The sequence below is a fragment of the Colius striatus genome, chromosome 6, assembly GCF_028858725.1.
Source record: "Colius striatus isolate bColStr4 chromosome 6, bColStr4.1.hap1, whole genome shotgun sequence".
Taxonomy (NCBI): domain Eukaryota; kingdom Metazoa; phylum Chordata; class Aves; order Coliiformes; family Coliidae; genus Colius; species Colius striatus.
Window position 1 is genome coordinate 4,088,420 of NC_084764.1, and position 242,597 is coordinate 4,331,016.

At 43.0% G+C, this 242,597-nt stretch overlaps 3 protein-coding genes and 1 long non-coding RNA gene across 13 annotated transcripts; 1 reads left to right on the forward strand and 3 right to left on the reverse strand.

Moving 5' to 3' along the window:
* Positions 1 to 1,954: 1,954 nt before the first annotated feature.
* Positions 1,955 to 91,836, reverse strand: PCNX1 (pecanex 1). Of its 10 annotated transcripts, none has more exons than XM_061998888.1 (37): positions 91,498 to 91,836; positions 83,590 to 83,798; positions 77,691 to 77,796; positions 74,700 to 74,745; positions 73,710 to 73,799; positions 70,357 to 72,057; positions 59,322 to 59,451; positions 54,512 to 54,696; positions 47,340 to 47,430; positions 45,609 to 45,666; positions 43,372 to 43,589; positions 42,143 to 42,296; positions 41,355 to 41,387; positions 40,097 to 40,268; positions 35,583 to 35,693; positions 35,002 to 35,093; positions 33,912 to 34,021; positions 32,373 to 32,478; positions 30,638 to 30,730; positions 28,967 to 29,117; positions 27,045 to 27,186; positions 25,499 to 25,676; positions 25,034 to 25,142; positions 24,314 to 24,443; positions 23,015 to 23,073; positions 22,093 to 22,308; positions 21,427 to 21,680; positions 20,258 to 20,488; positions 18,953 to 19,053; positions 17,595 to 17,745; positions 15,599 to 15,829; positions 15,015 to 15,289; positions 13,108 to 13,349; positions 11,661 to 12,097; positions 10,757 to 10,822; positions 10,125 to 10,265; positions 1,955 to 6,883 (listed from the first exon to the last, which is right to left on the reverse strand). In XM_061998888.1, exons 1-37 carry the CDS (start codon positions 91,648 to 91,650, stop codon positions 6,743 to 6,745), a joined length of 7,113 nt encoding a protein of 2,370 aa, XP_061854872.1. In that variant the 5' UTR covers positions 91,651 to 91,836; the 3' UTR covers positions 1,955 to 6,742. The 10 variants fall into 10 exon arrangements, with proteins under 10 accessions (XP_061854872.1, XP_061854873.1, XP_061854871.1 ...); XM_061998889.1 differs by having other exon boundaries at positions 43,372 to 43,574; positions 59,322 to 59,454; XM_061998887.1 differs by having other exon boundaries at positions 59,322 to 59,454.
* A 9,649-nt stretch (positions 91,837 to 101,485) lies between these two features.
* LOC133625665 (uncharacterized) lies at positions 101,486 to 110,712 on the reverse strand. The gene is made up of 4 exons (XR_009818980.1): positions 110,497 to 110,712; positions 108,051 to 108,238; positions 104,540 to 104,820; positions 101,486 to 101,594 (listed from the first exon to the last, which is right to left on the reverse strand). It is a non-coding gene; the product is annotated as an uncharacterized LOC133625665 (long non-coding RNA).
* Positions 110,713 to 111,422: 710 nt separating this feature from the next.
* On the forward strand, positions 111,423 to 168,943 carry MAP3K9 (mitogen-activated protein kinase kinase kinase 9). The gene is made up of 11 exons (XM_061997905.1): positions 111,423 to 111,788; positions 117,461 to 117,874; positions 134,963 to 135,143; positions 142,164 to 142,312; positions 145,595 to 145,770; positions 148,337 to 148,577; positions 149,746 to 149,868; positions 150,558 to 150,711; positions 155,735 to 155,847; positions 156,505 to 157,320; positions 158,558 to 168,943. The coding sequence occupies exons 1-11, from the start codon at positions 111,488 to 111,490 to the stop codon at positions 159,037 to 159,039; spliced, it is 3,150 nt and encodes a 1,049-aa protein (XP_061853889.1). The 5' UTR covers positions 111,423 to 111,487; the 3' UTR covers positions 159,040 to 168,943.
* Positions 168,944 to 191,709: 22,766 nt separating this feature from the next.
* On the reverse strand, positions 191,710 to 216,973 carry TTC9 (tetratricopeptide repeat domain 9). The gene is made up of 3 exons (XM_061998361.1): positions 216,613 to 216,973; positions 196,439 to 196,621; positions 191,710 to 192,511 (listed from the first exon to the last, which is right to left on the reverse strand). Exons 1-3 carry the CDS (start codon positions 216,971 to 216,973, stop codon positions 192,432 to 192,434), a joined length of 624 nt encoding a protein of 207 aa, XP_061854345.1. The 3' UTR covers positions 191,710 to 192,431.
* Positions 216,974 to 242,597: the final 25,624 nt, after the last annotated feature.

A 242,597-nucleotide genomic window follows, 5' to 3' on the forward strand; every position in this document is an offset into this window, starting at 1 on the left:
TGCCGCCATCTGCCGGCCGCGGGTCGGCCCCGGCCTCCAGCCCAGGGAAAGCGTGTGGAGGCTCCTTCTCCGGAGGCTTCCAAACCGCCCGGACACGTTCTTGTGCTCTGTGAGCGAGGGGAACCAGCTCTAGAGCTCCCTTCCAATCCCCACCATTGTGTGACTTAGAGCCTCACACTCCTAACAGGGAGGGGAAGCTTATTTACTTAATAGTATAAACCCCCAAGCATCTAACAGGGCCCCTGCTCTGCACCTTCACTCTTTTCAGCCCTGTTCCTCGTGTACCTCCTTTAACACTTCTTTAACCGCCAAAGAAAGCCCAAAATGACCTGACATTTCAGTTACAAAATCATAGAGGCCAAAAAGGGAAGAGGAATGGAACCCAAATGCTCAGCCAAAACATCCATCTGACGTTTTCCTTGCTGCTCCTGAGGCTGAAGCCTCAACCCACAATGTCCTCCGGGGACCTCTCACCCTTGGGAAGATGCCTCCAGGCTGAGGGCCGGAGCTCCTCACCACCTCCTTCAGCGTGTCCCCAGGCTACCCCTCAGCCCAGCCAGTCCTGCATCATGGAGTCTTGGTCCCTTGAGCCACGGCAGGGTTCAGTCCCACCCTTGCCCACCGTGGGCTGCAGGGGAACAGCGGCCATCTTGTCACTGGTATGAGGGGTGGTCTCTGCTCTGGCGCACAGCCTCCCGCACTGACTCTGGGATCTGTATAGTCACCTCTAACTTGTCCCTCCTCTGCTGCTGCAGATTTCCCTTCTTAAACAGTAATGGCAGGTTAGGCCTGCGGCAGGCCAGAGCTGACTCACAGCTGGGAGACATTTTGAGTCCAGCACTGCAGTCCCCTCCCCATTAGCAAAAACCAGCCCCACACAAACTCAGCCACTCTCTTAAGAGACACTCAAAACATTCTACTGGAACCCATCTATCATCTTTCAACTTAAAAATTAGCTTTCAGAGGGAGGTCGACTGAAAACAATACCAAATCATCTTTGGTCTTACAGGGAAACCTGAAGGCTGTGGTTGTGAAGCAAATATCCCGTTCCCAGTCCTTGGTTTCCACAGACACAGTCTTGGAGCACATTAACTGGATTCCTCTCAGGCAAAACTAAACTGGTAGACTCCAACCACCAACTGGGACTCTTTTTTTTTCCCCCTTAAGAATACCTGTAATAATTTATGAATGAAAGAGAACGACTAGAGCCTGGTGAAGGCACTGAAGTCAGCTTGCCTAGTACAGGTAAACAGATGCAAGTTCCAGGAGGTGGATGATGTTTTGGTTTGATTTTTCAAGAAGTCAACACTCAAACTCATGAATAAATCACCAACATTTGTACATTTGAAAAATTCACGTCTAATTAGAGCAACAATGTTGTAATTCCCTGTCCTAGCATGAAGAAATCTGAGGCAGCACACAGACAGGAGCAGAGGATTTGTAAATTGGTATGACTGTATTGACAAGTGCTTATTGTAAGTGCAGTGTTGTGAGGGCTTTAGACATCACTGCACGTGGCTGGCAGAGCAAGGAGGGCAGAAAGCTGGAAATCAACAATTAAATCCATCCAAGGTAAAATACTTCCCTGGGAAGTATGAAGAAGAAAATTACTTAGCATAGACAGGAGAACAGTGTCCTGGGCTTGGAAAATGACTGAAAATCTATGATAAATATAGAAAATGCTTCAACAGAGAGGAAAACATTTTAACCACAGAAGAGAGAGCAACGTGGCACTCGTGTTTATGTAAGAGCATGGAAGCAAGCACGATGCCAACAGTCAAACAGGAAGAGTGGAAATTCCCCTTTCTACTACTACAGCTACACAAGCAAAGTAATTTTAATTAAGAGAATCCTTCATCAAAGGGTGATTTGAGTAAAGTCAAAATAGCCGTGACAGGGAACTTGTGAGACCACCACCTCAGGAGAAGGTAACAGCGCAATAAATGACAACACGTGAAAAAAGGTTCTTTTTATTTCTCAGTGTTTCTCCACTGTCAATACTGTCCTTTTGCTGCAACACATTGCAAAAAAAACTCTCTGCCTTTTCCATTTTGAACAGCTACAATATTTACAGGCTGTTTCCAATAACACACGCAGACACATACACACTCACAGACACGCAGGTACATATATCCCTATCCCTGGCAAGGTATCTGTTTGCTGGTAGAGGCAACATATTATTTTCATTGTCCATTAAAAACCAAAGCCATCCTCCCATTTATGCACTACTCCCCTCTCTCCCCATTTCCTAACCAGCAGATTATTGTCAAGGGGGTGTCTGTGTAACGAGTTAACAGATCCAGCTATTTGATTGCCATCTTCTAGGGCTGGGGATTAGGTGCACTGGGATTAGCTATTCAAACTGTACATACCAGGAGTCATAAAAATTGCTCATATTCAGATCTTTGTGACCAAGTGACATATGTATACTCCCAAAATCTTTTGGGGCAGCCATCTTCATCAGCTTTTTGGACATAAGCGTTATCATGCTGGGGTGCAACAAGCCACATGCTTTACTTTCCACCAAGGTATTATGTACCCACTTTTTTACTAAGGCACCAGGAATTACCAGCTTGATTTCTGAGAGTCCAGTGCCACTCAATGTACTCTGTTAGATTATCAAATAGCAAGCCAGACAAGAAAAGAATAGATGCCTATATAATAGGTATAAAATCCCTTAATAAAAACCAAGTACATAAAACCTGTGGTGGTATAACCCCAAATCCACTAAGTTAAATAACATTGTTAGTACTATGCAATGCCATCTCTCCTGCACCATTTTCTGAATGGAGAGTTCTATCACTGAGAAAGACCTTTGAAGCAGCATCTATCTACACTCCTAGGTTGTATGGTGGTGCATGCATTACCAGAGAAGTGATGTAAACTGCAATCCAATCGTGAGGCATCTCTTCCCCCTGCTTGCTACTCACACCCTAATCCAGGCCAACCTCCTGAGGGCACGGATCTGTGCCACAAGTCAGCTTTCACCTCACTAGTCATCTAGGCTTCTTCTCAGAGTCCTCCAGTTCCCACAGGGGTTGTGAACACGGGGGTAAGGAATGCCTGGTGGATGAACCACACGGCACACCAGAAAACGGACATCACCACTCAGGAACATAACAAACATCCCAGGCAAAGTGGCTGCAGGGTCATTCAACCTACCTGGCATCACCTTAAAAAACAAAAGAAATAACCATCCCCTTTGTTCTTCCCCCCCAACTCTGAAATCATGTCACAAATGCTGAATCATGAGAGAGATTCGTTCTCATCACAGGTGTCACACAGTGGAAGCGGCACAGAGCCCAGGTGTCATCAGTGGTGTCGCAGAAACGCCTCAGGGTTGGTTTGTGTGTTTTAATCAGGACATTTCAAAAGATTTCACAGGGAGGCAAAGTGGGAAAAGGGTCAAAAAAAAAATTAAGTAGCAGTCATTTTTACCAATGAACACAATCTGATGAGTGGGGTTTTCAAACACTTCTGTAACTGAGTATTTTTTAGGGAGCATTCAGTCCTTCTGTACACATAGATACCACCTTTAAGGAAAATCAAAACGAGATAGATTGGGATCTACCTGGAAGCTAAAACAAAGAGACTCAACTGGAATGTTCTTATGCCAAGAGAATATCACAATATTCATCTATAATGGGTTTTCATAAAACCCTACAAAGACCCAAAAGAAACCCCAACCCTGCTCCATGCTGAGCTCAACCTGGACTGACTTGTCTAATTTGAGAACATCCATCTTTTCCATACAACAGGAGAAAAATAGTATGCATCAGAGACGAAGGCCAAAGAAAACAAAAGATTAAGTTATCTCCACCTGGAACTGAGGATTCCTTGGACAGATCTATCCTGTGGGGAGTCAGAAGAAACCAGCTCCATCACTTACACAGTGGAAAACAAGTCAAACTTTGCACAGATCAACATAAAACCAGGTATGATTCTTAGAGAGTTCCAAATGCAGGGAAACCTTTTAAAACCAGTTAATTTTCCAAAGCCTTATGGGAGTGTGAGATGTCAACGAGGTGGCTTCTGCTGAGCAGATGTGGAATAGGTACAAGCACGATGAAAGTGGCTTCACGACAGGTGTCTGCTGAATAGCTGTAAGAACTGGCCACGTTAAGATCCATCTCCTGAAGGCAACACACCAAAGGCCTTAAGATCAAAATAAATAGAACAAGACCCATCAATTCTCTTTCCCCAGCTGCTGTTTGCTTATCTCATGCCAGGCAGTTACATATTCTCTAGGATTTCTGTGTTAACAAGCCATTAGTTCCTGTCATGTCTCTTACCAGCAATGGACATTGTCATCACCTTGCCCTCAAGAGGGTGATTGTTCAGAGCCAGAGTTCACATACCAAAAGTCAAGTTTCAAGATACAAAAAACAACAACAAAACAACCCCAAACCTCAAACCACCATTTCTTCTGGGTTTTTTTCAGTCATTGGTTCACCTCAAGTACAGGAAAAACCCCCTTGTGCAGCTAATATCAAATGGGGGCCTAGTTCCAAACAAAATCCTCTACAATGAAGCAATGTTCCTAGGGACACAGGAAACCCTGTCATTACCTGAAGAGAAGGTTACAGAACAAAACCTTCACTAAAACACCTTCAGTTCCAAACTTACACATTTTCTTCATTCCTGGCAGTGTTACCAGAGTGCTGAAGAAGCTTCATCTACTGTACTACAGTTCCAGATGTGCCAGAGATGAATTCCAACTACAACGTGCACATGTGATAAACTACACGCAACAGCAAACTCACTTCCATGCTGGCAGATCTGGAACTGTGCATTTATACCAAGATTAAATGGGACTGTCTATGCATAAATCAGACAGTTAGATGCAACTGTATGATGCACAAGTTTGCATAGTATATGATGTCATCAAGGTCTCTGTACCATTCACTGGGTATCAAGAACTGATTAGCTACCAGGCACAGAGACTCACCCTTTTGTGGCTAGGTGGCACACAGTGACTTGAGTCAGAATACCAGTATTTCTTAGGTAGCTGTTTCTTCCTTGGTTTTTTCTCATCCCATACAATTTCACTCTTACATTAGGTACGCAATGGACACGGTTTCTCTGACGTCAGAGAGCTAATTACAATAATCTCCATGATATATCAGAAGTCTCTTCTGGTTCTGTTACATAGCAAGAAGTGGAAGTGGCTGGGAAGAAGATGGCTGCTCCCAAAAGCTAGGACTGTGTGCAGTTTCCCCACAGAGTCCTACAGAATTACAGGTCAGACACAGGAAACCATCGCAACAGGTACATTTGTTTTTTTCCTTATGGATTAAGAGGAGCGAGTGGTAGGAACCGCAAGTTAAGAACAAACCAGTTTCCCCTCTCACACTCCCATGATAGTTCTGAGTTACTTGTTTCCCTGAATACACACTTTAACAAAAAAAAAATTACAATAAAACCTAGGATATGTAACACATGAATAATTCAACTTCACAGTTATAAATACTCAAATTACACTTACATAGAATATATAACCACAGAAAATAAAATTCAAGTCATAGAAAAGAATGAAGACTAAAGGGAAAGAAAAGGCAAGGTGGTAAAAGTGATACAAGCTTAGGGCTGTGCCTTCTAGAAAAGCTCTTTAAAAGCTGAAGTCAAGTTTCTGTGTGGTTGGTTGGGGGTTTTTGGGAGGGGGGAGGTGGACAGAGATGGGTGTCGCTGGGTTTCTTTCGTTCTAAATTGGATGGAATCAAAAAAACCTTCAGGCATCCACAAAGTAATCATGGCCCTGCACCTCCCCCTAACAAAACTCAAACAACTGTCTCTGCCAGAGAACAGCCAACGGAGCAACGCAGCCAGCTCTGGGTGTAAGGAAGCAAAGTAGCTACGGCGAGCGAAGGGAGGAGAGATGAAAGGTTGTGTAGCGGGGTCCACGTTAAAGCTTGACGTGTGGTTCGGGTTCGAGGTGCCACTGCCACCACCACAGAGTCTGCTGTAGTACAGGGATACTCAGGTGCTCTTCTAGGTATTCGTTATTTTACCATTTATTGTGAAGAGGATGCAGCAAATGCACTTGTACGAAATACAGAACATAGAACCAAACCCATGGCACAGCCCTTACCATCGACATGTATATGGAGAGGGAGGGGATTAATCCCAAAGGCAATTTAAATAATGGTATTTTATATACTTATATTTATATATATAAATAAATGTTCTCAGCAATCTCAGGGTTGTTTTTAGTGCATTGCTGTAAAAAAATTAGTGCAGTTCTCATTAATGTTTAGCTCATAAGGAATAAGAATCTATACATCTGTTCAGTCTCTTCTTGCCACACCTGAAACCCTTACACTGTCTCACCAAACTGAAGGTTTGTAGTCAATTTCTTTAAAATAAGGTGGATGAATTCCACGTACTCTGTGACAAGACATGGCAATTTTTGGCAAAACAATTAGAAAAATATGAGGTGCTCTGATCTTAGAACTGAAAAGTTTTGTCGATTTAAAGCATTACGCAATGCATAAACAAAATTTATAAACAAAGAGATATGTCTCAACAAATCTATCCTTCATGCAAATGTTTCTTCAGCAGCTAACAACTTAAAAAAAAAGAGATTTCTTACACTTGTTTATTTGGGGAAAGGGACTTAGACAAATCTGAGTTTCAAGTCCTTTCCTACGACTGGACCAAAGTTTCATGTCCTGGGAGCTGCTTCTTCCGGACCCTTCTCTCTTCCGAACCATTGGAGAAGGGGAAGTTTGAGTCTCTATGAGATTTACACTTCAGCCCCAAGTTCAAGGACTCCAGTTTCAACAACAGCAACATATTTATCTTCGATTTGAACCAGCAGGATGGTTTTGTCTATGTGGGACCGACTACTTGGATCTCTGCTGCAAGGCACCCAGCGGTGAATCACCTACGGAGGGAAAAAGAAGTATGATGAAGCGTGAGTTCCGTGAGGAGAGCTGTCCTATCAAACTTGTAGCTGATAATTCAGAAGCAGCAATAATGTAAGTGCTATACTGACTTAGTTGCTCATTTTTCAGTGACAGCATACCCACAGATAAGCCACTACTGGCTGAAGTCTTGCTGGAGACCTGCAGCTTACCTCACAACTGCCACCCTTTGATTTGAATCATGGCACAAATCAAAACCAAACAGTTTATCCCAAGTGAGTAACTACTGAAAAAAGTGTACATGTATGGATTTCGGACATTTTGATGCTCTGACTGTAATAGTCTTAAAATCCCTCAGTGCCATGCAGCACAGCACTGTATCAGAGTTAGGTGTAAACTACTGTCTCCTCTAAGTCAAAACTCTTGCCCTAATTCTGTTCCCTACTCACTCATTATTCAAACACAATTTAAAATGACAAAGTATTACAAAGAGGAAGGGTTTCAGAAACAGTGCCACAAAACACTGGCCCACACTCCCTTGGATCTGCAGAATTCAGGTACTTTGATCTGCTCCTCCCAAGAATTACACCTGATATCGACCATCACAAGGTCCCCTTTCCATACAGGCCCTTCCTGAGTTGAGCTGTCTCCCTAGAAACACAGCATTAACTTCTGGGTTCCCCAAAGAAACCACAAAGATGCTCCAGTAACATGGCTTTAAGCATTGCTAGCTCCACAGAAATAGAATTAAGATTGCCAATTGTAGGAAAACAGCCTTAAACTCAAGACAAAGTAAAAAGCAAGTAAATATTAATATTTTATAAAATCTAGGCCAATTAGAGTTCCAATGTGACAGGTGAGGAAGGAAAAGGACAGAAAACCACAAGTAATCTACATCAAATCCAAGAGACCCCCTTAAATCACTATACCCAGCTGACAGCTGCCAATCCCTCTGACACCGGGTGAAGGGGATTCAGCTTTGTCCATTGCAACACAGCTACACCCACACCCACAGGGAGAGCATTTCAGCCAGGGAACCGTGGCATCTTTAGCTTCCCTTTGTTTGATGCAAAAGCATCCTTTTTAACAAGTCTATTCAAGTCTGACTTCAAAGTCTGTCTCAATAAACTGTGCTGCTGTATGGAGCGAGGCCAGGAATATTCTGTCCCCAGACACATAAAACATTTCCCAACACAGTCCAAGTATTACATCTTTGTTGTTCATCTTGAAACTAGTGCCCTTGAGGTAGCTATGGGCTGACTCCAAAGGCATCAATATCAGAGCTCCTTAAAAACTCTCTGTATGCAGAAGTTGTACAAAGATTATAACTCACTGCAGCCACTCCCACTCCATCCCTAGTTCCACCATCTCTTCTACCAGGATTAGCATTTATTTGATCCCCATAAATTACTGACAACATATAACTAGATAGTCAAGACAGTTCAGTAATAAAAGTCTCTTGAGGGGGTAAAAGGGTTCTCTCACATGCCAGTGTCAGGTATCCTAAAAAGATAATGCAGACTATACTTTCATCTCAAAATCCTGGAAACAGTTGCTACATAAATACAAAGAGGATTGCTAAATACCACTGCCTTGAAGAAAAGCTGAAATGCCTTCATGTATGACATGCACTCACTGTAAGACAAAGTTAGGAAAAGTACTTTTTTCTACATAAGCAACTAAGTGTTGAACCTGATACTGAGAGCACTGGCATGAGGCTTTGTATGGGGAACTGCTTGATGAGCAGCATCTCAGCTGGTCAGAATCATTTCTGCCTGTCTGCAGAAAGGACCTCAGCCACGGGATCAGAAATGGAAGCCTAACACTTGACTGATAATAGTATGTGTAACCACAGGCAGCTGAAGCAGGCAGTGGAAGTTATGTCATCAAGTTAAATCCTAATCCCACATGGGATAATCTGGTGTTTTCCCCCTTTAAGTTAAAAGATGCACTTCTGAAAAAAGCTGATGGTGTGTCACACCAAAAATAGATGAGAAGCATTCAGAGCAGTAGCTTACTCTGACCTTCAAATCCTCTTGTTTTAATCTTCCTGTAACATCCATCACTGCACATGTCAGCATGCTGCAGTTTGCAAAGCACACTCATGAAACCCTGAAACAAACTGTCTGATGGTATCAGGCAACAGGATGTGTTTTGATATAACCCTTCACATCTTCATCTGCAATAGCCAACAAGGACATTCCAAAAGCATAACATCTAAACCCAACGTAACAAGGGGTGATGGAAAGAAGCTGGAACATAAGTTCTACTTAAACATAAGAAAAAAACTATTTCCCTGTTGAGGTGAGGGAGCCCTGGCCCAGGCTGCCCAGGGAGGGTGTGGAGGCCCCTTCTCTGGAGGTTCCCAAAGCCATCTGGACACGTTCCTGTGTGACCTGATCTAGGTGGGACCTGCTCTAGTAGGGGGTTTGGACTGGATGATCTCTAAAGGTCCCTTCCAACCCCCACCATTCTGTGATTCTATGATGACTATGAATGTTTACAACAGCATTCTACTCCTAGGTGCTACCTGCAAGGTAAGCCTGCTATCTTAAGAGTGGACTATCAACTATGACACAATTACTCATGAAAGGAGTTCTTCACATTCCTACAACATCAAAGCAGATTTGGCCTACCCTGTGTTATCAGCATATTGCCATTTCTTTTCAAGGAGACCCTAAACTGGGAGATAACTTTTCTAAACAACACAGTGAATTTCTATAAAATGCAGCTTTAACATGCCCAGGGCAAAGGGAGATGGAGTTTGAAGTCACAGGCTTTCACAGGTTTTGGTTAAAGGAAGGTACTTACTATAACAAAGAGATATCTAAAGACAGTCTTACTGGGCTGAATTTTCATCAGAGTAATTTAAAACCAAATACTGTTAAGCATTCAGTTAGAGACTCATTGGTAAATTCACCTCAGGGATTGACAGCTTAAGGGAAGGAAAATGAAGGTTGGATGAATGAGCGCAATGCCTGCGAGTTCATGACAAGAACTGGAAGAAGGCAAGGAAGGAGAAGAGCTTGACAACAACATATCAATCATCCTCCTGCATCTTTTAGATATAGCTGCAGAAATATCCTTCTGCTTCAAATTAGGGTGCCAGACCTGCTCTTCCAGCCACGGTGACTTGAAGGACAGCTGCTGATCCGACTTACAGCTGCACGTTTCTTTGGCTTCAACATCTAGGCAAACTGCCACGGGATCAAGACACTGACTTCTTTAAAATTAGCTTGTCAACTTCTAAGCAAAACTTACATGGCCTTCCATGCCTTCCTGAGGACTCCAGTCTTTCCAGCTGTTTCTTCCAGCTTTTAGCCGTATCACCTCATCTGGCCACTGCAGCTCTTTCCTTTTTGACACGTTGATCCCTTCCAGTACTTGACTGGGATCCATTAACTACAAGTAGGAATTGAGTTTTGACTGTTAGTTCAGCCAAACTTTAAAAGAAACAGTTAAACTCTTAACTTTTTGCATACTTCCAGAGAACTGATTTGAACCCACAGAAACTGATTTCTGACCAATTTCTCTGTTGGAAATTCAAGCTCTGTTCTAAGAAAAAGCCTGAGCAGCACAGAAGTTGGCAATTAAGCTGTGGCTTCAGACACACAGCTGACAACATACCAGTTCACTGCTGTCTGAAGCAGCAGCTCTGCTTCCCTTTCCCACCCCTTCTTTTAGTTACACTGGCTCATGGCAGGGTCTGAAGAGCTGGCAGGACATAAGCATTGGCAGCACATGGTCCAGCAGCAGGGAAGAGTTAAGTGATGATAAGCCATTAAAACTAGCTCATTACTTCTTTTAGAGTATCTTAAGAAACATGACCTTGGAGAATTGACTGTTAAGGCTTTAGAGCTATTTATCTACCAGCAGGGTTAGTCGAGACGCACCCCATGTTTTGAAGCAAACTGGCCTTTCCACGGGGGCATCAGGAGGAAACTCCTGAAAACTTCTTCCTATTTAAGGACAGAGAGAACCACATGATGTCCACTATCCAAGGGCACACATCAGCTTTGCCTCTATGCTTTGTACATGAAGGAATTAAGCAGTTTCATACACGGGCCCTGGCCTGCAAACATAAAGCTACTAAGCACAGGCCTGCAAAATTAACTTTGCCTACCAGGATGCAGTTTGCTAAGAATTATTCTAAAATGAGGCAGTATCAGCAATGAAATCATGTTTGTTATGATCTATCCTAATTAAATACGTTCCTTGAGTAATATACTGCCAAAGATGTTTATGTAGGGCTAATAAAAGCTAGAGGAACCAAACCACAGCTTTCTAGATTTCACAAAGCAAGTAAAGGCTGCTGTGAGTAACTCAGTCTGTGGGGTACTGTTTGCTGCTCAGTAAACCCAGACTTGTGGCAATACCCAAGGAACAAATACATATGAAAGTGAGTACTTTTTACACTTACTTGTGTGGAAAATCTACTTGGTTTAAAACCAAAAAGCCAACTGCTTTTTGTCCTGCAAATGAAGCTGTTCAGCTTCACACGTTGTAATGAGTAAAGGCAAGTTAAGTATGAAGTGGAACTAAGTTCACCTGACATCCTCAAAGCTGCACTACAGCAAAACATATAAGTAAACAGGGATGTCTAAGCATGCAGGAAGGTTGGTTGCCCCAAAAACCTTTTCCTCACATTCGTTCTCCAAATGCAACTGCACAGTAGTTGTACACTGAGACATTCCAGACTGCTGGTGGCTTTAAAAGGAGTGACTTCGACAGCACACAAGGCAACGCTAAGAAAGGCAGGTGGAAGCATGGGTTAACTCATTCTTCAGGACTATTCACCTGGATTCTGTAAATAACGTCATCCTTTTTGGCTTGCATTTGATTTGCAGGGCTGGCATTGCCACCTGACTGAGTTTCAGTCGCGTTACTCCCTCCTTCTGTCCCTAGAAAGCCCACAAGGGCATGCTGTTTACAGGCTGGGATGCTTTGGCTGGAGCTGCTAGAAGAGGGCAGTCCATGCTGCGTGCTGACCCCAGTCTGGCCAGAGGGTTCCATTTGGTTCACCATGGAGAGGCGGGACTGGATGGAGGATGGGAGGTTACGAAGGGAGATCTGACTGGTGGAAGAGCGCCGACAAGGCACGAAGCCTGTTGTGGATGTGCGAAGAGATGAATGACGGCTGCCGTAGCAATAAGATGAATGGCTAGCTACTGAGGCACGGGCAGGGGAATGTCTGACAAGGCTGGACTGCACAGAGTGAGAGCTGTGACTGGTGCCTAAAAGTAAAAGATACAGAATCAGGAGTTTGACAAAGCCTCCCACACACATTAGACCGCCAATACACGATTCTTTTAGCACTTAAGATACAAAACAGATGGGTCTAATCAACATCTGAAACAGCACTGTTGCAGAAGATCTGCTGCACAGTACTTGAATACATTCTGTTCACCTTATCCTGCAATTTCACATTCTGTTCAATTCACAGTCCCCCACGAGTAGCTTGAGAAATGCTTTAGCCTTGCTCTTCCTGCCTTAACAATTTGTTACTTAACACTGAAGTTCCCCATAGTTCAGGCATTAAGGAAGGTAGAGATGTCCATATTTCAAAATACTAATCATTCTTTCTTAATATGCTCGACCAGCTGTTCAAAGATAGAGTCAGAAAACCTGTCAGAACAGAAGCTGGTTTTAAACAAGTTAGGAAAAATTCAGTGCACTTGAAGTGAAAAAACAGGAATTGCAGTTTCTGAGTGCTGGTGTCATCGCTTCTCCTACACTAAGTGCTTGTAGCTACTCCTGTGCAGCTGATAGATCTAATCATGTTGTGTTAAAAACAGAGTTAAAATGTTAATTCAACTACATTCACAAAGAATATGGAAGGGTATAAACCAGTGTTTTGAAAAGCTTTTCCTCAGCTTGACTGTTTACCATCTCCCTAACTAACATGGGCCTCAGCTGAAATACTGTGGAAATCAGAATCCATTCCACTGTGTGAATAAGAAAGACATTCACAAAAAATGACAAGTTGAGCATTTGCAGACAACACAACAGCAGGAAGAGATTCAATCTGCAGAGACATGTTACAGGAAGTTACTGAATCTGTTTTGCCAGCACAACTACACTCCTATTGCTCAAAGTGCATTGCATAAACCAGTTTGAGATGGACAGAGCAGATACCAACAACTATATAGTCAAGTGACTTTTGTGTGCTTTTTCTTTATCCTTGGGCTTGATCTAAAATGCTGAAAAGCCAGGTCTAGCTATTAGATGGTACTTGTAACTTTACCCAGAGTGGCGGGATGAGTTGGTGGATGAGCTGCAGGGAGAGCTGTGGGATGAGATGCAACAGGAGGGTGCTGTACTGCTCCAGGTCCCTGCCCTGTAGTTGCGTTCCCTCCTCCTTGCGACACGCTGCTCTGTGACTCATTGATGGTTGCATTGTTACTTGTGCAAGAAGCTCCACCTCCAGCATCTGAATCTTCAATATTTCCACCGCTATTGCAGCCTGCTCCACAGCCTTTCCTTAGTCTGAAAACACAATGCATTTGACACATTAAGTCAGGTCTCCTAACCCTCAGAGTTGTAAGAACTACCTTCCGATGGCAAACGAAAGGCTTTGCTCAGCACAATCCACAGCATTCCCTAAAAGCAGATCAAGCTTGACTTGATTTTCTCACTATGTGCTTTCCAAATAGAAATGCTGCTTTCCAAGAAGCTGCAATTTGCTTCATGACAGCTATTCAAGTAAGTTATTTATGTAAGACAAATGCTCCCATGAAACAGCTTTTGAAAACAACCCAAGCCACCTGGGAAGTGATAACATTCTAAATATAAAATGCTGGTAGGAATCTGGGTTGTTTTGCAACAGCTTAGTCAAATTCATGCTCCTCAGCACACCAGTTGTGTATCCTTACACTGCAAAACCTTTGTCTATTCAGATGATGAGGAAAAGAAGGGTTCCTGGGGTTTTTTTGCTTGGTTGGTTGGGTTGCTTTCTTTTTAATGTGTTTTGTTTCTCGTTACAGACATGGACATCAGTAATGTACTCAGCTGTTGGGAGCATTTTGATCATTCAGACAGCAGACTGGCCAGTGTTTCCTAGTACATATAAACCACACAGGCTTTTCACCACATGGTTTGCATTCATCAGCTTCAGATGTACGCAGAAACTGCGGCACGTTCCTCCTCCCTTCACTTCCTACCTTTTATTAGTCTTTCTGTCTCACTCAAATACACTGAGGACTCCTTTCCCATTTTATTTGCCCCTGGGATCCAGAATCCCAAAGCACACAACTGCTTGGATCCAAATACTATTCTGTGTTATACTTTCACCTGATATTCTATCCACGTGTCAGCCAAGCAGATGGTGACAGAAAGCGAACACCACAGGCTGTAGTTACGTGTGGCATACTCTGGGGTGAAGTAGCATGTCTAAGTGTCAATATGACCATCAGAACAGCTACAGAACTGTTCCAACTATGGCACCAGCTCCTGCTGAGAACTGGAATGTGCAATTTCTGAATGCCACACGCAGCTGCTGTCACTGCTTTTGAAGTGACAGTCATAAGGGGTCAGAAGTGCAGTAAAAGTTCTCCTTGCCTGTAAAACAGGACACAGTAGGTGTTTGTATGGGGTTACTGAGGGGCCACCTGGAAGGAGGGTTATATTATCATCACTCTGGTTACTTGTTCTGTCTCTGGCAGAGAGTATTTATAAGCACCCATGAAATCTGAACAGCTAAAGCTTGTGTTACTGTGTATGAGCGTACACTAATAATATTGGCACTTGCATGCTAAATATTTGCCAGAGGGGAAGAACCTTACCAGATGACCCTGACTCTGTAAAGATGGTATTACAGACTGCAAAAGTGATGGTACTGAAAAAAGTAATACACAGCTTACACCGTGTCTCGTTATCAGACCTGACATTAGAACTGAAGTTGTAGTTCTTGCATCTAGACTTCCTGTCCTGGCTTTGTTCCTGAGCTGTTGTTTACATAGTTGGTGGCACATCACACAAAAGATATAATCCTGCATCAAAGCAGTTGCCACATGCTACAGATGTGCCTGAAATAAAAGTCAAGGCTTATTTATTTTCACATGACTGAACACTATAGGTTATGCTGTGCTGGGACCAGTTAACAGATGATACAAGCATGAACATATAGTAAAGAGAATCATTTCCTCAGCTCACCTGTGCCACGTGGACACTATGAAATTTCTGATGTTTCCTAAGCTGATAGCTCCCCCAAGAATCTCCTTCAGCTGTTCGTGGCTATCTGAATAGGAAGTAGTCAAAGGTGAGACATAGATTGGGTATCCAATTGGCTGGTCACAAGAGGAGTTGATCATGTTTCTCAGAGCTTGTTTTGCATTTTGGATACTTCCTCTTTCTGGGTTACGATTACGCAGGAAGACAAGCTCCTGCTGTTGCCCTGCCCACAGGCCACGCACACACTCCTTATTCACCTGCAAAAGCCAAGTAGAAAGGCCATGTCAGAAACTGAAACAATGAGAGTGTGTGATGAGTGCTTTGCTTAACATTGCCAAACTGCAGACATTCATATTCACTTCTTTAAAAGGCTGCAACAGCGAGAATAAAGCAAATCTAAGAACAAGATACTTTAAGTCAGGAACTGATTTTCTGGTTAAATACTTTCATTGTATGCAAAAAAGCAACCCTGGCAATGATGGCTCCCTAACAACAAAAAAAGAGCCACTATTTGAGTTGTAGTTTGGTACAGTTATTAAAATGCACCACAACGTTCTGTCCCTTACCTTAATGACCCTGAAACTGAGATAGCGCTTATTCAGCATAATGATTTTGTACTCGTTGGTACCGTCGTCCATCACGTGCCGAAGAGCAAGGAGGGAGGGAGAATTGGACAGAACTGCACTCCGCCAAGCAGGGTCCCCTTCGTGTGCTATAACCAGGTTTTCTTCATGGGTTGTTATGGCTTCATAAAGGACAGAAGGATCATCGTATTCATCTGGAGAAGTGAAGTGATCCTGTTTCCAAGAACACACGTGTTTGGGAAGTTGTGATTAACATTTCAGATGTAACTATGAAGAACTCAATCCAACCTTTCACACCTCCAACTCTTGAAAGGCTCAATGCATTACATGAAGTTTGACATTGAAAATATCAGCTATCTACTCAAGAATATTGTTAAATATGATTTCTTTTCCAACAGGGCTGGAAGAGACCTCGAAAGATCACCCAGCCCACCCCCCCTGCCAGAGCAGGACCACCTAGAGTGGTCCTGTTACCTTGCACTTGCTTCCTTTTTTAACTTAAAAACAAAATGACTGGACAGACCTATTATTGACTCCAGTACATTTCTAGTTGAGTTTCACACTAGATTTATGTCTTTCTATTCCCTGCAGAAGCATTTCAGTTTTAGCTGCTTTGCTTGTTCACCAGCTCCCAACTGTAAAACACACTTAAACAAAGCACTGATTATTCACTAAGACTGTGTGAAATGAAAACAGCAATGGGAAGAAAGCCCATAACGTTCATCTGTATTGTCTATTGAAAAGTTCACATTAACAGGTGATGACAGGCTATTTCAACATCAGAGACCATCACACAACTTACACTACTGCCAGACAAAGAGAAACACTAAATTTGCAAGTTCAAGTCAGTATTAAGTCACATGATTTTCTGGTTAAAAAAGGTTGAATAGCTACATTTCCAACACTGGCTGAAGTCTCAATATACTATTGCACTGCAGGGGAATAAAGTCATCTTTTATAGATTACTACAATAATCTGAAGAAAGGAAATGTTAAGAACATTTGTATTTTTCTCTTTTTTCCTTCTCTGACTCAATTCAAGCCCATTCTGCCCAGCAACCCAAATACACTGGGAACACCGAGCAGTACTTCTGCTTGTTCCAACAATGGCTTTGTAATTACTCTGGTTTGCCAGGTGTACTCCTGAACACATGCACTCTGCTAAACTCAGGGAGTTTGTGTTACATAAAGGAGCTCATTCAAGCACTGCTACCTTCGGGGCACTTTTAGACTGTGAAACAAAGGGAAAAGAAGAAATTTAGCTATTAAAAAATGCAACTAAGATTTACCTACTTACTATGATTTTCAAGCAATCTGTTCCTGTACAGTACCAGCACTTTTCAGCCCTCAGAGTGCTAATCATGTGCATGCATATACTTTCTTGTACTTGCTGAGCACTGGACAGAATATGAGACTGTTCACCTTTACCCTCACTTCACTATGAAGACTGAACCCAGCTTCAGCCTAATGAAAAGCGGCCTTCTCATTCTCACCTGAAACCTGACTGATCAATGAGCAACACTGAAGTGTTTGTTATTATTACACTTCAAAGAAAAACAGAACAAGAAAACCAGGTCCCACTGGAGGAGAGGGCTGTGCAGCTTTGAATGGCATGACAACCTTTCAAGCCAATCACATATATGTGGGGAGGGGAAGAAGGAAGGAAAATAGAGAGGCTGTTGGTAAGGAAATTATCTTTAGATGGATATGAAACAGGGCTTAACATGTTCTCTGATCTACAGATGATGTAATTTTAAAGCTCTGAGAATAATCTGCATTTGCTTTCTCTCTGTATCACTTTCCACATGAGCTATAGCAAAATAAAGGTTGTGATGTTCCCTCATTGTCAGCTGACCATCTCTATCACAAGCCTTTTTATTCTCTTCCTTTTCTAACCTCTTCCAGATGCTTATTTCTAAAAAAACACAAATGCACAGAAATAAAAGGAACTGGATAAGTGTTCCAGTGTAATATCTCACCTGATGTAGCTTCAGTGACATTCGTATTCCAGGAACCACTACTTTCCTCAGCAACTCCATGTCAGCAAAGATCCATTCATCTCTAATTGAAGATATACGGAAGTCACCCTTAAACAGGGCGTGCAGGCCGTACAAGAAGGATTCCAGATTACTATTGAAGGGGAAAAGCAAAATGAAGACAGCTCAAATATTAACAGAAATACAAACAATATCCACAATTATCAGCAGTGACAAGAGTAGAAAATACTGAGCAGTTCAGAAAGGCACACCATTTGTCTCTAAAGATAACTTATCCTGTAAGTGAGAGAATGTGTCCAAAGCTTGGACATTAGATGTCTATGAGCACTGAACAGTTAATGAACAAACCATAGATGCAATAGACTACTTACATGGACTAAAATAAATGTCTGACTTTATTCTGAAAGCTTTGGGAGAGAAACCTTTTCAGGTAATATAACACACAGTGGGCCAGTTAAGGATGATCTGTAGCTTCAGTTGTGCATGTACAGAAGCAAAATCTTCACAGCTTCCTCATCCTAACAGCATCACTTCCTTTTACTGAACTGATTGAGAGTGAAAATCAAGTATGTGCTCACTCCTGTGACTGCCTATCTCCAAGACCTTCAGGGGGCAAATTAGCTGATACTTAGAACAATTAGTTAACAGTTTCCCTGAAGGTGAAGCAGAATTGGTTTTACAGTTGGCACCCAGCAGACCAATAGCTTCCACCTCTGATTATGCTGCTTATTAAGTCACCACCTTGTGCTTTCCTGAAACATACAACTCAATTTTACATTGGCTTTCTAAAGTAAGTTGAGGCTGCCAGTCTGCAAGAGAGAGATTGCCACGTGGTTAGAGAGGAGCTGAAGGACATTTTTATGAGACACAATTGCCTGCCACAGAGACAGTTGAACTGTGAAAATCATCATAAATGATCTGATCTAACTTCCATCAAGACATGTGTGTGCTTCACTCCAAACTGTCCTCTTTCCCCTACTTCCATACAGGGTACATACTTGGAGCAGAGAATGGAGCTTGCACTTACAACTCAAGCAGTTCTTGGTATTATTTTTTTCCATCAGTTATAACTGGTGCTTATCCACTCCAGAATTCTCACCTGGCATTAGTCTGGTAACACAAAATGCTCAAATTCAACTCCTCCCTCATTTACTGTTCTTCTGTTACATTTCACTGGTCCTTACACAATGACAACAGGTTAAGTAGCGTATGTATCCAGTTTAAGGAAAGATGACATGAAATATCTGCTTATTTCATGAGGAGGTACTCATGTAATACCTAATCTAGGCACCCAGAAGGATTTTGAGGAAGAGAGGCTTACAACAACAATATTTCATTACCTAGACATATGATGTGAAGCTGTTCCCAAGGCTCTCCGGCCCAGGACACACAGTCCGTAACACAACGTCACCAGGGGTGAGTCTTTACTTGAATCTAGTGGCTTGTCATAACAAAAGAGAAAAAAAGAATAGTCAAGTGAACAGAGTAAAGAAATGACCAGGGAAATGTGCCAGAAGGCATGAGACCCAGGCACATTACAAAAGGTATTCTCACTTTACATGTTGATTAGCAAAAAGTTATGAGGTTCAGACAATGGATTTTCATTGCTTGGGAGTCTGTAACTCTGAGCTAGCTGTAAACTTCTCTGACTAAAGCTTTATTTGGGGGAAACTTGCCTTCAGCCCAAAGTCTGCTCTAGCAGGGGGGTTGGACTAGATGACCTCTGAAGGTCCTTTCCAACCCCTACCATTCTGTGATTCTATGATTCAAAGCCAGCAGTAGTTGTACAGGGTATATAACACCCTAGGATAACAGTATCATTCATTCCAGTGATTAAACCTGACTTTCAATACCATCAATAGTGAAGGAGACTCCACAGCCCATCTGGGCAGTCCCTGCCAGGGCTCCCTCACCTCAACAGGGAAGAAATTTTTTCCTGTGATTCTTTGGAACCTCTTCTGTTCCAGCTTGTACCCATTGCCCCTTGGCCTGTCATTGGCCATCACTGAGCACAGCCTGGCTCCAGCCTCCTCACACCCACCCTTTACGCATTTGTAAACATGAATGAGGTCACCCCTCAGTCTCCTCCAAATCAAGTGATTCCTCTACACACACTAATGTTGCTTTTAAAAGGTGGAAGGATTTGGAGAGAGGAAAAGGGTTGAATGATGATGATTTTCACAACGATTGCAGTAGTCCAAAGGAGCAGTATAGTACAACCACTAGAAAGAAGTAGTCAGTCTTATATGGGGACAACAGGTATTTGGGTTTTTAGTGGGGAGGCGTTGTATGGGGTTTGGTTGTCAGGGTTCATTTCTAAACACTGACATCTAAGCATAAATCATTAATTGTATAAGTATATCCTTTTGTATGTAGATAAGAGCCTGACAACTGCCCAAGATGCAACTGATTCATTTGAGCTGACAAGTGAAAATTCATTAATGAACAGCTTAAATCACACACTTTACAATTTTTTTTAAGCCACATTTCAAGAGCAAAAGCTCAGAACCATTAAATGACCACTTCAGTGACAAACCCTCATTGTCAAAACATCAATATTAAACCAGTGTAAGTCAAATCAACAAGGGGAAAGAACAAGAGCATCCTAGAAGAGTGAATGGCTTTCCTCACACATTCAGACTTACCTTCTCTCTTCGAGAGCAGCAATATTCTATCCAGTTCAAATATATCATACAGAAGCTCTCTCTGGAGATCCCTGCTAGACGGTGGTCATAATCCTCATCAATATTGGGGTTAAATGTTGGGTCTACATCAACGTAATTGCGGTCTGTGCACAACCGCAGCCCTTCCTGCATTGTCTCATTAGCTAACCATTCCTCAAGCTTGGGGGATGTTGTGACATAATAGATGATTCCCTGAAACAGCAGTAGTTAAGAATATGAGTCAGCCTTGCAGTAAAACAAACCAAGATGGTAATCCCAAGTATTTCAGTTCATTTGCATTATTTTCCTGGTAATGAGCACAAATGACACACAGCAGCATTTATTTATTAGCTCACAGATGCAGATTTGCACAGAAAAGACAACACAGGTTAGTACACTGGTGTACTTGCCATAGGCTTAAGATTTCTGAAGTGTGCAATGGAGGAGTAAGTAGAAGAGGATGGGACAGGACTCTGTGATTTTGCAGAAACACACACAGAGGAATTGTTATGGAGTTAACATGGAGTCTTACATACTGGATTTCTAAAGAATTCAAATGCTAAACACAGACAAGACAGTTTAACACCTTTGTGTTACTGCAGGAGAACACACACACACCCTCCACAACAACTTGTGTGTGTGAATAAGGATCTTGGAAATATTTCAACCTGAAAACTTTCAGCTTTCTGCAAGAGGGTAGCTTACCAAAGGGCTCAAACAGGAAAATGATTATCTGAGGCCTAGAGTCCCCTTAGAGGGTTTGGACAGCTTCTAGCAACAGATATGGGCTTAGAGAGCTTTTGAAAACTGAAGCATTTCACCCTTCTAGAGAAACACACTCTTTAACTTTCAATTTACAACAGCTATTACATTAAGGTAATAGCTTTCAAGTTTCAACAGCTCAAGTTTGTCTAGCTGAAGCTGGACTAGACGTGTCCTCTCTCTGTTCTAGATCACACGGTCATTGTCCTGCTTCCAAACCAGAGGATCAAGTAGAGCAAACTCTGTCCTCCTCTGATGAAGGTGTTTATATGTCTGTCATTTGTGTCACATACTGTGATCCTCACATGAAAGACACTAGAGGTTAAAGACTAAGCAGTTCCCAGGTGTAATGCAGCCTACTTCTCCCCAAGGGCTGCACTCAATCATACCTTCACATAGTAAGTGGTGAGAATTTTCCGGAGATCAAAGACTTGAAGCATGGAAGCTGCACTGTTGTCAGTGATGCTGTAACCTTCCAGAACATACTTAGTCACAAGCACTTCCCAAGCCAGCCAACGCTGCCCAAAGGCAGCGTTAAAGGAAAGCATGTGAGGAAGGTGGCCTGGTTCACAGCAACAAAAACCTTCATCTTCCTCCACACCTTCAGTGATGGCCTCTACTTCTCGTTGCTGGCAGTAAGTTCCTTAGGAGACAATAAAGAGAGGAGTTGGAACACTTTATATGGTGGCTTTAATATTAACTTGTGTTACACGTGTTTAGAATCCAATTCATCTCCATTGAAGTTTCTATAACACCAAGTGAACTATCTGCCAATGAACACAATAGATCTGCATAGCTTAATTTGTCACTCTAGGATCACATTTTAGTTAGAAGTCTCCAAGAATCAGTTCTGGTAGCCACACTGCACTAAAATGGAGAGACAGACTTAACATCAACTCTGCAAAAGCAAGCTAGCTTACCTCACATATGACAGGGCCAAAAATAGGCCCTGCAGACCCTCTTCAAGGCAATTAATTTACAGGATTGAAGTGAAAATAAGTCTCCAAAGCAGAAGTCTACATTTCAGCACAGTTAAGGAAGTGTAACACACTCACCTCTGAATTCAAGCCCCCTCAGCTGGAAGGTGACCAAGCCATTTCCTATCTCTATAAGGTGTACTAGTGCATTGAGGTAGTCAGAGGCTAGGATGAAGCAGTCCCCAGTACTATAGTTTCCCCACCGACCCAACAGCAAGTCTCCACAGAGGCTGTGCTGAAGGGAACGGGTTAAATGTTCATAGAAGATGGAATTCAGGTTGTTATCATCAGAACCTGCAGGAGGATTGGATTTGGGTTATTATCTGAATCTGCAGAAAAACATCAAGCTTGAATGTCAATTGTCACTTCACACTGAATCCTACACATTTCTTAACAGCAACATTTCAAGGTCACTCTCCACACTTCATCCCTCCCTTTTTTTAAGGGACAACTACTTCAAATGAATGCTAAGTGACATTTAGTGGTTTTGATCATTTTTTTCCCCCTTCTTAGTCATTCCTCCATTTTCCAAATTATTCCTTCAGATCCACTCATGCATCCCCACATAATGAGATACAAAAGCAAACGAGCACAGAAGTATCTCAGTAATGACTGTTGTACTGTTCTCATCATCATGACATTGAGGCACCCTCAAATAATGTTTGGCTTCTTAAAAATTACTTAAGACCATTAAAAAAGCAGAAAAGCTTAAAGGACAGAGTATAAAAAAAGGTAATAAAGCAGACACATAAAAAGGGGAAACAAGAAAAACTTATAGGAGAATCTAAAGAGTGTTTCCAGAGAGACATGACAGAGTCGAAAATAACAGCAGAGAGAACAGAGGATTGTGCAGTGCTGGAGAAGATAAAGAGAACAAACTGATCATGAATCCTATAAAATCCATTTATATTTGAGAAAACAAACTCTATCAGAAAAAATGAATTAATCTACCAACTGAACACTCAAAATGCACCACTGAAATCAAGACTAGGACAGCTACCTGGATTTCGATCAAGCTGTGAAGCCAGTCTTGTGTTTGAGTGATCCACACGCTTCGTGCTGCAAATGAGAATGTCAAGCACATTTAAAACTAAATCTATGACTATAATAAAATCTCATGGAAGAAACTATTAACAGAAGAAAAATTCTTTCAAAGTCTTCCCACTAAAACAGTTTCAAGAAGTTGCTTTTAAATCATTTTACACGCAGATTTGCTGGTCTTGGCATATCTTAGAGGATTTTCTGCCTACAAGAGCATTATGGATCCAATACCTAATAGTCTGTCCACAGCAGGAAGCCATAGAATAATCTTTAGCTTTAGATAGAAGCACATAGCTTTTCTTAGCTATCATAAAGCTTTAGATGAGAGAAACTTAAAAACAATTAAAATCAGCACAGCTAACATCCCAGTAGACTTTGCTGAGAGGGCAATTTTCAGGGAGTTGTTATTTAATTGGCTGAAGTTGCAGCCTCAACTTTTTAATATCAGATTTGGAACATTGTATTTAAACTGTTCTAGTGTTAGAATGGGGGGAAAAAGCAATAAAGCAGTGAAATGAAAAATTAATTCTCCTGAAGTGCCAGAATTACCTCCTCATGTTGCCCTATGCTGTTTACCTATCACTTCACACTGACACTCCAGAGATCTCAGAATCCCAAGAGGTTCCAAAGAAACACAAGGAAGAATTTCTTCCCTTTTGAGGTGAGGGAGCACTGGCAGGGGCTGCCCAGATGGGCTGTGGAGTCTCCTTCTCTGGAGACATTCAAACCCACCTGGATGAGTTCCTGTGTGACCTACTCTAGGTAGTCCTGTAAAACTGGACTTCAGAGAAATAGAACACAAGGAGGTACAATGTGACATGAACAAACATTTACTACTGAGCTTTAAAGAGTTTTAGATTGAGCCAGTTTTAACTGTGAAGTGAACACAAGCCAAATACAGTTGGGAATTGCCCCCCTGAAACTTTTTTGTACATAAAGTCATTTTATGCTTAAAATTGCACTTCACAATAGTACAATTTTTAACATTTAAAAAAGGTACCAGGATGGCATATTGTAAGCAGAAATTACTCAAGAAGGTAAAGCAAATGTTACTGGTATAAATAAAAACAGTTGCAATACTAATTCAGAAAACTGTCAGTGCTATAAACTAGATTTCTCCAGGAAAAAGAAATAGCAGCTTTAGGAGGGATGAAAAAGACCCCAACAGACAACAAAAAAACCCCAAACCAACACATTTAGCCATAGTTACATTATTAAAAACAAAGGACTCAACACTTAAAGGTCTTATTTCACCTACTTGTAGTCTCTTTCCCAGAATTTGACAGGTCTGGCATATGAAGTGATGAATATTGCACTTCCCAGAAAAGGATTCAGTGGAGTAGAGAAGAAAGCTGACACAGCTGCTTGGACAAACAACATTGCAGAATCTGCAGGGTAACAGAATTAAGGAAAGCAAAGCAACAACTACTTTTGTTTTTTTCCCAAGCTTCTGTAAAAATACTGAAATAGCAACATCAAGGAAGAGCAAAACAAGCTCTCTAAGAACTTTTATGCAGCAAAGCATCCTTACAGTACCTCCAGCAATTAGGGGAGTATTTCAGGCTTTTTGTAACAGAAATAGGTGTGGCACTAAACACGGTGATCACTCTCTTAAAATCCTACAGAGAATACTAACTCAATGCTTCATTGAAACTAGGCTACAGAAGCTTGAAATGCAAAGCTCAAGAACTAAAACCATAGTTAATGACTCTTGACTGTCAGAAGAAACCCTGTGTTGTTTTCAGAAGTCAGTAAAGCCCACTCTAGCTTTCTTTCATGTCAGAAGTTTATTCCCTACTCTGTTACTCTAATTCATAGCACTGTAGGAAGGCAGAAAGCATGCAGTTTTCCATCAATACTCACTAGACAAACCTGTTTGTTCAGTAGATTTACCCCATAATACATAATACATAATAATGCAACATGAAGAAGTTATAACACACAACTTCAGGGAAGCATCTGCACTTTCAAAGGATACGTGGCACAGCAAAGGGCTGGGCAAAAGCATGGAAGGCAGATCCCCAGGTGATCTGCCAGGGAGCAATGTAGGTATATACAAATCTCAATTTATAAAAGAGTTCCCAAAGCTACAGAAAAAAAAAGAGAAGAAGAATTTAGTGATTTGATTGAGACTCGATGTAGTACACAAGTATCCTGAGGAATTTACTGGCCACCCTAGAGTTCCTACTGCTCTACCAGAAACCTTGAGGCTTAAAAAAGGACCTAATAATGAAGCAAGTGTCAAAATGTGCACCTCATTGTTCCACTAACTGTTTGGAAAGTTACTAGGCTTTCTCAAGGAAACATAAGTGCTTTGAGAAGGTAAAGTCTTATCTGTCTTACAGCACATTGATTACAGTACCAACATGATCTGGAAAACTACCCAGTTAGAACTATCTGCTTTCCTTTTTGAATAACCTGAAATACCAAGAAATAAAGTTACCTTGCTGAAGAGTATGGACATGAAGAAGAGATCTAGCAGCATGGTCTCAGTAAAACTTTTGTAATCAAAAGTAAAGAAGAGCACTGTGAAAATAACAGTGACATACTGGCACGTTGGGCTACTGAATGATGAACGCAGTAACTTCAAGCCAGCTATCGTGATCATTAAAGCACCCAACCTGCATAAGAAATTCACACAAACCAGTTACTTATTTGCTGTCTAAAAGGAGTTCAAAGACCATCTAAATTGTTGTATCAAGCAATGCCAAATCTCCAAACTCAAGGTCTAGACTTGAGTTTGCTTTGGGAGGGGGAAGTGTGTTTCATTTGTCCTTTTTCAGTTTCTTTTAAACAAAACAACCCACAACCTCAGATTTATTTAACCTTTTTTTTCCCTCTACAAGTTATTCTCCAAGTGTCTCTATCAGTAGTCTCAAGCCAATCAATGTTCAAGGAATAGCATTATAGTTTTACAAGTCTCACTAAAACAAGTTATTTAAAGAAAAATCAGAGGTGAAATATCCTTGTACCCTGAACTGAAACCTGGCTTTTAACTGAGGTTACGAATGCTGAGGTGCAAAAATGCTCTAGAAGTGCTCTAGGTTCATCAGCAAGAGGATGCTAATGAACACTGCATTATCATCATTTCCTACATGAAACATCACTATCTTATAATGGAGAAATGCAACTTAACTATAAACTTACAACAATGCTCTTTGTCAGAGACAGTAATTGACAGATCAAAGGGCTATAAAATAATGTTAAAAGTAATATAATAGTAACATCTCTCCTCTGGTCTTCCAGTGACAAGTGTAATGAACCCAAAGTAAGAAATTACTGGATTCAGGGATTATTAAATCAAAAAAATACCAAACCAAAACACAACAAACATCCCATAAAATCCAACACCCCACCCCCCAAATACATAGTCTATTTTGGTTTAAGGTTTATTTTCTCTACCAAACTGTTGTAAATCAATAGAACTTCAAAAAAATCCCCTGGTCACTGTTCCTGTAGGCAAAAAAATGTGAAGTCTGTTACCAAACTCTCCTTTGCTGAGATGGTCAGATACACAGCTCGAGGGATTATAACTAAGGCTCAATTTAAGAGGCAGCGTGTACTGCCACGTGGATTCAGATTACACATAGGGATGAGAGCAGAAAGGGCTGCAAACTGGTACACTTAGAGGATGTTATACAGATCTGGACTTTACATCTGACCAAATACCAGGATAATCAAGAAGATCAAGAAGGAAATTCTGGTATCATACTACCACATCATTCTGCAACCTGCAATCTTTAGAGTCTATACTATGAACTGAATGATTTATCATTGTGTAGATTCCTAGTTTAACACTGTAATCCTCCATTCAGTTTAAGTCAGCAAGGCTATTTGGTTCTGTAAGAGCTTTCAAATAAAGAAACTGTATTTATCCCTTGCCTTTAAGGCAACAGCAGTAATTGTCTTCCCATTGAGGCCAGAAGTCACTGTTTAATTTCCCACTATAGTAGACATACTCGGATTACTTGATAGCCTTTTCTACTTACTCAGTATCCAGTTTCTTTGGACTAGCAATGTTCTTAGCGCTGCTGCTAAGCTCATTGAGGACTATCAGTGGATAGATAACATTCTTCTCTACAAAAAGGAGCCAAATGTGAAGTTTCTCAAACCACATCACATGTGCGGCATCTAGGAAGACAGAATAGAAAGGAATCAGATGGCACTGCCAAATCAAACTCAGCTCAAGGAATAAAGATTCTTGATCCAAGTAATTAGTGGAGTCAAACACTAACTGCATTCTCATACTGGACTTGCATAGTTTTACATAACCTAACTCAAGAGAAGTTCCTTCTAAGCAACTGTCTGTAGCCCCAGTCGAGGTTTTGCACACATCTATACAAAGTGTATCACAACATAACAGTTTACAAGCTACTTGCCTACTGTACATGGCAGGAAATCTAGATTACTCTCCCTTCAGCAACTTCAACATTGATACTGATGAAGCTGTTTGACAGGATGCATTTTATTTCATGCAAAAGGATGTTTTTCAACTATATTTGAACGAAAGGATTTCTGGTTTACAACTCTACAATAGAGAAGAGTACACACAACCTGCCAACACAAATGTCTGGGACTTCAGAACTTCTTTTAAACTTCTCCATCAGTTACAAGATATGTAACAGGATTGTTATGTTCCAAATTAAGACACACAAAGATAACAAGAAAATTCCTTTTACAAGGGATTGTTAATATAGGCTGGAAAAGCTTAAGTCAAAAAGTATGTTTAACATTGCTGCCTACATAAAGGGTTAAAGATATACTTCAAAGAGGCCAACTCTTCTTCATTGCTCTGAATGACTGCACATGCTTAGATAAGCCCCAGCAAAATCTGGAGTTCCTTTTCTACAACAGAAGCACTAAGGACAATTATTCATTGACACAGCATGAACACATGTATTCTCCTGAAAACACCCCTACAGATGGAAATACTGCAGCTGGGCACCAGCAGAAGGGCACCAACTGTAGACTCTTTAGTTTCACAGACATACAGTTGCACTTTTCATTTCCTCCTTCAACTGGAGTTTGGCATCACATTACAATTGGTATTCATATTTATCCATCTTAATACCTAATCACTGGAAAAAGCTCCGAAATTAGCCATCAGTGAACTAAACTGCACAGTTGCTACAGAGTTGGAAGTTTTAACCAGTTCTGATAATTCTCTGCTCCTGAAACCAGCAGAATATTTACTTTCTTTTCCTTCCTGTCTTACCTTAAAAACTAGCTGAAGAGAAAAAGCAAAACATCTTTTGTTACTTCTAAGTCATTTTTAATAGAAATCTCTTAAGTTTGCTGTTAACAAGTTCTAAGAGTAGAAATCCCACAATCTCCTGCTACGTACTGGAGAACTTCTCAGTAGTGTAACTACCTCCGTATTTTCTGCAGCCTCCAGGGAAAGACTTCACGAAAACAGACCCTAGCACAAAGTGCAAGTGTGTGTCTGTGCATATCAGCTATCAAGTCTGGTTCCTAAAGTGTGTCTTTGCACTAGCAGGTTGCTTACACTACTTTCTGTTAAAACAAGTCAACATAGAACTGTAGAATCACAGAAAGGTAAGGGTTGGAAGGGACCTCTAAAGATCATCTAATCCACCTCCTGTGCTCATGCAGGTCCACTTGCTTTAATAATCAAATCCATGCCAAGATCAAGTCTCAGACAGCATAAAATATACCCAATCCTTTAAAACACTACAAGAGTTACTATCTTGAAAAAGTAACCTAGTGAAACACACTCTATCTTACTAAAAAAATAAGGCAATCATTAGCACTAACTTTGCAACTTAAGGTTTTGAAGACTGCTCTGAGATGATGTCAGCACATGCAATAATACCATCTGTTAAGGGATATATAAAACAAACTGGTCAGCAGCTACAGCTAGATGAAGAAGCTGTCATGAGGATATACTTACTTCGGACTTCAAACTGATAGTATTCCTTGGTTTTCAGCAGCGGGTGAGAAAAGCAATGCCAAGGAAGTTGCTTTCGGAGTTGAGGCAGAACATAATGGGTCACAAAGCCTACCGTACCCACCAATGCATAGAGAACATAACTTAAAATGGGCTAAAAAGAAAGAAGTGGAGAAATTAAGGTTTGTGGTTTATAAACAAAACGATACAGGAGTAATATCTCTTCCAGCTTCTAGGCAGGTGCTCCTGTAATGGTAAATTGGGAAAGTATTTCTTCATGAGATGCTGTACTACCAACGTTTAACATCAAACAAGAAAATCCTGTGAGAGAACAAACCACCTATTTCTAACATATTCACTAAGTTGAGATATATTTTAAAGTAGTACACTAATCTTCCTTCACAGGCCATTGATTCTGACTCATCTGCATTTCACTGTATATATGACAAAGCTACTATCCTCTGAAGGCTGAACCCAATTTACACATTCATCTGCAAGATAAAGAGGTGTAAAGCAGAAGGAAAACTAAATCATTAACTTTCCATTCTTTTAAGAAGGTGAATAAGAAACCTCCCATGAAGACTGAAGTCTTCCACAGAAGTCATGAAGTACTACTATATTAACATGGTATGAAAAGTGTATTACACGCTAATGCTTCCTATACATTAGAATTTTCTCTACAATGCTAGAGATGTCATAGCAAAATTAGGATTGCATTCCCTTGTTATAAGGTCTTGATTCAGAAATTCTGTGAAGCCTAAGCCTAACTATACAACTAGTGAAGGGCATACAGCCAACTCTCTCAAACATGGGAGAAAGCAACGTTTGGAGTGCTGCAGTCAAGCCATACAATAGAAAAGCTATTTCCTCAGCAAGTAGGAAATAGTTTTCACCTGAAAACTTGAAGCTACCTAAACATATATGCTTTGTAAAGTTATTTTCTTACTTTAATTGCAGGCAGCAGCAGGAAGGTAAAATCCTTCTAAAATACATGCAAGCAATCACTTGCCTGACATGAGGCTGTTGATAAGCTAACCAATGGTTCCATCACAGGAACACCAAAATAAGTAACTGTAACTCTTTAGGCAAATGCTTTTATTTAAATACAAGCAGAGGATCTGGTCCCATGTCATCATCATCACGTAAGAGTGGTATATACACAAGTATCCAAAGCAGTAATATTAGACAAACAAGTAAAAAACCTTTGAAACTCAAAGGCTCTTTGAAGTGCTGTAAATAACCATTCCAGTAAAGGAGTGCTCCCCTATACTATAGTCCACCAACAGCCACACTAGCATGCAATTGCTGAGTTAAAGTTCATTCCCTTAATCTTCAAGAATCAAACCTTTCAAATTATGATTAAGTTTTGGTTTTCCTTACTCTAGAATCATCCTGACACTATTTAACTGAAATAGATGAAATAAAAGAAGCCATTTTGTGCCAGATTCTGAAATTAAAATATCAGAAACAACTAGGAAAGTGCAGGGAAAATGAAACAAGAGTTTTTGAGCATACTGGAATGTGAATCTTCAGCCTTATGTTTGTCACGCTATATATTTAAAGACCATCTAAAACTAGCCAGGAGACTCACTGCACTACCAAAGTTAAGTGTTATATCACATTACAGTATTTGTATATAGAAGATAAAATGGCAAACATGATGGAATACCTTACCTGTAAAACTGTAAATACTGTACTGACGTGAATTGCAAAATAGAGCACACCAATGACGATACACACAATCAGGTCAGACTGCAATCGTTCACTCTGCGGAGTCAAAACGTAATCGTCTTAGAAAATAACAGCTTTAGTTGTCCTCTTCAGATTCTTAATGTCCATCAGCAGTAACAGTGAAACTGATTAAAAAGACTTTCAAATTCTGTCAGTGTTAGTTGCTTCCACTGAAGTGATCAGAAACTGCACAGGATGAACCTTACAGCTAAGAGCATTAGTTCAGATGAGTTAACTGGAAAGATGCACAAGCAAAGTGCAGCAAGGGAAGCTGACATACCCAGTTCTGGACTGTGAGGGGGCAAAGAACCAGAAGGGCTAAGCAAATTTCCTATTTATGATTTAAGAATTGCTTAGACTATGGAGCAATAAAGAGCTCTAGAAGATGGCTGCCTAGACAGATTGAAGGACCAGGTGGAAGAGCAAGGCTCTCTAATCTCTTTCCCTCTCCCTTGCAGAAGGCTAAAGGATAGCTTTGGAATGACCCTGAAGAATGAGTTTGAATTTCCCATCACCCATCAAACATGTTGCTAATGAGGACAAAACTAACAAGATGAGTAATGCCGGGCTCAGTCACAAGGGGGCAATATGTACTTAGGGCCACAACTTGGGAGTCTCCAAATTTAGGCCTGCTTCCACTCCATACAGACACTGTTAGTATTTTCAGCCCAGCAAAACCATTAAAGGATTAACTACACCAGAATTGGCCATATAATGATACACAGCAATTACTGCCACAGGGTCTTAAATTCTTGGGACACTGATTTAAAACAAAGCAAGCTGGAAGTTCTGATTTAAAAAGCCCTGAAAGAATCTATCACAACCCTCATCTCTCCTGCTCTGTGGCAACTAACGCCACAGTTTGAAAGCTGAAGAGGAGCTTGCAGCTCCTATGGTCATTCTCTCCTGTTAAACGTTAAAAGAATTGCAGTTTCTGTGCTCTAAACGTTTACCTGCAGTTTCCACATACCACAACTTGTCACACATGTGCCTGCTGTCCCAGGAGACATCTGTCTATACAGTTATTCCCCTAAAGTCAAGGCCTACAGAAGGTTGAACCAATGTTCAGCCTTCTTTTGCAGAAGTGAAACATATTAAGCTTAAGTCTTTTACTTACTGCTCCACTCTGTGAAAAAGAATGTTTAAATATTACTACTTTCATCAATATTTAGAGTGAATTTGTACTAAAACCCTAAGTATGTGCTACAGTCAATGGAACAAGCTACATCTCTTTAAAAAAACAAACATACCAAAAAACCCCACAACACTTTCCATGTATGTTTTTTGCTTCTGGAACAGCAAGAACAGTTGCTAACAGTTTTTAGTCTTGCTAACAGTTACTAGAAATATCAAGTTAATAGAGTTTGGCCACCATTAACTCCTACCTGCTAACTTCTGTGCCAAAGCAAGTATCATTTGTGGTTGACATGACCTAGAAGAAAACCCTCAATGACACTTCACTGAATTCACACTAGGGATTTCCACTTCTCTCACATGCCTCCCTTTCAGTAACTTAGCAATGCAAGTCTTATACTCTTAGTGCAGCACACTGGTTCAACTGCAGGTTTAAAGGAAACACTGATATCCATTCTAATTAACACCATGGTAATCAATAAGTGTTGTGAGCTAAGTAAATGCTTAGACTGAATAATAATAAACAATTTAAAAGCCCACTCACCACTGAATTCCTAAGCTTTTCAGGTAAAGGATCTTTTACTTCAGACAGAGGATCCTCAGGGTTTTTGTCTTCAGAATTGGGAAAAAATTTTGATTGCACTAAAGAGCTTAAAGGAAGACAGAAAAAGAAAATGCTGAAAAGCACATACTGTTCCACGTGGTTTTAGAAGAACAAAGCATAAAGTTCTACTACAAGCTGATCAGAAGAAAAAAAACCAATCCTGGCATATTAGCCCTTTCACATAGCTGAACAAACTCAGAGAGATGAGATCTCAAATTCACAGGATTATTTCTCTGCTTGCACATAGTGACCACCAATAAAGTAGCCAGATGTTGTTCAAGCAGCAGTTTCTCTAGTACCAACAGGACAATAAATACCAACTGAGTAAATACTGAATTTTAAGTGGGGTTCTTAGTAGTCATGAAACAAAACTTTAGCTCATAAATAACTGAACAGAAATGTAACCTGCTGCAAAGTTAAGAAGTGGTCTATTTGTGAGCACCAGTTAAAAACCAAACACTCCTTGATTTAATTCAAACTTCAATAGAAACATAAAAAGAAAAATCTACACTAGCCTGATTAATTCATTAATTAACCATGCTGACCAAACTACTAAATTCTTAGCAGATCATGCTGGTACTAAAGCCAAAACACTTAGATGCAAGCTTTCAGAAGCCCATTGCATCTAAATGTCTTGTAATCCCTTAACATGTTTTTTTCTGGCAATATCATACAAGGTACAGAAATAGGTATTATTTCATTTTATGGACAGGAAGCTCAAATACAGAATGAACCTTAGACCTTCAAAGGCAATTATATATTGCAATGCTTAACTGTGCCACATCTGGCTAAATAGGTGAACCTGCAGGTCAAACATAAGCACTCAGGCTGTTGGAGAGAACAAGGGACAAAGACCTCATAACAAGTGAGTAAAGTCATCTGAACCAAGAGTAACAGAACAAGATTTAGTTGTCAATTCAAAGATAAGATTTTTCCTCCTATATGAACACTCACAAATTATTAATCTCTCTGTTCACAGAAGAGGCCTCTCACTATCTATCCCAGACTACTGCTTATCAAATTCATCCAACATTATGGCTACCAAGTTCAAGCTCTGCCTAACCCAGGAATGTGGACTGAACTTCTATTGGCTATTCTGTGGGAGGTGTTTCTCCTACTGGAACTATTTTTGTTTTACACACATAATTATTAACTGGATCAGAAACACTCTCACCATCAGATCAATACTCCAACTCAGAACAGCAACATTAATACACATTTTTCTGGGCTAGACAGAACATCAGCAGGCAGTTAAATCAGATTTTGGCATTTTAGTGATTTGCCAGACGTCATGAACATGGGTTGGCATTAAAGCCAGGTCTAAAACTTGAGAATTTGTCTCTCACTACTCAATCAGTATCATACTATTATTGATAATGCTAGTGACTACCAGTTTCAACAGTACTCCAGGCTAACAATCTATAACATTCCCTTGCAACTTGCTTCTTCCTTATGAAGCACACAAACTGAGTTACTTACAAAAGTACAGAAGGGTCACTACTTTGTCTGCTGAGATGATACGATATTGCCACTAACAAACCACAAAATATAGAGAAAAGAACTGGAATGTGCTGCCCATCCCAAGAATCCTGGAAATACAAATAAAGTGTTAATAAAGAGACAAAGTACATAACATCTGCCACACAAGCATTATGTATATCATAGTAAGAGAAGAATTAACTACCATCCCACAGAAATGAAACAGGACTTTTAGTACAAAAGATACTGCTCAATATTTCCCTATGTCTAACTATAGATCAAAAACTTAAGCCTACACCATTTTAATCACTAAACAGTCATCACTTTTCTTAACACTTAGGAAGAATTTGCTCTATTCCTTGAGACTGCAGGTTCTTGGAGTTGCATTTAGTCACTAATTTTCAGATTAAAGCAGTTGCTTTTTGTTTTCATCATCTGCACTGGATTTGCAAAGACGAGACAGTGACTCTTTGCTCAAGTTTGTTTATCTTCAATAGCTGTCTACAAAAGGCTGGGACAAATGTGCAAATTCACAGAAAGCTAATGATGTTTCACAGGTGACAGCATCATGGGAGCACTTCCTGTAGCAGCTTTTTCCTCTCCATGAGAGAATGGAAAAAAGCCACTCAGCTCTTGAGCTGGAAAGCACACATGCTACAATTAATTGTGAACTGACAGCGTTTAATTATTGACATGCACCTGAAACCAAACAAACAGAATTAACACCACAGTGTTTTCAAGCAGAAGAGCATTTCAAGCAAGGAAAAGCTGTTGGGTTTGGAATCACTTAGATGACTTTTTTTCTTGAGAACCAATGTAGAATGGAATTGACAGCAAGTGCCACATGTTTTTGGACAAAAAACCAGCCTGTTAGAACAGGCACTAATCACCTGCCTTCTAAAAACAAAGCATCTGCTTTGTTCCTGCACTGCACCTCCTTTATTGACATCACAGCTGAGCAAGTATAAACCTCTACCAAATCAGATTAATGTTTCTAATGATATTTCTACATATTTAAGTCTCTAGATACAAGGAAGCAGGGAACAAACCCCAAAACATCAATGTGTGCTGCATCTACAGCTTTGCTCACCTTCAGGGCACCATAGCACAGTCCATACAACAAGGCTACTGCCACAATACTACAGATAAAACTGTAAAGTGCTGCAAGCAGGCTTGTGGTAGCTGAATATCATAGAAAAGAAAGAAAAATGAAACAGTGTTACATAATTAGGTTAGAATACAAAATACTTCAGATTGTTTAAGATGGATATCAGCCTCCTAAGTTACATACCCCTCTGATGGAAAAGAGCCAACCTACAGCAACTACATACACTTTGTCCTGCAAGTGATGAGGAGGTTTTTTTAAAGCAATTTATGTGGCTTTATTTACTTCCTCATTTGCTCAACAGCATTACTGTGGGAATGGTGAACAACTACAACACAAGCCAGCTGAGGAAGAAACTACACTTTTTGACAGACTTACTAGGACAGTAATTCTATTTCTCAGTAAACCAATGAGAAGACCTTTAGCCTTTTTAGAAATACACTTTGTATTTTATGTTTAGAGGGTAGGAATACAAACAGTGCCATCACTAAATTATTTTACTAGCCTACTAATCTGATGGCTGCTCCTAATCTAATGCTTGTGCTACTGGCATAACAACCACTCACCATTGCCACCGAAGACATGAATATCCAGCTGTTCACAGAGATACATCACAAATGTATTCACCTGAGGCAGGAGACCAAGGAAGAATACTATAGGGAAACATAGTGTAAACACTACAGAGGAAAAAAAATAGGGAGAAAAGTGGTGAATATAAAAAATAGACCATGGTAATGTACTCTTAAGTTTTAGGGTATCAAACACGACTAAACATCACCGAGTATTTCTACTATCATTTCTATGGAAAACATCCATTATTTGAATCTCTACTTCAGTGACCTGAAGGGCAGGTCCTGTCTGACCAATCTGATCTCCTTCTATGCCAAGGTGACTTGCTTAGTGGATGAGGAAAAGGCTGTGGATGTATTTTCCTGGACTTCAGTAGGGCCTATGACACAGTCCCCTACAGCATCCTCCTGGAGAAACTGTCTGCCCATGGCTTGGCGGGACCTACTCTCAGATGGGAGAAAAACTGGCTGGATGGCCAGGCCCAGAGAGCTGTAGTGAATGGCAATACTCAAAAGACAGATAAAGTACTGAGGGATATGGTTTAGTGATGGGCTTGGCAGCCTAAGGTGAGTGGTTTGCCTTGATCACCTTAAAAAGGTCTTTTCCAACTGTAATGATTCTGTGATACTATGACTCAGAACTGACTGAAAAGAAAGTTCTCATAGACCAGTAGTCAGAAGATTTCTTGTACTTCTGCTCTAAATCGCTGTAGAAATGGACAAAGGCCAATCAGGCTTCTCATTTTTATTTAGCAAAGATCAGCCAAGAATGTTTACAGAACATCTGTAAGTTTTCACTTATAATAAATGAGGCTTATCCAAGTCTAACTGCCTGTCTGGAGTTAACCAGCCACACTGACTTAAGAGAGGGCAAGCATTTCAGCTCTGGGTTTTTTGCCACTAACGACATCTCACAATTCCACTCATTTTCCCACACCACTTTGGAAAATTTTCATCCTAAAAGATTTTTATTAAAATGAAAAAGGGTAACTGTGTGAACCATTAAAACATCTGCAAACGGTAGGGCAAAGATAAACATATACCACTTCATTTTAAGGCAGAGAATGGTACATCCCAACACGTACATATCATTTACTTTCCATCTTAAGGAATAAGAGGTACAGAAATAATTATCATAGAATCACAGAATGGTAAGGGTTTGAAGGGACTTTTAGAGATCATCTAGTCCAATCCCCCTGAAGAAGCAGGGTCACCTAGATCAGGTCACATATTGGCCTTCTTTCACACAACCCAACAGTAGTTCAGATGCAATTCACAAGCAGCAGCAGAAGTTCTATGTTCTGAGGGACAGAAGGATCAAATCACAAAAATCACCCTAGCAGACAAAACCTGGCAGTTTAAGAAGCTTTTCCTATAACCTTCTCAACTTGTAGCTTCAGTGACCCAAAGAAAACCATCTGAAAAGTATCCTGTAAAGAATCACAAGTCTCAATTTTATATATCTAACTTTACATCCATAGAATGATTAGATACTAAAGAAAGACCTGCCTGGCCATGTTCCTATGCAACCTGATCTAGGTGGAGCTGCTTCTGCAGGGGGGTTGCACTGGATGATCTCTAAAGGTCCCTTCCAACCCTACCACTCTCTGGTTCTATGATATTGCATTAGAAATAGCTACAGTGAAGTAGGTACTGAGAATTTGATTATTTTTTCCTACTCCTTGGTAAAGTGAAATTAAGTGTTGGTTAAAAACATGCAGGTCCCTAGCTTAGGAAAAACACTAAGGTCTCCATCTTTTTCCTGGTACAAATTAGGAAATATATGACCAAGGAGCAGTTACACAGGACCTGAAGAAAGTCTTTTTTAGAAGTCTCAAGTCAAGCCTTTATCTCAAAGAAACCTGCATACGAGGCAAGCAACGTGTTCTCTCACCGACAGGTTAAAAACTTGTTTCATGAAGGCCTATAGGTTGAACTACCTTGGGACCATTGAAATTTATAAATCATGCCTTTCCAGATCTATTTTGTAAATATAGTAGTCCAGCAAAATGCCAATATTTCTGATGGCTTTTAAATTCCATAACAGAATTGCTCTCTAATGGGGACCACCTATGTGAAAACAGAAAATAACTGTTCTAAGTGTGGAGCACATTTAGATCAATTGATCAAGGTATAAAATATTTATACCAGCCCTCACTTGTCTGTTGTCAAGGTCACTGCTATTAAGTTATTTAAACACAAAGGTTTGCCTTGCCCTGCACCTGTGTTGTTTTAGTAATTGGGCCTGTAAATGGGAAAAAAGGCAGCTGAGATTTTTACTTTGTGCCAACAAAGTATGTTTGCTAGCAGCCAGATTTGAGACAGTGCTTCAGCAACATTAAGAGTTGTTTCAAAGACAAGAGCCTGTGGGAAGTGGTGGTGGTGTGGGGGTGTGTGTAGTGTTTTATTTTGGTTTGGTTTTTTGCTGAGTGAGAGCTGTTGTGGCAATCTGATTTTTTTTTTTACTGGTAGAACAGCTGAGAAATACGAAGCACACAAGTTGGTGCAAGAGACCCAAAATGACCAGTAAAACATAAGGATCAAAACCCATTCAGAACTCAAACTAAGAAGTTTTAACAACTCATCTCAAAATAGTCACAGCCTGGTGATGATGTTTGAGCAACCTTTTACAACTGGAAAAGACTCAAGTATCTTTTAGAAGTAGGTCAGTTCAGCAGTACAACACACCAGACACATCGACATTTATGTAACGTCTTATGAGGATATGGGTATACATTATGACAATGACTCAACATGACAGGAAAGAGAAGACTTCTGAAAATAACAGAGTATTATAAACAAGGGGAAATGAAGCCACCTTTAGATCTTGAATGAGTCAAAACCTATCTGCTGTCTTCACTTCTTTTTCCATCACAGACACAGTATGAAGTGTGCCACTGCATGAACAGACACATATAATCTGTAGAAATGCACTTTTGGAATGCTTAGACAATACTCTGTTCATAAAGAAGCAGCTTAGACCTTTCCCTCTGGACATTTAAACACAGATTTACTAGCAGAAAGTTAGAGGAAACAATATGAGGGATGAATTTCCCAATGTTCCCACAAGCAAGTAATAAAAACTAATTCCCAACATGTCTGAATCAATAGTTCTTATCATTAGAGTAACAGGCTCTGCCTGAGATTAAGTAGTAGCTAATACTTCCAACAAATTTTATGAGTAAACCTGGGAAAGGTTTGTTGGGTTTGGGGTTGTTTTGTTTGTTGGGTTGAGGGGGTGACGTGTTAAATGCCAACAGTATTGTGAATGCACTGTGCTGCTCAGAACACAATGAAAGTACCTCAACCAACCCAAAATCTTTTTTGGGTGTTTCTGACAGGTCTGTTCTGAGAAGAGACACATTAAATAAGATTTATTGTTTTTAAAAGTGTGTCTATACTCTTCTAGTTGATGGTTAAACATAAATAACCTGATTTAAGAGAACTCCTGCTCATTTGCCACAATCCTCTATAGTAGGAAAAAGTCCAAATCAAAAAGAAGGAACAGAAGGTTCAGGGATGAAGATTAAATATACTAGATGGAAAAAAAAATAGCTTTTCAGTTTTCTTAACTGACATCTCTGTAGTTGGTTACAGCAAAGCTAAAGAAGGGTGAAATGTTCTAATAAGCTTAAAAGCTAAAACTACTCTTTCCAAAGGCAACTAAATGAACTGCACTTCACAATGTGATGATGCAGTAGCATCATGCATCTGGGAAGGAACAACTCCCTGCATCAGCACAGGCTGGGGGTTTAACTGCTAAAGAGCAGGTCTGCAGAGAGAAACCTGGGAGTCCTGATTGATAATAAGCTAACCATGAGCCAGCAACATGCCCTCGTGGGCAAGAAGCCAAAGGCATCCTGGGATGCACCAAGAGTGTGGGGCAGCAGGTGGAGGGAGGTTCTGCTCCCCCTCTGCTCTGCCCCGGTGAGGCCTCATCTGGAGTCCTGTGTCCAGTTCTGGGATCCTCAGCTCAAGAGGGACAGAGAACTGCTGGAGAGAGGTCAGAGCAGGGACACCAAGATGATCAGGGGACTGGAGGATGTCCCTTATGAGGAAAGGCTGTGGGATCTGGGGCTGTTTAGTCTAGAAAAGAGGAGACTGAGGGGAGATCTTATTAACATTTACAAATATCTAAATGGTGGGACATCCCTTTTTTTCTATAGTAGCCAGCAACAGGACAAGGGGTGATGGGATGAAGCTGGAACACAAAAACTTCCACTTATATTTAAGAAAAAACTATTTCACTGTGAGGGTGAGGGAGCCCTGGCCCAGGCTGCCCAGAGGGGTTGTGGAGTCTCCTTCCTTGGAGGTCTTCAAGATCTGCCTGGACATGTTACCATGCAACCTGATCTAGGTGAACCTACTTCTTCAGGGGGGTTGGACTAGATGATCTCTAAAGGTCCCTTCCAACCCCTGCCATTCTATGATAACAAGATACAGAAACAGGAAACAAGAGATCTCTATTGATGGTAAAACAAAAAAATCAAATCCATTAAAAATCCACTCACCTATAACTAAGTCCCTGGCTGACAGCAGCAGCAGTGGGTTGGTGAAAGCCATTCCATACAACCTGAATCTTGTTGTAGATATGTTTCTGCTGCCATAATCCAACAGCCAAATAAGACCACAACACAAACAGAAATATACAGGCCTACTATAGGCTATGATACGATTATGACCCTGTAAGGAAAAACCAAAACAAAACACAAATCAATGTTTTTTGCAGAAAAGTAACTGTTACACTGAATATCACAACCAAAATTCATTGGAGATCATCAATTAATGCACTGTCACCTCAGCGTATCAAAGATGAATTTGCATGTGTATATGAAGACATTGCAACAATAAATCCTTTATCTTCATTGAAGTTTTGTTGATAAAATCCTCAATGCATTGCCTTGCAGGGGTCTTTATTTTTGGGTGGCTTTGATGTAACAAAGGCACAACAATTACATTGAACTACATTAAGATACATTAAAACTTAGTGGAGGATAAGGGTAAAAGTATATTTCATGCAATCTATATGTCATAGAAACTCCAACTAGTTCTAATAAGCAGGAGAGACTATATTGATTTTGAAGAAAAAGCAATTAAGGTTTATTACTGAGATGCTGGAAAAAGATACCAACTTGTATTTGTGTGTTCATTAAAACATAAAGTTTGTTACCTAAAATAATATGAATTTCTTGCTACAGAACAGTAATGCTTCTTTGTATCTTACTTAGGACTCAATAAAAATATTCTATTTTGGCACTCCAGCAGATGCACAATAGAATATAAATATATTGTGCAACACTAGAAGATTAACATTCCCATGCTGAAAAGTTAATGCTCACTAGAGCATTGCATACTCAGCTTAATAAGACTGTGTGTGCACTAGGACAACCGAACGATCTACAGGACCAGAATAGAACATCAAAGCTGTGTCAGTTCATACTGGCACAGCAAATTACAGCAGAAGAATACTCCCTTGGTATAATTGCTTGAATATTGAAGATTCATCAAGAAAACTCATCATGACATGGCTCTACAGCAAAAACTAGGCTTCAAACAGGGAGGACACTATTTGCCAAATGAAAACAAAGTGTACAGGACAGGGAAAAATAGTATCACTTGTCTTCGCAGATAATAAGACAACATCAGCCTCTTGTACCCTTGAAGGAAGGTGCGTAAGAGAATGCCAAGAAGATTAAACCAAAAAGATCAATTCTCTGTGGAAGTTCTGCATCTGCAAGGCTTGTACAGTGGCACATGCCCGTGACTTACATGTCTGGGGGAAGAAGAATCTGGCTGAACGCTCTGAAACCGAAACAAAAAGAGGAGGTTAACCAATGTATAGATAAGTGCATTTACCTCCCATACCCTACTTTCTTGATCAAGGTTCTTTTTTATAACATCTGCAATTAATTTTACAATTGTAAAGCCACTTCAGAGACTTGAAATAGCCCAAAATGTTAAACCATAAAATCTCTTCAAAGAATGTGTCTATAGCCAAAGGTAAAAAACTCCCAATCCTCAAGTTTCGATCTTTCACCTTTCTCTCAACACCAGATCTGTTATCCACTTCAATTTTGAATCTAATTTCCACCCCAATAATCCAATCGTAAGGAAATAAACAACCATTAATGTTACAAAAATTCTATTAGCAATTGGCTAATAAAAACTAAGAATCTGATTAAACATATGTCAATGCATTCATATTCAGCAGTTCTGTATTAAGGTGTATCCACACCCAAACAACCCAAAAACCCAAACCAGTAATACATCTAAGTTTAGTCTGTAGGCTGTTTGCAAGCAATAAGAATGTGCTCCTCTTTAGGATAACAAAAAGTGCATGAGAAAAACAAATAAAGGGCTGTTTAACAAACATACACGGAACCCTTTCAATGAAGTGACCTTGTATGACCGTCTATCAGAACTTTTCATGAAGCTAAAACTTAGTCCTTTCTAAGTGATAAACACGCAGCTTTTCCCTTAAAGCTCTAACTAACCTGCAACACCCACCCAAACTTATTTCTACTGTGTGTAGAAAATAAAGATCAAAATTAAAATACCTTCAACAGTGAGTACTGACAACTGGCTATTACCAGGCAGAACTGGAAGACCCAAATATCCTTGAAAAAGCCCTCTATAAGAAGCACAGAGCCCAAAAATGCAACTAGAATGGCTAGGATGACAGCTAACACGTTTTCAAGGATCTCACGATTCCTGTATTAGAGGGAGAGAAAAAAACCTAATCAAAACCAAAATGCCACAAACAAGATAGAATAAAAAGCCAACCATGACTAGAAAAAGCTGCAAGAGAACAGTTGAGGGCAGGGGTTAACAAGAGTTGTGCTGTTGGTAGCGAAGTAGCTAAGAATAGATTTGAACTTGCATGGACCACAGTAACAAACTGACTTTCAGCAATTTCAATGATAGTCAAAAGCAATCAGTTATCTCACAAAATTGGACTTTGAACAGCAAGAAGATAGCTTCAGTAGATAACTTCAGAAGTAACTCAAATGCTCCATCAGAAGCAAAGTCTGTAACAAGTCTCTTTTGAAGGCCCTTAAAGATAATACAAGCCTCTGAAAAACACATACATGGTACCTTATCTGTGTATCATCTATCACTCATGATTTTGTTAAAGAAGAAACTACAAATACTTTCACTTGGCTAAGATATGCCAAGGGGAATAAAGAAAGTTCCATATGACATTGGTACTGCTCAGGAGTAGGATTAATAGTACTTCTGCTGAGGCAGAATCCCTACAACACTGTTTCTCTCCAGGAGGTTCATTACCCACAATTAAATAGTCTGTATTCCAAAAGCTGGTAGCCACAGAGTCACCTTCATTTATTCTACTAGGTAAATGCAGCAGGAACAACAGGTTACAGTGTTAGATGACCTTTTGGAAGGAGTGTTGAAATAATGTAAAGTGTATTAGTGCTGAAACAACAGAAGTGTATATCAGGTTCCAAACCCTTCCTATTAGGTTTTTTTCTGGAGAAAGTGATTTTCTAGCTTTAAAGGTTAGCAACACATCTGTCTCTTTGACCATTCAAATTCACCCCACTCAGGCAAAGTGAGGGTGGGTTGTTTTTTCCTTTTTAGCACTGCCAGAGGAAAAGGGACAGCAGCCTTCAGTGTTTTAGAAATACTGCATTTTGTAGTGCTCTTTCATCTTTAGGAGTACAGCAAAGAAGCACAAATCTCTAAGGACAGCTTCATCTGTGTTACAGTTTAGTTACCATTTTTTAAACTTCACTTTCTAATGTCTAGTAACATATGAGGATCTCACCTATCAAATAAAGCCAGAAGAGTTAACCTATCAAAATTGATGCTAATCCAAATCTTAGGCAGGATCCAAAAGCGATAGTACTGCTTGACTTTTTGAGCTGCTTCCTCTTGAGGTTGCATGTGGTCCTGAAGGTCAGGGCTCAGGTCAATATCTTGCTGCTCCAGCAGATCTGTATCCATGGTTAGCAGCCTGTTCAACCTGATCTGAGGAAGAGAAAGCTAAAAGAAAGTCAGTATTAACAAAAGCTTGTATTTATTATATCATTGCATTCTGTTGAGAACTACACTGTGAAAAAGATCCCAACACACTGGAATTATTTAGCTTCACATTTGAGAAGTTACATGGTAAATGCTGTCAGTTCTCAGGCTTCTACTTACTTTCCTGTCCTTATCAGAGCAAATGAACAGCACCATCAGCAATAACAGTTTGCACACAACACAACTGTTTGGCATGTTAGCACATGCCTGATTTCAAATGAAGCATGAACATGTCTTCCAAGCACATTATCCCATTTACTCTAAAAACTTCAAATTTGAAGACAAGTAAACTGATATTTGAACAGGAACAATAGGTACTACAAGAATTCTGAATTTAAATAAACCACAACATAGCCAGCTTCTCTGCATGCACACCCATGCAGAATGGCTGGTTTTGCATGACAAAGCAACATATGCGTGCATCAGTGGTCAAATTCAAAGACACTATATTCAGAATATACTCAGGAGACAAACTCAGTGCCATAACTAGTCAAGTGCTATTTATGACTGATTATATTTCTTGCTTATTTAGTAGCTTGTAACTCCAGTTCTCTTGAAAACACACCATTATTAACAACCATAAAGGATATTTAACCTTCCAAGTATTTTCCTTAAGAAGTTCCTGTAGTAGAGATGTGTCACCCAACCCACTTTGTGAAGAACCAACTTAATGCACTGCCCTTTACTCTTAAACAATATCATAGTTAAAATGTCATTGAATGAGAAATCTTCCCAACCTTTTAAGGTGAAGAGTAAGTTTAAACACTCCCATCACTCCTTAAAGCATCAGAATAGTATAACTATAATCAGCCAGATTTTCCTTCCTAGGAAAACATTAATAAAAAGAACAAGCAGGAGGACTCCCTTTCTAAAGGCACTTAAAAGATACAAAGATAAGCTTTATCAGAAAATAGGGGCTTTTTGTCAACTCTTTTAAAACTTAAGTTTCTTAAAAGGCAGCATCACCAGCATATCTGTCACACCACTAATACATTTCAGGGGAAATCTCCATTTAAGCATACGAGCTAAGCTTTTAGCAATAAAAGTTTGCCTTGAACAGAATTATTCCCTTCAATGGGAACACGCTGGCAAATCAACAGCACATTTCCAGGTAATGCAGCCTCTTCTTTTCAAGGCTGCATTTTCAAGGGGGATAATGAATAGTAAAGAAAGTTCCTCTAACTGACACCCGGTTTGAAGAGCATGCTCTTGATCAACAGTGCAAGCAGGCAAATGGAGGTCTCTTGCTCCTCTGCCAAATGCTGAATCCATCCTTCATTTTCCCTCTTGTTGAGGTCATTAGGTAGTTCAATAGACATTATGTTGGTTTCCCAGATTAAGAATAACAACCTTAAGAATCATGACCATTTGCACTGTTTTCATGACACAGCAATAACACACCTCAGGAAGAACACAGATATATCTGGACTAGATAACAAAAGGTTTGAGATCACAAAACTAAGGAACTCTGAAGCTATTTACAGTAAGAAAGAGCATAAGCCTCTACATTTTTTCCCCAGTCCTCCACCTTTTATCCCCTGTGTATGAATTGGAATCTGCTGTACAGATTTTTAAGAACAGGTTTTTAAATTCCTTTCAGGGAAGTTTTAGTCAGAACACAGAATTTATTCTTGTGTTGCCTGCTAATCTTAGTAATGTCCACAAGGAAAATTGCCCAAGCTGTCCAGTCATCTCTAGAAACTTTACAAGGCACCTGAGAACATCCAATTTCCAAACCATTTAGAAAATCATTATGCTTTACATCAGAATAAACCTTTTCCACTTGAAGTTCTATGCAGAAAGATGAATTTGCAGGTATATATGAAGATACTGCAACAATAAATACTTTCTCTTCATTTAAACCCAGGCAAAAATCCTTCTTAATAAATAACTACCACATAGGATGATTAATCAGTGCTATAAAACCGGCAAGTCTTCTGATTTTTTGCATGCTTTAAAAATGAAATAAGAAAAACTTACTAGATCATGTGGATAAAAGCGAACTGAGGTAGAACTCGATACGTGAGAGTCCGTGTCACTATAAGAACAGGGGAAAGACTTCAGATTATAAAACTACATTTTCTTTCAATAGGACACTAGTTTTTTAGTGTCTCAAATTAGTTTTCACTCCTTGCAAATTTCATCTAAAAATACTTGAGTTTTCCCTTTGATCACATGTTTTAAATACAAGTACCCACTTAGTCTTGTGTATTGTGCTAAGTTGTGTAGCTTTATTGAATCAGGAGACTCTTCACTCTTACCCTTGATATCATTTTCTCCACACCTAGTCCCTACTTTTTCTAACAAGAATATCATGATAGCATAAAAAACTTTGTAATAAATAAATAATCTTTCAGATGTTGATGTGCAAACACAAAGCTGGAAAGATGTGCAGAGCCTGCTATGTGTTCACATACAGGATTTTTGTCTCTACTGTTTTTACCAAGTTCCCCAAACTGACAAAAATAGTACACACTTCATTTAAGTATACTTAGTTAAACCACTTTTGAAAAAGTTAACTTTAAATAAACTTAAACCTCTGGTAAGAAGAGCAAAATTACTTTGCAATTTCCATTCATTAGAGATGAGAAGTTTCTCTTACTGTACGAGAGTCCATATCCAACCATTGCTTTTCCCCCCCCAATTTTGGATAGCTTTTGGATGTTTGTTTTCCATGTACATTACATGGCTGTAAGACTTGTACCAAATTTATGCAACTTCCCTTCATTTCCTTGCTTTAAGATAAAAACATTCTTTGTCATCAATTTTACTTTGCTGAAGCTGAAGTGTTCTCTACAGCTGAAAACTGATTATTTGGATGTGGCCTGTTTACTCCTTTCATCAGCACATACCACTTTGCCAACAGCAAAGCCATTGCATCTAGAACATGCAAGCAGTAGAGGCAGGCATTGGCAGCTTTGTGCAAGGAATACAGAACTTTTTGTCAAAGTTCTACTCTACAAAAGGCCCTTGCACACTTTTCACACAAAAGACTTGGAGATGGGAGCTTTTCTATTCATTATTCCACAATTCCAATAGCTGCTCCACCTACACTTGGTGGGAATTTGTAGCATTTCGCTTGACACAACAGCATCAGAGCAGTTTTATGTGGTGAAGTAGATGGGGGTGGGGAGGGCACACAGGAGCTTTTGGACTGTTTTTCTTTCTTCCCTCCTGTCCCTTCCAAGAAAGAAAAGTTATCGTTCCAACAGCACGTGAACTCTCCAGTTTTTCAACTCTAAGTCAAAACTTAACCTCAGGCATCTAAAGACTTCCATATATCATTTCATGCCATCTACGAACCTGAGAACAAATTTATCAGTTTACATTTGCTTCACAATTGGAAGTTCATTTGTAAATAAGTTAATATCCATTATGGCCAACAGCCACCTACTTTCCCAAAACCGTGAGTTAAATCCTTTCAGACTTTCCACAAGCCAATCAAAAAGGTCAAGTTCTCAGTTTGGACATCTATTGCTTCAAATAATAGCAGCATTCATTTTTTTCAGATTTATTGGAGAAGATGATTTGTGTATTTAGTGTCATCTTCTAGGAAAAAAAAGTCTAAAGTTTCAAATGTAAAAGAACACAGATAATGTTTTACGTGGGTTTTTTTGTTGTCCATACTAAAAAATACATTTAAAATGAAAATCAAAAGATCTGGTTGCAGTAAGACAAGAATCATCACTCTTGACTGGCCTTCACACACACCAGATGTTGGATGCTCTTCTTGCAGCTGGCTCAAAGTTCACAAGTGACATGTCGCAGCCCCCTGTCTCGTAGAGCGTAGAACTGAACTTACCTGTTAAAGACAAAAGGGCAAAAGAAGGTCAAAACTTTATAGTGTTTTCATCTCACTGGCACTAGTTTCTATTTTTTAATTAGACATCCAAGTTTCCATCAGTATCAAAATATAAAATGCAATTACACATTAATGAGTCACCAATGCAGACAAGACATTAGCTACTCAGTCCTCTTTCACACCATTTTACATGACATACATATATATAATACAATAAATTGCAATACTGAATTAAATGTTAAAGACTTTGTATTCACCAGATGACATAACAGAAACACAATCTAAACCTTTCCTCCCCCCAGCCCCTTGGAGAACAACCAGGCAAATAACCTGCAATGATCAGCTTCTCCAGGACTTCCCCATCCTCCTACATCCATTAGAATAATCAGCAAATCATTTGCTATCATCATTTTAGAACCAGGGCATTTAGCTAAGGAAAAGGACTCAAATGTTCTGAATAATTTTGAGAAGTAAATGTCTATTTGAAAAGAAACACAAAAACCAAAGAAGTGGCCAGAGCTGCTTCACAAGTTACACCTCTATAAAATCTACAAAACCCCAACAAAACAAAAAGAAAAACACAGAAAAAAGGGCAAGCAGGGACACACTGACTCTACAAGCCAGAAGCAAATGCTTTTGTGTAAGAACAGAAGACTGCAGATTAACTTCTCAATTTGGTGCTACTGGAACTCCATTAACCATTATTTCCTAAAGGTGCTATTAAAAGCTTTTTAAATTAACAATATCAAGCTACTCCTAAATATCTAATGAACATAAAAAAAAGCTAGAGATTATAACTCAGCGGATAAATTACCTTACTCACAATATGATACTTTCACAGAGCCCTTCTCCCACAACAGCCTGATCAGAGATAAGCATTGCAATTTCCCTTAAAGGCCAGGTTCAATACATTTGAATAAAGCTCTGAATGAAGGAAGCTGATTTTGAAACTGTGATCTCATATGAAGTCTTCTGCCAATTTCTCAATCTCTTCTACCTCAAAACCTTCCTTAATCCATGATGCAAGGCACGAACAATTTAAAGATCTGCTTATACAACACAAAAAACCAAATCCCACTTCAGAGCATCTAAAGCAGGAATCCACCTGTATCCACCTCAGCTGCATGTCTTGCAGCTCACACTTTTGTTGGTACATGATAATAAGCAGTTCCAGCAGAAATACCCAACAAGATCAGAGCTTCCAATCCTTCCCCTTTCTGTGAGAACATAATCTGCTTCTGATAGAGAAGACACACTATGATCCTGATGCAACTTCTCTTCAGATCCACAGACAAGTTTGATTTAGACATGTTTGAAAGCCATAACGTTAAAAACCTTGAACCAGATTGTTAAAACCAGTGAAACTAAGGAAAAATACTGGTATGCTGAAAATACCTTCATAAAGCTTTCTGCTCTCTAACCAACTAGACCCATACCACAGATGTGCTAAGACAACTACTCTGACAAGACAGTCAGCTACAGAGCTCAGGAGGCATAAAGCTCATTTAACACAAGAGCATGCTCTCAATAGTCATTATATCTGCTACAGCCATTTGTAAGGAAGTGCAAGTATAAAGTTCTCTTGTCAGGGGTTCTCCTCAACAGTTGTGATTTTAATGACATGCTTCAGTTAAATATGCTTTGGTTTTTAATGCATAAGGTAGGTAAGAGTTGTTAATGAAGTCTTACATTTTAAGCTAGTGCAAGACATTTGTAATCTTCCACCCCACAACTAGGAAATAACCTCAGTTACACAGGAAGATCTCTCAACTGTGTCAGTAAAAAAAATTCTGTAGCAAACACAAAGATATTAGATAACACACTCCAGGTTCTAACATAACCTCTTATGGGAAAATCTTCTGGGCAACCAGACCTTAGAAATTACAAAGATGTCTGCAGTAAATTCCTCACGTTTCTGTACTACAGAATTGAGAGCCTGGAAATTAAACCTTCCAACTTTTAAATTACTGACACCGTAGTCACAGACATTAGTATATACTACGTGCAAGATATACATTCCCTTCTCTTGGGCTGAGATAATACATCAGACAGTTTCAAAAGAAGTTTACTGAACTGTTATACTCATGAAATGTCTGAAAGACAAACTATAGAAACTATTTAACATATAGAAATTATCTGCAGTTGCCTCACACATCTTTGAGTCTGTTTGTATTCGTGTTACAAATTAATAGAGAGCTGGTAGACAGAACAGATAGAACTTTGTGTTCCAGTTGTTAACAAACTACACAAATGGACTCAGGTTTTGCCATACTTGTGAAACACTCCCCTAGTATTTAGACTTCTTATTGAGAAGTCTGCTCTTTGTCAGGAAAAGCATGGCTTCTCAACAAAACAAAGTCGCAGCCCCCTTTTCAGTTGTTCTTTTGGTTTCAGTTTTGTTGGGCTTGTTTGTTTCAAATCAAAAAGCTCTCCAGGAAAATCTCCACTCAAAAAAAGGTAACAAAACTACTCACAGTGCTGTCGAGGACACAAACCTTAAGGTGTAACCAGAGAGTCTACAGCTGAGCTCTGACCTCCCATCAATTAAATACTTTTTCAACCATGTGAGTTAACAGCAGCTGCCTCATAGCATGAACTCTAATGAAAGATCCCAATGCTCACAAGACTCAATACCTATGGATACAGCTAGAGTTTTTCTCTCCCTCCTGTTCTTAGCTCTCCCACAGCATTCTCCAAAATATTTTTTAGTAGCATCACACTGAAGGAGCTTCACAATTTTTTTTTCTCTCTCCCTAGTTTTGTCAACTTGTAAACAAATGGAGACTCAAAACTTCATTTTACAAATCATGCATGTTTGTATAGGAAACAGAAATGCCCCCTCCACAAAGGGAGAGTTGCAAGGTGTTAGCAACTCAAGTAACTCAAACAATACTGAGTTCTACAACCAAAACAGGTTATAAAAAGCCAAACCCAAGTAACTGATACTTAGGCACATAAATCCAAAACACATCTTTGTTCTGACACATTCAGAGGAAAAGATGAATATATTTCCTTTGAAACAAGTTTCAAAAGGCAAAAAATCATCACCATCTCCACAGACAACTACACAACAGTTCACACTGTGAACTGGTGTTCCCAGAGTAACAAGAGTCAATGAAAGTAACAGGCTGATGAGCTTACACAGATGAAACGTGGAAGACTGAAGAGGATCAAGATCTAATTTGTGTTCTGATGGCTTCTTCAACTATGGTATCTTCAGCACATTTCCCAGTTTTCCATCTAATAGATATGACATTGTCTCAAACCTCTCAAAAATTGGTTCTGAATGTTGCTAAAGCTTTGTGACATGTTAAAGTCTACACTATCATTAGATCAAAGGTATAGTCATCTGCCACTTGTGACAGTATCTTTAAATCCTAGTCATCAAAACCAAAGTCATTAGAATTAGAATACCCTCTATTGTGCAAGCAGCTGTCATGCCCAAAAGTCAGTTTTACACCTCCAGTTGCAGCATGAAGACAAGTTTTCAGTTAGAACACTTAAAAGTGGTTCATTTTTTATTTCCATATGAAGTTTGTCAAAAGACTGACTTACCTAACATACAGAATTCCACAAACAGGGGTATTTTCAAGGAACAATGAGAAATGTGTATTCATTTTCTACCTCTACCTTTGAAAATACTCCCCCATCCATCACAAATAAATTCCATCTACTTAACTATAGAAAGATATGCAGGAATTGATTCTAATTTGGTTTTCATCACACAAGTAAACAGTATATATCTTTATCTTTAGAGAAAAGTTTAGAGTTTCGAGATCATCCAACTGCCTTCATGAACTAAAACACCTGGACAAAGCAGGAAGATTATCACTTGCACCTAAGTGACACAACCAGAAGCTCAACACAGGAGTGTAATTATATCCAAGTGCCCAGTGCTCTCTACAAGCACAGTAGTTCCTAATAAACATCTCACCTAGCTAAGGAAAAAAGGCTGTTATTTCACCCGTTTCAGAAACCGGGTGTCTATTCTACAAACTCAGCACCTGGCTTCCTAACTGCTCACAAATGTAACACCTACAGCCTTCCCTGCAAGGGCTGAATAATCCCACCTATTGTCTACATGTCTCAAGAATCAGGTATTAGTAAAAATAAAAGGTGTCAGTACTGGTATCTGAAGATCATTGTTCACTTAAGTCATGGTAGGTGTTTTGTAGCTTTCTGGATTCATATTATATTAACCCTGTCTATAATCACAGCATTTGGTCTACCAATCTTTCCTTTCTGCCCTGCATTCCTCCTATGATTTATTTCATGTTTAATGCTCAACATAAAGCTCCTTTTCCATCCTTTCAAGTTCCTTCCCCCTCACAAAACAGCAACGTAATTGATAAAAATCTTTCTACTTCTAACCTGGAAGACTGAAGATAATGCCTCAAAGCATCTCTGGTCTTACTCTCAGGACAATGCCTAGTTAAGAATCACTGTACAGTCATCAGCCTGGATGGAGGCTAGGTGTTATATAGCCTTCATTAGATAAAGCCACTAGAATCAAGTTAAGAGATGTGAATCTTTAAAGCAAAGAAATTTAAATTGTGTCTTATTAAGAGCTGCAGCTTGACATTAACACATAAATGGAAAAAAACCCCCCATAGAAGCAGATACTGTATTGGTGCACAAAAACATGAGTCCAAAATGTAAGGGCTTGTAACGTCAATTAACACACACACACACACACACACACACACTCTTTCTGTCTTCCAGGAGACCTGGAATATGCTAATAGCATTTCAGTAAGCAAATAAATCCTTATATGCATTGGACAGATCTATAACCTCGTCTGCTACATTTGTCCCTTATATTTCCAGTTGCTGTAAATCAGGTTTTGTTTCCATATCTTTTGCCCAGTCTCCACTTCTGTCTTCCCTGAGCAATCACACAGAATTGGTCATGTCACCTGCATTGCTTTGATTAGCATTAGAATCCAAATTAAAGGAAAAAAAATCCAAACTATCACCCTTCCCCACTCCCAAACCACACACAATCAGAATCCCAAGTAACAGGATCATCTTTTACTATAAGGAATCTCACAACATCAGGGCAAAAACAACAGCCTGAAAGAAAACAGAGCAGTGTTCACCCCTGACTGCAGATTAAAACAACCACCAAAAACCCAAACAACCAACAAAAACCCCAAACCAACCATGTGAGGAATCACAAGGAAAGATATTCTCCCTTCTTGTCAGGCCTGAGAAAGGAATCATGCATGTGAAAGCTTGCACTGTTTTGCCAACTATGTTACTTTAAGAAAGATAATATCTGTCACGCAAAGAGTCTGCTACATAAACAGGGAACTCAATTTCCCTGGAATAACAAAAACATATCTTGCCTATAATAGCAACTTGCAGTCATGGAAGGTGTCTGAACAGATGCTCAGAGCTTCAAATCAGAAATAAATCCCTATCATACATCATCATTTTTAACTGAGCTGATCCTGAAAGTTTTGTGTCTCCCAAAGGCACATATAAGCATGTGTAAGCACAATACAGACAAAACTTCAGAAGAATTTAGCTATAGAAGTTTCTGAAGACTCCAATACACACCAAGTGCAATGAATGGCCACTTGGATTTCTACTACAGCATTGTAATATAAGTTCTTAAATAACTCAACTTATCTAGATTTTGTATTAAATCCTGAATTCTATAAAACTTGTTTGCATTACTTTGGGTAAGATAAACCAAATCCTTCAAATACAGTAATGCTGGTTTATAAGTCTTCACACTAACTGGAGAGATATAACTAGTATCCCTAGAATTCAGAGTTAGTTTTTCAAGAGTTGTATTAGAACAGTATGCTTTTCAAACAAGAACTAGAGTCCAAATTAAACAGTTTCATGGAATAAGACGCATACAAGTGTTGAGGTAACAAGTCTCAATGTTTCTACCTAGAAACTAGTAGAGTCACGGAATCGAAACCAAAAATTATCAGATAGATGCATGTGTTTAGCACGTATGTAGTTAAGTTTCATAAAACATATCAGAGAATGTTGAGGTTGTTTCCAGTTTTGGTTATATTCAATTCTTCCTTGTGCTGCAGGAGAATGGCAACTTATTAGCCAAATGTCTTTAAAGGGGTACCAACAGCCTAGCAACTCTTAAGGGCTTCCCCACTGGTGGAATCACAATTCACTTATCTCTGGCAATGGGTTACAATAAGGTCTAGAGTAAGAGTTTTGTCACTGTTCTGAGCTAACATGGACTTTCAGGTTACTATGGCTGACAGCTGCTCCAAATGCTGTCACTAATAATGGTCATTTCTAAAGACGCCCATTGTACTAATTTGAGGAAGAATTCCATACTAATGCTGAAGTCATAAGTAATTCAGGCCATGTATAGATAGCTGCAAAGATCCCTGCCAGGAATTTTTCCCTATCTGCCCCTGCATTATTGTGTCACAGGAGATCAGTTGCTTATGATCATCTTAACTTTCCTCTCCCTGGCAAATTTATTAGCTGCATAACAATTATTAAACAGCTGAGAATACTATATAAAATGGACCCTGAAAAAGCAAGAGGCACTATAAAGCTCCAAGAAATGACATTTGAGGCAAGGAAGAGTGCAGATTTTTTTCCAATCTCATGCTCCTAAATTAAGATGCACATGAAAAGTGAAGCACTCTTATTCACATGAGGGTTTCTTTTTTGAACAGCAGTAAGCAAGACTCATCTAAAAAAAAGCAAGATCAAGAATTCCTAGGGATCATAATGAATTTTTTACATAAACCAGAAGATGCCCAGAGATGGTCTCAATCTCTGCTCAACTACCTGTGACGATGCAAGAAAACTCAGGCGTTACACACATTAAATAGTTCAAGTCACGAAAGTTGTCACACCATCACTACTTGTATCAATGCATCCTAAAGAGTGGTAACCCATTGTGTTAAAGTGCCTGGAAAGGTGTCTGTGAAAGACAAGGGATTTATGAGCAATGTGGCCCTGCTAAGAAACGGACCTACAAGATTCAGAAACAAAGCTCAGGTTAGCTGAATTGTCACCGCGTGATTACCGCCGCGTGTGCCGCATTACAACGTCCGTGTCACCAAGGTTACATAAGGCCTGCATACCAAGTTCATCGTGCAAACTGCTACCGCCTACAGCAGATGCAGTGGCATGTGATGCTTCTAAGTGGACACTCCCATTTCTCACCAGCAAGGAGGCGCTAGCGCCGAGCACAGCTGCCTGGGAAGGGGGGCGGGACTGCACTCTGCACTGGCAGGAGGACTGCTGGCCTTGCTGACCATCTTGAAGGCTACGAGAAAACACGGATTGGGGACACATTACCAGGAAGAAGAGGAAAAGAGCTAGAAGTGAAGCAAAACAAGAGCTTTTAGCTTAAAGAGGAAAAACGTAGTAGTAGTATAGCGTTTAAGAAGCCACTTTTTAGGGTTAAGATAACTCACGAGTTCTGTATAACAGAATAGTGGACAATAGTTAACAGCAGTCATCTAGAGATACACTTCCTGTCCTACTACTTAGAAGCAGTATTGCTTTCTAGCATTTCCCCAAATCACCTTCAGGTCTAAGTCTCAATCTGTGGGTGAAAAAGCAAACTACTGGTGGTTAGCCTAATTTTAGGCTAACCTGAAGTATCTCCTACCTCCAATAGTGACTATGCCAGTCTCACGTTAGTAGGGTCCATTTTGCTCATTGAGCTATGACTCGATCGATTGTTTAATTGGCTGTTTGGGAGGTTTTTTGGTCACCATAAATCACCTTTCTTGCTATTAATCTGCAGTGTAACAAAAAAATGCTTTTAAGCTTTGTTAGTATCTATTTACTAGCACAGAACTTTTAGACACCTGTAGTGAAATCTCTGGATTCAGAATTTCTTTAAACTTACTAAGAATTCCTAAAACAAATTATTAATTGGCAAAAGTTTAAGTCTAATTTGAAGCTACTTTAACAGTACAGCAAGAACTTTGTTACTCAGAAATATAATCAGAAGAAATTCTTGTATAGCCAGATACGTATCTGCACCAAAACACAGTATTTAAAAGCCAAGTGAGACTTCAGAGAAATGTGCATCTTCACAGTCAAATACATAGAGAATGCTTGAAAATTCTAGTTCTCTTCTTCACAACTTTCTCATTGCAAAACTATATGGCTATTTAATAAAGTTAGGTGGTTTTTAACAGCATGTTTAATATCAAACATGGCAAGGTGTCAAAATACAAGATGTTTACACTTGTGTATCACATCTGCTTTGCAAGATCAGTGTTTTTATTACCCATCATTTTGGGCACTGAAAGAAGTTACATGACACAGTCATTAGCTGTGTGACTTGATCAAATTGCCTTTTAGACAGGTACCAGATTTTATATTTTAAAGACAATGTTTAAGATATTTTCCATAGTCTTCTGAAAAAGGATCTTAGTCACTTGTTGCTTTTAACATTTTACTGTTTACAGTGTGATGCTACAGTTCATGAGTGAAAAAGCAAGATCTTACTAACAGCTGAGGGCTTACATCTGATGTGCTAACAGTATTGTATAGAATACCTGCTTTTCAGTTCTTTTGTTAGAGCACCATTGGAAAACAAAATATGGGTGTAAGAATAGGTGTGAAGCTCATGCAATGTAAAGCAGACATGCACACAGCTCATTGCGGTAAAAAAACCCCTGCAACTCATCACTATCATATCCCAACATATTTCAATCTGGAATTTACATTCAGTGTTTTGCTCCTGTAGACAAGGCTCTCAGCAAGCTACATGGCAACAAAAGCCCTAAGGAAGCTCACACAGATATGCCAGCCTTCTTTGTCTCCCTTAATTATCAGCAAGACCAAAACAATGCTGCTTTCCCTCAATTAGTGGCTACGAATCAAAAGGTACAAAACAAAATTGCCCTTTCAATGGCTATCAATATCTGTCACAATAAAAAACCACTTCCAAATATTGACATTAACAGATAACACAGATATGCAAAAGATAAATGTAAGTTCTGCTTCAGTCAGTCACTTATGATCTTGTACCAGACACATGTGCATACACCATTAACTACACAGGATGCCAATGTGTATTTCTGGTTTAAGTACCCAAAATCCTGTTGACTTTTAGGCAGGATAAAAGTAGAGGTGGTTGGGTTTTTTTGTGGTTTTGAGGATTAGGTTTTTCTGTTGTTTTACATTACCAGGCAAACTACTCATGTCTGATTTAGCACCAGACCAGCAGAATTTAACAGACCAGGTTTTATCCAAGTGTCTACCATTGCCAAACACATCCACATATAAAGCCATTGTCTCTTTTACTAAACATTCCACAGAGGTAAGTGAAAAGTGGCTGTGATAATGAACAGGAAGCTTTAAGAAATAAAATCAGATGGAATTCAACAGGTTCTAAGGGAATATCCCCCCAACATCCAGTTTTATGCAAGAGTTAAAAGATTAGGAGATTAAAGTTTTGCTAGCAAGAATAAGTAACATCAGGGCAACTGAAGATTAGTAATTCTAATACTGTTAGCAGTTTAACACCTGAAGTCATATGGATTAGCAATATCAGGAACTAGACTAAGGGACCTGACCACTAGCATATACAACTAATATCAGTATTCTTGCAGTGATCTTTTGAAAAGACCTTGGTGGTAACTGGGTAAAAGTCTCTGTGTTTCTTCACATTTCTTCCTTTATGTATGATTTATTTTTTACTCTTTCTTAGGGTTTTTTCTCCAAGCAACACACAGAATTTACACTACAGTTAAGCGACCCATATAAAAGAAAGCTTTTTCAGACTACTCATCTAGAAACCAGGACAATAATAAACACAATTTTTCAGATATATTCCACCGTTAATAGTTCAAATGGATTTTATGTCAAATCTGAAAGCACTCTGGTGTCGGGTTGGATGGAGGCAAGTTAACTCCTCTCCAAGGAACACTTATTCAACAGTCATTCAGCATCACAAACAATGTTTTAAGCTAAGCAACCTCACTAAATATTCAATTTGAATGTGCTTGCAATACAAGTATTGTTGTTCATGTGTGTCATGTCAGAGAGTACACAGTTGAGGGTGGGCTTTGTTTAGAAAGGAACAAATTTAGATAGCTGGCAGATGCAGAGAGGAAATCTTATAATATTTCTTCTGTTTTTTCACCCTTGAGTATTTTATCTGATGAAAAAGATAAAATAGTTAGTTCAATTCTCTGAGTTCAATTCTCATGATCTCTCACTTAAGTCCAGATTAAGGAACAGGGACCTTAATGACTGCACTAGCATGTGAAACAGTGGCAGCTGTCAGCTTCAGTAAGAGAGTCCTTTATTTGCCCTACTTTCTATCTGCCCAAGAGAAAGAAATCTCAGCTTTCCTGTATGACCTGATCTAGGTGGACCCGCTTCTGCAGGGGGGTTAGACTAGATGATCTCTAAAGGTCCCTTCCAACTCCTACCATTCTATGATTCTATGATTCTGGCTAATGCACAGTTAAGAAGCTCTGATTTAGTCTGCACAGCCTCTTAGGAACCAATATATAACATTATATCACTCCTAAAAAAAAAAAAAAAGGGGAAGTATCAGAAGCGAGTGAGTGCAGTGGAGAGTAGAGCAAAAGTGATCTAAGAGAATGCAAAGTTTTAGCATCGCTTGCTATGAAGTGAATCACTAACATGAAGTTGAGCATCTACATTCAGCAAGATCAGAAGCTTTACAAGAAAAATCATCTCAAAAGTAACTCCTGCTACATACTGCACTAGCTACTAAAAACACATCTAACCAGTTTCAGTTCTTGATGTGGCAAAACAGAAGTCAATCCTTCATTTGTTATAAGTTCCACTCTTGCAATGTCCCTGCCTGAGGAAAATTTAGAAACTTAGTCCTTGATTATTTCACTGGTGTCACATAAGTGGCACCACTTCTCTGCTGTCCTTTATTGTGAAGCATTTTCCTTCTGTTTGCTGAGTATCTATAGCTTTTTCCACTTAAATTCATACAAGTATTCCTCAAACACAAAAGCAGACTGCTCCTATTAAAAGACAGCTTAGCCCACAAAGGAAGATCATTAAGGATACACAACATATACAAGTATTCCTCCATAACTGTAAGAGAGACCTAAAAAGAAAGTTTAAAAACTTCATGTGGCTGCCATTTCTACTGTTCAAAGTGACAGACCAAAGTTGCTGTATGTGAAGTATCACTAGGCTCAGTACTGTTAACAAATAGGCCAATGAAGACCGAGGAATCCTTATTTTCTCCCCTCCCTGGTGTGGTGGGCACATGGCATCCAGGCAGGGTCAAGCCACCACGCAGGTATATAGTTAAACATCACCAAGGCATGCAAAGTGCCAAACCATTGGATTCAATACTGAGCAATACTGTGCACTCTGTAATAAAGATATCACTATTACTTTGTTATTTCTATTTTGCTGCAAAAAGCTGCAGGATGTTCATACAACTGGTTCCCTTTACTTTTTATAATTGGAACTTTTGCATGTATGATTTGCCTATTTTCAATAGTCTTCCACTTTGTTGCTGTGCTTATCTCTCACTATCTACAGGCATGCCAAGGAATTACAGAACTTGACACCAATGCTTGATTTCTTAAAGAAAACCAAAAGGAGGAGTGGTGAATATGATTTGCTTGTGTTTTCCTAAGTTTCTAGAGTTTTGATTAAAAAAAACACTGAGTCTAAGTTTGTTAGCATTAGTTCATTTTGTTATCAATCCAATATAACATGTTAGAGACTGGCTATCCTGATCATCTGGAAAATAGTGCCACATATACATGCACAATTCAACAAGCTCACAGTGACATGCAGTGACAGCTCAAGGAGGTTATGGTGGGGAAGGAAGTAAAAAGTGCTTTTCTGGCAACACTGGTGGGTGTAGGGAGAAGTGGTCTGCTACATGCATGCTAAATATGGTGGAACATTTAGATACCCTACCTGAGGGGTGATCCGATGAGCAATGTAGGAGGGGTAGGGTTACTCCCTGCATTGTGCCGGCGTCGTACTGCCTGACGCCTAAATGTGCTGCGTTCACGGCGAAATGTGACAGTCTCCTCGCTGGCTTGTGCTGCTGCATCAAGACAGACTTTAGGTCAAAGAAGAACCCATCCTAGTTACGTACACAGTAACTTAAGACTCCTTTCTTCCCCCTGACCCTCCCCAAGTTAATGAACTTGAAACAACAGAAGTAGCTTATGCACTGACTGTTCAAATAATCTGCCTCAAGACAGCATCACAACACACAATTATTAGTAAAAATGTGAGTGGTTGGAGGTTTGGGGTGTCTCTGTTCTTGAGTATATAGCTTGATGTTTGTTTTTGTAACCCCCAGATCCAAACAGTCAGGTTGCCAAAAAAGTTGGATATCCCAAATCTCTTCCACTTGCACGGGGCAAGAAAAGACATAAACCGATCTCACCCTGATCTAATAGATAAAAGGAGAAGCTAAAGGACAACCTAAGAAGGTTGTCTGCTACTCCTCATCATAATAGCATCTTCTAAATTTTACAATTTCTGCCAAATAGGTAGGGTTGAGGTTAATGTCATCACACCTCCTCAGGGGGCAAAGGAGTTGCTTTCTTCTTTTTCCTCTCAAGCACCAAGAGATACACGTTGCTGACTTTAGGCTAGTTACAATACAATTTGGAGGAGCAGGAGGTTAAGATTAAGTGAGAGGATGCATTCTTGGTTTCACATTTGAGGAGCTGAAATAACAAAACCACCCATCCTAGCAAAGGAAAAAAGGTTTGGTCCACTTACAAACAACAGTGTAAAAAACAGTTTGAATATATTCAAGGGAGTCTAAGATTTTTCCACAGATTATTCCCCCAAATCCACCCGTGCCCCCTAAGCCTCACAGTCTGAATAACTGGATTTGAGCTGCTTCATGCTGTGTCTACAATGTCAGTCTTCCTCTTGAACCAAGGAAGCTACTAACCAATTTGAATGCAGGGCACTAAGAGAGCTCACATGAATGGGTCACAGTGAAAATATGTTTTGGCAGGCAAGTGAAGGAGTAGGAAAAAAAAAACCCTATAACAACTTGACATTAAATCAGTGTAAGAGGAGAATTACAATCTTGAAGTGGAAATCACAACTTGGTAGCCAAGGAGCCTGTTACTAGAGTGAGAATACCATGGGCTGTGTCAATCCAAGAAAAAAAAAACACAAACGAAAAAGCAGTAAGGGAACAATGCTTTTTCATGGCAGAAAGATCTCAGGCATAGTAGTTCATGTTCCCTTGAGCACATTTCAAGTTACAACATTCCTGTCATTAAGCTTTGAAAACTTACCAGCAAAGAATCTATCACTGATCTATACAGAACAGAAACTTGCTAAGGCTGTGTATTACTACCATGGCTCAAGAAGTAAGGAGAGTCCGTTCCACCCAGGTAACCCACAGGTTGTCAGCTGAATACTGTACATGAAACTTCCATATGTAATTTGCTTTAAAGCTAAGATGCTGCTTGAAGATTTTACTTTAAGGCCAATGTTACATTCAGAATAATTTTAATAGCATAAATGTCAAAAAGTAGGGACATCCTTAACTCAGTTCTTTCCTATATTTTCAGAAGTCTGGGATTGCTCTTTTCTTCCTCACTTTTTTATTCTAAGCATGAACAGATGGTACTTCCTTGCCACTATATATCAGCAACAATGAAATATATATTAAGCCAGAAGAGAAATATAACTTTATACTTGGTTTTAAATGTACAGCCTAATTTCTTCAGAGTTCTATAAAGGCCACATAGTAAAGCTTCAGGTATTGGGAAAACAAAACACGCTAAACAAGACATCATGAGCCCTGTCTTCTTTTCTGATGGATTAAGTTAACATACAAGAGATCAAAACTGTCCACTATTTTTGGGTGGCAATTTGTAAAGCTCAATTTCTCCATCAACATATAAAACCTCATATATTCTGACACAGCTTCCACTGACTTCAGAAGCAAAAGCAATTCTGCACATTTCTGCTAATCAGGTCATAGTTAAGCACCAGGAAATAAAGAACAGAGACTAGTCTCAACTGGAATGTAAAAACATCTTAATGACCATTAAGACAGTAAACATCAGCATAACATCTTAATTACCTTAGCAACTACTTAGCAAAAGCAATGTTCAAGTGCAGTTCAAGGTAGAATACTTCACATTGACAATACCTGCTTTTCTTTTCACATTGTTTCTCTACTAAGCATCACCCTATACAATAACTAAAGCCCAGATCATGGAAACACTAGAGGTCCTTCCTACACAGCTCCAAGGTATCACTAAAAGCAAGTCTACTTCACACACTGAGAGATACCAACATGTTTGAAGATTAAGACAGAATCATATGTATTTGGGGATTAAACTCAAAGCAACACAGGCAAACAGTCCTACCATTTTCTAGCTCTTTATTATTTCACTTCAACCTTTAAAAAAAAATCAAAGTAGATTTTGGTGTAGATTTCTACCCAACTTTCCAAGGGATTTTATATCTATCTTGAAACTTTAGTTCAATACACACCTACATGCACACTTCCTGAACACAGGTGATGACATTCAGGACCACTAAACAAATCTGTAAGTTCTTTTGAAAAGAGCTTTTCAGCCCAACAAGCTCTGTGCCTGCTAACATGCACCACCTCAAGAAGCTACATGGTGAAACTAGGAAGAAGAAATTATAAAAAGCTCGTTGAGCAGAAAGGATCACTGTGTGTTTGAACAGTGGAAAGCCAAACTGAGCAAAGTCAGACATCAGTTAGTTTGGGTTTTGGTTCGTTGGGTTTTTTTTAAAGCAAAAAAAGACAAAAACATGACTCATTTTAACACACAGGACTAAATAAAAAACCATCAGTATGGAAAGGTATATATTAATGTAACTATTATTTGTATTTCTACTTGTCTTTAACAAGAAGGAGCAGTACGGCTGCTCATAAGTTCACCAGCAGGATGCAAGATAAAGTTCCTGAGTTATCCTCTATCATGCTCTGAGAACAGTTTATAAGTATCCCCATGAAACAGTTTTGTAGGGTTTTAAGCATCTTTTGACAACCCCTCACTTCTCTGATGCTGCAATTTGCAACCACTTATTCTAGACTCCAGAAAGGTAAGATCCAACATCTACGCTCATGTATAAAATCTAGATCTAACTGGAGGAGATAACATAGGTTATACTTGTACTGTTCCTGCTTACTTTTAAGTGAATCAGTAAAGCAAGACAAACCATTCAGCTTAAGGAGTTTTGTTGTAAAGCCTGTTCTGTTTGTTTCTAAACTTCCATGTTAAAACACAACCTTAAGAAACTTAAGTATCATTTTTTTTCTGCATGTTATCATATGAATTTCAGCCCCAACATTACCTGTTTTCAAGAAAAGAAAAATCAGGTTTGAAGTTCAAAGTGCACAAGTGGAATATACACATCTACATCCCAGAGATCAATAAAGTAAGAGGTGGAGACCTAATGACAACTTTTTTAGCAAACAGAAACTTTCCACAACTATTCCCAACTACAATACACCAAATTTCAGAGGAAAGGATTTAACTTTTGTATTTGTAATGCAATGTGCACATGAACACATTTACTACAATTAATCCTTTTTATTACACTTCTGATTGGGGAAAAAAAAGCCAGATTAGAGTTAGAAAGTCATGAGGATGTAATTTTGTCATTTACACATTTGGAATGATACTTGTCCATTAAAAAAATCCTGAAATTTCTTGTAGGGAAGATTCTAGAATAACAAATAATTCTCATCCCTGTGTCAAACAGCTGGGAATATCTGAACATAGGCTGAACTATCCTGCCTGCAGGTTATGCCTTTCCAAACTTTCCTCTTCCTCTACTGCACAAGTGCTTTTGATGTAAAACTCCATTGTTTCTCAAAGTTTGAAACAGAAGACTCGACATTTTACACTACAATTATACAATTGCTGTACAATGCAACTAGCTTTGAGAAACATAAAATGCAAACACTTTCTTTTGAACAGGAACATTTACATATACAAGCCAAAACATTTACAACATCACACTGCTTATGTAGGACTGCTTCTAACCCAAACTTAAAAGGTGGAAACTGAATAAGCACAAGATGAAAAAGTAGAATTTCCAAATTTTATTGCATTGATAAGTCTCCTTTCATTTTTGCTGGGCAAAAATGCTAACCCCAAGTGCCTCAGATAACTCGAAGATGACTCCTGGAAAGGCGTGGCATGGAGGCAAGACAGAGGTGAAATATCCATGTGCAAAACCACAGGGTTCTCCAGATAAAAAAGAATGTAAAATTCCATCTGAAAAGAAAACAAAACACCCACCAAAAAAAAAGGAAACATCACGTCCCTTCCTTTTCTCAGGAAAGAGAAAGAAATGTCATCACTTTATATCCAGATGGTTTTGAAGATTAGTCAGTTTGAGCATGGTTAAAAGTGTGCACAGAACCTCAGCAATGCATGGGCAAGCCATTTTCAACCATTTGTTCTGACTGACATGAGTTTACAGCCCATGAATTCACACAAGCAACAAAATCTCTCTTCTAACCCTGAACATACTTCACCAAATCAAACAGCTGAAATTTTGCTCTTCTGTATTGAGCATCTGTATCTCATTTATGCTGAAAGCCTGACAAGTGTCACACTTCACACACATTTATTGCTTAACACCACTCTTCTCACAGTCGAGGCATTTCTCGTTTATTATGTGCCCTAATGCTATTTCCAAAGCCATAGTTGCAAGATACCCAAGCAGAAAGGAGTCGGTTGGGTCCATGTCTTCAGCATCCTTCAGCTTACAGTTTCAGGAATTTCTTATACTTCTGATGAAAAAATAATCAAAATATTGGCTTATAATATAATACTTCACTATGGAGATTTAATGAAAAATGTCACTTTTGACATTCTGAAGAATGGAGCTATGGGCAGCTAAGGAGAAGCAATGAAAAGAGAGGGAAATCTCCAAGATGTAACCTTGTGCTAGAAAATAGGGCAGAGGAAAACTACACAGCATTTAGAAAGGAAAGGTTGTCACCAAACAAAGAGAGAAAAGAAAACTGAAAGAGAAACAAGGGAAATTCATAGAATCATAGAACAGTGGGGGCTGGAAGGGACCTTTAGAGATCATCCAAGTCCAATTTCCCTGCAGAAGCAGGTCTCACCTAGATCAGGTCACACAAGAACGTGTACAGGCGGGTCTTGAAAGCCTCCAAGGAAGGAGCCTGCACACCCTCCCTGGGCAGCCAGGGCTCCCTCACTGAAACAGGGAAAGAGTTTTTCATATGTTTAAATGGAACTTTTTGTGTTCCAGCTGCATCTCATCACCCCTTGTCCTCTTGCTAGATACCATAGGAGGCTGGGGCATCCATTTTTTCTGACACCCACCATTTAGATATTTGTAACTATTAATGAGATCAAATTAAGCCCAAGACTTCAGTGAATGTATGAAAAAAGTAAGTTTTAAGACTAGGCTGGAGAAATATTTGCAGTTATGTCAAACCAGTCTGCAACAACCTGAAAAGCCAAACACTATCAGGCAGGGATTAGCTAGGACAATGAAACCATCTGTTTTGATTTTGAATCAAGCATTTTAACAGACCAGCTTGATGAACAAATTCCTGTATTAATGTCTAAGGTAAAACTACGAGTCTCAGTTATTCCCCTACATCATATTTCCCATTTATGTCACATGTAAAAACATTAAGTGTTACTAACACAGACTTTGTTGACTTATAATGTTGAAGAACTTGGGGTCAAAGAGGTAAAGCTGTGACCTAATCTTATCCTCTGCCAATCTAGTCCCTATATCCAGGGATTTGGGTATCAATACTTAGTAGCGTGTTCATGCATCATATGTTCATAAGCTGTATCAGTCTTAATTCTGACCTTGTATTTGAATTTATTTCTCTTAAGGAAAGGATGCTTTAAATCTTTAGAACACACAGCCTTGCCAGCAAAAGTGGTATTCTATATATCATACACAGAAAGTCGTGTTTGCTTTGAATGGGCTTCCATTAACTCTAACACCAAATGTTAATTAGTAGCCAACTTCGATATATCCTGGAACTATATCTCATAGCTACATTTGGCAGCAATGTGAGCACTTCCATTACAGCTCAGAGCTCTCAGAACTGTTCCTGGCTGCATGCATAACAATAAATCCAGACACATCTACCAAGAAGCATGAAAAATATGGCTTGTAAACTTGTGAGGAGATGGAGCTTTGTTTATACCAAGTATCACAAAATCTTATCCAACTCCTGTTCGAGAAATTTGTGAACACAGGCTACTTGTCAATAAAATTGAACCATTCTTTCTAAATTATTGTGAGAAGTAGTTGCACAGACACTACCAATCTAAGACAGTTAAACCATTTACTCACACAGCAATGCAAAGTATGCTAAAAGAACTGCCACTTCTGGTTTCTTTGGGAGGCTTGAGAGAATCTAACCAGAGTCAATATTACAAATAACACTCCCAGGGTTAAAAAAACCCCACACAAACAAACTGACAATTATCTGAGGTGTATTTTGCTTCATTTTTAACTTTTGGTGTATGCTGAAATGCTGAGCCATGCATTTTTCATCAAGTACTCTGGATTTTTGCTTATGTGGCCCTACAGAACATCTTCTACTCTGCAAAAGACACACGCTAAAGCAGCATGTTCCTACATGACAGGATGTTTCTTACCAATAGTACTCAGGGCTTCTGCCAAACAATTACACACACTGCTGGCTCTCAACAGCTACTGCTGCAAGTTAGAGAAAACCTGAGGTTTTTTTTTTGTTCCCCATTGCCAGCTTTATTCAACCACACAGCAACAGAAAGATGGTATGAGTTCTGGTCATAAGCACTCTAGTGAAAGCTGCTGTATTATCCATGAATACCAGAAAGGAGACAAAACAGGCAGGATAGAGTCCTCACACAACATACTAAAATTGCATTTTGTTTTAGTAGGTAGTGATTAACAATTAGTAGATGCAAGACTTGTATCAAGCATTATTTCACTGTTAAGTTCCAAAACTGCAGAGTTCCATTTCAGCCTTTCACATCACTCCTAACACCTTGAAGTGTTAAATGGCAACATCTCAGCTCTACTGAAATGACAGAATATTCAAAATCAGAGGTAAATCTGCAAAACTCAACCTTCACATGCCAAAGCTGTGCCAGGATAACATTATGTTTTTGAAGTCAGATACTGGGAAGGGCTAACACTAAAATTTCTGTGTCGTTCTCAAATCAAATCCTGCCCACCTTATGACACTGCTAAATGACATCTGAAAATCAAGTAATAGTTTAGTCTTTTGGTTCCAATGCAGAACCTCATATGCAGGAGCCCTTTCCACTGGCTCATCTGCTTAACCTGATCCAGTTACAGGCGGGGTACTGCTTAACAGATGAGTAGAGGTAACTAGCATAAACACACCCAGATTACAGTACATCCACACATTTTTCAGTTTCTACCATTTCTAAACTCTAACATGGACTGACACACAGAACATAGACCAAAAGCCCCATCTTCTGTAAATGTGTTAATTCCACCTGCAGAAAATGCATCCATCTAAAGCCACCAGAAGCATGGAACAGCTCTAGGACACAGATGAAATACATGATTGTAGACCACGTGCAACATTAGCAGGAAGAAAGGGATATATTGGTAGTGGTTGACATGACCATTGGCTGCACAGCAGAGAACTGAATTGTACTTTTAACCTTGCAGAGGGTAGTATCTAACGCTTACAAGTAGATACACTAAGCATGGATGTATAAATACACACAGACTGAAGAGATGAACAGGTTTCCATATGCCATATGAAATGCAAGATTGCAATCCAAGCTCACAAAACCCTACTTTGCCTGCCTAGAGATGTAACTGCAGACCACAAAACACCACAGAACAGTATGAGCTCTTAACTTTAATACCACTATGTAATGCGCAGGAGGAAAAATGTGTTAGATGACATGCAGTTTTACAGCAAGCTGTACAAGAAAGCAGCAACTTCAAAGGTGCACCTTTTACAGTTACCATATAACTAGGGGAGAACACTTGACTTTTCAGGTCAGGTCGAGTTCATAAAACATCACTGTGTCATATATGGCATTATGTTGGTTCTTTAGATCACTACCAACAGCAATGCAGAAACAGTACACATCTGACAGGAGCCAGGCATAGGAGAAAAGTGGTAATTCCAAGATATCACTAGACATCTAAACAGTTTGATCTAACCCATAACCCATCAATTCACTAGCTACTTTTAGAGGCCGAATAGTTAAACAAGAATAACATCTATTGTAAGACATCTTCCATTATTCTGTATATAGATCCACCACATGTATTTAATTACAGAAGTTTCAAATGCTGTTTGCCTGCATTTTAATGAACCACTGTTTCTATTCAAATGCTCAACATATCTTGTAAAAAGTGAGTCATTCACCACTTCCTGGCATAATAAAATAGAAATGAAACTCCCAAGTTGTATCTGCTGCAGTACAAGATGTGCAAGTTTGTATAGCATCCTGCTTAGTAGAAGATCACAAAAGGCCATACCCATTACGAAACACAGTTTAGCAGTTTACACAAACAAGTACAAATGTACTTTTTAGTTTACCCTCTAAAGATTTAAAAGGCAATTTTAAGTCACATTTGAAAATAGGAACTGAAACCTGCTGACTGAAAAAGAGGCAGTATTAATGTCAGTCTTTTGGTTATCCAGCATGCATTTGTTAATTGTTTCAGAAAGTTATCATAAGCAAATCACAGAAATTTTAAGTATTTATGGTTTGGAATCCTTTTCAACAGGAGACTGAACCAGAAGACTTCCTACCCAACCAGTATTTTCTGAAAATCTGAACCAAGTTTATTCTGAGATTCATCTTCTACATGTAAATAAAGTAACTTATTTTTCCCAGAAAAAATCTCTACACATACACACATATGATATATATTTACATTACACATGTATGCCTTTAAAAACACTCCCAAAAGCTTAACAATATTCACTAGTGGGAATTAATGAACATAAATCGACTTAGATTCTAAAATGTTAAAACTTCTGATTGCGACTAGACCAGGGTAAGTCAAAGAAGACAGACACAAAGACACAGCAGCTACAAAACTTGTAACATAAGCTATACATTTGGAAAAAACACAAAACCAAAAAACAAAAACCACATCAAAACACACACAACAGAAAAACCAGCAGAAATGAAGGATAACATGAAGCAATTATTCAGATTGATCATTAACAAACAAATTCAGAATAATTACTGGGTTGATGACATGACTGCTTAAATATTTAAGTAACACTAAAGAAAAACAAGTGGTATTTTTGTACTCCTTCAAAAATCAGAATGACATTCAGTTCTTACAATCATAAAGGAAGTATTTCCTATTCTATTGGTAATAAGAAACATAAAACACAGCAAGCTATTAATCATGTGATGTCATCAGATCTGGCAAATCTGAATGCTTCTTAAAGTCAGCCTGAAACTCCTGGGCAAGTGACACTTGGGTGCTCACCATTTATTAAAATACTGACAACTTTAAAGTTATCCATTAGCTACACAAAATTTAGAGAGGGAAAATGATGACCATAGTCTGTTAAGAACACCAGCAACATTTCCCTGCTTCAAGCTGCTACAGATTTATAGCTTTAGGATTGGTTTTAAACTTCTTAGGGTTGGTCTTTCCCAATTAAAGAGTGAAATACAAATATTTGATGATACACAGCATCACTCATGCACTGATTCCTCCAGACTGTTAAGTGCATATGAAGTCTGACATATTCTAAGGTAAGGTTTATTAATCCTCCTCTGCATAAGGAGAGAACCTTGACAGTTTTAAGCTGTAGTAACACAGATCAAAATGGAATTAAATCTTGTGCTAAAGAGAGCAGAGTCAAAATGGTAAATACATAAACCAGACCTTTTATTAGCAATTAGTCTCAGTAGACATAAAGAGCTATCACTTCAAGAATAAGAATGTGTGTTAAGTGTTTAGCTTGCAGATTTAGTACTAAAAGAGCAAACTGGACTCTTCCATTAAAGCTCCTGCAGAACTGTTACTAGTAATAACAGAAAGTAACAATACATACATATTCTTAAGTGAAGGCATCTAAATATAACCTAATTTTAAGCCAGTCAAATGTGATCAGTAATCAATCTGTAACCGAAATTCAGTGTACCATACTTTATCCCCAGAAATTAATTGTATTGATTTTTAGAGTTTGTTCTTCTGTCAGTGTGAGGCTAAAAAACACCAAAACAAAGAAACACACACCCCACCACCCACACACTTCTCCCAAGGAACTACTGGTCATTTCTCATATAACTGAGAGTTGGAAATCTGTCCCTTAAAGATGGAAGAGTCATTGTACTTTGCTTAGGCAGGATATAAAAAAACCCACAAAACACCCAAAATAAATAAACTGTCTAGCCAACAATGGCAAGACTAAGCAAAATCAAAATTCCCAGAATTCAGCTTAGTAACTACACCATCATAAGAACACATAATTAAGGCAGCATGGTAAGGGTTTGAGGGATGGTTTGGGTTTTGATAGCACCTCAAGCCATGCCAGAGTTCATCTCAGATGCAGCTGTAATGTCAGTCAATCGTTTCCATGTTCCAGATGTTCTAAATTGCACAATATTTCAAAGATAGTGTCTTTTTTATTGGTATCTTTTCAAATAATACATGTAATTTGAATTTTGGGGATTACAACTGAACAGGTCTGATTCGATCACAGTAATTTTAAGATACAGCTCTGGATAACAAAGACTGCCAGTTACAAACCCATAGCACCTCTACCTATAGATTTCATAACATTTGCTTCAATTCCACTCCCATTTCTGTTGATCTTCCAAGAAACTATGGAAATGTTCTGTGTGTTTTACTAGACAGGAACGAAGAAACTGGAAGACACTTAACTGTAGTTGAAATCTAAGTCACAGATACCAGACTCATTAATAAAATATGGCAAGGTACTTCTAGTAGGTCATTTACTTACCTCCACTTGCTGATTCTTGCTCTTCCCCTTCAGGAAACGTAGCCTGGCTTGGTAAGCTATTCCTAGAACGAGTGACTGACTCTAAGTGTGAAGCCCTTCCCAGCAGACATAGCTCATCTAGCACCTCTCCTTCTTTGGCTTCCAAATCAGATTTTGAAGTAGTTAACTGTTTTATGTTACCTGGTGCCATTAAACTATTAGGGTCATTTAAACAAGCCACAGTACCACTGTCCAGGCTCAACACTCTGGCACGGTTCTTGGCACTGTTTGTGCTAGAAGTCCGACGTGTAGATCGTTTTTTGCTAATTCCTTCAGAGCTTACATGGGTTTTGTGAGTATTTTCAAGGTCTGTGCCTCCATGTTCTTTAGAAATGTATTTGGTCTTTAGAGCACTGTACTTTCCCTCAGGAGACTGGCATGAATGGGAGGTGGTGCTGGAAGAGCTATCACTGCTGAACTGGTGAGCTGACTGCATACTTGATGTCCTGCTCAAGTCACTTTGATCACTGGAGTCCTCATCGTGACAAAACACAGCACTGTGAGGTTTAGTACCAGATACACCTCGGAAAGAAACATATTCCCTGTGCCGACTTGAATCAAAACTACTAGCCCGTTTTTTTCCTGTCCTTCTCCGGCTGGACTTGTGGGTAGAGGCTGTTCGATGTATTAAACTAGAAGACTTTGGTCGAACATCTCCTTCTTTTTGTTTTCCACCTGTTTCTTTAGAAGCTCTTGAATCTACCAACACAGCTAGTTTCTCACTCTGCTCATCTCTCTGTTCAGCAGCCTTGCCAGGAGGCCTGTCAGCTTGTGTAGTCAGTTCATTGGCATGCGGGTTCTTATTAGCCTCTTCTGAAGCAGAGGCACCAAGACCTTTCTGACCGTGCATCTCATCAGATGCGTTAGAACCCTTTACCTCTTGAACACCACTGTTAGTGCTCACTTCCACAGCAGTCCTTTCGCTACTAGTCCTTTTGTCAGTAGTAGAACTACTGTCATCCTCCGAGTCAATACCACAGTCCTTTTTCTTACCATCCTTTTTCTCTTCTCTAGGAGACTCCTCCTCGTGCTCCGACAACACGCTTTCTATATGCGTGGAGCTAGTATGTTCGCTTTTATAGCTACTGATGGTACTGTTAGTGTCACGATCAGTCCCACTGCAGTAGCTTTCTGTTGAACCACTGCTTCGAGTACTCAGGCTTCTCAGACTGTCCACACTTTTGTCTGCTTTCAAAGATTTGCTCTTCCCACTCTTAGCGAAAGGTTGAGGGCTGCTACTTTTCAGAATGTCATCTAATTGAAAAACCCCTGAAATGCAAGAGTTCTCAGCCAAGGACTCTCTGGATCCAGAAGGGGGCTTGGAAGCTTCTAACTCACTGACAGGATCTAGTCCTCGTTTTTGCTGATAGAGAGGGAAGTCATTTAGTGAAGCATCTGGAAAAGCGACAGCAGAACTAGAAGTCCTTGGTACACCTCGTGGTCTATGATCCTTCCTATAGGAGTGAGAATGCAGAGTTACGAGCGAAGCTACTTCTGTGTCGCATGCACTCATTTTAGACTGGTCCACAAGCTGGTTATTCGAGAGGCACACTTTGTCACTGTTGTCTCTTGGCAAATCCTGTCCAGAGGATAACGAAGGTTGGATGGAGACAAACGAGTCATTCGACACCAGACGAAAAAGCTTCCGATCGGTTGCCATATCTGTTTAATGTAAAATGTTCATGTGAATTAGACAATCTGCTTTACAGCTGCTTGTTTATATCACATTAAGTAGCTAAACAGGAATCTAGGTGGAAGTACTATGCATCTCATTGTCATTTCAAAGACATCCAAGTATCTGTGCTTTACCTTAATAACTAATAAAAGACAACACAATTCTGACAAGTCCCCAACCTTCCCTATTGCTCACACGTCTCAGACTTGGTTTTTATACAATCCAGAGTTTCTTAATTATAAGAGTACCATACCTTTTATTTCCTACATAAACTGTTTCACATAAACTTTAAAGTTATTAAAGAAAACACAGTTGAGGTGGTTTGACCTTGACTCCTGTGGAAAATTACCACCACTCCAAACCCAATACAAGAGTAAATCCCATTAACTTTGAAGTCACAAAACACCAACAAAAAAGTAATCTTTCCTACCAGATATTAAGCAAGCTCAGAGTTAGCAAGGATATAAGCACTAGCACAGGTTTATTGGTACTATAACAAAACTCTTTGTGAAGTTCCTGAGGTTTACTGTCTCTAAAACCAGTGCTGTTACAGCAAAACATGAGGATTTGCTGTTAGTTCTTGGTCAGAACAATTGTTTCTGCTACTTACCACAAGTGGTCTCCTCTAAGTGTCCACCTGCAGGTAGTACTGAAATTCAGAGTACTGTCTTTTTCAGTAGGTTCACAAAAAATAGAAGATCTGGAGGCCAAGTTAAGTTGCTAAATTGCTAAGTTACAATTGCTAAATTTTTGCAGAGTATATTTGCACATGTGTGACTTTTGAGACTTCACAAATAGCTGTTACTCAGCTGAAAGCAATAAAACCCTACTGCCTGTTACAACAGTGCAGACACCTGTAATCCTCTATTTTAAACATACTTTCTGCACTGAATCACACGGTAACAATCGAAAGGAACCCATGAATCCCATTACATTGGTGGAAAGGAACTACTGTTTTCGCAGAGTTAACTTCCTGCTAATCACCAGGTAACTTTGTAATCAGAAAGCAAGGTTTGTCTGCAGTTTTATTCTTTTTCAGTCTAGGTAGGCTTTTCCTGGCAATGAAGCTAAATCAAAAATGAAATCCAAAACAAAATCGGACAACTGAAGAATACAAGCCAGCAGTTTCCTTATACATCAGGAAAAAATAATGTAAAACTCTGCTAGCTTGAATCTTAGAAGCACTCCATAATTCCAGAAACACAGAACTCTGGGCAGCATTATTTACTTTACAGAAAAGTGTGCCCAATTTAAAAAAGAAAAATCACTCAGCTCTAACAAATTCGTTTGGCTGCACCAGAAGGCAAAGCAAATTCATCTACAATGAAGTCCATAAATCCCAGGCCACTTTCAATATGAGACAGGTTGTCTATAGACAAGCTAGTTATCTTTCATCAGTAAGGAGACAGTAAATATTTATTACCTCCTGGAAGATGCCAGAAAAAGAAACATGCAGTGAAAGAATAAAGTTAAAAGTACGCATCCAGGAACTGTAGATTAATTATGGAAGGAAACAAAGAGCTTCAAGATACCATTAGCTAGAGTCTATCAACAAATTGCATGACTTTATTTAGCATGTTAAGCAAAGGGTCTTTGGTAACAAAATACCATGTTTAATATGCAGAAAAAGAAATTTTACCTTGTTCTTCACTCCCTTCTTTACATAGGCTAGAACTCTGGCCAAGACTTAAACTGATATCATCAGATGTCTTGGCAGTGTCAGTATCTCCTGTGAATTTTAAGAAAGAAGAGTACTAGTACTCAAAGTATGAACACATACATGTATATATACTGCAAATTTCTCACCTGTCCTGAAACACTGTTGCTTTTAGTTCTTTGTTTGTAGGTAAATAACAAAAATTACAAGTACTACAAGACCTCTCCTGTCTTTTATAGATAAGTTTTGTCTACTACTTCTATTTTGTAGTTAAGAAATTATTATTTGAACTATATAGATCCTCCATGAAGAACTGGAAGATTATCTTACACAGAACCCACTGGAAATAAAGACTTTATTTTTCCCTTAAAGATAAAAGTATTTGAGTATTTCTTTATGCACAGTTGCCAATAAAAAGGAGTAGAGTAGACTGTAACAAAATACTTGTAAAGATAGAATAAGGGAAAAAAAATCAGGAAGGTGACAAAAATTCACATCCCATTTTCTTTTGTCTTATTATTGGCTTCATACAGTTACAAGAGAACAACCTTGCCTATTACAAATCTTTCCATCTCAGAAAAGTCCACAAGGACTGTCCCAGACAATGGTTTTGCTAGATGCCAAGCAGCCAGCAGTAATCAAGTCACTGAAACACAATACTCAAGTGCAACTGGTTGCACAGAACTTAAAATAGCAGGAAAAAGTACACTCACAACAACTCCTTTGCATTTACAAGCAAAAGACAGACTTTTTGTTACACAAAAACCAGAGCATGAATTCCAGGATATTCTCTCCTAATGTTTCAGGCACATAATTTGCAACTCCAAGGAAGATTTCTTCCAATGAGTAAATGCTGTACTTAGGTCTCAGAAGAGTTTCATATGAACAAGGTAGGCAGTATTTGGAAAATACCATAACAGTGATTTGAAGTGCTACTGCAAGGTAATTTGAAGGAGTATCCAAAAATCTCACCTTTGATTGTTGCTGCTGTTCCCAGACGAGATAATCCAGATCCAACCTAGAAACAGGGAATTATGTAAGAGGTTGTACACTATCAGGAACTATTCAATTACTGTTTCCTACTACTGCAATGCACATTCACCTAGATATATAGAAGAGATTTTTCCAAGGTACAAAAGCATCCAAAAGCACAGTGCAGTGATATTCTTTGACTCTATGTTTCCACTGCAAACAGAGATGACACGGCATCCAATGATGCATCCAACTATATCACTGCATTATCCTGTTTTCTAGCCAATGTACTTGGAGATTTTACTATACTAAGTTTCAAAATGCTTTCTAATGTGGGAATTTTCCTTGAAACACAAATTAGTGCTGTGGTGGTACACTAGTAACTGCTGTTGGAAAGCCGAATGTTTAATGCAGTGACCATGGTTGCTCAAAGAAAACACTGTGTTAATGTAAAACTTACCTGTTCAACTTGGTAAATGCCAAGCTCAATCCAGAAACTGCTCCCATTGGAAGAGAGACGTGTTTTTATCACAGTTAGTTTTCGAGTCTGCCACAATTGATCCAATGACCAGGTAACCACAAGAACCTAATTGTTGGTACATGGAAAGTGGCAGCAGCACGAACTGGGGATATGGCAGGATGATCCCTGCTGGCAGCTAAATAAACTTAAATCAATTTAACCTAATCATTTTACTGTGTCTTGTTCTTCCCTCTTATTCCTCCAAATGCAATTTTTCATTTTAAGACAATTTCTGAGTAAATAGATTTCAGTTACCTCAAAGCAAGTGAACTGCTTAGTGGAAGATTGCAGTATTTCATGATTCATTCTTGGATACTAGTTACAAACACATTTCAAATCTATAGTATCTCCTTTTCAGCCACGTTCAATGGCCAACCAGCAGGCATATGTATTCTCATCTGAAAACTAGCCAGCCATTTAGTTCTACGGTATTTCTACATAGTGTCCTGTAATCTGTAGTAAATTCTTTTGTGATAAAGACAATTTAGTCTTTCCTTCAATAGTATACCCAATACCACCTCTCTCAAAGAGCTCTGAATAGCACACAAAAGACACACGCATCAAGCAACTAAACCAGTCTGAAACAAGATACAATACTCGAAGGCAAGATCTGAATCCAAGATACATAAAGATGTATGACTTTACTGTTTTTTAAAAAATACCTAGTTCTAATGACTCTGTGGAAAAGAGAGCATAATTCTAATAATTCTATAAGCAAACTTAAGGTAATCTGAAGATAAGTGCACATTTTATTCAGCCACACTACAGAAGAACAATGGCTTTGCTACATGTAATGCTAAAGAGCAGCTGGAGCTCGTTTAATGAATTCTCTTTACTATACTGTCATGCATACTTTTAGTTAGTCATTTTGCCACACTTCAACCTTCCCCCCACCCCGCTCCAGTAACATGCTCTGCTGAATGCTGCAGCTGAAAGCAAATGCATCAGCATGGCAAAGCTAGTTCATACTCAGCTGCTTACTGCTCACATACCCTTTTTGATGCTGAAAATTCAATCACAGGATACTAGTGAGCACTAATTTCATCAGCTCAAACACATTTTAAACACCATACTTTTCACAGCATCTTTATCTGTATTATAAAGCACATAGTAAAGAACACAGAGCTTCTTCACATGCTTTAAAAGCTACAAGTACGTCTGAATAGACCAGTCAAAGAAACATGATCCCCCAGCCTAGTTCTATCCTCCTACACTGACCTTAGCTTCCTGTTCCTTTGAACCCTACCAAATACCTGCTCTCTTCAAAGGAGAAAAATCTCTTAGAGTATCTATGCTGCATAGAGAAACATTATTCAGATAAAACACCAACATTAGCATATCATTGCATTACATTACATACTGCTTGCTCAGGAAGCTAATTAGAAGGACTTGATATTGTAACACCACACCAAGATTTCCATGTCATTCAAAAACAGCTTCTCTCTCTTTACTATGATGCTGCATTGCTCATTGGCCAGACTGTACAGTTATGTTGACAATCTAGTTGTCTTTCTGAAGAGCTGGTAAAAGAAGATGCCATGACTGACCAAACAGAAGCCAAATCACAAGCCAAATAGAAGAAATGGCACATGCAGCTCTATGGAATTTGGATGCTTAATTCTACCAACTTAGTAAGGAAACAGAACTTTGCCAGTGAAATTACAAGGCAAAGAGAGCATTATGAAGTTGCATTAAGATCTAATAAAGCCAAATTCTTCAGCCCTTCGTCTGATGCACAGCACTCTATTTATTGCCTTCTTCCCAAGCCTACTGAAGTGTCAAAAGTGAATTTGCAGAGGTCATTCAGAAATAAACAGTTTTAGTCTTTCCATTTCTACCAGTTTATCTTGCTTTGTGCTTCATCAGATTAACATTTTTGACTGCAGAGTCTCAATGGTCAGGAAATATAACTTTCAGAAAGCCATTCAGCACTGCAAGAGACAATCAGCAGTAGATATATTCTAAGACTTAAAAGAAGTCTCCTCAAATTCAGCACAACTGAAGGCTGTCAATTAAGCATCTAAATGACAGATCAAACAAAAAGGGAGGAAAACCAAGTTAGAATATAAGGATGAAGTTACAGCTTGAACTATCCAACAGCTCACTGATTCCAAAACGAAGCAAGGGAAGCACACTACAGTGGGTCTGAGTACTTATCTGACCATGCTCTGAGTAATTTTGATTTACTAAATCAGAAGAATGCTAACTGAGCAAAAAGGAATAACTTCTGATGGGACAGCAGGTTGTCCTTATAAAATCCAGCTACTCCCAAAATGAACACAAGATGGGATGAGCAAGAGCTATGCAGCTGGGAGAGTGCAATGCCACTCTGACAAAGCAGTTAAGAAACACAGAAAGGTAAATTGTTTACCCTAATACTTTTTTCTTTATGTATAACTTAAAAATGAGCAGATTACAGGTTGTAAAGCCAGCAGTACTGAAGCAACAACTACAGTAGCTCTAGTTCTTACCTGGTTGTTTGGATCTATCCCAGCATAAGAATTGCGTGAACTACAGCCAACGGGGGGAGTTGCTTCTCGTATGAACTCTGACATCTCGATCCCTCCTCCAGGATCACTGAGAGACACATGTAAGAATAAAAGCAAAACAAATTACCATTAACATACCAGTTAAACAGGAGTTTGTCTGTCTATGCTGATGGCTGGTTCAGAACAATTTCTCCCTTTTCAAATATCAGATGCTCAAATATATCCCAGGACCTCAGAGGAGTAACTGCTCATTTGACTCAGGCAACTCAGTCACACTGAGAGCACTCTAAATACTGTCCAGAAGCTGCTGCCTTGGAAAGTCCACTGCCACCAGCCAACACGCACCGTGAAGACTTAGAACCTTCTCAGCACTCTGAAGTGCTGACTTATGGAATTCTCTCTGCCTACATGCACACACATTCAACTTTCAGATGAATCTGTCAAAGTATAATATCCAGAGATCAATCAATAGAGGAAGTACTAAAGAACTCTTCACCTTAGATCAGATCTAGGTTCCAAAGTAAGGACAGGTTAACCGAGAAAGTCACGCAGCATCACCAAAAGTTCTTGGAAAGGCAGAGACATAAAAGGACTCAGTTCTCTCTCCCACAGATGCAAACCACTTAATTCCACCAGAAAGTAATTTCCCTTCAGATAATTTACAGGCCCTATCAAGAAATATTTTGAGGTACAACATAAACATTATTATGTCCTAGTGATTTCACTGTTTCAGGATTAGTAAGTATTGGTTTGAAAGTACTTTCTAGATCAATATCACCAAGTTGTTCTTCAGCACAATTCAGCTTGTCAAAGGCTGGTATTTATAAAACAAAAGCAAGCTGGACATGTCCATTAGGACAATGGGGTGTGAAATGAGAGAGATAGTTCAGAGATCCAACCTAACACTGTTAAATGCAAAGAGGGAGAAATTGAGACTTTTCTCCTCTCCACACACAGTTCTCTTCAATCCATCACTTCATTTTGATGCAAGAGGCTTCTGAACAGAACTAACTGCAATGCAATTTGACACAATCTCTCTGCTCCTCCCCAAAGATAAGCAACTGCCTCCCAACAATCAATGATCCCAAACTGCGGCAAGTCCACTCCAACATTCTGCTGGAGACAGAACGTAACCCTTCTCCAGGTGAAATCAAAAGAGTGAAATGAGGTCCCTCTGGAGAAAAGGTCAGAAGTAGACAGAAGCACTACAGGATTTACTTAATAGATAGCTAGTCTCAAAGAATCTGAAACATCATTCATTGTGCAGCATGACAGTTCAAGCTGTCATCATCACAGAAAAGCATAAAGGTACAACCTCAGGAACCGTTCTAGAGCATACAAGAGGCCCTTGAACCTTCTTACATCAAACATGACAAAGGACACAGTTTGAGGTTAGGAATATACTACTTCAGTAAAAATAAGAGATAGCCAGCGATGAGTTCACAGAACAGTTATGGTCCAACTCCAGCAAGCTGAAGAAAGATGTGAAAATCCACCATTTTGGTACAGCTCAGCAGCAAGACAAAGACATGCTCTTACTGATGGCTGTTTACAGAACACTCTCTAGCCTGATGGATCAATTATGCTAAGGCAGAACCAGGTAAGGAAAAAAAAAAAGAGATACAGAACTCAGCTTCAATAATTTCCACCAACTTTAGCTAAACAAAGTATTTGTTATGTAAGAATTTTGAGAACACATAAGGACATGACATGAAGTTAAAGACTACACTAAAAACTTCTCACCTAATGTTTAAGTTCAGTATACACTGTGATGAGAAGTGAATATGTAACAAAATGTCTTTCACAGAAAGATTAAATTACCTTCCTCTTTGGATAATTCACTGAGAAACACTGCAGATGATTAATGTATGTCGCATAAAGTAGAAAAATCAAGTCAATGTGAGTAAGCTCTCATGCACAGAACTAAGTATTTAGCCAGGGTAGGAGGTGGTGATTTTGTCTAAAAGACAACCAACAAATACCAGCATAAGCAACAATACAACCCAACACCAACACTCTACTCACAACTGCTACATTCTGTGACAGCACCCACAAACTAATGGACTAACAAAAGCTAGTAACAAAGGACAAATAAAAGTCTGAAGGAAGAAGCAGATTTCTAGGAACAGTCATTGTATGCACAAAAGTCTGGTCAACAGCATTGCTGGTAAGTGTTACGCCATTCTTTTCTGCTATTTAAGTTTATAATGGGTTTCTTACACTTTGTTTTGTACTTTAGAACAAGTACCATGCTTTTCAGTTTTCAAGCAAAAAAAGTATGAAGTTATTACACCAATAGAGGAAAAAATAATAAATTATGTCCAGCTACCTGCAACAGAGATTGCTGTGGAAGAGACATTCAGAGACTGTACAAAACAACTTAAAACTAGTATTTCTGATTAACAACTGTTCTACCTGAAATTAATATCTGTATTTATATTAGTGGGCCAGAGGGTAACCAAAAGTCTGAAGAGGCTTTAAGTCTACAGGAATTCAGAAGTTTAGAACCTTAGGTTAGAACTCTGAGAGAATCTGGACCAAGCACTTTTTATTGAAGGCCAAGCAGAGGAAGACTTCTATTCTTTCTTCTTCTGTCCTTAACTTCCAAACAAAGCAGCAGGATAACTAGTCAGGAGGCTGCTCTCAAAAAACAGGACCGCAGGACACACTGCAAACGCCAGACCACGACACTTTCAAGTGAACTCTTAATACTTGAAAGCTTGCATCACTAATTAGAGTCCAAAAGTCAAAACAACTCCAAGCTCAAGAACAGGTCAGCCAACCACAGAAAACTGCAAGAAGAAACAGCAGAGGTAAGGTAAGAGTTTGAGATTTTTTTTCCCCATTATTTCTCTTTTTTAATTCATACTTAAGTAAACTCTACTTAAGTCAAAGATACAACATCCAGCTGTTCAGTTTTACTTTGCAGAAGTACACATGAAATTCATGTACCATCATGATTGCAGCTCCCCAAGGCCGATGAAGATTGGGGACGGCAGTGTCACCAGGACTCTGAACTATAGTGGGCACCGACATAAGAACAAAGCCACATTCATATACCCAAAAGCACAACTGACTTAAATCATTTAAGGTATCTCTATGGGTCTGTTGATATCTAATAAAGATTACATTTGCACTGTTCTTCCTACCTTTTCTGTGAGGTTAAGAGCCTGTTATCCTCATTACTTGTTTTCATGAAACCTCACAGAAGGATTACTAACGCCACTCCACGTATGAAAGCAGCAACTGCCCTAGAAGCCACAGAAGAGGACGACTCACATTCCTATCTCAATGTTTTTGAAAGAAGCTGATCTTAAACTAGAGAATTTCAACTCTGTAAAGAGGATGAGGAAAAACACACACTATTTCTTAGGGAACAGGAAGTTGTTCTTTGCTTAAGCATGGCAAAGTCTTATGAAAAGATGAAAAAGCTTCAGAGTAGGAGCCTATTCACAAACCAACATGAACCAAAAATGAGCAGTTCATGTAAACCTACAAGTGCCAGTACATGATTTTTGTCAGCTACCTGAAACCACTGCTTTGAACATCTTCAGAAAGAAAGAACAGTTCTTAGAAGCTAAACAGACTGCTGGATACAACTTTTGAATAGAGACCAGATTATTGCTTAATCCTCCCAAAATACCAATATTCATATCCAGAGTAGTCTCAGGGGTGCATGGGGGGGAGTGAAAACTCTAGGACCTCTTTGCACACTATACTATATTTATATTTATTTGGTATCACATGGTGTAGCCTAAACTATCAAACTAATATTCTGATTATGCATAGACTTAAGACAGTATGTCTGCTTACATCTCCCCTATTTGCCCCTTATGCTTGGCAGAATTTAACAAAAAGAAAACCCTACATATACATTTTCTTCAGAGACAGGTTTTTTTAGTGTTCTGATTTAGCTTACTAAGAAGTTGATAGCTCAATATTAAACACTCACCCTACATCCCCTCTACTGGTTTGAATGTTATCCAAGGGTTCTTGTAAGCTTCCAGGCAAAGATTAGTATATACTGTACATCCCACTTACCAAAAAGTAACTCCGTAATTTCTGCATTGACCTTGTTCCCAGTTCTAGTTAAGAGACCTGAAAGTGGGAACAAGGATCATATAAAAGTTAATGAAACTTTAGTTGGCAAGCAGGACACACAGCATCAAACTAACCTCTACTTCTGAGCTCACAAATGCTTATAATGTAGTAACTTGTCCCATGTCAACTGCTCCTTAAACAAAATAAGACTTCTGGAACATCCAGAAGTAATTCACAAAACTAGTAGAAAGAAGTCCCTTGCCAAGTCTTGGCAACTGTTTTGGAAGCAAAAGCTAAGTGGCTTTAAAAATAAAGAAAAAACACCCAAACTAACAAAACCAAACAAAAGAGAGCCACAAAAACCCCACAAAACATGCGTTAGCAAGGTTGCATTGAAACAGAACAGACCACTAGTTTACTTTCATGAATTTTATTAAGCAGAATAAGCATTAATACACATTTAGGCAAGCATTCCACCAAAACAGCTCAATACAGTTTTAGTGAGGTATAGGGTGATCTAAACGAAGTCACAATTAAAATCAGCAGGTTCAGTTACCAGAAACAACATGGAAAAAGGGTCAGGTTATAAAAGATTGATACAAGAAGCTACTGTATATCAAATTGAAAGGAATCTAAGACACTGCTTTTACTAACAGTATGTGAGCTGAGAATAGATAGAGAAGAACCTAAGACTCATCTCATGAGAGTCTACCTTATATGCAGTCAAGTGTTTTTACTTTTAGGCTGAGCACTTAAAGAGAAATCACTTGAACACTTCCTTTCTTTTAAGCGTCCTGACAAACAGACTTAAGAGGCTTCTTTCAACTACATTTCCTTATAGTATGTCTCCACACAGAAGCTGCAGGGTTTGAGTTTTGGTTGTTTTTGTGATTTTTTTTTTTAAAAAGACAAGCAGAATGTTTTAAGAATGAGGACAGCATATTAACTGCCTCACTTTGAGAGCTACTCGTGGCTACTAGTATCATAAACTCACAGATAGGAGAAAGGTCTTCTTCAAAATCTAACAACTGAAGGTTGATTTATTTCCTGTTCTCTAACTCTTAAGATGACCTAAATTATCTGCAGCCAGTCAGAGGCTTTAATAATAGAGCTCTTAACACATCCACAGTCTGATCAGACTGGTTAGGCTGGCCTTGTTGATGAGTCATCTTTTGCACTTCTTTCTCCAAATAATCTAGTCAGGAGGGAAAAATCTGTTTGGGTTTTTTTTTTTTGCTGGTGACAGCAAAGAAGATCTGTGGAAAGGAATCACCTCCTATTGACAGCACTTCAGAATCATCATCATCACTGACCTGGGTAATTCCAGAACTTTCAAATTCACAAGACAGTATTCTCCTGAAGTAAGACTATGACCGGAGTCAAGCACTGTATCTGGCTCCTGCTTCTGCAAAACTAAGCAAACTGAAACTTGATCAGACATTCTTTTTAATGATATAAGGCTTAGCATGCAGTCTTTAACAGCTAGATTTTTGAAACTAAGCTTGCTGCTGAAATAGGCCCAACTTGCACTGGTTGTGTTCATTAATTAGTAACCTAATCTGCATGCATATTCCAAGCTATTGTTTCAGTGCTTTCAGCATTTTCAATTTTGTTCTGGAACTCCTTTCAGGGAGGAACCAGGAAATTAACAAGAAACCATCATTTCAAACATAAATAGGCCATCTTTTAGAGACCATATTTAAAAAGTCTTTCAGAACTATGGAGGTCTGCAGCTCTACTCCTCAGTGTTTATTTCAACCACCACTCTAGTTACACATCTGATGAAGACAGCAGCTGTTTATCATTTGAAGCAGTATCCAAACACCAGCAGACACCTTACCTGGGCCCATTGCTGTCTTTCCTCTTGGCTGAAACATTGCTTTGCTCTGGTTTTGCACCTCTGTCCATATGCTCACTGGCATTCCTCTCCACAATTTCTCCCTCATCCAGTGCCCTGTGCAAACGGTAATTCACCATCTTCAAAACGATAAAGAGAGCTGCTATCACCGGGCAGTAGACAGCTACTATCATCATGGAAGAAGGAAGAGCCTTGCAAAAGAAAGTAAGAAAGAGTTAATGAACACAAGGTCTAATGTCCATAAGAATATTTAAGCTATCTAGAGTTGAACATCTTCCTTCATACAGAACATATTGATCATACTGAAAATGACAGTTTAAACATATCCCTCCCTACAATCAAACTTTGTGTGGAGACTCTTCATAGTCTAGTAGAGAAAAAAGGAAATTGGACTACAAGATACCAAAGCAGCATGCTAAGCAGACCTATTGCTGGAGCTGAAGGCCCAAATTGAACTCTTGGTCACTTTTTTCCCCAGCTATTGGAATCTAATGGTTATGCTAATAAACCTAGAGCTAGCACAACTGTGTGTGTCACACTCAGTATTTTCTACTGTTATGAAAAGGAAAAAAGATGGGAAGACTTTAAGCAACCCGAAAACTAAATTAAGCAGAGGGTATGTATGACCTTATTTCAGGGCTAGTATACAGCATCAAGTCCATTTTGGAAAAAACTGTTGCGAGTTTGACAACATTGTGGATGGGAGACCACCTACTCCACTACCCAACATAGATGTTTTGATTTAGCTTGCCAGCTTGCAACAGCTACTCTTGTATGACAAGATGCCAAACTTTTCCCCACCTGCATATAAAAAAAGAGGCTGTTTACAGTTCTGCTTCGCCCATTTCAGCAGCAGTCCACAACAACCTGGAAGACCACAGGCTGCAAAGATTATTTGTGCCAGACTATAACATGCCCATGGAATGGTAGCCAGCGCACATGTTCTGAGAAGAATTGTTCAGATGTGCCAAAGGTGACCTGAAGCCACATGAAAAACCTTAATCCCAAAGGCTTCAACTTTTGAAATTCTACTATGACTTCTCATGTAACTTTTGCTGAGGCCCATAAGGTTTTTACAGTTCAGTGACTTCAGCAACAGCTATGTAAAAGAAGCATTCAGAGTACTAGTTAAGCTTCGTATTTCACTTCAAGGGTCTCATCTTTCTAATTCACCTTTTCTTCATATTTCTACTTTTGCCATTTCCCTTGAACATTAATTTAGGAAACAAGAAGAACAAATGAACAATGTTTTTAGTCCTCCTAGTCTAAGAATAATTCCAGCTTGTGTCCTACACCTGGTCTATACAGACCATTACAAGAGAAGAGTCTTTATGGTGATGTACAGTGGGGCTTGCAGAATCAGAAAGGGAATATGACTGGAGAATAAGACAAGGAGCCTTCTGTATCCCACAAATAACACTAGTTATTTAAAAGAGATCTGATTACAACACTAATACTTCTACCTATTCAGGAGTTCATTAGTCCTAGAAGAACTGCCAGTGCTCGTTACACAACTTAAGCCATGAGTTTAGCAAAAACACTGTTCAAAAAGACCTCCAAACACAACATATTGGACTAATGAAGATAAGAGAATAAACATTTCTAAATGTTGTATTGACTGTTGACTCCAAAAAGAAACAAACAAAAAAATTAATCCTTCATCTGGCTGCTCACTTTCTGGCATTAAGCAAAACAAACCATCCAAATAATCAATATAACATTCTAAAGCCAAACAAGTAATCGAGTCTGGAATCAATCAGGAGGCAGGTTACTTATTAGCATTCTTTTCTTACAGTGATCAAGTTCAAGCTACCTTTTTCCTTCAAAACAAGTCAACATCTGATACAACATTTGAAGTAGGACAGTGAAGCTAAGCTGGGGTGTGCTAACTTAGATTTTGCATGCTGAGCTAGCTGGACAAGACACTAATAGATAGTGAAATCCACTTACAGAGCACTACCTCAGAAGGACAAAGAGGAAACAAAGCTATTTAAAAACAGCATCAATAAGTAACCAGGAACTCCATGATGGTAACAGCATTCATACAGCTCTTGAAGGAAAGCTAAAAGAGGTTCCTCAAGAAACACAGTGCTTCCACTTCCAAGAAGTTCAGGGACCGCTAGCTGTCTACAGGAAAGGGCATACTCTGGTGAAACATGAGCCTCCTGGACCTGTTGAATAGTCTGCTTCACAAACACAACTTCAACTACCTTCTCCCTTACAAGTACCTAGTGTTCAGAAGCCATTACCAGAAGAGACAGTTCAACACTAGATACCAAAAGTTAGACTATGAAAGAGATGTCTATACTTTTTTGTCTGGAGAGCTCTTCAGTTTCTCCCCTCTAGTCCGTCAGCGGTGAGGTCACACAGAGCATCCAGATGATCTTGTGGAAAGCAAAGATGGACACATCTCCTTTTGCAAAGGACAGCTTTGAGAACATGTGGGGGGAAAAGGCAAACACCTCATATGCCTTGTAGCAAAAGCAATAAAGAGTTACAGGGTGCCTGTTCCTCACATCCTGTTTCCACAGGACTGTAGACTCCTAAAAAATAAGAGTAGTTAGCTCGCTATTTTTTATTCTTATTTCTTAGCAGCTGCTCTTCTCAGGACAGGACATACAGTCTGGGGATAGAAGAAATGTTAGTATGTCTGCTATACTCTGTTGTCTGATCATATATATGAAGTTTCATGGTGTGGTACAGCAGTGCTACCCATGATACGAGCAACTCGCCTGCATTTCAGCCTCAAGAGGAAATTACTGCAACTTAACCTAAACCACTGGTGCCTTCTCTATTTTTCTTTGCCAAACTTAGAAGCATTCAACTTCCATTTGGGGGTATCTCTCTACAAGCCAAGGCAACTTAAAAGTGAGATTAGTATTTTCAACTGTGCTTGACATTCTACCACATTTGAGGAGAGATATGTCTCTCATCAGCATAACTGAGCATCCTATACAATACCACCTTCAAGGCAGAAATACAAACCCAGGTCCTCCAATTTTGCAGCTAGACCTCATTGCAGTTCTTTTCACAAATACTGAAATATATTTTACTGCACACAGACTAAAAACCTCAGGTTAGAGCTGGTCAGCAGACACCAGTTGGCTACAAGTCTGTAGCTGCAACAGCATTGCAGAGAACATCCCATCTTACTTCTCATCTCCAGTAGCTTCCATTAGAATGAAAACATACACTGAACAGCAGTAGTCACAACTGAAGCTCTTACAGGAGAGGAGAGCTAGACATGACCATACAAAAACTACCTGCTTTAATTACTTTCTGTTGAAAACATCAATCATCTAATGGCTGAACAAACCCAACCATTAGACAAACATCTAGCTGAAAGTATTTCCCTACATCTGAAAGGGAAGTTATGTAGCACTCTCAAAGATGAAGGAGGAGGGGAAGGACACCAGTTTTCTACCACCTTTCCCTCAGAAGTTCCTTTCTAAATTTAAACCTTTCAAGACAATTTATGAAATCCAGACTACACACGTGGACAAAGGAAAGATGCAGGAATGTACAGTTGAGGAGTGTGACCGTCCCTTCTGGAAGCTGTTGCCTGTTAGGTCGGATAAGTTATATCACAGCACACTTTTTGTGAAAGAGCGGGTAGAAAAAAAGCTTTAATCATTCCTAGATTCCAGTGGTCAACCTAGAAAAGAAACCTCAAACCACTTGTTACAGGACTAAAATATTCCCATTTGAACTGCAAAGGTCACTGTATCTTGATTCAACGTTTCAAGTACATAAAGGTCAGAAACCAGAGGGAATTTCATTGATCACAGGCTGTGCTACATGCTGATGAAGAAACAAACGCTACAGGGACCTTACCTAATCACATCTAGCTTTAGCTAGACACTACAGATGCAATGAAGCTTCCAGATTCTTTTCTAAAAGATGTGTAGGTGTTACCTGTTGAGAACATTCATAGGAAAGTCTCCCAACCCAAACCAGATTCCAAGTCCTTACATAAAAGTGATATCAATCAAATATTCATTAAGCACTAACTCTTGTCTTGTAAAATGCTTTCAAGTAGAAGCCTTTTGAGGCCAGTATTTTAGAGAAATGTTCATACTGGAGGAAAGATCATGAAACAGCAGATGTAGTTTTGTGACGATTTCTTCTTTATGAACAGCCAGACCCCTTAAGAACTGCTGTTATTGAGACTCAATGTTCAGTTACCAGTTATCTAGCTTCTGATTGAAACTCCAAGGTGTACAAACAAAACTTGAGTAGCCAAGAAACTAGACGAGCCTTAGAGTAATGTGGGATACCAGGGATTTCCATCATGCATCCAACCTCCAGTACTTCAATTCTTAGTTTAAGAAACAGCACCTATTTCAGAAACATAACTGGAAAAAGACTTTCACATGAAGCTACATTTATATGACCTACTTCTATAACTATGTACAGCAGTCAGGAAACCATGTGCCTATTAAGTAAACTGTTGTTTAAATGAGCTTGACTTTGACAGACAAGTTCTGTAGGTCCATGCAAGCCCATCACCCTAAGCAAGGTACTGTCCTGGCTTCTCTTCAGTCACTGGCAAAGTTCCCCGAGTGCTTGAGCCAAGACTTCACCCCCTCCTGCGCACGTGGTGGGGCTGAAACAGCATTCCGATGAGGGGAAGTGCTTTGGCAGTCTCCTCTCTTCCCTCCCCCTTGCAACACTGATGCCTAACATTGGCCTCTGCATTTAAGGCATTTTTTCCAATTCTATCACTGTGTTTTACAACCCAGTCATAAAGTTCCCCCATATTAGAAGATACTCTTCTCTCAACTGGAGTTTTGGAGTCAAGTAAAAACAGGAATCGGGTCTTACAACAGATAGGCAGATCACCAGGCACAGCTGAGTCTGTTACTCAATACAAATATCCCAACAGGATAGATTTAACTAGTCTAGAAAGCAGTATTTTTGTATGCAGGCTGCCAAGCCACAGATTCAAGAGTACAGACTCAAGCAGACATTTTTCCTCCTCTACACCACAGTTCCTTCATTATCTACACTTTCTGCCACTCTTTCAGCAACGTAGATGTAATGTAGGTACATTTATGTATACATCTGTCTCTTCTCCATATAGGGTACAGACCTCATTTCCACATGCTTAAGCTCAGGAGGCAGATGAGGGATCAAGGAAGAAATTTTCAGTAGCACTCAGCTGGTCTTTCAGTTAGTTCACACCATGCTTTAAACCCTTCAGTCCTAACAGCACTGGCATACATGTCCAAAGAAACACATAAATGTATGGTATTACTTGCCGACCACAGCTATTACCAGCCTCCACTCTGAAAACACAGGATCAACAGAAGGAATGCATGAAGATTAGCAATGTTGAATACAATACACCAAGTCTTTAAGCAATAACTGCACCTATATCACCATATCCAAAGGGGATAAAGGATTCCATTGTTATTGGGGTTAAATAACATTTGTAAAAAGGGATTAGCTTACTGTAAAATTCATTCAGTCTTGGGAGACAGTCAGAAGCAGAGTTCTTATGGGATCCTCTTGCCTTTGTTTCTACACAACAGCTTAGGAATAACTACAGTCATTGCTGCCCCAATGCATCAAAGCAACACTATGATCCTGGAATTCCTTATGTGAGGAAGTTTTATAAGTAACATAAAACCTGCCATCATTCTAAGTCTTCTTATATACCTTGGTTTTTAAACACACAGGGTTGTCTGCCAGCAACAAGTCATTTGAAGCTTGCTTAGAAACTCCCTCCTACACAGCAGTGAGCCATGCTCAGAATTCAGAGTACGATTACCTAAGACTTTTAAAGCAAGTTCTGCTTATTTATATATGTTGTACAGCGATGCAACATTTACTGCTTTTTATTCTGAAACAAGAAAAAAAAAGAGCTTAAGAAAGAGATGGTAAAGAGCTAAGATGACCATCATGGCTCTGCCTGTTTAGTTTATGTCTAGACAACACTTAAAACTGCAGAGGGTGGAAAGAGGGAAAACAGCCAAATATGATTCAATCTGCTTTAACTTGTGACTAATCTCCCTACATATTCTCAGGGAAGTTGGCACTTGTTGTATCTTTAACTTGTCCAGAGCTATGAATCAAAGAGAATTTCTCTGAGCTCAACAAAACCCGAAGCAGCTTGCTTTTGCCTGTATGGGAAAATACAGAAAGTTTAAGCAACACTGAGGTGTACCCCATAGTTTGAGCCACTGGAGCACAACTGCTGCTTTGAGAGCAGCAAGAGACTCAAATGCTGGTCCAGATTTATCAGTTGTTTAAAGATCTAAGTACAGTATAGAGCAGGCCCCCCCTCCCAAAAAAATGTCTCCTGTGCAGACAGGATATAGCTCACCACACCTTTATGAACAGCTTTCTCAGCAGAAGAAAGACTACTACAACTACAAGTTAGTACTAATCAAATTCTGTCAAAGCAGAAGAGCAGTACTTCTGACAAAAAGGCACATTTTGAGACCAAAAGGACGCTCCTCTTCCCATATTCAGCGCGACTCTGTACAGATACACATTCACAGTCTTCATACGCAGGACCTACGTAGTTGAAAGTTTTATCTCGCTGTTGTCACGTTAACTTTGGTTTTAAAAGCACTTTGTCTCAGCTTGTGGTTTCCTTGCCAGCAGTCTGAAGTTTTCAAAGAAAAAGCCTTGGAGCTACCTTTTCCAAGACAGTAATATGAATTAAAAACTAACCATACAGGGCTGTTACCTCCTCTTCCACATAAGCGATTTCTCGGTATGAAGTGTCTCATACTACAGTCTTACAAATTGCTTTTTAACAAAGCAAATGCCAGTCCTCAGAGCTCTCAATCTCTGCAACTGCACTCTCAAAAAGTTTTTCTTCCGAGGCTTCATTCACTACCTCACAGTTTTTTTCACAGGGCAGTTTCTACTTTGTCACAGCACCTAGACCTGACAGACTTACAAGTTACATTCTACCTCTACATGCTCAAAACCAGTCACAACACATCGAGTATGACCACACTTTCCTACTGACAGATCTCAAGTGAAATATTAGTATTTCATAAGTTACACACAACTTGCACAGGAAAAAAAACACCGCACCAGCCAAAGGGAAACTGTTCCCTTCTCTCATAACAGATCATATCTCTGCTACATTTGTTTCCAAGTCCAAATGTCAAAGAATTTTCTAGGTTTAAAGGTTAGTAATTTAACAGCTTTGACTGAAGAGGCAGGTACAATGACATATTCAACGAGAATTCCTCCAAAACAAGCTTATTGGAGTTTGCACACCAGCAAAAAAAGACAAAGTAGCTTCTTGTTAAAACACAAAGATCCAGTGCCAGGAGCAAACAAACTTCAGTGTTATGGACCCTGAAGCACGTCCCTCCTCCAGCCTCAAAAGTCAGAAGAGAAAGTGATGAGAACAAGCCAGACAGAAATACTGGCTAGATCTGACTGCTTTTACGTAAGCTGCACTTTTCCTCGGACTACCAGCAGATCTGCAGTGGAAGCTAGCACAGCTATGCCCGATTTTGAAGGAAAGTAAACAGAAAAAACGAGGGCAAAGCGCCAGCGACCGAAACCCTGCCGCGCCCGACGCTCCTCGCTCGCACCCACCCGCATCTCCCCTCGGGTTAACCCGCTCCGCGCTTCCGCGACGCCGCAGCCTCCGGCGTACCTCAGGCCTCCTGGCTGGCGGCTGCCGGGCCCGCGGGTCCCGGAGCGGGGGGAGCGGGCGGGCCGCGGGTCGCCCCGTCCCGGGAAGGGGCAGCGCGGCGGGCAGGGGGCGCGCGCGCGGCGGCACGGCGGCCCTGCCGCCCGCCCCCACGCCCCTCCCGGGCCTGCCCGCCGCCACCGCTGAGGCGGGAGGCTCCCCCCGCAAGGCCCAAGCCGACCCCCCCCCCGGATGCGACGACGGCGGCGGCGGCTTACGCTCACCATGTAAAGGGTGAAGGGGAAGCCGAGCAAGAAGAGCCACAGGTAGAGGTGCAGCGCGTTGACCCCAGCGCCCTGGTGCGGGTCCTGGTACCAGCCGCCGCTCAGCGCCGCCCACACGCCCTGGCGCAGGATCTGCAGCACCTGGGAGGCCATGGCGGCCTCGCTCCGCCGAGCCGGCTCCGCTCTATCCGCCCTGCGAGCCCGGGCAGAGCCGCGCACCGCCCGCGCTCAGCGACAGCCCGCACGGCCGCAACCGCCGCCGCCGCCTCCCCAGCAACGCCGCCGCCATCTTATGTCCGGGCCCCGGGCCGGCCGCCCGCCCCCGCGCCGCCGATAGCCCGGCAGCCCTTGCGGCAGGGGACGCCCGCCCCGCGCTCTGTCGCCGGGGAGGGACAGCGCGGCGGGAGCGGGGGGGCGCTAGTGCGCATGCGCGCGGCTTCGCGCCTGCCCCCGCCAGCGCGTGCGGGGCTGCCGCAGCGCCCCCTGGCGGCGCGGAGGAGGCGGAGGCGATGGGCGGGCGAGCTGTGGCCCGCTGCCCCTGAGCCCCGACAGTGTCCCGAAGCGAAGCCCACCTACGGGGCGGTGAAAGGGTGGGATCCGCCCGGAGCACCGGGGACGAGCCTGTCTCCCCGTCGCAGAGGCGGGATGACGCCTGCGGCTTGGCTAGAGCGGCTCTGGGGCCTCATGTCCTGTCCTGTGAGGAGACTCCCGGAAAATGGAGGGAGATGCGCAGGGCTTGTCTTTCCCCTCAGGGCCCTGTTCGTGGCGAGGCCCTCTGTCCTCTTCGTGGAGCAGGAGAGGAGGACGTTGTCCTATCACATATTGTAATTCTTCAAAGCAAAAAACCAACCTCACAAGCCCTTTGAGCCCTTTCACTTACAGAACATCCAGGGCTGGACGGGACTTGAAAAGCTCATCAGTCCAACCCCCCTGCCAGAGCAGGACCACTTAGAGCAGGGCACACAGGAGCTCAGTACTGTCAGCACACACCCCACGTGCCTGTCCCCACCTCAGGGTTTGTGTAGTTATTGCCTTCAATGCCCAAATCACTTGATTTTACTAGAAAGAAAATATCAGCAACCATGGGTACACCATAAGCCTGTCACAGACTGAAGTATCAACTTCCACCTTCATCTCTTACAGAAGGTCATTAGCCCTCACTAAATGCATATTACCCTCCCCCAAAAAAGCACACATTGGATAGCAAGGGACAGATCAGGGAGGCAGTTTTGAGTGTGCTGTTAATCAGGGGAAAGGATGTATCTTCCTTCAAACCCTGTGAAGGAGTAACACAGGCTCCCTCATTAAATTACCTGACTCTCCAGTCAAATCTGGGGAAAATTAGCTTCAAGACCACACAATGTTACCGTGGCAGTGGTGGCAGAAGGATCCCCCATAGGTTCTGTCATGAAACCAAGTCACTATCCCACTGCAGCAGATAGGACACGGGGCATGCAGCACCTTCTGGGTCTCCAGCGCAGAGGAATCACAGGAATGAAATAACCCGCTCACTCTCAGCCATGACTCACGATGAGCGTGCATTTGGGCTGGTGTTTTCAAGAGGCTGCGTTAATGCCACAGTCTCCACAGTGTTTTTCTCCCTGACAGCGAACCAATGGCAGCATTTGGCTATTCTTGGAAAACCAGAAGACAGAAGTGACTGACTCAAAGCAGATGCAGATGATCTATTTTTTGTTTCCCCAGTGGGAAAGTAGGGAGAAGGGATGGACACAAAACACCAACCATTATGTCTCTCCCCCTGCCACAGTATAAACAAATAACCCATTTTTAACTTCATTGTTTCACATAGTGCAAGACTGCAAGCAGTATTTTGCAAAGGAGCATTTTCTCACTCTGTCAAACAGGATTGATATGAAAAGAGAAAAGGGGGGGGGGGGATAGCAGGGGGACAGAGAAAACCTACAGAGGATTATCATGGCAATGGAGAGGAAATTCTCTTTATCCTTTGGGGATAAAGCAAAGCATGAAAAACCTCACCACTTACAGTAGGCTCAGAAAAATAAAACTATGAAGCCTGGTCCAACTACATCATTTGGCAAAACTTCACCACAAACTGAAATTATACTTATTTTAAAAGATGAAGGTTTTTGGATGTGTTGTCCATAAATATACTGTAATACTGTAATGATCAGGATTATGAAGCATTAGTTCTTCCAGCAGCTGTTTTATGAATGTTACATAAAAGCTGTTCACCTTCCCCACAAAAAGGAGGAAAAGGGATAACATTAAGTAACAACATGCCTGAATGTTGCAGGAAATGCTTTAGAAACCGTTGTGCTTCTGTTTAGGAGCCGTTGATTAAATGTGGACAGATTAATCTCAGCCTCATAGTAACAAGACACATTGAACAGTGTCCCCATGTAAGAGGCTGGATGCTATGGAAGCCTATGGCTGCTTCCCCAGCCCTGCTCCTAGGAGCCATTGGATCAGCTATGAAGTGGTGTAGGCTGGAGGGGAGGGGGTGTGGGTGAGTGTATGTGTTCAGAGCAAAAACCAGAAGAAACAAGGCATGAATATTACAGGCTAAACCCTGATCCAAACCAGTGTAACCTAGTTTAGCACAGATAGCTGTGTTCAAGAGCACTTCATTCGAGGGATGATCTGTTCTGCAACCAGTTAAAATACACAAGATGACATCACATGCTTGAGAGAACAATTAAATTGCCTTGTTTAGCTATTTAAATGCAGACAGGCTGAAAACATTACGACACAAGATGGAGAAAACTTCTTATTTGAATCTATCCGTGCCCAAAGGTAACACTGATTAAAAAAAGCCCAGTCTTAGGCATCATTATCAGAGTAAGGAAAACAAATGTCATTGTTAGCTTCTAAGCAAAACAAACAATCCACATCCAGATTGAAAGTAACAGCAGCAGACTCAGTCTATGCATCAAACCTCTGGAATCCAACAAATAACTGACATCTGCACTCTAGCCTTACAGTGCTTCTTTAGGGTGGATATTACTCTCTGTAAAGGAAAAGAGAGTGCTGTAGGAAAAATACAGCAACATGGCAGTGAAGGGTAAACAATTTATTGGATAAAATATTTGAGGGAGGGCATTAAATCAAATTATTGGAGATTAACTTACTTTTCTCCATCGTTTCTCTTGTAATTTAGAGTGCCAAGACTGAGGCAAAGAAGTCATTTGCCACGTAAGCCAGCATTACACAGGAAGAGACCAACTCAAAACTGTAAATTTTAATTTCTAGGCCACAGATTTCATCCACACAATCCCAATTCCATTTTCCCCTCACGTTCTTTATATATGTACACAGTCAGTGCTCTCTTTATAACTGCAGTCTCCTAGGGAAACTTCTACAGCAAATTAATATTATTTGCTCTCTTAAGTATGTCATCACATTAAAGATTCATCTGGTTTGACTCGGACAAGGAAGAACGAGCTTGTAATCGTATACAGCAATGTTTTCCCTTCATGCCACACTCCAGTGGGTTGAAAGGGCATTTGCAAAATCAAGGCACCACTATATATGGTACACAGTAAAAGTCAGGTTATACCGAACACTCGGATGGATAAATAATCACAGCTTCTTGAGCAGCCTTATGAACGTGCTTTTTCTAATGTGTGATCTTACAAGAACAGTAAGTTGATCAAAACAGTAACAAAACACTGAAGCCTGCCACAAAAATGCTTCCATATGTTGCCACTTCTAAAACCAATACTGCAGCCTGCTTTGCACCATTAGCAGTACTTTAGTCTCTCTCACCTTCTCAGTCAAGGGAATGAAGTTCTACACTTTCCCTCCAGACATCTTTTGTGGGATAACCAATATATAGTTTGGATTATCCAGAGAATTCCTGAGTTTTATGAGAACTTAACTCAGATAATTAGGACAAGAGGTTAAACAGAAAGTTGAAAAGAATATTTTGCCTCAAGTAGGTGAAAACATTCAGAAACAAGCATGTGATGGGCACTTCCTTGCCACTTTTTGTTGCAGTAATCACCACAGTATGATACATGAGCTGCAAGTAGCTAATAATACAATGAATTTTTAAAACACACCCATTTCTTCACTTTACAGTTGTGAAGGTTAGCACTTCTCTCTTTCTGCTAGAAACAGTGTTTGTTTTCAGATGAAGATTGACAAACTAGGCCTTGGTGGCTCACTATCAACTTCTATTTACTTCTTCCTATTGATTCCTTCCATGTCTCAGGTTCTATAGTTACACAGCAGTATTTCAACCCTGGTTTTTTTTGATCCTGCTGACACACACGACTTACTGTGGATTGGATGGGGTATCCAAAGCTGCAACTTTGGCTCCAAAATGAAAGAAAGAATAAGACAATTTTCTATATCATTGATCAGCCTAAGAAATAAGTGCCCCTATCTCTTTGTTTCCTGAAGGAGCTATAGTTAAAATATATCCTTGCTACTTGGGCATTAAGGGTCTTGGCAGAATTTAAAGCCTTGACTCTTTTCTGCCATTCCCCTGTAATTGCAACCTGGTTAAAAAAGAGGTTTATCTGAGTTCAGAACATTGTCATAAATGGTGATAAGTGCAGTTTATTCTCTCATATGAGAATTAAGAAGTAGGCTTATTTACAAGGGTGAAAGTAGAAAGTCATTCTACAACAACATTTGGTAACCTGGTTTCACTGCAAGATAGCTCATTGTCTTTTACAACCTCTCAGGAGGTTGTTCTAGATTTGCTTTTAATTACAGTAGAGTGGTTTTCAACAACTGCAGGACTCTACTGAACGTGTTGCTGCCACATTGGCACCCAATGGCAGCTTATCTGCTATTTGCACAGTTTTTAAACAAACTCCTGAACAAGAGCCAGATCCTTCCACAGACCACGCTCCCTTTCTAGCACAGAAGTCACTGCACATTCAGCCTTGCACTTTGACTGCTATGAAATTACTCTGTGAAGCTCAGTCCTGTATATTACCTCTACTTCCCAACTAGAATACAGCCTTTAGAAACAACAAGAGAAAACAGGCTTTTACTCTAGGGTTCCAGTACAGACCACACACAGATTTAAGCAGCAGGAAGGGTACACAGTCAAACCTCCCTGCTGTGCCAGCAGGCTCACAGCACACAATGCAGCCTGCACCCACCTTTATCACTGCCACTGCATCAAACACACTTCCAGCTCCACCTGCCCTTTTAGGATACACCTTACCCATCAGCTTGTGCGGGAAGCCAAACCATTTCCTTTCTCTCACTGTGGAAGAACATAGTTCTTGCCCTCACAAATGAAGAAAGGGGCGAAAATGGTTTGAGTCTGGGGGTTTGTGGCTTTGTTGTTTGTTTGTTTTCAACTATCCCTATGACTAACACAGACCTCCCCCCTCCCCAGTACTTCACACTGCTTCTTAGGCAGAGATCAATGCACTGGGTGGAGGATGCTAATTACAGAGCTGCAAACAGCTGAACCATGAAGCACACACCATCAGTCCTGCCCTTGCAGTTTGTTTCAGCTGCCTGCTGCACCTTTTGAGTATACAAGCTCTTTTCATATGCTCTCTGAGCCGTGTGGTCTTCTCAGGACAAAATATGCAGACCAAAGTGAGATTCTCCCTGGAGATGAGCATTTACTTAAGTTTCTTATTATTGGGGAGAGCTATCAAGCAAAAACTGTTTAACATAGATCCACACAGACAAAGAAGGTCCACGACAGCTAAGGAAAACAGATTTCTTACCAACTTGTTGAGAGCAACCTTCTCTAAGTTGCCACTAGAACAGCAGCATCTTCAACTCCACTCCTTTTCTTTGTTGTCTACAAGTTCTCTCCATACAGCTTTCTGCTGTACATTGTTAGCAGCCTCGTGGGCCCCAGTCTCACTACCCTAACCTCTTGCAGCTGCTTCAGCATGGCTGAAAAATCAACTGGAATGGCTTAATGCTCCCATTGGTAGAGACAGAATGCAGTTTTAAGATTCACTTTCCTCCTAAGGATGGTAGTATTCTAGTAATGTTTCTTGCAAGAAAACTGTGACAGCATCATCCACTTCCATGTTATGGGACCTAATTGTGTGAAGGTGTCCATGCAGAAATCACACACAGAGGCACCATCAGCGTGCCAGCAGCCACAAAGTCTCTCAGAAAAAGAATTTGCTAGCATTGCTGGTACAAGAATCACCTCAAAACACCATGGAGATTAAACATAATAAACAAGGCTAAAATTAGAATATCCAAACACTGAGCTGACAGTATTTTAGCAGCATTTATACCACATTCTTTAAAGTACAGCAGAGTGGTGCCTCACTGGAAGAAATTTCTACCAAACAATGATTCATGATGCCATTGGACTAAATTCCTATTTAAGATCTCTGTTTGGAGTTAAAACCCTCTGTCTGAAGTACGAAGCTCCCATAGCATGCAAATGAGTCTCCGAGACTATCTTCTCCATTTTAAAGGATTTCCCCTCTCTCTTCTGGCTTTCTTTAGCCATTCTTCAAAGAGAGTTAAGCCTTTTGAATTGGTCAGTCCCTGCCTAGGTGAAGGTTTCAGTTTCAAGTAGACTGTCAGAGGCAGAATTTAGGAAATATTAAATGCCACTCAATTTCAGGGTAATGAAAAGAGGCCACCATTAAGATTCCCAAAGGGGGAATGGGAGCAGAATCTGGAGAATGGTTTTAAACCAGCTGGCTTATCAACAGGTATGTAATTTCATATTACTCACAGTATGGACCACGTCTTCCACACTTAATAGGTCAAAAATGTGTAGACAGGGAACATGGGTTGGGGACATTATTGCAGACAACTATGGAGGAAGCTGTGTTGTTATGGTGAGGGGCTAGGAGGAAGCTGAGAGTACTGTGCACTGGCCAGTTCTGTGGAAATCTGTGGAATAAGCAGTGGCATTGCAAGGCAACAGTGTTGTTGGGGATATGAGCCACAATTTTGTGCAGCTGGATTTCATACAAGGGTCTGCATGGGCAGATTAAGTTGAGTGAGGCCTTGGCAGTTTCCCTAGATCTTTCTTGGATTTCAGCTTCATTCTGAATAAACAGAAGACTAACTTTACATTTCTGTGTGATTTAAACTCCTTTGCTAACTGTGTATGTCAGGCTCCTCGCTGAATACAGCCTTGTCTGAAGTAGGATATGGCAGTGACTGTGTGCCTTAGTAGGAGGTGTGAAGAATAATTTTGACATTCAAGACTATTGGAAACAGTCTGTAATTCATTGCCTTGAGATGGAATGTGGCCATAGTTAACAACCTGAATTTGAGAAAAGAACTGCAGAACCTCAGTTTTAAATGCCTTTTGGAAGGTAGTGTCTCTAGTCACACGCTGCTTCAGCACCAATGTAGGTCAGTCACAGCAGAGAAGCAGTGCTCTTTTTTAAACAAGCAAGGTTTAAATTCCCAGAGATGTTGGATGATCTGTACTGGCAAGAAATCTCAGCTGCCTCACAAGATCTGCCCCTTCCTGTTTTCTTCTTTCTGTTCTCTGGAGGTCCCGCAGATAAGTATTGAGCAGGTCAGACCTGCTTAGTTTAGAAGATCTGATGAAATCATGCCCCGAGGCGCTGTGACTACTATTTTTGTATTTGCTTGAATTGGCACTGCCTGAAGGTACAGTTGACAGATTTCAGAATGTGAAAATGATTAATCTGGGGGGGGGGGGGGGGGTGCCCTCAAACACTGCCACTTTATGGCACATCTAAAGTAGCTTGAATTCCAGAAATGCTTTATAGAGCTATCTGAAAAGAAAACCCATGTGAGCTACCCAGAGAGTCCAGGAATTCCAAGGTTTCAGGAATCACAGAGCACAGACCCAGGCTGTCCCAGGTCATCTTTCTTTTTTCTCTAGGCCATGTTTTCTCTAAGCACTAGGTTGAAGAAGCCAACATCCCAAAGCTGTACAACTGCATGAACCAAATGAAATCAGGCATAAGTACAGCCAAATGAGGGAAGCCTGAAGGAGGTGTGATGAGAGCTTTATTAGAGAGGACATATGGATTTTAAAGAAAGGGTCTTTGGCAGACAGCTGGAGGTGGCATAATGATTCATGAGGAAAACAACAGCAGCTACAAAGATCTCCTCTCTCCCCTGCTGGCTGAATAGACTTGTTGCAGCCATTCAATGGGCAACTGGTTTTAACCTACCTTCCATAAACAGCATTACATGTTAAGCCGATTTGGGAGGGAGCTCTTACTGTAACAGAAACCCATAGCTATACAGAAACTCAGGCACACTGTTTTTACATCAGACCCTGTTTCACTTTTATACATTTATCCTTGTGTCTGGGAGGTCTGTCATCTGAATTATTGGCCCTCACCAACAGCAGGGGCACGGTGGCACCATTTCGAGTAGGGAACTATGTGCAGTCCAAAAAGTGGCCTCCAAAATAGATTCACTGTTTGTAACACCGTGTTATCTGTTAAGTGGCACTGACACTAATGCATGTATTAGATACAGGGCTTTTACCTGTGGATGAGGGCAACTTGCAAAGGAGTTACAACTGTTGCAAATCGAGTGAGTTACTCAGGTTCACAACATAAATCATTGACAAAGCCACCACACAGATTGCCCAGGTCGTGATTCATTAAACAGACTGATGTTTAACCTGCAGAGCATCTGTGCAAACTGTCACAGCTTCTGCAGAGTCAGTCCTAGACAACTGAGCTTGTTCTTGGTTCAGAGAACACTTGGCACTGGGATGAAACGAAGGCTATTCGTTGCTCTATATTTATTTATCACATGAGATTGCTCCTCACTTTGTATCAAGAGCAGATACTGACACAGAATAGTGGCAGTGGAGTTCACAGCTGAGAGAACTGCAGGCAGACTTGTTCCAACTCTCGGCCAGCCTGAAGGTTTTTCTATAAATGCTGCTTGTTGGTCCATCCCTTCTGTGGCAAAATTCACAGGACACACTCTGAGAGGGTGGATCTATGAGCAGCTCTCTGCAGAGTTTCTTCCTGATCTTTTGCTCAGCAGCAAGGGGTTTTGCCCATCGTGGAGCAGCCTGTGAAGCCCTCATGGCAGATCCTTAGGGATCTTCAGGCACCCAGAGACATCTGGGTTTCCCAAGACTACTTGTGCAGCTGGCAGGTTCTTGGCTGCAGGTCTGGCTCCAGAGCACTGCCCATATTAATAGCATTAGCTTATTTATTTCATTGGTGTGTTCTTTACCAGTTCACTGCATGGAAAGATAAATTCACCCCCTGGGGAAATCTTTGGTGAAAGTGAATAGGGAGAAAACTGTTAGAGAGCTAATCAATTAGGTCTATGATGCTGATGATAGTCATATATTTCTGACTGGAGAAACATAGCTTTCACCTTTCCTAGGCCTTCTCAGAACAATGATGTCTGTAAAACAGCTTGGAAAGACTTTATGGAGAAAAACAATGCAAATTATCTAACGTTAAAAATAACTCTAAAGGCAAAAAAAACCCAAAAAATGACTTTAAAATAAAGGAAGGGTGGAGTAAGCAAGCCTTCTGGAGAGATTTATAACCTACTTCATGCTGCTTATAGAACCCAGAAATGCCAGGGAAGGTTTCATCAGAAATCTGTAAAGTACGAGCCTATGGCTGTTACACACCATGTACAAAACATTACAGAAACCAGTGAACCTATTCCAAAGTTTGCAGCAGTTCAAATGAAATTTGGAGTGATTTATCTTCTTTTGCCATTGTTTCAGCATGTGACACGACATGAAAAGAGGAGGTTTTGTTGCAAACAGTGTTTTCACCACAAAAAGCTATTTTGCAGTAGAAAATGTACTTCCAAGATTTAATTCAATACTGAGAGTTACACAAATCATCTGAAAAACAGTCTTGCTGTGGTAACAGCAGAATTAAGCACAGGTGGCCAAAGTATTTTGACTCTTGGACTGGATTTTTATTTTCTGGTACACACTGCTTCTTTGCAGTTATGTTGGTAGCACAAATGCTTTCTTGTAAACCTTGAGATGACACATGATGGAAAACAAAGACAGTATTTTAAATTTAAACAAGACAAAAGAGAGATCTAAGCTAAAGCTTCAGGCATCGTTTTGCAAGCTATATGTTGGAAAGTATCTTTATTTCCAACTATCTTCTGGCATCAGGAAAACTGCACATAGCTTCTCTGGGTTTTTTAACCCACAATGTCTGTAGGACCTGGGTGTTACAAATAAATATTTCAGAGCTTATAATAATCCAGCCTTCCTTCTGTCTTATTCCTTACAACAGCTCTAAACAACACATACTTTCTCAAAACAACTGCTATGTGATTGACAGGCCTGGTGGGAGCTTCTGTCTAGCTAATTGCATCTCCTGGTTCTATGAACCTCATCATCTGATAAACTTTGAGACAAGTGCTTAAATTGTCAGATTTGCTCATAAATACAACACAGATATTACGAGGGACTAGGTTTAATGGAGTGATAGAAGAACAACAGCTCCAGGCTAAAACTGTTTAGTAGGAGTGAGACTGATATCTCCAGAAAGACCATCAAACTCGATTAGCTAGAGTGACCTTCAAGGAAATTCAGTAGGAGGTGGCTGCACAAGCAGCGTGTGCGGCCTTGTGTAGTCTACAGGAAAAACAGAGATTTCACTACTGAAGGCTCTGTAAGAACACCTTCTTCCTACCAAAAAGATACTAACAGCCATTGCCTTTGTGATCCATCTTTCTTTCTAACACTCTCTGTCCAAAATAAGGGCAGAAGTGTGCTTAATCAGTCTCAGTGGGTACAAGTCCTCTGGAAACTGTCATGTTCGCTGAATCGGTTGGTCGCAGAGCTGAGGAAAACGACTGGAGTCCTAGATGTGCATCTGCACTTACTTTGGAATTAAGATTACTTCAAACTTTAAATGTCAATTAATTGACCTGCTTCACTCTACCAAACAGTTTTTAAGAAAAAGACCAAAACACATGGGTTTCTTTTTTTCTCCCTTACAGCACCCTCAGGTTTTATAATGGCACACGTTAAGTCCCATAGAAGACTAAAAAGGGTTAACTGGAGGGCAAATAGGAAAGAACTGACATCAGCTACAGTTTCAGAGGATAAAAGTTGTTCTGAGGGGAAAGTTGGAGGACAAATAAAGCAACAGTATGAAGCATGGACCATCAGATGGGTCTTCCAATGAGGAACTGAGTGTTTAGGGGGGCCTGTAGACCTGAGTCTTCCAAAACTGCTTGTGGTCCTAGATTAGGCAAGGTTCAGTCCTGTCACTTGTAATAAAATGCAGGTAAAGTGAGTTTATCCTTCTGAGGGCAACTGTGAGATCATTTCTTGTATATGCTAGGAGATGACTAGATATGGTTCTATTTTTGGTACTATACCCCTGGCTGGGCTTACTGGCTGTGGGATGCAAAGGAGGCCTGGCAAACTCCCTCCTGGATGGGTGAGAACAGATGAAGTACTCATAAGCAGGATGACTCATGCTACCTCATTCCTTCACTATTACACAACTTGCTTTTTTTCCAGAGTAAGGTTTTCTTCCACATTCTTTCTGTGATTTCCCCCCCCCCTTTCAGTAAAAGCGCCTGCCTTAGTGATTTCACCCTGAAATGGGCAGGGAATTCAGTAATGTGACCTGGCAGGGAATCAGAGGTCCATTTTCTCAAGGGGAACAGGAAAAGGCAATAATGGTTTGAGGAACTGAGGGGGAAAGGGCAGAAAAAAAAAGTAGCTAGTAGACTACAATTGTTTCATCTAGGCGAATAAAAACAATGAGCTTTGAGCCCTGAGGAAACAGCGTTCGGCTCCAGCAGGACCAAAAATATCCCTGGTGAGAATTTCTTCATTGTTAACCACAGAATGGAAAAATAAGCTGCTGCTAGAGGCGGTGCCAGTGAAGGGAGGGATGAGCGTTGCCTCCCCGCTCCCCGCGGCTTCACTGACACCCGTTTTAGGGAGGCGGGGTTTGGGGTTTTTTTTCCTTCCTCAGGCCAAAGGTTTCATCCTTCTGCTGTGTTAATTGAGACCGATGAGAATATCGGTGCTGATTAGTTATGGCTCCTGCTGGTGATGTGCTCTCAGTTCTACACTGCTAAGAATGACCAAAAGTAAGTGTTGGAAGGTTATTGTAAATGTCACCTTTTGCTTTGAAGAGTGGGTTTGAGAAGAGGGACTGTCACAGGCTGACACTGCAGCTCCTCCACACGAGTGACATTCCCCTGGCACATCCATACTGAGACCTGCCTCTCAGACAGCTCTGGAGTTTGTCAACCTTTCCTTTGTGTTAGCCATGTAAAGAAATTGTGGCTCAAGTATTGCCAGTTTAAGGATGGACACCTTCCACTGGGGCTAAGCAGGCAAAACAACTCATGCACTAAAACTGCAGAGAAATGAAGTGTGTTTCTTTGCTGGCAGTGGAACAGCTATGCTAGAAAGGATGAGATAACTGTATGAAAATGGGAAAATGAACTTTTTGTAGCCATCAAAGTAGTCTCACCGTGACATATTTTACATCTGCATTGAGAAGGACATAGGCAAATCACATGCTAGGTTTTCCTAAATCTTGTTCAAAATTGGTGGGTTCTGTGGAGTGTTTCAGCCTCACTAGGCACCTGTCTGCAGTCCCAGAGAGGTGCTTGCTTGTGCTGCAGGCTTTGGTCCTTTTAAACTCTCATAAGAGCACCATGGAGTCCCATGAGAATAGATACTGTTGTGGAGTAGTTGAAGTGACATGATTTTGAGGTGAGAGCTTAACCAGCATTGAAGCTGTGTGTGAATGATGTAGCTCATTCTATACCCCATTCCCTGATAGCTTGAGCCAAGTTAACACAAAAATAGACATTAAACAAATCTGATCATTGCAAAACCTTCCATTGTGACCGTGTTTTTCAAATCCTCTCTTCCTGTAAAGCCAAGTATTTTACCCATTTTAAATACAAGAATCAGAACTGGCTTCAAGAGAGATCTGGTTATTACTTGTCTTTTTCCTAAGCATTGTAGGTAGAGTCTTACCTGAGACATTTTGGGATCAAAGCTGAGACTTTCCACTTCCCAGTGACACAAAATTTCAGATTCTGCCAGCAGTGGAGCTTGAAGACTTAATGTTTAAGAAATATATATGTGCAGAAAGCCCATCATTCATGCACTAACAAACCTTACCTTTGCAGGTCCTTTCAGCAGTGTAATTTGGAGAGAGAATACCCACACCATGAGAAAGAAGGGGACATGGATCCTTCAGAAGTTCGTTATGTTTGATGCCATCTTTTGAAAACTACTCAGGTGGCAATTAGAGTCAAAGTCACTCACCAGGCTGTAGCCAGGGATTGATCTGTGTGGGCTCAATCTGTAATCATGCTTCCTTCATTCTACAAAATCTTCAGCTGTACAGTGAACTGTATGGTGCCTTGACAGGGTGCAGGACCAGAGCCCACCAATGAAGCCTGTCAATTAAGGAAAGAAAAAACCCAAGTAAATACACAATGCAGATGAATTCTGGAGTGTAATGGCAGATCCCCTGAGATGGATGCAACAGTGTAACATGAAATCCCTGCTCAATAGGTTGATGTCCCTGGCTGCCTGTGGGTCTGGTGCTGCTAGTGCTGAGAGATGGCATCACAAGAAAAACATGATGTCTCTCTCTGCCCACGCTTAACCAAAAGACCAAACCAGAGTTAGGTTCATTTCCATGTAAGTACAGGGAAATCACCTTCCAGTTGCCTTATGAAATACCAAATGACTACAATATCATATTTGAGCTTAGTCACCAGTCATAGAGGAGAGGCTACATGGGAAAAGAAAGACAGAAAATTTTCCAGCAGGGAGTCCTACATTTCTTTTAAAGAGGCTCCTCTAATTCTGATAAGGATTTAAACTGTGATTGCAAATAAAAGGAGACAGCAGGCAAATGCTGCCTGTTCCCTCAAGACAACATGGAAAAAAACAATTACCACTGCACTGACCTAGTTGATCTTATTTTAGATTGAGGTTTATTATGCTGAATAGGAAGTTGATTTACTAAATGCAAATTAGAGAAAAAAAGCATCAGCCTCAATCTGCAAAAGGATTCTTTTACTCCAAATGAAAAGGCTATCTGGTTTACATCTGTAACTTTGTAAAGACACATTTAGCAGAGCTATGATTTGGGCATAAAGCTATGATTTGGACATGAGTGCTGGTACCTAACAGATGTTGTATGTCTCTGTGTGTTGTAGGAATCGAGTCTGCATCCGTCTCCTATGGTTTGACTTCAAATGTGGGATTGTTTTTGTGTTGTGTTTCTGAAGCTATTCAAAAGTGGCTTCAGTGATCTGAAAACTGGCCCAAAGGCTTTGTTTAGCAAACTTAAAACCTACTCAAAACCACGGACTAGCTAATATCTCGGTTTCCATCTTGTTTTTGTTGTTTCCAAACAAAACCTCATTGCCTTCACAAACGAGGGATGCTTGATGGCTCCTCAGGCAGAAGGCAGCGCAGAACACTCTGAGTGAATGCTGCACCATATGCTGGCTGTGGCACTGAAGGATTCTGTGCTGCTGCTTCATATTTCACACAAAACATAAAGAGGAAGATCAAGGCCACCAGCACCTATAAAGGTTTCAGAAACCCAAAAGATTTGCTGTAGTCTTTGCTTGACTCCAGTGGGAGCATTTGCACGCTGCTAATCTTAGTTCTTCCATTCAAATAAGTTGAGTTTTTGTTCTTCAGGCTTCCAAAGCCGTGGCACAATGTTGCAAGTGTGGCAGTGTCATTCTGGTGCTCCTCTACAGGAGCAGCAGCTCAACCTATGACAAATTAAATGAGAGCTATAAATGTGGCTTGGATCAAGATAAGACCCAGAATGGCAGCCATTACCAAGCCAAAGTTAAACATTATTTCTTTTAGCAGTGTATCTTTTAGTGTAGGCAGAAGCCTCATTTCACATTCTTCCTTTGTTTTATTTCTTTTATAGGAATGCTGATAAATGTATGACTGCTTTGTCATATGTGAAATGATAGTGTGACCTGCAATAATAGTCATGTGATCATTGATAGATTTATTATGAAAAGAAATTCAAACTAAATTTAAAAGCCAAGCCTGTCTGTAAAAACTATTGGAAGCTCCCAGATTTTGGCCCAGAATTTCCACTCTCCAGTGTTTTTAGTCTTCTTTTATTTTCCAGGTCATCTGTTCCATGGAGAAAGAGGATATAGCCATCTGGGAGATTAGCATATATATTTTATGAAGCAGAGTAGAGCTCTCTCTTTTACCGATTCAGATGCTAAAGACCCAGATTCACAGCCTGCCTCTCAGCTAGCACAGTTCATAAAACTTCTGTTGCCTGTGGCTTACCTCTCTCCCCTGCGTGCAGAACAAACCTCCACTAAAGTGTTGTTGGCACTGTTCTAAAGTGGGGAAAAAAATACAGTCCATCTTTAAAGCTATGCAGAGAGACAATTTATAATGACAGAAGAATCCATTTGTCAAGTAAAGCTTCCATTGTTGGAGGAGAGATCATCAGCAATTGAGCAAACAAATCTGTCTACTGGTATGAGATCCATCTCCAGAATGGTGTATGTGGTTCTATCTGTGGGTATAACCATGGAACACAGCTGAGCTGTATCCTCTGGAATTTATGAGCCAAAAGAGAGTGATAGTGCTGGGTTAATTTAAGATGCAAGGTAAATTACAGTGGGATGTAAAAGGAGGGAGCTGCACTAAGCAAATGTAGCATCTCCTTAATCTTTTATACTTGCTTTCTCTGCTGGTAGAGATGTGCTCTCTTAGTAGCTACAGTGGGTTTCTAGTCCTGTGCTGTGGCTGAACTGTGCTGCAAGATTTTGCCTTTCTGGACATTCCTCTTCCTTTTCTTTTTTTTTTTGGTAGCATTATATTTTCTTCCCCTCCAAGAGCACAGAGACGAGTGCCAACATTCTGATGTCCAGAGTAGATTATAATGATGGACTGGCACAGTGGTAACATGTTGTTACAGGGCTGCTAAGCCCAGAGAAGGGTGAGAAAAAGCATCCATGGAAAGGGAGAGGACTAGTTTAGTAATGTGCACAAAGGTCTAGAAAAGACAGGGCAAAATCTGAGACTGTCATTCTAAATTTATACAAATAATGAAGTTGCAGAGTACTTTCCATAGCTTCTTAAATCAGGGGCTGGGGACAGACTGGCCTTTTTGTTTATCTTCTAATATTCTGTTGGAGGTTTTTAAATGTTGATGAAAAAATGAGCCTGAATTAAAATCTTTGGCCCAAAGTTCACAGTTGAAGGAAGCCTGAACTACATTCAGAGTACCATCTGCGTTTTGCAAATTAGACTCTCCTTTTTCAACAGGTTATAACAAAACCTATATCCAAACTTTGAGAAGCACTGAATGTGTATTTTGCTCCAGGCTTTCAGAAAGGGTTTTCTAGTACCTAGAAGTGAATTCCTATTATTCAGGTCTGCTGAACAATGGGCACAGACACAGTCTCATTAGGAAATGCATAAGATCAAAAGCTCCAGTGTAGCATTTAGGTTATATGTTCACCAGAAAGGCAGGTACCATTTCAAAGATCTTTCTGTATCTTGCAAACACTAAAATGTCATCTTCCACAGACTGCATGCAGTCTTTAAACATTCTTTTCTTCTGCCTCTTCCCAGTTACTGAAATATAAACTCAACATTTACTGACTCTTCTACTGACCTTGATCCTAAGAACAGCCTTCCCAACCTGGCCAAATCTTTTTTGTTCAGCAACCAGTCTCTGACACAGCTGGTAAAAGTCTGTGAGAGCAAGAAAATCCTCTCATGGCTCTTCAAAGCATTTCTCTGGATGCTCTCTCAGGTCCAGGCGCTGTCTGCTCTGGGCTTCCCAAGCCAGTCACAAGGTATCTGTAGAAATAAACACATCATCGGTAAAAAAAAACACAATCAAAACAAAAACAAGGGGTAAGGGGGAAAAAAAAAGGCAAGATGTGTTTGAGGAGCAAAGCTGACTGTGTCAGCTTCAATATCAAGGCGTTCCACAAGATGGCAGGGCTCTGCCTCAGCAGGTCACCATAGCAGAAGTAATTTTCCTCCTCTTGTAGTTTTCCCCATCGGTAATACAGCTCTCTACTTTAAACGTAATGTTCTATACAAGTGATTGGAGTAAGTGTCAAACAGCTGAAAGACAGGAGGCCTCTATTTTCTGACTCCCTGCTCAGATTTTTATATGACAACTTTTAAAGCACAATATTCACTTAAAGCAGAGTCATTCCCCACCGTGTGAACTAAAGAAAAGTAATGCACACAACTGAAGCTGTTTTAAATATGGACTTCTATCAGATTCCATCTCAGTCATCTGTTACTGGAACACCAGAACCGACAAATACAACTATTTGCTGCCTCTCAGCTCCATGATCAAGACATGTTGCAAAAAGAGCCAGGGTCAGCCATCCCTTCCATGTGTCCCGCTTCCTCATGTTGTGCTGGTTTTAATAGCTGTCCATACAGCCCTAATACAAGTGAGATCAACCTAAAAAGCTGCTTGAACACTATCTGCTTTTACTTGGCAGCTTGGCTTTCAGTTAGAGAAATGAGCTGAAATGACTCTACAGCCACTCGGTCACTAGCGCTGCGATCAGGAAAGCGGGTCAAGCAGGTGACAAGGGGCAGGAAAGTGGGACTAATATTGCATAAGCTTATGTTGATTGCAAAAACACACCCTTGAGTAACAAGAGTGGAGAGGAAGCATCCTCAGCTCAGCCCTCACTGGCAAGAGGAGATGGAGATACAGGAGAAAATATCAAGCCCATTTCTTAGACAAGTGCAGTTGAAAACCAGTGCTGCAGCATGTCTGAGTCTTGTATGTGTCGTGCTGAAATGTTAGTTTTGACCTGATAGATATATTTTGCTCTTTATTTGTAAAATAAAGATATTAACATGCCATCTCTTTCTAGGCAATGCATTTTTGGTTTCTGTCAGAAATGAGGGCTGTGATGTTTGTGGGAAAATAAATAAATAAAGGAACTAGAAATATTTCAGTTCCCTGCAGGATTCTCTGCAATAGTTCTTACTATGTTTCATAGAATCATCAAATCATTTTGGTTGGAAAAGATCTTTAAGATCATGGAGTCCAACCCTTCCCCTCACCCTGCCAAGCCCATCACTAACCCACGGCCCTCAGCACCTCAGCTCCACGGCTCTGGGATCCCTGCAGGGATGGGCACTCCCCCAGCTCCCTGAGCAGCCTGGCACAGGGGCTGACAACCTTCATCTTGCAGATAAGAATTGTGTAACTCTATTTACAAAATGCTAGTAAAAAATCAAGCCTAAGATTTTAGTTAAGTGGGAAGACATTGTCAGGGTACCTGGGATTCTCATTCAGCATCAGTGGGATTTGTTATGATGAAGCAGGAGCAGAGACTTTTCATTGCCAGTTTTAGCACTGAAAATCAAAGAAGGATTTTAAAGAATACCAACGTGAAACGGAAAGAAAACCACCAAGCAGATTCTGTTCACAAGAACTGCGATCTTCTCAAGCTCTAAAAATGTTGGTAGCAGGGTAAATGCATCTGTCTTTTCAGGGCTAAGCAGCTATATATCAGTTGCAACAGTGAGAAACAAATACTGTTTAATTTTTAACAAAGGCATTCAGCAGGGATACACCCACATCAACCTTGTACTTAAATCACATCACGCCCGTGCTCAAGTATAGACTGGACATGGAAGAATATGAAAACAAAGACTTCCCTGGGCCCTGCTTAGAAGCAGTTTCTGGCCCAAGGCACTGTTCAGGTGACTACACCAGAGCTGTGACAGTCCCTCAAGGAGCCTAGGGAGCTGCTTGAGAGTGTTTAGCACAGGGCCACAAAGGTGATGGAGTGGAGCATCTCCCTTGTGATGAAAGGCTGAGGGAGCTGGGGCTCTTCAGCTTGGAGGAGACTGAGGGGTGACCTCATTAATGTTTACAGATACATAAAGGGTGGGTGTTAGGAGGATGGAGCCAGGCTGTGCTCAGTGATAGGACAGGGGGCAATGGGTACAAGCTGCAACAGAAGAGGTTCCAAAGAAACACAAGGAAGAATTTATTTAGTGTGAGGGAGCACTGTCAGGGGCTGCCCAGATGCCTTGTGGAGTCTCCTTCTCTGGAGACATTCAAAACTCACCTGGATGAGTTGCTGTGTGACCTACTCTAGGTGGTGCTGCTCTGGCAGGGGGGTTGCAATGGATGAGCTTCGGTTCCGTGATTCGGTGACGGCGGGGCGCCTGGCAGCGGGTCAGAGGCCCAGGGAGCGCAGAAAGCAGCTCAGGCCACACACAGCCATCACCCTGCCCTCCAACCACCGGCGCCCACAGGGAACCCGGCTCGGCACCCCTCGGGAGGCCCGTGAAGAACCCCGGGAGCAGGGGCACGGCGTCCCGCGCCACGGGCCGTTGACGATGAGGCGAGAGCAGCAGCGCTCCCGCAGCAACAGGCCCGGCCCCGAGGCGCCCCCTCAGAGCGCCAGGCGGCGCCCTTCCCGCCACTGGCGGCGCGGCCGAAGCGCCGCCCCCTGAGCGGAGCTCGCCCCTGTGCCGTGTCATGCCCCTCCCGCAGCCAATGGGAAGCGGCGGCGGAGGCGGGGCTTGCGGCGCTGGCTGACGAGCGCCGCGCGGCCCAATGGGAAGCGAAAGCTGACGAGGCGGGGGCCAATTGGGGGGCACAGCGGTAAGTGCGGGACTCCGGGGCCGCGGGCTGGGCGGGGCCAGGAGGGCGCGGGCCCTCAATCAGGTGAGGGCGGCGCTGACTGGCGGTAGCGGCGACCAATGGCGGCGAGGGGGCGGAGCCTCGCCTCCCCTCCCCTCCGGCCGCCGAAGCTGCCAGAGAGTCAGGTGGCTCCGGGATGCGCGGTCGCGGCGGCAGGCGGAGGCGGGCGCGGGGGAGGAGGGGGGAGATGCGGCGGCGGCTCGGCGGTACGCTCTGCCTGCCCTCGCCTCTTCCCGCGCTGGGCTGAGGCGGCCCCGCGCCGGCCGCTTCCCCCCCCCCCGCGCCCCCGGCGGCGGCACCTGCTGCCGGCAGGCGCCGGGCCGTATGAACAATAGGCGGCGGTACCGGCCCCGCCGCCCCCCGCAGCGCCCGGCTACCGCGGGCGCCTCCTCCTATGGAGCAGCCTCGCCATGGAGTCCCTCGCAGAGCTCAGCCAGGAGGGCGCGGGAGGCGGGGAGCCGCCGGGCGGCGGAGCGATCTGGACCGCCGTCTTCGAGTACGAGGCGTGCGGCGAGGACGAGCTGAGCCTGCGGCCCGGGGACGTGGTGCAGGTGCTGTCCCGGGATTCGCACGTGTCCGGAGACGAGGGCTGGTGGACGGGCCAGATCGACCAGCGCGTCGGCATCTTCCCCAGCAACTACGTGAGCAGCGGAGTGCAGGGGGGCGGCCCAGAGCTGCGGGCCCGCTATCCGCCGCCCCCCGCCATACAGCGTAAGGCGGCCCGGACTCGGCGCGGCCCCACGCCACCGCCTGGCGGGAGGGAGCCGGGGAGGGAGAGCGAGAGGCCCGGTCCCGGCCCTCCTGTGCCCCTGCAGGCGGACGGCCGGTCCGGTCTGGCGGCAGCTGAGGCTGACGCGATGGGATGGGCTGAGGGGGAGCCGCGGCCCGGCCTCCTGAGGTCCCTGAGGGGAGGCGGGACCGCCGCCGGCGCGGAGGGAGACCGCGGCCGGCCGGCCCTTTCTTTGGCCCTGACGGGATCTGGGGTCGCCGCGGCGGGGGAAGGCCCAGCCCGGTGAGCAGCGGCCGTGGGAGGCCACAGGGCCCCGCCAGCAGCCGAGAGGGCAGGAGCGAGTAGGGTCCGCCATGGCCTTTGGCACGGGAGCGGAGGAGGCCGCGGCGGCCCGGCCCCTCACGCCCTGGGGCTGTCCCAGACCGGCGGCTCTGCTCGGCTGGGCCAGACCCGGTTCGCCGGTCTGTTCCCTCTCCCACCCGCAGCCTCATTCCTGCTGCTCCAGTGCCCTTCCGTGTCCCAGGTCAGTGCTCCTCACCAGGGAGGCCGCACAGAGCCCGGCCTGTCAGCCTGTCACTGACGCCAGCAGCAGTTGCCTATTGTTAAGTCCCGTGTTTTCAGGGGCTGATCAATTTTCACCAAACGGCTCTATCTCTCTGGCTGAGCATTGATAAGGTCCCTGAGGGCTCTAGTGACCTGCTCTCTAAGAATATTCTCAAGGACAGATTGCTGGATAGGAGCAGTTGCTTTCTGCAGTGTTGATTCACTACTAATACTCGCTACCTTTCTCCTAACCAAAAGCTTATTATTTCTGATGCAGAAATTCCTAGGTTGACATGTGTTACCAGGTGCCTCTTTAGCCCTTTGCCTTCAGAAATTCAGTTCTAAAGTACTTGTGAATGAGTTTTATCAGAGTTTGGATCTCTGGGTCTCCTTGAGAGTTGCTTGTCTAAGTTGTGATGCTGAAAGCACCAAGGGCTTGGTTGGTTTCTGTGAACTTCAGTGCAGTTGTGAAGCCTTTGTTGGAACCAGAGAATAGGACCATTTAATCTCAACACTTTTTTTTTACCTACTATGTACAATTGTATAAAGAGAAACTGTGTGGAGTGACTGTTTCTAGATCCTGTTTATCTGTCACTGTTGACAATTCAGGCAAAAATAAACCTTTTTTTTGGAGGAGTAGGGAGAACTCTTCAGGCTAATAGGCTGTTCTAGAAAGTAAAAGGAGTAAAAAGATGCTTTGTCCTATCTAGGACATATCTCCAAGGAATACAGTTAATAGCTTTTTTTCTTCTTCTGTGTTTTGCCTGAAAGCATTTAGGGTAAAACTCAGTGATTCTTAGTCTTGCCCTTGGGGTTATGAAGGGACCAGGTTGGGCAGTGGTGGTGATTTCTTTCATGCTGGAACAATAAGGATATGGTTTTTCTTCCCCACATGCAGAAAAACACTATGAATGGTGACTAGATTTTTGCTTTTCAGAGTTAGGAGGACCATATTTTTACAGAACTTCTTGAAACCTCAGGTCCCTTCCTGTTTGACTGCTCCAGTTCAGGCTTTGTAACCGTGGATGTTCCTGCATTACTGAACTGTCTATGGTTTGATAGTTCTGGAATAGTTGTGGAGTTGCATCTTCCCTCTTTATCCTTGTCTTGCTTTTCTGGTGCCCCAACAGGACTACACTGCTTTTGTTCACTCAAGCTATCAACCATATGTTCTGACAGAGTAGAATTTTAATGCCTTCCAATAACTGCTTAATATGCTAGAGGAGTGTGTTTCTTTTTAAAGAGTCAGTGCAATTTGGAAAGGAGATAAAGTTAATCATTGCTGAATTGGGTTTTCAAGTTTAATTTTAGAAATCCCTTTACAAGGAATGATAACCCACTTGTAGAATCATAGAATGGTAGGGACTGGAAGGGACCTTTAGAGATCATCCAGTTCAACTCCCCTGCAGAAGTAGACCTAGATCAGGTCGCACAGGAACGTGTGTGACAGGTTTTGAAGACCTCCAGAGAAGGAGCCTCCACACCCTCCCTGGGCAGCCTGTTCCAGTGCTCCCTCACACTAAAATAGTTTTTGCTTATGTTTAAATAGAGCTGGTAGAGCTGGTGATGTTTGTTTGATAGCTGTTTAGAGTGCCAGTCAACTGTTAACAGATTGGACTGTGAAGGACTGAAGTTTTGTGGGAGTATCGCAAGGTGCTATTCCAGACGTGCACCTCAACACAGCAGCTATTTTTAGCTGCTTTGCTAAAGTTTACCTTCATTTTTCGTGAAGATTTTGGACTGCAACACATAGCATTTCTGCTTCCACTGAGAGCTGAAACGGTGTAGCTAGTAATTGCACGCTGTCTTTCAGTTATCATTGTAGCGTGCTTGATTCCCGTCTCAGTGAGGATAGGAGTAAGTAGCCTTTTGAGGCTCTCAGGAGCGGGCTGCCTTGAAGGACCCTTGTCTGTACCACAGGCTCTTACACACTACAGACTGAATTAAATACCTTTAATTGTATGGTATGATAAATGCTGTCTAAACAGCAACTGCTTTGGAATTGTCAACATGGCCACTGGCTCTGTTGTTCCTTATGGAATCCCCAGAGGGATTATAGCACTCCAATTCTTAAATTCTAAGGCAAAAAACCCTGCATGTTCAACGTTCACATTGCCCGCAGTCCTGCTAATCAATCTGGAGTTTGAAAGAGGGGTTAGTGTGTTTAGAATCATAGAATGGTAGGAGTTGGAAGGGACCCTTAGAGATCATCCAGTCCAACCCCCCTGCTAAAGCAGGTCCCACCTAGAGCAGGTCACACAGGAACGTGTCCAGGTGGGTTTGGAAACCTCCAGAGAAGGAGCCTCCACAGCGTCCCTGGGCAGCCTGGGCCAGCGCTCCGTCACACTCGCAGTAAAATAGTTTAGTCTTATGGTTAAATGGAACTTTTTGTGTTCCTGCTTCTTCCCGTTACCCCTTGTCCACAAGTATTTGGTGCACTGATGTAGCTGTGTAACTAAGTCTGTGAAAGCAAAAAAATGAATTCCTCACAGAATACCTTAAAAACTTTTATAAAGATATTTTTTTCCCCTTAAGATTAAGCTTCCCACAAGGGTGAGCTGGCCAGTCTGCATCAAAGAAAACACACGTTTTCCAAGTAAAGCTGAGGTCGTACTTGCAAGTCAGAGAAAATTATCCTTGCAAAATAACTTGTGGTGTAACACATTAAAGCATAAATCTCCGGTTGATGTCCCAAGCTTGCTCTAGTTCATTCGTGCATCCCTCAGGGGTCTGTGTGTGTGTGTTATGGCAGCACGCAGAAGGAGTTGTGCTGCTTTCTGCGTTGCCCACCCCGCTGTCCCGCCCGGCCCACGCCGCGCTGCCATCCCGGCGCCGGGGGAGCTGTCCCTTCAGCACCGCCCGAGCCCGGCCGCGGCAGCCGCGCTCCCGGCGCCTCGGGAACGCCGCATAAATGCCACCCTGTTGTGTGCTGGGACTTCGAAGGATGGCCAGCACATATGGCTTTGTGGCTTATGTATGTGTTTATTTTCAGTCTTTTAATTGACCTTGTCCCTAGGAGGTGGGTTGTATGAGCGTTCCTCCAGTGCTGAAATGCTACTGACTGAAGGTGATGGGATGCGGCATCTGATTCCTTTAGGTCTTTGATTAGTGAGTAATACCAGAGTAGGTCCTTTTGTGCATTCTCGGTGACAAGGTAATCCCATATCTGAAGTTACTGTCATTACAGTCTTGTTCTAAATTTTCAGCGTTTCTGGTTAGAGTCTACTCCTTTGCTAGTACTCTGTATCTCACAAGCATTTGAACACCAAGGCTGCTACTGCAGGAGTGAAACCTTCTTTATTGTGTAAATCCTTGTAATTCAGAGCATTACCCCAAAGATCTACTCACAGTAACATGCAAATACATTGTTTTGATGTTCTGTACTGGAAAAGGCCTTTCTTTCCTCCTTTTGGTAGGCTTTCCTGGCCAGTTTTCTATCTTTTTTCCCGTTCGGGAAAAGGCAAAAGCACACAGGCATCCGTATTACACTAGCTAAGAATTCTGATATATTGACTTTACTACATAGGAAGGTTGATGGTATAATCCATATGTATAGTAAACTCCTAGCTTGTAGGTTCTTCTGAGACTTTTCAGAAATCATGAGTGAGGAAGGTGGAGTTCAGTCAAAAAAAAAGTCTGCAACTTTTGGACAGCAGAGTTGGTGTTAACTCAAAACAGTTTTGTGTCAGCATCATGTACTATAGGCTTATACTTAGGAAAGCCATTTGATTGGAATAAGTAAAATACTTAAGGTGAATCTAACCTGCTTCCTTGCCTTATACAACAACATAATTTCCTTTTAAAACAGTGGAGAGTTTTATGACTACAATCGATAACTTTAAAACCCAGTAACGTAATACAGTACTCTGAATTAATACCTACATCAAGGAAGTCCATTAGTGACTTAACTTCCGTCTTACTAGACAAAGCAGGGAAACCATGTCAGATATGGTATTTCAAATGCAGGCAAGTATTAAAAGTCTTTGTGACTCTCCACTTAAATCCTTGCATTCTGATTTTTTTTTCTTTTAAGACTTTTAACAATTTGTTTGACTGCAATTAGTAACTGCCAAAATACCAGACAGAACAGCATCAATGGTATCTTGCCAGTGGCCTGCCACTATTGTAAATTCAACTGTGTCAGCATGTTTTTGATTATCAGTATGTGGGGTTTCTGTTCCACATTAGTCAGTATTGGACAGGTCCTTTTGACTATCTGTGAGTACAAGCTGTTGGGTGTACAGTTGTATAGGATACGCTTTCACACCACTTTTGTTCCAGATGCAATTTATATGCCGAATTAAGACATCTGCATCTGTAGATTTTTTTTACTCTACGACCAGTTACTGTGGCAGCCTGTGAAGTATAGCTGTGCATGCAGGGGAGTGGAAAAATGATGATGTTATTTCATCTAGTTTCAGTAATAAAAATGCAGTATGCATTAATCAAAAAATGTTTTTCTTATTGCTAACTCTGCATACTTAGTATGTGGTCTGATCCATCTGTTTGTCACACTATCGTCACTAGTGCCAGAATTGGTTAACAATTCTGTGGGGAACAAATCTGCAAAGCATGTAGAGGTGTGGAAGAATAAGTGTGATTTGAGAAGCAACTAAAAGATTGTTAGTGGCAGTTGAGTAAGAGCCATTCAAAGAAGGGACAAATGCAGAAGCAGATGCCTTTTGTGTTGAATTTGAGCTATGTCACATTAAGCAGTGTGTAGTGAAGTCAGTAAAGATAAGCATGTGATGGTTTTTATTGCTTTTTTAAATGTTGTACTGTCAGTGAGGACAGGAAATGAGGATTTATCCTTAAGAGTATGTCAGTGTTAACAATATTAAGTGTGTCGTTTACCACCATAAGGTCAAATTCATCATTTATTCACAGTGAGTACTTCATGCAGGTTTTATGATACTGCAAAGTCTGTTTTACCACATGGTAAAGATTGTCAGAAGAGACTACTGCTTTCTTTTGTATTGTTCTGGAGTGGAAATTGGTTATTTCTCCAAGGGTAAGGGTGAGACTGGGCAACATGGGCCTTCATTTGATGCACAGGCTGAATAGTTGCTAAATGTTTTACATCTTTTTTTTTTTTTTCCTCTTTCCCTAGTCCTGGAGATCGACTTCTCAGAGCTTCTTCTGGAGGAAATCATTGGCATAGGGGGCTTCGGAAAAGTGTATCGAGCTATATGGATAGGAGATGAGGTTGCTGTCAAGGCAGCTCGCTATGACCCTGATGAGGACATCAGCCAGACCATTGAGAATGTCCGCCAAGAGGCCAAGCTCTTTGCAATGTTAAAGCATCCCAACATCATTGCCCTCAGGGGCGTGTGTTTGAAGGAACCTAATCTTTGCTTGATCATGGAGTTTGCCCGTGGAGGATCACTCAATAGAGTGTTGTCTGGTAAAAGGATACCTCCTGACATACTAGTGAACTGGGCAGTACAGATTGCAAGGGGAATGAACTATCTGCATGAGGAAGCAATTGTTCCCATAATCCATCGTGACCTGAAGTCCAGCAACAGTAAGTGCTACACAACAAACAGCCAGTGTGCTGGGATATGGTTTTGGAAAGAAATTGCACAAGGAGAAGAGGGCAATAATCTTAACTTAATGATCCTTTCTTGTGAACCACTGTATCCTCTAACTCAATCCCAGAGGGGTTTATTTTTCTACAATATGGTGCTACATACCACAGGAAACATATAAATGCTTTCACTTTGTAGAAGCAACTTAAATGATTGGATGCAAAAGCAACTGTAAACGGAGCATGCTTCCCTAGTAGTTCAGATAAATACAGTGTCTCAGTCTTATTGGCTTTGCAGAAGACTCCTGTGTGTTGGAAAGTCTTGTTGAACTTAAAATATATAGTCTCCTTCCACTTTCTGGAAGGATAAATGCTCCTTTGGAAAGACAAATCCTTTCAAGCTTTCATTTTACTTGCTAGATTTTGCTGGGTAGATGAGATGCAAGCCTGATTTTCTTAGGGGAGTTTTAACCCATCCCTGCTGAATTGGATCTTCTCTCTGTCCCTCATAGAGCTGATGTTGACAGAAACGGTAACTCAGGTAAATGAAATGACTCGGTGTGTGCCCCTGTACACCCAGGAATTCAGTTGGTGTTTGTGGTGCTTTATGTGGGATGCAGCCTGTCCCATTAGAGCATGAGAACTGAACTTTGGTAGTTAGAATCCTGGAAATAACGGTGAATAGCTACTCTGTTGTACTAATAGCATTGGGTATTGTTTTTTTGTAGTGTGTTTGTTTTCCTACTCTTAAAATTGCTTTGAAGTCAAATGCATGAATGTGAGAGCAAACTGCTGCAGTGCTTTAAAGATCATCTCCTTTCCTGATGCCTGTATGCAGCCATTTAGCCTTTCTCTCTGCTTGTCTGTGTCTAGATGGCAAGAGCAAATGCCTATCTGCATGTTGGCTGCAGTGCTTTTGATAGGTGTAATAGTATGAACTCACTTTCATTTATAGCCTCGGTTAATAAGAAGCGCTGTGAACTGGGTGGCTGGGATGCAGGCATTTGTTCTCATTTGTTTTGGGGGCAGTAACGTCTAGCAGAGAGGTCTGACAGATGGGGAATTTTAATATCTTAAATAGATACACTAGAACTAGCTTTAACCATTGTGGTGCTGTAAATTTCCAGGCCTTGCACAATCTTCCCAATGGTTCCTATGCCTCAAGTCTTGTGGCAGTGAATTTGTGGTTGGTTTGTGATGGGAAAAAAACCTTAATGTTATTAACTTTCATTAGTGAATTTGAAAACAGGAACTGTGAATGCTTTAAAACTAGTTCCTATCATATCATTCTTACACTATTAAAGTTTCCCTTTTTGTTAAGAGTAAGGCAATCTTAATGTATATAAACATGTCCTAATATCTAAACCCTTCCCTTACAGATGACAGTGTATGTGGGTATATTGGCAAATGCTATAAAATGTAGGCTTGATTGGCTTGGTTAATGAATGGCTGGCTGCATCTGTGAATAAGAAATAGTTGCCTTTAAGTATTGGATCTTCTTACCTGAGAGCCTGTTCACTTGCTTATTTTGCTAACTGGCTATTCAGACTTTATTGCCTAATGCTATCTGAAGATTTTTGACATCTAGAAGTGAAAGTTATTTCTAAGATAAAAAGCTCCCACTACTTCACTGTTTTATTCAGATGAGAGACTGCTAGTTGTAAAAGGGAAATATCATGAACCAGAGAACCAACTGGAGGGACACCAGTACACAGTGTCACCAACTACACACAGATATGGATGCTAGAAAATATCTGTACTGTCAGCAGCAAGAGTAAATGTCTCCTGTCACAGTGAATCAGCAGTACATAATTGTGCTGCCCCTTAAATTGTCAGTGAGAAGTTGAGGCTTTTGCTATGTGTATTGGTAGATTTCTCATTTGGGAAGAGGCAATCATAGAAGAAGAGGAAGAATGAGTGGGAAGGCATGTAGAAGGCTTCAAAGATGTCCCATGTTTTGAGGGAAGAGGTAGAGAATTTACCTGGTGATCTTGGCCAAAGATGGTGTCAGATCTAGTACAAAAGTGATGGGTATAGGAAACTCTAGCTCAGCTAAGGCTGCAGAAAGGAATATTACATTTGGGAAGATTTAACAGATGTAGGAGTTGGTGCTGAAGGGAAGAACTTCAGATATTTTAAGGAAAAATTGTTTGTAATTCTGTTTTAGGAGAAGATGAATTAGTAACCTTAGGTATGGGCTTGATATATTACACCAGCAATTTATTTCAGTTTGGCAATACAGCATTAGTTTTGTGCTTTGTGGTGGAAGAGAAAGTAAAGCAACTGTTTTAATCATTTGAAAATATCTATTGTCTTCTGTGTGTATATAGCATTCATTATAAATATTAGTTTCTGACAGTGGTGGGGCTTTTGTGAGGGGGAAGGTAATGTTGTTGCTTTCTGGGTTTGTTTATTAGGTTGTGGGTTTTTGTTGGTTTTTTTTTCCCTAAAAGTGCACATTACTTATACATGCAGGTAGATAATAAGATAAACAACTTTGGACTGCCCCAGGCATATTTTTCCTGAATACTCCTGTTACTCTGTTGTTGAATCCATTATATGTAATAAAGCCTTTTGGGAATTGCTTTGCTCTGCTTTCTGTGGAAAGCTTTTTCGAAGGTGAAGACTAGTGGACTAAGTATGTTGTTGCATCCCAGTTTGTATATGGCTTATGTTTTCTGTGTGTTTAGATAATCAAGAACTTAGCTTTGTGCCTGTAGAATTACAAGCTTGTAGCATTTTCTTTGCATTAAGTTACCACCCACCAACTGATAGGCAGTAATGTATGTCTGGAGAAGGAACAGCTTCTGCTTGCAAGAACTTGGAAAAGATCCTAGCAGACACCTTTCTTTCATGTCCTAAACATCTACAAGTACTGTAGAGCTGTCATGGGAGCATCAGCTGTATTGATCTACTGATTGGTACTGCCTACGTTTTGTCATAGGTAGGGATTCTCAGACATCTCATCGTGCCTTCGAACACCAGCTGGGACCTGCACCACCCATCTGGATTAGTTAGTTTGGAAGTTAGGCAAAAAGATGGGGGAGTGGGAAAGAACAGAGTTGCCTTATTTAAAAGAACATTTTCTACTAGAATAGAAAAGAAATCAGAGAATGTCTTGCTTTCAGATGGCTGCCTATATTTAGGCAGATATGCATAAGGATGGTACTTGATGATGAACCTCTTAAGAAGGTCATAATAACATGTTGAACAGTAAAATAAGTCAAGTGGGCACCTTAATACAAGTCTGAGAAATTACCCTTTTAAGTATGCCTAGGGAATTGTTTTAAAAAATCCCTTTTAAACTAAACTAAACTATTGCAGCTTTGTGGACTCAAGTCATAGGTAATAAAACAATGTTCAGAAGTAGTTCTCAACATTTCTGATGGCATAGTAAGGAACAAAAGGTTTTGATTGATTTGGGAGTTATCTTAAATAGGGACTGAAATTCTGGTATCTTCAAATAATCTCCTGGAGGTGTCTTGTTTCTTGAGTTTCTCCTTGTCAAAAAGCATTCTCCAAAGCAATTGTCTGTTTTCATTCTCCTAACCAAAAAGGTAGGTTTTTTTTTCTGTTCCATCATTTTGGTCATTTTTTTCTCCTTTTCATTATAACAACTTCCCTTTGAATGCTGATACATTTAGAGTATAGGAAAGGTGACTTGTACATTTTAAGTACTGTGTTTCAGTCAGATTTTTATCATGAATCTTGGAGGTTCTGAGGCCTGCCTCTTTCACTGCTTTGGGGATGCTCTCAGGAAGTTAGTGCATAAAGATCTTTATGGAACAAATTGCCTACCTATGATTTACTTTTAGAGACCCTAAAATTCTTTCATGAAGCACCAGTTCCACTGGCAGTGAGTCTGGTAGTGGGAGAGTGTTCCAGTGATATTTCCAACGTGTGTGTCAACTGTAAATAAACACCAGAGAAAGAAGATAACCCAGAAAGCTCTTTTGTTCTGCTGTGGGTGAGGAGATAAGTATTTATCATTTTTTGCCATTTCATTCGAGAGATTCAGTTTATTCCATAGGAAAATTAATTTTACTAATCTGCTAGAATGCTCTCTGGCTTCTTTTTTACTTCTCTTCATCTGATGACATTGCTAACATTTCCCTCTTCAACTGTATGTTGGTGCTGCACTGAGCCTGTTACAAGAAACTCTAGTAGACCTTTCCCAATGTGAAGTCTCCTTGGAGGTCTTCAGGACCCACCTGGATATGTTCCTATGTGACCTGATCTGGGTGAACTTGTTTCTGCAGGGGAGTTGGACTAGATGATCTCTAAAGGTCCCTACCATTCTATGATTCTATGATAATCTAAATGCTGAGCTATAGAACAAAAGCAGCTAGGAATGTCCACTGAAGTCAACATCACTGTATTTAGCACAGCTCTCAGAGCTTCCCTTTGTCTTATCTGTGATTTCAGTCTCATTTCTGTCCAGAGGAAGGTGCTTAAGCATTATTGCTTAAGATCAAAAAGGGCAATCTTCCTGGTCTGTGTGAAGTATTGTAAATAATGAAGCTGGTCCTGTTTGCTTCTGTTTGTCAGTGTTATACATGCCAGTGTTGCCTTAGGAGTAATGCCAGTTAACTAATGGCACAGAGAACTAGCAAAAGGATGTTTTCTCTATTTTTTTTTTTGCTGACACAGGAAAAATATGTTTGTTATTTGCACTGCATTGAAAGATTTTGCTGAGAGTGTTAATGCCAGTTAGCAAAGTGCTTTATAAAAGTCACCATGTTTGTGTTCCACAAAGTGATGCAGAAAATGAGCGGTGACATGGACAAGGTCAAAGGAAGAGGTAAGGACAGACCTCAAACTAAACTCTTAACAATTCTGATTCAGTTAAGTCAGTAGTTCTTCCTTCTAGTTCTTTGAGGGTGTTTACCTCTGCTACTTTTTGGACCACGAAGGAATGCTTGTGGCATCCTGAGATTGCAAGTGTTAGCTTTCTAAAGAATTCAAGACTCTGCATATTTATTTTATGCAGTTGTTAAGCCTTCTTCTGTTCATAAAGATGCTCATAGAGATGACTTTCACATGGTCTCTAGACAGTTGTTCTTAGGACTTAAAATATTCCTCTTGTGTTTGTTGGGGTTTTGCATTTTTACTTTGTTTGTTCGTTTCAAGTATAGTCAGAATTTAGAAGCAGGGATTTATTGCAACTAGTTCAAATCCAACCTGAGGACAACAGGAATATTACATACCAGTCTTGATAATGTGATTAATTATCTCAGTCCTTACTGCAGTATTCAGATCTCCATCCATTCATAACTGACACTCTTCTGCTGTTCTTTCCCAGAGAGGAAAAGTGCTTAATATAAACCTCTTCCTCCCTCTGTCAGTGTCCTAGAGGAGAGCTTTTCCAGGGTCTGGTGAAAAATTGATCTGGCCTTACTGGGGCAATCCTTTGCCCTGTAAGAGGAAAGCAATTGAAAATGTGAGAGTTTGGGGAGGATGAACATGGGAGCATGATGAGAGCTGGGAGATTAATTTTATGCATCTGTCCTCCAGTTAAATTCAGGGAGCAAAAATCACTAAAGCTCTTTTTTTTAATGTTTTCTTTTTAATTTTAAAAGTGTATACAATAGAAGTCTAGCCTTTCTTACTCCTAAGTATGTTTAAGATTATATATATATATATATGTATATATAAGTATGTAAATACATATATTATAGTATATAAGATGACTTCAGATTCTACCCTTAAAGAAATAATCTGAATCTATGGACATGCTATACAATATTGCTAATGGTGCATAAATCCTAGTTCTGGTTACTCTCCTTTTTTCTCTGTCTCCCCAGAGCATCAGCTTTTGTGCTGATAGCTTGGTTATTTGTATTGTGGTTAAAAGTCCAAATAACTATGATTTTTTTGCATGTGGTAATATGATGATGAAATTCATAGAATGGCACGGGTTGGAAGGGACCTTTAGAGATCATCTAGTCCAGCCCCTCTGCAAGGGTCCACCTAGATCAGGTCACTCAGGAACATGTCCAGATGGGTTTGGAAACCTCCAGAGAAGGAACCTCCACACCCTCCCTGGGCAGCCTGGGCCAGGGCTCCCTCACCTCAACAGGGAAGGAGTTTTTCCTTGTGGTTAAATGGAACGTTTTGTGTCCCAACTTCTTTCCATCACCCCTTATCCTGTCACTAGATACAATGACAGTAATACTACAACTTTTTGTTGAATAGAATGTAAAAATATTCTAATTTCATGTGTTAGCAGATCAGAAGATGTAAATTATACCTGAAAGTGGTGCTGATTTTTAAGCTATTGAGACACCAGGAATTCACAGAAGCAGGGTGGCAATTTACCTTGATTCTTTCTTTTTCTTAGGTTGTCTAGATTAGTGCAACTGCTTTCCTCTCAGAGAGGTTTGACAGATGCTTTCATGTTTCAGTCTTATTTTCAGTATGTTTAGTAAATTGCTTAGAGTTCCAAAGTGAAAATACACCTCCTGTAAACAGTTTGTTTTAGCTGAATATGGATTAATGTCTTCACTGTTAATTGCAAGTAAAAAATTGAAAGATTTTAGGGGATACATTTGATGTGTGCAGAACACTTTGGTATTCTCCTGCACACACCAAGCAGCAATAAGGCAATTTCACAAGTCCTTATAGACATGAATGATAAGAATTCCTCTCATTTTTTAAACAGAGAAATTGTGCCCATTACTTTTTAAAACCTAGCTGATACCCTTTTCATGTCTTTGTGCCACTTACTTTTCTGCAGAGCTCTTCATGCTCCTGAGAAAAGAGTTGTGACACTTTATCCAGATTGTGACTGTGGAACTGTAGAACAGATACAGTCAGACACTCAGGTGTCTGTGTGCTGCTCCCCCAAATTCACTGTCTGACCAGCTGTGACAGAGCTGACATCAACCTGTGTTTTTCCAGTATTTCTAAGGAGCAAGTCAAAATGACACCAGCCTTGTTGTGGCATTTCCTGGAAGCCAGGATTACTTTTTCAGCTCCCCATTTTTGTAGTGTTGCTTCCATGTCAATAAACTTCATTTTCATTTTTGCTTTTCTTGTCAAGCAATTCCTTTTGGAGTTTGAACATATCCAAAGCAAACAAACTCATCCTTGAAGCATCAGAAGTTAAGCACAGACTTGCTCTTTGAAGTGATGATTCATCACCCAAGAGGGTTCCTTAAAATTAAGCAATATCCCATTTTGAAGATGGTGCATATTCCATCACAAGCCAAGGGAAGCCTTAGGCTCTTGGAAAGAATACAGCATATAGCACGTGATTTTAAGTAGCTGCATCTTGGTATATGTTTACTTTCTGATTCTAGAATAGCTTCAGTTGGAGTGGTGTGACTGACTTCCAAAGGCTTGCCAAAGATTATTGGTCCTTCATTGTCTGGTTGTGACTGGTAATGAAGAGGTCAATTCAGCCTTCCTCATGCCTGAACTCTTTCCAGATATGAAGAAGAAATAGTAACAGAAGAACTGTTCTGCAGTAAGAACAACTATTGCAATGGATAAGGATTTATAGTTATGTTGTTTGGTTTCATCAGTAAAAAATGGCCACTGAACCAACTTTGTGATAAAACCTCTTTTCGGATAACTTCTTAGTGGCATTTAATGCACGTCAGGAGAATCTGCTCTTCCTTTTTTGGTTGTTGTTGCTTAACACTGTTCTGGATTTGTTGCAGGCTTTCAAACTGGTGTGATTTGGTGAAGGGCTGCAGGGGTTACAAATGTAATTACATTTTTTTCCTTGGAGCGTTTAACTGATTACAAAGAGTACACGCCTGAGCAGAAGAATGTTCCAATTCTAAGCAGTATGATAGGATTTAGTCTGAACTCAGAGCTGAACAGCTCCATTTTTTTTCCAGGAAACTCACTTGAGTATTCTGCAGGAGATTCAGATTGTTTTGTACCAGATCACTGAAGTGATAAGACTGTTTTTCAGCTTGGGTAGGTGAAAGGATCGGTTCTAAATATATCGTGGCTGTGGAGGCCTTTCTTATCCCCTCCCCCAGCTCTTTACAGTAACTGTACTGCACGGCTTAAAATCCAAGAACCGCTGTGCTGTCACATCCATCAGCTCCTCTAGGTTGATAGAGGTGGACAGTTGGCCAGCTTTATGGATTTGCTGAAGCCTCACGCGTATCCAATAACTGAAAAGCTTTTGCTTCCAAAATATATGCTTTTTGGTAATGTTGTTGCACCCAACCAGGGTTAAACCACCACAGTAGTCATTAAAGAGAATTTGCTTATTAGTCTAGACAATGTTTTTGTATTCTTTGTTATTCCTTCTGAGATACCGAATTTTGAGTGAGTCTTAAATTCTGTGCACTACAGGATCTTATGCAACACTTAACCTGCTGCACCACAAACAACTATTAGAATAAAGATGCAGTCCTGCTGAAATGAAAGGCAGAATATTCAACAGAAGGCAAGGTAGTGGCTGCATGCAGAAAGCTCGGCCTCAGTCCATGTGCAGATCTCTGTTAATCACTTTAAGTACTCTGAATGCGGGATCAAGAGCAGATTGCTCATTATCTGGATACTTGTGAAGCAAAGCTGTGCAGGCTGACTATGGAAGGTGGAGCTAAAATTGAAAATTAGATTTTGGCAAACCACTACAATATAAAGTCTCATTTTGGAGTGAGGTTTTGAAATCCCAAAAGCTGAGATACTGCCCTCGAGGCAGTTTGCCAGTGTACTGCCAAGAGGAGTTAATAATTAAAAAAAGGAAGACTTGGCAGGTTCAGTCCCTTGTCCCCTTGGCAATAACAGTCTTTCTTTGACTTGTTAGGCAAACTGCAGTCTTACTAGCAAGCTTTTGGCTGAGACCATGATTGTGAGACAATGCAGCAGCATGAAACAATACATTAACTCTGTCTTTCATCTAACATCCAGTATCCACCGCCACCATCTAAGCTGAAATGTGACTTGATGCTGTGGGTTAACCCCAGCCAGCAACTAAGCACCACACATCTGCTGGCTTACTCTTTCATACCTCCCCACCCTGAGAACCAAAAACAAGTACAACTTATGGGCTGAGATAAGAACAGTTTAGTAATTGATTTTTGTTCTTAATTAATAGTAGTAGTAATGAAAAGGAAGATAATAAGAAAGTGAAATAAAACTCAAGACAGGTAAGTGATGCAAAATGCAATTGCTCATCACCAGCTAACTGATGCTCAGCCAGTTCTGGAGCAGTGATTGACCCACCTGGCCAGCTTCCCCCAGTTTGTATACACCATATGGTATGGAATAGCCCTTTGACCAGTTGGGGTCAGCTGTCCTGGCTCTGTGCCCTGCCGGGTTCTTGTGCCCCTCCAACCTTCTTGGTGACAGGGCAGGAGAAGCTAAAAAATCCTTGACAATATAAATGTTACTTAGCAACAACTAAAACCAGTGTGTTATCAACATTATTCTCATACCAAATCCAAACCACAACAATATACCAGCTGCTAAAAAGAAAGTGATCTCTTTCCCAGCCAGAACAAGGAGGCCTGGGAAGTTTTGCTTATTCATGGGAGGGGAAAATGGGGTTTGAATGATCATCGTGAGTTCAGTGAGGCCATCGTCTATGCAAGAGCATTTCTGTTTGATCTCTGGCTACTTTTCTTGTTCAAATAATGACTGTTGGAAAAACTACAGTGCTGTGGTTAATATTCAATGTTACTTATATCTTCTAAATAAGAATCCTGAAGAAGTCAGAATGCATTGCATTTCATGGACCTTATGGCTAGGAGTAGAAGCTCTCAGAGAGTATCTTCAGAGCTGTCCTAGCTTAGATAACTTTATTCTATGGTCTGAAAAATAAACTCTTAGAAAACATATGGGATTGAGTGAGGAGATTATTTGATGAAGACAAGGTTTCCTGTAACAGATTGGTTCAGTTTTGGACATGTTCTGCCATGAGTGGGTGGGAGAGTCTGGATTCTGTGATATTAATCAGACTTTTTTTTCCTTTCTGGCACACCTTCAGCGTCAGCAAGCCTTTAGCTGACTTCTGAAACTTGTGTAAAGCACTTTTTTGATCAATTTGGAATTGTTTTTAGAATGGAAATACTCTGTTTCCTTCAACTCTTGCTCTTCTGCTATATTGATAGTAGGTAGAAGTTTAATGGTAGTATCTCCTCATATGCTTCTGGATTGCTCCTTAAGTCTTACCGTGGAAAAGACTTGCAGCTTTTAGAACTGAAACCTTGCTCATGTTTTGGATTTAAGGCTCTTGCGGTAGGTTTTTGCAAAGGTTTTAATCTGTTCTTTCTGTAAAGCCCTTGCACCTGGGATGTGATAGACTTGATATCTGATACATCTCCTAACAATACTTCAATAATCTAGGTGGAAGAAGTGGATGGACTAATGCTTATCTATTATCTGACAGACTTCTTCCATTTTACATTTTGATGAGTGAAGCCACAGTAAACTGTTCTGTTTACTGGATGTAGGAAGAAATAACATGTGTCCAGTTCACATCCACAATGAGAAATCAACTGCAGCAATATCACAGGGGAAGCATTAGTTCATCACTTGGTTGTCAACAGCTGCCTGTTGACCTTACTGCTGTAGTGATTGTACAGTAATAGATAAGCAAAGACCTATAGGAAAACAAACATAGTACTAGGCTGTTGTAACTAGAGGTGATTGAGTTGTGCTGGAGTGATCTGCAAAAACACACATTTATTCTGGTATTATTCAGGGAGAAAACAGACAAGTTAGGCAGATTAGTGTCACTCCATGTGAGTTTGAGTTCCTTGGTCATTTTTCAGCCTTTGAGGTCTTAAATAGTGGTCCTCTCACCTCTCTTTAAAAATATAAATACAGACATGATGAAGTGCTGAGACTAAAGGAGAAATCTAGTTCATAGTCCAGATAAGAATATGGTAAACTGGGGAAGAATTCCCTAAGTCTGTGAAGGTAGTTGGATGGCTAATTGTGGCTTAAATATTAGAATTAAGTATTTCTACACCAAATAAACTGACAAAGATGACATATTTATCCTGGATATAGTCCTCCCTCTTGTCACTGTTACCCACCCATCACTATTGCTGCCGTCTAGCTCTTGGACTGTGGAATCAGCTTATGGGCCTCCAAGGAGATAGAGTACAGTACAAAATAATGAGTAGGGTTTATTGGGAATGAATGTCAAGTGCTTGCAGGCTAAATTCTTTGCTGGAATTTTTTCTCATGTCTTGATATGACTGCTTTCTCCCTTCCTGGAATCAGGGATGGCAAAGCATTTGCAGTGCTGACTTTGGTGAGGACTGAAACAGAACTAGTGAAGTGCACTGACACTTAAAGGTATTCACATATTTCCACTGCCTCTGGCTTTTTTTTCAGGCCTTCTCAACTGTACATCATCAAGTTATTGTGTCTGTTTGCTAGTTTGCATTCAGGGCCTCACCTGGGACCTCCATCACCTCCTTTGTCTCTAGGTCCAGGAGCTCACCTTAAACCCAAACTAACTGCAATACCTTCATAATCAGATTTTGTTATGTTTCTGGCAAAGTAAGTTCTGATAACATTCTTCAAATTGTTCTCTCAACCTGTACCCACCCTAGCACACTAGAAACACTATTAATGGTAGGTGTCTTTATGAAGAATTGATGAAACTTCAAAGTATACCAGTAGAACACATGAGTTAATGTTGCTTTATCACAGAGTAGTAGCTCTGTTGTTTCATAGTCTGCCTAGAACTGTGTTATTTAAGTAAAATAACGGCAGCTATTCTGGCACTGTAATACTGACTGCATTGTCTTGCTTGGGGAAGAGTTATCTGGAAGTTAAATGTGAAACCAGCAATTATCTGTCAACTCAGAGATACATCCTGGTGTGCCACAGACAACAAAATCCATCTTTTCTCCCCTACAGTAGGGATTCTGGTCTTCTAGACTACTCCCTTCCGTATTTCTTCCCATATGCTTTCAGTTCTCATTGCACTCAGTCCCTCTCCTTTGCTTTTTTTTTATTTAAAGTGTCTTATTTCTCCCATCACTTAATGATGGTAACCATTTCCATCAGGCATGATGTCCATTAGCTAATAGATTTCTGTTCTCTGTGCCAGACTTAATGAGTAACGTCATGCCCAGGTGAATGACTTGGCATCAAGTGAACCTGGACCATACAAGACACTGTCTTGGGTGTTCAGCTGTTGGTAGGAGATATGTGGGCAACAGGCAGTTTGGTGGTTGACCTGTGGTGGTGTTGCAGGGTAATCTCACTTTCCTTGGTATTCTCTCATTACCAATTTTTGCCTCTCAAGTTAGGAAGTTCTTTATTTTCTTGGTGTGCTGTATCCTAAGTAAATTGGGAATAAAACAGGAGAGTAGCTGAAGAACCAACCTGAAGCCAGTACAGACAGAAAATCTTGGTATGCCTGACTGTTCATGTGATTTTGTGCAGTAATCAGCAGCCCCTTTCCCTTCATACATAAAAATGGGCTGTTTTTCCTGTGGATGATCTCATTGTAGTAGTTCCTTCCTGAATGTTTTTCTGCTTCTGAAGTGATGAGTCAGCTTGTATCAAAAGCAAAGCCAGGGAGTTCTGTTCAGCAGTATACTACGTAGATAAACCTAATCCTTTCTCTAGGCTGTGAAACCAGAAAAAGCCAACTATAACTGTATTTTGCTGCTTTAAAACTTAATTTTGACAGTGAGATGAAATGAGGAGCCACTTCCTACCAGTTCTTTGACATTACTAGCAACTGGATCAGCATGAATTAAGGTGTTTATTTTTACCTACTTTCTCTTTCCCATTACTTTGGCCACTGGAGGCTAAGAATGGTATCCTAACTGTCCAGAAATCTGACTGAAAGCTAAAAGAACCTTCCCAAAAGCAAGAAGCAAAAAAAAATGTGACAGTGTTACTACCTTCCAGGGGAAGTTTGTGTTTTTGAGTAGTGGTTGTAACATGTTTTCTGGCTCTGCTGTTGTAATATGAGCAGGACAGAGGATTAGAACAGCAGCTGTTAATTTTGTTGCCAAACCAAAATTCCTTCATTTTCCTGGTGAAAACTTTTCTTTTGTGAAAGTCAACTACCTCTTCAAACTGTCTTTTTGTGCATACTGGAGGTGGTATTTTGCTGGATGAAGCACAGGAGGTGTATTACTGAGGTTTTATAAACTCACCAACTTAAAACCTGAGTAAAGCTTTTATCATGTTTCTTTTAGTGATCAGATTGAAAGACTCGGGGCAGATGGTTTATCTGTTTATGTGGGGTAGAGGAGTTTGTTTGGAAGAAGAATAGATGGAGAAGAAAATGAAAGGGATGGAAATACGTCTATTTTGGCAACAGGAAAGATGTCTGATAATGGTAAAACCATGTTGTAATAGAAACTGAGTTAAGCAAAATGAAAAATGTATTAACAGTGCAGTTATTATTGTGTTCCAATGCAAATAATGTTGAGAATGCTCCCAAAAGAAAGTTTGCTCATCAGTTTTAAACCTAGTTCAGTGACTGAGAAGCAGGAGTGATACTGAGATATTTGATGTGGTTCATCCAGCCCTCTTAGGGTTTAGTAAAATGTAGGTACAAGTCGATCAAACGATACACATCTTTTTACCCCTAGCTTTACCTCATCAGTGTGTATTTGTATATCTGATCTCATGTCTTTCTGATGCATGAGGAATGAAAATACAGCTGTTGAATGTCTGAAAGAGAGATCCTCCTTGCAGGAAGGTTTTGTGTGTGTGTTTGACAAAGATGTTCACCACTGGCTTTCTGATTGACTAGGTGATCATTAAGGCGACTGGTGCAAGATGCAGTGAGTGATGACTTCCAGCTGCCTTTGAGGGCCAACAACCAGTTTTAAATTGATGTAACAGTAATACAAGTTTGGCTTACACTAGCTGTCCTCCTAATAGAACAATATCTTTCTGAAAACTTAATTTAAACATTGTTCAGAACACTGAGATGCTCTTGCAGCTATGAGTAAAATGGTTTTCACCAGATAGCTTTCTAACATCTGGTATCTTGGGGAACTTCTTGAATTGAAACTGCATGGAGATTCATGTGGCTTGAGATTGGGCACTGAGCACATACTTGTCTCTAGTCAAGAGAGGATCCTGTAGGGAGTAATTCAGAGCCTGTATATTATACTTGCGCTTGGAATCCTCTTCTGGAGAGGCTTTGTCTTTTCTGATAATGTTTGGAGCCTAGGAAGATTGCCTTCTGAGATGCTGTGAGTTTGTTTCATCCAAGCCATCATCACTGTGATGATGCATGAGAATGGAGGAGAGAAAGGGAAGAAATTTGCCTTTTGAACGTGTGAGGCTGTCGTAGGTATCCTAGACATGCATAGTCCCAATCCTAGACACACTAGTGCACGTTCATGAGTTGCTAGTGAGCATTCAATGCTCTAACATGAAGCTTCAGCTTTGGAACTATCTCATTAGACCAGCAGGAGCCTTAACTCTGTCCTTCTACTAAATAATCCTGCACTGTCTAGTGCCTCACAGAGTAGGCATGTCTGTAATGACTTGTGATGACAAGACAGAACTGATGATCCAGTATTAGCTACTACATGAAGGCTGAGGGATATAATGGTATCTGAGAAATCTCAAGTTACTTTTTGTATTGCCTTGAATACTAAGGCATATGCTTTTGTCTTTTGAGCAAAGCACAATGATACAGAATGGGGTAGAGCAGGAGGAAGAGCTGACTCAGTGTCACATACCATTGTGTCAGTCACACTTCAGTGGGTCTGTTTCCATGAGGTCTCTTTTCAGTACAAATCTTTGTTTAAACAGCAAAAGCATCTGAGTTGGTCCTGGCTCTAGAAAAAGTTCTTCTTGATGTCACTGATACCCAACTGTGACTCATGAAACTGAGAATCGTTCCCTTTGGGATCTGTTATCACTGGGATCTGTCATTACTTTCGGTATGACTGACATTAGATTCTGTCAAAAGCCTGCTAATTATTCATACACACACAGAATGATACTTAAACTGGAGAAGGTAAACTGGCTTCATCTGGCCTCTATAAGTTGGTTTCCGTCACTTTCAACTCCACTAGGAAAGCTACTAGCTCAAATCACAAACAAGGATAAGAGGATGTGTGGTAGATCAACAGTTCCTTCCCTCCTCTTACTAAGAAACCAGCTTCAAATGGTACCAGTGTTGGCTGAAGGAACTCTCTATCACTCTTTGTGCAGATTGAGACTGGAATTAGAAACTCCAGTTGTATCAGGAAAGTCTCTTCACAACACTCTGCGTCAGCATCTGGTGTTGCCTGCTAACTGAGGAGTATTAGCCTGGTGAAAGATCTGGTTAATGGCCAACATTCAGTGATCTGTAGAAGGTGTTCTTTGTAAACTATCAGCTTGCTTTGGCTTGGGCCTCTTTAACTATTGCTTAAATAGTCAAAACAATGAAATCAAACAGTATCTTAAGCAACAGGACTTGTTCTTGTGGAAATGATACTCTTCCACTTTACTGTGATTCTGAAGGGGTAAATGCCAGTAGCTGACTAAAGATGGATTCTCTGACTGCTGAGTTCACTCATGGCATCAGAGACAAATTAAAGGAGAAAATTAAGAAAGGCTATTTAGTAGCTTGGATGGTATTGCAGGCCTGGGTGCTGCAGTTATTACTGTGAGCATTATGGTAATTGTCCATGAAGTATCGAGGTCCCAAGTATATAAAGTATCCTGAATCTTCAGAGAATAGGCCAGTAACTTCCACCTATAGCTCTGAACTACTCAGAGATGACTGAAAATGATGTGAAGCATCAAGTAATACTTGAAGGTGAAGGTTCAAGTAATACTTTTGGCTTTTATTTCATGGGAAAACCCATTTTGATTGTTGGAGGGAAGTAAGAGAACGAATGTAAGATTTTTATTTTTTCCCCCAAAAAGCTGTTTCAGCTTGAGGACTAATACTTGAGTCTTTTAATGGACAGCTAAAAGTGGTCCTGAAGATGATTTTTGTATGTACTGTCATTTTTGCAATGCTTTTACCTTTTATAGATTTCATTCTGATCCATAATTGCTGGGTTGTGGTTTTGTGTTGTTTTTTTTCACAGTTCACACACATATACACGGAAAGGGAAAGAAACCCTCTTGTTTTCTAAGAACTGGTTTCTGTGATGACATTAAAAACAGAGTAGCTGCATAATGATGGTATGTTAGTGACTTGATGCTTTTTTTTCCTGTGAAGTCATTGGACTAACGGTAATACAAGCAAGTTTTTCCTTGTGGCCCTTTACCAAGTGGCTGAAGACAATTTCACAGGCCTATGGCTATGTTAGTTATGGAGGTTTAGTGGCCTGTTATATTCCATTGCTTGACATTGCTTTGCATTTTACACAAGGATAAAGAAAGAGGATAATGAGGTGCTGCCAAAGCAGAGTGTAGACACTTCTGGCCTCTGATTTCCACTCATTTCACAGTGGTGTGACAGTACAGCTTTCTGGGTAAAGAGGAATATGTGCATTGTACCAAAGCATTCTTAAGCTCTGCCTCAAGTTCTCGGCTGTAGACTCCTTTGCTACTGAAACATGGTAGAAACCTTGTCAGCTTAATGAGGAAAAGAGGTTTATAATGATGGGGGAGGGAATCTACGACATGGTGATAAGTCTTGAATTGGGGAGGTTGCTGCTGACCACCAATCTGTTTTATTGTGACTTAAAAAACCAATCTGTGTACGTACTGCTTCCACTACTGACACCTTTACCTGGAGAGCACATCCAGCCTGTGTGTGTATTGAGACTGAAAACAAAAAAGTCCTCTAAGCAGTTCAAGAAAAAGATACTGTTACTGGCTTGCTGAGAGAGGATTAATTAGCAAATGTCTTCCCTGATCTGGATTTCTAGAAGTTACAGTGGTTCACTTCCTCTTAGCAGAGAATTACTATACAGAATGGCACTAGACACTGTATTGAAGATTTGTGTTATTAACTATGTGTTCTCTGGGGCTTGGTATTTTGGTTAAATTTGCTAGACAGCCTTTCACTTGTCAGGTGAAGGGATCAGCTTGAAATGACGGTGTGTGGTATGTTTGAATAACTAAAAGTCAGGGAAATTCGGGAGATCTCCATGAGGATCTCACATTTCTTTTGCATAAATACCAGCTTTACTCTGCATACCTTTTATTCCCCCCCTCCCTTTTCTCCAGTACTGATACTCGAAAAGGTGGAAAATGGAGATCTGAGCAACAAGATATTGAAGATCACGGATTTCGGCCTGGCCAGGGAATGGCATAAAACTACCAAAATGAGCGCAGCTGGGACATATGCCTGGATGGCTCCTGAGGTCATCCGCTCCTCCATGTTCTCCAAAGGCAGCGATGTGTGGAGGTATTGATTTGGCATTAAGTAATTGGATACCAAAGAGAGTAACTAGACCTGCCAGGAAAGCTCCTTTATGTTTAAGAATGAGTAATGGTGAAGCAAATATTCCAATTCAGGTCTTAAGAAAACTTGATCCGCAAGCTTCTTATCTATCAGACCTCACTGACTGTGGTATGAATTGTAAGGATTTCTTTTGACTGAAGGAAGTGGTGGATCAGCTCCTCCTGCATGCCTCTCAATTTTTGTTCTATTAACTTACATTCATCTTGTCTTAGAATTCATCTCAAACAAACTTTCTGTGCTTATTTGGCTGTTGGCTGATGTAATCAAAGGCCATTCAAAAAGTCTGTGAAGTCCTTAAAATTACTATTTCTTACAGTAATGTTTTATGTTTTGGTAGCAAATCTGTCACTGATGTATGTATACACAAACACTCTGTACCTAGTCAAATTCCCTGTCCATTTTCAGCCTGAGTACAATGTTTTTCACTTTCATTATAATCTTATGAGTTATTTCCAGCCTTTTAGTCTTTCACATAAAATAATAACTCTAAATTCACCTGAGTATGTAATCCATAAGTAGTAATTTGCATGTATATATTGCCTTTTCCATTCATGCACTGGGATTTTTGAGAGCAGGAACTACTTTGGTGGGTAAGAGTGGAAAGGGTTGTTGGCCCATAGACTTCCAGAAATGTAGTTTGGATATGACCACTAAGTGTGTTGCTAAATTCAGGATTCTCTAGGACACTGACTTTTGTGGATGCTGTGTGACACACAATTAATACTGAACATCTGGAACAGATGAAGTAGAAGGACTTTTGTTTTTCCTGTGAGGAGAGAGGTATTGAAATGTCAGAGTGACTTCATCTTTAGAGAAGTAAACTGTCACTAGCCAGTAATGCTCCCACATAAGCGTGTGCATGCTGTGAAATCTGTCAGGATAAAGAAATATCCCAGCTGGCAGAATTGTGTGGCTGTTATAGCAGGGATTTGGTGGGGGGATTTTCATTTTCCTTATCCATTTTTGATGACTAGATAATGTATTGCCTTGTGATAAGTCTGTGAACTTGTATTTTGTACACTAATGATGTGGATAAAGTTGACTCTCTAATTAAATGTGGTAGCCTCTGTAGTTAATCTGAGACTAATTGAGCAAGAACCAGGCTTTTATTCTGAATGAAGTCTGGCAGAAGTGAAAACCTCGAGGCTGAGCACCTTTTCTGTGCACACAATGACAGTACTGGTTTGCACACAGCTTGTCGAGCTCAATCCTCAAGTTGCTCTTCTCTGAAACGGTGCCAGGAGTGACCTTTAAGGGACACCTTGGGGAAAGGGAGAAGGGAAGGGGGAAGCAGTTTCCCTGTGATTGTGACTTTATTCATCCAGGCATTCTGTGAACAGATCAGTAGATGTTTGATACTAGTATGACCTCACTTGGTAAAACATAAGTCTCAATAGGTCTGTTGGTGATTTTGAGGGAGGTAGCTTAAATACCTTTATGCTTGTGCAAAAATGTCAGTTTTGTCATTGACTTAAAGACTATGAATCAGTTCAGGACTTAAGGGTTGTAAATAAATTGTTAGGTTTTCAGAACACTGTATTTCTATTTTTGAGGTTCCTTCATCACTTTCTCTTGTTTTAGTTACCATTCTTCCCTTAAAAACAGGTTTGAGTTCCTCCCAGTGCTCTTCCATAAACAGAGGGTCATCACTATCAAGAGAGTTGTTTTGCTGTCTCTGAATGAGACTGCTCTCTCTGGTGGCCAAAACCTTGAGTCATAGTTAAATAAGCTGAAAAGAACATGGTGTTTGAGGCTCGTATGCAGAGCACAAATACTTGCCAGTGTGATCACTGCTAGTGTGTCAATGATTCTAAGCACTGGAATTTTCTAAAGCAGTCAAGGACATGTGTCCCTACCCAAGAATGCAACCTGAATTTCTTAACAGGGTGGACTTTTTTTTTCCTATTAGACTTGCCTTTCCTCTTGTTCACTTCAACCTCTGGAGCTGAGGGACTTTTTAGCCTGACAACCTTCCACTTAGTTTGGGAGTCTAGTTAGTGTGGCATCAACAAAATTGGCTATGTCTCTAACACTCACAAACCCTTTTATTTCAACACCTTTTCTTTAAAGCTTACTGGAATAATACTGCTGGCTGAATTGCTGTCTGGCCTTTTAACAAGAATCTTCTTCTGCTTGTGATCTTTCTGCACAAACAGATGAAGATGTTGAAGAAGGTGTTTGTCAGGACTGAAAATTCCCGAGTCACTCTTCTCATTATAACTGCTTCATGCAATTCCTTTCAGAACATGTATTAAGCTCCATTTGAAGAAGTCTCAATCTGTTGTGGAGTTTTTTTTTGTCCCACTCTAAAGGTGGATTGGCAGAGAACTTTAAAGGCTGAGGAATGTGCCCACATACGGGTGTGTATCACCAGGGCCTGGGCCACTTGTTGATAATAACATTACTTTGTACATCTTGCTAGTGAAAAATTGTTGTTACAAATTTTACTGTGCTGCACTGGCAAGCTGTAGACATACTGCAGAAACCTTGTGCTTATATTGCACAGAGGACAAAGAAGCTACAGCTTTATTTAAATATATCAGTTCCTGGAAATCTATTTGTGTTTAGGATGGGAGGTATTTGCTTTGGATTTACAAGTGTGAAGTTGCAGTGCAGATGTTGCAGCTTATCCAGTACTGTACAGCAAGCTAACGTTAGTAAGCATGTACTTCAAATTTCCCTGTCATTTGAACTTCTGGAGTGTGTTTCTTGTTTGCTGCACACTTAAGTTTTGACTTGTGCTGCTTAAAAGACAGTCGTGTCATCAGTATGATTGGTATGTGGAACATAAAGCCACCATCCAACCTTCATCCAAGTTCCACAAGTTAGGTGCTTTTAAGATGTATCTACTCAGAGACCAGTGAAATAATTGGGAATTGAACTTTCCTTTCGGAATGGGATGCCAAAACTATCTAAAACCATCTGATCAGCAGATCAGGATGTTTCAGGCATTTCGTGGTGGATGTAGAAACTTCAGTCATTAGAGTATTAGAGTGAATCAAGTGTTGGCAAGCACTTCCATCCACAACTGACTGGTTGGATTTTCTGTAGTCTTCTGTGTGTAATAAAGCACTGGCCAGACTTCAGTACCTGGCGGACAAGTGTTGACTGGCAATATTGGTAGAAGCTCACATGGGACAAGTGTGTGCAACTGACTTGTGAAACAGAAGGAAATGTGTCTCTGGAACTGCCAGTTCAATCACATGCAAAATGCTAACTGTTAATAGCCATTAAATTGTAATGAATGGGGTTTTTTTTCCTTAACAAAAGTAATATTCTTGTTTCTATTGTTGCCGGGATCTCTTAGTTCCTTTCTCATGGAACATGCTGAACCTATGGAGATGAATAAGAGAAATGAATAAGAGAAGCCTATGGTGCAAATGTTATTGAACAGTAACAGCGAGAAGAAAGTACTGGTTTTTGCTAAGTTCACAGACTTACAAGGGAGGTGGCAAAATCACATGTGAAACCCAGCAGACCTCCAGCCTCCCTCTTCCTGAAAATCCAATGTGTAGGATTGAACTCGATGTTAAATGGCTTAAGGGATTACTGGATCACTGGGAGATGGTTAATTATTCATACAAGTGTCAGTTGACTTGGATGCATGGTCTATATCACATGGTTCACTTTGTTATTAAATTCCAACAGTTACTGCTGGGTACTGGAAAAATAAATGAGCTCTATCAGTTTTTCCTCCTCCCTGTTGAGAATGAGGAGGGGCTCTTGATTCTTTCTTCTTATGCCTTTTCTGTACAAATCTCTTCTATCTCTGGCTTTTTCCATTGTAATTCCAAATCTCTTGCTCGAGAGTTCATAGAAATCACTGTTCAGCAGCTCTCCTACTGTTAAATCACTTGGGATAGTGGTTGTTCAAATGCCACAAAGCAGTGTTTCCCTAGTTCTGTGGAAGCAATATTCTCAGCAATAAACTGTAAGTATGTGATAAAGAGGTGACATTCAGTTTTATCAGAAACAGAGTGACCTTTCCTGCAATGTATCCTTCCGGTGTCACCTTAGAAGAAACACCAATCTGACCATTCCATTAAGAGAAATCCTTAATACATGCTTTGTCCAGCACTAGTGGTAAAGTAATAACACAACTCTTCAGTAGTTTCACCCACCTTTTTATATCATCACTTGCATCCAAACTGAAGAGTAATGTGACCAATCAGTCAAATATAGGCAGGCCAAATATACAATCAGTCCAGCATTCATTTTCTTTGAGGTGTCTTATGAATCCTAGGAGGCCAAAAAGAGGATGGTTAAATCCTTAAACCCCTCAACCTCTTGAGACACTAAGAATTTGAGAAGTTTGATGGAAAACCCAATCAATTACAATTATCAGTATAACATCAAGAGTATGAATTACATAGAAAAAAGAATGCAAAAGCTTGTATAGGTGAAAAACATGTCACATTTAGCTTAATAAAGTAAAGCAACTATATTAGCAGCAAAGATGGAATCTCTGGTTGTTTCTTTGGAATAAGAAGAGATTCATCTTTTAGCTTCAGAAATGACTGTTTTGTGGAGGAACTATGCAGGGAGCTTTTAGAAGGAGAAGCAGTTGTTCATTTGGTCTTTAGGTGTGCTTAGGATGCCTTCAGAGTTGTCAATATCACCATGGTCAAAATAAATGTGTACTGAAATGTATACTGAAGATTCTTTGCAAGAGTGATTAAGAAGAAATAGTCTATTGCAGTAGTGTTTGATCTCAGGGAAATAATGACAGCATTGAGGAACTTTGTGTAAAAACAACAAAGAAGTAACATGTAACATGGATATCTTTTAAGGATGCTATGTTAAAGCTCACAACAAATGCACAGGAAGGGTTTTAAATGAGTAACAAGGATGATGTGGAACAGAGTGCTGGAAGATTATCCTTTAGAAAGTTCAACCTGTGTTGAAATGAAGAAAATTAGGCATGGACTGATGTTTTTAAGTTGCTTTCAAATGAGAATCCTGCAGGAGAACATGCAGCCCAGAAGTGACCGTGATGTAAGAGTGCAAAAATAACTCTATAGCAGAATGAACTTGGTGGTTTTTGTCTATTACAATAGAGCAAAGAGAGGATTTTTAAGCTGCAAATTTCTCTTCAAGGGGGTCATGCTGGAGAACACTTCACAGTGAAGTACTGTCTACAGAGATGTTAAAAGTGACTGAGAAAATGAACAGTAACAAATTGCTGAGGTTTACAGCATCACCCAAGATTGGTGAACACGAGAACACGAGAGAGCCAGCTGAGTTAATAGCTGTGCTGTGTAGTCTGTTACTTCAAGCTTCCTTAACACCAGAGAAATGGAAGGCAGCAAACATGATGACAGGTCTTAAAAGAGCTTCCTGAGGATCAACAAGTCTGTTTTTCAGTTCTACTAAATGTTAGGAAAAGGCCTAAAGAGCTGGTGGACATAGGAGCATATCTGGAGAAGAGTCACCTTTTGTAGAAGGGAATCGTACCTGTGATAAAAATGAGAACCCTTGAAGGAGTTACTGAGTATGTGGACAAGTGGTAAGATTGCTTGTACCATGTTTGGATTTAGAAAAACTTTCAACAAAATCTTTAATCAAAAGCTTTTAAGGAAAGCAAATTGATGTGGGAAAGGAGGACAAGTCTGTGTCCCATCACATAGTCAGTTCTTTATTACTGAAGGAATAAATCAGCTTTCTTGATGGGGAATTCGGTGATCTGAAAAAGCAATAAATGATTAGGTAACATTTGTTTCTGTACCAAGTTACTCAAGATAAGAACAATCCATCTCCTGCAGAGAGCTGAGGAGACCTGAATAGATGAAGCAGATGAAATGGTGATAAATACAAAGTAATATCCATGTATAATGATGGGCCTGTCAAATGATGGGCTCCAAATTCTACTATTATTCTTCAGTAAAAAGATTTTGGAGTCACAGGGGGTAACCCAGCTCATTTTGTAAGGAGTCAGAAAGGCAAATGGCAAATTAAAATGTAATAGGAAAGAAACAAGAAAACAAGGAAATACTGTGCCTCTCCCCATGCCTTCAAAGCTTTGTAGTTTTCAGTCATTGCAACAGAAAAGGTTTAAATGGGATGAGATGCTACAGAAGATGTCAGGGGCAGTGAAAGATGTGAAATGGCTTCTGTTCAGGAGAGTAACTACATTAGGATTTAGCTAGATGAGTGTTTTAGGGGCTGGAAAGAGGATAATTTGCCAGGATGTAGGGGGAACCCATTGAAATCATGGAGGGAACTAATAGGGAACATATGTTCACTCTTTCTCCTATTGAAAGAACTACAGGGAAGCAAATGAAATTACCAAGTGACAAGCTGAAAACAGAGACAGGAAGTATTTTCTGGCAATGCATCGTGAAATTTGTGGAACTCACTGCCACAGAACACAGCAGATGGTCAATGAGTTCAGAAGAGAATAGGACAGATGAAAGGAAGCAAAAACTATCAGGTCACTAAGTTGGATGAAGTTATCTCTGGCTCAGGTTTCCCAGAGGCAGAGAAAATATTCTGAGGGTGTGTTGTTTGTTGTATACCTGAGGGGAACACAGTCCTGGAACTATTTCCATAACTTGATAGTTAATAGAGCATCCTAAGAACAGCTTCATTTTGAACAAGTGTTTTTCACTTACTTTAAAAATAACAACCCACCAAAAAACCCTCCTTCACGTTTTTGAGAGTTGCACTGGGTTCTGATTTACTTAGCAGATTTCTGTTCATATTTTTCATATTGTTCCCAGTTTGCAAGGAGAAAATTACCTTGTACCTACAAGGTGAAAATGGCACCTTGTTTCAGTCTTACTTTAAAAAGCAGGTAAAATAAAGGCACTTCACCAGCTTGGCAGCCATGAGGAGCTTGTCCAGAAAACAACTATTTCTTCAGTGTACCAGGCTCACTTTGTAGGTTCAGGTGCTTTCTTATTGCTTGACAAAGAGCATGTTAAAGTCAAACACCTATTCTCTTTTGTGTTTTCTCCCTGGTAGTTACGGCGTGCTGCTTTGGGAACTGCTAACCGGAGAGGTACCATTCCGAGGAATCGATGGTCTTGCAGTAGCTTACGGTGTTGCCATGAATAAACTTGCCCTTCCAATCCCTTCCACATGTCCAGAGCCTTTTGCCAAACTCATGGAAGGTAAGCCAGCTGTGATGTGAGGATGGTTTGTGCTGTTTCTAGTGTGCTGTTGAGCATTGCCTCCTTGTGTTGGTTTCGATACCCAGCTGTTAGTGTGCTGTGACACTCCATTACAAGAGTAGTATGTGAAAGGAATTTCCCTGCCATTTTTTATCAACTGACTTGATAGGAAAATGAGAATGTTGCTGTTGTCATCTAGCTTGTTGCTTCCTTGTAGTGAAGCCTCTCCAACATCAAAGCTTCACATATTTTGGTCTGGCTTGTTGAAATTTGTAGCTCGAACATCTCGCTAGACAGAGTCAGATTGGAATGAAACTTTATCCTCCTGCCATCTCAAGTGTTTAAGTGGGACTTTGACATTTGAAAACAGCCCAGATTTTCAGTCAAATGATGTGATTTTCTGGTTTATGTGTGGAGATAGTTCATGCCAAAGGTGGGCTACGTGTGGATGAAAGAAATACAGGACTTTGTCCTAAGAAGTGCTGTAGTTATTGAAAAGGATTTTGTGGGGTAGTTTCTGGGGTGTATCTGTGACCTGCTCTGCTGTCCATTGCAACTACTCAAATTATTTCCTGGGCTTCAGTTATTCCTCCCTCTCTTGCAGCAGTACCTTTAGTGATTGTTTTCAGTGCTCTTTTTTACAAGGATTTCCAGGTGTTTATGTGTAATAAACATTTTTACACCTGCCTGACAGAAAGAAAAACAGAGGTGAAGAGAAATCAAGCATATTTGTATAGTATTTGTGACTAAAGAACAAGCTTGAACATAGATCTGATGTTCTGTGGCTTCTGGTGGTGCTTTTAGCCTCAGTAAAGGAATGTGATTCTTGCAAGGAAATGTTCCTGATGGATTTCTCTGCTTTTAGAATACTTTTGCATTTCTCTGGTCTTTTCTGTAGGTTACAGGCTTCAGTTAAAGTAGAAAGCGTCGTATTATGCTAAACCAGAAATAATCTACTGGATAGTAAACAGTGGCAGAGTTACAGGTATAATAGTTTGTAAGCAATCTACAGCAAGAAACTGCATCTGAAAGAGTTAATTGAACCAGCAGCTCATTGCTGTGCCAGGGCAGTTTATTTTGACGTGGTTGCCTAATACAGGGACCCTGGATTTCTTAAATGTAAGAGAAGATCTGCTGCTGGGATTCAAAACAATGCCCTCTGTTGGGAAAGACAGGTAGAGGCATATGGCCTGCACTTGAACCCAGCAGCACAGGGGTGAGCACCCACGTGGCTTTGGAATGCTTGGCTTCTCCATGTGCAGGGGGAGGAAGAGAACAAGAAAACAATTACTTTCTGCCCCTTCACCAGAAGCGTTTTTCAACCAGGCTGTTTCCCATCTTGGGTGAACTCTTGTTCCCTTAATGCTGCTTTTACTTTTGAATTACTTCCCTGGTGGTCTCCACCAAGACAACAAAGCTGAGCTTTCCCTCTTCACAGAAAAGGCTTGTACGTTACAGCTGTCCTCATTAGTGCAAATAATGGCAGATCTGGGCCTGGGAAAATAAAAGCCACAGGCCACCTGCATAGTTATCCTGTTCACTCATTCATGCATTTGGCTGGCTGCAGCATTTTATTTTACTTTGGGTCATGTTTTGCTTTGCCATGCTTAAAACCTGGAGTAAAGAAGCAGGGATTATGGCACTGACAGTCCAATTGTATCAACCCGTTGCTCTTAATTGGTTAGCAGCAGGGGACCTTCAGAGCACTCTGTAACATCCTCAGTTCTCTATTTCCATAAGAGGAGCAAATTGAAATCCATAAACACAAATGTGTTCTGTCTTATTCTGCCTCTTGGAACTTGATCACATGCTTAAATACCAGCAGTTCTGAAACCAAAGCTCCCAAATGCAACATCCCAGTGACACTCAAATAAAAAGGACCTGCAAAAACCAAGCCTCAGCAGTTGCACAGACCTTGTGAAGTGTTAGTTATCTTTAATTCCAGCTTGCTCCCCTGTGTATTTCAGGCCACAAAACTGATGGAGGAATGTCATTTAGGTCATCACCAATATTTTTTTTAGGAAGACTTCCATTTTTTTCAACTATGAGGTCTACAACACTTCTGTAACTCTGGCCTTGTGCTGCAATTATGTGTGTCTTGAATCCAGTGAGCATTTTAAGCAATAATAGTTTGAGCATATTGAGAGACTTGTAATCACAGAATCACAGAATGGTAGGGTTGGAAGGGACCTTTAGAGATCATCCAGTCCAACTCCCCTGCTAAAGCAGGTCCCACCTAGATCAGGTCACACAGGAACATGTCCAGGTGGGCTTGGAAACCTCCAGAGAAGGAGCCTCCACACCCTCCCTGGTCAGCCTGGGCCAGGGCTCCCTCACCTCAACACCACACAAGTTTCTCCTTGTGTTTAAGTGTTCCAGCTTGTGTGCATTACCCCTTGTCCTATCACTGGACACTACAGAAAATAAATGTTGCCCTATCCTCTTGACACACACCTTTCAAATTCTTGTAAGTGTTAGTGAGGTCACCCCTCAGTCTCCTCTTCTACAGAGTAAACAGGCCCAGATTCTGCAGCCTTTCCTCATAAGGAAAGTCCCCTGATCTAGTCCCCTGGTCATCTTGGTGTCCCTGCACTGGCCTCTCTCCAGCAGTTCCCTGTCCCTCTTGAGCTGGGGAGCCCGGAACTGGACACAGGACTCCAGATGAGGCCTCACCAGGGCAGAGGGGCAGGAAAACCTCCCTCAACTGGTCACCCCCAGCCTGTCCTGCTGCAGGGGGTCATTTCTCCTGAGATGCAGGACTCTGCACTTGTGGAAGAGATTCCTAATGACTCAGCTTAGTGTTAGAGTTTGCCATTAGAAACAACTGTCCTTCTGCTTGTATGGCTGTTAACTCTGCAGTGTAAGTGTGATGAAATAACTGTTTGCAAAGTCTGGCATAGTCCTGCACTCTGAGCACACACAACTTAGAGCAAAATATTTGCAGAAATTATTTATGATTTTTAAATAGATGCTTGAAAATGTAACTGTCTGTACAATTAGCAAACCTCTGTTTTACTTGGCATGTTGTTGCAGTAGAACCTAGAGACCAGGTAGTGAAAGGTTTTAAGTGATGTTGGGTATAGTCTAAGCATGAAAGCATTCATTCCATACTTGACTTATGATTAGAGAATAGTCAATGCAAGTGGGAAATGGGAAAGATGGGGTACCACAGGTGGTGTGCATGCCACTCTTAGCCACTGGGGATCAGTAAAGTACTACTCATCCTTTCAAACCTCCATACTAAGAGATGCTTAACAGTTGCTTGTCTTTGTCCTGTTCTAGATTGTTGGAACCCTGACCCACACTCACGACCTTCCTTTGCCACTATCCTAGACCATCTCACCGCCATAGAAGAGTCTGGTTTCTTTGAAATGCCCAAAGATTCCTTCCACTCCCTACAGGAAGACTGGAAACAAGAGATCCAAGAGATGTTTGATCAGCTCAGAGCCAAAGAAAAGGTAAGCAGAGAAAAGCACTCCATGCTTGTGCTCTCTGGCTTATCATTTTCCCTTTTCATGATGCCTACGGGGATCATTGCTTGGTGCATCCCAGAGTTAATTTTGTGAGTGCTTTACTGGAGCTTGTAATAAGTCCCTAATCAATGGCAGATTATGATGCACACAAGGGTAGTATCATAAGTAAAATAAATACCTGCAACCTGAGCTACTGCTCTTGCTAATATTGGAGTGAGCTTCCATTATACACTGTGCAAACTGCCATGATGAGTTGCCTTTGTTGTCTAATGCATCTAATAGCTATTTCACTGTTAGCATCTTAATTGAGAAGCCCAATGATGACTGTTAACAGTAAAAGTAGGAGGGGTAGATTCAGCTTATACACTGTAGCAAACATTGCAGCTTTGGTTCTGTCAGGTTTGTGTTTTCCAGATTTTGATCACAGCCATAGTGGGGAGGCTATAATAAACATGAGTGCTACCAGGGGAATGGCCCAGTAACTGTTATAATTGAAGCCCATCTGGGTAAAGAGCAGGAAACAAAGATGCTAGCAGAAATAAAAGGAATTGTGGTCGTCAGTCTCAAAGAATAGAAGTGAAAAAGCAGCAGTTTTCTTCAAGCAGGCTTGCAGAAAACACAACTTGCTGCACAGAAGGTCCTTACAGAATCTGCTGGTGTGAAATACTGCAGAGGCATCACTAAAGTAACAATGTTTTTCTGAGCTCACAGTCCCTTGTCTAAAGATAAATTCATAATAAGCAGCTCAGAAGTTGGGTTTAGGAGGCAGAGAGAAAGAAAAGGAGACTTTGGGGCAGGGGAGAGAAGTCCTACAGCAATACTTAAAACATTCCTATTCACATATTGTAGTGGCTTTTGGGGAAAATGAGATAGCTAATAGGCATTTCCCTGTCCTGTGGCATAACTGTGCTGGAGCAGTTGCTGAAAACCAGAAACTTCAACAGAGAGAAGACCAAACAGTAGTAGCTTGACTGCCCTCAGGTTTTGAGTATCATGTTCCTCTAGAAACGGAGAAAGAGAGTTTTGTATCCTATTCACTTGATGAGTAAAATGCACCAAACCTCTGTGGTGATGGTACAGCTGACAGTGATGTTAGTAAAAAATGAAATCCAAACTAAAAATCTGTCTGATCATTCCTCTGAAGCTTAACTTGAGTTTTTCAGTTTCTACTTTCTCCAGTGGAGTTAGCCAGCAGGAGATAATTATGGAGATAATTATTCTTTTGACCTTGTGGTAAGAGGAGAGGAGTGCAGAGAGAAGGCATTTTGAGGTCTCAAGGACAATTTCAATTGGTTCATTTTGTCAACAAGGGAAATATTTAAAAGTTTGCCTTTTGTATGTTTATGCCTAAGGAGCAGCCATGCTTTGTGGAAAATGATGGGAATGACCTCCTGGTGTTTTCATTTGTTTTTGTCAGAGCTATGGTTTTTTTTTGCTATGTTGTGAGGCATAAGATGGCAAAGTTATTGTTAAACAGTTTAAATTAATGGAGAAGTTAAGATAGGTACTTACTGAATGGGAAAGCAAGGATTCCTTATTTTCAATGTTATGAATAAATCTTCCAAAATGGGTTCCTGTATGCATGGAACTCTCCAAAGGCTCTTGTAAGCATGTTAGTGTCAGATAGCCAGCATATTTTCTCATGCACTGATTCAAGATTTGCTTCCTTTTCATGGAATCACAGGATGGCTGAAGTTAGAGGGACCTCTGGAGGTCATTCTTCACAGAATCCCAGAATCTCAAGGGCTGGAAGGGACCTGGAAAGCTCATCCAGTGCAAACTCCTTGCCACAGCAGGACCACCTAGAGTAGGGCACACAGGAACTCATCCAGCTGGGTTTGGAATGTCTCCTGAGAAGGAGACTCCACAACCCATCTGGGCAGCCTGGCCATGCAGAGCCAGTTGTTCAGGACCATGTCCACGTGGCTTTTGAATATCTCCAAGGAGAGCGACTCCACACAACCTGTGCTAGTGCTCAGTAGCACAGTAAAAGAAGTGTTCAGAGGGAATCTGGAGTATTTCACTGTGTACCCATTGCCTCTTGTTCTGTCACTGGCCACTGCTGCACAGTTTGCACTGTTCCTTCAGGTTTTTATACACACATTTTTGTGTGTATCTTTTATAAGACCTCACTTTCTCCTACCTAAGCTTTCTCTTTACTTGGATAAACACTCCTATCTTTCTCAGCCCTTCCTCATAGGTGAGATACTGCCTTTTCTGAATCATCTTTATGGCCCTTTGCTGGGCTCTCTCCAGTACATCCATGTCTTTGTTGTGTTGGAGAGCCCAGACCTGGACACAGGATTCCAGGTGTGGCTTCACAAGTGCCAATGTCCAGATTTTCATACTGATACAAAAGGCCTTGAAGGACAAGTGTACAAGTTCTTGAGGATTGTTTTAGGTTTTTGGCTTTTAGCTGAGCTTTTAAGCAGTGCTGCCAGCAGTGCTGTGAGCACAAGCCACTACTGCTCTGCCTTGAGAATAGATGTTAGTCTTAAGCCACAGGCCACAAAAGGTAGCTTTTTGTTTCTCCTTTCTTATCTCCCTGCAGGAGCTGCGCACATGGGAAGAAGAGCTGTCTCGTGCTGCTGTTGAACAGAAGAACCACGAGGAGTTGCTACGAAGGAGGGAACAGGAGCTGGCAGAACGTGAGATTGACATCCTGGAAAGGGAGCTCAATATCATCATCCACCAGCTGTGTCAGGAGAAGCCTCGGGTGAAGAAACGCATGGGGAAGTTCAAGAGGAACCGGCTCAAGTTAAAAGATGGCAATCATATCAGCCTGCCTTCAGGTTAGTGACATGTTAGGCTGTGTCAGCTGAAATGTGAGGAACAGGTGAAGCTGTAGCTTTGCTAGCTCCTTTTTACTGATACTTATACATTAGAATGAATTGAATGTGCTTTGGGAAACAAAAAACATCCCTCTTTGGGTTCAAGACACTAAATTTGAAGCTCTTCTGGCTGACGTTCCCCAAAGTTCCAAGTATGAAGGTCAGAAGTAAATCTGAGATGTTACATGTTTAATAGTTGATGACTGTGTTTCATGGTCAAAATCTAGATGTTGCAGCTTAACCTATTAATCCTCAAAATAATCAGTTTAATAAAGGATGTACATAAAAATGATGGAAGCTCTCACTCTGGGGAATATTCTACATAAGGCTGCAGCAGGAACCATAATCTCCTGGATTTCTTGGTGCAAAATATGTTGATAGCTGTGAGACTACAGCCCTCTGTTGTTAGTTCATATATGAACTTGTATTTATGACACACTAGTGACCTCTCACACTACCCTTCTGCAAGAAATGTTTAATATTGGTGAGGTGTCAGGGAGCTCACTCTCAAGAGTGGATGTGCTGGTTTTAGGAAGTGTTGAATCCTTACTATTTCTGCTGTTCAGTCTGTGTGGAGATTCACATTTGTAAAAACAAGAGTGTAGGTTTTCCAAGTCACCAAAACCTCATGATAACCTCAAGGATGACAGTTTACACTCTGTTCTTTGTTTTCTGAGACTGGCTGTTCAGAGGAGCAATGGTGATAAAACGTGAATGTTAACTATGCCTTTCACTAGACCTGTAAACAGCTCTTGCTGATGGTTTTGCTTAGCTTGAAACTCAGAGATAAGGTGAAGGGAATTTGTACAGGGGTATACTTTGACATAAATGTCAGCCAGCATGTGAGGATCTATGTGTGTGTGTGTAACTCACACACCTTAAGCAGTTACATCTTCATGACTGTGAGTACACATCTTCGTTCTGAAGTAACTGAATGTATGATAAAAGGATAGCAATTAGCTATAAAGCTTCATTTCTACATAGATCCTGTAAACTATATTCTTTGAGAGTTACTACACATCATTGTTTCTTTTTTCTTACATCAAATACACATTTTAACTGTGTCTTTCTGCTTTTGTTTCCATTTCTTTTTGTTTTGAACTTTTTTTCTTTCTCTTTTGGTAAACAGACTTTCAGCATAAATTCACTGTGCAGGCTTCTCCAACGATGGATAAAAGGAAAAGCTTGATCAGTAGCTGCTCCAGCCCTCCTGCAAGTCCTACCATTATTCCCAGACTCAGGGCCATACAGTGTAAGGAGCTCAATGTAGTATTGAATTTGGGAAATATGCAGTCTGTCAGCGTGGTAAGATGCTAAGATTCCATATCTAGGGCAGGAGTGTAGAAAGGGAAAAAACAAAGTTCTTAATGTGTTTGCTTTGTGCCTTGATGCAATTTAGAGAGATGGATGGAGTTGGTGATGGGGGGAGTATCACCTTGGGAGTTCAACTTTTCCTTACCCAAGTTCTTGAAGCATTGTTCTTTGATTGTATAGAAGATCCATTCTTTGAGAGAAACATTGAAGCAGATCAAACTACTGTTGGAAGGAAAGAAAAACAAGGGTGCTTGTCATGAAAATGGCGTTCCCACAATGAAACTGAGTTAGGCAGACAAGCCTGTATTAGAAGCATGGAAGGGATGTGAATAAATGTGTAGTGTTTACGCTGGATATTGTGACACTTGTGTGCCTGGTATCAAACTGGTGATTCTAAAAGAGAAATCAATGATGGAATAAAGCTTTAAAGCCTAGCTATGCTAGTTTTGAAGGGATCTGGTGGCTAGATCTGTGTTGATAAATGGTCAGAGTTATGGGACAGAAGCCTGAATGAACATTTTCATTACTATCCCTGTTATGTTTTGGTTTTCATGTTACTGTGGAATGAATTCATTAATTTCTGGATGTTTTTCTTCCCTGTTTTCCACTGTTCCTCCCCCTGTGAAGTGACTCCTGCTGAAAGTAGTAAAACATGGGGACGAAGCTCAGTCCTTCCAAAGGAGGAAGGAGAGGAAGAAGAGAAGAGAGGCCAGAAGAAAAAGGGACGCACTTGGGGACCGAGCTCACTTTGTCACAAGGAGCTGGGTGCAGGAGAAGATGGGTAAGAGATGACCTGAAACCAGACTGGTTTCCAGGTTCAGAAACTGTTTATGATCTGCCTCACAGCAGATCTGTCTGTTCTCTTGCAAACACTTTTCTGCTTCCAGACTTATTGTGAAGAGATTCAGAACAGATTGCAAAACTGCATTTCATTCAGTCCCTTCAAAGGTGTCTGCTATGACCTTGTTATGTGTATTCATAAGCAGCAGAACTTCCTAGCTGTGCAAAAGTTTCTCCAGTGGCTTTTCTTTAATTTCAGACTCAACTTCCTGTAGTTTCATATCATATCTGAAACTGCTTCTCTTCTACATTGCTCAGCTGTGCTTTTTCCTCTTCTTAAATGCTATTATTTAAGAAGTAGCTGGTAGACCCAGGCAATTCTCTTCAGCTCTTTGACAAGGAAACGTGCCTTGAGTGAATACACCCTGAAAGTGGTTTTTGCAGAGATACAGGTTGTTTCTATAGATTCTTGTCTGTGGCTTCTCCTTTCTCTGTATGTGTGAATTATTTATACTAGGTCTCCAGTGGATGCTTTAAACCTGGGAGTATTTTCATCTTCTAAGAGGTTTGAAAGCCTTGTGATGTTTAGTGGAATTTGAAACATTTTTCCCTTGCTAAATTGATAGTTTGACTCTCTCATGGTTTTTTTAGCAGGGAAAATAACTGTTTAGTACTCCTCTTTAATATTATGTGCTCAGGTGTGAAGTTCCTGGAAAGCAGTTGTTTACATAATGCATCACTGCTGCAGTCCTCTGCAAGAGGGCCTGGATATAAGTGTTCTAATGACATTGAAATACATTCTCTCTCAAAGGTAGGACATGTTAACAGGGCAATGTGGAGGGAGGTTCAACTGCTGAATGTGCTTTACCCATTGCATCAGGAAGAGTGTGGGCAGCAGGTTGAAGGAGGTTCTTCTCCCCCTCTACTCTGCCCTGGTGAGGCCTCATCTGGAGTCTTGTGTCTAGTTCTGGGCTCCTCAGCTCAAGTGGGACAGGGAACTGCTGAAGAGAGGCCAACACGGGGCCACCAAGGTGATCAGGGGACTGGAGCATCTTCCTTGTGAGGAAAGGCTGTGGGAAGTGGGGCTGTTTAGTCTGGAGGAGACTGAGAAGGATCTTATTAATATTTACAAATATCTAAATGGTGGATGTCAGGAGGTGGGGCAGCACATTTTTCTATGGTATCTAGCAACAGGACAAGGGATGATGGGATGAAGCTGGAACACAAACAGTTCCATTGAAACATAAGAAAGAACTATTTCACTGTTTCAGTGAGGGAGCCCTGGCACAGGCTGCCCAGGGAGAATGTGGAGACTCCTTCCTTGTAGGTCTTCAAGACCCACCTGGACACGTTCCTGTGTGACCTGATCTAAGTGAACCTGCTTCTGCAGGGGGATTGGACTGGATGAGCTCTGAAGATCCCTTCCAACCCCTACCATTCTGTGATTCTATGATTCTGTAGATGAAATGTATAATTCTGCAGAATGCTACAAGACTTTACAGTCATTAATTATAAAAAAGGAGGGGAGATCACTGAGGCTGTTAAAAAAAAACCACTTGAAATCATGTTCTTAGAATTCTAGGAATAAAGCTCTTCAGTTTTCTGTTCATTACTGTACAGTCTGAAGCACTGAATTGCATTTTGACACAGACAGCTGGAAACAAGTTGCTTGCTAACCATGGTTACTCTTAAAACTATCTTGTTCTCTCTACAACTAAGATTCATCCCCCTTGCCAAGCAGGCTCAGTATGGCTGTGGCATGTTGCAGAGTATCTGGAACATAATAGTGTTGCTGAGGGGGACAGTATGGTTAATATCCAGTGAACTACTGCTTCATGCTGAGAAGATGCCAGACTCCAGGCATCAATTTAAAGGGAGCAGAGTTGCAGTAAACATTAGTAACTCGAAAGACAGAGTGATTGCTATTTTTAGTGGGTTTTAATTCTATTTTTAGAAGGTAGAGGGATAAAAATTGGGGTAAAGTGGAGAGAGAGTTAGGGTAGAAAAGTCTAGTTCAAGTCTCCTCCATGACACTGTTCTAGTAGCAGCAGTGCTGCTGTTCCAGCTGCTTACATGACTCTGTAATCAAGTGAACTTGAATCTCCATCATTTTAATTGCCTTCCACAGGATATAATTCCAAATATAAGCAAGAATTACATTGTGGGAATTGCAGTGCAATTCTCTAGTGTGAGTAAACTGACTTACAATTAAATAAAGTGAAGGCAGTCGTAGGAATATTATACAGTGATTATTCACCCTTCTGCATTTCTCTTTGAGAAGAAGGAATATGCACAGCAGCAGAAGGTTGCTGTGCTGAATTACAGAGATTGGATGAAGCTTTATGTTGTGGTCTTGCTGCATGTTCTCAAGGATATATGGTGAAGCTTTAATACTGCTTAATATTAGCAATTCTCTCTTAATCTTGCAAGCTAAATAGAGGTGAGCCTGGGAACAAACACTTTTTATTCATGACAGTGTTGTGTTAATGCCTCCACATCGTGTTACAGAATAGTACAAAGACACTGGAGGTGCTTAGAGTTGAGGGGAAGATCCTTGCAATTTGCTGAGCAAATAAGCCTTATCACTCCCAAAGAGAGGGGCTTTTGACCTGCCAGTAAAAAACAAAAGCAACAGACAAGTAACTACAGTACAACAGAGTAATAGCTTTGCTGTTACTTCATCTAAATAGATTGCCAGGAAGAAGCCTGTAGGTTCCTGAATTGTCATGTTGGTGACTGACACAGATGCTGTTAATGCTTTCAAATCATTCCAGCTGCTCTTTCCTTGAAGGAGGAATAAGACTGCTGTAGTAGGAGTGTACTCTTAAGTCAGCATACTTCCAATTGGTTTTAGATTCACACTAATGTCTAAGAGGATGTGCACCTGTGCTCTTCACAGGCCTTGGGGTCTGCTTACAATTTGGAGAGGAGAGAAAGAGGGAAAAATAAAAGGAAGAGTGAAAATTTTCTAACCTTGAGGCCAACGTAGCAGGCCTTGAAATTATTCTGGTAGAGATTTCTCTTTCTGTGCAGACTGAGCTGTGCTTTGTCAGTAACAGCAAATCTTCAGTCTGTTTTTTCACAGCACAAGATTACTCTTAGAAGTCATAAGGAAGCAAACAAAGTTGCTGTGTTTTGCTCTACAGTAAAGGACGATTCCCAAGACCTCTTAGATATCTGTGACTGTAAAGTGAAGACTAAACCAAGGATTACTGCAGCCTGTCACTTACAACTTTGCTACCTTTGCATACAGGGAACAGAATGCATGTTTCCACATCACCATGGAAATCTCCCTTTCCTCAATAGTTGTCTGCCCATATTGGAAGGGCTTTGACATTTACTTTTGGAGGTAGTGACACTAATAATGGCATTTGTTTTCATTCACCAGCTTTCCCTTAATGTTCTGTTCTATTTCTGGTATTTATCCTAACTATGCATCTTGTACACATGGATAATTAAGATTCAACATACATTATTTGGTGGGTTGTATTGCATAGCTGAGTTTATTATGGAGTAAATCAGAACTGACCCACACACTGAATCACATCTCTGTTGTAAAACTATATGGTTGTCTGTTCAGCACTGTACTGTCTGAACTCAAGTTCATAACCACATACTGCAGGTGCTAGAATGGTTAATGGAGGGGGGAAATGATGGACTTGGAGGCAGTTGAGAGTGGCACAGGATACTTTTAGTGTAATGGCTATAGCATGGTCATCAACCAACTGAACATGTGCTGGATCAAGTTTGGACACAGTGACCTTACTAAAGTGACATAGTTTGGTGACAATTAGGGCATCCCAGATAGAGAACAGAGGAAAAATATGTACATTGAAGCCATCTTCCAAATGCAGAGTGATGCTGGTGGAAAACAGGAGTCGTGAGAGATAACTTGTATATGTTCATATCCTTCTTTCTCTGGAAGGAAAGGATGGTAATGAATTGTTATGAAAGAACAGTGCAAGTTTGTCATGGAGCTGGAAGAGGTCTGTTTTCTGTTCTTTCAGTAACAAGTCAATGCTCTGTGTGTCCAGTTGAGATTGTTCAGCCTATTTGATTTCTGTCTATCCTAAGTGCATGTTAGCTTGTCACTGCGTGCTTCATGTTGTTGTTTGGAGAAAAGCACCAGAAATCTCCCAGTTCAGACTATATTGATAACTAAACAATAAAACTTTTGAGTGTTGGTATGTCAGAAAGCTGTGCTGCTGACAAAAATTCTTCCTGATGTCACAAAAATACTGCAGGGAACAAACAGTGTGATGGTACTGAATACCCATGAATGGGGACTAATAATCTCAGGTGCCTGGTGACATACTTTTAAATGCAGGTTAAAAGTAGGGATTTGGTTTTGGGTTTTTCGCTTGTTTTGTGGGTTTTGAGGGTTTTTTTTCTCTTTAAGTAAAAGAATCTATGACATTGTGATTTTTGTTACCTGTTTTTGCCATAATCTAGCACTTGTGCATTTAACTGTCTGTACTTCAATGCAGTGTTCTATTTAGAGGAGACACATTGGAGTTTATAGTATAGAGCCATGACTGTGCATGACTGTTACAATATCTTTAGCATCTTACCATCCCAGTGAGTGATCTTTGACTTGCATTGTTCATTTGTATTTCACATGGAAATGTCTTTGGAGGTTTTTTTCCCCCCCCTTCCTGCTGAGCACTTCATTTTTTTTCATTTTTACCTGCCATAGTAGGTTTGTCTTAGTTTGAAAAGAAAATATTTCATCTGGTTTTTGTAGTGGTGCTTTCTGGTTTTCTGCACTCAAAGCAGAGGTCTTCTGACTGCCACGGTGTAACAAATGAAGGAGGGACTTTCTGACTTTTTTAGTGTTTTAAGGTACTCATAAAGATGTTGCAAAATGTCTTAGAATCACAGAATCATTCTGGTTAGAAAAGACCTTTAAGATCATTGGTGTAATCAAGGTGCATACCTTAAGTAGAGCAATAGAGAGTACACAAGTAGAGAATGAAAGCTGATATGAGCATGGTACATTTTCTCTCATCTTTCTACTCTTCCAGTCTGAAAGCTCTGGTAGAAGGATACAAACAGTGGTCATCCAGTGCACCAAACCTTGGGAAGATCCAGAGAACTGCGCCTGCTTTCCCAGGATTCACCAGCTTAGCAGAGATGGGTATGGGCAAAGGACTTTATATTCTCATCCCCACATCCATTCACATTTGAGTGAGCCTTTCCTTTTCTGACCTTCACCTTGTACCTTACAGCAGTGTTTTCCTTTTGGTAGTACCTGTTTTCCTTTTATTCTTTGTGGAGTAACTTATTTCTCCTTCTGGGTTTTCTTTTTGTTCACCTCTTTGCTTGTGCTTCTTATCTGTCCAGCTAACAAGCTTCTCTTAATTCTCCTCCAGCTCCATGCAACCTCTTAGCTCCCTTCCTGTTAATGCTTTTTAGGAGCGCAGCATGGTTACACTTTCACTTGCAAGGAGAGATGCTTGTAATTTTCCTGCCTTTTGCTTCTCACTCCCAAACACATACATTTGCTCTAGAAGTAACTGAGATGTAGGTTGCTTGTGGAATGCTGTCCTGCAATTGATCCCAAATAGATTTGTGTGTCACTAATTTCTCACGCTTCACTAGTGTTTCCAGTAGCTTGTCTCAGCCTATCTGCTTTGGAGACAATAGCCTGTGAGTATTTGGCAATTGGTGAATGATGCTTGCAATGAGGACAGCTGCATCTTCTGAGGAGAAGCTCATTTGTGTTTGTGAGACGGTGACATTTACCACTGAAAGTGTTACATCGGCGCAGAATCTCTTTTCATTTGCTTTCCAGATGATGAGGACAGCGAATGTCTTAACGGGGAGGGCAAAGCACACCCTTCACCTGGGCACAATCAGTCATACCTCTGCATCCCCTTTCAGAAGAGTGACGACTGGGACGGCCCTTCTAGTGATGCCAACGAGGAGTCCACCCCCGTGAACTCTGCTACTAGCACCCCACAGCTGACACCCACCAACAGCCTCAAACGGAGCGGCTCCCACCACAAGCGCTGTGAGGTTGCGTTGCTTGGCTGCGGAGCAGTGCTGGCTGCTGCAGGCCTGGGGTTCGATCTCTTAGAAGCGGGGAAGTGTCAGCTGCTGATTGAGGAGGAGCCAGAAGTACCTAAAGAAGAGAAGAAGAAGCGTGAGGGCATTTTCCAGCGAGCTGGCCGCCCACGCAGGAGCACTAGTCCCCCTTCCCGAAAGATCTTCAAGAAAGAGGATCCCATGTTGTTGCTAGGAGAGCCATCCACATCCCTCACCCTTCTTTCCCTGTCTTCCATTTCCGAATGTAATTCCACGCGCTCCCTCCTGCGCTCAGACAGTGACGAGATTGTGGTGTACGAAATGCCCGTCAGCCCCGTGACAGTCAAAGCTCCTTTGCCAGCCATCACCAACCCTCTAGTCAATGTCCAGATCGAGAGGTTCAAACAGGATCCCAACCAGTCCCTGACCCCCACACACGTGACGCTGTCTGCCCACACCCAGCAAAGCACGCACAGGCGCACGCCTTCCGACGGGGCCATCAAAGGGAGCGGGCTCGTTGTCAACGGCTGCCCCACCAGTGGATGCCCTTCCAGTAGTTGTTTAACTGGAGCGCTGGGAGCAGGTAGGTTTTCAGCCATCTTGCTTTGCCTCTTCAGAACAAAGACCCAAACAGTATAGTTACTTGCTAGGAAGTAAGCATGTTGCCTGTACACCATCCATTGTGTTGGGCAGCCCATGAGAAGGGCTCATGCATGCTGTTTTTACACAGTGAACAGAATAATGCAGTAAGGAACTCACTCTCTCTGTTCCCCTGTGCTGTGAGGCAGTGTAATATTATTTCTTAGGCAAAGATGGTACCAAAGTACAAATATTCCACACTTGTATCAGTTGGTCTGGATTCCACCTCTCTTGTCTTTATACAGTTGTTTGTGTTGCTGTTACCACTGCAAAGTAGATTCTGATCTCTAAGGCAGTGAAAACTCAGTCTCTGAAGCTGTTTGGGGCTGTGCCACTGTTGCTCTTCATTTTTTTGCACATAGGAGGGATCTTGCTGGTTAGGTGGTGTTTGCAGGCTTTAGGAATGGCTGTGACTTGATAACTTAACAAAAGCTTTCCTGTTTTCTTGCCTTAGTAATTCAGAGGGGGAAAAAAAGGAGACTAGAATAATTTAAAACCTGATTTCATTGGACTTTTCCCAGTGGTAAAACAGAATGTGAGGTTGTCTGTTGAATGGCAGGCTGCAGTGAAATGTGGGTTAATGCACCAGAGAATACCCATTAAAATGGTATTCATGAAAATTTACAAGTTATGTGATGTTTAGAAAGCAAAACGAAACAAACCCAAACACCATTTCCCACCCCTAAACAAAAACCAACCAGGAAGTGTCCACAGTAAGCAGTGTTAAATGGCTCTTCCAGGAGGTTGGTCCTGCTTGCTGCAAACAGATGCCACGTATCCTGCTGTGCAAGTGCTTTCCTGATCCATTCAAGCTGTTTAATGGGTCATGTCTCCTCCAAAAGATCTGGAGAGTCCTCATCTTTGGTAGGAGATCAAATTTGTGCTCTCCAGACTGAAAACTGAAGAGATCAAATGAGAGAACGAACAAAACTTGCTGCTTGTGCTAGGTCAGTGAAACAGGTGTCTCGCAACACTGAGGACAGTGTAGGGACAAAGGAGCCAGTTATTCCCTTCAGACTGGGGTAATCTTAAAGAGATGGAATTTGTAGATTCTGAATGGAGGCTTTCTGCTCTGAAAATGTTTTCACAGCGAGCCTACAGCAAACTAAGGTCCGTTGGATCCGTTTAGCAGTGCCATCTAACGTGTTTCCCTCTTCTCTCACGTTCTGTGTTTTGGATAGGTGTATTAAAAACACCTAGTCCAAGTAGAGATCCCCATGAGGTCCCTCGCCTGCCAGACCCCAACCTTGTTTTTCCTCCAACCCCGAGACGATGGAATGCACAACAGGACCCCACACTGGAAAGACCCAAGACATTGGAGTTCCTGCCCCGACCACGTCCTGCAGCCAGTCGGCAGCGGCTGGACCCTTGGTGGTTTGTGTCACCCAGCAATGCAAAGGGTGAATCTTCTGCCAACAGTTCAAGTACTGATACTCCAAGCAATCTGGACTCTTGTTTTGCTAGTAGCAGCAGCACTGTAGAAGAGAGACCTGGACTGCCTGCGCTGCTTCCTTTCCAGGTGGGCCTTCCTGTAGAGGAGAGGACACTGTTGGACATAGATGCTGAGGGGCAGAGCCAGGACAGCACCATTCCGCTATGCAGAAGTGAACTTAACACACACAAAGCTGCAGCATATGAACTCAAGCAAGAATTCTGGTCTTAGTATGAAATCCACTGGGGATAGCGAGCCCCTCTAAATTCAATCCTACTTTTTGCACTGAGAATGCACTTTGAAGACAGATGAGATGGAGGGATGCTACAGAGACCATATGGTGCTGCCTCTGCTGAAGATGTGGTGTTCGACTGCCTGGGTTTTTTTGTCTGCAGTTGGATGAAACCTGGCAACTCTGAGCTGCTGACTTGTGCTGTGGGGTTTTTCTGTAGTCTTCCCTGCCCTGTTATTGCAGTTTGAATCTGCAATGAGCTAAAATTATCATATCAAAGTCTTTGTTACTGACCTTGTAGGATTCAGCACTTGCAGTAAGTATATTGGTATCCAACCTGGTATTAATCAGTGTTTTCAAAACTCAACTATTGCACTACAGCAGACACCAGTGTTTAATGTTTTCCCAAGGAATCTGGGACAGAAACAACTGAATAACTGGGGACTACCTTCTCTCAAATGTATTCAGATCATTAGATTGGCCTGGGAATCATGGTACCCCCACTGAAGGAGCAGAAGTAGCTATCTTAGACTCGCTTGTCCTCTTTTGCCCGTGTGATTGATAGTGCGAGGTGGAACAGATTGCAGAGGAAGGGCATGGCATCTCCACTGATGGAAGTCTGAGAACAGACTAACTAGGCTGTTGGGAATGAGTAAGTGTAGTTGATCCTGGCTTCAAGGCAGATTGGATGGACTTCAGTGATCTCTTGAGGTCCTTCTCTGACCTATTTTTCTATGACCTTGTGCTTTCAAAAAGATATGAAGGCTTACGGTATGGCTGTGTAGCTTGCTTTTTTGTTTCAAACTTTGACTCCATCAGCCTCTTTTTCCCATCCCTAGATCCCAGGCTCATGGGCAAGCAGCCTCAGCTTTGGGAAGGGAATTAACAGAAAGTCTTTCTTTAAAGCCATGTTGGCTTGCAGAAGTAAGTTATGTGCTCCCTTACTCTTCTCTCCTTCCTTTCTTTTCCTTGCTTCTTACACTTTTTAGGAGTGGACCTTTGAAACCCAAGATTGTTCTTGTGCACGCTGGTACTTGTTAAAGGCTCTTTCAGAATTGAGGCTTGTTAGTAGCTGGGTTGTGCAAACAGGAATCAGAACATCTGTATTCTGTTTTCATTTTGTCACTGGCTCACTGTGTGACCTTGGGCAAATAATGTAACCTCTGTGCCTGAATTTCCCCATCTGTAAATAATAGGAATAATACCTACCTCACAGGGGGAGGGGTTGGGACATACATAATAGGTATAAAGTCCATTAAGGTCTTTGAATGAAAGGCACATGTAAAACCTTATTCTTGTTGAAATATGTAAAAACTCCTAACTCAGGAGCAAGAACAGACCCCTGTCTTGAAGGAGGAAGTCACAGAAATGGAGTGTGCCTACACTCACAGCTTCTGTACAGGGAATGCAGGTGTGTTTGTGCCTCTGCAGGTACATCTCACTGGCTTTGATAAGCTTCACTCTTCCCCAGTTTTGGCATTGTAAACAAGGGATGTGGCCTTTATGAGTGTAGTAAGGTCGTCTGCTTTATTGCAGGGTACAGCATCTCTGTTCACTCTTTTTGTTTGTACAGATCTGTGCTCATGTTGCTCATCTACTCACCATTTGGGTACAAATAACCAATCCAACAGCGCTGCCAATGCAGTGCTGAGCCTGTTAGGGCAGTCCAGGTCTGTTGTGAGGGCAGTGGAGCTGAATGCTTTCTTGCAGTTGTCAGCACAGAGAATCTGTGGGTTTAGATGTTTGTAACCTGATGTTACAAACCAGCAGGTGTGGGGGAAGTACTCTACCTAAGGGGTTTTTAATGCTGTTTGAGGGCTGAGACCAGTGTGTTGCCATTACTTAAGTTCTCTTTTGGTTTTTTTCAAGGAGAAAGGTTGCACATTTCTTGTTTATCACATTCCATGACGTGTTTGTTGATAGGCTTACTTTTTTGCTGCCTTCCCCCCTGAATGCTCCAGAGCTGGCCTTAATGATGCTACACTAGCTGCTGATGCTGATAGACTGTTGACTGTGTAAGCAAGGTATTCTGATGTGGGAATAAGACACTTTACAAAGAAAACTGTAATTTCTGACACTTTTGTTAAATGTAGACCTTTAGCATTATTGATTTCTTGAGCATTCAACCTTTTGCTTTCCATTTCCAAAAACTCAGCTTGTGATCCAGTGGCTAAAACCCACCAAAACTGATAGTTAATTTCACTTGTGCTCTAGAAACAAATGCAAGGCAAGTCCAGATAGAGAGATTTAAAAGCTGGAGGTTTAAAACTATCTGTTTTTCATAGACTCCCTTACCATTTTAAAAAGTCCTAAACAAAACTGGAGCAGCTGTTCTGAAATGTAATGTTTTCTATCCAAAAAGTATCAATGCAAATGTTACAGGAAGCATCGTCTGCTCTGCAAGGACATCACCTGGAGTAGCTCCATTCAAACAGAAAACTCCAAAATCCATTTGCCTGTGTGGAATGGAAGGTCACACTGTTTTAACTCACCTCCCTAAACTTTCTGCCAATTGGCTGGTTGCATTCACCAAGTGAACTGAAAGATTTCTGTCAAGTTCCCAAGTTCTCTCAAGTTGTTCTGTCACATCTTTTGCTCAGGAAAGGTTAGGATAAAATATCAAAACCCTTTCCCCCTCTCTCCCTTTTAGACAATCACTTGGTGAAAGTGGTGTGTAGCTGACCTATTAAAAGTATTTTGCTCCACAGAGCATCTTCCCAAATGGACTTTGCTACATCAAAGGAACCAAGTAGGACAGATAACAAGGAGTCAAGGATCCAGCTCAGTGTTTCCAGCCTAGATATTCTCTATGACAAAGCTGCCAGAAACACTAGGTAGAAGCATATGTTTGGTTCTGTTGGGTTTTGTTGATTGGTTGGTTGGGTTTGGGGTTGTTCTTTTCCCATGTATTAAACACTCCTTGAATGCCATGGTCTCCATTGAATGCAGCATGGGAAATAATTTGAGGTAGTCTTCGAGCACCAGCCTTCCACTTGGGAGCCCTATGGCTAGCACTGAGGTATCAGGCAAGAGGAATCTGTTGTGAAAACAAAGCTATTGGCTTTGGCAGGTGGGGGTGGTATTGCCTGGCAGGCAGAAGGGGCTTCCAAGGCAAAGAGTTGTCAAGTGTCTCATCTAATGCATCCCAAAAGCTGTTGCAACTGGTGTCATGAGGCCCTACATGCATGTTTATGCTCACTCATAACCTCTCCCTATAGTCACCTATCCCATCCTGGTTTAATTTTGCTCCTTTCTTTATCTCTTGGGTTTTTTAGCTCCCCCATGGTGGGAGCTGAGGTGCTCCAAAGATCCAGATGACTACTTCACTAGATACTGAGAAGATATGAACCTGGCCAGCTCACAAACCTTTTTGTTCTAATGCTTACACGTGTTCTCATTTGTGAGGGAGACAGAAGTTCCAGCATATTGTTGATTGACATACCTTTCTGAGAAAATGAGAAAAAGGCAGCCTGAGACCACAAAATAAACAAGACCACCATGAGATCACTCAGCAGCCTAAAACATAATGGCAAAAGAATGGGGTTAAAGCAATTCTGGGGCTCACAAAGAGGAAGGGAGATGTTCTTGTACTGATAGGAATAGTAGTAAGATTGTTGCTGAGAGACATTTTTCTGGTCTGGAAATACATTTGTGTTTTATTTTCAATAGCTGGCTGTATGGATCACTAATTTATGTCATCGATGTGCTGAGTTAGGAAGTAGAAGAGAGGTTTGCCAGCCCTTCAAAATGCATTCTCCATGTTTGTTCTTCCTGTAAAGCTGGAGGAAAGCACAGATATAACCACCAGTGGACAAAAATGGACCTTTTGTGTGATAAATTTCTACTGGTTTCACAGAAATTGAGTGTGGGACAGGCAGAGAAAGGTTTTGTGTCCAAACTAAAGTGATAATGGTTATGGATATTTTTTCTAACAGCATTGCTTCCTGGGGACTGCACAATGCTCTGTTTTCACAGCAAGTAGGTCATGTCCTTTCAGCACTTTTTAGAGCTGCAAAAGTAACTTTTTATAGGGTCTGTTTGCTGTTGTGGGGTTGTTTTCCTTTCAGATTGTTATTGCAAGGGGTTGCTACTCAGTATGGGCCAAGGAACTTCAGTGGAAATATTCTTTTTGTAGTGGTTTTCTAACAAAATGAGTATTTTCAAAGTGAGCTTTTGGCTGTTGATGTGGGAAGGCCTGTTCTGGTTTGGCATCCTTTTATGATAAAGTATTTTTCTGTACCTCTAGGAACAGGAGTAGTTGCCCTCTTCATAGCATGCTGCTATCTTAAGACTTTGTGGACAATACTGCATAGAGATGTTACTTGGATTTGTCCTGAAACCAGATACCTCCTGTTCTGTTGAAGGTGAGGCAGTAATGGTCAAGTAAGGAAAGGCCTTTGCCATCTGGAGTGGTCTGTTGAGTGTAAAATGACAGGAAACCTCCCATCTTGAGTCACTTTTCTATCTTGACCTTAACTTCTTGGCTTTTCTTAAAACTCAGTTAAGCTCTGTGGGATGAGTGTGGGAGCTGAAGCCCCATTAGATACATGGAACCAACCCTAACACCATATCTCAAAATGCAATGATACCTGTTACTTCTGTAACTAATTTTAAGCTAATATTAATGGGTTTGTTCCTTTTGGATTGTTTTGAAGCATTTCTTCTTGGAAAAAGAAGGTTTTTTTAACCTTTTTCCATGCATTTTGGAAATAGTCTCAATATTCTCTCAGTTCCTCAGCTTCCACAGTGATAACTCACTTAAGGCTATAATTGAGGTAAAACCAGGCATTAAGAGGGAGGGGATAGGTGTGTGTTTAAACACTGCTTGCAAACAGGTAATAAATACAACCTGTATGTGCAAAGAGAACCCAAAAAAGAAGATAACAAATAAACAGAGGATAACTTTCTGACTTTGTAAGCCTTTGGTGGATCATATCATTAAGTATCTTTAGGAAAGAATGCCTTCCTGTGCTTTTCTGTGGAGTTTCCTAATGTAAGACTACAATATGGTGGTTTGCACAGCCAGTGGTATATTGTGTCCAGCTGGACAAAAAGGATCTTTAACCAAACCTTTATCTCTTTGTTTTTCCCTCTATTTCCAACCTAGTTTGTAGTTTAGACTTTCTCTTTTTGTGGTTAACAAACAGAAGAGTCTTAAGAGCTTTACATTTATTGTTTCCTCAGCCCTCCTTCCCCAGCTTCACCAGGCAGTGTGGAAATGCATTCATGGCTTATTCTGCTGCTCCATCTATTGAATGTGTGCTAGTAGAAAGTCACATGCTACAGTAGAAATGTGCATTTGCTTTTGGTTGTTTTTCTCATGCTCAGCTTTTGTAAGCAGCTTTGCCATTAATCAGAGATGAATACAGCTTCTGAAACGACTGACATCAGCTTTATGTTCAAAATAGTCCTTCTAAGGTGAAGAGGTGTGTGGGCTTGACTGGTTAACAGGTCATTTGCCACTGGTGACTGGGTGGTGGGTTTGATGTAGTTATCAGAATTATTATTGTTCCTCTCTCCCTCTTTTTGCAACTGGGACGTTTTCAGCCTTTCATCAATATTTGTATATAAGAAACACATTTAATCTCCTCCATATATGAGGGGGAAAAGTCTTTTTTGATTTGGTTCTGAATGACCAGAAACCTAATTTTCCCTGCTGAGAATGGCTTCTTGGACTGTTTGGGTTTTGTTGGTGGCTTGTTTTGGTTTTTCTTAAGCCTATGAAGTATGTGTTAGATGCATCCTGTATTCCTAGGTGCCTTCTGTCTCACATGCCTCCTTGCTAGGGCTTGAGGTTGTTTTTTGGAGGGAACTCTTGGTTGTAGCTTTCAGTGCTGTACTAGTGTTCATCATACATCAGGCTAAATACCAGCACAGCAAACATTTCATGTCCTTCCATTTACTGATGTGTGTACATCTCTGTGGAAAGAAATTGCCTGTCATTGGCTCTTCTCTTAGAATTCTTCCCCTGTCTTATCTTTATCAATTATTAGTTTTGTTACCATAATATCTGGGGGCCAAAGATAGCAACTGATACGTGTTTTAGGTGTCCTTTGAGCTGAAGTGTTTCTAAGATACAAGCCTAAGACACCACTGAGAGAAGTGAAAGCAGATGTTGGCAGGAAATAGCAGATAAAAGAGTGACAATATCCTTCTTAATGTAATAAGCAGTCTGAGGACAGAAGGGTACTAGCTCCTTGCTGATCTCTTGCCACTGTAGGTGAGTTGATTCCTAAAGAACTGGAGGAATGTTTACTTAATTAATTTCTAGTTTCTTCTCATTTTACCATCAGCTACCTCATTTGTGGAGATGGGATGGCAAGAAAGCCTAAGTTTCAGTAAGAATTGAGGCTGGAATGATGGGAGGCCAGAGGCAAACTCCTGTAATTTAGCTCTTTGACATTCATATTCCCAATGGAAAAATACATTCAGCAATTCAGTTTCCTAAGTGAGCATTATACTTGCTTTTGTTATGTATGTCTCCAAAAGAAACAAGAAATGACAAGACAGGGCATTTTTTTCTTGATGCTTTCCAACCTGTGGAAGAACTAATTGTCCACAGACCCAAAGGTGGTGATTTCACATTGGTCACTACTACTTGCAGAAGTGAAGGTCTGTTTTTTGTGGACCTACACTCCATTCTGATCATTCCCCTGTGTTTGCAGTGTTGTTTTCCTAATGTGTCAGATCCTGATAAAGGCTTACTTGATCTGACTGCTAAGGATGTGCAGACAGCTCAGTGTAGCCAATATTAAGAAACCATGACACATTTTTAGTGTTGTAGTGTAGCAGATTTATGAGCTCTTGCCTGAAATGGGCTACTGTTAGGTCTGTAGCTGATGAGATGGATGCACAGCTAGCAAAAGGGATCCTAGAACAAATCTGCAGGATGAATGTCAAAGCTTTGTTTGCTTCAGTTACTTCAAAACTAATTGGGGCAGGAGGAGAGTTCTTCATGATTCAGAAATAGTTTTCTAGAGTCTTGTCTGTGCTCAAATTTTAGTTTCCAAGATAGTTATTGAGATCCTACACTGTGTTCAAAAGGAAGACCAGAATAATGCATTTTATGTACACAATCTCAGAATGATTGACACTGTCTCCCTGGTCTACCTTTGCTGTTCCTGTTGAGCACTTTGTCAAGATCAGATGTTGAGGTTAAATAAAACTAACCTCCTTGTCTTGGAAAGACATAAGGGTCTGAGAAAGAAGAAATGTTGTTCTAGCCACATCCTGATGCTTTTGTCTTGCTCTCTCAGCAGTAGAGATTATAGAGCAGGAAGTTGTGCTGGTGCTTTTCCAAGCTTCCCTGATAAGAATGCTGCTAACAGCAGATTTCAGTATCTAAATGAACAAATTCTTTGGGGATGCTTTTGCTTGGCTTCTTCTCATTGAGTTCCAAAGCAAACCTGGCCTCTGATTACTGTTTGGCATAGCTCAGTTGCACACTGAGCTTCTCAAGTTTAAGTAGATCAGGAGGAGAACTGCATTTCTTCCCAAAGTCCTCTCTGGAATTTATGGATGTGGCAACTTCTCAACTTGGGTAATGTGTTTTCTCCCAGGCCCAGCCTGTGTCTTGACATGGGTTGTCACCCTCAGCTGACTGCACAAATGTTCATGGTAGGGTTATTCTTCTGTCTTGCATGCTTTAGCCAGCAGCCCTTACAGCATCAACAGGGTTAACACTTCTGTCTGAATAGGACAGCTAATACCTCAGAGCTGGCTTTTCACACTGCATCCGAAGCAGATGTTACTGCATGAGTTCTGCCATTGCTCTGTTTGCAAAGTTATCTTGACATCCATAAGATCCAGAAATCCTCAATGGTAAAGAATAAAGCTACAGGGGAAATAAAAAGGGGTAGGGGAAGAAAAAAAGAGACAACAGTTGAGTTTGGCCAGTGCTCTTTGCAGAGAGTGAAATCCATGCTTGGGCAACGTAGGTCTCTGGGAGATGGCTGAATTCCAAGTGGAGACTATAACTGGTCAGTAGGCACCAGTACCCCTCATGTTGAGCAGTTAAGAGACCACATAAAGAACATCTGGTAGTAAAAATTCATATTTGGGGTAACTAACTTTCAAGATTAAAGGGAAGAGGCCTCAATTCCAGAAAGCCCTTCATCACATACTTCAGCATCACTGAAGTCAGTGGAATGTATCTGTGGGTCAAAATGCACAAGACCTCAATTCAGCAAAGCTCTTTAAGTCTAAATTGGAGAATTGTCCTGTAGACATTAACAGTGAAGGACCAGGCTTTGTAGTTTGTCAGAGGGAAGAGTCAGTTTACCTGAGGAAAGAGTTCCTTCACAAGCCTCTGGGTAAATGCTGATTTGATTGCTGACTCTCGTGGCCTTTCCATGACTGCACATGCCATGCCTATTTGACTGCTAATTCTTACCAGAAACAGGGTAAGATTTGAGAATATTTCTTTTGACACAGGAAAGAAGAGCAACAGCTGCTGCATTAGCACAGTTGCTAGCTGCAGAGGGGCAGGATGTGGTGCGTGGAGGTTGTATGTGCAAATGTCAGTTTAACCTGAGGTCTTCTCTCAGGTGTTTTTCCTCAGTTCAAGAATGCATTCCTCCAGGCTGGTGGACAAACCTGACTTGTTCAGCAGTGATCAACATCCACCACTGTTACTAGACTTCTCACGTTCTTGTTTGTCAGCTGTTGGTGCAGCACTTTGTGCTGCTGTATGTGGCTTCTGTGTTACAAATTCACAACAAGCTGGAAATAGCTGAGGTATTTTGCCTGGCTTGAGAGGCTTAGAGGGAGTGGGCAGGGCAACAGTGGTGGAAAAAATCAGGGAAAATACCTGTGCTTTTAACAATATCTCTTCTGTGGCTTTGAAAGTCCAAGAATTTCTCAGCCAGAGAATGTATTTTCTCCCTCTTTTTATAAGCTACTTCTTTCTTTTGCCTTATTAATTGTGTATCTGCTCCTGCTTCTATTTCAAGTCAGATGCAAAAAAAACCATCAGTGACCTGACTTTTCCTAGGTACAATGAAGAACCAGGTGAGTAGATGACTCTAATGTAAGATCATGCCCCCGTGTGTGTTCTTTTGAGATGTGGGAGAGTTCCTGCTTGTGTTGAGCTCACTGTGTGAAGGGTGTTGGGTACTTCGTAAGGAACTCCAAACTCTTGCAGTACTGGAATTCATCTTACAACTTCAGGATTTCAGTCTGCTTTTGGAGACCTCTGTATGTCTTCTCTTCTGTTCATGATGTTCAAAAGGTATGTTGCCATGGAAGTAGCACCTGAAGGTATGTTTTGCCCGAAGAACCTGCGATGGAGCGGTTGACGTTAGCAGATGGCAACGTACTCCAGAGTTAAATGACAGAGGCCACCAAGTTTTTCCTTGTTTGTGTGATGAAACGGTGTCAAATTAAGTGATTTGTTGGAGCCTTCCTTTAACTTCTGTACAGCAGTAAGCTTAGAGGAAAAGAAGATTGCATTATTTTTTAAAAAGCTTTATTTGTGACCCGGACTTGTCGCCTCTGACCCTCTTGGGCTTAAATAGTTAAATTATATTAATGTCCAGTTTGTTTCACTGTAGGTAACACATCAACTGAATACTCTTGTGCATAATCTACTGTATCTTTCCTCTGTTCTGTGTCAATGTATTATGTGTATTTGGATTACAGTTCTTTTTTTTTTCTCTCTCTTTTTGTATTAAATTATTTTATGTTCTAGAACAATATTTAAGCAGAGCAAAGAGCTGATGAAAGCTGTGGGCGTTTGGGGGTTTCTTTCCTCTTTGCTCTTTTTTTGGATGTACTGTAAATTGTAAACCAAGGATGCCAAGCAGGCTTGGTTCAATGGCTGAAATTATTGTATTACAGTGTAATGCTGATCTAGGCCTTGTCTCAACACTAGAGCACACAGACTTGAATAAAACTGTTATAAAAGCGATCGTCTTTAGGCCTTGAGTTCTTGGGTGTGTGTTTCAAATACATTTGGAGCAGTTACTTAGATCAGCAGCGGCATTAGCTCCCTCTGACAGTTTCCCAGTGCCACAAGAGGTTTCTTTTTCTTTGCTAGGTATCCTGGCCCTGATCAGCTGTTCCAGCTCTGACTCCTCCCTAGGGTTTTTGGAATCTGTTGTTGCAAAACCCCAGACAGTTTAGTATCAGTCTTGGCACATAGTACCTGTCTGCTAACCCCCATCTGGCTTTTCTCTGAACAAGGTCATTAAATGAATGCCATTTTTATTGAGGCTGATATTTCTGTTCTGTTAGCTTAAGTTTTTTCTGCTCTTTGTTTATTATACCAGCCAGAATGTGACTCTTAATGCTAACGCAGTAACACATTTTGTGCACAGTGACATTTAACAGATGGGTTAATTACCTTCTGATGCTGTGTCTTTGTCCCTGCCACATCATTCTAGGAGAAACAGTTATCTGAACAAGGATTCTTCCAAGTTGTCTGTTGGTCTGAAAGCTAGAGCAATGTGGGTTTGATTCCTAGGCTGTGTGTTAGTTGTACCCTTGCTCTTCTCTGCCACCAAGCCATCGTTTCCCATTTCTTAGCTTTAAGAGGTGTAGCTGCACTGATGAAGGACTATCCACTGCTAGAACTTCAGTTTCATCATTTCCTTTGAAAAGAGGATTTTCTCTAAAATGAGTGTGTGCAAGAGATCCTGCACCCTTCCAGCACATACGGAACTGAGTGATTTAACAAAAGATGCCTTGCAGTGGTTTATTTTTTCCAGCTGCTTTTTCTCTCCTTCTCCCCAAAATCCCAACTGCCTCAAAGTAAACCAAACGTTTCCACCTTCTATAATGTTATGCAGAGTGGGATTTTGTCTTAAAAGAATCAGATTTTCTAGCTGAATTTACTCACCTGTCACAACCAGAAGGTTACCATAATGGTCAAGATGGCATCACCAGGAGCAAAAATCTAGATACATCAAAGTGGATGCATTTCTGCCAGCAAATGCAGCCTCTGCAGAAAATGGCAGGAACACAAAGCACTGAGGCAGAATGTAAAAACCTCTTTTTTTCCAAGCAGGGGAATCTTAACAACTTCTGGCAGAGAGGGAGGATCCTAAATCAAAGCTGCCAAGGTCAGCATGGATGCAGAACGAACACACCAGCAGATGCTTTAGGCTGAGTGACAAAGTTACAGTTAAGAGTATTTGGTTTGCTGATGTATAGGCCAGGATGGGGCAGTACAAATCCCACAGCACAAATCTTATGTTGGTCTTCAGCTGTAAATTCACTAAAGCAGGGAAATGATCCTGTATTACATTATGTTCCTTGGATTGCACGTGCTGGAATAGCACATGTAAGTGATGCTCTCAAAGCCCATTGTGTACCTCGATGGAACTTCTAGTAGCCTTCCAAGGCTAAGCAGATTAAGGGGAGAGAAGGCAGGCTTTCCTGTACTCAGCAGCTGCAGCTCCTCTGGGAAATTCATCTGCTGTTTCTAGTGAAATTTTGATGTGTTTGTCCCTTCTTATGTGGGAGGAGAGGGAGAGAGTGTCCTGCTAAAGCTAGGCTTAACAAGGACCTAATTAATTGTGACTTGAGCAGTTTGCAGGCATATTGGTATCAAGGTCAGGCAGACTAGGCTTTAGGAAAAATACTGGTGTGAATAAAGCAACAGAGGTATCTTAACAAGGGTTAATAGGCTTTGGACACAACTGACACTTGAGTTTGCTCTGGCAGGGAAATAGGAAGCAATTGTGACTGAGGATGAGCAAAGCTCTGGGGCTTTCAAGTAGTCTTCGACATGCTTTGTGGCTCTTTCTTTACTACTTAATCTGAAATCTTATTAAATGGCATGTGATTGACTTTCTGTTAGGTCCTCATTAATTTAACAAAGAACAAATCCAAGTGGAATGAAAAGAGGCAGGATCAACTGATAGCACTCCAGCACAAAGTAGAACAAAACCATAATCACTTTACTAAATATAACCAAAGCCTGTGCTGCAAAATTTGCTCTCAGGATTGTTCCTTCCTCTCAAAGTCATGCTCTGGCATCTTTAATCATAAAATATTGGGATATTTGTGTTTAAAAAGCATGAATGGGGTTACCTGGTACAGGTTGCAGCTAGTGTTAAACAAAACACTGTGGCCTGTGCTTATCTAGTTCTGTAGCTCATCATTGTAATCAAGTGTGCTTAGAGGAAGAGAGGAGGGCCAGCACCCAGAAGCTTTCACTACTGCTGGGGCTTTCAGCTTTTGCTGAGTCTGGTGGAAGAAAAGCATGTCCTGCAGCTTCAGTGCTTGCTATCTCCAGTACAAAGAGCTGAAATTAAACCCAATTCTCTGCTGGCTTTCTCCTCATCCTGTGCAATTTTCCATCTTTATAATCCAAGCTCCTTCTCTGCAGCCAGAGAGCTTTCTCTGGAGCAGGCTCTCACAACTTTTGTCTGCCAACTGCTTTCTCACCTGTGTGCAATTCTGACACTGGGACCACGCTGTTCTTGCAGCCTGAAGTATTTTTCCCATCACAAATGACATGCAAGGTAGGGCAGCCACTTTTTTCCTCCTTGATTATACACCTACCTTTGAGCAGTGCTATTTCAAGCAATGTGTATCACTCTCCTCCTGCCTAGAGACGTGGATGAGGGATCAACCTTAGCCATTCTTAATTCTGAAATGGCATTATAGTGACTTAGCCTTCAAGGTTCCTCAGCATAAACAGCCATCACAAAAAATGTTGTTGGACAGTGTGAAATTGCAAATGTTTGAGGAGCCTAGGAACTTGCTGTAATAACCTGCTACTTCTGCAAGTCCTTTCTAGAGTGTTACCCACACAGTCGTCAGGATGTAAATGCTGTCTAACAGGGCTTTTGGGACTAGGGAGGGCCAAGGCAGAAGCTGCCATGAGAGCCTTTAAGAATCAATTGTTATAGAATGGAGTGGACTGATAAAGGACCTCAAAGCTCATCTCATGCCAACCCCCTGCCATGGGCAGGGTCACCTTCCACTGGACCAGGTTTTTCCAAGCCCCATCCAACCTGGTCTTGAATGCTTTCAGGGATGGGGCATCCACAACCTTTCTGGGCAACCTGTGCCAGTGCCTCACCACCCTCACAGGGAAGAACTGATTCCTAAATACCTGATCCAAATCTGCCCTCTCTTACTCTGAGGCCTTTACCCTGTAACTTTTCTTGTTGTTCAAGGGCGTTTGCCTGTCACCCACTACTGCTATGTCTGTGTACCTGGTGGGGATATATCTAAGCTTTTCAACACAGGCAGAGGAGCAGAAAAGCAGCAGGACTTGGGCCAGAGGTGCTTGGTGGCCTTGAAGCAGAGCCCTTGTCTCAGCCACTTGTCTCAGGTATGCACTCACACATCACCAAGCTTGCAGGCAGCACAGAGCCCTCACTAAGTGCAGCACACCCCTGTGTTACCTTTGCTTGCTTTTGCCTGCATCTGGGACAGCACACATGTGCCTCTAGCACTCCTGCTCTGTGAGCTGTACTCCTGGCATGTCACTGTTGGCCAGAGTTTGACCTCATCGCATCAATGCTCCCACTGTGTGTCTGGAGCTCTCTATGCCGACCTCAATTCCAATCAAGAAAAGAATGAACTGGGAAATCACTCTGAATCTTGCACCAGAGTGGCTGTAGGTGTACAGGAGGCTGGCTGCCTAGCTACAGGGGAATCAGAATTCTTCTTGGCATTCTGTTGTGTCAGTCTGACACCAACCTCCCATCCCTCCAAGGCCTCCTTCATCCTGGCTTACAGGGGGAGTCCCTACCTTTGGCTTTTGATACAGCTCAGTCACTGTGCCATGTGTTTGTTCTGTGATAGGAAGGAGCAAAGTGTTCATCTGAGTCCTGGCATCAGGCTGGAGTCTGAGGGTTGTGTATTAAATGTAGAGTTAAAGGGACAGGCAAAATACATGGCTTTGAACATCAAGGTGTATGGGATTCTTCACCCCCTGTGCTAAAGCGTTGGAGTAGTTTTATCCTCATAACACACTGAGCCAACACTTGATCTCCCTGAAAGTCACCATAGGGCCTGGCTAGTTTCCTGCCTTTCTAGAAGGAAGGGGTTTGGCAAACTCAGTGCTACTGCAGCTGGGAACAGTGCTTAAAATATCACTGAGGCTCCAGCTCAGATTGGTAGCCTCTGGCAGCTGCACTGTGGATTGCCAGGAAGAAACTGTTTGCATCCTCAGGCTGTAGGGGATGTTCTTACCGGTGCAGGAATATTATTAACTGCTAAATGCTTTGTGCTATGACAGGCTGGTAAAGAGATGGATTTACTGTAAAAAAAGGGCAACCCAGGGTACAGGCAGCAAGTTTGTGCTGCTGTGAGGCTGGATGACTCAGACTGTGATGGTCTGTGTCCTGCTTAAGAACATGAAGGACAAAATTTGCTGCAATGATTGCTTAATTTGAGTACTTTAATGCTTGAGAAAATGTGCCCCATCTGCATCTCAGTGCTATGCTGTGTCAGTGACAGGCCAAAAATAAACCAGATTCTTTTATGGCATGGGCCTTAGAGAGTGTGGCCAAGAAGCCTCGTTCAGACAGGTCACTGGGTTTAATTTGCTTCAGGGAATGCAGTAACCAGCAGCCACTCAGGGCCAACAAGCCCTGGCTGTACATTTTGGTTCCCCTCATCAGTCACACACAGAAGCCACCACCCCCTCCAAGACTTCTTGTACACCTGAAGGGTGTTTTATCTGACCATTACATACAGGGCACTGCACAGACCTGCTCCCAGCCTGGCCACACATTTTCTTGGTAACCTTCAGTTACCATAACCCTCAGTTTTCCTCCCTGCAGGAAAAGAGCTCCTGCTCCCTCCCAGGAGGCTTCTGAGGACAAAGAATTCTCTGTGGGAGCAAGGGACATCTTGTCCAAAGCATTTCCCTTTGGTAGTAGGTGTGATGGTGGTGATGGGTTTTAATTAGAGCTCATTATATGCTCTTTTTACTGTTAGTTGCCTCATTCCTGGGCAGAACTGAAGGATTCTGCCTAGAAAGGCTGAAAGCACCTATCCAGGACTGAAAGGTCCTCACCTCCAGGACTGTGCAGCAACTCTGAGCAGCAGCAGAAACTGGATGTGAATCCAATAGTGCTCATCTTGCATAACTTGTCTGGAGTTTGTATTGGAAGACCCTGGGAACATGTGTGTATTTTCTTCCCTGTTTCATGTTTTGAGTCCTGTTCCTTGCCCCAGCCCCTCATCTTTCAAGGTACTCTGCCTTTATTTAAAAATAGGTTGTTTCTTGCAGGTTTATTAGCTAAGAAGCACTTTCTGATGTGGCTCACTTGCTACCAGTTCAGTGCAGATGGAGGGGAAGTGCAAAGAAATGCATTATCAAGTGACAAGTCACAACGAGTGTCACAACTTCTTTTCTGTTCACCAGCCCTTGTCCTGGATGGTTAGTGAAGGGGCATGGCTGTTCCCAGGGTCTTATGTCAGACAGTAGCCTTGTAGCAGATCTGGACATAGCACAGCGTGAAGGGAGCAGCTTAGGGTCTTCCAAGGGTCACACAGCTGCATATGGGCAGATAGGAGCTGGAAGCAGGAGGGAAGCTTAACCATGCCTGTGTCCCTGCTGTCTGTGGCTGATAGAGACTTGCTGATTGTTTCCCTCTCAGGATCCACATGCCTCTCTGGCAGCTGAAAGATAAAAAGGCTTCTGTGGATAGAAAGGGAAACATCCAGAGCTCCCATCTGGGTTCTGCAGCCTGAACTGCATCTGAGCAGAGCTTGAAAGAGAAGAAATGATGCTACAAAGGGTCTGTGGTAGAAATTATCTGGGCTGTGGCCTGTGTCGCCTGGGCAGGGTGAGGAGCTGTGGGTCTGCAGGGAGCAGACCTTCCTCTCCTCCAATGGCTCCTGGCTGTACCCATTCAGTTTCCCAGTTCCCACCCAGCCTTCTTGGATACATTTCCAGGGCTTCATCTGCTGGCGCTCGGGTTTGCAGCTTCTGTAGCTGTGCCTTTTCCTGTATTTTCGTGTGAATGAGATACAAATTGGTCTAAATCACATCTATTTCCAGCTGAGCCGACTTTTTGTATGTATAGGTGCCAATCACAGGCTGATAACTAGGCACAAAATAATAACCAAGGTGAGTGTATGATTGCCACAGAGCTGGGCTTTGCTCTTGCAGCTGCTTACATTTAATTCCTTAATAGCTTTTCTGATTTTTCTGTTTCTCTCTACCAAGGCTCGGCCTTTTGTCAGTTTTGTCTCAGGCACAGGCTAAGGCTTGTGCTCATTTTTGTCTGGCAGTAAGCACCATGAATCAAATGTAAATTTATGTGCAAATTATGTGCTTCAAGCTCCTCAAAATGTCTTCTTGGCTCTTCTGGTTTCTCTAAATTGTTCCTAAATTACCTCGGTGAGCTGTTGTTGTGGTTTAGGCCCAGCCAGGAACAAAGAGCCACGATCAGCCACTTGCTCACTTCTAAGAGAAAAGTAGCTGAGAGCCTTTGGAACCCCCTAAGCACAGGGAGGGCTCAGCTGCCACTTATGGTCCCGACCAAAGCAGACAAGGCTGCTCAACCTGGGGAAGAAAACTGAGTTTTATTTAATCCACCACCAACCAAAACATCAAAACCAAACCCATAACAAACAGAAAACACCACAGAGTGGCACAATGATGAAGAGCACAGACAGCCCTTTCTGACCACCTTCTCCCCACCCCTCCCCTCAGGGCTGAGAGCGCTGATGCCGGTGTCTTTACCTCCTCCCTCCCTGAACGGCTCAGGGGGCAGGGAACGGGGGTTTCAGCCAGGCCTTTCCCAATGGCTCCTGCCCTTTGTCTCTCCTCAGGGCAGGTGGCTCCTCTCCAGCCCTCCCTGCCCCAGCACAGGGTCCCTCACAGGCCGGGCAGCCCTGCACAGGCCGCTCCGTGTGCGTTCATCCCCAGGGCTGCAGCTCCTCTCCCCTCCTGTGTGTGTCTCTGGGGCCCGCAGGCTCCAGCACGGCCTGCGCCATGGCCGCCTCCTCACACAGGCTCTGCCCGTCCGGCCGCACTCACCCGGGGCTGCTGGTGGCTCTCAGCCCTGCCTTTGCCCTCCATGGATTGCAGGGGCACAGCTGTGTTCTCACCATGGCTGCAGAGGGGTTTCTGGTTCAGCACTCATCCTTCCTTCCTCCTTCTCTGGCTGTGGGGCCTGCGTGGCCACCTCCATCTTGTACCACTCCCGCACCTCCTCTTCTGCCCCACATTTCCCTCAACACATCCCAAATCCAACACCTTTTGCTTTCTCTAGATTCAAGGAAGGAGCCAGACAAGCACCAGAGGCAAAGTGAGGCCGTGTGCTGAAGGATGAGAGATAACTGGCATATGCTGCAGGCAGAAAGGCTGAGAGATGGCAGCGAAGCAACTCTGGCAGTAAGGACGTGAAACCACGACCTCCTTTCCAGCCCTGTGGCCTGAGGATTGGCAACACTTGGCAACTACACTGGTTGTAGGTTTGGGAGGCAGGCATTTCTACGTGCTCCTTTCCTTTCCTTTAGATATGGGATGGGGAAAATGATCATCACCTCCCTATCTCTCCTGTTAGAATTGCATTCATAACACTCACTTCCAGATGTGGCTGGCTGCAATTTAAATGAGTGCACAAAGCGACCAAAAAGGAAGGAAAGCTCATAAGAAGAAAGATTTGAGGGCAGGAGAAGGAAATGGGTAGAATCTCCATTTTGGGGTGAAATTGTTGTGATGAAGGGGCTTTTTTTGTGTGTGCACTTAGCACCTTAAATCAAGGATCTTTGAAAACACCGTTTGATATTCTAAACGAGCCCCTTCCAAGGCCCATTCTGCAGTTCAGGAACTGAGGCAAAGCAAGGTTAAAAAAACTCTTTCCCAAAGTGCAAGCTCTAAGCAGAACTGAAGGTAAAGTCTGTGAGCCCTGCCTCTTAATTCCCTTCTCCACAGCTCTCTTCTTTGATTTTCTGCAAGTGTTTTTCACTTGAGGTACACATTAGCTCATTCTCTTGGACAATTACATTCAGCTGCTAGCAAGGATAATGATATTAAAACAAAATGGTTGGATATCTCTAGGGGTCTACAGGGAAGTACAGGACAGTGCAGTAAAGAGCAGCACTACCAGGAAAGTGGTGAATGCTATAGCTAGGTACTGAGTAATGTAGCACAAGAGTGAGCCTTTTAATGGCCCATTAAGAAGAAGAAGGAGATACAGCAGTTGAGGCTATATTTGGAGTTCAAGAATTGTTTCCTAACATTCAGCCCAGAGGATCACTCAAATATTTTGTTGAGAGTTTTGTGGGCTTTAACCAATGAAAGGGAAGTTACTGAAAGGTGTGTGAGTGCAGAAGGATAAAGCATTGCTCTTGGTCAGAGCTCAAAATACTCAGTGAGTGTCAGTGTCCCTCAGCAGCGCTGTGTGTAGCATCTCTGAACCAGAGTGCTGAGCTTGTGTTACCTGAGCCATGAGTTCCCTGATGCATGCCACTGGAGATGATCTCCAGTGCATTGTTTACTGGACCCCTCTTAATGCCAGAGGCTCTTCTTCCCGTTTTGCCCTCTATTTTGCTCACATGTCAGGAGGGCAATCCCCAGCATGGCGTAGATGCCTCTGGAAAAGGTACCTTGGGTACCTCTGCATTGGTGTGTGTGGAGTCAGGGAGGCGGGGGCTGGGAGGTGGCCATAGGATGTGTAGGGAGAGGGCCACCAAGATGATGAGGGGATTATAACATCTCTCTGATGGGGAAAGGCTGAAAGACCTGGGGCTGTTTAGCTTTGAGGAGACTGAGGGGGACACCTTATCAATACCTAAAGGCTGACTGTCAAGAGCATAGGGCCAGTCTTTTTTCTGTGGTGCTCAGACAAGGGGTAACAGGCACAAGCTGGAACACAGAAAGTGCCACTTGAACATAAGGAGAAACTTCTTTGGTGCTTAAGTGAAGGAGCCCTGGCACAGGCTGCCCAGGGAGGGTGTGGAGGCTCCTGCTCTGGAGGTTCCCAAACCCACCTGGACACGTTCCTGTGTGACCTGATGGAAGGGAACCTGCTTTAGCAGGGGCTTGAGCTGGATGATCTTAGAGGTCCCTTCCAACCCTGACCATTCTGTGATACTGAGCTGGGAAGACTAGACAAGTCTGGGCTTAAAGTGTTCTTCTCAGGGCTGGAACTCATTCTTCAGTGTATGATACTGGTACTTCTTACAGTAGCACATTACACACCAGGGCTGATATCGATGCTTGGGACCTCTTCTGAATAAACAATACTTTAGATAAATTAGGTGGAACTAATGAATTGGATATACTGGGAGTTGCAGAGCTATCTAGCTGGGCATCTCAAATGCCTGTTGCAAACACAGGCTGGGCACATATTTTAATTGAAAGCATCTTCCTCCCTCAGGATTTCGTGCAGCTGTAATCAGACCTGTGTGAAGGACAAAGCTGGGTAACAACAGCATTTGATGCAAGAGGAAAAGGATGCAGATATGAAATCTATGAGCTGCAGAAAAGGTAAGAAATCGATAATATGAGGTTTAGTGAAAGAAATACACTGTGATTGAATGGTTTCACTCTATCCAATATCTACTGCTTGCAGTAATTTGACCCAAATACAGGCTGGGATCTGGAGTTATTTAGGGGCGTTTGAGGGTACAGTTTCTATGAAAGATGCCATCCTAAATAAAGCTGTATTGATTCAAAGGAAAGGAATAAGCTTTACAGACATGAAAGGAGCTGGGAAATGCTGGCTGAGAAGCAGAACCTCAGAAAAGGATCTGAGGTTGGAGGATCTGAGTTTCCTGTGGCTTAATATCAAATGGTAACATTAAAAGGAAAACAGCAAAATCCCTTTTGGTGGACAAAGGGACAGGGCAGTCCTCAAAACCTGGGAAAGAGAAATCCTGCTCTGCTCTACAACATTTAGGACCCAACATAGCAGCTAAAGGTGAATGATACCGGAGAGATGGACTTAGGTCATGAGCTGTGGTAAGCTGATGTGTCCTCCACTGATGGTGAAATGAGTGAGGGGACAGAAGCCTGGGGAACTAAAGGTGCTTTTGCCTTTGCACATAGTATATTCTGGAACTGCCTTTACCCTAGAAGATGATCTTTGATGTTCTTCTGCATATTGGCTTTCACTTTGTGAAGTACCAGCTGTTCCTAACAGCTACTTGGTGCTAAGTCCTGGTTCCATTTAATGCTCCTCTGGTTGTCATTCTGGGGTAAATTCTTCTCATACCCAGTCTTTTTGCTGTTGTAGCTCCAGTGACAAGGAGAAGAAAATACTTTCTGACCTCCTGTAACAGATAGATGGTTGGTGTGTTAGCTAACATACTCTCTTAGATAAGACAGAGAGGGGCAAGTCAACACTCTGGCACAACTTTAAACTAAAGGTGAGGAAAGAATTCTCTCACCTTGAATGGTGAGGAAGAGATCCTCTGTTTTCTTGGGCACATCCTTCTCTCCCTGTGCCCTTGCCCTCTCCTACTTATGTGCATTCAACAAAGCTGATATTCTGGGCATCACTCTGATAAACAACCTCTTTGCACCTAAGAACAACAGAATGTAAAAGATTTGGCACTCCAGTCATATTGTGCATGGGTAAGACCAAGGGCAGAATGGGAATGGCTGAGCTGGTGAAAAATGGCTGAGGAGACACGTGCTTCTCTTGAGATGGAGAGCAGGGGCCATGCAAGAGAATCTACATAAGGGGAAGTCTGATGTAGAATTAAAATCACTTTCAGTGAGAGACCAAAAAGCCAAGGAGTAGCCAGGCACTGAGCTTCAGAGGGCAGGATTCACCAGTCTCCTTTTGCACAGGGGATAAGGTTGAGGGAAATAGAAAACCCCTCTAAAGTGTGTCTATGCCTATGCATTCATGTCCTTTCCCACACATGCACGAAGTATGTGTGTGTGTGTGTTGGAGGCATCCACACTCAGCTCAGAACAACACATCCATTCTTTCTAGTTTCCAACAGAGAGTTTTAGCTGCTGTCACTGCAGTCACTGGAGAACAACCCAGAACAACTGTGCTGTGCTTCTCAGCATCACAAAGTCATGAACTGAAACCAAAGTTCTCTGCTCATTCTTAATGATATTAGCACTCCTAGTAACACTTGCTTGTTACAGAATGCAGTTGCAAAAAAGGCAGTTTACTTTTGCTGACTCCTCTACACTTCTAGGGGATATCTGTTTTCAGGCTGTGAGACTCGAGTTAGGTTAAATGTGATGACAAATGGATGGAAGTTAAGCATTTGGCTGCTTTCTGGATCATGCTGCAGTAGTTTGCTTTCATAAAATGGTGGGTCCTCCTACAGCTAAAAAGGTGCAGTGCAGAGATGATACAAGCTCAGATGAATTCACCACGTCTCCCCCACTCCTGCTAAATCACAGGGGTTCAGACTGAATCCTGGAGGTTAAAAATGCCATCTGCTTTTATAATTGATTGTGGATGTAACACAGAGCATGGAATTGGGGGAGGAGGTTACAAACCTGATAAAAAGCTCAAGGTACCCCTGTAAGAAACACTCCAGGGATGGAAAGAAAGCTTGAAGGCTTTTGCCTTAGGAAGGGCAAGGCTCTGGCACTGCAGACAAAACGTGCAAAAGGACCAAAACATTTCTGTATGAATGAGGGATGCTCTGAGAAGGAAGTGGTGAGGCTCTCTGCCCTCCAGGCTGTGGGCTGCAGCATTTCAGCAAGCACAGCCAAGCTATGGTCAAACAGATTCTTTTCATTGCAACAGATGACAAGAGAGTTTTTCAGCAGACATTCAATTATTGCATGAAATAGACGGTTGAGCATAAGAGGAAAATTCTCTTTTTAGATGAAGCTACTCTTCACTGGGGACTTCTGTAATCAGGAAATGTACTTGTAGCTGATTGATACTCCTGCTTCTGTGAGCTTCTTGGATCTACATCAGGATTTGAAAGGCACAGGCTTCTTAAAATATCCCTGAGATACTGGTCTCTAATGTCAGACTAAGGTATGTAACATACTGCAGCAAAGGTAAATAATAAATAGTGCCTTTCCAGTGCTGTCACCTTCTTAATAGGAACACTACAACAAAAAATGGTGTTCCCTTTCTGCTAAATTCATCATCTGTCAGTGACTGCTGGGTGAAATCCACTGGTGATGCAGGGAAAAAGAATTTAGATGCCCATCATCCCCTCCCCTCACCCTCTGCCTCCCTGGCAGCGGCTGCCAGCTTGCCCCTTTGTCCTAGGGGAGATCTCTCAAGCCCCAGAGCTCCCCATGGCAGAACAGTGCACCTCCTGCTGCACCCCACCACTTTGACACAGGCTTACAGGCTTGACTGACCCTTTCAGGCTTCTCTTAAAATTTGGCAGTGGTTCTTCCTGCCACGCTGAAGTTGTGTCTGATGCCCAGAGCGATGGTCCTGTGCTTTGAAGGCCACATTCCACCTCTGCTGTGGGAGAAGGTTCCTTATGGTTAGAAAAGGAAAGGATTAACTCCTTCCTGGTCATTTGGTGCACCTACCTTTCCTGACATAAATGTTTGAGAGACAAGGGATGTCCAAAACCTCCAGGTCCCAAATAGTGTTCCATTATCTTCTCTGCAAACCTGTCAGGGCAATGGCAAACCCATGACTGTGTGCAAGTGTGGAAGCAGGATAAACAAATACAATGGCAGTGCTGGTCAAGGTAGGTCAATATTGATTCAAGAAAGCAAACCACCTGCAAGCTTCCTACAGTAAACAGTGAGGTAAGAGTGAGGTGTTTAAAGGAAAAGCCTCCAAAAAGACGTATGTGAAGGAACAGTCATGGCAATTTTTTCCAGTGGTGGGAAATACAGAGCTTCTTGAGTTCCCCCTATAGTTTGTGGGATTCAGTGGTAGAAACTGCTGTAGAGTTTGCACTGAACTGGGTTAGCTGTTTGAAGTATCTCCTGCAAGCCAAGTCTAACCAGATTATTCACTGGAGTCATCCTGCAAGTGTACAAACGTGTGTGTGCCTATCCCAGAGCATACTGAGACTTTCTGAGGTGTTAACAAGGAAAAGCTTCTCACTGCAAACTCACAGTTTACGTTCAACCTGAAGTATCTTTCTTACTGCTGGTAGAGCCAACTCAGGTTGAGTAGCCAGTTCTCCAGCCTCTGTCAGCATGGCTTCAGCAGTGCCACAACACAGATACAAAACCAACCATCACATCTGCAGCCACCCCAAAAGACAGGTTGGGGAGTTATGGCTTCAAGGAAACAGAACTATCACAGTATTTCCTGAGGGGGCATTAAGGGCAACGGTGTGATGAGGTAACCTTCTGTTGTCTCAAAGGTGACTGCAAAAATGGCATCAGAGAGTTTCTGCTTTATTCTTTCTCAGTGTTGTTTTCCCAGTCAGAAGTGTTCAGCCTTTGTATCTCAGCGGCAGGAAGGCACCTCAGAAGGTGAAAACGTGTTCAGTCTGTCTCTAGCTGTTGCAGTTTCTACTCTTACTGCTTAAGTGACCAGATTGTGGAGTTAGATTCGAAAAGCTAAGAGCCAGTTTGCTGCATTGCTGATTCTACCTCTGTTTATTGCTGCTGTATTCATTCCTCCAGGCAGAATCTCATGGAGAGTTGTTTGGATTCTTTCCTATTTAAATACCTATGCAGGTGAGAGTAAATGGGTGGATTTTCACCCTGCAGAGTAAACCCATGCCTGCTGAAAGGTCTTTTCTTTCTCTCATATCTAATCCTTTCCTTTGGCAAAATAAATATTGAGACACTTCTACAGATCTTGATTAATCCCTGAGTCCTTTTTTAAATGGCAGAAGATCAATACTATTACTACATCCATTAAACAGTTCTTCACACTTCACTTGAGCTCTCTCTAGGATATATGAGAAAGAACAGAAGGGTATTTTGGCTATTAAAAAGAGAATGCATAATAAAGCCTCTTCTTATCTTCCACTTGCTCTCCCTGGCTCCAAGCCACCTGTATCTTCCAGGCTGCCCATCTCTTAGATCTGTGTCACAGCATTAGCCAGGGACTTGTGATGCAGGAGGGACTTTTGTCTTTCAGTCTCTCAAACCAGGCTTGAATCCATCAGTAGTATCTGGAACTTCTGGTTTTTGTTTAACTCTGATGACACGTGAGCTGAGGTAGGTCTCAGTTTCTGGTTTAGTTTTTGCTTTAGTGCCTGTTTTGTGCTGGTGCACTGAAATCCTCTGTGGCACGTGGCTTCTCCTGTGGTGAAAATGCAAGTGGCAAGCCAGACATCCAGAATGTCTTTCTGGATGACACTGAGCTACTCACTACCTGTGAGTACAGGATAAAAGTCTATGAAGAAGAGAATCCAAACCATAATCTTCACTCTGCTTAGAAGGATCTGAAGGAAATGTGTCTCTTCTGTCTGACTGGGGGATGCTGGGGAGGGAACTTGCAGGTTGTGGTGAACAATACACTAGTGCTTGATTTTTAGGCTATTGTTCTTCAGTGTTCCCATCTTGCTCAGGCATGATTAATCTTACTTGTTTTGGATGATCTGAATGTCCCAGACTCTGCAGGGAAGTCTAAAAGAGGAGAAGAAGCTGCTTTGCCTGACGAAAGGCAACTGTGAGTGATCCTCCCAACAGACCATGACTCTCCAGTAGTGTTTTTCTTAGCTGCTAAAGCACTGCAGAGCTTGTACAGCTGTAGAACCTGTTAGCAATAGTACAAGAATCAAACAGGTATTTTGATTCCCCCTACCAAAAGCTGGTATTTTGTGCCAGGTTTTACCTTCATCTCAAAATCTGACCACTTGTGTCCTTTAAAAAGCAGAGACACACAGATCTGTTCTTTCTGGTTTCCCAGAATCTGTTTCTCACTCAAATAGGATGCAACTCAGTAAGGGGTGCTGGCTGCAAAGATACAAAAGGACCTGATGGCAACACAGCAGAAGGAAAACTGAGTTGAGTCAAAGCAGTCTGGGGTGAGGTTCAAACAGGAGTCAACTGTGTGTCACTAGTTTAAGTCAGCCTATGATACACAGGCCTTCTGAAATAATGCTGGTCTTGTGCTAGAAGGCCACACCTGGAGAGCTGTGCTGTTTTCAGCATTACACTCCAATAAGGATGTAACCCACCTGGAAGAAATCCAGAGGAGAGCGAGGAGAACAAGCAAGGAGCCAGAAAACTTGCTGAGTTGCAGAAACATTGAAGGAAGCTGAAAGCTCAGAGTCCTAGAGAAGAATCTTTCACAAGGATCAGGAATTGCTACAAAGAGAGAGAATGATTTTTTGGTCATATGTACTGTAGCTTGAAACAAGAAGCAAATGGTTTAAAATCACTGCAAGGGAGATACTCAGTTGTTGTTAAAAAGTCTCTCAACCTCCCATCCATGAAGGCAGTGGTATTCTGGCACAGGAGGCTTTCAAGAACAGGTTAGATAAACATCTCAGGAAGAGTTTAATTCAATCTGACCTAATTGCCTTAAGGCAATCAGGTGATGTAGATTCTCTCTTGAGAATCTTTTCCAGTCCTATTTTCAGAGTTGGTACTTCTTCAGATTTATGGTCTGATATGACTTGGCTTGTCATGAACAGAGCTGCAAACTCCATGTAGGGAATCTGTGTTTATCCTGGTGATGAGTGAAAAGGATCCCATCTTTTATTAGAGAGCCATCTTTCACTAGCTAACTGGCCCCATCTGACATTGGATCACAGCACTGTAAACATTTGAGATCCCTAGAGCTCCATATCAGCCTCTAGACTAGTAACAGATGGAGTGGAAAAGGGCTCTCCCAGGTCACTGAGAATGAGAGAGATGTCTCTCAACAACAGCACCTATGGTAGAAAAAGATGCATGAGGAGAAAAATGGATCTCCTTTTATCATGGGAATCTGTGGTGATGACACTGTGGGGTTCCTCATTTTTCCTGTTGAGTTGAATTCTGCCTCTGTGTGCTATCAATGACAGGATTTTCCTAGCTCACAATGTTGTATTCCCAGTCTCAGGGTCAAGCTGTGCAGTTAACCTGTAATCTTCAGCTTGAGACATTATTCTTGTGTAAAGCTTTTCATCTTCTTCTCTCACATGGAAATCATTTTCCAGAAGTCAATGAAATCTTCCAGCCTGACAGCCTTAAGCCTGCTGAACTTGAGCATGCCAAGTTGAGGTGAAAACTTAAGTCTTGGGGTGCTGCTGTGTCATGTTATTTTGGTGATGTTCAAGTCAGTCTTTTCTCTTGCTCAGCCCTTCCATTTTACCAAGCCATTTGCTAGATAACTCTTTTTTCTGTGTTTGTATGAAAGCCCAGGCCTGTGTGATACACCAGCAGGCAGCATTGCTTGCCACAAACCTGAAGTGATAAGCTGAGCCCCTCTGAATCATGAGAGCTTGAAAAAACATTGTGGATTTCTGCGTGGTAACATTTGGAGACCTTGCTACTGAGGTTTTAAAGGGCTGTTAGAAACAGGGACCTACCTCTACCTCAGGATGACAGTGCAATCCCAGCACCAGAGACTGGGAGAGTCAGAAACTGTGGGAGTTGTTAGCAATGAGGATATGGGCCATTCAGAGGTCAGCTCTGGCTGCATGAGCCACCCCCACAGCTTGCTGAGCCGATGTGAGAGCCTGGCCTTGGGGCCACAAACGAGGCACACATCTGTTCTGCCCAGCTGATGCTGAGACCTGGCTTTTTCTGAGCATCCTGGCTCAGCCCCCATATCTCACTCAGCCAGAAGCCTTCTAAAGGACCCTGTGAAAGGGCCTGCATCTTGGCTTGCTAAGCTTCTTTCAGGGAATGGGCTTATGTGCTCTCTCTGAGTCAATGCTCAGAGCTTGCCAACAGGCAGCCGAGCCTCAAAGATAACCCACTGAATTCAGCAAGCTGTTGGTTGGATCTCATTCAGCCCCAGCAAGATGCAGGAGACAAGCTCTGAGTGAAGGAATATGCCATGTGGCCATTTTTCTAACCAGAAGTTGGTAGGAGGTAATGTGAAACAGCTGGGTTTTATCTGATGCCAAAAGATTTGCTGTAACCCAGTACTGCTACTGTGTGAGCTGGAGGAAGTCTGCTGAGTGTGTAGCTGTATCACCAGCTCTTCTCAGAGAGCAGATAACCACAGTCCATCCAGCAGGTGACTTTCTGCTGAGGCTGTTCCAGGCTGTTCTAAGCTGCTTCCTTTGGGCTGCCATCACAAAATGAGAATAACACTGGCAGCCAGACTGGCTGCAAACCATCCATTGCTGGTTAAGAAAGTGAAAACTCTTGTGTTCTCTGCTGGAAACAGCACTGCAGGTGGAGATGAGAGCCTATTAAATCTAGCCTCTGATACTAGTAACCAGGTCTTTTTCCTTTCCTTTGAAAGTGCTTTTTTTTCTCTTGGCAGAGTTCTTTACAGAAAGCTTTTAAGGGGCAATGGGTTTCACCAGAGGTTCCAAGAAACACAAGGAAGAATTTCTTCCCTGCTGAGGTGAGGGAGCACTGGCAGGGGCTGCCCAGATGGGCTGTGGAGTCTCCTTCTGTGGAGACATTCAAACCCCCCTGGATGAGTTCCTGTGTGACCTACTCTAGGTGGTGCTGCTCTGGCAGGGGGGTTGCACTGGATGAGCTTTCCAGGTCCCTTCCAACCCTTGACATTCTGTGATGTTCAGTGCTCCTATTTTGCATTTTGGATGTCAGCATTTCACAGTAGTTAACACCAGACCTTTACAGTACTGAGGTATGCTGGGGTCTCATCCAGAAAATGTGCAGTTTCAGATTAATCACAGTTTTGATTTGTAGCTCTGACAATAGACAAGAGAACATATGCTCATGTGCTTCTGTTAGTTCAGCTCTGGGGAGAAAATAGCATAATGAGGAGAGTACATTGGTGATTCACCCTTCCTCTGAGCTCATCTCCCATTGCCTCTGCAGGCAACGGGGTGCTCTCATGAGTGCAGGAGTCAGGGCACGTGTAAGGGCTGCAGATCTGGTGGCACAACTTGTATGAGGATCTGTGTTGAGTCCCCACAGCCTCAGCCAAATTCCTCTTCTCATTCCCCACTGCCCTTGCCAGTTCCACCTGGTTATGTTATAGGTTATTTCCTCACCACTGATGGGGAGTTGCAAAAAGTAGCTATGAGTTGGCACAGGTTCACACTGCCCAGCAGGCAAAACAGAGGGAAGGGGAGTCCTCTGGCTCCCTCTGGAAGGAAACAAAAGTTGTGCAAGGTAGTTTTGCAGAGCTGCTGCTATTTATAAAACTTACCTGGTGATAAAGGAAGGAGAAAGGGTGTGAGTAGGGCCTGTGAAGTCAGCCTCACATGGGGAGCAGCTTCATTTGCCCCTGCCATGGTGGAACAGTGCCATACATGCCCCCTTACCTGTCTGTGTAACACAACAGATGCTTCCTGTAGGATAAGGAATGAGTACAAGTAATTTCCTGAGCATGACACAGCCCTGATTCCCCACCACAACTGCTACTGGAAACTGTTTCTGTAGGCACTCTCTGCACTGAACAGTTTGAGCTGGCCTCTTGCTGTGACAGAGGGAGCATCTGTCTCTGGAAGCAAAAGAGAGGGGTTTTCTGCCTCCCTAGATCTGTGGGACCACTTACACCCCCTTCCAACTCAGAGGCTGCCCCAAAGTCAATTATTGCCACAGGTTCCCTCTGGTATTCAAATTGAGTATTCATGAATTTACTTTCCTTCAAGTGAAGTTGTGAGAGGAGCCAGGAAGGGGCCTTGTTGTTTCATCACCTTCACTTGAGGCACTTGAGGCAGCATTGAGACTGTTGTTGCTGTGGCAAGAGATCAACTCAGAACAGCTTCTGGAAACCACGTCATAGCAGCTGCAGTGAGACAAAGTTCTACTCTTTGCTTATACAAACCCATAGATAGTATTAAGGAACCTGATAACTTCCTGCACCTTCCCAAGCATCTTTTCCTCCTTATTTAAGTAATCCCTGCCTGGGCCTCTCAACTACTGCACAGAGTTTCCACAGTAGAAACTTGAGAGGAACATCAAAGGTGCTTCAGGGTGCAGAAGGTGAATGAATGAGCAGAGAAGGGGGATAGGCAGCAGGTCCTGTGTGAATTTGGTATGATTTCCACTCCTGGGCCTGCTGGGCTGTAGTCTGGGGACACCACTTACACAGGTGAAACTTGCAGAGAAATTCTAGGAAGGTGAAGCAGAGATGCACAGCTAAGGAGGTTGCTTGCACTCCAGATACTCCTCTTCATTGTAAAGGCTCCTGTGTTCACTAGCAAGCAAGAACAGCCAGACATCTGCCTTCCTGTCAGTTCTGGAAACTAGTCATACCCTCTTCCTAATTTACACACCCTGTCCAGGCCACTTTTACCAGCTGCAATGGTTAACACACATTTGGAAAAATTCCACAGCCAACATGTGTTTGTCTTCTCCTCACACTTTCAAAAATGATTGTGCTGGAGGAAGGAAGCCTCTCCCTCCTTTGCCCCCTCCAGCTGGAAAATCACCTCTGATCTTACTGCCTTTTTTCCCTCCTGTGTATCCTGCCAATTAAAACTGGGTCTTGTTATGAACTGCAAACAGTGTGGCTAAGCCTTTCATCAGGTTTTTTTCCTAGCTCAGTTGTCATTCTGCCCATGAACCTGGGTTTGGCTTGTACTTTGCATCCCATGATCAGCTCATCCCTCTCTCATTTCAAGCTCAGTTCCTGCTTGCTGTCAGCTTTCCTGCTGCTCTGCCTGGCATCTGCCATTTTGTTCCTGCTGTTTTCACATGTGATGGGTGAATGAGCTCATTCCCCATTGCACTGGGGACAGTTTAGCCCTGCTGGGTATGTGGAGGGGCCTGTGCTGATTCCCCTATGTACCACATGTTGAGGACACAGGCATATACAGCCAGGCTGAACAAAAGCCTTGCTTGTTTTGCCTTCCAGGATGTGTATTCTCACATTGCCATTTGACTGCTCCACAGAAGAATACCATGACCACCTCCAACAGTGTCCTTCTCTGCCTCTCCAACTCCCCACAGCAATGGCTGAGTAACATGGGTGAGATTGGGTGGCCTCTGCTCACACCTCACATCTGGCTGTTAAGGACCACTCACTAGAGACTAATTCTAACTGTGGCGCTTTAACTATGGACTCTGAAGGACCTCATTCACAGGGGGCTTTCTTAAGGGCTTGATTGTAGGTTCTCCCCTTTGTGGCCAATCCTTATTTCACTGCTCTGTTTCCTGTTGAGGCAGTTCTTGGACAAAACCACAAGTTTCTCCCTTGGGTGCTCTTAAACTCAGCAGCAGCCCAGAGATAAACTTGCCCATGGTCTTTCAAGGCCCTGCTCCTCTAGAGCTGTAGAGCCCCTTGATGTGCTGGATGTCAAATATGCTTTTTCTTTCTTTCTTCAGAAGACTTTAATGAAATTTCCAAGGCTCTTCCCTACTCCCCTGACACATGCAGTAGAAGGGGTGATGTGCCTGTACCTCTTTCCAGTTAGACTAAAAGGCAGAGCTGGCTACCATGGGCAGAGTGCATCCCTCAGGACCTATGTTGGCTTTGGTGGCACTGCTGCTCTCTCTTTCCTTGACATGTGAAGTGCCTCCACTTGGGGTTCTGTCCATATTTCTCTCAAGCTCTGTGTCACTGTGGAAACATACAGATGCTACATAACTGGCCAAGCAGCCCCTGTCTCTGCTCTCTGGTGACTTCCTTCTTCCAGCTCCTGGTGTGAGTGTGTGCTGCTTGCCAGTACTGAGTGTCAAAGTATGTAAGGACAATCCATGGACCTACATCTCCAGTGACTGGAAAATGCCCTTTCTCTTACATTAAGGTCAGGAGTAACAAGCCTGCCTCTGGTTGCCTAAGCTGTCCTGGGGCAGAGGCTGTCTGGGTAAGTGGTGTCCTCCAGGATGAATCCTCATTTCACCCCTGGCAGAGACACAGGCAGCTGGGGGATGAGCTGTCATGAGTGACATAAAGGAGGGGAGAGTTACCTCAATTTGAATTTGCTGCATGCTGGGATGTATTTAGGACATGGAGAACTGCATGCACCTGAGAACCAGAATCTTACTGTTTCTGTGTGTTATCCAGTACCAGCTGCACTTTACATGCCCCCAAGCACACCCTTGCCCAAGGTTTTTTTTCTTCTGGTCTAGTAACAATCACCTACAGAATTCTCCTCATTTGTCCTCTTTAACTCAATTGTTGTCCTAGCAGCAGCTGTAGCCTCCTGTTTTAGTTAGACAGGCATAGTGGTGGGCAGAGATGCTTGCTGTTTCTAGCACAAATGTATGAACCATCTGAAGAAGGTGACTGGTGCTGCCTTCAGGATGCAGCCCTTCACAGTAACTGCACACAGTGTTCCCAATTTTGGGAAGCAGCTGCTTTCCACCACCCACCTGAGGAACTTGAACTTCTGGTGACATCCCAGGTGAGACGAGTTTCACACAACTGATGTAGGTTGACCTTATTCCAGAGACTTAGATGCCACTTTAAGATGTTCTCTTCCCTAATCCTCCTGTGGGCTGCATGTGTCCCTGAACTAAAGAATAAGACTTAAGGGGGTGGGTTTTTTTGAGACAATGCCTTTTCTTTTGATGTTTCTCTATCAACTCTTTCAAATTTTAGCTGGAGAAAAATATGGCAAGATACCACAGCTGGAATGTGGGATGTCATAGCTGGAATGTGAGATACCACAGCTGGAATGTGGGATGTCATAGCTGGAATGTGGGATGTCATAGCTGGAATGTGGGATTCCACAGCTGGAATGTGGGATGTCATAGCTGGAATGTGGGATTACACAGCTGGAATGTGGGATGTCATAGCTGGAATGTGAGGTACCACAGCTGGAATGTGGGATACCACAGCTGGAATGTGGGATGTCATAGCTGGAATGTGAGATACCACAGCTGGAATGTGGGATGTCATAGCTGGAATGTGGGATTCCACAGTTGGAATGTGAGATACCACAGCTGGAATGTGGGATGTCATAGCTGGAATGTGAGATACCACAGCTGGAATGTGGGATGTCATAGCTGGAATGTGGGATTCCACAGCTGGAATGTGGGATTCCACAGCTGGAATGTGGGATGTCATAGCCACCTCTCTGCAGACACCAGGTCTGCTGGGACCAATGCTTGCAGCACTTGGCGGAACTTTGTTCAGCCCTCTGTGTTTCAGTTTCCATGTTTCAGCTGAGGGCCAGGTATCTCTGGGTACACTCACTTCACACTGACCACCATGGGATGAGACTACTCATGTACCTCCTGCAACTAGGAGTGGGTCCCTGTGGGCCATTGATGGGGCAGTCACACTGGAAATGTGTTTGTGGCACTTGATGTTTGTGGCACTTTGAGCCCATCACTGACAATTTCAGAAAATAAACCTTGAGCTAAAAAGTTGGAGCTCTTAAAAGGTATCAGACTGCTGGAAGAGGTCTAAACAGGCCCTGTGGGCTGCTGAGATAGGCCCCAAAGCTGGTGGTCCTGCCCTGTTTGTCAGCACCATGTTCTCCTATGAAAGAGAAAACAGGACACAGGAAGCACCAACACAAGGTGGGAGAATCAAGACCTCGATCCAATGGACTAATAATACTGTACATCACTGTACTGTTACAAACATTAACTAATACAACCTCACAACACCCCTGCGAGGTAGGGAAGTGTTATTATCCCCAGTGTACAGCTGGGGAAACTGAGGCACGGAGAGGGTAAGTGACTTGCCCAAGATCACCCAGCATGGCATTGGCAGAGCCAGGATAAGAATGGAGACATCCCTTGCTCCCCACCCCATGCTGCCCACCCCTGCTAGACAATGTTGTCCCTCTGGACACAGGGAACCCAAGAGGAGCCTTTGAAAAGCAATGTCTGGACTTGTTGCCTATTAATCATTTTTTATTTGCCTTTAATGAGTTATTTCACAGTTTTTCCCTCACACTGTACACCATGCTTTCACAGTCCCTCCAGCCCTCTGTGGGAGCCCACAGCCTGGGACAGCTCTGCATTGGGGGGGAGGTTCATAGGGTGCTCTGTGCTTTCATTAAGAAGATGTTTAGAAACAGTTTTCACTGGGAGCATGTGAGCTCTCACTGGAGACCAAGAACACACACTGGAGAAGCAGGCAGAGGGAACTGATGGTAAAAAGGCATTTGCTGTCCCCTATGAAATGACCAGCAGCTGTCTTGGTTAACTCTTCCAAGCTCCAGCGATAACTCGGAGCAGAAACTCTCTGTTTCCAACTTGCCTGCTCAGGATGGTGTTGTTCTGGGGGTTGCTTCCCTAATGGGTAATTAATAGGCAGTCAGCTCAGGACCAGGAAGGTCCCTCAGCGTTGCCAACTCCAGGTGTGTGACACTGTCTCAGAACCAGGCTGGCTGTGGCCATTGTGCTCTCCTGCCCTGGGGAAGGGGTATTACCCCAGCTGGCAAGCAGCCATAGCCAGTGCCTAAGTCTCTTATTTCTCAAATCTGGAATTCAATGAAGAGCAAGGGAAAGTGGATGGATAAGGGGATGAGGATGAGGCAGAGCAAACAGGAAAATCCACCAAATGAACTTCTAGGAAGGAGATGTTCCCCCTTGGGCACTTCAGCTGAAGCGGCTTCATTTTCACAAGGCTTCCTTCTCTCTCTGGGAACATCTGCTGAGCTTCATCTCTGTCAGCTGGATATATCGTATGACGTTAGTGTCTGCAGGGAAAGAGCACACACAGACGTGGGTGGTGGTTAGGGACATGGTTTACTTGAGTGATGGGCTTGGCAGTGTGAGGTTACTTGTTGGACTCTCTGATATTAAAGGTCTTTTCCAACTGGAATGGTTCTATGACAGACACACTGCACCTTCCTCCTTGGTGAGTCACCTGGGGAGCAACAGAGCTCCAGCACTGCCTGCAGGAACACCATCAGTTGGAAGGGGCTCTGCTCCTAACCCTGCAGCTTTGCTTTTGGGGAACCTGGTCTGATTTCTGCTCACTGTACCTCACTTGCCTCAGCTAGTTTTTACCTGCTCTCTGATTACTCTTGGTCAGCACAGTTGAAACTGTATAGGTCATCCTTGCCTGTTCTTGTGGAATGGCATCTCCATTGGCTTCCCTTCCCTCAGTGGCTGCATGCAGGGCCCTAAGGGCATTTTGTGTCCAAGTATGCCTTTATGCCTTATCAACACCTAAAGGCCAGGTGTCAGCAGGATGGGGCCACTCTTTTTTCTGTGGTGCTCAGTGACAGGACAGGGGGTAACAGGCACAAGCTGGAAGTACCACTTGAACCTGAGAAACTTGTTTGGTGCTGAGGTGAGGGAGCCCTGGCCCAGGCTGCACAGGGAGGGTGTGGAGGCTCCTGCTCTGGAGGTTCCCAAACCCACCTGGACACGTTCCTGTGTGACCTGCTGGAGGGGAACCTGCTTTAGCAGGGGCTTGGGCTGGATGAGCTCTGGAGCGCCCTTCCAACCCCCACCACTCTGTGATTCTGTGATTTCAGTTGTGAAGCCTCCCAGAGTGAAAAAAAACCTCAGCTGATGAGGTAGCCCTGAATTTTAGGTCTAAACCAGACAGGCAGGTGGGTAACTAACACCCAGCAGAGCACACAGCCTGGCCCAAATCCCATCATGCTGCCTGCAATCACTGCAGCCTCACTGCAATCTCTCTTGCCCTGTGCCCTTCGAGGCTTTGATGAGTCTGAGTACACGTCCCTGCTGCCGAGAGTCACACTTGGAAGGGTCTGGCCCGTGCAGGTGATGTGATAACTGAGTAGGCATGTTAGGAAATCAGACTTGCCCAGGCCTGCCAGGCTGAGGGGGGTTCAGTGCATGGCTGGCAGTGGGAGGTTACCATCTCCCTATGGCTTGGAGGTGAGGTAGCTGGCTGCTGCTGGCACAGCTTCTCTCCCCTGGAAGGTTTCCATATGCCTGGGAAGCCAAGGTGTGGCCTGAGAGAGGGTGGAGGAACTCCCATTGCCAGCTAGTTATAAATCTTCCAGACAGATTGTAGCATGTTTCACTTCTTTTGTGAGGGCCATTATTTAACCAAAGAGAACTAATGAGCACAGCACTCTGTTTACAGAAGTGGAGAGCTGCTCCTCATCACACTTGTGCTCCAGTCCCTTCCCCAGCTCCGCTGCCCGTCTCTGGACACGCTCCAGCCTCTCAGTGTCCTTCTTGTAGTGAGGGGCCCAGAACTGAACCCAGCACTCGAGGTGCAGCCTCACCATTAATGTTAATGAAGAGGAGACTCTCATATCCCAGTGAGGAAGAAGTGATCCCCTTCTGCTGATGTGGAAATAACAGACAAGGGTAATTCTGATGAGGGGTCAGACTCATACAAAGAGACACTGGCAAAGCTGCAATGGGGACATGTCTCCTGGCTTGTAGGACTGTCCCTGTGTCCTTGTGCAGAGCAGCCTCCTGCCATTTTAAAGCTCATTCCTGCTTCTCCCTGTAGCTTCAGAGCCCAGTTGCTTATCTGCTGTGCAGACACTGTGACCTGGGTTCTTCTGAGTCACAGGGGTTCAGGAAGGCAGCTCCTCAGCTCTGCCCCAAGCCCACTCCACGCACCATGGGAAATCTGGCTTATACATGCAGTGATGTCTGAACATGAAGCTTGACATTTGATAGGTGTTTGATGTTACCAGGCCAACTAATGGTCTGGTCTCAACCCCAGTCAGTACTTACCTCAATGCTGTAGCCCCACCACTGAGCAAAAAGCTGGACTTGAAGGTCAGGGTTATGTTTGGCTGCCTGTGCTGCAGCAGCCTCTGGATACAGGGTTCATGTATGCTCTGCACAACAGCAGCTTCCCTCTCCCTTAGTAAGGAGGGTTATACAAGTATCTTGTGTGATTCCATCTGCTTTTGTGATTTTTCTTTGGAGGTAGCATAAGAAATCAGGCCAAACCCAACATTCACCCTTGACAGACAGTAAATAGCCATAAGGGATTTGCTGTGCTGACAGCTCTCAGAACAGAAAGACCCTTTGCTAGCTAATTCCTCTTTACAGTCTCCCCCACCAAAGAGAACAACTGCCAGTGATTTGTGCCAAAATCATTCCTTATTAGAAAAAAAGGGAACATACAGAACATGACTGTAATAATCAAGTGTTTTTACCAGTGAGCCTAGGAAACCTCAGATAAAGGAAAGCAATTGCATTTTGCAGATGGACACACTGCAATTGGAGACACTGACTTATTCCAGGTCACATGATAATTCCTGATGGTGTTACCTGATTCCTACTGTTGTGTTGTGTTTTAACAGTTGCATTCTTTCTCACTGTATGGATCCACTTCTTTCCCCCTGAACACCCCTTTCCATAATCATAAATAAAACAGTGGAACAATGGCCTTGAATAGCATAACAATAACAGGGGAGGATCTCTGATGCAGAGCTGAAAGCCAGAACTGGTTTTTGTATACATTAAGGGCCTTTGGGGACACTTTCTGGTATGGTTTTTTTGCAGCAAGCTGTCATGTTGGAAGCTGCTGCTGTTGAATAAATTAGTATTTATTTCAAGAAGCAATGAGGGTACCAAAGAAATAGTATCAGGGGTGGGGGTGAACATAGAAATTTGTGTTTACAAAATGGAAGCAAAGTGGTCCAGCTAAAAGGACTCTTTCACATCTGAGCCTAGTCAGAACCTCAGTCCTAGAATCATAGAATGGTAGGGGTTGGAAGGGACCTTTAGAGATCATCCAGTCCATCCCCCCTGCACAAGCAGCTTCTTTTCCACTGACTATTTTTCTCTTGCATAGGCTTCTCCATTTCCTGCTTCTGGCAAGGGCTGAAAGCAGGAGGGCACACTGTAAACTAAAATAGGCTCAAGTGAGCTTTTAAAGGACATTTGCTCAGGGAGTGTGGGGTGCACAGCTGTGCTGTCAGACTGCCTGGAGCCCATGGCCAAGTGCAGCAGATGGGACCAGGCACCCTTCTGGGAAGTGGAAGAGGAAGGTGATCCCAGTACACGCCTAAGCACATCTTCACTGATGCTCCTCCAGGCCACAGCCAGCACAGGAGCCCCACAGGGCTAATGCCAACTCCCCCAGCCTACCTGCCTTCTGAGGCTGGGTAAGGTAGCATGAAGGTGGTTGCTGTGGGAAGGCTAAGCTGTTTGAGTAGCTAATTTGTGTACTGCCACAAAAGGAATTGTTGGGTTTTGACACATGGATGCCAGACACTTGAACATGCAAGTGGCTAATCTCAAGGCAAAAGCTGAAGCATCCTGATGAATGCTGAGCAAATGTCTGTCTCTCTGATCAAAGCAGGATACTAATGCTTTACTGAGATGCTGGGTGGCACAGCTATCGAGGGCTACAAATAGTCTCCTGGCTTTGCTAAGGGGACAAAGCTTTTTCTCAGTCAGAAGAATGTCATGGTCAGGGTACACTCTTCCCCATCCTGCTCCCTTCTTCAAGTATAAACTATGGAGGGAAAGAGAGGCAGGATCCCCTCCACACAGACAGCATCTTGTCAATACTGTCACCTTCCAGATTGTGCTGTAGCAGTGGTTAATCTTTGGTCCCTGCAGCCTTGCTGCACTACATGAGAGTGCTTGAAGGGGAAGACACAGCAAGTCAGCCCTGTGAAAAGACATGCAGAAATGATCAGTGGCTCCTGTTCCCCCCCACCCCATACCTGTTGGCTGGCGAGATCTTGCCTCTTTCAGGTAGTAGAGGGCCTTGTTGAAGTCACCCAGGTGGTAAAATGCCACTCCTGACCGATACAGGGCCTTGAAGTTCTCACCTTCTTTCTGAAGCACTTTGAGGCAATACTCTTTGACTCGCTCGTAGTTCACCAGCTCAGCCTGGAGCAGGCAGGCTGCAGGGCATGGGCATGATGGGGAGACAGACAAACAGACAGGAGAGCGTTAGTGCCATGTTTCCCCCCTGTTCCTGCAATGTGCACAGAGGAAGAGCAGCTTAGGTGAGGGAAATGACTCAGACCTGTGATTCAGAAAGGGTGCAGTCATATAGATTGTTTGCCAAACGTGATTGTTCTCAATTTAAATACCAATGCTTCTATTTTTGGCCTTGCAAAAGTGAAGGGATTGTGTTTGCTTGGGGGCTGGGAGGGTGGGGAGAGCAAGAACCTAAACATCCCTCTGCAGAACAGTGAGCACTGTGCAGTCTTACAGCAACAACTGGCTTTGTAGTAAAACTGCTTCTCAAACTTGGGGCTGGAGCTCAGGAGAGTAAAGAGACAGGCAGTTATCTGACAAGGCAAAAAAGGACTAAATCACATTGAATTTTGTATTTGGCTTAATCCAAGGCTGTTAGATTTACAAACAATAGGTAATTGCCTTTTATCCAGGAGCTCCTGCATGGAGTTTTCCTTATTGGAAACAACAAGGGGCTCTGCTCTGTTGGAATGTGCTGCTGGTAAACCAGGGACACCTGGAGTTGTAGGATAGGGAAAAAATGTGCTATGCTGTGTGCTTTCTGTGAAGTATTGCAACACAAGTGCATCCCCAGAGGTCAGTTCTGCTGTCTCCCTGAAGGAAAAGGTAAAAACAGTGAAGAAACAGCGTGCCAAGGACTCTGTGTGCTGGACAATTATTGCACAAACATCAAGGAGCTGAGGAAAATCCCTGTGATGGGCTCCCCACAAGTAGGAGGGAAATCAAGAGGAAAGGGGGAGATCTCTGAGGCATGTTTTGCAGCCCTGGTTGTGGCTTACTGTAGGGTTTAACCTGGTAGGCTAAACTTCCTTAGGCATAATAGACATGAAGAATGGTTTGGGGAGTGCTGACAAAAAGGGGAGATAGTGCAGTCACAGTCTTTGGGGACATGAGGAAAGTTGTGCTGGCCACAAGCCCACCTGAGGGCTGCAACTTGAGGCAAATTTGGGAATGACACAGTTTGGGGAAGGAAGGCAGGATGCCACTGCAAGGATCAGTTCAGAGGCTGCCAGTGTCAAGTGCCAGGGCATGCAGGGAAGTTTCCCATGGCAGGTGGTGTTACTCAGTGTGTCTCTGGCAAGGAGGAGACTCACTGTTCCTGGATATCCAAGTTGTCACAGTTCAGGTGTCACCAATGAACAGCCAGACTTCATATTTCTGCCTAGTAACTGCAGCTGAGAGGATACAATGCTGCACCAGGGATAGGATACAGTTCTGGATCCCCTTCCCCTGCAACCAGGGATAGGATACAGTTCTTGATCCCCTTCCCCTGCAACCCTAAAGTAAGTCCTGCACCCTCTCTGTATGTCCCTTCACGTTTCATGAGCAGGAGGTTTGCTGCATCACCTCCAGAGATTCCTTCCAACCTAAGTTAGTCTGGGTCTACAATCAGTTAACGTGGCCAGAATACATTCCTAACCCAAGTACAGGATTAATGCTTTAATAGCTAACTGGGAACAATCATAAAGAGGCTTTTACCAGCAGAGAACTGTCGGCACAAGGGTGTTGAGCAAGGACTGCAGAACTAGCCCTGCTGCTGGCACATTTGGTTGAGTGATGCAGTAATCACTAATGAGAGCTTTGTCCCATTTGCTTTAATGATGGACTCTCAATATATTTTAACAGCTCCTGCCATTAAAGTGCATAGGTATCTCAAAAGCATCTGGTTGCTCACTATCTGATTGCCAGTTAAAAACCACATATGCTTCTAAAATCTCAGCAGCATTTCCTTATGCAGGCTTTGTCCTTTCCTATTTGTCAAACATTGATTTTTCTCACCCTGGTTCTAATGGAGCTTGAAATGACTGCTCCTTGTTTTCCTTTATTTTTCAAAGCTATTAAAAACAAGGTGGCTGTGTAAATGTACTGCTGGCTTCACAGCCCTGGAAACGGGATTGCTTTGATTATCTGCTGACCAGTAGCACGTACAGCAGTGACAGTAGCTTTCTGCCTGCTGCCAGTCTCATCCAGCCTTTCAACTTCTGTGAAACTGCCTTTGAGAGCAACTGGGGAGAAGGTGGATTTCAGTCTTTCTGTTCATTTCCTACTTGGTATTTGCATTTAGAGTCGTGGAAATGACAGGCAGTCTATTCATGTCTATTAAATCAGTAATTCTGCATTGAACTTGCTTCATGGGTTGCTTTAAAAGACAAAGTCTCCCACATCTTGCTAGTTCACAAACCCCAATGGGCTTCCAGATACCCAGCTGGCTTCTTTCTGTGACTCACACTCACACTAAAGCTTGTGCAGGGCATCCCCACTAACCATGCTCCCAGCAGAGAGAAGGCAGCACCACATGGCTGGCGGGAAAGACGTGTGTTTGTCTGAGCAAAGCCAGCAGATGGACGTGCAGCAAACAGTTCTGCTGGAGGAGTTGGCCATTTGGAGAGCCACCACTGGGAGTGGCTGTTGGAAGTGAACCTGGAGGGAGTATCTGCCTTATCAATATTTAGAGGTGTTGTGCTTTCACTGAAATGAGCTTAATGGACTGTGATTCCATGCAACTCTTGAGGCTGTTAGCAATTCAGCTTTCAGACATGGACTCCTTGTACTCCCTACCAAACTCAGTCAGGGGACAACTGTTTGGAAAACATGGTGTTTTCCTAAACAGCCATGTGCATCTCTGGCTGGGAGTGTTTGTTTACCACCTCAGACACCTCATCACCCTCCTTTTCGCTACTTAATGGACCCCCAGTGAATCCTGAGCTCACTCAAAGAGACAGAATTGAGGTTTATCCAGCTCCTCCTCCTGCTTGCTTGAAATTGAAGAGGCTGGATCCTGCACACCACCATCTCCAGTAGCTCTTCAGCAGGTCAGAAAGGTGCAAACCTTTAGTCACAAGTTCCCTGCAGGTCTCATTGTCAATGCAATATGGCATCTGGTGCCTACATCTCTGCAGCTCAGAACACAGAGGGTCCTGTTTGCCACTGTGTGGTGATCATCCAGCCTATTTGGTTACCATTCTCTGTTCAGCAGCTGATTTATTGCATCAGCTTAAGCAATGAGCAACTGCTAAGTTTTAAAACCACGTCTATCACATGGTGCTGGAGTCCCTGTCTGCTGTAAAAGAGGCTGTTTTGACACTGCTGGGTGAAATGTGCTATGGGGAGCAGGAAAAGGTTAATGCTGTTAGCTCCAATGGAGGGGCCTTGCTCATCATGCTTCTCCCAACTGACTGTTGATGTTAAGCAAGAAAATAGGAATCACAGACTCTACAGGGTTGGAAGGGACCTTGAGAGATCATCCAGTGCAAGCCCCTGCCACAGCAGGACCACCTAGAGCAGGTCACACAGAAACTCGTCCAGGTGGGTTTGGAATGTCTCCAGAGGAGGAGACTTCACAGCCCATCTGAGCAGCCTGTAAATATAGGAAGTTTGGCTGATTTTCCTCCTAAGAGGAATGGCAAGCCTAAATTTCAAAGCTTTAATTTGTGGACTCAGTTTATGCCAAGCAGTGCCAGGGGTTGCAACAATTTGAGAGGTGCCCTAAACATTTGGTACTGTACCATTAGAGCTAATTTGTTTGGCCCTGCTCAACACAAGGTTAGGCAAAACAATAACACCTGTAGAGCCACAATACATCTACACCTTTAACCTTTACCAGCAGCTGTGGTTAGCAATAATAGGTAAAATCCTGGCAGCTGAGGGGGTTGGATTCTGCTTTATTGCACCCTGAATTCCAGAGTATCTTTCAGGAAGATATCTAGGCTTGAGGGGGGCCAGTGAGGAAGGCTCCATGACACTCCTTTTCTCCCACAGGTTAGTTACTCTCATTGTTTAAGACATGTCACTACATTTCTGTACTGATTTTTTTTCTCTTACTGAAAACCCCTACATGCTTCAGCTTTTCTCACTTTTGTAGCTGTTCTCTGAGCCCTCAAAATGACATTTCACTGGAACTGGGGTCAATTAGCATCATCTTACTAGAGAAACCTCTTCTGTATGAATACCTCTGCAGGTTAAGCTCAGTTTGGCCCAAACCTTTGGCTTCTAGTTTTGGCTGAGCTAAGAACTAAGTGTGGAAGTAGGATGTATGGATTTTAACGTGGAGATTTTGAACACTGAAAGCCTTGCCTACCTGGCAATTTTCACCAAGAGGTAAATCTGCATGCCAGAACAATCATCCCCACACAGTGGGCTGTGGCTAAATTCTTGCTGTAGGCTAGGATCAAGACCTGTCTCTGTTCCAGAACGCTTAGAGTGAGGCAAATTACTGTGCAGACAACTTCAGTGCATCCTCACCCCATGGCATGTTCCTTGGGCTCAGCAGCATTACTTGTAACAGGAATTCTGTTTGCTGTTGTCCTGGGAGATGAAAATGCCTGTGTCCTACAGGAATATCTTGGGTTGCAAGCCCATATATCACAAACTCCTCTCTTGTTTGTAGCAATCACCCAGGTAAGCTGGTAGTTCTGCTTATTAAGTTTGCCTTGTGCCTTCCACTGTAGGAGAGCATCAGCTGCTTCTAACTTTGTTGGCCTTGTAAGTTTTTGGACTAAAATGTGCAATGTCTGCCTTTGATGTCTGCTTTTGGGAAATGCCAGCCAAGACTGTTCAGGTACTTTTGAAAGACAAGCTAGGGAAACATATCTTCCATTTCCCTCGTTAAAGATCTCTGGTGGCTGCCTCTTTGGATTTGTCTGATGCTCTCTCATCATTTTGGCTTTGCTAAATCTGGCAGATATCATTTATGGCAGGCAGGTGCCTTCCATTGTCCCTGGGGTAATCTATAGTTGGCCAACTGATAACCTTGTGAAAATAAAACCAGTGTAGTATTGCATATATGCTTTAGAATTTGATACCCAAAGCCCTTTGAACATTCAATCCAGCCTGGGCACAATTTGACCCAGGAAAAAAGCTTGGGTTTGGAGCAAAAATTCCTCTTATTGCCTCACTGGTCACAGGAATAAAGAGGAGCAGAAAGTGGAAATCAGGCTGAGAAGGGTTGTCTCAGTTATGACAAAGACAGGGAGCCAGATGCTTGCAAGGAGAGAAGACTGGGGCTGAGAGTTGCATGGGGATAGGAGCACACGGTGATGGTGAAAGGAAAGCATGAACGAGGAGCTGAGACCTATTGAGGAGGCAAAGTCTGGAGGGCAAAGTGCAATTAAGAGTCTGGGACAAGCTGTTGAGGTCCCTACAAACTCAACATGTATTTCCCAAACTGACAGTGTCATTCCCAGAAATAACCACAATTAAACTCTGCAAAATACTTTGCTTTCTGATAGGATCTAGCCCTAAATACAGCAGCCAGCAGCTCACTTCAAATCTGGTTAAACTGCAGGAAGATGGGGCGTATTCTTGCTTTGCTTCTACTTTGGAAAACACACAGTTGGTGCTTTTATAGCAACTGCTGCAGGGTTTTATTCAGACATTTGATTAGAACCTTTATAAATCATTGAACAGGCTCTGTTCTATCTTTAAGACTGGAAATAATAGGGTAGACCAAGAGACTGTCTTTGCTTCAGAAGGCTTGGCATCCTCAGAGAAGAGACGACACGATATTGATGAGTTCTGATTTGTGTTTGGGAAGAACAATTGTTGCAATGTAACCAAAAAAAAACCCCCAAAACCCTAACAAAAGAAGGAAAAATGTTTGTCTTGGAATAGACAGCAATCTTCTATCTGTGCCACTAATGGCTGTATCATTAATTTCAGTGCTGCAGCCTGTGTAAATGGTGTTTACAAGATGGGAACTGTTACTACACGAGGCTGACAAATTCAGCCATGTGTTGGGAATTTAAATTGTAATGAACTGCTAAAAGAAATGCATCTCATAAAATGATGCTGAAAACTTACCTCAGATTAAGAGTCACCTTGGACTTAAGCTGTTGTCATTTTAATGTGCAGCACAAAAAGCTGTGGGGCTGGGGGAATGCTTCCTCAAATTTCTCTCAAGTTGAAGTGATTGATCCTGAGTGGGCAGAGCACACAGGCTACACTTGGATACAGCACAGCCTCATTTTTCAACCTCTGTTTCAACCTCTGTTACATTTTCAATCCAGATTGGCATTAAAAAGAGTCATCTAAGACGTGGGAATGTAAGAAGCCTACAGCAAGGGAAGAAAGCAGAGGTGGGGAAGCATCCATCTCTGCACTGAGCTCCATGTGTGCTGTGCCTTTCAACAACACAACCCAGCGTTCCTCAAAAGAAGATGTTTAAAGCATCTCTCTTTTTTTGGAGAGAGAGAAATGCAGCATGTAGTTTGACTACTGAGCTGAGACACTAATTAGGATCTGCAGTTTCCAAACAGTCTCTTCCATGAAATACTTCTCTTCTTTCTCTATAGTCCAAGCTTGCAAACAAAGAGGATTTTTTTGGCTTCTCACCAATAAAAAGCTAATTATAGACAGCTTGATAATGTCTGGCAATAATCTCATCAGCTGACTCCCAGTTCCTGGACAACCTTAATGGGATGAAATGGGAATAGCAGAATGACAGAACAACTTTCCAGGCAGTGGCTCTCATTTGTTCCTCTCCAGGTACCAAAAAGGCCTAAACGTGCCCGTATGTTCCTGCTTGTGGGGTAACATGTGGAAAATGGAAAGCTAAACTGTAGCACAGGCTGTCCCTCTCTGTAGGGAGGGATTCATGCTAAATGAGGTGTGGATCCACAAATGTTTGGAGAGTCTGGAGAGAGCCATTTCTTCCAAGCTGCCTTTCCCTTCTTCTCAGCCTGCTTCTCAACTCAGATATTAACTGTCCCTCCCCATCCTGCCCTCTTGGCCATGCTTTCCTTGCAATTAATAGCCTGGTCTCCTTCTGCTGCTCCTGAGTCCTTCATACCTCTTCCAGAAGAAAAACCTTGACTACCCGCTTGCAATTGCCTTTTCTAGACAGTGGCAATGACTGAAGCATGCTGATGCTTCCACTATCATGCACATTTGGGAGGGACCTGGCAGTTCCCAGAGGAGCTGCTGAGCCTGTGTGTCAGGCTTTTTGTGGCTGGCAGCCCACCCTAGGACTCTCTTGGAGTGCACAAAGCTGATAACAAGGAGATAAGCAACAGTTAGTGTGAGTTGCAAGAACAAATCAGTTTCATTTCAGCCTGTGATAGGGTTATCAATCTTGAAGATAAAGGAGAAACAGTTGATGTTACATACCTTGGCTTTTACACTAGTCAAATGACAAATTTCAGTGACATTTTCTTAAGCATATTGAAGGAGCACAAGCTAAATGAATAGGCTTAACTTTGTTAAACAAAGTGGAAGACTGTATTAAGGAAGACTGTTCTGCACTGGTCCTGGGCCCCACGGTATTTGGTATAGTCAATAAAGACCTGAATGACAGACTGCAGAGTGCCCTGTCAATTTGCAGATAACACAGAGATGTGAGGAAGTGCTGTATGGTGGAAGACAGGGGTAGAGTTCCAAAGGATCCCAACAAATTAGTGCTGTCCTGATAAAAACAGCATGCAATTTGACAGGGAAGGTCCTACAATTAGGCAGGAAAAAAACCCTACTTGTGTAAACCCAGGAGTTGGTTTGGGAGCAGCTCTGCTGAAGAGAATAAACATTGAAAGAGAGTGGGGAAGGTGTGAAGGATTCTAGCTTTGCAAGTGTTTGAGAACAGCACAAGTTACCTGGGGTATGTCTTATTCGTACCCTTGTGCTATGCATGGGTGTAGAGAGAAGACTCTTGAATTGCTGCAGTCACATTATTGATTGCTCTGTAAGAGCATAAACAGTCCCTGGTTCTCTTTGATAGCTGCTATTTAGTGGCAATTCCTGTCAGAAGGTCCTGTTGGAGGATCTCAGAGTAACCTCCTAGGCAGACATGTGAATATGGAAGCACTTAGGTAACAGCAAGCATGACTGATTTCTGCCTGGTTATGTTCCCATCTTGCAGACATATCCAACTTTCAAGAATGCAGTTCTTTAGAAGTGTTCATTGTATGATCCTTAAGCTACTTTAAGGCAAGTTTGTGGTGGTTTATGCTTCTTTTTGTTACAAACCCAGTGATAAAATGCTGCACTTTGCCTTCAGAAGGCCAAACCTCTGAGAAGCAAGGACTTACAGCAAACTTTTCATCTGATCCTCACAGCTTCTGGTTTGAAAGAGTCTTTTTGACCTACAGTTCCTGTAGTTAACTGGTGCTTCTAATAAAAACCAGAGGCTCACTGAGAATTCTTAGCTGTGGCAAAGTTAAAGTAGCAGTTAAAAGCTAGATGCCAAGCAAACTGGAATTGTTTTCTGAAGCCCAAATCTGTGCCCAGCTGTGTACCAGCAGATCTTCATTCCACCAAAACAAAGAGCTTAAGGTGGAGATGATCTTCATACTGCACTTTCTAATCTCCATGCCTTTGATTTTTCCCAGCCAGGAGAGGTAGGAGCAAAGTCTAAGAAAAGCATGGGTAGAGCAAGAGCTTCAGTCAGCCTTTAGCTACTAGATCATTTAGATTCCATAATAGCCATAAAAGATAGAAGAGATAGAAGCCCCTTCTGTGTGTTTTTGCCAAGGCTGTTACTGGTGATCTGCCAAGTTAAATCCCCTGGAGGTTTCCTCCCCTCTGACTTTATCTAATAATCTTTCACCTGTCTTTATCTTTTAAAATCAGAATTCATCTAGTCCACTCAATATGACTTGAGATACATTTGGCCTTCAGATCTGCTGCTCCAGTTGCTATTTATTCCACCACCTCTTCCTTGCTGTTTGCTTGTGTTCACCTTCTGTCGCTTTAGTTTCTCACTGTGGCACCTTTCCTACATCACACCCTTTCCTCCTCTAGACATGCACTGCAGGGATCTGATCTGTGGAGTTGTTTGCTCAAGGGAAAAGCACAGAGGCTGTTACCAGAGATCAGCAACATCAGACGGTGACAACTGTTTGGTATTTTATGTTATCAAGCAGTTGATGGTTCTTACCAGAGTATATTACACAGTGAAATGAAGGTCTTAATGGGATGATGTGGGGGGTTTTTAACCCCAGCTGAGACAAGGTGAGGATCTGTGTAAGTTAGGGAGATGTTTTGGAGGAAGTGATGGATTTCAAGATGGTCTTTCGAGGTCCCTTCCAACCCTTAAGATTCTGTGATTCTCTATTGAAGGGTAAAGCATCCTTTGCTCACAGAGATGGGAACAACTGACACAGCAATACAGTGAAATGCAGCTGGAACAGCTTGAAGGCTCTCAAATGAAGTCTCTGACAGTTGTGCATGCCACAACTGCCTCAAGCCTGGCTTACTGCAGCACATTCAATTTGGGATGAAAGCTAGCACTTTATGCCACCCCACAAACAAGGCAGGATGACGTGGCTGTGTAACACCAGCGTGCTGTGTGCCCTGTGGTGGCTCACAGTTCACCTCCCAGGACACATGAAAGAGGACAGTTGTCCTCTCCAAGGGGTGGAGAGCAGGCTCTCTCTAGGGCCACCTCCTTGGTTATTCATACAGTGCATAATTGATAGAGACTGAAACGTTTTGGGCTTTTCCCTGAACTCTCCCTAGCTGAAAAGATTCATCAGGCAAGATGGAGAGGTCAAATGGGGAGGAATATTTCCTTCATTAAAATGATAACTCATTCATGTGTTTTCTCCAGGTTCAAGTGTAGCCCAAAGCCTTTCCATGGAAATGATGTTTTGAAACACAGAAAAATCTTTCTGGCTTCTCTGGAAGGGATGGAGAGGACAAGTGACAGAATCAAAGAGGCAGAAGATGCTCAAGTCAGCTGTTCTCTAACTAATTGGAGGGAGAGAGAGGTATAAAACAAAGCTCTCAACCTTACTTTCCTTAAAAAAAATGCACCAAACAAGCTTACAGAGAGGAGTGGTTTCTCAGCAACCAACTAACAGTGGCTGTGTCACCTGGCTGAGCTTTGACAGACGATGTAAAGCGACCTAAGCGTCATCCTTCTGTATAGTTGGGCTTCTAGTGTCCTTCCCTCTTCCCTGCCATCCATTCTTACCACATAAACTTAGCACCACTGAGACACCTGTCTCTCCATCAAATCTAGGTGGCCAAGAGGTTTCAAAGTTCTCAAGAGGGAACTTCTGACTCATTTCCTTTGGCTGAAAACAAAGAACCTGAAGACCAGAGGGGTGACTTGGTGTATATTGTTTGCTTGAAAAAGACAGGGCTTGAACTATGCAGGAGCATAAGCCAGTCCTCTAATAAGAAGCCTTCTCTTTAATATAAGCTGTGTCAAAGTGCTTCAGGTAAAGATCCCACATCACTCCCAAACCCTCCATAAACCACATCTATGCAATGCTTTGCTGGCAGTGGGAGAACAAGGTAGGAGTGTCTGATCTGAAGCATGTGATATACACACATTATGTGGTGGCTAAAGAAGCTGGAATGGGTTCTGCTGACAAGCATATTGGTCTGTAAAGAGAGCTCACTGGTAGAATACCTCAGGAATCGCTTTCAGCTCGTGCAGTGTTTTGTTAATACCCCTGTGTAAAAGCAGGAGTGTGCTACTGACTGTGAAGCTGGAAGGTACCATCAAACAGGGGCGAGGGTGACGAGGTGATATACAAAGAACTGCATGACCTGGTAGGCAGAAGGATTTGGGATGGAGGTTGTTAATACAACGTTTAAGACCATGCTCTTTGGGACTAACAAGACATTTTTTGCTACAATTTGTGAGCTCATGAGCCTGAGACAAGCGAAGAGGAAAAGGATGTGAATATGCTGATCACAGGATGACTGAGTCATTTATGTGACATGGCTGTGGACAGGGAAATGAACATCTCAGGGGTTTATTCATAAATCCAAACCAGTTAGCAGTGGTTCTCAAGCATGCAAATGTACTATTTGCTTTACAGTTTTCATCCTATTTAATACAGTAATGAATGTTCTGATTAGTTATGTGTCTAAGCCTTCTTTTCTAACCTTGTTAGGCTCTTGAGCTCCGTGATACATTCTGGCACTCGACTCCAAGTTAATCAGCCCTGGGTTCTTTAAGTTATTTTGTATGATTTTGTATTAATCTGTTAATTTAATTTATCCTCCCACCCCATGAGTACAGCCCCTGAGCTGCCTCAGTTGGAGCTCCACCACAGTAGTTAAGACTGTGTATAAAGGCTAATGAACACATTCTCTTTGTACTTCCAGTATAGGTGAGGATCTTAACGCTGCTCTGCTTTCCTTGCAACACGAACACACCACTGTGTCTTAAGCAATTAATCACTGCAAAGCATTTAAGAGGATAGGAATGTAGGGTTTGAATTATGCTATTGTTAAAAAAATAGGTGGCAACTAGAGGAGTTGAGGCTTAGCTTTGTACCACAGTGTTTGACAAGAGAATCATTGCTACAGGCATGGGGCAGAGCTTCTGCTGTGATTCTTTTTGAAGCACTAGGCAATACCAAAGATGCCTTAGCAGAATAATGGCTAGGGATGACTTAATGGTTTTCTAGAGCACTGTAACAGACTCCTTCACTCATCATTCTGCAGGATCATCCAGGTGGGCTCATGACCTCCCTGGGCAGCTCCTGTTTGGGAGAGGCTGTGGCCATTCCGTGGAAATGTGGATGAAAAACAACCTTTCTGCCCTCTCCTTCTCTGGGAGCAGCAGTGAGGCAAAGGGTTGTGGACTCTCCCAGCTTTTTCCCTGCAGTTGTTTGAAAGCTCATTCTCTGTATCACAAAGATGCTTTTCCTGTCAGGGTGAATTTGTGGGTTAGGTGATGACTGCAGGGCTAGTACAGCACACCGGAGGCAGATGTTTGTTAGTAACATCAGCCCAGGAATAGCCAAAGGAAGCACAAAAGCTCTGATATAAATGTTCAAGTCCCAGTCACTTCCTCTGCTTTTAATTTGCTTCCAGGAGCAAATTTCCTCTCCCATACACTACTCTGGGGAATATGCAGGGCAGTGATACCCCACTGCTTGTTTGTGTATTCTCCTCTCCATCTGCTTCAGGTAGCAGTAAACAGCTCTGTTAAGTCTTTCAAGTTGGAAAAGACACGCAAGAAGAGCAGCATCCAACTGGGCTGATCTGAAATCAGCCTTTGCCTGTTAGGCCAAGTCTTACAGATGCATCAGGAAGGTAGCAAGAACCTGCCTGATTTCTACCCCTGCCTGATTAGATTGTACTGAGAGGGCCCTGAACCCTCTTGCCTCGCAGAATAAGGTGACTTAGAGCAAGGTAGATACCTCACTTGAGTTTCCTCAAGTAGGAAATGAGCTGGATGAATGGCTGTGATGTGTGCAAAATGACAGCAGTAATCAGGGCCTGGTGGGAGCTTTGGAATCCAAATTTGAGGGCTGCTGCCTTGATGGCCCTTTGCTGGCTGACCCAGCTGTTCCTTTCCAGCAGCCTCCAACTAGATCAAGGGCTCGATCGGCAGAGTTTTGCTGCCTGCCACTCTGATATGAAAGGAGTTGCTGTTGCCATCGATGCAGAACAATCTACATGACAGCCCTCTAAACTGGCAGCAAGTAAACGCAATGGGCAGTGTTCCCACTAAAGAAAGAAAGGGAATACTGAGCAGTGAGTATTCTAGTAGAGCAGAGATTTGACTTTGTCAAATAGGGGTGTGTTGGAGAAGGAAAAATGCTGTGGCCTTGCAACCAGTGTCCTGAAAGGCTTACACAGTAATGTGAGGATGGCTGTTCTCTCCACCTAGGGACATGTACTGAGTTGCAGTTCCTGCTTTCTTGATGATACATATGATTGAACAGGATTGAGATGTCACAGTAGTCAGGAGCTCGGGTCATTGGACTTGTCAGGCAATTCTGGGTTCTTTGACAAAACAGATGCAAACAGCACAAGATTGCTGATTTTTTTTCCCCTGACTCCTGTTGAGAGGCTGTCACAGAATCATTCAGGGTGGTGACTTACACAGCTTTCAAGAGAAGCATGTGCTGCTGTGATGGGCAAAGTTGTGACCATGGCTACACAGGACAAGAATGTGTTAAAATTCATATCCCTCCTTGGAAGAGTCAGTAATTTTATCAAGGTGTTCCCCCTTGTCACACATAAATAGGTAACCAGCACCAACTGATTGGCTTCCTGCAAATGTCACAGCAGAGATGGGTTTCGAGGAGAGCCAGGAAGAAAGAGAAGGGTCAACCTGCACTAACATAGCACAGGCAAAATCAGCTCAAACGAACAGGGTGCAACGAGGTGCTGTAGGGCAGAGTGTAAGAACAAAGAGGATGAGAGGACCTCGCTGGCAGAACCAAGATGGGTGAAGCCTGGGAAGGGGCAAAACCTTGTCTGGGAGGTGGAAAAGTCTGCCATAGCTGTGGTGCAACTGAGAGAGCAAGCAGAGACATTCAAAGGGTAAAGGCATGGACTGCACAAGCAGCCCCTGACCTGATGGGAGGACTGGGTCCACGGGACAAAGCCAAGGAGGAGCAGATGGTGCTGTCCAGCCTGTGGGCCTCAGGGTGACAGCACATCAAGAATTTTGGAGAGTGGGGAGAATGGAGTGGATTTTGAAGTAAAGATGATGCCATTAGCTCTTGCCTATGGATAGTAACAGATGAGCTCTGGCCTGTCAAGCTAGGACAGCTAAAGATCCTTGCTGCCAGCTGTCGCTCCTGCCGCGGGTCATGGCAGGGAGAAAACGTGCCTGTGCCTAATTCATTTCCATGAACTGTCTTAGCATTGTTTCAAGCAATGTCCTAAGCTCTGAATGGCTGTACTGAGAAAGACTTTGCTCCAACCCCACCTTCAATGGGTGGCATTCCCAGCTGCCCAGGCAAGTGTGTAAGAACAGGGTAAGCTGCAGTGTCCTACCGCAACATCCCAGCCTCACACAAGGGAGTGTGCTCCAGCTGAAGGTGCCTTCAACAATTCCAGCAAAGCTTCCAGAAACAGCACTGACTCTACAACCTTGGGTAAAGAGAACAGAATAGTAATACTCTGTGCCACCACAAGAAGATTTACCTGCATTCATTGATCAATGTCCTAAGCTTACTGTTTCCCATCCAAGATGCAGTGCAGAAACAAACAAAAGGAGACAGACTCCTGAGCAGCCATTAGTTACAACTTTCTAGTTAATGGTAGATAACATTGACACCTTTCCAAGGCATTTTTAACCCTCAGTATTAGTTAACAGTGTGTGGTGGCCTGAGTAAGCTGAAAACAAGATTAATAACCAGTTCTTTTCTTTCTGTATCAGTTTCTCATCCATGAAGTGAGGGAAGAAGGAAAGAATAGCCAGCAGATTTTCTCAAATCTTCATTATGTACCTTCCCCCTTCCTTAATTTTGTTTCCTCAGCTTCACAGTCCTTTGTATGTTCATTTTCTGTGAGAAGGCACAATGCCAAGAAGAAACATTCAGACCTCCCCTTTTATTTCTACTGTTTACTTGTACTGTCCCTTTCCTCGCAGCAGCTCCTTCATCAGGTGTGCATTAGCTTTCACCCTAAAGTCCTAATGTGACAACTTCTTATGACTGTCCATTCCTGAGGCATCAGTTGCACTGCTCAGAGGACTCTCACGAGGAGCTGGGGATGTGCTGCTGAACTGAGAAGCAGGTCTAGGAGAAAGGCTAGTGAGACAGGTCTGGGGTTGGGTTAGAAGTTTCTGGCTCTGAGCCCAAGTGAACAGCTGAGACAGGCTGCTTCTTGTGCAAAAAGAGTTAAACATGTCATAGAAGTGGCTGCAAAAAAAGCCCACCCCAATCCACCTCAAGTTTTGAGAAGCCTTGGACTCAATAGTGACATACAGAGAGGAAAATGCATCTCCCACCTCAGCAAGAGATGCTGTCAGACGTGTCAGTTAAACCAAGTTTGGTGGCTGCTTGCCATCCTTTCTCTTCCTCTCTCCCTCCCTCCCACCTCCCTATCAGCTGGATTTATTTCCATCCTATCCTCACAATGCACAAGAAACTCCCCACACAGGGAGAATTTTGGTCTCCATAATGACAGGAAATAGGTAAATGCTGAGTGTTTCTAGAAAGCCATGCTTCAAATCCCACTGCTTTCTTACATGCACGTTGGGGTTTAGGTCTGTCACTGAAATAGTCACACACAGTCCCCTGTGTTTGTTCTCTCCTGCAATTGCATCTACCTGGAGCAGTAATTGCATCAGGCCTGGGAGATAAAATATTCTCTGGCTGGGCAGATCTAGCTAAACCCAAGAGTGTTGGGAAACTGCCCCCTCCACTGATGAAGTGCAGGCCACATCCTGCTCTGCCTGCTCCTGGCTCTCCCATTGCATGGCATCTTTACACAGTGTGGGGGTTTTTTTGTTGATGCAGCACATAACCTCCCCCCTCCCAAGCCCTTCACATCGAGCAACAATCCAAGCCTGCTTTAACACCCACAGCACCATGTGTCCTGGTAGAGTCTGTACTTGCTAAGGGCTGTATACTGGGTTTTAGCAGAGACCTGGTGGGTGGTCAGTGGAGACAAGTTTTACCAGCTTTTCTCACGTTTAATTTTCTTCTTTTTACATGGATTAAGTATCATTTTTGGTTGGATTTCTCAGTGGGACTGCTCACCAAAGTCTGTGCAAGTGGTTGCTAGGAGGTTCCTACGCTGCTGGAAGTGACATGTTCTGTGGGACTGTTGCTATGACCTTTGCATAGTCAGGAATGATAGGAGTGTAGGAGGCCAAACCTCATCATCCAGGCTGAGATGTGTCTTAAATGGCTACATTTTGTAATACTCTGTACATGTGTGCCTTCCTGCCATGGCTCCTGCAGTACCTGAATGGGGATGTAAACAATGTTTCATTACATCCATGTAATTAACAAAGGTTTCCACAGGGTCATAAATGCAGATGGATGAACTAAAGTTTGAAGAATGGCAAGATTTGGTGAAGGTAATACAACTGGTTAGCCCAGAGAGGATTAGAATCCTGCATCCCCCAGTGCCCCTCCTCATCCTCAGTGCCCTCCCTGGTTCCCTTTCACCTGCCAGGGTTAGCTCCAGCATTTCTCTCTCTGTGCTGAGGAAAACCAGCTAAGGTTTGCTTATTGCATTGCAGCATTCCCTGGCCACAAAGGCTTCAAACCCTGCTCACCCTTAGCATTTTGCTGCTTTGGAATGATTAGGACTTGTTTCTATCTCTGCAGAGCAGACATTGTCCTGTGGAGCCTGGAAACTTTCAGGCAGTAATGCTGCAATAAAATAACCATTGCATGTAATGAGAGGAAGGGTTGCATTTGTAGTAGGTAAATGATCCCCACCCACATGCAGGATGTAAAGCATTTCATCCTCAAAGATGCTGTAAGAGTGGAGACTAAGACAGAGGGATTATTTGGCCAGTTTGCTTTCCCACAGACATTCCTAATATACTTCCAAAAGAGAAAAGGACATAAACCACTGACTTGGGGGGAAACTCAGCTGAATGTGTCATCAGGATGAGACTGTGGGCCCTGTTCTTTATTTTTCAGTAGGGCTGAGAGAGGCAAAAAGAGGTCAAGTGACTTCCTCAAGGTCAGAGACCGTCAGTGAGTCATAAAGAGAGGACTGTTTGCCTTACAGCCCTGCATTCATTCTGCAAGGCTCTATGCTGCTGGTAGGCTTTTTCTTTGCCTACTCTAGCAATTTCTGGGAGCCTTGACCATGCTGCTGCTCTTGCCTCTGGTGACATTTATCAGAGAGGCTTGTGGTAAAAGGAAGGGGTATCGAAGCCCTGTGTAAAAATGGGGCAGCGCTGGACTTTGCAGATGTGAGGCAGATAAAGATGCCCCTTTAAGGCAAAACCCCTCAAGCTGGACCTGAAGCCCAGATAATACCTTAGTGAAGGAAACACGAGCAGCACTGCCAATGTGGTGAGAATATTAGGTCAATTTAAAATGCTGGTTTAAATCACAAGAGTTTCAAAGAAAACACAGCTTGAGGGACCTTTGCAACGGGCTGAATACTTCAGGCTGTGGGATGCTCCACAACAGGGGGCCTTAGAACAGGGTTCCAATTCAACACAAGAGCTGACCATCCCACCTCACAGCGTGGGAATTGCCTGTTGAAGGTGCTCTGCAGAAGCAGCAGAGCTAAAGCAAGAATTGTGTGCAGGTTGGTGCCTACATTTACATTCTGCAAGGCAATACAGGCACTGACAACAGTTTAGTGTTTGCCCACATGTCCTTACTCATGTCATCAGTCAGAATAACAACCAAACCCACCCAACCCCAACCCTCACCCATCACATTGCCCCAAATCCCCTTTGGGTGTATGTTTCTCACCTACTTATTTGGCTAAGTGCTTATTTACCTCTAGTTGATGCTTTGATCAGTGTGCTCTGCACCTAAACAAGTGTGTTATGTGTGTGCCTCTAGATTTGTGATGCAAAACATCTCTGACAGGTGGATGTGTGGTGGCTGCATGAAAAGTGACAGTGCAAAAGCAAGGTGGGTTTCTTAAATGCTAAGCTTAGAGAGTAAGTGGAGGTGCTAAAGGAACTTGATAATAAGGACACTGAGATGACAGCTGCTAATGCCACCGGGTGCACATCAGAACTAAGGGAAAAACTGCTTTCTCTAGAATTCACACGTACTGCCATCATGCTCTCTGCAGATTTGCTTTAAAAACAGCTCTAGGCACCCATTCAGTGCTCAGAAGCAAAGCTCCCTGCATCTTCTCCCCGTGTCAGATAGCACTGACTTCAACTCTGAGGCGCTGGTGCCTCTGCCAGAGCCCACTGGGTAAAGAAACCAGTGGCTTCTGCTGCACCATGCTTAGAAAATCAAGTCTCACTGCTGCACCACGCTTAGAAAGTCAAGTCCCACTGTTGCACCTCCTGAAGTTGCTATTAGAAAGGTATAGTAATTATTATGACAGTTCTGGGGAAACTTGCTCCCCCTTCTTCCCTTTAGACAGAAATTCACAGATCCTCCTGCTACAGTGGGAGCTCTGGGACTGGGCTGGGAGTAGCAACACGGTGATTCCAGCTTGATCACACATTCCCCTCTCCAACATGCAGGGCACTCCTTTACAGGTGCTTTGCAGGCAGCTCAGCAGACACACATGAAGCATGAAGCTATGCATTGGCGAGACAAATGCAGTTCTCTGCTGTGTGTGTGCCACCTACTGAGAACATGTGACAACCATCTGTGGGAAATGACAGCTTGACCTGCTGTGAGGTTACCCCAGGAAAAGCACTGCTTGCAATTCCAGGGTTAATTATACTCCTCTCATGTTCACAATGGTTAAATTTAGGATAAAAAACCACGTTCAAATCTAGGTTAAAGATGGAGCACGTTTCTCACACTCATTGCTACTGCTGATAAGATCAAATGCAAGCAGCAGAGAGGGGAAAAAAGTCCCCACACAAACCTGCAAGAGGTAAATAAATGAGATGGACATTGACCATTGCACAGGATGCCTCCATCAGCAGGAGCAGACACACTTCTAGCAAGTGGAACGTGTGCACTCAGCAGAAAGTGCCACAGAAGCAAATCCTACCCCTGCCACTTCACTTGCCTTCTACCTACCATGCCTCTCATTTGTAGCTAGCAGCAATATTGCCTGTTGGTACTTTTGCAAGCCCAGGAACTTGCCAAGCTATATTGTTCCGAGTATTATGGGCTCTTTGTATAACCCTGCCAATCTCAGTGATTCTTGCCAAATACAATGGATTTTAAGAAACCTGTGAACTGAAATTTGGAGAGAGACAAAATTACAGCTGTGCAATTATGGTATCGCTCTGGAATCTTGCCTGCCTCTCCCTCTGTGCAATTTCAACAGGCTTTTGAGAGAAGACTATGTGAAAACATGATCAAAAAGGGACTAAATTGTGGCCCCTTTAGATCCCAAAAGGCATGTCCAGGATAACAGGCTGGCGTGGGTTAAGACAAGAGGAGATGCTGGGATGGTGTTTCAAACCATCTGCTTTATTCTGTGTCTTTTTTAGTGTTAGCCAAGAGGAAACAAAGCTGATCAACTGTCTAGGAAGCCAAAAGCCAAGCAATGGTGACAGCTGACATGCTAATGTTCTGTCCTTTACCCTTCCCCCCCCCCCCCCCAAGGATATAAAGGGTAATGAGTGACCCTTCATCCTTCTGGAAGACAGCAGAGCTTTATTAATGTCATTTTGTGCACCTTGTCCAGGTTATGAATGCTTTCTTCCCAGCACATTACCTCAGCACAGGTTGTTGGTTTAGAGATGCTTCCATGTTCAGAAAGAGAACCAAAAGCCTGCGTGCTGCTAGTGACCAGAAATAACCTCTGTGCCTGCAATTCTTGCTTGGGTAAAGCTCCTTGAAGTCAACACAAGTTCTGTCTCTCTAAGGACTTGAGAATCAGACTACAAAGTAGTTAACCCTCCCCATCCCTCCCCTGCATCTTCCTGCAGCACTGCTTCTGACCAGATGGCAGGGAGCAAAGGGAGAGATGATCAAATGTCTACTGACCACAGTGGTGACTGGCAGCTAGCGAAAAGCCAGGGCTCTGTTTTACTTTCAACTCCCATTGCTAGGAAGCCACAAAATTCTTTTTATATCTAGGAAGCTATTGCAACAGCACCCAAACCCTTCCCTTTCCTTACATCAAACGTGGTAGCAGGAGTCTCACTGTAATACCGTTTAATTACAGGCACCAGAACTGGAGCTGTGGTGAAGGGACTGAAGGACATCTCGGGCTTGAAGGGGAAAAAAAAGCCCCGCAGCGTGCAATCTTGGCCAGTTCATCAGACACAACCTCTGTGAGTCTGAGCATCCCACCTACGCGCCGCTCGCTGCCGTACCGCCCGGCTCTCCCCGGGGATGAGGACGCGGGGATCAATCGGGGAAGGGCTGGGGGGTGGCCGTGGGGATGAGGCGATGCCCCGGCGCAACGAGCGGCTCGGCCCTGCGCTACCCAGGGCAGCCGGGCACCGAGCCGGGCACCGAGCCGGGCGCCGGCGGCTCTTCCGTGCCGAACGGCCCGAGCAGATACGAATGGAAGGCGAGGGGAAAAGCGAAGGAGATGGAATGAGCGGAGAAGCGAGGCAGCGGTGCTCGGCGGAGGGGAAGGGAGGCGGTGGTGAGCGCGGGGGAGGTGGGGGGTCCCCGCCGGCCCGCGCCCCGCTGACCTGCCAGGCTGTTGTAGCAGTCAACCTCGATGGCCTCCACCGCCTGCCGCTGCTCCTCGCTCAGCCCCGCGGCGGCGGCGGCGGGAGGGCGCTGCCCGGCCGGCTCCTGGCTCAGCAGCAGCACCAGCGCCTTCAGCTCCAGGAGAGCGCGGTGGTACTTGCCGATGGCCTCCCGGAATTTCTTATCCTTGTAGCACTGAGCCCCTTCGCTCTTGAAATCCAGCGCCCGCCCGATGAGCTCTCCCGGCTCGGCGCTGCCCGCCGCCGCCCGCGGCTGCGCTCCCCCCGCGGGTCCGTGCCCATCGCCCGCCCCGCGCCCGCCGGCGTTCAGCTTCCCCGCCGCCGGGCTCGCCCTCTCCATGGCTCCCGCGCCGCCCCTACGCGGGCGATGCCGCGGCGCCCGCCGCCGCGCTGCCGGCCTGGCCCCCGCGCCGCTCCCCGGCCCCGCCGCTCGCTCCCATCCTCCGGCGGCCGCCGCTCCTCCCCGCCTCCCCCCCGCCCGCCCCGCCGCCTCCGCCCGCCCCCGGCACCAGCCGCCCGCCCGCCCCCCGCTCCGCCGTGCCGCGACCCCCGCGCAGCGCGGGGCTGCGGGGGCGTCCCGGGCCGAGGGGATGCGCCGGCTCCGCGCCCCGGCGCGCCGAGGGGCGAGTGCGAGCTGCCGCGCTACCTGCCCGCGCTCCCTGCAGCCCCCTCGCTGCTCTGCCTTGCTCCTCCTGCCCTTCAGGGCCCCGTGTACCTGTCTGCAGGCCGGGAGCCCGTCTCCTCCTCTCCCCTCCTCACCCCAATTTCTCTTCTCCCTCGCCTCTCCCGGTGGCCATCCACACCCCGCACACCCGCTCGCGGTCCCTCACGGTGTTTCGGGGGGTGTGTGTGTGTTACGTACCGCCGGGCAAACAAGCGCCAGGCACAACGAGCCTGTGTGCAGCAGGGCAGCAAAAGCCAGGAGCGGGCAACTGCCTTGGCACCAGCCGCTCAGGTCCTTGGATCTGCCCGAGTGGGGTTTCGGTACGAGCTGCTGCCAAGCGGGTCGATGCTCACCGGTGCCTGGAACGTTCCCCGCTTGGGGGGCAGCGGTGGGGAGTGGCTCTCCCCCTGCAGACAAACAGCGGCAGAACTGCTCTCAGCTCTGCCAAACGCGTCGCCTGCGTTGTGGATGAGAGCAGGTCGGTGTGGTTTGGGTGCATTTGTTATGCCATGACGTTTTGTAGGTCGAACCTCATGCTTCAAAATGAGAAGATGGACGGAGGCATAGTGAGACTGAGATTGATTCTGTGATTTTTCTCACTCATACATTTGGTGGTGTCTTTTCACTACCCGTGTGACTTTGACGTGGTAAAGCTGCAGCTGTGGTTCCAATGTGTTTAAGCTTCCCCTCTGCAACCAGGAGGACATTTTAAAATGGAGACTTGGGTTTCAATGGGAGATATTCCACAGTTCTATGGTTCTATGATATGCCCAGTGTCATGTGATGGCATCTCATGGTCACGGTGTGGTACAGACAAACATCTCCTCACTGGTACACCAGAGCCAGAGTCTCAAGGAGAAGCAAAGAGCGTGATAAAAGTATCATCCTGGAAATACTTGCACGAGAGAAATTGCAGGTAAGATGTTCAGCAGTGATGACACCATCTGAAGCTCTTTGGTTTCGGGGCACTTCACCAGATACCTCTTCACAAAACCTGACTTGATGGAAATAGAGTAAGAGAAGCTGCTTAAAGACTTGCTCAAAGGATGCGTGATCCAGCAGCAGGAAATCCTGGGGGTGGGGGCGGTGGTGCTGGCTATTAGTCACAGTAGCTAGAGTGGAACTGATGCGTGGAACCTAAAAGTTAAGGAAGGAAAAATCCTGCTGGGTCGGTTTTTTTAATCTGCCTGCTGGTCATATCACACAAACGAGGCTCAAGTGACCCTCAGAGGTTTGCTCCCACCATTATGGATTGATGCTCAGGACAATTCACAAGGACAATGTGTGTCTCCTTGAGCTGGAGCACTGATCTTGCCCGAGGAGAGGAGATTGCCACAGAGGTTTAATTCCTCAGATAGGAGCGGCTGCAGGAGCAATGCACGAAGGGGCCGATCTCTTGGTGGGTGGTGCAGCAAAGTATCAAGTGGGAGTTGATGTCCCTTCCCTCTTTCAGTTTGCCTGAGCCCATGGACATACTTAGCACAGGGGGCACTGAGACACAGGTGAGTTTTCCTTCTTTGCCCTGCTATATATCAGCCTCAAGGAAATCTTTCTGAGATTTGTCCCTTTGGTTACTCATCAACCCAAAACAACATATGCAAAGTGAAGCTTCCTTACAGGAGAGCCAGGATGGGTGCAGGTGTGGTCAAAAAAGGGTCACAAAGTATTGACAAAGCTGGGTGTTCCCTGCATTATACTGAATATACCAAACTATGGCTTTGTCCCAAGTGTTGCCTAAGCACCCAAGTGACTTTTCCATCCTGTGGTGCTTCCAGAAGTGTCCAAGCTCCCTTCCAGATTGCTGGTGAATATGAAGAGGAATGTCACAACTGTGTAAATCCCAAAATAGATGGTAACAGAAGTGTCTGAATGATTGCTGTTTGTTGGCCAACTCAGACTCTATGTTGATACCAAACAGTATCCCTCAGCTGAGAGCTGAATCTCTCAGCCAGAGAATTTAAAGCAGGATGACTGGCAAAGGTCTGTTTAGCCCATCAGCTCCTTCCTCCTAAAGAGGAGCTAAGTAATGCATTAAAGTGTTTAGGAAGCATCATGTCAGCCACAAAGTCACTGCATTGACTGTTCTTGTAAGGACCTACTGCTGTTGGTTTCATTTTCAAGGAGAATGTGGTGCCTGGGGGAGAACACGAGAGGCTATCACCTTTCCCAGCCACACACCATTTGTATTTGAGAGATACCTCACATTTCCTTTAACATTTGACATGATGTGTTCTCCCTGGAGAGTATGATCTCCTTGGAGCTGTTGCAGAGGCGTGGAGCTGAGGTGCTGAGGGCCATGGGTTTGGCAGGGTGAGGGGAGGCTGGGACTCCATCATCTTTTCCAGCCAAAATGGTTTTATGATTCTATGATGTCCACATCTAGACTTCACCTGCCCATGGCTGACTACTTGCCATACAGCCTTGCAGGTGGTCAACACCTCTAATGACATCCAGCTTGAAAATCTGACAGGAACCTGAAAGCATCAGAAAGTAGATTTAGGTGTTATATAGGCACAGTGGGCTGCAAAGGAGGCATACACCAGATACAATTAAGCCAGTTTACAGTCATTATCTGTATGCCAAGAGATGGGGTCATGATATTGGTCAATATTAGCTAGCCTACCTGTCTTTTGTCCAACAGTGAGGAGGGTATTTTTGTCTCTGGAAGCAGAACATGCTTATCTGTCTCATTCTGTAGTAGATGGGACGTGCCTGTCTGTCTGGATGCCCGTAGGTGCCGTGAGTAAAACTGCCTGGGCGTGCCTGTCTCTCCTCCCCCACACTGAGATTTCCTCAGCACCTTCCAAAATTGAGCTTGCCTTGCTCAATGATTATTATTATGCAGAGGCCACATGCTTCATGGGGATATTTTAGGATGTGTGAGTCACTGAACCATAATTTCCTGCTCACTGCTTACCTGAAGGAAGTTGCCTTTGTGGGGTTCTGTTCATGGTTGGGACATGTGTTCTTGGGTGAAACTGTAAATACTGAGAAAGACACTGGACACATAGCTGGGAGATCTTCAGAGCCTCCTCTAGCTGTGATGGATTCTGCCTGCCCAATGGGATGGTTAGTTCACAGGCAGATTCCTTGCGTTGCAGGACAGTGCTGTAAGGAAACTGGAAAGGCTGCTGGGGAGAGCTAAGGGGGCTGGGCACCTACTGATGCATCTTTCTATCTGGCAATGGGTACAGGCTGGAACAGAAGAGGTTCTAAAGAAACACAAGGAAGAATTTCTTCACTGTCCAGGTGAGGGAGCACTGGCAGGGGCTGCCCAGATGGGCTGTGGAGTCTCCTTCACTGCAGACATTCAAACACAGCTGGGTGAGTTGCTGTGTGCCCTGCTCTAGGTGGTGCTGCTCTGGCAGGGGTTTTGCACTGGATGAGCTTTCCAGGTCCCTTCCAACCCTTAAGATTCTGTGATTCTTTAAGGGCTGCTATGAGAACTCAAGTCTGTATATGTCCAAAAGCAGGTAGCAGTTGGGAAAGCAGTATAAGCTTCTCCAGAATGCACTTCTTGTGCATTCATTGGCATTGATAACACTGTTGTGTCAATTATTTCAAAGCCTTCATGAATACTTACAGGGGCAAACCTCAAGCCTTACCCCTTTCTGAATGGGCCACAACCAAGTTGTGATGGAAACAACATCAAGCCCTTATGAATGGGAGGAGAGATCCCTCGCTGCCTCTGTTCAGCTGCAGAGCTCCTGAGCTGCAGCTTCCAGCACACACAGCTGCTGCTGCTACAGTCTGTCACCAGCTTAGTCAATCATCTTTTATTTATTTCCAAATGGTATGTAAAGCTCTGCACTGTAGCCTTTCATCCATGTACAGGCAACAGAGCTTCTGAAAAGCCTGGAAAAACAAAAGCAGAGAAGCCTCTGAAATCCTTTGCTTAGGAGATGGTCTTGTGGAGTTGAATATACCAAGGAGGAAAGGGAAATAAAATCATATGCAACAAGAGGTTGTCACCTTGGTACAAATTCCTTGGATCTCTCCATATCATTTGTTGCAGTCAACGCTTCCTTTTAGCACAAGAGATCCTTTGTTTACGAGTGTCCATCAGCACTTCCCTTGGAGAATATCATCCTGGGCTTGTGGGATGGGTCAGTCCATCCTGCTGGGCTGTTTGCTGCCTGCTGGTTGCCTGGTTGAGAATGGTTAGTCAGGACTCCAATGAATTTGCAAGGAATAGTCAAGGAAGAATAGCCAACAGAAAATGTTTGCAGGCAAATAAGAGTGTCTCTGTGACAAGCCACTCCTTGGATGTGGATGAGCAGCATCTTTGTCACAGCAATGGTGCTGGATAAAGAATATTAAGAGGTAGCTGGTTAACCAGAAGAGCTGTTCAGAATTAAAGTGACTGTTCCAAATTCTGGTTTTAACATACTGGATCCTTTCATTCTTCTGGTTTTGCACAAAGGCTGTAACAAATTGCTAACTAAGAGGCTTAACCCTGCAGGCTAAAGGATCCAGGATGGGACAGACCAAAACTGTTTATCCTCGTTCCCAGTGGGGTTCATTTTTTCACACTTGAATTAAAAATCAGTAGTCTGATTAGCAGAGGGTTGCACTGGAAGGGAATGCTGCCAACAAAGTTTGAGGAACACTTTTAATCTCTTAAGATCAGTTGTTAACAGCCCATCTGCAGGCTGCAGCTCTCAACTTTCCAGTGAACCCCAGTGTTCTGGGGAAGCTCTTACACTTTCCTCAGGCTGGACTGAAGAGCATCAAGGTTGTTTCCTCTCCTGTGTGTGAAAAGAGGGTGGATTTGAAACAAAAAAACCACCCAGTATCAGGTGGATATTGGGAAGTGCAAAGCAGGCACTCCTATAGCTCTCAGCCCTCCTTTTTTCCTCTATCTTATCTACCAGCATCCAAGGCTGTCCTCATTCTGAAGGAGCATCTATGCCAGAAAGAGCATGGTGTGAAGTTTTTGAGTTAGCAGTGACATAGAACTTAAGAACAATGTCTTTTACTGAGATCCTAAGGAAACAAACCCTCAGCCCATTGTCCCAGTTGCTACTGCCCCAGGCAGACCTGCAGAGCTGCCTGAATCACAGAATCACACCATCTCAAATGTTGTGCCATGGCAGTATGGGCTCGAGTTACTGTGCATCAGCTGCTTCAGCATCACTGGCAGAGTGCCTGCTCTGACCCTCCATAAAAGTGAAGACACTCATTCCTGTAACACTGCAAGACCATATTGTGCAGCATTGGTGGGGAACAAGAGACTGCACAGAAGCAGTTACTGCTTGTGTCTGGCATCTTCTTACTCCCTAGGTAAAGAGCAAACGGTCCAAGGTTAGTAAAGCTCACTTAATGCCAAGAGGTGGACCAGGTGACACTTGGCTTTCAGATCTGTACAAGAGGGTGGAATAAATCACTTGGGTTTGAGTCTAATCTGATTGTAACTGGAAACTGAATTACTGAACAGCATTAAATGAATCCTGACTGCCCATAAATCCTGAGCTGCTGGCACTCAGAAGAGAAACGCCATCCAGTGCCCATTGGCAGTAAAGCCTGCTAGGTTTATGTGTCCACATTAGGGCTGTTACCTAGTCTTTACATGATGCTTACACCTTCAGGATCAAGCAACTGCACTCAGGATAAGTCCACATTTACTTGCCTGTTACCTACATAACCAAAACCAGCACCCTTGGGTTAAACTCACACATATGGCTGAAACTCGAGTTCAGCCGAATTCTTCCATGGCAACATTTAGAAACACATCAAATGTGCATTCATCTAACTACCCCTAAGCTTGAAAACAAAAATATTTCTCAGTTTTGTGGCTCAATCTCTGTTTATGAGATGAAAAATGAAGCGTGGGAGCAAATGGGGACGCTCGTGTTTCTAATTGCTTGCTTTGTGTGACAGCCAGATAGTGTGAGGCACAGCTATTCCCAACCCTTCTTACAGCTGAACTGCAGGAGGAAAACTGTGAGCACTAATTTTGCAGAGCCAGCAGACCTGCTAGAGAAATGGCTCCCTCTTCATATCCCTTCCATGTGAAGGAGTTAAGGTCTCACAAAAAGAGTTGTCTAGAAAGTTCCTAGTTTGGTGACATCTTTGAAAACCAGGGCTTAAATGAATTGGCTCACATGTGGCATCCATCTTTATTGATCACTTCACCTTCTCTAAGGTGAAGAAGATTCAATGCCTACCAATGCCATGGCTGATGGGTACCAAACCCTGGCCTCTGGGAGGGCTCTTATTGTGCTACACATACCTGGGCTGATGTCAAAGGCTGATGTCATCTTTATTGATCACTTCACCTTCTCTAAGGTGAAGAAGATTCAATGCCTACCAATGCCATGGCTGATGGGTACCAAACCCTGGCCTCTGGGAGGGCTCTTATTGTGCTACACATATCTGGGCTTGATGTCAAAGGGCAAATTTCTACTCTCTGGTCTCAAAAGTCCCAGCAAGTCATAGATGACGATCAGGTGAGTGGCCTCCAAGGACAAACAGGCTATTTCAAGAGGTGTGGCTGATGGTGCAGTGAATGGTACTCTCCCCTAAGAGAGTACTTAGCCACTCTGTCAGCAGAGCAGCAGGCACTGCAGCTCAGTTACAAGAGAGGTGAGTTGAAGGTGTTTTATGCTCCTGACCTGTAATCCACTTCTGCTGGTTTTGGAGTCTAAAGTGTAAGCTGCACAGCCTGGGTCAAATTTCAGTGTAAATGCATTTGCACTTGCTTTTCCACTTGGATGTAGCTCTTCTGCTTGCTTTTCTCTCTCCTAGGTGAGGATGCTGCAGTGCACAGCTAAGCAGATGGCTCAGCTCATCCTAGCGACAGATCCATTTCTGAGCATGGGGATTCTTGTACCTAAAAAAAGTGCTTGAGTGAAACCACTCGAGTGAAAGCTGCAGTGGAAACTGGAGATCTTTAAGGTCATTTACCACGTGGGTGGGTGATCTGCTCAAAAGCAAGCAGAAGAAAGGAGAAAGAGGAATGCTTCTTGCTGCATCCCAAACCATCCTGCAGCACGTGGGATTTTCCTGAGGATATGAAATCCCAGCTTTGCCAGCAACAGATCTGTGAGGTGTGGTGAGTGCAAAGCCTCAGGCAGCATGGTCACAGGCTCACCATCTGGGCATGATCCTCGTAGCTTCAGGCCTGCAGTTCACGTGTGAAGCTCTTGGCTTTCTTCTTTTGTTGCAAAAATGGTTCTATTCCCCATTAGGCAGCTTTCCAATCCAGACCTCATCTCCCAGAACGCTGCAGTGATGGAAGGTGGCCAGTATGGTGTGGTGTCAGAATCACTGTGTCTACCAGCTGCTTAAGTGAACCTTTAAGTGAGGCAACTTTGCAAGGGAAGAGAAATTCTAATGGAGCCTGAGCTATGCAAGCCTTTCAAACTCATTTAGAGGGGCCATGGGATGCTACAAACATAAAGTCCCAAGTGTGGACAGGTAGAGATTAGCACTATCACTATTTAATCCGAGCTCAATGAGGATTTCACTGCAGAGCATTTGTTTAGCAGTTCCTGCAACACAATGTTGCTGCTCCTTATACTCTTTGAAAAGGTATTTCTTTCCCCATAAGCTGTTGTGCACAGCTTATATGAACAAGGTCACCCTGAGGAGAGTCCAAAGAGGGATCTTTATGGCCCCACTTGTCAGCACACAGCTCTGACAACAATTTCTTAGCCCTGAGCAAGAGTGGCCTGGCAGCTCAGGAAAGGAAGGCTTCCTGCTGTGGAGGAGATTAGGGTTGCTGTCTTGGCATTTGAGTTTCCTCTAATGTTTTGAGATGTTTTCCTTGCTGCTGTGGTCCTTTTCTGTGCCTTTCCTATGATTTCCCAATTCACTTTTGCGTTTGAGTGACAGTGAAGCGTTTCTTGGCCTGATGGCTTGGCTTCCAAACATCATTGACAGGCAACATGTGAAGACTTCTGATGAAATGTCCTTGGTGAGTACAAAAATGCATGTCCTGCATGTGTATACTTGTACATGTACTTGCACACACAGGAATTAGGGTCCTCAGCTCAATCAGCTGCAATGGGAACACATTGGTTCATTGGTTCTTAAACAGTTCCCATTATAGAGCATCACATTCAGCATTATTCTCATGCAGCTCTGTTTGAGACCATCTAAAATGCAGGTGAACTATAACATGGGTCAGTTTTGCTCTGCAGAAAGTACCTTGTACAGGTTGTATCCCTCAGGTAGCACAAGGTTAAATGACACCAAGTTTGAAATACTTTGTGTATGACTGTTAGAGCAACATGCAATTCATTTCATCAGGGTACACCAGGTAAAAAAGAGAAGATCATTTCAATGCAGTGCTTCCAAATTGCTTTAAGAAGAGAGGCATTGCAAACTGTACTTATGATCTGCTTTCTCTCCCCTGCACATACCTGAGAGGGAAGCCCTGAGGTCCCTTCCAAACCTTGAGATCTTGTGATTCTGTAGGATTCTGTGATCAGAGGATGAAAATCATTGAAAACTACAGCACATGTTGTCAGAGAACTCTGGGAAATTGCTGCTTTGACCATCTAAAGCTGGAAATTCCTTTGTCTTGGACAGCAGCTGTGAGCTTCCAGTCTTGATACATCCATAATGCATTTCCTCCTTCATAATGTCTTGTTGAAGAACTTTAGTCTATGCAATAGAGAGTATTTACTAAGAACAGAGATGTGGTCCTGATTAAGGTTGGATGTGGAAGCTGGAAGTCATTTTTTTCCACTCCAGTCCAGTGTTTGTTTAAAATGCTGCATGGTTGCAAGGCAGAGAGCAGTTACACTCCAGCTAGGGAAAAGGGAAAACAGAAAGGACTTGAAAAGTAGAGAATCAGTGATCTAGAAAGTATCAAGGTGTGTGCTTCAGAGAAGGAGATGAACAGGAGCCTTGAAACCAGAGGTAGTGAGCATATGAAGGAACAAAGAGTGGAAAGAGGAAAAGAAGAGCTAAAAGGATATTTGGGATGAAGAATAAAATGGACAATACTACAATAAAGCCAGTAGCTTTGTGCTTTGGTGAGGCAGCAACAGATACTTTAAGATGGAGCTGGTGCAGCTTCTTGAAAGATGAGCTGGTGGCTGGAACACTTGTATGAATCAGGATTTCTAGAGCAGGGACAAACAGAGGCCAGAGCAGCACAGTGGGGAGGAAGCAAAGCCAAATGGTGGTGGTGGGGAAGAGTCCACATTGAGACATTAGCAGGCAAAATGTTCAAAACCCTTTTATCTGTCATCACCCTGCAAGTGGCATTTGGTATCCAGATGACTGGGGAATCCAATTTAATCCTAAATTATTACTCTTTTAAGTGGCCAGCCTTTGTTTTTGTAGTAATCCCTGGGACAAGAACAAGAAGCACACTTTGGCTGAGCCCTGACTCTGGGCTTTTTCAGACGTGCATTGATTGTTGTCTGGGTTGTGCCAGAGGTGGATTGTGGTCAAGACACCAAAGGTGTGGATCTGTACCAATTAAAAAGAAAGGAGATGCTTTTCCCAAATGAGTATCCAAACTTAACAAGATCTCCTCTAGGTAACCCTGCTCTGGCAGGGGGATTGGGCTAGATGATCTTTGCAGGTCCCTTCCAGCCCTTGAGATTCTGTGACACAGTGGAGAAAGGTGTTAAGGAGAAAACTCCTTTTCTAAACGGGGATAAAAAGTTGTAGGGGCTTGTTCTGGTCCAGGTCAAGTCAGTAAGACATCACTTCTACAACAGATGGACTTGCAAAATCCCTGTTGGATAAGCTCAGAGGTCTGTGTATGTGCTAGTGAAGTATGTGGGCTTATGGGACAGGCTTTCTGAGAGGCTGTCTGCAAGCCTGCCAGATCTACAGCAGACAGCAGAAGTTGCAGCTCTCATGACAAAGTCAGGTGCAGTGTAGAGGAATTAACGTGAAACCAAGCTTTTCTTGCCATCCTCACTCTCATATTTTCTATCCACCAAATCTACCTTGTCTGAACAGAAAGAGGATGGACATTATTCCTCTGAAATGAAAGCATCTGTATTAATATAGATTCATGAAATTACTCACTGGCCATGCCTCTGTTTGCTTCTCTGATTATTAGCAAGATCATGTTCTGTATTGGGAGGCTTTGGGGATGGTGGGAATTGGGCCAATCTGCTGGGAGTAAATGGAATATGTCCCAATTGTTGTTGTGTTCTTTACTTGGTAACACATTCAGTGTTTGGGTTAGCTTATTGAGTATTCTTTTTCCTTTGTGTCCAAGGATTCTTCCTACAGTAACTCTCATCTATAGGTATCTTGTGTTACTAGATGTGAAGAGCTCTGTGTAAGCCACACACTTTACTCAAACTATTCTTTAGGTGATGCCCTCTGGAGATAGGAACCCATGAGAACAGCAGACAGTGCCCCAAACCCATCAGCTGTTAACACAGAATGGGTGAACACGTGCTCCTGAGCAGCACAGAGCTCTTGAAGCTGCTGGTTTCTGCATCTGACCCCTGAAGCATGCCAGGGCATTAACCTTTGGGAGTGTGATCCAGGACAGGTGCCAGGGGCCTGAGGTTAAAATCCAACCTGCTGGCAAAACCTTTGTGCACCTCAGCCCAATTACTTCTCTAACCCTCTCCTCTGAGTCTCTCCTACTTCTCCCAGTGACCCAGCCCCTCACTTGCTGGCATGAGGCTCCTTGGCTGCATGCCTTACAGGGGGTTAGGGATTAAGACCATTATCAGTGTATGTATGAAGCTACATTGTAGGTGTATGATGTGGTTTTAGCATTGTGGATGGGGGAACGAAGAGATGACAGGCATGGACAAAATACTTGGAAACTTGCTTCTAAATATTTACCTTCTGCATTACAAGTGCTTTAAAAATAGGGTGGATGCTGAAAGGAGATATCTGAGCTGCATTAAGGTTATAGGAGTTTATATAATCCCTTGGTGTCATGCTCACATTCCAGATCAGACTGTTGTATAACACTGTCTGCTGTAGGTTGAAAGCAAGCTAGTCACTTTTGTATTGTAGCAAATATCTCATCAAAAGGTTGATTTGTATACAGCAACATCTTCACAGAATCACAGCATCTTAAGGGTTGGGAGGGACCTGGAGAGCTCACCCAGTGTAACCCCCCTGCCAGAGCTGCACCACCTAGAGCAGGGCACACAGGAACTCCTCCAGGTGGGTTTGAATGTCTCCAGAGAAGGAGCCTCCACAGCCCATCTGGGCAGCCCCTGCCAGTGCTCCCTCACCTCAACAGGGAAGAAATTCTTCCTTGTGTTTCTTTGGAACCTCTTCTGTTCCAGCTTGTCCCCATTGCCCCTTGTCCTATCATTGGCCATCACTGAAAACAGTCTGGTTCCATCCTCCTGATCATGTTCTGACACCCATCCTTTGTGTATTTGTAAACATCATTGAGGTTCCCAGTTTCATTGAGGGTGTTTTTTCCCTTCTGTTGTGATGTTCTGCCATACCCTTGCACTCCTAAATCCAGTGTACATCTGCTCAGCTGATGGAGGCCTCAGGGTTACAGAAATGAGAAGCACAGCTCCTAAAATGAACTAGATTCTGGAGGTCATTGAGACAAGCTGTTGCATTCACAATGTGTGGGAGATGATCTGGAAAACAAATGCCATGTGTGGTCACTTCCACTCCATCAGCAGTGAGATGCAGTCAGGCTTGAGAAAGATAGTATTCACAGATGGAAAAGTCAGTGTCTCCTGACTGAAGGGCCTGAGATCTTTGGGGTGACACCCAAGAACTTACAACAGTTAATGCACTCTGTGTTTTTCCTGTAGATGGACTGAAAGAGGTTGTAAAATATACTGACAGATACATTAGCATGGAACACAGAGACAAATGTGTGATGAATGCACCTTTCCATGGCCACTCTTATATATGTTCAAAGCTGGAGGAGACATTTGACCTGCCACTAAAGCCACTGTGGGTGAGAAAGGAGAAAACCCATGAGCAATACAAAGGGATCACCCTCCAGCTCCTGTGTCTGTTCAATACTCACCCAAGACACAGTTTGAAACAATCAGTTATTCTCCTCAGAGCAGAGTCCAAGGTTTTGCCTCAAAGGCTAGTAAGTCATAAGCTATGAAATGTTCCTCTCTGTTCACCTTTCCCTTTTAGGAAGGGACAATCACAGAGATGGATAATATGGATGGAAAAGATGCTCCAGTCAACCTGGAACTGAAGGCTGGAGGACTTTGCTTTTGCCATAAAGGCAAAGAAACTGGTTTAACCCAACCTTTCTTAAATCCCAAACCTGTTATCACTGGAGATAAACAATAAACAAACATGTCTGAGAGGTCTGGTAAAGAGGCAGAGACTAAACAAGGGTTATTTTGGGGCTGGGTGAACAAGATTGTGTAGCTTGGTAAGGGCCATGATGTCCTTTTTCAACTCAGAACCCAGGCTGCTCATATAAAGACCTTTCCTGTTGGGCAGAAGTGCAGTTTCTTACAGATGCCATTTGTTACAGGTGTGATGCTCTATATGTGAATGAAACAGTTTGTTGCTGATTTGTGCCATACTGGGGAAGCCTGTCCTGGAGAAACAGCCTTTTCTTGACAGAGGATGCTCATTGCCCTGCCCTAGCTTTTGTTTCCTCAGACAACAGTCTGCACTTCATGGCACTGAATGAAGGGATGAAGGTCAGTCATGTGGTGTGTTGCTGATGGTAAATGTTGGTTTCTGACAGATTTGTAGGACTCACTCAGCTTGTTTGTATTCATCTCCTGATCTTCCTATTATCATTATTTATCACCAGATCATGATGGCTTCTGAGTCCCAGTGGAGCCCCACTGTGCTAAGTACTATAGAAATATGGGCCTGTAAATTGCAGCCCAGAGCTGTTTCAGCAGACTTGGGCCTTTGTATTAGCTCCCTAAGCCCATGCTGAGCACTGATGCTCTAGTAGCTTCCTACAGCATAGAGGACCTTGTGGCTTAGAGGCTATAGGGCAACAAGGTGAAGCTTCCAATGACAATCTCTGCAGCAGCTTCTGAATGGAAAGACAGAGGGACCCACACCTTCTGAGCCACATTTGCAGGGACTAAATCCCCTCTCTGAAAATACCTTGTGCAGACTAAGCAGGCAAAAGCCCTGTGCAGCTGCTGAGCTAAAAGATCCCCATAAACTCATGCCACCTCTACCAAACTGGAACTTCCCTCTCTCCTGATCAGAGTCCAATTACCTCACAGATAAGCTTGATAATGCAATGCTACCCATCAGAGAAGGAAGGCTTTGCTATAGCTCATTTTTTTTCCCACAGGCCCAGCAAATGGGTCAGGTTCCCCAGCTGAAGTCAGCTCAGTCCTTAGAGTTAATTCAGTCTCTCTCTGGGCTTGGGGATGAGCAAGCCTGGCTATGTAGAGAGCTAGCCTGGAGTCAATGCTTGGGTCACTTGTCTGCCTTCAACATCACATAGTGCAGAGGCACAGATGAAGAAGGAACATAGCAGTCAGGATGGATATAATGGGGTTTTTTATCAATACCTGTTGGAGGGGAACACATAAAATTCCTGGGAAGGAAGCAGAGGTGTTGGGGTTACCAGGCAACCAGCACCACTGAAAGAAAGAGATGAAAGGAGTGCAGGGAAGAAAGGATCCAATCAAAGACCTGCCTGGCCAATTAGGTGTCTGAGACAGCAATGGAGTGAGCACACAAGATTTGATAGTAGGTGAGGAAATCTGGTTTAGGCAGTTGGAAGGTGCAGGAGAAACACACATGGGACTAAATGGCCAGAACAGAGGCAAAAACTCTTCACTGCAACGAAATAAACCCCTTTGCTTTAAGCATTGTAAAGCCTGGGGTTATTCAAAGAGTGAGACTTTCAGGGGCTTCATTCATGTTGTGCTGCCAGTGCTGCTTGTTGGATTTTGCAGCTCTCTCCAAACTGGAAACACTGAAATTCAGTTGTTTCTATTCACATCCTGATCTGGTCAGCCTGGCCTGGATTGGCATCCTCCCCCTGTGCAGCACAGGGCTGGCTGCCAAAGCAAAGCCTGGCTTTTTCATAGATAATACAGTAAACCAGGAAAGCAAATGCTAATTTTATTCATCAGGCTGGAGAGATTATTTCATTAAAACCTTTCAGATCAGCCAAGTGCCTGACTAAAGGCATAAAAATCAAAGACTTTGCAGTTTGGCCTTATTAGGGTTTCTGACACACAGTGAAAGGATGGCATTCAAATCTCCCTGAGAGATTCTACCCATGCTGAGTCTCTGGTGTGGTGTGGTCCAGAAATTGGGATTATTAGGAACATGCAATACAGAGGATGCCTGGGGAGGTGGTTGCTTTGCTTTTCTTCCCTTCCCTCTCCTGGGCAAGCCTTGGCTGTCCGTGGTCACCTCCTGCTTGCTGGCAGGAATCAGGGCCAGGGCTCTGCTCCAGGGCCCTCATCTGCCCTTTGGAAAGCAGGTGGAAATAAAACACCAACTGACTCCAAAACCAGCAAACAGATGCAGACAAGGTGTGGGATGGAGGCTGTGCTCCAGGGTTACCTGGCAGCTTCACAGAATCCCACAATGGTGAGGGTTGGAAGGGAGCTCCAGAGCTCACCCAGCCCAAGCCCCTGCTAAAGCAGGTTCCCCTCCAGCAGGTCACACAGGAGCGTGTCCAGGTGGGTTTGGGAACCTGCAGAGCAGGAGCCTCCACACCCTCCCTGGAGTCCCCTGATCATCTTGGTGTCCCTGCTCTGGCCTCTCTCCAGCAGTTCCCTGTCCCTGGAGCTGGGGAGCCCAGAACTGGACACAGGACTCCAGATGAGGCCTCAGCAGGGCAGAGCAGAGGGGGAGCAGAACCTCCCTCTACCTGCTGCCCACACTCTCCTTGATGCCCCCAGGCTGCCATTGGCTTCTTGCCCACGAGGGCACATCACTGGCTCATGTTGTAGTTTGCTGCCCACCAGAACTCTCAGGTCTCTCTCCACAGAGCTGCCTCCAGTCTGCAACTGACTCATGCAGCTCCTGGGACATGAGGCAGCTTCTGCCTCTCTCAGCAATTCCCTCTGGGTGATCCAACACCTGCAGGCTGGACTTGCTGCATCCATCCCTGCAGTGGGCTTTTGCATTGGCAATGCCATTGCAGCTGCAGAGATGCAAAGGGCAGAGATGCCTGCAGAAACACAAAAGCAGCATCCAGAGCTTCAGGATGGCTTTAATACATTGTCATGCACAAGAGCACATGGCTGATGCTTCTTTACTTGGGAGCTCATTTACCCTCCTCCCTGCAGTTGTTCACAGCCATGTGGCATCCTGACATTTTGTCTTTATTAACTTCCTGGCAGATAGCCTTTTGGGGTTTAGTGTGAGATGAATTGTTTTCAGGAAGCTTTTAGACTGTTTGCAAGGCTTTCTCTTTCTTTTGCCCCCATCCCTTCAACCAGGTGACTCAAATAAAGCACTGTGAGATGTATTAAAACCCTCTGAGGGATGCCAGGAGCATCACTCTTTTCACCATCCCCCAGCTTCTCTGCAGCTCAGAGCAATGAGGGGGGGACCCAGTTTTGAAGAGGACACCAGCTGCAGCCATCATTGCAGACACTTTAGTTAGATCTTCCCCAGTGGCATTTTTCCAGGAGGCAAAAAATAAAAGAGCACACAAGCCTGGCTGGTGAGGTTTTTTTTTCTCCCTGTAGTCAATGCATGTGATTAGGGGTATTTATAAAAAACAGTGCAGAAAACAGCATCTCAGGCAAAGGAAAAGTACAGGCAGATGCACTGAACGAAAAGAGAAATCATCAGACTTGGAAGTCAGCAAAAAAAAAGGGCCTGATTAAGGATTTCAAACCCCAGAATTGTGCAACTTGGGTTTCTAAAGCACAAGGCAGTGATGGCTTTTGAGGCCCACTGGAAGCTGTTCTGGAGAAGACTACGTGTGTGGTGCCATCTGAAGATACAGGTAACTTCACTCTGTTTAGGACAGAAAGAAGGAAACTTCAGCAGCAAAACAAGTTACAAGAAAATAAGGGGGATGAACTCTTAGTATCCCACTCAAACCTTCCCTTTACCCCCTTGGAAATGTGCCTTCAGTGATTTCCTTGCATTGCCCTTCATTTTCTTTCACTGGTTTGTTCATTTTTGTTGTTGTTTCCCCCAAAACTAGAAGGTGAGCATTTAAAAGGACATTTTCCCCTGCCTGTTTACTCTAAAACCAGTAGCAAATTGCTCATTTCATAAGTAATTCAAGCCCAGCAATTTTGCATCAGCACAGGAACTGAAATCTCCCTCGTGCTTCATTGCAGAAAGAGATTTGCCCAGAACACAGAGTGGGATTTGATTTGACTGTTAATCTGGGAGTTCAAGTGTAGGTTGGCACAATCCAGCTCACTGTGATGATCCCCTTGTTCAGCAGCCTCTGAGATGTTTTGGAAACTGCCCAGAGTATAATGATAAGGATACATACACAATACTTTTGATGTCATATTGTTATGTTTGTTGTGTCCCCACAGGCTGCTAGAGATGGTTTCCCTTCCATTTCACAGAATCACAGCATCTGAAGGGTTGGAAGGGACCTTGAGAGATCATCCAGTGCAACTCCCCTGCCAGAGCAGCACCACCTAGAGTAGGTCACACAGAAACTCATCCAGCTGGGTTTGGAATGTCTCCAGAGAAGGAGACTCCACAGCCCATCTGGGCAGCCCCTTCCAGTGCTCCCTCACCTGGACAGTGAAGAAATTCCTCCTTGTATTTCTTTGGAATCTCTTGTGTTCCAGTTTACACCCATTGCCCCTTGTTCTGTCACTGGACATCACTGAGCACAGCCTGGCTCCATCCTCCTCACACCCACCCTTTATGTATCTGTAAACATTAATGAGGTCACCCCTCAGTCTCCTCCAAGCTGCAGAGCCCCAGCTCCCTCAGCCTTTCATCACAAGGGAGATGCTCCACTCCATCATCTTTGCAGCCATGGTCCTCTCCATTTAGCTGCCTTTATTTGACACTTTGAAGGGAGTCCTCGTTCCAGTCACTCCCAACGTGACTGGAGTGCTCAGCACTACCAATCCTGCACCCACTGGGAGTAACCAGCATTGTAAATGAGGGGCAGGCTCGTTTGGGGTGTGGATGTGGAGTGCCTGACAGAAGAGGACATGGTGAGATGAGCTCATTAGCTCTGAGGAATACAGACCAATAATTCCAGGATGGGGAGGGTGACTCTAGATGACAACCAGGCACTGGGACATGTGAAAGGTGTTAGGTTTTACCCAAGTATTTTATGCATTTTTAAAGTGCAATGGGTGTGTCTGAACATTCATTGCTTGAGGAGCCTTTCTTTGACAGGAGAAGCAGTGTGCATGAATTCCTCACCTTACCTGATAGCTTTCATTAGCTCTCCACCTGTAGTGCACACCTCCCACTAACAAGAGCCACAATACTTATTAGGACTCTCCCTTTAGGGGAAGCTGAGTGAAAAAAGCCCTTGACTGCAGCAGAAGGTGAAAATGTTACCAGCTGAACAATCCTTTCCAGCAGTGCTTCAGCTAACCTCACCATATCCTCGAAGATTTATTGTAAGACCCTGTTATTTCCCATCCAGGAGTCTTTTCTTGTCAGCCCCTCACTCATCCAAACACATACTTGCTGAGGGGAGGTGCAGAGTCAGCAGGAAAGATGGACAACATGAATAATGAAAGTGAAGGCTGAGTTCCCATTTGCTACTGGAGAGAAAGGGTTTACACAAAAATAGGATGAGACAGGGCATCGAGAGATGCTCCAGAAGGGTGGCTGTTAATGCCTGGTGGCATTTCTGTTCTCTGGGAGGATTGTTCATGACAAGGATACTTAAAGCTTGGGTTTAGAATGGCAGCCTGTTATCATTTGGAAGCAGTGTGCTGTGGCTAAGGCTGGGGAGATGCCTTTGGCAAAGGTAGAAGCTGCTAACAAGTAGCAGTTAACTAATGAATGAGGCACTGCAGTGTGTGCACATGTGGATTTCCTGGTGGAAAACCACCTTACACAGACTATTGCCTCAGTAACAAAGTTTTTTCTGAACAGGAGGCTCAAAATCAGCCTTCAAAATGCATCTAGTTTGTGTCACTAATGCCATTGTTCTGGTCACTTGGGTTATTCATGGGTGCAGAGCTGGTCACCCTGTGTTGTGCTGGGAGGCTGGAGCAGCACAATCCCTTGCTTCGTGCTTGTGTTTCCCTGGCCAGTGACTGTGAGCTGGGACAAGAGATGTTCTCCCATCCCATCCCATAAATCACACCCCATCCCATCCCATTCCATCCCATTAAATCACACCCCATCCCATCCCATCCCATCCCATCCCATCCCCATCCCATCCTCTCCCTCTCACCATTCCCCTCCCTATCCTCCCCCTATCTCCATCCTCATCCTATCTTCATCCTCTCCTGTCCCTCCCCATCCCCTTCTCTCTCTATCCCCATCTTCTCCCCATCCTCATCTTCTCCCCATCCCCATCTTCTCCCCATCCCATCCTCTCCCCATCCCCATCCCCATCCCATCCCACCCCATCCCATCCCACCCCATCCCATCCCATCCCATCCCATCCCATCCCATCCCATCATCTCCATCCCATCCCATCCCATCCCATCCCATCCCATCCCATCCCATCCCATCCCTCTCCCGTCCCGTCCCGTCTCGTCCCTGTCCGCGCTTCCCTCCCTGGGCCGCGGGGCGGCGCTGTTGCTGTTGCCTCCCCGGGCCGCGGGGCGGCGCTGTTGCTGTTGCCTCCCTGGGCCGCGGGGCGGCGCTGTTGCCTCCCTGGGCCGCGGGGCGGCGCTGTTGCTGTTGCCTCCCTGGGCCGCGGGGCGGCGCTGTTGCTGTTGCCTCCCTGGGCCGCGGGGCGGCGCTGTTGCTGTTGCCTCCCCGGGCCGCGGGGCGGCGCTGTTGCTGTTGCCTCCCCGGGCCGCGGGGCGGCGCTATTGCTGTTGCCTCCCCGGGCCGCTGCGGCGCTGTTGCTGTTGCCTCCCCGGGCCGCTGCGGCGCTGTTGCTGTTGCCTCCCCGGGCCGCGGGGCGGCGCTGTTGCTGTTGCCTCCCCGGGCCGCGGGGCGGCGCTATTGCTGTTGCCTCCCCGGGCCGCTGCGGCGCTGTTGCTGTTGCCTCCCGGCCGCGGGGCGGCGCTGTTGCTGTTGCCTCCCCGGGCCGCTGCGGCGCTGTTGCTGTTGCCTCCCGGCCGCGGGGCGGCGCTGTTGCTGTTGCCTCCCCGGGCCGCTGCGGCGCTGTTGCTGTTGCCTCCCCGGGCCGCGGGGCGGCGCTGTTGCTGTTGCCTCCCGGCCGCGGGGCGGCGCTGTTGCTGTTGCCTCCCTGGGCCGCGGGGCGGCGCTGTTGCTGCTGCCTCCCTGGGCCGCGGGGCGGCGCTGTTGCTGCTGCCTCCCTGGGCCGCGGGGCGGCGCTGTTGCTGTTGCCTCCCTGGGCCGCGGGGCGGCGCTGTTGCTGTTGCCTCCCTGGGCCGCGGGGCTGCGCTGTTGCTGTTGCCTCCCTGGGCCGCGGGGCGGCGCTGTTGCTGTTGCCTCCCTGGGCCGCGGGGCGGCGCTGTTGCTGTTGCCTCCCGGCCGCGGGGCGGCGCTGTTGCTGTTGCCTCCCGGCCGCTGGGCGGCGCTGTTGCTGTTGCCTCCCCGGGCCGCGGGGCGGCGCTGTTGCTGTTGCCTCCCGGCCGCGGGGCGGCGCTGTTGCTGTTGCCTCCCGGCCGCTGGGCGGCGCTGTTGCTGTTGCCTCCGGGCCGCGGGGCGGCGCTGTTGCCTCCGGGCCGCTGGGCGGCGCTGTTGCTGTTGCCTCCGGGCCGCGGGGCGGCGCTGTTGCCTCCGGGCCGCTGCGGCGCGGGCGCTGTGGCGCACTTCCGGCGGAAGCGGGCGGTGCGGCCATGGCTATGGCGGCCGTGCGGGCGCTGCGGGCTCGGGGCCGCGGCTCCGGGCCGGCGGGCCCGGCGCTGAACGGGCGAGGCTGCCTCCGCTGGAGGAGGAGAAGGAGAAGGGGGGTGGGTAGCGGAGTGCACGGGAGGGGGAGGCGCCGCCCCACGCGGCCGCAGCTGCCGCCTCGTGGCGCGGTGGGTTGGGCCGAAGGACTCGGTCCCCATGTCGGTGTTGGAGGAGAATGTGATAGCTGTCTGACACTGAGCTCGGGAGGGGCCACGCAGCTGCCCAGTCTCTCTCTGGAGCTCCGTGTAGAGGTTAGTGGTGCATCTGAGCGCTCCTCCGTGGCACGAGAAGGAACTGGGAGGAGAAGCTCCCCAAGAAGCAGTTTTCTTGGACGTGAGGGTGTGTTCCAGGCCAGCTGGGAAAAGTCAACCTGCCTTTTGGTACACCTCTGCCTTGGCAGCAGTAAGGATGACCCGGGCTGAGATGGTATCACATGGGAGAAGAGCGTTTTCCTCTCAAGTGTGGAAGAAAATGGGAATCAGTGACCTGAGTGGGACTTGCAGCAGCCCAAAGCTGGGAGTTGGGCTGGTAATATTCACTGTGCCTTGGGTGAGAGTGATGAAACAGGCCAGGGGTTAGATAAGCCCGAAAGAAAACTGAGGTAACTGACAAGAAGAAAGGTTTGGGTGAGGATTAGAGGGATAGGAATAGAGACTGTTTTGAAGGAGGTGTGAGATGTGAATGAGGTGTTGAAGGAAGGTTTGCACTGTAAACAAAATAGGGGTTGAACTTGGAAAGAGGAAGAGAGGGTTGAGAGAGCAGGAGGAAGGAAATGTCAGGGTGTATTTTATTACATCATTATAGTACACAACAGAAATAAATAATGATATCATTAGAGTCTCTCTGTGGCTTATGAACATTGTAGAATGTAGATAACTGTCTGAATGTAGTGACACCAAAAGCCTGTGTGGTGCAGGCCCAGAGAGTGACCAGCAGCAAACATTGAGGGAAAGACCAGGAGGAGTTCATTTGGATAATGCTTTTCTGTAATGCTTTCTCCTTTTGTCCTTCAAGTTCTTACTTAAGGATGTGTGCTCTCCCTTTTGCTTTTCTGACTCCCTGGTGTCAGGGTGCAGCAAGGAGCTGTGTGGACAGTAAATGGAGAAATGCTGTTAGCTGTTGTTATTGTGTGTTATTAGCTGGTGTGAGAACCTTTGTGTCTTAATCCAGATCATTTAAGCTTGAGTCTTGGATCTAATATGGTTCAACACAACATATTGCTGCACATCTCAGATGAGGAAGGGCTGAGAGATCTGGGGCTGTTAAACCTGGAGAAAAGAAGGCTCAGGGGAGACCTCCTGGCTCTCTACAACTACCTGAAAGGAAGCTGTAGCAAGGAGGGGGTCGATCTGTTCTCCCCAGTGCCAAGCAATAGAACAAGAGGAACCGGCCTCAAGTTGCACCAGGGGAGGTTCAGGCTGGATGTGAGGAGCAATTTCTTTGCTGCCAGGGCTGTCAGGCATTGGAACAGCTGCCCAGGGAGCTGCTGGAGTCACTGTCCCTGGGTTTCAGAGCCAGGTGGATGTTGCACTGAGGGCAATGGGCTGGTGGCTGATAGGGCTGGCACAAAGGATCTCAAAGGTCTCTTCCAGCTGCAACCATTCTGTTTGTATGAAATGCTTTACACATGGCTGTTTATGCTGCATTTTTCCTAGTTTGCTGGGCAGCAAGTGTTACTTTATTAACTGTTCCTCAAAGAAGCTGCTGGTAGTATAAGAGGTGCCATTTTTGGAAATGATCCTGTTACCCTTGAGCACACAGAAGGAAAATCCTGCCAGTGGAATGCTGAACTGGGAGTGCTGGGTATGTATCTAAGCAGTGAACGTAAGAGAGTGTATCCTGCCAGAAGGGAGCTTCAGCTCTTCAGTCAGTCTCCAGTAACCACTTGTTTTCATTCTAAACAATACATGCCTTTGTTTCCTGCTTTCTTGTGTCTTGGAAAGTCTCCTTGCTGCTGCTGCTGCAATTAAAAGAGATGCAGTTAGGGAATAAGTGATTTGCTGCAAGCAGTTTGGTACATTAGTTGTAGAGTCAGGAACAGCATCTCTCATTCGAGACTGCTGGGAAACACCAGCCCAAAGATAGCATCTCTGTGTCTGCAGCTTGGGCTTTGTTGGTTTGTTATAGACTTCACCTACATCTGAAATAACAGTCTTTGAAACACAACAGTGTCAGCTGTGCTGGAGCATCTTCCTTGTGAGGAGAGGCTGTGGGATCTGGGGCTGTTTAGTCTGGAGGAGACCGAGGGGGGAGCTCATTAACAGTTACAGATACCTAAATGCTGGGTGTCAGGAGGTTGGGGCAGCACTTGTTTCAGTGACAGGACAAGGGGTGATGGGAAGAAGCTGGAACACAAAAAGTTCCATTGAAACATAAGGAAAAACTCTGTCCCTGCTGAGGTGAGGGAGCCCTGGCCCAGGCTGCCCAGGGAGGGTGTGGAGGCTCCTGCTCTGGAGGTTCCCAAACCCACCTGGACACGTTCCTGTGTGACCTGCTGGAGGGGAACCTGCTTTAGCAGGGGGGTTGGGCTGGATGAGCTCTGGAGCTCCCTTCCAACCCCCACCACTCCGTGATTCTATGTCCTAGTGATTTGTATTTTAACAACAGAACTTCTTAGAAATGTTACCCAATGCCACTGCTGTGTTTCCCTCAGTGATTGCTGAATTCCTTTGTTTACCCAGGAAGACCTGTGGTTTAATCATAGATCTCTGTACTGGAAACTATTTGTGTAAGAATTAAACTGTTCTAAACATGACCAGGCTGAGGTTTAGTGTGGAGTGTATGACTTCTTTTTTTTCTCCCCCCTGTAACTGATTCTTGGCCAATTCAACTTTCCAGAGACCTGGCTTTCCAAAGGAGCCACGTTTTGCCTTGTCCTTCTGGTCACCTAATGCTGTGGCTCATGAAGTAAACTGCTAATAGTCCTGCTGAGTAGATGTAGTGTGAAAATGTTCTGTGCAGTATCAGAGCTGATTAACTCCCACAAACACAGCACACACACACTGCTCACATCCTTCAGACACAAAGGTACCCCAGGTCAAGGAAAGAAGAGTGTGGTAACAAAAGAAGACTCTGCTTCTGTTCTGTACTTCCAACAGAAAGTTAAAGGAGATCAGGAATGATTTGAACTCTGTGAAAGCCATTTTTAATTAGGCCTGGTCTGTGTGAGGCTGTGTTCCACCTTCTTCCCCTGCTATAATCATTAACTGGTGGGAATTGACTCTTGGCAGGGTTTGTGGTGTTTCTGGTTGCTTTTATCTCTTCCCAGATAAATCTCATGGGGATTCCCTGGCTTGACAGCTCCTGGATTGCAATATGAGATAATGGGAGCAAGTTGGACTATTTCTCAGAGCAAAGTAACTGAGTTCTGTGACTGACCATGTAACAATGATGTCATCAAAACTCAGCAGATGACCTTGGACCACTTGGAACTGTGGAACTGCTTCCTGTGCAGTGTCCTTTGTCCCTCCATCCAGGAGCTTTGATAGTTGAATGGAAGCATGTTGGAAACCTGTCCTTTTTAATCCCCCACTTGCCAAGGAGACCAGCTATTTTTAGGATGTGCATGTGTTCTGCTTCCTGTTATGCCATTTCAAGATGTTAAACAGGAAGGGTTTCATGTATGTTCTGAGATTGCATTAAATCACCTTTTAGATATTTCTCTGAATTAGGAAAGCTGTCTTCTCTCATCCTCCCAGCTGAACCAACCCTTGTGTTCCACCCCACCCTCACCTCAGCCTCACACCCAGTCCAGGGCCAGCCTCCCACCTTGGGAGGCCAGCAGGCAAGCTGGGGCTTGTGACTGGTGATACTCAGCTGGGGGGTGACCACCGAGGAGCAGAGTTGGTGACTCCTTCCACACCATACATGCCAGGAAGCTAAGTGGTGCCTGCCTTTAACCCTCCCTTAGTGGAGCATCAGATTGTCCCTCAAAGCTGGGGCTAAGGACTTTCCTCCTTACCTAAGCAGACAGTCTCTCTCAACAGTCAGGGTCTTGCCCAAACCCATCTTCCCAAATTGAAAACATCTTGTGATTGGACCCCTGGCAGAGGTGCCAGGAAGGAAAGAAGTGCCTGGCCTTGATTTTCCCTTTGAGGGGAGCATCAGCATCTCTGCTGCAGCTGCTGCTCAGGGCTTTCCTTGTTGACTAACCATTGCAACAGCCTCTCATCTCAGCAGCTGATGTCTCACCAGAACCCAGCTCAGAAATTGAAAGTGGATTGTTACAGCTTCCAGAACCCCTGGCACCAGGGAGAAGTGCCCTCCCCTAACCTTCCCTTGGATCTCCACCAAATCTAGGGCTCAGTCTATTCTTTTTTACCTCAGGCTGACACTTCTCCTTCTCTCAGGGTCAAAACAGCTGTACACAGACAGTTCCAAAGAGGCCACTGACTGGAGGACCAGCTGAGCCCTGACTCTAGAGAAGCCCAGGAGAAGAATGAGCTCCTTGAGAAGAGGCTGTGGCTCATACTCCAGTGCCACCCACCACTCTTATCACCAACACCTGGCAAAGAGGAGGGGCTGACCACCACAAAGCATCTAAGCACCCAGGGAAGCAGCTGGGAGGTTTCTCCTCTGCCTCAGGTTCACAGGATGTGAAGCAGCGAACAGAGAAAACTCCCCTGAGTGGAAATGATGATACCTGCTCTTGTACAGCAGCTGCATCTCTTGCATCAGCAACATAACCAGGGAGGGAACTGAACCTGGCTTTCCTGTACTGTAGGTAGAAGATCTATGTCATACTAAACTAGACAGCAAAGCACTGTGTTAAATGCAATAACTGCTATTATCAAAATGATGTGCTTTAGTGTCTCATAGGAAAACCAAACCACTATGGGGTTAGACTTCATCTCTAGCAAGTGCACACACCCAACCTTTACCAGAACCAGATGAGGCTGGATGACAAAGCAGAATTAGATCCCATGAGAGTCCCTTCTCAAGAAGTTCACTGGTTGCAAAGTCAGTTATTTACTGTAAGTCATAGACAACAGCTCTGTGACTCTCTTCAGATGTGTCCCCAAAGCCCAAAACCAGCCAGACCCTATGGAAATACAAGAAGCTGTCTCAGGAGCAGCAGCTGAATTGACACCTGAGTGTTAGGGGAGGGGAAATAAAGATGCTGTCAGGGAGATGGTGAGTGATGGGAGGACAAAAGGAGTGCTTTGAGGAAGAAGAATGACCTGAGGAAATGTTCTGACAAACCAAGAGGGGTACAAATTACACTCCAGAGGTAAAATCATACCAAGAAGACCCTGAAAAACCTTGGGATAAACAGAGATCAGGGCTGGAAGAAAAAAACCTACAAAGTAACGATCTATTGTGTACTTGACAAGTAAGAAAGAATTAAGAAGTAGGGATAAACACTTTGAAAGGAGCAAATAGAGTTACATAGCAGCCAAAAACCTCCTGTCTGGACACTGGCCACAGCCCAGGGCTTGAGGATTTCCTCCTTACCTGAACATCCCAGCACTCTTATCTCTGG

Coding starts and splice junctions, on each gene's coding strand:
- MAP3K9 (XM_061997905.1), top strand. CDS start 111,488: ATGGAGTCCCTCGCAGAGCTCAGCCAGGAGGGCGCGGGAGGCGGGGAG. Junction 111,789..117,460: donor GCCGCCCCCCGCCATACAGC/GTAAGGCGGCCC, acceptor CTCTTTCCCTAG/TCCTGGAGATCGACTTCTCA. Junction 155,848..156,504: donor CACCAGCTTAGCAGAGATGG/GTATGGGCAAAG, acceptor TTTGCTTTCCAG/ATGATGAGGACAGCGAATGT.
- TTC9 (XM_061998361.1), bottom strand. CDS start 216,973: ATGGAGAGGGCGAGCCCGGCGGCGGGGAAGCTGAACGCCGGCGGGCGC. Junction 196,622..216,612: donor CTGCTACAACAGCCTGGCAG/GTCAGCGGGGCG, acceptor CATGCCCTGCAG/CCTGCCTGCTCCAGGCTGAG. Junction 192,512..196,438: donor AAGATCTCGCCAGCCAACAG/GTATGGGGTGGG, acceptor CTTTCCCTGCAG/ACACTAACGTCATACGATAT.
- PCNX1 (XM_061998887.1), bottom strand. CDS start 91,650: ATGGCCTCCCAGGTGCTGCAGATCCTGCGCCAGGGCGTGTGGGCGGCG. Junction 30,731..32,372: donor AAAAGCTTAGGAATTCAGTG/GTGAGTGGGCTT, acceptor TTGACTCCGCAG/AGTGAACGATTGCAGTCTGA. Junction 19,054..20,257: donor GCTGCTCTCGAAGAGAGAAG/GTAAGTCTGAAT, acceptor TGTTATGACAAG/CCACTAGATTCAAGTAAAGA.